We start from the raw sequence: 288,358 nt of genomic DNA on the forward strand, positions 1-288,358 counted from the left end.
ACAGTTGCAATTTATTATTTACTGATGAAGGTGCAACTCTGTCCCAGAGACGAATCACTTGCCCAACACCAGAGGTTAGGTGAGCTTGTCTATAGGTGAAAGGGATTTGGAGGAACAGGAAAATTTGTCCATAACTGAAAAGAGTTTCTTATAATTGCTGTGAGCTTGACTATTGCTGACAGTAGCATTCTCAAAGTTGTAGGTGGGGTCTTTCACATTAGAGGGGAGCTTACCCTGACTAGAAGAGTTTATCTGAATCTGTGGAGAGCTCCCTCACAGCTGGAGAACACTCTTACTGGCTTCATCACAGCCTTTTATGGAGGCTCTAATGCACAGGATCAGAAGAGGCTGCAGAGGGTTAGAGAGTCAGCCATTTCCATCATGGGCATAACCCTCCCTACCATCGAGGGCATCCTGATGAGGCAGTTCCTCAAGAATGTGGATTCCATCACTGAGGACCCACACCACATTGGACAGGCCACTTCTTATTACTACACTTGAGAAGAAGTTACAGGGGCCTAAAGATCCACATTCAAAGATTCAGAAGTAGTTTCTTCCCCTCCTTCGTCAGATTTTTGAATATTTTGTGAATCCGGGAATACCACCTCATCACGCCATTCTTTTTGCACTATTAATTGATTTTTGTAATTCATTGTAATTTTATGTCTTTGCACTGTACTACAGTTGCAAATATAACACGTGTCACTTCATCTAAGTAGTGGATAATAGATCTGAATCTAATCTGAGATACAACACAGAAACAGGCCCCTCTGAAGACTAAGACAGTGATGCTAGCCCTTAAACACCCTTTTGCACTAACCTCAGTTTAGTCTCCCCATGTTCCCACCAACTCCCCCTTATTTCTACACTCATCTGCACACTAGCGACAATTTACAGTGGCTTATCAACCTGCCTTATCTTTGAGAAATGGGAGAGAACTGAAGCACATGGTGATATGTTTTGTAACTCCAAAACATAAAACTAATTGAAAGAAAGACATGGATCCAGGGGTAACCTGTGTACTTTTAGTTTTTTACTTTAGTGAGGTGTGCAGCTGTGGTGTGGCGACGTGATGACGTATGCCATTCACATACTTTTACATATAACCTGTAATGTATTATGTAACAACAAAGAATTCTTAATCAAACAATATATTTACAATATTACACAAATATTATGAAATATGAAATAGGCAGCACACCTCCCTGCTCAGCTATAAATTCCAACTCAATATAGAATGGAACTCAATACAAATAGGTAATGTATTGCTCTCTAGTCATCTGCTATACACACACTCACACACGGAGTATATGACATTACCACGTAACATAACGACTATAGAACTACCATATACCCATGCACAGCATATTACATTTTAAATTGTCCAAGTCAGACCTAAAGATTTAATCACTGTGGAGGATTTCCTACTTTTGTGAGATGCTGTCTTTCCTGATAAGGGGTGTGTCTCTCTGCTTGACAGGTGAGACCTGTGGCTGTGAAAAAATCTCAGTTTCTGGGGCCTCCTCTGTGGTGGTTGTAGGAGTTGACTCTGACACTGCAGGAAGTGGTGTGACAGCTCTGGACACCTTTGTTCTCCAACAATCAACTCTGCTCTCCTCAACTGATTGATGTGTTGTCTCCAGGTGATATCAGATCCAATCTCCACTGTGCAGGAAACTGGTCCATTTCAGTCTTTAATCTTTTTAAGTACCCACTCTGATCATCTTTGTAGTCGATCACTAGGACTGCATGTGTCCTACTTTGTTGCATTTTCTGCAAATTTTACCTTTAAACTTGCATTGGTCTGGTGTATATGAGCCCCTGCCACAATAGTAGTACAATTTGTTCAGTCTGGCAGGTTTCCGTTTATACATTGCAATTTTGTTCAGGCTCAATCTAGTTCCTCACTGCAACTCAGTTCAGAATCAGGTTTAATGTCACTGGCATCTGTTGTGAAATTTGTTAACCTTGTGGCAGCAGTATATGATAATATAGGGAAAAACCTATGAAAATAATTAAATTAAATATGTAGTGCAAAAGCAGAAATAAAAAGTAGTGAGGTAGCATTCATAGGTTCAATGTCTATGCAGAAATTGGATGGCAAAGAGGAAGAAGCTATTCTTGAATTATTGAGTGTGTGCCTTCAGGCTTCTGCACCTCCTTCCTGATGGTAACAAGGAGAAGAGGGCATGTCCTAGGTGGTGGGGGTCCTTAATCATGGACACCACTTTTTTGAGACACTGCTTCTTGAAGATGTCTTGGATACTACTGAAGCTAGTGCCCCTGATGGGGCTGACTAATTTTACAACTCTCTACAACTTACTTCGATCCTGTGCAGTGCCATCACCACCCCTCCCCATTCCAGACGGTGATGCAGCCAGTTAGAAAGCTCTCCATGATACATCTGTAGAAATTTGCTAGTCTTTTAGGTGACATGCCAAATCTCCTCAAACTCCTAATGAAATATAGCCACTGTCTTGCCTTCTTTATAGCTGCATCAATATGTTGGGACCAGTTTAGGTCTTCAGATATATTTACACCCAGGAACTTGAAATTGCTCATTCTCTCCACTTCTGATCCCTCTATGAGGACTGGTGCATGTTCCCTTAACTTACCATTTCTGAATGACCTCTCTGGCTGCTGTTTCCATTGATATAGCAATTTCAACAGCTCTTTTAAATGAGTCATGCTTCAGTTAGGAGCCATTTTTGAATGCTTTCTTGTAAGATTCCATAATCTCTCAATACATCATTAAGCCTTTCATAAGCTCACAATGCATGGGCAATTACTTCATTTCAGACATGTAAGCTCAGATAGACTCCCTTACTTTAGATTCCACTTATGAAACGAAAGCATTCTAGTTTTAAGTGTTCATGCACTGCTTTCATGATATCAGCAAATCACAATATCATTTCAGCTAGTTTGATTGGAATAGTTAAACTTCTAAGCAACTATTATACCCAGTAACACTGGCACTCGTTTTGCATTGGCTTTTTCATTTGCTTCAATATACTGCTCAATTTGCTCAATATATATATATTCCAGTTATTCATTGTGCAATTGAATGCATCTATCTTTCTGATGCAACCAGCAATTTGTATTATTTATTTATTATTATCACAGGTACACTGTTTATGTACCTGTGAATTTCCTCTGTTTTCTGCCTTTATTTAACTCAACTGTCTCTCTCCCTCATTTTCTAAAAAGACAGGTGCTGTGCTTTTATTTAACTTGACTGTCTCTTGTCTTGCGAAGAAAGAATATGCTTCATTTTTTTAAACTCAAATGCCTCGTTGCGCTTCAGCAGGTAGGTAGTCATTTCAAGTTCATTTTAAGTCTTGTTGCTGTTCTGTTTTGTGACTCTAAAGCATAAAACTAATTGAAAGAAAAACAGAATGAGGGTTAACTCTTGTATGCTCAGTTTTTTACTTATAGCGAGTCACATACTTATGACATGGTGATGTGATAACATATCTCGTTCACTTACTTTTACATATAACATGTAATTAATTTCAAACATATGTAAACAGCTAAGAATGTTCAATCAAAGTATTTACAATATTACTCAAAAGTTACTGAAATATTAAATACATAATACCTGAAATAAACCACCGCCTAGTCATGGCAAGAATGTGCAAACTCCACAAAGAGAGCACTTGAGATCAGGATTGAAACTAGGTCTCTAACGCTTGAAGGAAGTTGCTCTATTAAGTATGACACTATGGCACCCAGCAAAACCCTGACATAAACACTTCTCCAATAGCAAAACGAGAAGGCAGTTTATACAAGAACATATCCTCTGCGAATTTGTGAAAAAGGCAATCTCCTGGTGCTATGAAGGGAAGAACACTTTTAAAAAACTAGTTTATTCTCAACCCTGATGAACTCCTCCTCAGTCAGAATGGGTGAAGTCAACATTTAGTAAATTCAAATCCTTTTTTTGGCTTTCGTTGGAGAAGCTTATTCTGCTGATGAAAAGAAACACGGTGTAACTGTGAGGAAGTAGAGGTGTTATAATTCAAAGTAATTTGATTGCAGTAACTGTTCTGTGCTGTTGAAGTCTTGGCCATCTGTGAACATGATACTCAGGTTAATCTTGCAAAGGTGAAAGAATGCAGCTGACTGGTTCTTCCTGATGTTAGCTGTTCTCTGAGGACAAAAAAAATAAACACTTTCTGCAGTAATGCTTCCTGAAGCTTTGTGTTATCTGGTGTTGCCAGACTGCTGGGATTTTCTAGGTATGTCCAAGAATGGAACTTTAAATGTTCATTGGAGAAAAATGACCAGTGTCATAAAGTATTTTCCCTAATTTTTCAATTTTTGAAGGGGAAGAAAAACAGTGCATTAAAGTGTAAAATTATTAAGGACAGAGGTTGGAGAGATGAAATCTTCAGGAATAAAGATTAGATCTCGAACAATTGACTGGAATACTGTAAGCTTAACCTCTCAATGGCACCGAGATTGATGTGCATTTAACTCTGTACCACCTCCATTGCCCCAGCTCTCTCAATGCCTTTGATATACAAAAAATCTATCAGCCTCATCAAGTTAACCCTGGAATAATGCCTGGAATAGGTTTTCTAAAAAGAAAAATATTAGCTTTATTTGTCACATGTACATTGAAATATCGAAACATCAGTGGAATGCATTGTTTGCGTCAACAATCAACACAGTGTGCTGCGCTGGAGGCAGCCGCAAGTGTCTGCATATTTCTGGTACCCATGTAGCATGCCCACAACCTACTAACCCTAACCTGTACGTCTTTGGAAACTGAAGCACTGGAGGAAACCCATGTAGTCACTGGGAGGATGCTCAATTTCCTTACAGACAGTGGCAGGAATTGAAACCTGATCACTGATCACTGATGCTGTAATAACGGTAGACCAACTGCGAGGATAATATGCTGCTACAGTACCATATCATGGAACAGAGTTCCAAAGTTCTTCACACTAAGTTCCAGTGCAGAATTATTTCCTAACTTCACTGTTGGAAGGATTAGCTCAAATATTTATCTGGCTAACTGGTTTGATATTTTACAGTTTATTGATCAATATTTAAAAAATAATATCATTAATAATTTTTATCTTCTGAGTGTTGGTGACAAGTTCAGCATTTATTGCCCATTCCTAGTGCCCTTATGAAGCTGATGGTGAGCCTCATCTTCAGCTGCTGCCCTCCTTGCAGAAAAGGTATTGCTGGCTTCCTGGGCAGAGAGCTTCAGGATTTAGATCCCACTATGATGAAGGAAGAGTCATACATTTTCAATTGAGGATTGTATTTGGAGAGGAATTTGTCAATGGTGGTGTTCCCATGGACCTGATGCCATTGCCAGTCTCAGTGACTGAGGTTTGAGGGGTGTTGTAGAGTATGGGCAGATCAGGGCATGAGCTGGAAACCCATATAAAGCACTTTCCCCTAACTTTATTGACAAACAATGATGGTATGAGATCTGAAGACCACCCCAGGGGTTCAGGAAGATCCTAAGAAGTTTTTTAGTCTGTGCTAGCTGAATCAATTTAAGGTAGGCAGGACTGCATCAATACTATTGGATTAGGGCAACTTGATATTCCAGTTACAGCTGAGTAAGCATTGCAGCAAGGTAGGACAGTCTGAAGGCTGGGTAGTCAGAAGCTGCCAGTATGAATCATGTCGCATCAAATTTTAGAGCACTTAAATAGCAACCTGGGCATTGTACTTTGCCCCACACCCGCTCCAAGTACTCCATGAGTTGATGTAAACAAGTCATAGATCAACAGCCGGTGTGTTGTGGATTGAAATGAGTCATTGAATCATAGAATTGTACAGCACAGAAACAGACCCTTCATCCCAACATGTCCGTGGCAGCCCATTTGCCCATATACACTGATCCCCTGCGTCCTTCCATATCTGTCTAAATGCCACTTAAACATAATATGTATCTGCATATGATTTCAATGTTAAAATAATCATACTTAATTGCTGAATCTTATCTTCCAGGATAATTGAAGTTACCTGTTGAGACAGCTTGAAAGGCAAAGACATGCCTTAAAGATGGCACCACTGTTGAAGAGAGTATTACTGCGGGAGCATGTGTGTGTGTGTATGTGCGTGTTGGCGCATGTATGTGCGCTTGTGGGTGTCTGTGTTTCTGCTGGTGTGTGTGTGTATGTGTGTACATGTGTGTTTGTGTGTGCGTGTTTGTATGTGTGTGTCTGTGTTTCTGTTTGTGTGTATGTGTGTCTGTTTATGTGTGTTTATGTGTGTGTTGGTGTGTGTGTGTGTGTGTGTTTGTATAACTGTGTGTGTGGGTATGCCTGCGTGTCTTCGTCTATGTGTGTGTGTGTGTATGTGTGTGTGTTTGTGTATGTTTGTGTGTGTGTTTATGTGTGTGTCTGTATGTGTGTGTATGTATGTATGTGGGTGGGTGTATGTGTGTGTTTGTGTGTGTGCATTTGTGTATGTGTGTGTGTGTTTGTCTAACTGTGAGTGTTTGTGTCTGTGTTTGTAAAAGTGTGTGTGCATGTATCTGTGTATGCTTGTGTGGTTGTGTATGTGTATGTGTTTGTGTGTGTGTGTTTGTGTGCATGTGTGTCTGTTTTTTTGTGTGTGTGAGTGTGTGTGTGTGTGGTGTGTGTTTGTGTGTGGTGCGTGTGTGTGTGTGTGTGTGTGTGTGTGTGTGTATGTGTGGTCATGGTAAGATTATTGATCATGTTTTTCCTTCTGCATCAGTTGCAATAATATAAAATAATGGTGAGGTGACATGTCATTTTTTTGAACAGTTGAAGTTTAATGCCTCATGAAAAAACAGTTAAGTGTCATCCTTGACTGACAGTGGAGTCACAAATAGGTTTTAGAGCAGGGTAGGTTAGCCGATTGCTCTCTCTTAGGAGCACTAATCCAGCGACCATGTAAGGACTAACAACACACATAAAAGTTGCTGGTGAACGCAGCAGGCCAGGCAGCATCTGTAGGAAGAGGTGCAGTCGACGTTTCAGGCCGAGACCCTTCGTCAGGACTAACTGAAGGAAGAGTGAGTAAGGGATTTGAAAGTTGGAGGGGGAGGGGGAGATCCAAAATGATAGGAGAAGACAGGAGGGGGAGGGATAGAGCCAAGAGCTGGACAGGTGATAGGCAAAAGGGGATACGAGAGGATCATGGGACAGGAGGTCCGGGAAGAAAGACAAGGAGTTGGGGGGGGGGGGACCCAGAGGATGGGCAAGAGGTATATTCAGAGGGACAGAGGGAGAAAAAGGAGAGTGAGAGAAAGAATGTGTGTATAAAAATAAGTAACAGATGGGGTACGAGGGGGAGGTGGGGCATTAGCGGAAGTTAGAGAAGTCGATGTTTATGCCATCAGGTTGGAGGCTACCCAGACGGAATATAAGGTGTTGTTCCTCCAACCTGAGTGTGGCTTCATCTTTACATTAGAGGAGGCCGTGGATAGACATGTCAGAATGGGAATGGGATGTGGAATTAAAATGTGTGGCCACTGGGAGATCAATGGGATGTGGAATTAAAATGTGTGGCCACTGGGAGACCATGTAAGGACTGTATGAGTTACACTCACAACACGCTGGAGGAACTCAGCAGGTCGGGCAGCATCTGTGGAAATGATCAGTCACCGTTTTGGGCCGGAACCCTTCGTCAGGACTGAAGAGGGAAGGGGTAGAGGCCCTATAAAGAAGGTGAGGGGAGGGTGGGAAGGAGAAGGTTGGTAGGTTCCAGGTGAAAAACCAGTAAAGGGAAAGATAAAGGGGTGGAGGAGGGGAAGCAGGGAGGGGATAGGCAGGAAAAGTGAAGAAGGAATACGGGAAAGCACAATGGGTAGTAGAAGGAGGCGGAACCATAAAGGAGGTAGTAGGCAGCTGGGGGAGGGGGCAGAGTGAAATTGGGATAGGGGAAGGGAGGGGGAGGGAATTACCAGAAGTTGGAGAATTCAATGTTCATATCAAGGGGCTGGAGACTACCTAGACGACATAGGAGGTGTTGCTCCTCCAACCTGAGTTTAGCTCATCATGGCAGTAGAGGAGGCCATGTATGGACATATCCAAATGGACTGTATGATCTGTTTTTGTCCTACCATGATTAAGATGAAGAATAGATAGACTAAGGATTTAAGAAAGGGAGAAAGTAAAGATAGCCCAGGAAATTATAGAAGTAGAGAAAGCCCAGGAAATTATAGACAGTAAAGATAGCCCAGGAAATTAGACCAGTGAGTGTTACTTCAGTGGTTGGTAAGTTAATGGAGAAGATCCTGAGAGGCAGGATTTATGAACATTCAGAGAGGCATAATATGATCAGGAATAGTCAGCATGGCTTTGTCAAAGGCAGGTCGTGCCTTATGAGCCTGATTGAATTTTTTGAGGATGTGACTAAACACATTGATGAAGGTAGAGCCGTAGATGTAGTGTATATGGATTTTAGCAAGGCATTTGATAAGGTACCCCATGCGAGCCTTATTGAGAAAGTAAGGAGGCCAAGGACACATTGCTTTGTGGGTCCAGAACTGGCTCGGCCACAGAAAGCAAAGAGTAGTTGTAGACGGGTCATATTCTGCATGGAGGCCAGTGACCAGCGGTGTGCCTCAGGGATCTGTTCTGGGACCCATACTTTCCATGATTATTATAAATGACCTGGATGAGGAAGTGGAGGGATGGGTTAATAAATTTGATGATGACACAAAGGTTGGGGGTGTTGTGGATAGTTGTGGAGGGCTGTCAGAGGTTACAGTGGGATATTGATAGGATGCAAAACTGGACTGAGAAGTAGCAGATGGAGTTCAACCCAGATAAGTGTGAGGTGGTTCATTTTGATAGGTCAAATATGATGGCAGAATATTGCATTAATGGTAAGACTCTTGGCAGTGTGGAGGATCAGAGGGATCTTGGGGTCCGAGTCCATAGGACACTCAAAGCAGCTGCGCAGGTTGACTCTGTGGTTAAGAAGGCATACGGTGCATTGGTCTTCATCAATCATGGGATTGAGTTTAAGAGCTGAGGGGTAATGTTGCAGCTATATAGGACCCTGGTCAGACCCCGCTTGGAGTACTGTGCTCAATTCTGGTCACCTCACTACAGGAAGGACGTGGAAACCATAGAAAGAGTGCAGAGGAGATTTACAAGGATGTTGCCTGGATTGGGGAGCATGCCTTATGAGAATAGGTTGAGTGAACTCGGCCTTTTCTCCTTGGAGCAACAGAGGATGAGAAGTGACCTGATAGAAGTGTACAAGATGATGAGAGGCATTGATCGTGTGGATAGTGAGAGGCTTTTTCCTCAGGGCTGAAATGACCTGCACGAAAGGGCACAGTTTTAAGGTGCTTGGAAGTAGGTACAGAGGAGATGTCAGGGGTAAGTTTTTTACGCAGAGTGGTGAGTATGTGGAATGGGCTGCCAGTGACAGTGGTGGTGGCGGAAACGATAAGGTCTTTTAAGAGACTCCTGGATAGGTACATGGAGCGTAGAAAAATGGAGAGCTATGGGTAAGCCTTGGTAATTTCTAGGGTAAGGACATGTTCGGCACAGCTTTGTGGGCCGAAGGGCCTGTATTGTGCTGTAGGTTTTCTATGTTTCTATGAGAAGTGTTCTGCCCCAGATTTTGTTTGCTGAATAGCTAATCCAAACATCCTGGTTCACAGCTCAGTTAGATAACGTCCAATTCACAAAACTTCTTCAGATAATTACTGGGATGTGCCTTAAATTCATTGTTCCACAGAAGAGGTCTTTTAGTAGTTTAAAAATAAGATAGTTCTAAATTTCCTACCGTTTTCCTCACTGGTGTTTATGAATTGAAATTATTGATTGTGGAGGTGGGTTGGGGAGTTTGGTTCTTACTGGAGCCATAACCAAGGATGTATATTTGTTGGAGGACAGATAATTCCGTCCTGGGAGGCCACCATGGCAGTGTTTCAATGCTATGTTAAATATTCAGTCACCTTCTGCTGCTGTGTAATCGACTTTCCCTCTTTTAGGATCGTATTGTATCTTGGATGAGTCATGAATCCACAATTATATTAGCAGTGCATCTGCAGTCGATTTCAATTGTTTGGTATGTCATTACAGACACCCACCTGAGTTGCTGCTTGGCAGTTCCATTAGCTGAATCTCCCGGGCCATCTTTCTGATATGCTGGAACTAGCAGACAAAAATCGTCTCGATCTATTTTGTATCCACAATTACATCCAGTACTCCAGTGCATTGCTGTAGGAACTTGTTTAATAAAATTTAGTTGCAATTAGGTGCTTTGTTTGAGGTTATATTTGTTGATGTGCAGTTTATTAAGCTCACTGATTGTTATTTGACCAAGATGTTGCTTTTGAAGTCATTCTCAAGCAAGATGGATACATTTAGGCAGAGGTGTTATGTATAAGAAATGATAATAATTTTGTAGAAAATATCAGCTTCCTAACAAACCCAATCCCCAAGTCCACATATTTGAAATATGAAACAGAGGGTAGAACAGTGATTCAGTCAGTAGTGTCACTGTCTCACTCAGAAACATGCAGTAACTCAGGGCTGTGTCCTACGCCCCCTCCTGTACTCTCTGTACACCCATGACTGTGTCGCCACCCACAGCTCCAATCTGCTAATTAAATTTGCTGATGATACTACACTGATTGGCCTAATCTCAAATAATAATGAGGCAGCCTACAGAGAAGAAGTCATCACCCTAGCACAATGGTGTCAAGAAAACAACTTCTCCCTCAATGTCGTAAAAGCAAAGGTGCTGGTTGTGGACTACAGGAGGAATGGAGACAGGCTCACCCCTATTGACATCAATGGATGTGGGGTTGAGAGGGTGAACAGCTTTAAGTTCATCGGCATAAACAGCATCAAGGATCTCACGTGGTCTGTACATACCAGCTGTGTGGTGAAAAAGGCACAACAGCGCCTCCTTCACCTCAGATGGTTGAAGAAGTTTGGTATGGGCCAAATTCTAAGAACTTTCTACTTGGGCACAATTGAGAGCATCCTGGCTGGCTGCATCACTGCCTGATATGGGAACTGTACCTCCCTTAATTAGCAGGACTCTGCGGAGGATGGTGTGGACAGCCCAGCGCATGTGTAGATGTGAACTTCCCATTATTCAAGACCTTTACAGAGACAGGTGTGTAAAAAGGGCCTGAAGGATCATTGGGGATCCGAGTCACCCCAACCATAAACTGTTCCAGCTGCTACCATCCAGGAAACGGTACCACAGCAGAAAAGCCAGGACCAACAGGCTCCGGGACAGCTTCTTCCACCAGGCCATCAGACTGATTAATTCATGCTGATACAATTGTATTCCTATGTTATATTGACTGTCCTGTTGTACATACTATTTATTACAAATCACTATGAATTGCACATTGCACATTTAGATGGAGACATAATGTAAAGATTTTTACTCCTCATGTATATGAAGGATGTAAGTAATAAAGTCCATTCAATTCACTTGTTTCTGTGAAGTTTATATGTTCTTTCGGCGACCAAGTGGATTTCCTCCAGGTTCTCTGGTTTTCTCCCATGTCTCAAAGACTTGATGATTAGTGGGTTCGGTGGCAACAAGTGTCAGAGAATGAGGATGGAGCTGATGGCGATAGAGTGGATTACAAGTTCATGTTCAACCTCATTATCGTAGATACGTATCCACCAGGTATAAATGCCATGGGAATTAGCATTTTGCAGCAGCAGCACAGAACATTGTGAACACAGCAAACACAAATTAATACAAACATGTAATTAACATAAATTATACCTATCTTACATGTGTGCAAATGTGAACAATAAAATTAACATAACCAAGCTTTTGCAAGTTGAGAGGGAGATAAAATAAAAAAAGTCCGAGGTCATGTTGGGGTTTTGCAGGTCAATTCAAGAACCTGATGGCAGTGGGGAAGAAGCTATTGTTAAACCTTGAGGTATGGGCTTTCAGGCTCCTGTAGTTCCTGACTGATGGCAACAATGAAATGATGGATGGGGAATGCATAAGGAAAATGACTAATGGTATTGCTCTAAAATTATGAAGGGATTTAATAGAATCAATATGATAATGCTGTGATTAAACCATCAATTTAAAATGATTAAAAAATGTTTTTACACAGTTTGTATATAGACTGTGTAGAGCAGTATTCCCCAACCTCCGGGCCACGGACCGATATCAGGCCGCGAAGCATGCAGGGGTACAGCGGTAGCCAGAGCGCACCCAGCACATCTTTTAGAAAAAAGCCAAAATAAACAAGCTAATTAATTAGGTGCTGCCCAGAAGTCAGTCTTCATTAGAGGAACTGAGGTGGAGAGGGTCAATAACTTTAAATTCTTCGGCATTAAGGATCGACGTTTCTCTCTCTGAAAAATGTCAGAGGATCTGTCCCGGGACCAGCTGGTAACTGTCATTACAAAGAAAGCACAGCAGCGCCAATACTTTATTAGAAGTTTGTGTAGATTCAACATGTCACCTCGATCCTGACAGCCCTGTCTTTTCAGCTCGTCTGGGCTGGCGTTTAAATTGATCAAACAATGGAACAGCTAAAGGCTCCAGTGCCCTGGAAAGAGGAGTGAACATCGCGTAGAGCAAGTGAAATCGGCAATCGGCTCTGATCTGGGCCGACATTTACGTGTCGGGTGGCACCTAATTAATTAGTTTGTTTATTTTGGCTTTCTTCTTAAAGATGTGCTGGGTGCGCTCCGGCTACTGCTGCAACCCTGCATGCTTCGCGGTAATGTATCGGTCCGCAGCCCAGAGGTTGGGGACCACTGGTGTAGGGGATAAATGGGCAATACTGATTTCTGTTGTAACTAAAAAGAAAATAGCTCGGCAATATTCTTTCACCTTAATCTAAATCCAAGGTATTATATTCAAAGGAGTTGCTTCACTTAATCATGTTGCTTCTTGAACGTCTCAGCCACATTCAGTTTGATGTGAACAACTCATTAATTTCTGGATGTCTGCCGTTGCTTGCAGTGTAGCCAGCTTTACGTCCACTGTGTGTCTGAACTCCGCCAAACTTAAGTTCTTCAGTAATATCTTCCTTCACATTGATGTACATGGGGTTTGATATGGCTCATCGCCAAACACCAAAAACACAAGAAATAAGAGCAGGAGTAGGCCACCAGACCCCTCAACTCTTCCACCTTTCAATATAATCAAGGTTGATCTATTCCAGACCATAAAACCTTCTCCGTGTGATATCACCATGGCCTTCCATTCCCTGATATTATAAAAATTTATTTGCTTCTATCTAATGAGCTAGCCTCCACAAATCTTGAGGGTAGAGAATTTCAGAGAAGTAGGAGAAATAATTTCTTGTTCCTCTCTAATTACCAGCTCTAATCTTGAAACAAGGTCCCCTTGTCTGAGATCTTCTCACGGAAAACATTTCAATATTTATCCTGCAAGTTCCCTTCTGCCCGATGCCGGCCCCCTAGGCCTGAGTCGACATTGTAGTAGTCCTTTCAGTTCTTCTATGTACATATGCTCAGTAAGATCACTTCTCATTCTTCTAAATGCTGAGTAACACAGACACAATCTGTTCAGGCTGTCTTGATGGGACAATCCAATCATCAGAGGAATTTGTCTGATGAATCCCCTTTGGACTGCCTTCAGTACTACTATATCCTTTCCTAGGTGAGGATACCAACACTGCCTGCACTACTCGAGGTGTGGTTTTACCTGGAGCACAATGGAAACAGAAGTTCCTATTTCTGTGCTCCAGATTAAAGACAAAAATGTCAATTGCCGTCTTAACTACTGGGCGAATTTGCCTGCTTTTTTTGTGATTCATGCACAAAAACACTTCAGTCCACCTACACTTCACTTATTTGTTGATTATCCCCATTTAGATAATAATCTGCCCTTTTATTCCTCTAACTGAAATGCATGACCTCACACATCCCTACATGAAACTCTATTTGCTAGGTTTTTGTCCAGTCAGCCAATCTATCTATACGTTTTGCAGAGTCACAACATCCTCCTTACATCTTATACTTTCACCCATTTTTGTGTCAAACAATAACCCAAACAACAAAATCGAAAGGAGAAAAAAATACAAACAAATCATAAATAGTTAATTAAAAATACTGCAGATGAAAGAAATCTGAAATAATAAGGAACATATTTGAAAATCTCAGCAGCACAGGCAGCATATGTGCAGCGTGAACAGAATCAACGGTTCATCAGAAAAGTCATTGACTGGAAACATTAAATCTGTTTTTGTCTCGACAGATGCTGATTTATTTTCTGAGTATTGCCCACTGTTTTTGTTTTGTTTTGAGGGATTTGGACCAAACATAGGCAAATAGCACTAGCTCAGATAGGCATTATGGTCAGTGGGAAGAAGTGGCCCAAAGTTGTGTAACTTAACGACTCCGAGATTTTATTGCACTCATACAACTCAGTTTAATGAACTCAATGAATCCAGAGAAAGAATGAAATAACATGAGGTCACATTGGAATTACACGGTATAATGACCACTTTTATATCTAGAGTATAACACTGATGCAACCAAGCTACGTCTCATTTATTGTTAAATGCACAAGTACTGTGAGGTACAGCTACAATGCAAAACATACTTGCAGCAGCTTCACAGGCATGTATAGTAGGTACAGATAACACAAATAATGATAAATGATACAAACAGTGCAGTAAAAGACTGTGCAAACCAAACATTAGTGCAGTGCAAAGAGACACAGAGGCAAATCCGTGGTAAGAGGTGGTCCATAGTGTTTCCTTACTGAGGTACACTTAGGGTTGTACCAGGTTAGTTCAAGAATCTCATGGTAGCTGTTCCTGAACCTGGTGATGTAGAACTTCAGGTTTCTGTACCTACTGCCCAATGGTATCAATGAGAAGAAGGCATGAACTGGAAGGTGGTGATCTTTGATGATAGATGCCACCTTTGTGAGGCAGCATCTCATGTAGATGCTGTCGATGTGGTGGACTAGGCTATGTCTGCACCTGTCTGCAGCCTTTTGTGTCCCAGTGTGCGGCATAACAGCTCAAGCATTTATCGAACAAAAGGTGATGTTTTTGACCTAGATGAGGAAGTGGAGGGATGGGTTAGTAAATTTGCTGATGACACAAAGGTTGGGGGTGTTGTGGATAATGTGGAGGGCTGTCAGAGGTTACAGAAGGACATCGATAGGATGCAAAACTGGGCTGAGAAGTGGCAGATGCAGTTTAACCCAGATAAGTGTGAGGTGGTTCATTTTGGTAAGTCAAATATGATGACAGAATATAGCATTAATGGTAAGACTCTTGGCAGAGTGGAGGATCAGAGGGATCTTGGGGTCTGAGTCCATAGGACGCTCAAAGCTGCTATGCAGGTTGACTCTGTGGTTAAGAAGACATACAGTGCATTGGCCTTCATCTGTTGCAAGGGGGCGCTGGTAGCAGACCCAAATGCAAGACACAGACACTGAAGTACTAGGAACTGGACTACAATTATCAAGAATTCCAGGGAAGTCGGGAAGAAACATAGCTGGACATGGATACAGGCCCTGGACTAGACAGGGACACAGGGCCTGGGCTAGGACTTGGACTAGGAATGCGGGACCTGGACGAGGAACTTGGAACTAGGAGCCTGGATTAGGACTCCGAACCAGAGACCAGCCAGGGACTCAGAACCTGGGTCTAGGCTAGGACTCGGGACAAGGATCTTGGCTAGGATTGGACTGGATGAGGCTCTCGGCCTAATGCTAGGACTAAGCGAGGCTCTTGGACTTGGCTTGGACTGGACGAGGTTCTTGGACTTGGCTAGGACTGGACGAGGTTCTTGGACTTGGCTTGGACTGGATGAGGCTCTTGGACTTGGCTAGGACTGGATGAGGATCTTGGACTTGGCTAGGACTGGACGGGGCTCTTGGACTTGGCTAGGACTGGACGGGGCTCTTGGACTTGGCTAGGACTGGACGAGGCTCTTGGACTTGACGTGGAACTCCAGCACAGGGTGAAGGACTCCAGCACAGGACGAGGAACTCCTGGACAGGACGAAGCTCATGGACTGGTCTTGGCTTGGGCTGGGCTGAAACACGAAGTCTTGACTGGGACAGGACTAGAACACGAAGGCTGGAACTTGGTCTTGGAACACGGAACACAGAGCTGGAACCCCTCCTTGGGTAGAAGACATAGGGCCGGAGCTCTACACAGAGTCAGGAAACCTCCTTGGGTACAGGACATAGGGCCAGGACTTTTCTTAGACATGGAACACTAAACACGAGAACACAAAGAGATAGTTCCAAACTCAACGATAGAATATTCCTTATCTTGGCGCGACAAGGCCCCAGTCTCACTCCAGCGGGTTAACTCGACGGGGATTCTGGGGAAGTCGCAGACGAGGTTGCAGACAAGGCTACTGACGAAGGTTACTGTCGAGGTAACTGTTGGGGATTCAGAAGGGAATGGTCCAGCCAAAAGAAGCTGAATCCTGAAGCTATTTACGTAGCCAGGCTGAAACGAGAATCGGGCGCCTCAATCAAGGCGCCCAACGGAACTGGAGAAAACAGGAAAACCCGGAATAAGGATTGACGGACTGGACCATGACATCATCAATCGTGGGATTGAGTTTAGGAGCCAAGAGGTAATGTTGTAGCTATATAGGACCTGGTCAGACCCCAGTTGGAGTACTGTGCTCAGTTCTGGTCGCCTCATTATAGGAAGGATGTGGAAACCATAGAAAGGGTACAGAGGAGATTTACAAGGATGTTGCCTGGATTGGGGAACATGCCTTATGAGAACAGGTTGAGTGAACATGGCCTTTTCTTCTTGGAGTGACTGAGGATGAGGGGTGATCTGATAGAGATGTACAAGATAATGAGAGGCATTGATCATGTGGATAGTCAGAGACTTTTCCCAGGGCTGAAATGGCTGGCACAAGAGAGCACAGTTTTAAGGTGCTTGGAAGTAGGTACAGAGATGTCAGTGGTAAGTTTTTTACGCAGAGAGTGGTGAGTGCATGGAATGGGCTGCTGGTGGTGGTGGTGGAGGCGGAGACAATAGGGTCTTTAAAGAGGCTCCTGGATGGGTACACGGAGCTTAAAAATTAGAGGGTTATGGGTAAGCCTAGGTAGTTCTAAGGTAAGGACATGTTCGGCACAGCTTTGTGGGCTGAAGGGCTTCTATTGTGCTATAGGTTTTCTATGCTCTATGTTCCATGTTCTATGTAGCACCTGATGAAGGATCTGGATAAATGATCAAAGACGTAGTCAAGGTGTTCCTTAAAGGAAGTGAAATAGGTAGAACGATTGACTGGTTTAGGATTGGATGTCCAGGAGAGAGACATGGCAAATGGAGACACAACCTCTAATGGTGGAGAAATTAAACTTTAGACAATCAAGAAGCCAATACTGGAAGGAAGCAGATACCTTAAGAAAGAGAAAGATATGGATGGGCAAAATGATGGAGTGAGCGAAAACAAGAAATTGAGATTTAACGAAGCCAGTGATTCTGGTGTTCAAATTAAATAATATCATTAATTATAGGACAGTCATTTTTGGCTTCTTATTGTCGATATTCTATTGGGTTTGTTGTACGATGTGCTGCTTTATTGGGCAATTATCTTGGAAACTTGAAATGTGGATTGAACTATATTTTAACTTGGGCCACTAATTACCTTCGATTGAATTTTGACAGCCTCAGGGGATGGGTGGAATATACTCTTCTCTCGACCATGAATCAGTCTTCTCATTGCCAAAGTTTCAGTAACAAATAGTCAGAAAGACTGAGAGAATCAACCCTTTTAGAAATATAGAAACATAGAAAACCTACAGCACAATACAGGCCATTCAGCCCACAATGCTGTGTCAAACATGTCCCTATCTTAGAAATTACCTGGGGCTACCCATAGCGCTCTAATTTTCTAAGCTCCATGTACCTATCCAGGAGTCTCTTAAAAGACCCTATTGTATCTGCCTCCACCATCGTTGTTGGCAACCTTTTCCACGCAGTCACCACTCTGCATAAAAAACTTACCTCTGACATCTCCTCTGTACCTGCTTCCAAGCACCTTAAAACTGTGCCCTCTCATGTTAGCTATTTCAGCTCTGGGAAAAATCCTTTAACTATCCACACGATCAATGCCTCTCATCATCTTATACACATTAACTTGTTGAGATTGATTGACAATACTCACCAAATCACTCAATGACAGACTAGTAACAACTAAACACAACAAATTAGCAAATAAATTGATTCTGGTTGCCAGAACAGTAATGATGAAAATTGAATTGTAAAGTTACAGACAATTGGAAACGAGCTTGGATGGTAATCGTGTTGTTCGGTTTGGTATCTAATTTGCTGCGATCTTACTGCCTTTTTAAATGGTCCATCCATCAATAAATTTAATGAAAGTGAAAAGCCCTTATGCCAATATTGATTTCATTGTACAATGATTTCTCTTTCCTGTGATAATCTTTTCAGACAGTATGCTAGCATTTAGTTTTGATGTTTGCTTTGGCGAATCATCTAATTTAGTCATTCGATGATTTTATTGTTGTTGACCGGTCTTAGACTATTTGTGGAAGTTTGATGTTGGTCAACACATTTGGAAGAGGTTTGTGAGCCGGTCTTGTAATAATCTTTGAGGCAATACCAAAAGCTTCAGAATGTGGGCATTCACTTTATTGCAGACGAATAACAACTAATGAATGTGCTTACATCAATGTATGATATTGTCATTGTCACATGACTTATTTACATTCAAATACACCACACTGTTTTCTCTGTCTGAAAAGTTATTTCACCCATTATACCCACTTGATTCAGTGTGGCAACTGGCTTTTTCATATGTTTCGTGTTTGGATTTCTGCCGAAGTAGTCTGTGTTTGTACTGCTGTACATGTGATACAATGATTTATCTTGTTTGTTCTGAGTTGTCTCATAGTCAATTCCAGAATAGATTCGTCATCTACCCTGCAGTCTCTTGTGTCTCCATCATTTTGCACCTATAATTTCTCACAATACCCAGCTCCACATTAGCTGTTATCTTTCTCTGTTACTCCTGTTTCCCTCCTTGTCCCTTCCCAATGAGTTGTTTAGATGCAATTTGTGCCATACTTGTGTTTTAGTTTCACTTTCTCTGCTAAAACTCATTTGAAGTTTGCACTGTATCAATAGCTCTGCTACAGTAAATCCTGTTCTGCTGTATATCACTTGAATAAAATTTGACTAACCAATAATTCATGATTACACTTGAACTTTATCAACCGTGGAATTGAGTTCAAGAGCCGTGAGGTAATTTTAAAGCTATATAAGACTTTCATGAGGCCCCACTTGGAGTACTATGTTCAGTTCTGGTCACCTCACTACAGGAAGGATGTGGATACTATAGAGAGAGTGCAGAGGAGATTTACAAGGATGTTGCCTGGACTGGAAAGGATGCCTAATGAGAATAGGTTGAGTGAACCTGGCCTTTTCTCCTTGGAGTGACGGAGGATGAGAGGTGACCTGATAGAGATGTATAAGATGATGAGAAGCATTGATTGCGTGGATAGTCTGAGGCTTTTACCCAGGGCTGAAATAGCTAACATGAGGAAGCATAGTTTTAAGGTGCTTGGAAGTAGGTACAAGGGGGATGTCAGGGTTAAGTTTTTTACACAGAGAGTGGTGGGTGCATGGAATGCACTGCCAGCAACACTGGTAGAGGTGGATACAATAGGGTCTTTTAAGAGACTCTTAGATAGGTTCACAGAGCTTAAGAAAATAGATGGCGAGTAGGGAAATTCTAGGCAGTTCCTAGAGTGGGTTACATGGTCGTCACAACATTGTGCTGTAGATTTCTATGTTCTATGAACTCATCCCTTCAAAGCTTTCAAAAGAGTGCATAGTCACCCTTTGGGTGCACTGAGTTGTATGGGAAATTAATGAATGCAAGTTTGAAATTCTCTAAGTTACTACTCTCAACTACACAACTTGGTAGTTTTTTCCTTGTGTCCGCAACTCACTGAGTAAAGAAATGTTTCCTGATGTTAGTCTGAAATCTCCCCTTAACCAGTCTCCACCTATGGCCCGTGTCCTTATTGAAGGGGGAATTTTGAAGTAGCAGCTGGCATCCACTTTACTTACACCCTTAATGATTTTGAACATTTCTATCATGTCTCCTCTCATTCTAGATCTACATAGGCTAAAAAGATATGATTTTTTCAGTCTTTCTTCATTGCTCATACACTGCAGACCAGGAATAAGTCTAGTTGCCCTTCTCCAGACACTCTCTCGTGGCTTCATGTCCCTCACAAAATATGGAGACCAAAAGTGTACACCGTATTCAAAGCATTACCTCATAAATGCATTATACAGCTTAAGGAGAACGTCTCTAGGCTTGAACTCCACTGATTGAATGATATAGCCCAGGGGTGTCAAACTCATTTTAGGTCATGGGCTGGATTGGGCAAAATGTGATTTCATGCGGGCCGGATCAGTTGTGCATTCACGTGTGCCCCCACAGCTTTCATTGCCTTTGTTTATTCAACCTGCTCTCATGTGTCTCAGTCTCTGCTATAACTACAAAGTGTTTCACTTCACGAATTTCATTTCTTATGAAGAAGATTGCCTAGCAAGCATTATTTTTATGATTGGTATTAACTTACAGTCGTAGGCTACAAAAATGTTGTGATGAGAGACAGAAAAAACGATGCTGTTTTGGCTAAGACTGTTCTGGGAGCCACATCCTTTCCATTAATAAACCATTTGAAATCGAACATTAGCAGACACAAATGTAGACCTAATGAAACAAATTGTAAATGTAAGCTACACAACTGCACCTAATTTTTATTAGCCTGCTTCCAGCAATCAAACTCAGACAACGAACATAGTTAGCCTCTAATTTTTATTGAAGTGATCACATTTACAATAATAGAATAGTCAGAAAATGAATCACAATATTATGACACTCAATATTTCATAACGCATTTTCCTTACATGTCACAGTGTATCGAACAGTGTCACTCATTTTTCACTTGCTGCTTCCAGGCACCTGACATCTCTTGGCTTTAACCAGCCTGTCAACATCAGGAACCAGTTTCTGGGCAGTTGTGATTTTCATAATGTCATTTAGATGTCTGTGTGTCAGCTGCAAGTGCAGTATGGATTTGTTAATGTTCATTATGGAGAACGCCTGCTCACAGAGATATGTTGTCCCGAACATGCAAAGGATCTTTGAGGCAAAGTCTGTCATCTTGGGGTACATCGGTCCCAGGTATTGATAGAATGAGTCCAGACCCACAGTTTCAAATTTATGTTTCAAAGCCGAGTTACACTGAATTTCAATTAGTTCTGTTTGGAGTTCCTCCGACACATCTGATGCTGCATTGACGGCAAACGGCGAGCAAAATAGTGAGAATTCCTTCTCGAGCAGAGTGAAGACTTGGAAACGATTCTGAAACTCACTTTTCAGCCGTGATATTTTGTCCTTGTACCTGTCCATGTTGTCATTATTCCCATGAGAGACACACACAGACTGCAAAGAGGGGAATGAGCTGAGTTGCTCAGGATAGTTGCATCTCCCACAGGCCTAATTTAATTTGAAAGGCACGAGTGCTGTCGTAGTATTCTGTAACAAGTTTGTTGCGGCCTTGCATGTTAACATTAAGCCCATTTAAGTGCTCTGTTATATCCACCAAAGATGCAAGATCATGAAGCCAGTCTGGGTCATCCAACTCTGCGGCTTCCCTTTCTTGTTCATGAATAGTCCAATTTCCACACGTAATTGAAAAAAATGTTTGAGCACAACCCCTCTGCTCAACCAGCCGACTTCAGTGTGGTAGGGTAGGCCGTGTCCAATATTACTTTCGGACAAAAAAGTGTCAAATTGCCGATGGTTGAGTCCCTTGGCTCTAATAAAATTAACCGTTTTGATCACTACATCCATGACATTGTCCATTTTCAGGCTCCTGCTACATAACGCCTCTTGGTGTATAATACAATGAAAATTCCAGAATTCCTGCTCTGGATTCCCTGTCTGAACTTTCTCTCTGAGTTTCCCAACAACGCCTGCCTTTTTCCCGACCATGGACGGTGCGCCGATCTGTTGCCATGCTGACAGCGTGACTCCAGTCAACCTCCAGTCTGTCCAAGGCCTCAACAAGACTGGAGAAAACGTCGTTCGCTGTTGTGGTGTTTGTCATGGGCACTTATCTCCACAAACTCCTCGGTGACGGTCAAAGATGCATCAACATCACAAATAAATATTCCCAATTGAGCTACATCAGTCACATTGGTGCTCTCATCAAAGCCAATAAGTGACTTCACTCTGTCTTTCAGTTGACTGTTCAAATCTCCTGCAAGGTCCCCGATTTTTTCCGCCACAGTATTTCTTGACAAGCTGATATTACCAAAAGCCTCTCTTCTCAGGGCACACCAGCTCAACCACCATCAGCATGTATGCTTTGATGAAATCCCCCTCTGAGTATGGCTTTGACGCAGCAGCTATTTTGTTGGCAATAATATAGCTGGCCTTGACAGCTCCATCATGAGTCTCCCAACTTTTGATGAACACTGATTGCTGTTTTTTCAGAGCTGCTTCAAACTTGTTTACCTTTTGTGTTCTGAATAGTCCTGCGTACTTGTCATATTTTTCTCCGTGTGATGTTTCATAGTGTCGTTTGATATTGTACTCTTTTGCCACAGCCACTCGTTGCGAGCATATCAGACACACAGGTTTGCCGTTGACCTCAAAGAAGAAAAGACGATCTTTCCAATTATCGTTAAATATCCGACCTTCAATGTCAACTTTTCTTTTCTTGGAAAGCATTTTGAACCACAGCAGCAAACAGTCTCAGCCTTGCTACAGGTGTTACTTACCTGAGTACTCTATGTGTTTGTACTGTGTCTGAGGACATAAGTGGGGCCCTAGTGGTCTTCAGTGCAGGGTGGTAGGTGCTTATGCAGAGCGGGTGGTTACCTGCTGCCTACTGTTTTCTAAGTACACACAACAAGTTGCCGGCGCAATAGGTGGCACAGACAGCGGTGGGAGAGACAACGGTGAGGGAGAGAGAGCGGCCGCCATACAGATACATAATAAATGGTCATGAATATACTTTTTTTCCCCTCGAAATCATCCCGCAGGCCGGATTGGACCCCGGTAGTTTGACACCCCTGATATAGCCCAACATTCCATGTGGATTTATCACCGCCTGGTATGAAGGCTCTAATGTGCAGAATCGAAGGTGGCTGCAGGAGTGTAGATTCAGCTGACTCCATTACGGGCACAACCCTGACCACCATCAAGGACAGCTTCAAAAGATGCTGCCTCAAGAAGGCAGTATGATCATTAAAGACCCTCACCATCTGGAACATGTGCTCTTCTTATTACTACCATCAGAGTGGAGGTACGGGAGTCTGAAGACCCACATTCAATCTTTAAGGAAAAGCTTAGTCCGCTCTGCCAGCATATTTCCAAATAATCCATGAAAACTACCTCACTGTTCCTCTTTTGTAAGATTTATTTTTGTAATTTACGGTAATTTTTATGTCTTGCATTGTACTGCTGCCATAAAACAAAAATTTCATGTCATACCTTAGGGATAATAAACCTTATTCCGATTCTGTAGTTGTTGTTGCCTTTCTGCCAAAAAATCAGTCGTTACCAATGGCCTGTATGTGTGGGTATTTTGTCTGCTTTTGTTTTATACTCATGGCTGTACACACTCACATGAAACATGCAATAGGTCTTCAGCAATATACTAACAATGGTGGAATGTTCTGAGTGTAATTCATCCGGTAAGTCTTTATTCAGCAAGATCTTGTTCATTTTTGATTGGGACATTTTCAGTCGAGGCTTCACTGTATGTGACACTTTGTGAGGGTGGAATTTGTATGTATATTTATGGTGAAGTAATATTGACTTGCACCTTCTACATTTAACTGAGTGTACACATGCATAATGGCAACCTTTATGAAGAGCATGCCAACATTTCATGAAGATTTCGGGGTGTTTGGAATGGATTTTGCACTTCATTGTCCACCTGGCTGAAATACTCATTGTAACTGTCATGCAGCCTTGAGTACCACTGCAAGTGAGGTTGCCCATTCACTCAGAGTTGACTTTATCTTGTCTCTGGCTCACGCAGCATTTCTTCCATCTGAATCTTTAGTAAAATATGGTTAGTGTACAACTGGCTTGGAATCAGGTTTGAAACTTGTTGAATCAGAGTCATTGGGTAATATAGCAGGGAAACTGATCCTTTGGCCCAGTTTATCCGTGCTGACCCTGGTGCCCATCTTATTGGCATGAAATCCTTCTGTGTGCATTTTAACCATCAATGCCAGTATGAGCATCTTGCATAACTTCCCACTTGATCCTTAGTTTTATTAGTCAAATCTTATCTTGTGGGAGTTAGATATGATGAGAGTGTTCATTGTAATCTTTGTATTTGGAATCTGACTGGAACTGGCTATGGTACCAGTAAGAGAAAAGAAGGTTTAAAAATGCTATGAAGGAATCTGAAAATTTCAGAATAGTTGATATGAAATTTAACTAAATCTCATGGTTTATTAGCTAAAAAGGAACACATAATGACCTAGGGGAGTCCATTATGGGATAAGATATGCAAATATAACCACGATGGGTATCACTAATTTAGGGATGGTGTTAAAGTGGATCCATTATCATAATTCAGAAAAAAGATGGTAAATCCAGTAATCAGGTTGGGAATTCTGTAGCATTATATCACAAAGTAGCTTAATGTGCTGGAACTCTGGAACATATAAACTAAAGGGAAAATAGGGCAATATTAGTCTTTTGACTTTACTACTGATCTATTCATGTAGACTAATTTGTGTTTTGTCATGCTTACAATCCCAGTAGGGAAAGCCAGATCCATTCTTATCTGATCATGGATTTACTCAGAAAACATGTTTAAAATCTCTTAAATAGCAACAAACCAAGATATTTGAGGAGGTAATGTGGAATGTTTGTACCAATCAAAAATGGTTAATCAAAGTGAAAAGAACAATTAAAAGGCAGAAAATAAAGAAGTATTCTGATGAAAGGTCATGAACCTGAAAGGTTGACTGTTTCCCTTTCCACAGATGTTGCCTGACCTGCTGAGTGTTTCCACCAACTTTTGTGTTTGTTCCAGATTTCCTGCATTTTCTATTCTTTGATTGTCGAAGTAGAAAGTACAGTTGTGGAAAGTACGAGATCATGCAGCTTGATTGTTCTGTTTTATTTTTGGGCAAATGAAGGACAATATATAATGAACAATCTTGCATCTAATGCAAAATCAACATCGTAACAAATAACTTAAGAGTGCCTTGACAGGTTAACAGATGATTAGTCTGTATGGAGTTCTTTGGCAACAGTGGCCATCAAGGTCTGAAAATATAGCTGATTATTGGCCCACACAGTGAACAGAAGATACAGGACGATATTTTGATATATATTGTATGCCATTCTCTCTTCTCCCCTGTCCTGTCAGACACAATACACAGAAGTCTGAAAGCCACCATCAGACTCAAGGTCAGCTTCTAGCCCACTGTTATCAAACTCTTGAACAGACCACTCTTCTGCTAAAGGTGAATTCTGGTCTCCTTGTTGTGACTGTTGAACTTCGTTTGTTTACCTGCATTGTACGTTGCAGCTGCAACACTATATTCTGCATTCTGATTTCTTTCTACTACCTTGATGCACATATGTATAGCAGGATCTACCTGGATAATATACAAACAAATTTTTCACTATACCAGAGACTATATTCACAGTATACATAATAATACAAAAACAATCTAATCTGATCACTATTGAAGTTAGAAGAATCAGTTGAACTCAGTTCAGATAAACCCAGCCTCCGCGGTCAAGTTGATCGAGCACTGCAAGACAGTTAAGAGTGGGAGTGGTATACCAATTGAAAGCTCGAGCAATATTGTGGATTGTTCCAGAAGTCTTCTGGGTTCAAATTGGTTACTGGGTTTCCCGCATTGCAATAGGAACTGCAATTCATTGGCGGTCAAGCACCTTTGACTTGCTGAAATTGTGAAAGGCAATATTGACTATATGCATCACCTATTGAAGCAGATCTAATAGGTGTTGTTGCAATGCTAAACTTTTTCTCTGCCTCAATCAACCACTGAGCTCATCTTTCAACTTTAATTTGACACTTTTCGTTTACTGTGAAGAACTTCTCAATAATAGCAGCTAAAGCCAGTGATATATTTCTACTCTTGTTGCTTTGAATAACCCAAACTGAATGGAGTCACCAAATTATCAATGACTTGCAGAACATAAAGACACCAGCATTTTGCCCACAATTTTTATTTTATAATGTTAGCAAGGACAGAGGAAGTTTTGTTCAAAATTGTACTGTTTGGAATTTCACCATCATGTCCAAACCGTATTTTTTTATGAAACAAAGAGATGTTTCAAATGGTTACGTGATTGATTCCGCTTTGTCACTATAACTGGGAAGTTTGCACACTGAATGTTGGTGCCATGGAGTTGTTAAAACAAAGCACCTTGATCAGTTAATTGTATGCGCGCTCTCGCTCTCTCTCTCTCTCTCTCTCTCTCTCTGCAGATGCTCCAGAGGTTTGTGAACTCACCAGTTCTGTCACCGGTACAGCTCTCCTCACTATCAAGGTCAACTACAAGAGGCATTTCTCAAAGTGACATCCATCATCAAGGACTCTTACTATCCTGGGAGTGTCACCTTCTCTTGCTACCATCAGATAGGAGGTTCAACAACAGCTTTTTCCAAAATGCCGTCAGGTACTTCAACCAAACAGAAAACTGCAAGACCATTCTGGACCATTGCTTTGTCTCTCTCAACTTGCACTGGTGCTATTATGTTTATTTTTGTTCATGTGTAAATTATGTATAATTTATGTTAATTTAAGTTGATGTTAACTTTGGTTGGAATGTACTGTGCTTCTGCTGCTGGGAAAAAATGGTGGCATACACGTATACCCAGTGTATATATGCCTATGACAACAATAAACTTGAACTTTTATAGTTACAGGCTGAAGAGAAGGGATAAAGTAATCTCTGGTGATTCTTGTAATAATGTATTACTGGTCAACATTCATTGCTCTTGTTAGTTATGTTTTCAGACCAACCGGGGGCAACCCCCTTATTAGTCCAATATGAAGGGCAAATTAACTGCAAATCATTCTCAAAATGACAAAATGGGGAAAGTGGCCAGTGCGTGAGTGGGCCAGTGAGGGAGTGAAGCTTTGAGGCTTTGACTCGAAAGGCTTCGACGAGAAGAGGCGGAGGACAAGCTAGTTCGCAGTTAGTTTTTACAATGTCTCCTGAGACGGTGATGTGCCTCTCATGTGAGATGTGGCAGTCTTGGGGGAACGCCCCTCTCCCGCAGAGTCACATCTGTCAGAAGTGCATACGGCTGGGCGATCTGGAAGACCGTGTAAGGAATCTGGAGCAGCAGCTGGATGACCTTCGACTCATAAGGGAGAATGAGGCAGTCATAGATGAGAGCTACAGGGAGGTAGTCACACCTAGGCTGTCGGAAGTAGGTCGTTGGGTGACAGTCAGAGGGGGGAAAGCGAAGGTGAGTAGACAGGTAGTGCAGAGCATCCCTGTAGCCATTCCCCTGAATAATAAGTTTACCGTCCTGGATACTGTTGGCGGGGACGACCCACCAGGTGTGAGCCACGGTGGCAGGGCCTCCAGCACTGAGTCTGACCCTGTGGTGCAGAAGGGTGGGACGGAGAAGAGGACAGCTGTCGTCATTGGAGACTCTATAGGCAGGGGAGCAGACAGGAGATTTTGTGGACGTGAGAAGGACACCCGCATGGTTTGTTGCCTCCCGGGTGCCAGGGTCCGGGATGTCTCTGACCGGGTGCACGACGTCCTGGTACGAGAGGGAAAGAAACCAGAAGTCATGATACATGTTGGGACCAACGACATAGGCAGGAAGAGGGATGAGGTCCTGAAGTGTGAGTTTCGGGAATTAGGCGGAAGGCTGAAGAACAGGACCTCAAGGGTGACGTTCTCAGGATTGCTGCCAGTGCTATGTACAGAGATGGTAAGAATTGGAGGAGATGGCAGTTGAATGCGTGGCTGAGGAGCTGGTGCAGGGAGCAGGGTTTTAGATTTTTAGATCATTGGGATCTCTTTCGGGGAAGGTGGGACCTGTACAGATTGGATGGGTTGCGCCTGAACTTGAGGGGGAGCAATATCCTTGCAGGTAGGTTTGCTAGCATTGTTCGGGAGGGTTTAAACTAATTTGCAAGGGGGATGGGACCCAGAGCGATAGAGCAGTGAAAGAAGTGCATGGAGTAAAGCCAGATCTAACATACAGAGAGGCTTTGAGGAAAGAGAAGCAGAATAAATGGTGTAAAGAGAGTAAGGTAGAAGGGCTGAAATGTGTGTACATCAATGCAAGAAGCATCAGGAATAAAGGTGATGAACTGAGGGCTTGGATACATACATGGAATTATGATATAGTGGCCATTACAGAGACTTGGCTGGCACCAGGGCAGGAATGGATTCTCAATATTCCTGGATTTCAGTGCTTTAAAAGGGATAGAAAGGGCGGAAAAAGGGGAGGAGGGGTGGCATTACTGGTCAGGGATACTATTACAGCTACAGAAAGGGTGGGTAATGTAGCAGGATCCTCTTTTGAGTCAATATGGGTGGAAGTCAGGAACAGGAAGGGAGCAGTTACTCTACTGGGGGTATTCTATAGGCCCCCTGGTAGCAGCAGAGATACAGAGGAGCAGATTGGGAGGCAGATTTTGGAAAGGTGCAAAAATAACAGGGTTGTTATCATGGGTGACTTTAACTTCCCTAATATTGATTGGCACCTGATTAGCTCCAAGGGTTTAGATGGGGCAGAATTTGTTAAGTGTGTCCAGGATGGATTCCTGTCACAGTATGTGAACAGGCCGACCAGGGGGAATGCCATACTAGATCTAGTACTAGGTAATGAACTGGGCCAGGTCACAGATCTCTCAGTGAGTGAGCATCTGGGGGACAGTGACCACTGCTCCCTGGCCTTTATAATTATCATGGAAAAGGATAGAATCAAAGAGGACAGGAAAATTTTTAATTGGGGAAAGGCAAATTATGAGGCTATAAGGCTAGAACTTGCGGGTGTGAATTGGGATGATGTATTTGCAGGGAAATGTACTATGGACATGTGGTCGATATTTAGAGATCTCTTGCGGGATGTAAGGGATAAATTTGTCCCGGTGAGGAAGATAAAGAATGGTAGGGTGAAGGAACCATGGGTGACAAGTGAGGTGGAAAATCTAGTCAGGAGGAAGAAGGCAGCATACATGAGGTTTAGGAAGCAAGCATCAGCTGGGTCTACTGAGGAATATAGGGAATCAAGAAAGGAACTTAAGAAGGGGCTGAGAAGAGCAAGAAGGGGGCATGAGAAGGCCTTGGCGAGTAGGGTAAAGGAAAACCCCAAGGCATTCTTCAATTATGTGAAGAAAAAAAGGATGACAGGAGTGAAGGTAGGACCGATTAGAGATAAAGGTGGGAAGATGTGCCTGGAGGCTGTGGAAGTGAGCGAGGTCCTCAATGAATACTTCTCTTCGGTATTCACCAATGAGAGGGAACTTGATGATGGTGAGGACAATATGAGTGAGGTTGATGTTCTGGAGCATGCTTATATTAAGGGAGAGGAGGTGTTGGGAGTTGTTAAAATACTTTGGGACAGATAAGTCCCTGGGGCCTGACGGAACATTCCCCAGACTGCTCCATGAGGCGAGAGAAGAGATTGCTGAGCCTCTGGCTAGTATCTTTATGTCCTCGTTGTCCATGGGAACGGTACCGGAGGATTGGAGGGAGTTGAATGTTGTTCCCTTGTTCAAAAAAGGTAGTAGGGATAGTCCGGGTAATTATAGACCAGTGAGCCTTACGTCTGTGGTGGGAAAGCTGTTGGAAAAGATTCTTAGAGATAGGATCTATAGGCATTTAGAGAATCATGGTCTGATCAGGGACAGTCAGCATGGCTTTATGAAGGGCAGATCATGTCTAACGAGCCTGATAGAGTTCTTTGAAGAGGTGACCAGGCATATAGATGAGGGTAGTGCAGAGGATGTGATCTATATGGATTTTAGTAAGGCATTTGACAAGGTTCCACACGGTAGGCTTATTCAGAAAGTTAGAAGGCATGGGATCCAGGGAAGTTTGGCCAGGTGGATTCAGAATTGGCTTGCCTGCAGAAGGCAGAGGGTGATGGTGGAGGGAGTACATTCAGATTGGAGGATTGTGACTAGTGGTGTCCCACAAGGATCTGTTCTGGGACCTCTACTTTTCGTGATTTTTATTAACGATCTGGATGTCGGGGTAGAAGGGTGGGTTGGCAAGTTTGCAGACGACACAAAGGTTGGTGGTGTTGTAGATAGTGTAGAGGATTGTCAAATATTGCAGAGAGACATTGATAGGATGCAGAAGTGGGCTGAGAAGTGGCAGGTGGAGTTCAACCCGGAGAAGTGTGAGGTGGTACACTTTGGAAGGACAAACTCCAAGGCAGAGCACAAAGTAAATGGCAGGATACTTGGTAGTGTGGAGGAGCAGAGGGATCTCGGGGTACATGTCCACAGATCCCTAAATGTTGCCTCACAGGTGGATAGGGTAGTTAAGAATGCTTATGGGGTGTTAGCTTTCATGAGTCGAGGGATAGAGTTTAAGAGTCGCGATGTAATGATGCAGCTCTATAAAACTCTGGTTAGGCCACACTTGGAGTATTGTGTCCAGTTCTGGTCACCTCACTTTAGGAAGAATGTGGAAGCATTGGAAAGGGTACAGAGGAGATTTACCAGGATGCTGCCTGGTTTAGAAAGTATGCATTATGGTCAGAGATTAAGGGAGCTAGGGCTTTACTCTTTGGAGAGAAGGAGAATGAGAGGAGACATAATAGAGGTGTACAAGATAATAAGAGGAATAGATAGAGTGGATAGCCAGTGCCTCTTCCCCAGGGCACCGCTGCTCAATACAAGAGGACATGGCTTTAAGGTAAGGGGTGGAAAGTTCAAGGGGGATATTAGAGGAAGTTTTTTACTCAGAGAGTGGTTGGTGCGTGGAATGCACTGCCTGAGTCAGTGGTGGAGGCAGATACACTAGTGAAGTTTAAGAGACTACTAGACAGGTATATGGAGGAATCTAAGATGGGGGCTTATATGGGAGGCAGGGTTTGAGGGTCGGCACAACATTGTGGGCCGAGTGGCCTGTACTGTGCTGTACTATCCTATATCTATATAACCTTTGGAAGCAGGTTACAATAGTTTCCAACAGGTTTACTTTGAGAGCCAGTATGGACTCTATGAGCCAAAGTGCCTCTTTTTATGTCAGAATGAAATACAGAGATCGGCAAGATAATAGAAAGTAAGAGAAGGAATAAATTTTGGGTTATATTCTAAACTTTTGACACTTAATTAATCTAACTACAATCTCTTTTGAGGCAGCTTATGTGTGAGAATCCCATTACATTCATTCCATGACATTGATAAATTATATCAACTGCACTTTAGTGAATACAATAAAATGGGCACATAATCAACTTAGATTCTAGACAGAAGCCACAAGCTGTACAATTATACAGAGTTTGAAATAAACTGGAATTCTTTTTGCAAAACTGCTTGTTATTTTCATACCCAGATTCATTCACCGCATGAAATGGCAAGCTATCTTTCAAGCAACAGCAATAAAAACTGAACAGCTATGGATGTTCATCACTAGTTGTTTTGAGTTGTTGGAGAGAAAATTCCATTTTGCACCAAAATGCAAGACACACACTTTCTTATCACAGAATTCCATAATATTGAAAATAGTAAGACTTTCCACCAAAGCCCATTCTTTGTATAACAAGACTCAAAGAACAGAACTTACTGGATTGTTCTGGCAGGGAGCACCAGATGCAACAAGTAATGCCAGGGAATTTGATTGTGAAAGATTGCATCTGAATTCTGAATACTGTACAATTCGTGTGCCCTGTGACTTTGACTTTGTTTTTGTCTGGAGCACTGAGGGGAAGCCCATGTAGTCACAGGCGGAAGATGCAATGTCCACACAATCAGCATTTGAGTTTGGGATATGTACATGAACTAAGCTGCTCTGCAATGCACCGCAGTGAACTGTGTTATCCATGCTTTTGCTCTACCTGAAATGTTGGAATGGGTTTCCTTGCACCTCATTTATGGTAATGGTTGGATGTGGAAAACATTCCACAGGTTGCGCTTGTTGTGGAGGTTTGGGTTTCCAGCTCGTACCCCTGCAGACCTCTAGCTGTGGATCAAGGGCATCTGAGCACACCAGTCAAAATGGAAACAGACACAAAGCCAATGAGTTTGACGTCAGCATGAAGGAGATTTTATTTGATCAGACATATTAATTTAAATTACTGAACGCCAATGAATGTGAGGAGGTTGGTTGGCAAATGTCAATGACTACAGTACAAAATTCAGCTCATTATGATGGTATCTTAGCTAATTAAACCCACTTTATTTCCAGCCCTGTAGACTTTCCATTTTAAGTGCATTTACACAAGCCCATTTGAAGGTTTCATTGTTTATTCCGGCAAAGTTACAATTCAGTGCTTAAAAAAGATTGCACTCCTTACCCCTCCTGTTCTGCCATTTTTAACTAAATTACATCTCTTGTCTTCAGGTTGGTAGGATTGACTGAAGTCCAGTTCCCCTCCTCATTTCCCAGAGTAGATTTCACAATGGAGTTGCCAGATACTTCAGAGTATGTTTTATCAGTTGCACAGAGGGGAAGGCCAAAGCCATTTGGAGACTAAAGACAACCCACAAAAATGGTTTACAAATGCCCCTTGCCCATTTTGCAGCTTCTCATAACCACCTAAGTTGCCTTCACAGCACAAAAATGATTTAATGCTACATCTTATCTTTGAAGACGTATCCTCACTTGTAAAAGAAGAATTTCCAGATACAAAGCACATAGTCTTTGCTAGGGTTGATTGTGTTCAAGAAATTCTAAATCTAAACAAATTGGAAACACTTATTCGCAGTAAGCGAGACACCTTTGGATTTGTTGAGCAAAATTCACACAACTACAATCATGACTTCTGTATATGAATGAGGAACATCACTCCAAAGCCAACTGCTGCATAAAATGAGATGAAGAGTCACTACCAGGTCATTGATTTGAAATCAGTGCAAGAATATTGGCTGCTAGTGTGTAAAGGACGTAATCACAATTCCCATCCACACCTAATGTGTGTAGTGAAGCAAAGAAAGCACAATCCTTATACCCACAAAATATCCAGTGAGGCAGACACAAATACCATTTTTATGCACACATGTTGATAGCTTCTGTCTCTACAGAAGCCGCCTGATCTGCTGAGCCTTCCCAGCATGTTCTGCTTTTGTTCCCGTTCACAGATGTTACCCCCGAGACAATCACAGATATAATCCCTTTCCCCACTACCATGTAGAGATGTAACCAACTGCCATTTTACAAGATCCATATTCAGAGTAGTGCTGGCAATCAAAGGTGAATTTAGTTTCCAGGGTCACCGTCCTTGAACCTTTAGCAGCATCTCTCATCACCGGCTTCCTTCTGATAGGTATGTAGCTGAGAAAGGAACTTCAGTCCATGAAGTCTGTACACAACACAATGTACTGGGCCACTCATACATCATGCTGATATCGCCGGTGAATGGTGGATTTAATCACAAGGATGACTACAACATTGAAACGGACTCAACAGTGGAGAGAGTTTTGTACATTCCATTTAATTGGTTTCACAGAAACACCAGATATTTATATACACTCATCAAAACACCAGCACAAACTGATTTTCAGTGTCACAGTTGATACCCATGTGCATAGCTCCATGCTGGCTATTGCAAACATTGTACACCAGACAAAGTCCTCAGCAACAGAGCCATCTGACATGAAAAACACAGCAATAAATAGGTTACACAAAGTTACACACACATAAACAAAGACACACACACACACACACACACACACACACACATGCATTCAAACACTCACACGGACGTACAAACACATGCACTCACACACTCACAAAGTTTCTTTGTTTACAGATTGGAAAGCAGTAAACAATGTTATAATATTGAACTTCAAAACTAGTGGGGTATAAACTCATCCTCAGCTGTGTGCTATAAGTGTAGAGGTACTCTGAGTTCCACTTCAAAATCCTCTTCCATTGACTTCAGCAGAACCAAATGCTGGAAGATTGTGTGCAGCTGCTACATGACAGCACGTTTAATGCAAGTGACTGAGGATGGATTTCCAACCCAATACTGACAGAATAAGGAGGCTCCTGTCCCTAGATCCTCATCACAGTGGGAGGGACCTGAACAAAGCCACAACAATCTGGATTACAGCAAATAAAAGACTTTAAAGTACACTGTGAACAAGCTTACACTTGGAAAAAAAGAATTTTACAACGAGTCACATTTGAATTGAAGAACTTCCACATGGTAAAAGAGTGGTGGGGGGATAAAGTTCTTGGTGTGTGTGCCCATTCTGTTGACACTCACGCTTCAGGCTCATACTCTTGATATTCGTCCTATATAGAGAGAGATTGGAAAACGAGAAAAATATCAGGGCTTTTGAAGTAAAAGAATTTTCTTTCCATTCCCCTTCCCTCTTTGGAGGGAAGTATCAGTACAGAGAAAACAACACCCCCATTAATTTGGTTATTTCAGAGCAGCCTAACTCACCCTGCTCTCATTGGTGGCTGTATGTCTCATATCCTTCTGTCCATTTGTTCATATTCTCAACCAACTGACAGAATTTTTCATTAATAGTTCATAAATTAATCACTTAGGAATTTACTGGTGTTGGGGAATGAGCTAAAGGGTTACACAGCATATTAATTACACAGTATCTTAATGATCATTTTGGTTATGACCCAGCCACAGCAAAGTTCCATACAGCTTATAGTTAGAGGCGGAGAGTTGTGTCAGTGCAAGCAGGGTGCTGAAGGAGTGAGTAAATAAGGGAACCTGCTGAGGGGGTTCCCACCTGGCTTGGTGCATTAGCACAATTATTGTTCTGAGAGGGCCATTATGAGACCGTCACCTACTTTCCCTGACAATGCTCCAAATGTGCATTGCAATGTTTGTGATGTCATTCCGTGTCTCTGGTCTGAGGGGTCATGTCATCAGCATGTGAGCGACTCAAGCAGAGCGGATGTCAGGATGAATGGGTGTCAAGCCATCTCACATGTGAAGTGGCAACTCCAGACCAAACAAATCACTGAAGGATGCTCAACAGTGGTGGCAGGTCTGGAATGCTGTCACCTCTTACAAAATAAACGCAAGCAACATATTCCAACCTCACTCCCTCTGCACTAATCCTAACCTCATCATCAAAACTGCCGATAAAGGGGGTGCTGTAGTAGTCTTGCATACTGACCCCTACCTTGCTGAGTCTCAGCGACAACTCTCTTACTTACTCCTGGAACAGGACTCCACTAAGGAAGACCAGGCATTGTATCCCCAACCATACTAGCTCTGGGGATCTCCCATCCACTGCCAACAATCTCATAGTTCCCGCACCTGCACCTCCCATTTCTACCTCCTACCTAAGACCCACAAGCCCGTTGTCCAGGTAGACTCATTGTTTCAGCTCGTTCCTGCCCCACTGAACTCATATCTGTATACCTCGACTCTGTTTTATCCCTCCTTGTTCAGACCCTTCCTACTTACATCCATGACACTTCACATGCTCTGGATCCTCACCTACAATCCTATCAGCCTCTGCATCCAGCACATAATTCTCCGCAACTTCTGCCATCTCCAATGGGATCCCACCACCAAGGACATCTTTCCCTCCCCCCACTTTCTGCTTTCCATAGGGATTGCTCCCTCTGTGACTCCCTTGTCCATTTGTCCCTCCATTTGTTTGAGAACATAAGATTTCTCAAACTTATGGTATTGGCAACCCCCTCCTTCACCAGTCCCCATCCCCTTCCCCTTTTCCTTCTCTCAACATATCCCCTTGCCTGCCCATCACCTCCCTCTGGTGCTCCTCCCCACTTTTCTTTCTTCCAGGGCCTTCTGTCCTCTCCTATTAGGTTCCCCCTTCTCCAGCCCTGTATCTCTTTCACCAATCATCTTTCCAGCTCTTTACTTCACCCCTCCCCCTTCTGGTTTCACTTATCACCTTGTGTTTCTCCCTCTCCTTCACCTCCCCTGCCCCCCACCTTTTAACTCTATTCCTCATCTTTTATATTCCAGTCCTGCTGAAGGGTCTTGGGCCGAAACATCAACTGTACTCTTTCCTATAGATGTTGCCTGGCCTGCCAAATTCCTCCAGCATTTTGTGTTTGTGTTGCTTGGATTTCTAGCATATGTAGATTTTCACTTGTTTATGTGACAACAAAGCTATGCTCTCAAATGAGACCAAAGCCTTTTATGCTCACTTTAACCAACAAAACATGAAGGCATCATCACAAACTCCCAAAGCCCCGACAACTCTGTGATTTCAGTTGCTGAGGCTGACATCCTTTAGGAGGGAGAACCCCTGGGAAACATCTGGCCCAGACGGAGTACCTGGCCATGAATTGAAGTCCTGTGCTGATTAACTGTTTGTAGTGATCACTGATATCTTTAACCTCTCGTTTCAGTAGTGTGAAGTACCCACCCACTTCAAGCAGGCTTCAATTATACCAGTGCCTCTGAAGAAGGTGGTAACCTGCAACAATGACTATTGTCCAGTAGCACTTACATCCACTATGATGAAGTGCTTTGAGGGGTTGGTAATGAAACCTATCAACTCCTTCCTGAGGAGCAACTTGGATCTGTTCCAGTTTCCCTCCCATCACAACAGGTCAACAGTTTCATTGACTCAACCCTGGAACGTCTGGACATTGAATGCTCATACATCAGGATGCTCTTCATTGACTACAGCTCTGTTGTCAATACTAACATCACCTCAAAACTAATGATATTAAAGCTTCAGTACCTTGGCTTTAATACCTCATTGTGTAACTGGATCCTTGATTTCCTCACTTGCCGACCCCAGTCAGTTCGGATTGACAATACAGTATTTCCTCCACAATCAACAACAGCACAGGTGCACCACTAGGTTATGGGCTTAGCCCCCTGCTCTACTCGCTTAATACTTATGACTGTGTGACTAAGCACAGCTCCATTGCCATATTTTTAAGTTCGCTGATGACACTACTGCCATTGGCTGAATCAAGGGTGGTGACAATTCAGCATACAGAAGGGAGAGTGAAAATTTGGCTGAGTTGTGCCACAACAACAACCTCTCACTCAATGGCAGCAAGACCATGAACTGGTTATTGACTACAAGAGGAGAAAACTGGAGGTCCATAAGCCAGTCGTCATCAGGGGATCAGTGGTAGAGAAGGTCAGCAACTTTAAATTCCTTGATAATATCATTTCAGAGGATCTGTCAGGTCGCCCTGCTTTCTCAGAAGTTTGCAAAGGTGCGGCATGTTATCTAAAACCCTGACAATCTTTTATAGATGTGTGGTGGAGAGTATACCAACTAGTTGCATCACGGTCTGATATGGAAACACCAATGCCCTTGAACAGAGAAGCCTACAAAAGTAGTGGATACGGCCTAGTCCATCACAGGGAATGTCCTTCCCACCATTGTGCACATCTACACAGAGCAGTGTTGCAGGAAAGCAGCATTAATTATCAAGGACCTCCACCATCCAGGCCACACTCTCCTTACACTGCTACCATCAGGAAAGTGGTACAGGAGTCTTAGGTCCCACACCACCAGGTTCAGGAACAGTTATTACCCCTCAACTGTCAGGCTATTTAACCAGAGGGGATAACTTCATTCACTCCAACACTGATAATGGACTCACTTTCAAGGACTCTTCATCTCATGTTCCCAATATTTATTGCTTATTTGTTACTATAATTATTATTATTATTCGTATTTTCTGTTTGCTGTTTTTTACACATGGGTTGTTTGTTGCCTTGCTGTGTGCGGTTTTTCAATGATTCTATGGTGTTTTTTGTATCTACTGTGAGAACCCACAAGAAGATGAATCTCAGGGTTGTATGTGGTGACATATACATACTCGGATAATAAATATACTTCGAACTTTGAACTTTTCAAGTGCCATATTTCAAGCCAAAATTTGTGGTAATCCTACCCCATGCCAGAAATAGCCAATTTCTATGAGCAAATTATTGCAGGAAATAGTACTGAACACTTAAGATTTCTTGGCCACTTTTTTTTTGTCACAACAGTTTACTATAACGGAATATCCATTTCAGAGGAGGTCCAATACCATGGGTCTGTATAAAAGTAGCACTTAGTGTAATGGCCAGACTGGGTAAAGGTGTTACATTTCTTTCCTTGAAGGATATCAGGTTTTTATGACAATCCTACCATCACTCTTTCCAGATTTATTTATTTATTTACTTAATTTTAAATTTGCTATCGTAGGATTTGAAATTTCAATTAAAGCTCATTGGATCTTTAGTTGAGGTCCTGCAATTCTGGATCAGTACATAAATATTAAAACTCACTCTACAGTCTCCGTAAGTCATAGTGAGCTTTGCGATGCAGTCCTCTATGCTTATCTGGATGAATACAGCTCCAACTACACTAAGCACCATGCAAGACACTGCAATTCATTAGACTGGCCATGCCCAACATTCACTTCTGTCACCACCAATGAACTGCAGCTACTATGCGTGTGCATGGAAAACACAACAGCTCCCAGATCCATCCAAGTGAGGCACTATCATGCCTTGGAAACATACTTCTTGCAGGCTGATCTGAACACACCCTTGCATGTGTTGATTGCTGAGGAGTCTAGGACCAGAGGGTGCAGCCTCATAATACAGGGATGTCCATTTAGAACTGAGTTGAGAAGGAATTTTTTTTTAGCCAGAAGGTGGTGACTCTGTGGAATTCATTGTCACAGACGGCTGTGGGGGCCAAGTCATTAGGTATATTTAATGCGGAGGTTGATAGGTTCATGATTAGTCAGGGCATCAAAGGAGAAGGCAGGAGAATGGGGTTAAGAAAGATAACAAATCAGCCAGGATGGAATTGTGGAACAGACTGTATGGGTCAAATGACCTAATTTTGGTCCTATGTCTTATAGTTAATAACACAAATTATATATTACCCTGTATGTTTCGACACACATATGATAAATAAACTTGAATCCTGAATCTCTCTCACTTTACCTTCTGTCATTGTAAATCCTGTAACACCCTTTTCAATTACTTGGTATGAACACCTTTAGCTCAACAGTCCAGCAGTTGAACAGAATGAATGACCACCACTTTCTCAAGGGTGATTGTAGATGAATGATAAATGCTGGTTTGGTTAGACCTGCTCAGATCCCATAAGTAGAAAGTACCTCTATCAAGCTCCACATCCCTCAAACTAAACAATCATGGTGGGCAGACTGAGAGGGAGCCATTTGTAGTGGTTGTCCCTTCTGCTTGTCTGGAGGACCAGCCCAATGAGGTTCAACTGATTGATCAACCTGCAGCTGTGAACTCAGTCAGCAGTTCCTGACCTCACCTGGGATTCAGACAGGTTAATTTTGCAGCACTGGATCGTGATCCCCTTGTTGATCTGTACTCAAGTCTCCAACCACCATATCAAAAACAGGTGCTATGTGTCTAAGCTCAGCTGGTTCAACACTCTAAGGACAATCTGTCTCCATGGATTACAGACCATCTGCACATTGTTATACCCCTCTCCATCCTCTGCATGTTAATTACCTCTCCCTAATCTGCCTTCCTTTCTCCTGCTTCCCGAATTATGGGAAGGGGAATTTGTAGAGTGCTTATGAGATGGCTTTTTAGAGCAGCTCCTGGTTAAACCCACTGGAGGATCAGCTATTCTGGACTGGGTGTTGTGCAATGAGTCTGATTTAATTAGAGAGCTTAAGATAAAAGATCATAATATGATCAAATTTCACCCTGAAATTTGAGAAGGAAAATCTGAAGTCAGATGTATCAGTATTACAGTGGAGCAAATGGAATTACAGAGACATGAGAGAGGAGTTGGCCAGAATTGATTGGAAAAGAACACTGACAAGGATGACAGAGGATCAGCAATGTCTGGAATTTCTGGAAGCAATTTAGAAGGCACAGGATATATACATCCCAAAGAGAAAGAAGTATTCTAAAGGAATGATGACAGAACAGTGGCTAACAAGAGAAGTCAAAGCCAATATAAAAGCCAAAGAGAGGCCAAGCAATAGAGCAAAAATTAGTCAGGTTAGAGGATTAGGAAGCTTTTAAAAACCAACCGAAAGCAACTAAAACCAAGGGGAGGAGAAGATGGTGGCGCGACGCAGCGTGCGCAGCCACTCCGAATGATATCGTATTTGTTAAAATAGGGGCCGTGCACAATCCTGATTTGATGAAGACAGACATGAAGAAGCACGGAGGAACATCTGGAGAAACTTCTGAAATGCCTGCTTCGCTGCTGCTGCTACTGTGTGATCGACAATCTCCGGAGGGGAAGGCCCCAAATCCTCGGCTTTGCCTATTGCCTGTTGCCAGGGCCGGGGTCGAAGCGCTCAGCAGAGATGGTGCTCGGTGCTCGGTGTCGGAGAGCTGGTCGGAGGCTCGGAGTTTTTGGATGGACTCGGAGTCGAACTGTGGTCGGGTGCTTCCAGTATGCTGCATCGGCAAGTTTGCAGCGCTGGAAGCTCTGTCCAGGTGAGATGATGGGGCTTTCAAGAGACTTTGAGACTTTTTACCGTGCCCGTGGTCTGTTCTTCTATCAAGTTATGGTATTGATTGCACTGTTGTAACTATATGTTATAATTATGTGGTTTTTGTCAGTTTTTTTAGTCTTGGTTTGTCTTGTGTTTCTGTGATATCATTCTGGAGGAACAAAATGTATCATTTCTTAATGCATGCATCACTAAATGACAATAAAAAAGGACTGCGTGTCCTCCTAATCTAATCTAAAAAAGTCATTAAGAAGGTAGAGATGGAATATGAATGTAAGCTAGCCAATAATATTACAGAGGATACCAAAAGTTTCTTCAGATACATAAAGTGTAAAAGGGAGGTGAAAGTGGATATTGGACCGCTGGAAAATTATGCTGGAGAGGTAATAATGGGAGACAATGGAATATCAGACAAACTGAATAAGTATGTTGCATCAGTCTTCACTGTGGAAAACACTAGTATTATGGTGGAAGTTTGAGGTATCAGGGGTCATAAAGTGTGTGAATATTCCATAACTAGAGAAAAGGTTTTTGGGAAACAGGAAGGGCTGAAGGTAGATCAGTGACCTGGACTAAATGGTGTACACCCCAGAGTTCTGAAGTAGGTGGCTGAAGAGATCTTGGAGGCGTTAGTAATGATCTTTCAAGAATTGCTAGATCCTGGAATGGTTCTGGAAGACTGGAAAATTGCAAATGTCACTTCACTCTTCAAGAAAGGAGAGAGGCTGAAGAAAAGAAATTATAGGCCAGTTAGTCTGACTTCAGTGGTTGGGAAGATGCTGGAGTCGATTATTACGGTATTTGGAAGCACATGATAAAATAGGCTGATGTCAGCATGGTTTTCTCAAGGGAAAAATTGCCTGACAAATCTGTCGGAATTCTTTTAAGAAGTATCATACAGTATAGTCAAAGGAGAATCTGTTGATGTTGTGTACTTGGATTTTCAGAAGGTCTTTGACAAGGTGCCACACATGAGGCTGCTTAACAAGATATGAGCCCATAGTATTATAGGAAAGATTCTAGTATGGATAAATCAGTGGCTGATTAGCAGGAGGCAAAGAGGAGGAATAAAGGGAGCCTTTTCTGACTGGCTGCCGGTGACTAGTGGTGTTCCACAGGGTTCTATGTTGGGACCGATTCTTTTTACGCTATATGTCAATGATTTGGATGACAGAATTGATGGCTTTGTTGTAAAGTTTGAAGAAGATACGAAGATAATTGGAGGGGCAGGTAGGTTTGAGGAAGTAGAGAGCCTACAGAAGGACTTAGACCGATTTGGAGAATAGGCAAAGAAATGGCAGAAGTAATACAGTGTTAGGAACTGTATGGTCATGCATTTTGGTAGAAATGAAAGAGTTGACTGTTTTCTAAATGGAGAAAAACATGCAAAAAAAACTGAGACGCAAACAGACTTGGAAGTCCTTGTGCAGGATTCCCTAAAGGTTAATTTGCAGATTGAATCTGTGGTGAGGAAGGCAAATGCAATGTTAGCATTTATTTCAAGAGGACTAGAATATAAAAGCAAGGATGTAATATTGAAACTTTATAAATCATTGGTGAGGCCTCACTTGGAGTATTGTGAGCAGGTTTGGGTCCTTTATCTTAGAAAGGATGTGCTGAAACTGGAGAGGCTTCGAAGGAGGTTCATGAAAATGATTCCAGGATTGAATGGCTTGTCAGATGAAGAGTGTCTGATGGCTCTGGGTCTGTATTCACTAGAATTCAGAAGAATGAGCGGTGACCTCATTGAAAGTTATTGTTGAAAGATCTTGATAGAGTGGATGTGGAGGGGATGTTTCCTATGGTGGGAGAGTCCAAGACCAGAGGACACAGCCTCAGAATAGTTGGCATCCTTTTAGAGTGGAGATAAGGAGGAATTTCTTGAGCTAGAGAGTGGTGAATCTGTGGAATTCCTTGCCACAGGTAGCTGTGGAGGCCAAGTCTTTATGTATATTTAAGGCAAAGGTTGATAGATTCTTGATTGGTCAGAGCGTGAAGGCAGGAGATCAGGGTTGAGAAGAAAATTGGATCAGCCATGATGAAATGGCGGATCTGACTCAATGGGCCAAATGGCCTAATTCTGATCCTATATCTTATAGTATTATGGTCTTTTATGTAACTGATCAAGACCTCCCTTAATGGCAAGTGTTTTGACCACCATGTGATGGTGGATGCTCACATTCTTACCTCAGCTCTGTGTCCAGATTTTCTTCCTAAATACTTTAACTAACCTGTTAGTGGCCAATGTATGCTTCTTTGTTCAGGACTCCTACATAGATGAGGACAGCTTGTCCACATTCGATCAACCAGCACCCACTCATTATTCAATCCATCTTGTGAGGCTCTCCCTGTCTATGGAGTCAGAGCCATGACTTTAACAGAGGACAGGGTAAAAAGTAACTGTAGCAATTTTAAATAAGTTAAAGTCATTGTACAGGAATTCTCTGCTTTTGCTCGCCTATCTCAAAACTACAATTATACTTTGATGTGATCACACTTGGGGTCTTGTGTGCAGTTCTGATCTCCTTATCTTCTAAATGATGCACTTGCCATAAGAGAGAATTGAACAAAGATTCACAAAGTTGACCTGGAGCCACAGGGTCATAGAGTAATTCAGCATGGAAACTGATCCTTTAGTCCAACTAGCCCATACCCATCAAGATGCCGAGCTAAGCTAGTCCCACTTGCCCATGTTGGCCTATACTCTGTCTAAATATCTCTTAAATATTGTTACTGTAACCTGCCTCAACCACTTCCTCTGGCAGCTTGTTCCACAAATCCACCTCTCTCTATGTGAGGAAGAGGATTTTCAAGTTCCCTTTAAATCTTTCCCCTCTCACCTTAAGCTATGTCCTCTAGTTTTTGATTCCTTTTCCTTGGGAAAAACAGTGCGCATTCTGGGATTTCTGGGATATGAGAAATGACTGATTTGATTAGGCCTTTATTCACTAGAATTCAAAAGAATAAATGGAGATTTTATGGCAACGTACAAAATAATAACAGGGCTCAAAGGCTGAATGTAAGAATGATGTTCTCCCTCATGGGATGTCAAGAACCAGAGGTTCAAATTTACGATGCAGGGTAAGACATCAAAGGCTAATATAAGGATAAATTTTCTTGATTCAGAAAGTGGTAAACTTATGGAAGTATCTACTTTCGGTAGCAATGGAAATTGAGCAGGAGGTAGGTAGATTTCAGGGCACAAAAAGACATTAAACAGTACAAGGAGAGAGAGCAGGAATATGGTAATTAGATAGAGGATCAATCAGTTTTATATTGAATTATGTTAAGCATTGGATGAGTAGTTGCTTTAATTTTCAGTTTCTATTACTGTCCCTCCAAATGTCCTGGAATAATGTAGTCAGGTATCTCAGTTACTCAGCCTTAATAAAAGCAAAAAAGAGGGCATATATTATAACAGAAATTAGTTGGAAGGCAGAGGATTGGGAAGCTTTTAAAACCCAACAGAACACAACTAAAAAAGCCATAAGGAGAGAAAAGACAAAATATGAAGGTAAGCTCACCAATAATATAAAGAGGATACAAAAGTTTTTTTTCAATATATAAAAAATAAAAGAGACACTCTGCCAGGCAGAATCAGAACAGTTTGCACCTACCCCAGGAACGGCACCATAGGCCTCAGCATCAGGGTCCATCTGCAGTGTTTCTGTGCGATCCATAACACCCTCCTGTGGGAAGAAATCTTCATCCTGTCAACAAAGCAAGTGACTGTCAGTACCGTTGGATTCAATCCTGCTTCAATGTTACGCCTGCCTTTTGAAATGCACAATCTCTCCACTCTGAGAGTATAATGTATATCAACAGACAATGTACATTTATCATAAAGAACAAATTCAATTTAGCCCGTGGAAGACTGTTCCAAAAATGACACCAGGCAATTATAGATCATTTTGTTTCACTACCGATGAGTTAGGAAGTTACGGGTTTGAGCCCCATGAAACAGTACAAAAATCTAGGCGTGCACAACAGAGGGAAGGCTGCATCAAATGAAACAATAAACTAAGGCACTGCCGTCCACACAGATGGATTACAAAGATCTCATCATTTCATTTTGAAAAAGCGTGATGGAAGTTCTGTGCTTATCCTTACTGATAGTCATGTCCCATCACAAAATAGACTCCATCATCTTCAGACCCTTTGTTGCCTCCACTTGCCAGCTTCTGTCACTATTTCCACTCTTCCTTCTTCAATCTACCATTATCTCTTCATACTGGCTATCTCCCTCTGTCCTTCAGCCCAGAGGAAGGGTCTTGACCTGAAACATTGACTGTCCATTTCACTTCGCAGATGCTGCCTGAGTTGCTGTGCTTCTTGTGTGCTGCTCCATATTCCAGCATTTGTAGTCTTTTTTTGTCCCTCAAAATAGATTGCCCACTCATTCAGTAGCCTCTTGGTGCTTGACAACAGCAAAGAGGCTGCCTTCTCAACTCAAAATGACGACCATCCCTTTGCTTTCACATATGCTACGTAACTCAATGAGTTCATCCAGAAGTTTGTTTTTTTGCTTCCATTTGAACAAAACTTGCAGTGAGATAAGCACTGCAACCAATAGCACAGTAACGTTAAAATTAAGGAAACAAATATCCTTTCTCTTCTCTTCCTGTTTCAGCTTTTCTGCCTTGCAACCCCTTTCAGTGCTCACACCTTCCTCACACAGGGTCTGATGAAGTGTTAAGACTGTTGGCCATAGGGACATAAAGTACTATGGCACAGAAATATGCTCTTTGGTCTACCATGTCCACGTTGAACATTAGGACTTCATCTGAAATGCACCAATAGATTTCCACCCTGATTGTCCATTGCATAAAAACACATGAAATCCAAACTTCACAACACTTTAAGAAATACTTTGAAAATGTTAATAAACCAATAGATCAATAAATATTTTCATTAAATTTTATACAGCATTTACCCAGAATGTACAAATAATATTATTAAATTACAGTAGATACAGAAAAACACTAACCATCTAGATTATAGGCAAATTTATTAGTTGATTAGTTAAAATTAGTTAGCACTCAAGATCTGCAGCTGGAACTTCAACTTCCTCACAGATAGGACCCAGGCTGTAAAAATAGGGGACAAGCTCTCCTCTATAATCACTCTGAGCACCGGTGCCCCACAAGGCTGTGTACTCAGCCCCCTGCTGTACTCACTGTACACCCATGATTGTGTAGCCAAGTTTCCATCAAACTCAATATATAAGTTTACTGCTGACACAACAATTGTAGGCTGCATCTTGGGTAATGATGAGTTTGAGTACAGAGAGGAAATTAAGAACCTGGCGGCATGGTGCGAAGACAATAACCTATCCCTCAATGTCAGCAAGACAAAGGAATTGGTTATTTACTTCAGAAGGAGTGGTGGACCGCACGACCCCATTTACATTGGTGGTGCGCAAGTGGAACAGGTCAAAAGCTTTAAGTTCCTCAGGGCGAATATCACGAATGACCTGACTTGGTCCAGCCAAGCAGAGTCCACGGCCAAGAAAGTCCACCACCGCCTTTACTTCCTGAGGAAGCTAAGGAAATTTGGCCTGTCCCCTAAAACCCTCACTAATTTTTATAGATGCACCGTAGAAAGCATTCTTCTAGGGTGCATCACAACCTGGTATGGAAGTTGTCCTGTCCAAGACCGAAAGAAGCTGCAGAAGATCATGAACACAGCCCAGCACATCACACAAACCAATCTTCCATCCTTGGATTCACTTTAAACCGCACGCTGTCGGAGCAGTACTGCCAGGATAATCAAGGACACGACCCATCCAGCCAACACACTTTTTGTCCCTCTTCCCTCCGGGAGAAGGCTCAGGAGCTTGAAGACTCGTACAGTCATATTTGGGAACAGCTTCTTTCCAACTGTGATAAGACTGCTGAACGGATCCTGACCCAGATCTGGGCCGTACCCTCCAAATATCCGGACGTGCCTCTCGGTTTTTTTGCACTACCTTACTTTCCCTTTTCTATTTTCTACTTATGATTTATAATTTAAATTTTTAATATTTACTATCCATTTGTACTCCAGGGAGCACGAAGAGCAGAATCAAATATCGCTGTGATGATTATACATTCTAGTATCAATTATTTGGCAACAATAAAGTATAAAGTATAATCCAAATGTAATCTGGTCCCAGGGAATTTGGACTGGAAAATTTTCATGGCTGAAGCAATGAATGCATGAAAACACTAAAGGGCTTTGCAGACAGGATACGTTCCGCATAGGTATCTCTTTCATTTTGCATCAGATCCAGATGACTGAAAACTAAATTGTATTTTTATGGCTTAACATTGCAAGGTCAGTTCCGTCAAGAGAAGCTGAACAATCTGGTTGGTTTGTGGTGCTGTAGACACAGTGGCACCGAGATGCTGCCTCGCTGCTCCATTATCTGTGTTTAATCCTGATCTCGGTTACCGTCAGTGTTGAGTTCACACACTTTCCTTGTGACCAAGTGGGCTTCCTTTGTGTCCTCCAAGGATTAGTGTAGCATTGGTTCAAATGATAGTTAGTGGTACTTGGTGGGCTGAAGGGCCTGCTTTCATGCTGTATAACTTCGTGATTTGATGGCAACCCCCTCACCTTAGTTTGAACTGTAGAGCAGATTTGACAAGGTTAGCATGAATCCATGGGTCAAGGGGGCCTTGCATTATTCCAGAGTCTGGTGGTTTTGCAGCTGATTGTCAATGGTGGAGAGGGTGAATTCTAGAGGCCAAGATTAGCGGTGTGCAGATATCCCAGAGGATGCATGGCTGGAAGAGCTTTCAGGAATAGTGCTATAAAAGATCATGAGAACCATGGTGGGAAATTAAAAATCAAGGCTCTGTTTATCTGGAAAGTAGTGTGACACATTGATGCAGGAATGGTGCTGTATGCTTGATCAAGGTCAACAGCAACAGAGAATGGGATGGCCTTCAGTCTAATGGATAATTTGGCCGATATCTTCCATACCAATCAAGATGCCTACCTGAGTTAGTCCAATTTGCATGCATATCGCCTATATCTCTCGAAATCTTTCTTATTCATGTACCTCTTCAAATATCTCTTAACTGCTGCAATTATCCCCACCTTTACAATTTCCTCTGGCAACTCATTCTACCTACCCACCACCCTCTGTGTGAAAAGGTTTCCTTTCAGATCTCTGTTAAGTCTTTACCCTCTCATCTTAAACCTACCGCTCCAGTTTTGGACTCCACTATCCCGATAAAAAAGACTATGGCCATTCACCTTATCCATACCCTTTATGATTTTATATACCTCCAAAAAATCACTTCTTAGACTCCTATGCTCCAGGAAAAAGCAAAACAGTCCATTGCAACTCATTATTTAACCAATTTGAACTCCTGTTGTTCTTGATAATGAGAAATATTCAAATAAGGCAAAGAATGGATGTGGGGGTAGAAGGGTGGGTTGGCAAGTTTGCAGATGACACAAAGGTTGGTGGTGTTGTAGATAGTGTAGAGGATTGTCAAAGATTGCAGAGAGACATTAATAGGATGCAGAAGTGGGCTGAGAAATGGCAGATGGTGTTCAACCCGGAGAAGTGTGAGATGGTACACTTTGGAAGGACGAACTCCAAGGCAGAGTACAAAGTAAATGGCAGGATACTTGGTAGTGTGGAGGAGCAGAGGGATCTGGGGGTACATGTCCTCAGATCCCTGAAAGTTGCCTCACAGGTGGATAGGGTAGTTAAGAAAGCTTATCGGGTGTTAGCTTTCACAAGTCGAGGAATAGAATTTAAGAGTCGCGATGTAATGATGCAGCTCTATAAAACTCTGGTTAGGCCACACTTGGAGTACTGTGTCCAGTTCTGATCGGCTCACTATAGGAAGGATGTGGAAGTATTGGAAAGGGTACAGAGGAGATTTACCAGGATGCTGTGTGATTTAGAGAGTATGCATTATGATCAGAGATTAAGGGAGCTAGGGCTTTACTCTTTGGAGAGAAGGAGGATGACAGGAGACATGATAGAGGTGTACAAGATAATAAGAGGAATAGATAGAGTGGATAGCCAGCGCCTCTTCCCTAGGGCACCACTGCTCAATACAAGAGGACATGGCTTTAAGGTAAGGGGTGGGAAGTTCAAGGGGGATATTAGAGGAAGGTTTTTTACTCAGAGAGTGATTGGTGCGTGGAATGCCTGAGTCAGTGGTGGAGGCAGATACACTAGTGAAGTTTAAGAGACTACTAGACAGGTATATGGAGGAATTTAAGGTGTGGGCTTATATGGAAGGCAGGGTTTGAGGGTCGGCACAACATTGTGGGCTGAAGGGCCTGTACTGTGCTGTACTATTCTACGTTCTATGTTCTATGTAAATATGATTCTGAAATGCATCAAATATCTCAAACATTTCATATGCAAATACAGTGGATTCTGGTTAATTGGGACATCGGTTAATCAGGGCAGCTACTTATTTGGGACAATTCTTAAAGAACAAAAGCTAATCAAGAAAATACCTGAGATTCACTTTGTTTACTTGGGACACTATGCCACTTAATTGGGACAGGAGACTGTTGCCAAACCGTTTCTAACTAACATCAGTTGCATTCACTTGCATTGCCGTTAGACACTACGCCGTGCTTAGACCAAGCAATTTTTGAATGGCATCAGTTGTGTGTGATGTGTTCAAAAAGCAGTGTTTTTGTCACTAATAGTTCACCAAAAATAAGCAGTAAGATAATTTTGGAATTGTTTTGCTCACTGCAGTTTCAAGTACTCAGCTGCGGAGATACCAAAAGTGCCCATGAGTGATAATGAAACAATTTCACTAACTCATTTGAAGGTATTGGCAATCATCTTGAATGTTACATTGAAAATGAAGATCTGGAGGTTGCAATTGTCAAAAATATTGCATGAAGATAGTCTATTATCTACACTAGTTGTCTGCACTGATTTTGTTCAATCAAAATAGCACATCTGTGTACATTGGATGAATTATTAACTATTAGGAACCAGTACACAGTTTTATAGTACCATAGTTGTATTGGTAGTGTTCTAATTTGTTTTGTATTTCATTTAGATACATAATTTATTACTCAGTTAAATGGCAGTTTGCCTTTTTTAAATACATTTTTTACAGTTTCCATGTATCTTCTATTGATTGGAGCAGCCGCTTAATTGAGTCAAAATGTACTGGTTCTGCTGTGTCTGAATTAACTGGAATCCACTATAATACAATTGTTGACCACTTTGGATACTCCAGGTCAAAGAACCATAATTATTATTTCAGATGCCTTTTGTGTAGTGATGTTAAAGTGGATTGAACTAAACTTAATGCAATATCAAGATAAATTAACCTCAACTGAGCCCTGGGATGACTAAAGTGTTATTTTAGGTCCATCCCTGTCATACATTCTATACTTCTACAACCCCATCTAATCACTGACTCAGTCTCCATAATATAGCTTTAAATGAATGGCTGGTGTCACCATGTTCATACCATAACAAAGAATACTCTGTCCATATTGGTACTCTTCTTGTGTCAGTCTTTGTACTGTTGGGACCCTCATATATGCCTTAGGCCCAATTTTTCTAATGTCCCCCTGTGTGGCTTCTCATTCCTAATTCTCCATCAATATCCACTCATCCAACAAATCTGCTGCACCACTACATGTCAATTTTCTGAAGAAGGTATGGAGTGTTTCATCATGTTCTGGTTATAACAGATCCTCTGGTCTTGCATCTCATTCCCGAATGCAGAATCTTGCTATGTGCAAATTATCTGTTCTACTTATTACGTCCTTCTTTGGCTGTAAATACTTTGACATGCCGAGAGGTAGTGAAATATACTGTACTGTGTGAATACATCTTCCTTTTAACCAAGCAATTAGTTATCCTCATTTCTGCAGAAATTGGCTGTTTATTTTTGACTGATACACTTACTTGGCTGTTTCAGATATAAATCACTCTTACATACATATTATTAACAACCAATTGGCTAAAAATTTGGAAATGTAACACTTACTCTCCAGTAATATAACTAATAACCTGGAAACCAAAATGGACAAAACTATTACTCACTGCTCCATCCCACGCAAAAGAAGAAAACTTAAAAAGTGAGAAACTATCTCAGAATCTGACCTGATTATTTACTAATTAATTTTAGATTTATGATAAGCAAGCTTGCATTTTGATGTCAATTTGGACATTTCCCCAGAGCTTAATAAAATATTCACCATAATAACAATTGCTGTTAAAATAAAAGATCTGGTATAAACACATCTGTGCAAATATTAAGCACAAACAAATCTATGCTAATGGTAGCAGAAATATAAATGGGGAAACATGAAATCAGGAAAGAGATCATGACAGATCATCATAGGGTTGGTGGAAGTGGAAGAATCTAAAATTAGAGTGCACAGATTTAGGATTAAGAGGTGCAAAGGGGATCCTAGGAACAACTTGTTCCTCCAGAGGGTGGTTGAAATCTAGAAGGTACTTCCTGAGTCTATGCTGGAGAGTGAGACTCTCACACTGAAGGGATATCTACATGAGCACTTGAACCACTTGAATTTGTAGGAGACTATAGACCAAATGCTGCTGAATGGGATTGGTAAGTATAGGTACTTATTGGATGACATGGACATGATGGGCTAAAAGTTCTGTTTCCATGCCACATAGTTCTTTTGGTGCTATGGTAATATTGCAGTTAGTGCAATGTTGTTACAGTTCGGGCATCAAAGTTCTCTGTTCAATTCTAGCACAGTCTGTAAGGAGTTTGTAAGTTCTCCCTGTGACGTGTTGGTTTCCTCCAGGTGCTCTTATTTCCTCCCACAGTCCAAAGACGTACTTGTTAGTAGGTTAGTTGGTCATTGTAAATTTCCTATGATTAGACTGTGGTTAAATAGGTGGGTTGTGGGGTGGCGCAGCTCGTCAGGCCGGAGGGCCGATATCTTCAAATAAAGCAAACCTCTCGATCAATGAAGAACCTTTTCAATAGATTGGAAACAAAAAATAAAGTAACCATCATACTTAGCAAAATTGTTTTCTAGGATTTTTATGAAGAGTTAGAGGGAGAAGAGTTTTGTGTCAATAATTGTTTTGCTATGGTTTATTGTTTAACCATTTCTTCTAATATTTGCTCATCTTTGGACTACTGAGAACTTGTATACAGTTATTTTCCTTTATAATTCATCTCAATACAGGACTCAGTTTAATACTATCTGCAATGTTGTTTCATTGTAATAGCGTCAGAGTCATGCAGCTAAGAAAGGGGCCCTTTGGCCCAAATGATTTATGTTGACCCACAGCATTTTCTCTCCCATTTCCAGTTTTACATATTTGGCCCATATCTCTCCAAACCCTTCCCCACCATGTACCTATTCAAAGCCCTCTTAAACATTGCAACTCTACTCATCTCAACCACTTCCTCTGGCAGCTCATGCCAGGTCTTCTCGACCCTCTGTGTAACTAAGTTACATATGCCTCAGGTCTCTTTTAAATCTCTCACATCTTATCTTGTATTTGTGCCCTCTAGTTTTGGACTCCCCAAAACTGGGGAATAGACTATGACCATCCATTGTATCTGTACTCATGATTTCATAAACTCTATGAGGCCACCGCTCATCCTCCTGCACTCCAGGGAATAAATATCCAGCAAGGCCAAAATTCACTATAACTCAGCCCATCTAGTGTGGGCAACCTTTTCTGCACCCCCTCCATCTTAACAATATCTTTCCTATGTATAACAAGATGACCAAAATTGCACGCAATACTCCAAGCCCAGTCTCACCAATAACTTGTATATCTGCAACATAATGTCCCTACCCCTAAACCCGATGCCCTGACTGATGAAGACCAGCATGCTAAATATCTTTTTCAGTGTTCTGTCTAGATGAGCAGCCACCTTCAGCAAAATATGCACTTGGATTCCCAAGTCCTTCTGTTCCACAACACTCATCAGCACTCTGCCATTCACTGCAGAGGCCCTACCCTGGTATGAATGCGCACAATCATCACCTCACACTTCTCTAAGTTGAAATGTATTTGCCATTCCTCAGCCCATCTTCATAATTGAGCAAGATCTCTATGTAAATCAGTCATCGAAATTCCCTAGTTTATTATCATTAGCAAACTTGCTTGTCATGTCGTGTGCATTCACATCCAAACCATTTACATAAATAATGAAAACAGAGGTCCCAGACAGATCTCTGATGCACATTACTAGTTACAGGCATCCAAGCAGAGAATTAACCTACAATCCACACCCTCTGCTTTCTATCTTCGAACCAATCCTGAAACTATCTTGCTGGTTCCCCCTGAATCTCGTACAAACTGATCTTTCAGATCAGTCTGCCATGCTGGACCTTTTCAAAAGCTTTACTGAAGTCCATATAGACAACAAGGCATCATCTAATGTCCTACCTACATCTAACTCCTTAGTTACCTCTTCAGAAAACTCCAGTAGATCCATCAGACCATGCCAAGTCTGACAAAATATTTCTAATGGCATAGGTGTGCATAAGAAAATCATAATAAAATATCTGTCATCCACTAGCTGTAGTTAAACTGATATTGCTAGGAACTGGCAGCACCCTCTCAGAAAGCTCCCAAGGTTAAGCCAATATAAAATCCAACACTGATGATACACTTTTACCTCGAAAGGATAGTGAGCCAGCAAGTATAGAGAGCGCAAGCCAGGAAAGTTCTAATTGAAAGATGGTATATCATTAAGAAGCTGAATGTCTTATTTTTCTTACTGTGTTTCTGGCCGCCTGTATAATTGTGGAATGCAAGCCAAATGACATATCAGTGGCCAAGTTGTCCATTAAATGTCAGGAATCTGGTTAAGAATGGTAAATGACAGGATGCAGTGAGAAAGTCCAAGAGCATTTGGCAAGATGCCAGCCAATTCTAACTTGTTAATAACAGCCTCTCAGTTGGCATGGTGCCTAGTGTTGGCAGCAAGCTGCATAGTACAATGGATAGAGTAGAAATTATCTGCTGGTGAGACTTCATCCCTACTGCATAATTTATGATTATATCTCCTTTGCCCTAATAAAGGACACAATCGTCCTCACCTATGTGGTCTTTCTTGCATTAATTACACTGTGGTTGGCCGCAGCATGGATGTCATTACAATCAAACTTGATCTTGACATTAAGTAAAGCCCAAAGTGAAATTTGTTTTTCTTTACTTTTAATGCTTTCCCATAGTCAGGGTCAACAGCTGTTACAGAAAACTCTTGCATCCTCGGTGATTTTATGGGCACATTATCCTGCCCAATAAGGTAAATGATATTCCCAAGAATCAAATTAGACAACCCTTACTCAGTACAATGACAGTGAATCATAATGTCATAGAGTTGTATCACACAGAAACAGGCCCTTCAGCCCAACTCAACCTGAATGACTCAGATGCCAAACTACATTAATCTCACGTTCATGCAATTGGCCCATTCCTTCTGTTTCGTTTCCATCCTGTACCTATTCAAGTGCTTTTTAAACACTGTGATTGTACATGCCTCTTTCACCTCCTTTGGTAGCTGGTTCCATATACCTATCAGCCTGTATGGAAAAAGCTTGCCCCTCAGAAAAAGGGTTTTGACCAGCGACCAATCTGGACATCGGAGGTTTTGAGAGGAGGGCATTTCATTAAGGTCCACTGAGTGAGGACAGAAGGCAGCAGCAGGTCATTACTGCAAAAAGGAGCTTTGAGCAGCAACCAAGCTGGACCTCAGAAGTTTTGAGAGGAGGGGGATTTCACTCAGGTCCGCTGCCTGAGTAGAAATGGCAGCAGTGGGTCACTACAGCAAAAAAAAAGTGCTTTGACCAGTAACCAATTGGTGTTTGGGATTGATTAGCAACCGCAAATTAAAGGAAGGAAGGGGCAAGCGCAGCAGCCATCATCGCAGCGGAGGTTGTCAGAGTGGACAGAGTCAGAGGTTGAGGTTTTAGCTCTTCAAGGCTTCAGTAAAGAGAGACTTCAGTCGGAGAAAGCAAAGGAAAGAAAAGCTCATGGTTTAGCTTCTGTTTCTTTCCCTTCTTTATATCTGCTCAGCTGGGCAGTAGAGATGCCAGGCAGGATAGTGGACCGCTCCTCTTGTGGGATGTGGGAAGGCAGGGAGATCTCCAGTGTCCCTGATGATTACAACTATGAGAACTGCATCCAGCTACAGCTTCTAACGATTTGTGTTAAGGAGTTGGAGCTGGAACTGAATGAACTCCAGGTCATTTGGGAGGCTGAGGGGATAATAGATAGGACATATAGAGAGGTAGTTACACCCAAGGTGCAGGACATTGGAGACTGGGTGACAGTCAGGAAGGAGAACGGGTTTAAGGAGCCATGGCAGAGTTCCCCTGTGGCCATCTCCCTCAACAACGTGTATATCACTTTGGATACTGTTGGGGGGGCTTGACCGAACAGAGGAAAGTCACAGTGGTTGGGTCTCTGGTACTCAGTCTGGCTCTGTGACTCAGAAGGGAATGTGGGGGGAGGGGTGGGAGAAGAGGCACCCTGTGGTGAAAGGGGATTTATTAGTTACGGGAATAGACAAGGAGTTCTATGGGCGAGAACAAGATTCCTGGATGGTATGTTGCCTCCAAGGTGCTAGGGCATGGGATATCGCGGATCACGTCCTCAGCATTCTTAAGTGGGAGGGTGAACAGCCAGAAGTCATGGTCCATGTAGGTACCAATGACAGGGGTAGGATGAGTGGCGAGGTTCTGCATAGGGAGTTCAGGGAGCTAAGTGCTAAGTTAAAGGGCAGGACATCCAGGGTTGTGATCTCAGGATTGCTACCCGTGCCACAAACTAGTGAGGCCAGAATTAGGAAGATTATACAGTTTAATGTGTGGCTAAGGAGATGGTTAGAAGGGAGGGCATAAGATTTTTGGATCATTGGGCTCTCTTCCAGGGAAGGTGGGACCTGTACAGAAGGGAAGTTTGCATCTGAACTGGAGGGGGAACTAATATCCTAGCAGGAAGGTTTGTTAATACTGCACGGTGGGTTTTAAACTAGAGTTGCAGGGGGATGGGAACCAGAGTGCCAGAACAGTTAGTGGAGAAATTATGGAGGCAGACGTTCGTAAGACCACAGACAAAGATAAGAATCAAAAGGTTGAGCATGCTGCGACTAGTGTTCTGAGCTGCGTATATCTCAAAGCAAGAAGTATCATAAACACTGAATACAGGACTGAAGGCGTTATATTTGAATGTGTACGGTATATGTAATAAGGTAGATGAACTTGTAGCACAGTTGCAGATTGGCATGTATGATGCTGTAGGCATCAATAAGTCATAGCTGAAAGAAGATTATAGCTGGGAGCTTAATGTCCAAGGATATACATTTTATCGAAAGGATAAGGAGGCAGAGGGGGTGGCTTTGCTCTGTTGGTAAAAAATTAAATTACATTATTTGGAAGTGGTGTCATAGGGTCAGAAGGTGTTGTATCATTGTGGATAGAGCTAAGGAACTGCAAGGGTAACAGGACCCTGATGGGAGTTGTATACAGACCCCCAAAATAGCAGTAAGGATGCGGTCTACAATTTACAATGGGAGATAGAAAATGCATGCCAAAAGGGCAATGTTACAATAATCATTGTGGATTTCAATATGCAGGTAGATTGTGATAATCAGGGTGGTGCTGGATTCCAGGAGAGGGAATTTCTAGAGAGCCTACGGGATGGCTTTTTAGAGCAGTTTGTGGTTGAGCCCACCAGGGGTTCTCTGGATTAGGTGTTGTGCAATGAACCAGAATTGATGAGAGAGTTTAAGGTAAAAGATCCCTTAAGGGAAAGTGAACATCATATGATCAAATTTACCCTGAAATTTGAGAAGGAGAAGCAAAAGTCAGATGTATCAGTATTATAGTGCAGAAAATGGAGTTACAGAGGCATGAGAGAGGAGTTGGCCAGAATTGATTGAAAAAGAACACTGGCAGGGATGATGGCAGAGCAGCAATGGCTGGAATTTCTGGAAGCAAGTGGAAGGCCCGGGATATATACATCCCAAAGAGAAAGAAGTATCCTAAATGCAAGATGATATAACCGTGGTTGACAAGAGAAATCAAAGCCAACATAAAAGCCAAAGAGATGGCATATAATAGAGCAAAAATTAGTGGGAAGTTACAGGATTGGGAAACTTTTAAAAACCAACAGGGGGCAATTAAAAAAGTCATAAAGAAAGTAAAGATGGAATGCAAAAGTAAACTGGCCAATAATATTGAAGAAGATACCAAAAGTTTCTTCAAATACATAAAGTGTAAAAGAGAGGCGAGAGTGGATAATAGATCACTGGAAAATGATGCTAAAAAGATAGTAATGGGGAAATGAAAATGGCGGGAGAATTGAATAAGCATTTTGCATCAGTCTTAACTATAGAAGACACCAGCAGTATGGTGGAAGTTGCAGGTGTTAGGGGTCATGAAGTGTATGTAGTTACTATTACTGGACAGAAGATTCTTGGAAAACTGGAAGGTCTAAATGTAAATAAGTCATCTGAATCAGATGGTGTATGCCCCAGGATTCTAAAAGAGGTTGCTTAAAGAGTTTGTGGAGGCATTAATAATAATCTTTCAAGAATCACTAGATTCTGGAATGGTTCTAGAATACTGGAAAATTGCAGATTTCACTCCACTCTTCAAGGGGGAGAGAGTCAGAAGAAAGGAAACTATACCTCAGTGGTTCTGAAAATGTTGGAGTCTATTGTTAAGGATGTGGTCTCAGGATACTTGGAGGTACGTGATAAAATAGGCTGTAATCAGCATGGTTTTCTTAAGGGAAAAATCTTACCTAACAAATCTGTTGGAATTCTTTGAAGAAATAACAAGCAGGATAGACAAAGGAGAATTGGTTGATGTTGTGTACTTGGATTTTCAGAAGGCCTTTGGCAAGGTGCTTCACATGAGCCTGCTGAACAAGCTATGAGCCCATAGCATTTCAGGAAAGATTCTAGAATGGATAACACAGCGGCTGATTGGCCAGAGGCAAAGAATGGGAATAAAGGGAGCCTTTTCTGGCTGGCTGCTAGTAACTAGTGGTGTTCCACAGGATTCTGTGTTGGGACTGATTCTTTTTATGTTATATGTCAATGATTGCGATGATGGCTTTGTTGCAAAGTTTGTAGATGATATGAAGACAGGTGGAGGGGCAGGTAGTTTTGAGGATGTAGAGAGGCTACAGAAGGACAAATTTGGAGAATGGGCAAACAAATGGCGGATGGAATACAATTTTGGGAAGTGTATGGTTGTGCGCTTTGGTAGAAGAAATGAAAGGATAGACTATTTTCTAAATGGAGAGAAAATACAAAAAAAAAACTGAGAGGTAAAGGGACTTGGGAGTCCTTGTGCAGGATTTCTGAAAGGTTAATTTGCAGTTTGAGTCTGTGGTGAGGAAAAGTACAATGTTAGTTCAAGAGGACTAGAATATAAAAGCAAGTGTAACAATCTGTAAGTTTCCCATCTAATGGAGTGGTTTCTCTGTAGCAGCGATGTTTGGTTTATGACTAGAGATAATGGGGCTTTGGAATATGTGCCATCCAATGAGAGGCGTGTTGTTTCTTTCTTGTGGGTTGAGAGAAAGTATTCTTGGGCTTCTGTTCGGCGGAAGATGCTAGAATGGAGAGGTCGTAGACTGCAGGACAGAGTGGACGTGCAATGGGATCAAGAGTCAACTATGTCCAGGGAAAATCGATGGAAAGTGAATGGACGGGAAAGTCGTGAGCTCCAATGTGCGTATTAGACTGCTTCATTAAAATGGGCCCTTTTCTGTTTTTTTACTAACCCTGTAGTCAAATTAAGAACTATAAAGCGAACTTGTTTAGTTGCACATGCTGTACTGTTTGTTATTTCGTGGTACTGGTATGTAACAGGGGAACACATCACGCAGCATCCACACAAACGAGATTTCATAAATTTGGCAGAGAGTGTCTTTCCCTAGACTAACATCGAACCTGGGGTTTACAACATTAGGGGCTGGACAGAGATGACGAATGGGAGAACGTTCTTGCCCCGGGGATGAAGGCCATGTGTCAGTTTGCCATCACGGGGAAGGCAGGCGGAAAGCAGGAGCAGGATCGAGTGGTAGATCAATTGGGAGTTTCTGATGATGCCATTCCACAACCTTACTGTAACCTGACTGCTCTGAAGACAAATCAGTTGCCGGAATTGAGTTCTGGGGAAGTCGCAGTGGCTCAGTGAGATGTCCCGGGTATTGGTACCATTCGGCCAGTGGTCGAAAAGGGAGACATGGCTCAGGCGGAGGAGACAAAACACTGTGCTGAGAGAATGGCCCTGGATGGAGTTGTGGAACCAGATCCTATACTGGGTCACGTCGTCTCCGGACCGACCTCAGCGTTCCCAGGTGGTTCTGCCGGAGAAGTACTGGAGGATTGTGTTGAAGTCACTTCATAATGATTCTGGACATTTTGGGGGCTGAAAAGACTTATGGATTTTTCAGAGACCAGTTTGATTGGCCCCGAATGAAGCTGGAGGTCGAAGAACACTGCAAGTTATGCATTCGCTGCGTAAGTGGGCAGCTTCCATGTCCCACTTGCAAAATGTGGGGACCCTGGACCTGGTGTCTATGGACTTCCTGTCAATAGAACCCAATGACAGCAACACGGCAAATGCCTTAGTCATCATGGATCACTACGCCAGATATACGCAGGCTTTTCCAACCAAGAACCAGAGGGTATCCATGGTGGCCAAAGTGGTTTGGGAGATATTTAATTTATTATGGCCTTCCCAGGCGGATACATAGTGATCAGGGACAGGATTTTGAGAGCAGACTCATCTATGAGTAACTGGGCATGCTTGGAGTTGAGAAGTCGAGGACCGCGCCCTATCACCCGCAGGGCCATCCCCAGCCTGAGAGTTTTAATCGAACCTTGCTAGACATGCTCAGGACCTTGCAGTTCAGCAAGAAGAGCAGGTGGAGTCAACATATTGGACATCTGGTCGACAGTTACAACTGCACTTGAAATGAAGCTACTGGGTACTCACTATACTACCTGATGTTTGGGCACGAGGCAAGGTTGCCCATTGACATTAATTTTGGGACTGACAAGGGCGACTTATCACTGAAGACTTAACTGAAGTATGTGTCTGATATGAGAAGGGAGCTGAAAAGGACATATGAATTAGTTGGGGTCGCGGCTGCCAAGCAGAATCAAGGAAATAAGAGGAGGCATGATCAAAAGGTGAGGTTCTCCCAACTCCTGCCAGGAGACCGAGTCCTCATAAGGAATTTGGGGCTACCTGGGAAGCATAAATTAGCTGACCGCTGGGGCAGCTACGCCCTATATGGTGGAGAGTCAGATGCCAAACCTACCAGTTTTCCAGGTGAAGCCAGAGGATAGGAATGGGCCTGTCAAGATTCTCGATCAGAGCCACCTTCTGCCTCTGGGACAAGAGGTGCAAGTTGACCCAGAGCCTGACCTGGAGCCTACACCTATAGAGAGGATTCTGCGGCGACATGGGGTGACTGCAGGACCAACAGCAGGAGTTGTTAGCCCGGCCTCTGCCACTGAGAGGGATACTGATTCAGAACATGAGGACATGGAGGGGTGGTATATGCTGCCTTTTTTTTAAACTCCCCGCTGATTGAGGAAGAGACTCCCAACCCTTCTCACGCTGATTCAGGTGAAATTGGGGGCGGGGGGGAATGGTGGCTATTGGTGGCCAGTCTGGTTTGCAGCGGGACCCTGCAAGGGATGAAGCGGGGCTTAGCCAAGGAACAGAGTGTGGCCACTACTGCTTTGGGGAGCTATGTCACTGCCTTTTACACCTGGGTTGGACTTTGTGCTTTGCAGGAAGGGTTGGAGAATTATCTCAATGTCATGAGGACATGACTAAATTTGGTGGAGGGAGAGTGTAACGCTCTGTAAGGTTTCACTGCTAATATATTGGTTTCTCTGTAAGTTTTCACTCCTGATGTAATGGTTTCTCTGTAGCAGTAGTGTGTGGGTTATGACTAGAGATAACGGGGCTTTGGAATGTGTGCCATCCAATGAGAGGTGCGTTCTATCTTGTGGGTCTAACAGAAGGTATTCATGGGCTTTTGTTCGGTGGAAGATGGAGAGAGAAGGTGCCAGAATGGAGAGGTTGTAGACTGCAGGACTGAGTGGACGTGGAATGGGGTTGGGAGTCGACTACGCCCGGGAGAAATCGATGGAGAATGAACGGATGGGAAAGTTGTGTGTTCCAATGTGCGCATTAGACTGTTTCATTAAAATGGGCCCTTTTCTTTTTGTTTTCTTTACTAACCCTCCAGTCAAATTAAGAACTATAAAGCTAACTCGTTTAATTGCACATGGCATACTGTTTGTTATTTCATGGTACTGATTTGTAACAGGGGAAAACATCACGCAGCATCCACACAAACGAGATTTCATAAGTTTGGTGGGCCGGAGAGTGTCTTTCCCTAAACTAACGCAGGCCACCGAACCTGGGGGTTACACAAGGATGTGATGTTGAGACTTTATAATGTGCTGGTGATACCTTACTTGGAATATTGTGAGCAGTTTTGGGCCCTTTATCTTAGAAAGGATGTGCTGAAACTGGAGAGGGTTCAAAGGAGGTTCACGAAAATGATTCCAGGATTGAATGGCTTGTCATATGTACAGCGTTCGATGGCTCTGGGCCTGTATTGACTGGAATTTAAAAGAATGAGGTGTGACCTCATTGAAACCTATCGAATGGTGAAATGCCTTGATAGAGTGGATGTGGAGAGGATGTTTCCCATGGTGGGAGAGTCTAAGATCAGAGGACACAGCCTCGGAATGTTGGGGGGGGAACATCCTTTTAGAATGGAGATGAGGAGGAAATTTCTTTAGCCAGAGGGTGATGAATCTGTGGAATTCTTTGCCACAGGTAGCTGTGGATGCCGAGTCTCTATGTATGTTTAAGGCAGAGGTTGTAGGTTCTTGATTTGTCAAGGTATGAAGGAATACGGGGAGATGGCAGGAGATTGGGCTGACAGGAAAATAGGCTGGAGCAGATTCAGTGGGCCAAATGGCCTAATTCTGCTCTTAAATTTTATGGCCTTAGGTCTTTAAACATCCTTTAAACATTTCCGCACTCACTTTAAAGCTATGTCCTCTAGTTTTAGACAACCTCGTCTTTGGAATAAAGATAGTATTTATTTGACCCTGTTTATGTTCCCTATAATTTTATAAGCCTCAATAAAGTCGCCCTGCAATCTGCTGTACCCCAGTGGGAACAATCCAGCCAATCCAATCTCTCTTTGTAACTGAAGTGCACCATTACAGGGACCATCCGTGTGAATCTCTTGAGCACTCTTGTGAACATTAACGCATCTTTCTACAGTGCGGTGATCAGAATGTAAACAATACCCAGCCATGGTCTAACCATTGTATTGTTCAGCAGGAAAATAATGCCCCAAGTCCCCAGAGAAGGAAACAAACAAAATACTTTCTTCACTACTCTACTCACCTTTGGGGAACTTGCAACTTTTACCACTAGGTCCCTTTATACATTAATGCTTTTATCCTTGCTGTTTATTACATATGGTTGGCCAATATTTGAAGATCCAAAATGCGCTACTTCTGATTTGTGCGGATTAAAATCCATCTGCCATCACTCTGCCTAACTTTCCAGGTGATCTATGTTCATCTGTATCCTTAGGCAACTACCCTACATCTGTACAATCTCAACAATCTCTGTGTCATCAGCAGACTTTGATTCTTAGCCAAGTCATTGATGTATATGATGAACAATAAAGTTTACAGGAGAGCTATGCTGGAATCTGGAGCAACAAACAGTTCTGACGCAGGGTTTCAACTAAAATGCCAGAAATTCCTTCCCTGGGCTAAAATGGTTAAAAGTGCAACATTTATAGTCCCGTTACATTTACCTCTCTCACAGTTAGTTTTGCTGAAGTAAAGGAAGCCAAATGGGTAAAATAAATTCAACTAGTAGTTGATATTCGTGGAGGATCTTGGTACAAGACCAACAGAGACAAATTTCTGGTCCTATATTCTCAGGGGTGATACTCATCCAATTATTTTCATGAATTATTGGTTCAGTGTTTTCGATTTTTATGAAGAGACATGGCCTGAGGTAAATTACAATGCAATTAAGTGACCTAATCTCTTCCTCACATTCTCTACTACTGTGAAAAAGAGGAGAGTCAGAATACAAAGACTCTTAAAATCCTGGTGTAGAGGATACTGCTGAGAAGTTAAAAAAGGAATCTAATGGTTCCCTTAATGAGCAGAAATTGTAAGTGGTCTCCCAGAGATGATATTAATGGCCTGTAAATGAAAAATAATCTCAACAGTCCTGAAATTTCTGATACCAGCACGCTAACGGATTAACATTTCCGAAGGTGAATGCATTGAAGTCAGTATTTCTCCATTCCTTACTGCACTTGAACTTTACTATATTTTCAATTCAGTAGTTAAACATCATACAGTTTTCATGATGAGCACAGAGAGGAAATTAAGTACCTGGTGGCATGGTGCGAAGACAATAACCTATTCCTCAATGTCAGCAAGACGAAGGGATTGGTTATTGACTTCAGAAGGACTAGTGGACCGCACGACCCTATTTACATCAGTGGTGTGCAAGTGGAACAGGTCAAAAGCTTTAAGTTCCTCGGGGCGAGTATCACGAATGACCTGACTTGGTCCAACCAAGCAGAGTCCACTGCCAAGAAGGCCCACCAGCTCCTTTACTTCCTGGGGAAGCTAAGGAAGTTTGGCCAGTCTCCTAAAACCCTCTCTAATTTTTATAGATGCACCATAGAAAGCATTCTTCTGGGGTGCATCACAACCTGGTATGGAAGTTGTCCTGTCCAAGACCGGAAGAAGCTGCAGAAGATCGTAAACACAGCCCAGCACATCACACAAACTAATCTTCCATCCTTGGACAACAGGGATTCTGCAGATGCTGGAAATTCAAGCAACACACATCAAAGTTGCTGGTGAACGCAGCAGGCCAGGCAGCATCTCAGGCAGCCCTCTAGGAAGAGGTGCAGTCGACGTTTCAGGACGAGACCCTTCGTCAGGACTAACTGAAGGAAGAGTGAGTAGGGGATTTGAAAGTTGGAGGGGGAGGGGGAGATCCAAAATGATAGGAGAAGACAGGAGGGGGAGGGATGGAACCAAGAGCTGGACAGGTGATAGGCAAAAGGGATACGAGAGGATCATGGGACAGGAGGTCCGGGAAGAAAGACGGGGGGGGGGGGGGGGATCCAGAGGATGGGCAAGGGGTATATTCAGAGGGACAGAGGGAGAAAAAAGAGAGTGAGAGAAAGAAATTAGAGGGAGATCAGTGGGGAGGGATGGCCGGGACGAATGGACAAGGGAGTCGCGTAGGGAGCAATCCCTGCGGAATGCAGAGGGGGGGAGGGAAAGATGTGCTTAGTGGTGGGATCGCCCCCTACGCGACTCCCTTGTCCATTCGTCCCACCCATCCCTCCCCACTGATCTCCCTCCTGGCACTTATCCGTGTAAGCGGAATAAGTGCTACACATGCCCTTACACTTCCTCCCTTACCACTATTCAGAGCCCCAAACAGTCCTTCCAGGTGAGGCAACACTTCACCTGTGAGTCGGCTGGGGTGATATACTGCGTCCAGTGCTCCCGATGTGGCCTTGTATATATTGGCGAGACCCGACGCAGACTGGGAGACCGCTTTGCTGAGCACCTACACTCTGTCCGCCAGAGAAAGCAGGATCTCCCAGTGGCCACACATTTTAATTCCACATCCCATTCCCATTCTGACATGTCTATCCACGGCCTCCTCTACTGTAAAGATGAAGCCACACTCAGGTTGGAGGAACAACTCCTTACATTCCGTCTGGGTAGCCTTCAACCTGATGGCATATCGAATACTGGGTGAACAAGTAGTCTTGGGGTACTGCAAGTCTGTGTTTTTGCTGTTGCTTTGTTGCATGCTTGAGTGTTCCGTGGTGGGGCTGATGCTTTTTTTTTGCTGGCGTTGGGAGGGGGGATTGTTGCTTGTTGCCGCTTACGTGCGGGAGGGAGGGGAGTTGGGGGGGGACTTTGGGGTTCTAACATTTAACTGTCATTCATCCTTGGGGGTACTCCTCTGTTTTCGTGGATGGTTGCAAAGAAAAAGCATTTCAGGATGTATATTTTATACATTTTTCTGACATTAAATGTACCTTTGAAACCTTTGAATATCAGGAAATTATTTTAATACTTGCCATATAAATGACAAACTAACATCCTTATCAATAGTCTCTTCAGTCTTATCTTCTGTAGTCACAGCGACACAGAAACAGTGTATTGCGTAGCCTTGACTGCATTTAAGTTACAATCATTGTGATCAACTTACCCCAATAGGAAAGAAAAAATAGACTTATTCTGTTGACGTTTTAATTCAAAGATTGTTTAACTTTCCAGTGCAGTACAGAGAAATGCACAGACATTTTCTGTGCCACAGTTCCCAAGGAGATATTGGATTATGTAGAGGGTGAGAGAGTTTAAAATAAGCAAGTAGGGCATTTGGCACATTTTGCATGCCACACTCCCTGAGGAGACATTGGAATGTGCCGCAGGAAAGTGAGTTTAAAAGAAGTGAGCAGGGCAGCTGGCACATTTTGCATGCCACGGTCCTTGGGGAGACATGGATTGTACATAATTAGGCACTTGACAAGGTCCAATAAAAAGAGGTTAGGTTTAAGTGGAGCGGCCATTGTATGAGTCGGTGAGTGTTAGAGTGGGGAGTGAGCCTTTGGCTCATCGAAGCTTCAGCAAGGAGAGGCATAGGCCGTATGAAATTTTTTTTCATTATTTATTCTTACTTTCTTTCTCAATGTACATTTAGAGCAGTGAGGATGCCAGGCAGGATAGCAGAATGCTCCTCTTGCGGGGATGTAGAAAGGCAGGGAAACCTCCAGTGTCCCAGACGACTACACCTGCAAGAAGTGCATCTAGCTGCAGCTTTTAACAGACTATATAAAGGAGTGTGAGCTGGAACTGGATGAATTCCAAATCAATCAGAAGGCTGAGGGGTTGATAGACAGGACATACAGGGAGGTGGATAGTCCCGAGTGGCAGGACGCAGGTAATTGTGTGACCAGGAGGGGGAAAGGGGATAGGCAGCCAGTACAGAGTACCCCGTGGCCATTTTCCTCAGTAACAGGTATACTTCGTTGGCTACTATTTGGCGGGGGGGGAGAATGAGCTAGCAGGGGAAAGACACAGTGGTCAGGTCTCCGGCACTGAATCTGGCTCTGTGCCTCATCGGGGAAGGGTTGAGAAGAGGTGTGCTGTATTGATAGGAGATTCGTTGGTTAGGGGAACAGAAAGGAGGTTCTGTGGATAAGAACGATATTCCTGGATGACATGTTGCCTCCCAGGTGCCGGGTTCAGGGACATCCCAGAAGAAGTCCACAGCATTCTGAAGTGGAAGGGTGAGTACTGTATTCAAGCTTGCTGATGACACCACTGTTGTGGGCCATATCAAAGGTGGTGATGAATCAGCACAGAGGAGGGAGACTGAAAATTTGGCTGAGTGGTGTAATAACAACAACCTCTCACTCTATGTCAGCAAGCCCAAGGAACTGATTGTAGACTTCAGGAGAGGAAAACCAGAGGTCCATGAGTCAGTCCTCACTGGAGGATCGAGGTGGAGAGGGTCAGTAACTGTAAATTCTAGGGTGTCACTATCTCAGAGGACTTGTCCTGGATCCATCATATAAATATAATTGCAAAGAAAGCACGAGAGCACCTCTACTTCCTTAGAAGGCCGTGGAGATTCTGCATGACATCAAAAACCTTGACAAACTTCTATAGATGTGGAGTGGAAAGTGTATTGACTGGCTGCATTAGAGCCTGGTATGGGAACTCCAATGCCTTTGAACGGAAAATTCTACAAAAGGTAGTGGATTCGGCCCAGTGTATAATAGGTAAAGCTCTTCAAACCATTGAGCACATCTACATGAAATGCTGTTGTAGGAAAGTAGCATCTATCATCAAAGATTCTGAACACCCAGGCCATGCTCTTTCCTCACTGTTGCCATCAGGTAGAGGGTACAAATACCTCAGGACTTGCACCACCAGATTCAAGAACAGTTACTATCTCTCAATCATCAGGCTCTTGAACAAAAGTGGATAATTATACTTATCTATTGAGATGTTCCCACAACCGATGATCTCACTTTAAGGACTCTTTATCTTGTTATTTCAAACTCTCTTTATTTATTGCTATTTTTGTATTTCAACAGTTTGTTGTCTACTATGCTCTTTCTCTTTCATTGATCTTGCTTACAATTATTATCCTATGGATTTGCTGACTATACGAAAAAGAATCCCAGGGTCGTATGTGGTGACATATGTGTACCCTGATAATAAATTTTACTTTAAACTGTGAACATCCAGAGGTTGTGGTCCATGTTGGTACCAAAAACATGGGTTGAAAGGGTGACACAGTCTTCTATAGTGAGTTCAGGGCGTTAGGTGCTTAGTCAAAGGACAGGACCACCAGGGTTGTAATCTTTGAATTGCTACCTGTACCACATCGTATTGAGGCCAGAAAAAGGAAGATCACAAACATGAGGAATTCTGCAGATGCTGGAAATTCAAGCAACACACATTAAAGGAAGATCATATAGTTTAATACATAGCTAAGCAGATGGTGCAGGAAGGGGGGCTTCAGATTTTGGATCAATGGACTCTCTTCCAGGTTGAACCTATACAAAAGGGACAGTTTGCGCCTGAATGGGAGGGGGACTGATATCCCAGCAGAAAGATTTGCTAGTGCTGCACAGGGTATGGCAGAGGGCATGCGGGGGGAGGGGGACGTGCTTAAACAAGAGTTGCAGGGGGATGGGAACCTGCACGGCAGAATAGATAGTGGAATGGTTGTGGAATAAGATGTTGTTAAGATTACGTACGATGTCAGGAATCAAATAGTTGAGCCATTGTGAGACTAATATTCTGAGCTGCATATATTTCAATGCAAGGAGTATCATAGGAAAACCAGATGAGCTCAGAGCATGGATCAACACCTGGAATTATGATATTGTAGCCATTAGTGAAACTTATTTGCAGGTGGTGGATCAATGTTATAGGGTTCCATTATTTTACGCATGATCGAGCATGAGGGATTAAAGGGGGCGGGGTGGCATTACCAGCCAAGGAAAATGTCATGGCAGTGCTCAGAGAGGACAGAATGGAAGGTTCATCTACTGAGGTTTTACGTGTAGAACTGAGGAATAAGAAATGTATGACCACGTTAATGTGATTATATCGTAGACCACCCAACAGTCCGTGGGATTTAGAGGAGCAATTTGCAGAAAGATTGCAGACTGCTGCAAGAAATATAAGAAAAACCATAGAAAACCATAGAAAAACTACAGCACAGAAACAGGCCTTTTGGCCCTTCTTGGCTGTGCCGAACCATTTTCTGCCTAGTCCCACTGACCTGCACACGGACCATATCCCTCCATACACCTCCCATCCATGTATCTGTCCAATTTATTCTTAAATGTTAAAAAAGAACCCCCATCTACCACCTCGTCTGGCAGCTCATTCCATACTCCCACCACTCTCTGCGTGAAGAAGCCCCCCCTAATGTTCCCTTTAAACTTTTCCCCCCTCACCCTTAACCCATGTCCTCTGGTTTTTTTTCTCCCCTTGCCTCAGTGGAAAAAGCCTGCTTGCATTCACTCTATCTATACCCATCATAATTTTATATACTTCTATCAAATCTCCCCTCATTCTTCTACGCTCCAGGGAATAAAGTCCTAATCTATTCAACCTTTCTCTGTAACTGAGTTTCTCAAGTCCCGGCAACATCCTTGTAAACCTTCTCTGCACTCTTTCAACCTTATTTATATCCTTCCTGTAATTAGGTGACCAAAACTGAACACAATACTCCAGATTCAGCCTCATCAATGCCTTATACAACCTCATCATAACATTCCAGCTCTTATACTCAATACTTTGATTAATAAAGGCCAATGTACCAAAAGCTCTCTTTACGACCCTATCTACCTGTGATGCCACTTTTAGGGAACTTTGTATCTGTATTCCCAGATCCCTCTGTTCTCCTGCACTCCTCAGTGCCTTACCATTAACCCTGTATGTTCTACCTTGGTTTGTCCTTCCAACGTGCAATACCTCACACTCGTCAGTATTAAACTCCATCTGCCATTTTTCAGCCCATTTTTCCAGCTGGTCCAAGTCCCTCTGCAGGCTCTGAAAACCTTCCTCACTGTCTACTACACCTCCAATCTTTGTATCATCAGCAAATTTGCTGATCCAATTTACCACATTATCATCCAGATCATTGATATAGATGACAAATAACAATGGACCCAGCACTGATCCCTATGGCACACCACTAGTCACAGGCCTTCACTCGGAGAAGCAATTCTCTACTACCACTCTTTGGCTTCTTCCATTGAGCCAATGTCTAATCCAATTTACCACCTCTCCATGTATACCTAGCGACTGAATTTTCCTAACTAGCCTCCCATGCGGGACCTTGTCAAAGGCCTTACTGAAGTCCATGTAGACAATATCCACTGCCTTCCCTTCATCCACTTTCCTGGTAACCCCCTCGAAAAACTCCAATAGATTGGTCAAACATGACCTACCACGCACAAAGCCATGTTGACTCTCCCTAGTAAGTCCTTGTCTATCCAAATGCTTGTAGATTCTGTCTCTTAGTACTCCCTCCAATAACTTACCTACTACCGACGTTAAACTTACTGGCCTATAATTTCCCGGATCACTTTTCGATCCTTTTTAAAACAACGGAACAACATGAGCCACTCTCCAATCCTCCGGCACCTCACCTGTAGACGGCGACATTTTAAATATTTCTGCCCCTGCAATCTCAACACTAGTCTCCTTCAAGGTCCGAGGGAACACCCTGTCAGGTCGTGGGGATTTATCCACTTTAATTTTCCTCAAGACAGAAAGCACCTCCTCCTTTTCAATCTGTACAGTTTCCATGATCTCACTACTTGTTTCCCTTAATTCCATAGACTTCATGCCAGTTTCTTTAGTAAATACAGACGCAAAAAACCTATTTAAGATCTCCCCCATTTCCTTTGGTTCCGCACATAGCCGACCACTCTGATCTTCAAGAGGACCAATTTTATCCCTTACAATCCTTTTGCTCTTAATATACCTGTGATATTAGGTAATTTTAACTTTCCACCTGTTGACTGGGAACATCCATACCTTAAAAGGGCTGGATGGAAAAGAGTCGGGAAAGTTTCCTTAATCAGTAGATAGAAGTCCCAACTAGAGAGGTACAATACTAGATCTCCTAATAGGAAATGAGTCAGCGCAGGGAACAGCAGTTTGTGTACCAGATCACTTAGCATCTAAAGTTCATAATGCCATTAGTTTCAAGGTAATTAACAAAAAGGATAGGTCTGGTCTTCAGGTTGAGATTCTAAATTGGAGAAAGGCCAATTTTGATGGTATCAGAAAGGATGTGGCAAATGCGGATGGGACAGGCGGTTTTCAGGCATACTTGGTAAGTAGGAGGCCTTCAAAAGTAAAATTTTGACAGTAAAGAGTTTTTATGTTCCTGTCAGAATAAAAGGCGAGGATAACAGGTTGTGGAAACCTTGGTTTTTGAGAGATATTGAGAAAAAGTAGGAAGTGCATAGCGGGTATAAGTGGATCAGAACAGATGAGGTACTTAAGGAGTATAAGAATGCAAGAGAATACTTAAGAAGGAAATCAGGAGGACTAAAGGGAGACATGAGGCTGCTTTAGAATACAAAGTGAAGAAGGATCTTAAGGGCTTCTACAGATATATTATGAGCAAAAGGATAGCAAGGAACAAAATTGGTCCTCTGGAGATCAGATTGACAATCTATGATGAGTGGAGCCAAAGGAGATGGGGAGATCTTCTATGGATTTTTTGAATCTGTATTTACCCAGGGAAAGGGCACAAAGTCTATAGAAGTGAGGCAAAGCAGCTGCACGGTCATGGACTCTACAGATTACTGAGAAGGGTGTTTGCTGTCTTGAAGCAAATTGAGGTGGATAAATCACCAGGGCCCAACAAGGTGCTCCCTCAGACCCTGTGAGAGACTAGTGCAGAAACCGCAGCGGCCCTAGCAGAGATATTTAAAACATCCTTATATCCATGGGTGAGTTGCCGGAGGAATGGAGGATAGCTAACGTTGTTCCATAGTTTAAGAAAGGCTCTAAAAATAAGACAGGAAATTATAGGCCAGTGATTAAATTAAAGTCTGTCACGAGCCTCGTGGCCCATCAGGCCGGTGCTAATGCCGGTTTCCGTGGCGTGAAGCGACTGAGAGTACAAGACTCCCCACCTCCCCGGATAGGATGCCAGTCTATTGCGAGGTTAACCCCCAGCATTTTTGCCGGTACCCATTCTCAGCTGGGTAGACTGGAGAATTGTGTGGTTAAGTGCCTTGCTTAAGGACACACACGCTGCTTTGGCCGAGGCTCGAACCCACAACCTTCAGATCGCTAGTCCAATGCCCTAACAACTTGGCCACGCACCGCACATAGGCCAGTGGGCCTGACATCAATAGTGGGAGCATATCCTAAGGGACCGGACATATAAGTATTTGGATACACAGGTACTGATTAGGGATAATAATCAACATAGCTTTGTGTATGGTAGCTTGTGTCTAACCAGTCTTACAGTGTTTTTTGAGAAGTTACCATGGAAGTTGATGAAGGAAAGGCAGTGGATGTTGTCTACATCGACTTTAGCAAGGCTTTTGACAAGGTTCCGCATGGGAGGTGGTCAAGAAGCTTCACGGTCACCTGGCATTCAAGATGAGGTAGTAAACCAGTTGAGACACTGGCTTCATGGGAGAAGCCATAGAGTGGTCGTAGAGGTTTGCCTCTCTGACTAGAGGCCTGTGACAAGTGGTGTGCCATAGGGATCAGTGCGAGGTCCATTGTTGTTTGTCATCTATATCAATCATCTGGATGATAATGCGGTTAACCGGATGAGCAAATTTATGGATGATAACAAGTTTGGAGGTGTAGTGAACAGCAAAGAAGGCCATCAGGGCATGCAGTGGGATCTGGGCTAGTTGTAAAAATGGATTGAAAAATGGCAGATGAAACTTAAATGCAGACAAATGCAAGGTGTTGCACTTCCGTAGGACCAGCTAGGCTAGGTCTTACTCATTGAACAGTAGGACACTGAGGGATGTGGTAGGACAAAGAGATCTGGGAATACAGGTCCATAATTCATTGAAAGTGGCATCACAGGTTGAGAGGGTCATAAAGAAGGTTTTTGGCATATTGGTCATCATAAATCAAAGTACTGAGTACAGAAGATGGGATGTTATGTTGACATTATATAAGACATTGGTGAGGTGTAATTTGGAGTATTGTGTGCAGTTTTGGTCCCTACATGCAGGGAATATGTAAATAAGGTTGAAGGAGTACAGAGAAAATTTACAAGGATGTGCAGGGTCTAGAAGACCTGAGTTATAAGGAAAGGTTGAAAAGCTTTGGACTTTATTCCTTTGAATATAGAAGACTGAGAGGAGATTTGATAGATTTGTACACAATTATGAGAGATATAGATAGGGTAAATGCAAACCTCTGTAGTTGGGTGGGACTACAACCAGAGATCATGGGTTAAAGGTGAAAAGGGAGAAGTTAAAGGGGAAAATAAGGGGAATCTCTTTCATTCAGAGGACCATGAGAATGTGGAAAGAGCTTCCAGCACAAGTGGTGGACGCAAGGTCAATTTCAATGTTTGAGCAGTCTGGCGAGGGACATTGTCAGAATATGGAGGACTATGGTCCCGGTGCAGGTCAATGGGAGTAGACAGTTTAAATTATTCAGCATGGATTTGATAAGCTAAAGGTCCTGTTTTTGTGCTCTACTTTTCTCTGACTCTGTAAAAAATTGAGGAGAGATTTGATAGAAGTAGACAATATTATGAGGGATATAGATAGGGCAGATATAAGCAGGCTTTTTCCACTGAGATTGGGTGAGACTGCAACTAGAAGTCATGGGTTAAAGGTGAAAAGGAGAATGTTTAAGGGAAACTTGAGGGGGAACAAACTTCTTCACTCAGAGGACGGTGAGAGTATGGAACGGTCTGCCAGCACAAGAGATGCAGGTTCAATATCAACATTTAAGAGGAATTTGGATATAGGTACATGTTTGGAGGGGGAAAGGAGACCTATGGTCCGGGTGCAGTTCAATAGGACAAGGCAGATTAATGGCTCAGCATGGGCCAGTTGTGTTAAAGGGCCAGTTTCTGTGCTGTAGAGTTCTGTGACTCTATGACTCTAAGCAAAGATGCTATCTGCAATATTAAGACAAAGGATCTTGTAGTGTTATTCAAATTCCGATAAACTGCAGAGGCCATCAGTTGATAGGTTAATAGGGTATGATTGTGAATGAGAGCACAAACAACAGAGTGTAAAACATTGTGAAATGGAATGTTGAAAGATGTGGCCAGGAGGAAAGGCAGTTCTAACAGAAATAGAAAAGATGACCCAATCAACACAGATGGTCAATTTAGAATAGAAACAATCTGTTCTGAGACTGTCAAAGAAAGCAATTTATCTGAAGTTGAAGAATTCAGTCTTTAGTCTTGCAAGCTGCAACATGCCCAGATGGAAGACGAGGTGTCTTTTATTATTGCTCATTCTAACAGTGCAGAAGGGCACAGACAGAGAGGACAGAGTGTGAGGTAGACAGTGATTTAAAATGGCACACTACCGGAAACTCTGTGGACTAAATGCAGGTACTTCACAAGGCAGTCACCCAATTTGCTATTTGTTTCCCCTATATAAAGACTAAATTGTGACTATAGAATTTAACTTACTACATTGGAAGATGCGCAAATAAATTGCTGCTTCACTTGGAAAAAAATATTTAGGTCCCTGGATTGTGGAAAGGGAAGGCATGTCAGAACAGCTGTCGCATCTCCTGTGGTTGCATCAGTAAGTGCCCCGAAATGAGGAGTGGTTAGTGGGAGCAGAAAATGGACCAGGGACTCAAAAAAGCAATAGCTCTTTTGAAATGTTGAAAGAGGAAGAGAAAGGAAGATGTGCCTGGTGGTAGAATCTTTTTGAAGCTGGAAGAGATTGTAAAAGACATTGCTTTGAATGCAGCTGCTGATATGGTGGAAGATGGTGATTAGGCAAACTCTATCGTTTCTCTGTCCAGGACAGGGAGTTAAAGCAGAGGTTCTAGAAGTAGATGAGATGTGGACAGGAGTTCTGTCAATTATACGAGAAGGAAGGAGGAGACATTAGCTTTATTTGTCACAGATACATTGAAACGCATCAATTGAGTCATCACTTTTGTAATATGCTTGCAGCAACCACAAATGTTTCCATTCTTCTGGTGCCACATAGTGTGCCTACAACTCAGTAACCCTAACTGTACGCCTTTGGAATGTGGGAGGAAACTGAAGCATCCTGAGGAACTCACACAGTCATAGGCGATCACACAAACACCTCACAGACAGTGGCAGGAAAACTTCTTGGAAGAACCTATGAGAAAAGTCTGATTGGTGAAGGAACTAGTAGAATGGAACAGAGCCCCTACAGAAGACAGAGTTTGAGGAGGTAAAGTTAAAATAGTTGTGGAATTCAGTAGGCATGTAATGAATGCTCATCAATAACCTGTGCCCTAAAATGAAGATAGAGAGAACGGGAAAAAGACAATAACAGTTAGGGATGGATACATCATAGTGAAAACAGGGTGGAAATTAGCAGCAAAAATAAAGACTTCATTGATTTCTGTTCTCTACGTTTGAGAAAGAAGTTGCAGACTGGATGAACACTTTGTAGAAGTATTTAGTCCACAGATGTGACCCTGTTCTTTCACTTGATTGCCACTTTAACTCCCCATTCCTCTCCCACTTTGACATATCTGTGTCTGCGGTCTAGTGAACAGTTAAAATGAGGGTCCAATGTAAGGTTAAGCAAATACACTCACATTCCATTTGGGAACATGGCAGTCTTCAAGACCTTATTGGAACTGTAAGTCATCCATAAGTGATCTCAGCTTTTTTTCTTTTTGGCATAGTTGAGAATGTCCAAGAAGTCTACATTTCACAGCTTTTTATACTGTTTGTGTTTTCAATCTTTAATTCCCCATCATTAACACATAAGCCTGAAAAACTTATCACCATGACAACCTTGGCCTCGCCCTATCACAGATTTTTTCCTATAACTTAAAACGAAGTTCTGCCATCTTCAACGGGATCCTACCACCAAACACACCTTTACCTTCCCTGTCCACCCACTCTCTGCTTTTTGCACTGATCACTCCCTCTGTGATTCCCTTGTCTATTCATTCCTCCCCACTAATCTCCCTCCTGGCACTTACTCCTGCAAGCTGAAGAAGTGCTGCCCTCCTCCCTCACTTCCATTCAGAGCGCCAAACAGTCCTTCCAGCTGAGGTAACACTTCACCTATGATCTGTTGGGGTTGTTAACTATATCCTGACACAGCTTCCTCTACATTCGTGAGACCTGATGTAGTTTGGGGTAAAACACACAAAATGCTGGAGGAACTCAGCAGGTGAGACAGCATCTATGGAAATGAATAAACAGCCAATGTTTTGGGCCAAGACCTTTCATCTTGATTAGGAAAAGAAGATGAGAGGTTGGGGTACAGCTTTGTTGAGTACCTTTGCTCCATCCACAAAAGGCAGGATTTCCTGGTGGCCAGCCATTTTAAATCCAATCTCCATTTCCTAATCCGACATGTCGGACCATGGCCTCCTTTACTCCCACTATGAAGTCACTCTCAGGTTGGAGGAGGAACACCCATAAATCTATTTGGTTAGCCTCCAATCTGATGGCATGAACACCAATTTCAATTTATCCCCTTCCTCCTTCCCTCTTCTTCCATTTCCCACACTAGCTCTCTTCTCATCTCTCCTGTTCTCCTCACCTTCCCATGAATCCCCTCCTCCTTTCCTTTCTCCTGTGATTCACTGTCTTCTCCAGCTTCCTTCTTCTCCAGCCCTTTACTTTCAGTACCTATCACATCTCAGCTTATTACTTCATCCACTATCCCCCACACACTTGGTTTCACCTCTCACCTCTCACCTTCCAGCTTGTATTCCTTCTCCTTCCCTACCTTCTTATTCTTACTTTCCAGTCCTGCTGAAGGGTCTCAGCCTGAGACGTCAACTTTATTCATTTCAATAGATACTGCCAGACCTGCTGAGTTCCTTCAGAATTTTGTGTGTGTTTCTCTCTCTCCATCCACATTCTACTGAAGGATCCTCAACGTAAAACATAACCTTTGTTTCTCCATCCACAAATACTGAAAGTCTGAAAATGTTGATTTGCTAAGAATATTTTTTATTTTATATTTTCAAAATCTGAAGATTTTATCTGATTCAAAGCTGTGGGCTTTGAAACAGATTGATTCATCCTGAGGGGAGGAATGTGCAACACAAGAACAAACCATCTTTTAAAAATCAAGTATTACCAATGAGACATACAGTATACATGTATATTACTCCAATTATTGATTGTGCTGTTCTGTACTAAAGCTACTGATGTAATTGAACTTCAAATAAGTCAAATCTACTAATGTACGTCCCTTGGGGAGTTGCAATGCACAAAGCCTGGGGCACTTAGGAGCAGAGGAAGCACAGATTAAGAACCAATAGGGGAAGTTTTTAATTAAGTGTGTATTCAATTCAAGTATTTAACTTGACAATTAAATGCAAGAAATGAGACACTGCAGACAAGCATCCTCATTAAACTTCCAAGAATCAGAAATAATAAATTTTACAGCCCACTTACTCAAATGCTATCATTGCTCAGAATTGTAAAGTAATTTAAATACAATGACATTGTTTAAATATTAACAGCTTGATTTTTAGTCTAGACACTTGCAGAAATAAATGAATCACTAATAGACTATAACACATAGGAGTAGAATTAGCCATTCAGCACATCGAGCCTGCTCAACCATTTGATAAAGGCTGATTTATTTTCCCTCTCAATTCCTTTTTCCTGCCTTCTTCCCGCAACCTTTGATGCCCTCACTTATCAAGAACCTATCAACCTCTGCTTTAATTATATCCAATAATTTGGCTTCTACAGCCATTTGTGGCAATGAGTTCCATCTAGGTAAAGAAATTTCTCCTCATCTCTACTCTAAAGGGATGTCCTTGTATTCTGAATACGTGCCCCCTGGTCCTAGACTCTACACTGTTGGAAATATCCTCTCTTCCTCCATTCTATCTCGGCCTTTCAATATTCAGTATATTTCAATGAGATTCCACTCTCTCCATCCTTCTAAACTCCGGTGAGTACGTCTAGAGCCATCAAATAGTCCTCATATATTGAGCTTTTATTCCTGAGATTGTAAACCTCCTCAGAACCCTCTCCAGTGCCAATACATCCTTTCTAAGATATGGGTCCCAAAACTGCTCACAATATTCCAAATATGAAGAAGGCACACCAGCGGCTATATTTCATTAGGAGTTTGAGGAGATTTGTTATGTCACTAAAGGCTCGCACAAATTTCTACAGGTGTACAGCAGAGCAGTCTAACTAGTAGAGCAGTCTAACCCTCCATGATGGAGGGGCCACTGCACAGGATTAGGAAGATCTACAGAGGGTTGTAAACTCAGCCAACTCCATTAATGGGTACTAACTCCCCCACCATTGAGGACATCTTCAAAAGGTGATGCTTCAAAAAGTCAGCACCTATCATTAAGAATCCCCACCAGCAAGACATGCTCCCTTCTCACTACTGCCATCAGGGAGGAGGTACAGGAGCCTCAAGACACATACTCAGTGCTTTAGGAACAGTTTCCTCCCCTTTGCCATCATCAGATTTCTGAATGGACAAAGAACCCATGAACACTACCTCACTATTATCTCTCTTTTATCATGACTTTTAAAAAATATATATACTTTTTATGGTAATTGTATTTTATGCATGTAGCCCCCCTGGCAAGCCTCAGGGTCGCTCAGCTTGCTGTCGTCTAGGGAAACAGCCCTCGGCCCCGCCAAACTGGGTAATTAGTTTGTGTGGATGCTGTGTGATGTACCCCACCCCACCAAATAACAGACAATACACCAGATACGATTAAATGAATTACAGTTTATAGATATTACTGGAACTATAAAATTAATAGGGATAAAATATAAAAGGAAAATAAAAGGCGCCACACTTATCAAAGTTCAATCTCTTTGCGCACAAACAGTTGGAGCTCGGGACCTTCCTTCTTCACCCTGCGATTCCCTCGGACCACCTCGACCTGCTGCCTGGGCCCAAAAACGGTGGTCGACCAGATGCTCCACACGAGTCCATCTCCGTCTCCTCTCACCCTGGACCTCGGACTCCTGCTCAGGTTCCAACTCCGTTAGCCGACTCACAGCACCTTGTCCATCCTCTCTCTCTCTCTCGCGCCTTCTGCCCCAAAACCCGCGCATCATAATAACTTACAGACACACTAGAAAAAATAACATCTATCCCCAATTGGTTGGTTCACTCTCTTATCAATAACATAATCCAAACATACTGCTAGTGGGAGGATTTTCTCAGCAGTAAACATAACAAAGAAGCCATTTTAATTAGCTTAACAGTAACATAAAAGAAGAAACCCCTTACATGCATTATATTGTACTGGTGCTGCAAAACAACAAATTTCACAATATACGGGAAGTTTCTGATCGCGTCCAAGATATCCTGAAGTGGGAGGGAGAGGAGCCAGAGGTCGTGGTACATACAGGTACCAATGACATAGGTAGGAAAAGGGGAGAGGTCCTGAAAGGAGAATATAGGGAGTTAAGAAGGGAGTTGAGAAAAAGGACCGCAAAGGTAGTAATCTCAGGATTACTGCCTGTGCTATGTGACAGTGAGAGTAGGAATGCAATGAGGTGGAGGATAAATGCATGCCTGAGGAATTGGAGCAGGGGGCAGGGATTCAAGTTTTTGGATCATTGGGACCTCTTTTGGCACAGGTGTGACCTGTACAAAAAGGACGGGTTACACTTGAATCCTACGGGGACCGATATCCTGGCAGGGAGATTTGCGAGGGCTACTGAGGTGACTTTAAACTAGAATGGTTGGGGGGTGGGAATCAAATTAAAGAGGCTAGGAGAGAGGAGGTTAGTTCACAGAGAAAGCTTATAGACAGTGTGTGAAGGAGGATACGCAGGGGTCAGTGATCACGAGCACTCAGACCAAAAATGTAGGGGACAAGGAAGAAAAAGATAACAAAGTTGTTTGTTCCATTAAGGGTAAACAGAGAGTAAGAGGTGGAGAGTTTCTTAAATGCATCTATTTTAATGCTAGGAGCATTGTAAGAAAGGTGGATGAGCTTAGAGCATGGATTGATACCTGGAAATATGATGTTGCAGCTATTTGTAAAACGTGGTTGCAGGAGGGGTGTGATTGGCAACTAAATATTCCAGGGTTTCGTTGCTTCAGGTGTGATAGAATAGGAGGGGCAAGAGGGGGAGGTGTTGCATTACTTGTTCAGAGAAAATATAACAGCGGTGCTCTGGCAGGATAGATTAGTGGACTCGTCTAGGGAGGCTATTTGGATGGAATTGAGGAATAGGAAAGGTGTAGTGACACTTATAGGGGTGTATTATAGACCACCAAATGGGGACCGAGAACTGGAGGGGCAAATTTGTAAGGAGATAGAATATATTTGTAGTAAGCACAAGGTTGTGATTGTGGGAGATCTTAATTTTCCACACATAGACTGGGAAGCCGATTCTGTAAAAGGGCTGGATGGTTTGGAGTTTGTTAAATGTGTGCAAGATAGTTTTTTGCAGCAGTACATAGAGGTACCAACTAGAGAAGGGGCAGTGTTGGATCTCCTGTTAGGGAGTGAGATAGGGCAGGTGACAGAGGTATGTGTTGGGGAGCCCTTCAGGTCCAGTGATCACAATACCATTAGTTTCAATATAATTATGGAGAAGGATAGGACTGGACCCAGGGTTGAGATTTTTGATTGGAGAAAGGCTAACTTTGAGGAGATGCGAAAGGATTTAGAAGGAGTGGATTGGGACAGTTTGTTTTATGGGAAGGATGTAATAGAGAAATGGAGGTCATTTAAAGGTGAAATTTTGAGGGCACAGGATCTTTATTTTTCTGTTAGGTTGAAAGGAAAGGTTAAAAGTTTGAGAGAGCCATGGTTTTCAAGGGATATAGGAAACTTGGTTCGGAAAAAGAGAGGCATCTACAACAAATATAGGCAGCTTGGAGCTAATGAGGTGTTCGAGGATTATAAAGAATGTAAAAAGAATCTTAAGGAAGAAATTAGAAAAGCTAAAAGAAGATATGAGGCTGGTTTAGCAAGTAAGGTGAAAATAAATCCAAAGGGTTTCTACAGTTATATTAATAGCAAAAGGATAGTGAGGGATAAAATTGGTCCCTTAGAGAATCAGAGTGGACGGCTATGTGCGGAGCCAAAAGAGATGGGGGAGATTTTGAAAAATTTCTTTTTTTCGGTATTCACTAAGGAGAAGGATATTGAATTGTGTTAGGTAAAGGAAACAAGAAGGGTAGTTATGGAAAGTATGACAATTAAAGAAGAGGAAGTACTGGCGCTTTTAAGGAATATAAAAATGGATAAGTCTCCGGGTCTGGACAAGATATACCCCAGGACCTTGAGGGAAGTTAGTGTGGAAATAGCAGGGGATCTGACAGAAATATTTCAAATGTCATTAGAAACGGGGATGGTGCCGGAGGATTGGCGTATTGGTCATGCGTTTCCATTGTTTAAAAAGGGTTCTAAGAGTAAACCTAGCAATTATCGGCCTGTGAGTTTGACGTCAGTGGTGGGTAACTTGATGGAAAGTATTCTTAGAGATGGTATATATAATTATCTGGATAGACAGGGTCTGATTAGGAACAGTCAACATGGATTTGTGCGTGGAAGGTCATGTTTGGCAGATCTTATTGAATTTTTTGATGAGGTTACTAGGAAAGTTGACGGGGGTAAAGTGGTGGATGTTGTCTATATGGACTTCAGTAAGGCCTTTGTTAAGGTTCCACACGGAAGGTTAGTTAGGAAGGTTCAATCATGAGGCATTAATATCGAAGTAGTAAAAGGGATTCAGCAGTGGCTGGATGGAAGATGCCAGAGAGTAGTGGTGGATAACTGTGTGTCAGATTGGAGGACAGTGTGTAGCGGTGTGCCTCAGGGATCTGTAACTGGGTCCAATGTTGCTTGTCATATATATTAATGATCTGGATGATGGGGTGGTAAATTGGATTAGTAAGTATGCAGATGATACTAAGATAGGTGGCATTGTGGATAACTAAGTAGGTTTTCAAAGCTTGCAGAGAGATTTAGGCCAGTTAGAAGAGTAGGCTGAAAGATGGCAGATGGAGTTTAATGCTGAAAAATGTGAGGTGCTACATTTTGGTAGGACTAATCAAAATGGGACATACATGGTAAATGGTAGGGCATTGAAGAATGCTTTAGAACAGAGGGATATAGGAATAATGGTGCATAGTTCCCTGAAGGTGGAACCTCATGTGGATAGGGTGGTGAAGAAAGCTTTTGGTATGCTGGCCTTTATTAATCGGAGCATTGAGTATAGGAGTTGGGATGTAATGTTGAAATTGTACAAGGCATTGGTAAGGCCAAATATGGAGTATTGTGTAAAGTTCTGGTCACCGAATTATAGGAAAGGTGTCGATAAAATTAAGAGGGTACAGAGGAGATTTACTAAAATGTTGCCTAGGTTTCATCTCGTAAGTTACAGAGAAAGGTTGAACAAGTTGGGTCTTTATTCTTTGGAGCATAGAAGGTTGAGGGGGGACTTGATAGAAGTGTTTAAAATTATGAGGGGGATTGATAGAGTTGACGTGGATCGGCTTTTTCCATTGAGAATGGGGAGATTCAAGCAAGAGGATATGAGTTGAGAGTTAAAGGGCAAAAGTTTAGGGGTAACATGAGGGGTAACTTCTTTACTCAGAGAGTGGTAGCTGTGTGGAACGAGCTTCCAGCAGAAGTGGTTGAGGCAGGTTCGATGTTGTCATTTAAATTTAAATTGGATAGATCTATGGACAGGAAAGGAATGGAGGGTTATGGGCCGAATGCAGGTCGGTGGGACTAGGTGAGAGTAAGAGTTCGGCACGGACTAGAAGGGCCGAGATGGCCTGTTTCTGTACTGTAATTGTTATATGGTTATAATAAACCGGATTCTGATTCTGGTTCGGGTTCTGATTCCAATGTGGTCTGACCAATGCCTTACAAAGCATCAGCACTACATCCTTGTTTAAACACTCTAGTCCTCTCAAAATGAATGTCAAAATTGCATTTGCCTTCCTTACTACTGACTCAACCTGCAAGTTAACCTTTAAGGTGTCCTGCACTAAGTCTCCCAAGTTCCCTTGCACCTCCAATTTCTAAATTTGCTCCCTATTTAGAAAATAGTCTACGCCTTGATAGCTCTGACCCAGATCAATAACTATTGCATAACGTGAGGGTGCTATGGTGCCACGAACCAAGATGGCAGCTTAACGTGGAGGCTCCGTACAACCTTCACTAAACAACTTTAAAACCCTAAGTTAACAAAACCAACTGAACTCGGACTATGTCAAAAATGACTACAATCAAGGACTGTGATATTTTCACCCCAAGGCGTGACTCCCAAAAACCGAAAATCAACACTCCATCGACAGAGCAAGACGAGAAAGCTACTAGTAACATGGCGGAGCTAACAATGGTGCTAACTGAACTAAAGTTACTTCACTCTGAGTTTGGAGGATTTGCATCCAAACTGGACAGTATAGATGACCGCCTGGGTAAGATGGCCAGCTCTGTCGTTGCCTTGGAAAACAATATGTTGGAGGTGCAACGAAATGTTGTTTCTAATACCACATGGATGGAAGAGGCTGAAAACCGAATCATGACAGCAGAGGAGCACCTGGAAAAGAACAAGACTGAACTAACCAACGCCATGAAATGAATCGCCTACTTGGAATACAAGACTGAAGACCTGGAGAATCGGAGTGGGAGGAAAAACTTGCGGTTGTTCGGCTGCCGGGGGTGGGGGGGGGCACTGAGGGAAACCGACCACCTCTGGAGTTCATACAAAACATGCAGCCGTGCTGGCTGGAGCTGGACACCGACAGATCCTTCATTCTAGAAAGAGTTCACCGAACCCTAGCACCGCCGAAACCAAACCAGAACAGAGCGGATCTCATTCGGTTCCTGAGGTTTCGGGATCGGGAGTTTTTTTTCCCACTTCACTAAACAGCGTATGAGGGAAACAAGCTTTTCTTCGCTCAAGACTTCTCAGCTGAGACCATGCGACAGGGAAATGAGTTAAACACGATCAGAAGAGTGTTTGTCGAAAAAGGAACATTCCGTGGATTTCAACATAATCCATGCAAGATGAGGGTCCTTCACAATGTGAAAATACACCTGTTTTCATCACCAAAGGAGGCGGAAGATTTCCATCGAGGACACACATGAGGGGTCTGATTAAGGCAGTGGTGAGATTTGTTTACTTACATACCCATGAGAATCAGCTGATACTGACTGTTGACGGCTGTATAAGCCCATACTGTGTCCCAGAAGACATATTTTTTTCCTTCCTTTATTTTTTTTACTAGAACTGCCACTTTAGCCTCTTTTATTCTATTCTTGAAAAGATACTGTATTTAAGAGGTTGCTTATGCTGTCAGAATAGCTTTATTATTTTGCCTATTTTTATTATTTATAACATTTTTGTTTGTTGAAACCTTAATTCTATTGAGATGGAACTCCATGGACCTGTATGAACATTTATAATAGGCAATACTGGCATACAGTTCAGTGGCTACTTTGATTTTATTTTTATGCTAAGTGGGTTGAGTATATAATGTTCAAGATATAATAAGGTGCATGGTTGATGGACACCACTAGTTGCCTATGGAGTTAGGTTCGCATAGTTTAGCTGCTCCTCCATTGAGTGGATCAGCACAAGCCCTATAGTTTTTTGTTTTGAGTAAGGGAGGGGAAATACAAGAGTTCAAATGTCTATATTTGTATATGTATATGTGCTTTTTGTTTTTCTTTATGTATGCCGTGCACCCAACACAGCAGTAATATTTCTTACTCCTTTTCCTGGTATAATTGACATGTACTATATATGGAACAGACGAGCATTCAGAATATCTTTAATATAAAAGTCACAAGCTGGAATGTTAGGGGACTAAAGAAGTTAACCAAATTGAAACAGATTATAAATAGGATCAAACAGCTTAAGTCCAAAATAATTTTTCTTCAAGAAACCCATCTGACAGTCTCAGATATTAAATTGGTACGGAATAGATGACCTGGCCAAGTAATATATGCAACATACAACAACTATGCTAGAGGTTAATTTGTAGTGGTAGAACGATACCATTTCAAATTATGAAAACAATCCAAGACTCAGCCGGAAGGTACGTTATTATGCAAGGTAGTATCCTTTCTTTCACATTAAACCTAGTCAGTATATATGGCCCAAATGAGGATAATCCTAAATTTTTTGAAGATTTTTTTCCTTACTATGTCCACTTTATGTGGCTTTTATATCATTGGACAAGACTTTAATTGTACTTTAAACCCAGCAGTGGATTGCTCTACAGGCTGTGATACCTATAAGGCACAAACTAGGTAATTACTAAATCAATACATTGTGGATATAACGCAAACATGAGAAAATCTGCAGATGCTGGAAATTCAAGCAACACACACAAAATGCTGGTGGAACGCAGCAGGACAGGCAGCATCAATAGGAAGAAGTACAGTTGACGTTTCGGGCCAAAACCCTTCGTCAGGATTAACTGAAAGAAGAGATAGTAAGAGATTTGCAAGTAGGAGGGGGAGGGAGCGATCCAAAATGATAGGAGAAGACAGGAAGGGGAGGGATGAAGCTAAGAGCTGGAAAGTTGATTGGCAAAAGGGATACAGAACTGGAGAAGGGGGAGGATCTTTCTCCCTAGGCCTCCCATCCCATGATCCTCCTCCTTCTTCAGTTCTGTATCCCTTTTGCCAATCAACTCTCCAGCTCTTAGCTTCATCCCTTCCCCTCCTGTCTTCTCCTATCATTGTGTATATAAATTTGGTTGAAGTATGGAGAGAACAAAACCCTGGCAAAATAGAATACACTTGTCATTCAAGTACATGTAAATCTCATCCACGTATTGATTACTTTCTTCTCTCAAGAGAGCTCTTATCAAAGATTAAAAGTTGTTGGTATGATAGCACAGTAATAAGTGACCATGCTGCTATTTCATTAGTATTCATCTAGAGAAATTTACTCACAGTCCCCCTAACTGGTGATTTCAGGTGAGATAGCTACAAAACCCAGATTTTGTTAAATTTGTGGGAACTAAAATAGATAGTTATATTGAGTTAAATACATATCAAACTAGTGCCAGCACGAGATGGGAGGCGTACAAGGCATATATTAGAGAAGAAGTCATTAGTTATACAAGCTCCAAGGCCAAACAACAAAAAATAGAGATGGAAACTTTGGAAAAACAAAATAAATCTTTAGAGATAGAACTAAGTTAAAGGGATGATCCAACAAAACAAAGATATTTGCTACTTTTGAGAGTCAAATATAATAAATTATCTGCTGAAAAAGCTGCAGAAGTTTAATGCGGCTGAAGCAAACTTATTATGATCAAGGAGAAAAAGCTGGGAAACTTTTGGCATGGAGAATTAAAAAAAATACAGTCTGATAGAGCAATTAACAGTATAATAACCTCTTCAGGAAGCCTAACAGTAGACCCATTGGAAATTAATAACAGTTTTAGAGAATTTTATGAACATTTATATAGATCAGAATGCCCCCAAGCCTCAGAAGAACGGAACACATTTCTTGATCAGTTTCAATTCCAGGCACTGACAGAAGACGCAAAAAAAGGAGTTAGACAGAGGTATAACAATTGAAGAGATATCACAGGTTTTCCAAAATATTAACAGTGGTAAAGCGCCAGGGCCTGACAGCCTACCAATTGAATTCTACAAAACATTTCAAGAAAAATTACTAGTCCCACTCTTCAATATGTATGACGAATCTTATTGGAATGGAACTCTTCCACCCTCTTTAAGGCCGGCAATGATAACGCTGATCTTGAAACCAGGCAAACCACCTACAGAATGTTCCTCATTTAGACCGATAAGTCTAATTGGATCGGACACAAAAATACTTTGTAAAGCCTTAGCAAGAAGATTAGATCCTTATATCCCACATCTAGTTCATAATGATCAGAATGGTTTTGTGCAAAAACGCCAAGGATTCCATAATATTAGAAGAGCTCTTAAAATAATTTATGAAAAATGTGACGCTAAAGACACAGCAGTATTATCACTGGATGCTCAGCAGGCCTTTGATAGAATAGAATAGCCATGTTTATTTAATATATTGCCTTGATTTGGATTTGGAAAGAGCTTCCTTAAATGGATTCAGATTTTATATACAAATCCAATAGCCAGTGTCTTAACAAATAGTATAGTTTCTAAACCAGTCATTTTGGAGTGATCTACTTGCCAGGGGTGGCCTTTGTCACCGATGTTGTTTATACTGGCCATAGAACCCCTGGCTATGGCAATAAGATCGCAGGCAGGCCTGTCAGGCATCCAGCTAGGAGAACAGGAACATAGAATATCCTTATATGCTGGCGACGTGATTCTTTTTTTAACGAATTTATCCATCAGTATTCCAAACTTAATGCAACAGATTGACTTGTTTGGGCAGTTCTCCGGTTATAACATTAACAACTCAAGACCATCAATACTATTCTTGAACAAAGAAGGAGGATTGAAACCAGTCATAAAAACCCCATTTATAAATGCAAAGGAAGGATTTACCTACTCTGGTGTCAAAATTACCCCTGAAATTAAAACAATCGTTCCAACAAACTATGATCCACTAGTGGGCAAAGTGAAGGAGACGTTGGATCAATGGATAACAATGCCCATATCAATGATTGGCCGTATAAATATGATCAAAATGAATATATTACCAAAATTTTTATACCTTTTTCAATCACTTCCTCTCCCACTACCAAAATTATTTTTTGATAAACTTTTAATAGTATTTTTAGTAAATTCATTTGGAATAATAAAAAAACTAGACTGAGACTTAGGCTGCTATACCTGCCCTATGAAAGGGGAGGGCTACGGCTCCCGAACCTGAAATGGTATTATTGGTCTGCCCAGTTACGTTCTGCAATGTTTTATTTCTCAATGGAGGCCCTTCCAGCCTGGGTGAATATTTAACAGGCATCAGTACCAAACCTCCCATTAAACCTCTATCTATACTCTGCAGACCCAAGAAATCTGAAAAGAACAACCGAGAATCCCTTCCTCAAAAATACTGTTGACATCAGGTATAAAGCACATCAGCATATTAAAGATACTCCTCCCATTTCTCGCTTCTCCCCAATATGGGGCAATATGTACTTCAAGGCAGGAAGAGCAGATGGTGGTTTCAGAATCTGGGCAGACAAAGGCGTGCAGAAAATAGAGGACCTTTATATTAATGGTAATCTTATTACATTTGAGCAATTGTGTCAGACATACCATATTCCTAAAAAAACACTTTTTTAAGTATTTGCAACTGAAAAATATAAGCTATAAAGTATAAAAATATAGAAATATATCATACTATCAAAATATAAGCATTTAATATCTGAACCACCACTATCACATCTTGAACATCTCATACTTCTAAACCTAAAGGGGAGGAGTCAGATTTCTTTATTCTATACAGCTTTGATGTCATATGATAAGGAGTCCACCATTGACAGGCTAGAGACATGGAGACAGGATGTTCAAGAGGATATACAAGAAACTGAGTGGGAAATGGCATGCTTAAAAGCCCAAAAAACAATCAATTAACACGAGAATGAAGCTATTACAATACAAATGGTTAATAAGAACTTATATTGCCCCGGTCAAACTGAACCGTTGGTCCCCTGACATCCCGGACACTTGTGTCAAATGTTTAGAAGAAAAGGATACTCTGTTTCACTGTGTATTGGACTGTCCAAAATTTAAAAAATACTGGAAAACAGTTGTTCAGACTATATCTGAGATTGTTGGAGTAAAGGTGCCTCACCAAGCAAAAATGTGTGTACTAGGTATATGTCCAAAGAACTTCATGGTTAGTTCAAAACAGCCAATTTTAATTGATTTTGGACTCCTGCAGGCCAGGAGGATGATAGCTTTATCTTGGAGAAAAATGGATACATGTATGGGTGAAGGAGATGGCACCTTGTATTGTATTGGGAAGACTGATTTACATAACCAGAGGAAGGGCAGGTGAATTTGAAAATGTGTGGAGAACGTTATTGGAGATTCTTGGACATCAAGGTGCACAGTCATTTTGAAATAGCTGTGTGTTGTTGAGTACTTCAATCATTTTTTTCTGATGTGTTTTTGTTTTATTTCTTTGTTAAATATGTGAAGTATGTGAAATGTTATATTTCTTTTCCTTTGATGATAGTGAAAAACATGAGGACATGTTTCACTATTTAGTTTAATTATTATTATTGTTTATTTGTATATGTGAAATATATGTAAAATTCAATAAAAATATATTAAAAAATAAAAAAAAACTATTGCATAACATGAAAAGTAGTGGACCCAACACCAACCCCTGTGGAACACGGCAAGTCACTAACCAAAAAATGAAAGGAATAATAATAACAGGGTTGTTCTGGTGGGAGATTTTAATTTCCCAAATATTGATTGGCATCTCCCTAGAGTGAGGGGTTTAGATGGGGTAGAGTTTGTTAGGAGTGTTCAGGAAGGTTTCCTGACACAATATGTAGATAAGCCGACAAGAGGAGAGGCTGTACTTGATGTGGTATTGGAAAATGAACCTGGTCAGGTGTCTGGTCTCTCAGTGGGAGAGCATTTTGGAGATAGTGAACACAATTCTATCTCATTTACCATAGAATTGGAGAGTGATAGGAACAGACAAGTTAGCAAAATGTTTAATTGGAGTAAGGGGAAATATGTGGCAATCAGGCAGGAGCTTGGAAGCATAAATTGGAAACAGGTGTTCTCAGGGAAATGTACAGAAGAAATGTGGCAAATGTTCAGGGGATATTCGCGTGGGGTTCTGAGTAGGTATGTTCCAATGAGACATGAAAAGGATGGCAGGGTACAAGATCCGTGGTGTACAAAGGCTGTTGTAAATCTAGTCAAAAAGAAAAGAAGAGCTTATGAAAGGTTCGAAAAACTAGACAATGATAGGAGTCTAAAAGATTATAAGGCTAGTAAGAAGGAGCTTAAGAATGAAATTAGGAGAGCCAGAAGGGGCCATGAGAAGGCCTTGGCGGACAAGATGAAGGAAAACCCTAAGGCATTCTACAAGTACGTGAAGAGCAAGAGGATAAGGCGGGAGAGAATAGGACCAATCAAGTGTGACAGTGGAAAAGTGTGTATGGAACCGGAGGAAATAGCAGAAGTACTTAATGAATACTTTGCTTCAGTATTCACTACGGAAAAAGAATCTTGGCGATTGTAGGGATGACTTGCAGTGGACTGAAAAGCTTGAGCATGTAGAAATTAAGGAAGAGGATGTGCTGGAGCTTTTGGAAAGCATCAAGTTGGATAAGTCAACGGTAGTGGATGGGATGTACCCCAGGCTACTGTGGGAAATGAGGGAGGAGATTGCTGAGCCTCTGGCAATAATCTTTGCATTATCAATGAGGATGGGAGAGGTTTCAGAGGATTGGAGGGTTGCAGATGTTGTTCCCTTATTCAAGAAAGGGAGTAGGGATAGCCCAAGAAATTATAGGCCAGTGAGACTTACTTCAGTGGTTGGTAGGTTGATGGAGAAGATCCTGAGAGGCAGGATTTATGAACATTTGGAGAAGCATAATATGATTAGGAATAGTCAGCATGGCTTTGTCAAAGGCAGGTTGTGCCTTATGAGCCTGATTGAATTTTTTGACTAAACACATTGATGAAGGTAGAGCTGTAGATATAGTGTATATGGATTTTAGCAGGGCATTTGATAAGGTACCCCATGCAAGCTTTACTGAGAAAGTAAGGAGGCATGGGATCCAAGGGGACATGGCTTTGTGGATCCAGAATTGGCTTGCCCACAGGAAGCAAAGAGTGGTTGTAGATGGGTCATATTCCGCATGGAGGCCAGTGACCAGTGGTGTGCCTCAGGGATCTGTTCTGGGACGCATACTCTTTGTGAATTTTATAAATGACCTGGATGAGGAAGTGGAGGGATGGGTTAATAAATTTGCTGATGACACAAAGGCTAGGGGTGTTGTGGATAGTGTGGAGGGCTGTCAGAGGTTACAACGGGACATTGATAGGATGCAAAACTGGGCTGAGAAGTGGCAGATGGAGTTCAACCCAGGTAAGTGTGAAGTGGTTCATTTTGGTAGGTTAAATATGATGGCAGAATACAGTATTAATATTAAGACTCTTGGCAGTGTGGAGGATCAGAGGGATCCTGGGGTCCGAGTCCATAGGACACTCAAATCTGCTACAACAGGTTGACTCTGTGGTTAAGAAGGCATACGGTGCATTGGCCTTCATCAATCGTGGGATTGAGTTTAGGAGCCGAGAGGTAATGTTGCAGCTATATAGGACCCTGCTCAGACCCCACTTGGAGTACTATGCTCAATTCTGGTCGCCTCACAACAGGAAGGATGTGGAAACCATAGAAATGGTGCAGAGGAGATCTACAAGATGTTGCCTGGATTGGAGAGCATGCCTTATGAGAATAGGTTGAGTGAACACAGCCTTTTCTCCTTGGAGCGAATGAGGATGAGAAGTGACCTGATAGAGGTGTACAAGATAATGAGAGTCATTGATCGTGTGGATAGTCAGAGGTTTTTCTCCAGGACTGAAATAACTTGCATGAGAGGGCATGGTTTTAAGGTGCTTGGAAGTAGGTACAGAGGAGATGTCAGGGGTAAGTATTTTACGCAGAGAGTGGTGAGTGCATGGAATGGGCTGCCGGCAGCGGTGGAGGTGGAAATGATAGGGTCTTTTAAGAGCCTCCTGGATGGCTGCATGGAGCTTAGAAAAATAGAAGGCTATGGGCTAAAGCCTACGTAGTTTTAAGGTAGAGACATGTTCAGGACAGCTTTGTGGACCGAGGGGCTTGTATTGTGCTGTAGGTTTTCCATGTTTCTATGTTTCTAATTCTCATTCTTTGCCTTCTATCAGTCAGTCAATCTTCTGTCCATGCTAGAATCTTTCCTGTGGTAACATTAGCTTTTATCTTGCTTAGCAGCCAGCTGGGCAGCACCTTGTTAAAGGTCTTCTGAAAATCCAAGTAACTGACATCCTCTGACTCTCCTTTGGCTATCTTGTTATTTCCTCAAAGAATTCCTGACAGATTTGTTATGCAAGATTTCCCCTGAAGGAAACCACACTGATTTTGGCCTATTTTATCATTTGTCTCCAAGTACTCCAAAACCTTATCCTTAATAATGGACTGCAACATCTTCCTGACACTAAGGTCAGGCTAAATGACCTGTAAGTTTCATGCCTTTTGCCTCCTTCCCTTCCTAAATAGTGGAGTTGCATTTGTGATTTTCTAGCCCTCTGGAACCATTCCTGAATCTAGTGATTCTTGAAAGATCTCTATTAACGCCTCCACAGACTCTTTAAGTGCCTCTTTTAGAACCTATCTGTTCCACCTTCAGACTTTTCAGCTTTCCAAGTACCTTTTCCTTTGTAACAGTGACTACACTTAATTCTGCCCCCAACTCTCTTGAATTTCTCGCACGTTGCTGGTATCTTCCACGGTGAAGACTGATGCAAAATAATTATTTGGTTTATCTGCTCTTTCTTTGCTTTAAACAGTACCTCTACAGCATCAATTTCCAAAGGCCCAAAGTCTATTATTGCCTCTTTTACTCTAAATATCTGAAAAAATGTTTGGCATCCTCTTTTATATTATTGGCTACCTTACATTAATATTTCATCTTTTCTCCCCTTATTGCTTTTTTAGTTGTCTGTTAACTTTTAAAAGCTTTCCAATCCTCTAGCCTCCCACTAATTTAAACTATATTGTATGCCCTTTCTTTTGCTCTTATGCTGTCTTTGAGTTCCCTTGTCAGCCACTTCCTTTAGAACGTTTCATCTTCTTTGGGATGAATCAGCTCTGCGCCTTCTGAATTGCCTCTGGAACTCCAACCATTGTTGTTCTGCCGTCATGCATGCTAGTGTTGCCTTCCAATCAAATTTGGCCATCTCCCTTCTCATAGCTCTGTAGTTCCCTTTACTCCGCATTAACACTGATACATCAGAATTTAGCTTCTCTTGCTCAAAATGCAGGGTGGTTTCTATCATATTATGATCACTGTCTCCTATGGGTTCATTTACCTGAACCTCCCGAACCAAATCTAGTTCGTTACACAACAACAAGTTTGGAATTGCCTTGCCCCCAAGTTTGTCAAACTACAGGCTGCTCTAAAAAGCCATCTCGTAGGCATTCTACAAATTCCTTCTTTTGGGATCCAGCAGCAACCTAATTTTCTCTATCTATTTATTTATTGAAATCTCCAATGAGCATAGTACCATTGCTTTTTTACACACCCTTCCTATCTCCAATTGTAACTTGTCCCCTGTATCATGGCTACTATTTGCAATCTTCAGCGTCTTTTTACCCTTGCATTTTTTAACTCTAACCACAAGGATTCTCCATCTTCTGAACCTATGTCACTTCTTTCTAAGGGTTTGATTCCATTTTTTACCAAAAAAGCCACTCCAATCCCTCTCCTGTCCTTCTGATATAATATTTATCCTTGAATGTTCAGCTCCCTGCTGTGGTCTTCAGCCATGATTCTGTGATGCCCACACTTCATACCTGTCCATTACTAAATGTACACCAAGATCTTCTACCTTATTTTCTATACTGTGTGCATTGAAAGGTAACACCTTTTGCCCTATATTCACCACCGTTATTTTCAATGTTGTCCCCATGTTTCCTGAAGTTAAATTCTTATCCCTTTCAAAACCCTTTTCTTATTCCTTATTCAGAAGACTTCAGTAACCTCTCTTTCATTCTCTTTCCCTTTTACTTTATTGACACCTTTTCAAGCTAATACAGTAAACTCATCTGCAGAATTCATTGACCTTAAGGAGTTGAGGAGATTTGTGTCCGTGATGTTGCTAAAATATCAGATAAATATGAAGAAGGCAGCTGCAGTGATGGAAGGTTCAGTAAATGGATGATAAGGACTGAAATGATTTGCAGAAGGACAAATGATGAGATTCAGAGAAACATCTTTGAGTGGAAAGTTCTGGAATACTGTTCCTAAAAGGGTGTTGAAAACAGATTCATTTAGACATATATCTGAAAAAGACAGAAATGCATGAAAGAGCAGGAGAGCTGGGCCAACTGGGTAACTCATTCAAAGCTCCAACACAGCCCAAATGGGCTGAATGGTCTTGCAGTTCGCTTAAGGTTTCTAACATTGAAGCAATCCAATATTGCTCACACCTTCATTCAGGTGTTATCTACACTTCCTATTTGAATGAACCCTACCTTTCACGGTCAATATGAAATATGGTTTTAACACTGCAATTGTACCTTTGAAGATCTTCGGCAAACTATACTTATCTCCCCAGATGAAAGAGATCACCAGATAAAAGGGGTGAGCATGTATCACTTGATGTAGCCACTTGCATGGGTATGCTGGTAAGAATGAGCTTGAAATTTGTGTGTGCAAAAACAAGTGGAGATTTCTCATTTCTCATTTAGTCAAAGGTACAACAGCCTCTAAGGTTGTGAGACTGTGATCATGTGAAGTGAAAGAATTCAGTTAATCAAGAACTCTTGCTGCCAGACCTTTGCTTCTTGTTGCGTAAGTATGATAATGTTGTTTTGAAGTTGGAATAGATTGAAGAAAGAGCAACTGAAGGAACAATTTCACTTTCTTTTATCCTTTTCTTTTAGATACGTGCATGGGCAGAGTTCAGTCAGGGTAGGGTTCCCCTGTGACTATTCGCTCAGCAACAAGTGTACTCCTTTGGCTACTGCTGGGGCGTGGTGACCTACCAGAGCACAGCAGCAGTAGTCAGGCCAATGGAAGTTGTGAGGCTCAGCAGGGAAGGGTAAAGTCAGGCAGAGTGATTGTGACAGGAGATTTGATAGTCGGGGGGTGGGGGGGGAGACAGCAGATGGCCACAAAAGAGAAGCCAGCATGATGTGTTTCCCTCCAGCTGCTAGGATCCAGGATGTTTCAGAACAGCTGCAGAAGATGCTCAAGAGGTCGGGTGAGTAAGCCAGAGGTCATGGTGCATATTGGCACCAATGTCATAGGTAGAAAAGGGGAAAAGGTCTTGCTCAGTGACTTAGCGAGTTAGGGAAGAAGCTGAAGAGCAGGACCTCCAAGGTATTAATTGCTGGATTACTCCCAGTACCATGTGCTAGTCATTGCATAGGATGATAGTACAAATGAACGAGTGGCTGAGGAAGTGGTGCAGGGGGCAGGTTTTCAGATTTCTGGAACACTGGGATTTCTTCTGGAGAAGCTATGACCTGTACAAAAAAGGATGGGTTACACCTGAACCCAAGGAAGACCAATATCCTTGTGGGCGAGTTTGCTAGAGTTGTTGGAAGGATTTAAGCTAATTTGGCAGGGAGATGGGAACCGGATGATAGGACTGAGGATGGAGTAATTGATATGTAAGTTGATGCAGTGTGTAGAAATAATAGACAGCCAGTGGATGTTGTTTACTTGGATTTACAGAAGACCTTTGACAAGGTACTGCACATGAGGCTACTTAACAATATTAGAGCTCATGGTATTACAGGAGAGATACTAGTATGGATAGAAGATTTGTTGACTAGCAGGAGACAAAGAGTCAGAATAAAGGGCGCCTATTCTGTTTGGCTGCTGGTGACTAATGATGTTTCGTAGGGGTCAGTATTGGGATTGCTTCTTTTCATGTTCTATGTCAACAACGTGGATGACGGAATCGAAGGATTTTGTGGCCACGTTTGCAGATGATATACTGTACAGATAGGTGGTGGGGCTGGTAGTGTTGAGGAAGCAGGGAGTCTGCAGAAGAATTCAGACAGATTACAAGAATGGGCAAAGAAGTGACAGCCGGAATATAGTGTAGGGAAGTAGATGGTCATCCACTTTGGTAGAAGGAATAAAGTCGTATACGATTTTCTAAATGGGGAGAGAATTTTCAAAAATCTGAGTTGCAAAGGGACTTGGGAATCGTAGTGTAAGATTCACATAAGATTAACTTGCAGGTTGAGTCAGTCAGTGGCGAGGAAGGGAAATGCAATGTTAACATTCATTTCGAGAGGTCTAGAATATAAAAAAAAGAATGTGATGCTGAATATTTATAAGGCTGTGGAAGTCAAGTTATTGATTATATTTAAATCAGATGTTGATAGGTTCTTGGTTCGGGCATCAAGGTTACGAGGAGAAGGCAAGACAATGGATTGAGAGGAATAATAAATCAGCCAAGCTGGAATGATTGAGCAGACTCCATGGGCTGAATGGCCTACTTCAGCTCCCAAGTCTTATGCTCTTATGTTCTTACTATACCTGAGACGATGAACGGTCAATTCAGGAGCTAGTGCACTTCAGCTGAACCCTCAATGCCAGGGCCCTGAATTTAAGGTCTGAAAACAGGTCTCTAGTGTGATTGGTGTAAAGATCCTGTGCTCAATTCCTGTGCCACAAGGTCTGTTTCTACTTTTGGACCATAAGAGCTCATCAATGGGCTAACAAGATATGGACATTTATTTGGCAGCTCCTGGCAGCCTGACAGTGAACAAAGTTAGAGGCAATCAAGGGTAAAAATTAAATGCAGGTCTTGTCACTCATATCGAACTCTGAGAATTAACAATAAACCAAACTCCTACTGTTTCACAAACAATATTAATAAATGATACAAAATATTAAATATTCAGCAGACCAATACAATTACAAAGCAACATGCAAATAGCTAGTGATTTTCCTTTGCATAATGGGTATATTGTCATTGAAAAGATAGACAGGGTCTCCTTCTGGTGCCCACCAGACACAGCTGGCTGAATATTGCTGTTGAGGAATACAATGCATAGACAACTTTAAGAACCTCCATTTTCTGGGTGGGAAAGAGATCTCTGCCTTTACTAACTTGGCACTTCAGTCTATTAGCAACTTCACATGCATTTCTTTGCATTCTGTCAACTCTCACCCACTGAAGAATTAACATAACTACTCAAAATATCTAATCCCATCTCACTTCCCTAGCAAAATAGCTCTTTCAGCACTTCAAATCAGAATACTGCAGATTCTAGAAAGCTGAAGTAAAATTGGAGAATGCTGGGAACACAGAGCAGGTTGGGCAGCATATGTAGAGAGAGAAAACAGCATTTCATATCAGTACCATTTCATCAAAACTTTTTTCAGAAGATTTCAAAGATTTCAGATTTTTTTACATGATCCTGCATTATATTGGATCTAGCATTGCTGCAAGAAATAATTCATTATGCCTGGTGCAATCTTTTGTGCTACACGGTCAAAGCACTCTGAGGCAAGCAGTTCTACGCATGATTTGTTTAATACAGTAATATCATTCTGACTAAAATATGAACTGCTCCAAAAATCTGCCAAAGCCTGCTCAGCAGAGACAGAAAATCTTCATTAACCCGTCTCCCCTAAATTAATTATTCAATGGAATTTCAGGAAAAAAATACACCCCAAGGCAGCATAGGTTTCTCATTGCCTTCTCTATTAAAATGTTCAAGGCTCTATTATCATTCAGAAATCTCATCGCTGAATCTCCTGTTACATTTAATTATCTGCTTCACCTTAAAATTTTGAAATTGACTTTGGGAAGCAAAATACATACACGTGTGATAAAACTGAAGCCTGAAACCTGATGGAGTCAGATGCAATTGCTGCTTTTAAGAGGTAATTAGATAAAAACTAGAATGGGCAAAACACAGAAGGGTATAATCCTAATGCGGGCAAGAAGGTTAATGTAGATGGAGAAATAGAGTGGCATAGACACGGTGGACCTAATTTCTGTGCTGTATAACTCCTCAAGTATTTATCTGAAAACCTACTTTGATGAATTTACTCTCACTGCAGACTTGTTAGAATTCCTGGCTTTTTGTGGTATTTGATTCTCAGTTTGAGCTACACCTATGATGCATAGCCGTGTGAAATACTCCTTCAACTGGACCTCTACAGCTGCAGTGTGCACTGCACACTACTCCAATTCGCTGGGGCTATTATGCTAGCACTTCCTAAACATGCAAACCCAGCTACCAAGGTGAACAATGCCAGAAGCTGCAAGCTAAGATCACCTCCACCAACACGATCCCCTCCAAGTACATTCCCCCCGGCTTTGAAATATATTATTGTTCTTGCATCAGCATTGGTCAAAACTTTGGAACTCCAGAGAGATGCAATAATAATTTCTGTATGACTGAAACAGTGGAGGAGTGACAGTTATTCATTCATTATTTAACTGAATTGTCCCAAATTTAATCACTCTACCACTCGTGATTACTCCTTCAATGGCAAAGCATCAGCTCTTCAAAGCCCATCCCAACGCTCTCCATCTCTCCATCTATCTTTCCTCTTCAAAAGCACTGCTCCAAACTACTCCTATGACCCAAAGACACATTACAGTAGATGACAGACATGACATTAGTGAGCATATACTGCAACTTAGAACAGTACAACACAGAATCAGGACCTTCAGCCCACAATGTTTGTGCTGAGCATGATGCCAAATTAAACTAATCTACTTTGCCTGTGCATCATCCATATCACTTCATTCCTTGCTTATTCATATGCCTAACTAAAACCCTATTGAATGCCACTATTGAATCTGCTTCCACTGCCACACTGGCAGCACATTCTGTGAACCTACCACTCTCTGTGTAAAAAACTTGTCTTACACACCCCCCCTTTAATATTCCTCCTCTTTGCATAAAGCTATGTTCCCTAGTATCAGACATTTCCATGCCAGGGAAAAAGAAAGACTCTAGCTGTTTACCTTCTCTATGGCTCTCATAACTTCAAGCTTCTGACGCTTCGGAGAAAACAATCCAAGTCTGTCCAATATCTCCTCATAGTTATTAACCTCTTATCTAGGCAACATATTGGTAAACCTCTTCTGCATCTTCTTTGAAGCCTCTGCATCATTTCTTTAATGGGGCAAGTAGAACTGCATACTTTACTTCAAATGTGGCTTCACCAAAATTTTTGAATAACTGCATCAATTCTGATAGTCTATGCCCCTGGCAATGAAGACAAGCATGTCAGACACCTTTTATTGCCACTCTATCTAACTGCATTGCTACTTTCAGGGAGATATTTCATGTAATGGAAGCAGCTTTTATAGTAGAGTGCCTCCTACTGGTTGGCCACAGTATAGAATGTGTGCAATTTGCACCATTAGTGGAGTTTTGTGGAGCAGACTCAATGGGCTGAATTCTGATCCTGTATCTTATGTGCAGGATTCATTATCTCAGGATTGGTGACCACCAGACACCGGAAAAGAACAGGCATCTTGTATGATATGGACAAACTCCTGCCTATGCAATCTCCCTCGATATAATCTTATACTTTACTGTTTACCTGAAATAAACCCTTTCAGTAGCTTTTACACTTTATTCTGCATTGTAATTGTTTTACCTTATTCTAGCTCACTGTGTAATGATTTGATTTGTATATCAGTATTCAAGACTAGCTTTTCACTGCACTGTGATACATATAACAATGTACCAATATTAAATATTTAATATACTTGTATCAAATAACAAATATTAAAAAGACAGCTGGTGGATATCAATCCCCACACACAAGGTCATACTTCACTCCCTGGTGATTATTAAGTAATCCTTCCACCCTTCTGGGAGTTTGGGTCAACATTCTTCCTAAACCAAAACTGCAAGGGTGCAGAATTTTGAGTCATTATCTTGAAGCTATTTGTGGGAGCTTGCCGTGTCCAATCTGCTGACTAGATTTTCAGCATCACCACTGTGATTCTGCTGCAAAAAGACTTCTGAGTGTAAAGTGCAAGGAGATATTCTAAAGTTATATAAGTTTATCTGTAAATACAAGTATATATATTACTGAATTAATTTTAAAAAATGATTTTATGACAGTATATTTTTCTCCATCACTCTACACAATTCTTTGTGCTTCCTCTTTACCTACAGTGCAATCACCACTAGAAAATATTTATCACCACTCCTATGTATCTGAGGCAACATTGTATGCCCCACAATATTTAATTGTTGAAAACCTGTATTTTCCTCATGGCTCTGTAGGACACCTATTATGGGTGAAATAAATCTCTGAAAAGTCATGGACATGGCATGTGTCAGAGACACAAATACAAAGCAAGAAAGTATAGGCTAGAAGCAAAGCAGTGGTTAGTCTGATTGGGATGTGATAAAACAGCAGAGGTGTCATTATCTCTTCTGAGAAGGACTTGCTGGTGATTGTTAATCACCCTGAGATTAATAACATATCCTTGCGGTGGAGGTACACTGGGTGGGAGGAGAGGAGGGACCTTAATAAGCAGCTCCAGAAGTCAAACAGAAGTCAAGAGATCAAAGCCTGAGACATGCATATCTCTGTAATTAGGCAAAGGGGGTTGATACCGAGCTAGTAACTGACTTATGTGAAGTAAGAAACAAAAACAGAGAAGGCTGCAAATACTCAGAGGGTCAGGATGCATCTGTGGAGAAAGAGAATTCATGTCTGAACCTTTGACAGGATTGGGAATAAAATAGAGATAATCTTGGCAGAGATGTTGCCTGGCTGTTGAGTATTTTTAGCATTACCTTATTTCCTCATAACATTGATCATTTGACCGATACAGACTGGGCTGGCTCACAGAGTCTTCCCATTCCTCGCTACTTTTCCCCAGAATCCATTCTCCCCACGCTCTTATTAATTGCACCAGATTCTGCCAACCACCCATTCATTTGGGTTGATTTACAGGGGCCAATTAACCTTCTAACTCATATGTCTTTAGGATGTGGGAGGAAGCTGGAGTATTTAGGCAAACCTGCACGGTCACAGAGAGAACATCCAAACACCACACAAACAGTACTGGTGATAGGATTGAACCTGGGTCAGTGGAGCTGTTAGCCCATAGGCCTACTGGTTGCACTGTTGTGCTCCCAATTCTATTTTTATTTGAAATTCCCAACATCTGCAGCACTTTTGTTTTATATAAAATGAAGGTGTGTGCAAAAGACCAATCTAGTGCAGGTGGTGTGTGTGTGACTTTCAGTTTTACTCCTGCATATAGGCAAGCTATGTAACAATTGTATTGAAGAATTTTCACATCTAGGGAAGGTAAAGAAGATAAAGGCTTTGTGGTAACATCTTGAACACTGCCAAAGCTGTCATCTCACTGCTGATATCAAGCGTACCTTCGGTTTCATCTTCAAGCACAGTTCAGAAAGATGGCCAACCTACACTTAGCACATAAAGTGTAAGTCAGTCTCTGCATGGACACAATGCTCACTCTGAGCACTGAGCAGCTGAAGAACTCACACTTTCCACCAAACTCAATGCTAAACAGGCTAAGTAGACATGGATTAGAGCCCAATCCTGCGTAAGAGAGCTAGCTGGCTGATTTCAAATGTGACATCATTTGTAACGTTGTTCTGTTACAAACAACAATTCCTTGGGAGTAACAGAAAGAATGACCATAAAACTTTATTAATAGCTGGTGTTTAATGAATTAGCTAAGTTCTGTGTGAAACTAAGCTGCCTGATTGGACTTAAATTTGGACAGGTCTTTAACAGTTCTGAAATAAACTCAGTGACCTCAAAACTTTATCAATAGCTCATGCTTCATGAATTAGTTATATTATATTAGTTTATATTGTATTATTTATATTATATTATATTATATTAGTTCCAACTGTGATAAGACTGCTGAACGGATCCTGACCCGGATCTGGGCTGTACCCTCCAAATATCCAGACCTGCCTCTCGGTTTTTTTGCACTACCTTACTTTCCATTTTTCTATTTTCTATCTATGATTTATAATTTAAATTTTTAATATTTACTATCGATTTGTAATCCAGGGAGCAGGAAGTGCAGAATCAAATATCGCTGTGATGATTGTACATTCTAGTATCAATTGTTTGGCGACAATAAAGTCTAAAGTATTGCCTGTGAAGCTAAGCTCCCTGATTAGTGGTAAATTTAGTAGAGCTTTGTGAGTTGTTCTGACATAAACTCATTCAAACACTGTTCCTGCACAATTAGTGTTCCCTCATTCCCGGCTTCGGCGAGAACAGGCGGAGACCCGAAGTAAGTTTCTGTTTTCACTAATTTTTCTCTTTCTTTGTCTATTAGTACATAGCTAGTGAGTTGAGAATAAATGCAGGGTTAGTGGTATTTTCTTCATGTAAGATGTGGGAACTCTGGGAGACCTTCAGTATCCCTAATAGCTCCATCTACACAAAGTGCAAGAAGTTGTGCTAAGGAACTGGAGCTGCAGATGGATGACCTTTGACTCATATCGAAGAATGAAGAGTTGACAGATAGGAGCTACAGGGAGGTAGTCACCCCTAAGTTGCAGGAGGCAGGCAGTTGGGTGGCTGTCAGGAGACAGAAAGGGAATAAGCAGCTTGTGCAGAGTATCCCTATGGATGTTACCCTGATTACCACTTTGGATATTGTTGAGGGGAATGACCTATCTGGATTATGCTGCAGTGATCAGGTCTCCGGCACTGAGAATGGCTCTTTGGGTCAAAATGGAAGAGGCGAGAAGAGGAGTGCAGCAGTGATTGGAGATTCCATAGTTAGTAGAGCAGACAGGAGATTCTGTAGACATGAAAGAGATGTGGGGTGATGTGTTGCCACAGGTGCCAGGGTCAGGGAAGTCTCAGATTGGGTTCACAGCATTATAGAGGGGGTGGGTGAACAGCCAGAAGTTGTGGTACATATTGCTACCAATGACATAAGGAGGAAACGGGAGGAGGTCCTGCAGAGAGAATACAGGGAGTTAGGTAGGATGCTCAAAAGCAGGACTTCAAGGATAGTAATCTCTAGATTGATGCCTGTGCCATGTGTCAGTGATGGAAGGATAGGATAATTTGGCAGATTAATGTGTGGCTGAGGAATTGGTGCAGGGGGCAGGGTTTCACATTCCTAGATTATTGGGATCTCTTCTGGGGAAGGTATGACCTGTTCAAAAATGACAGGTTACAGCTGAACTTCAGGGGAATCAATATCATTACAGGCAGGTTTGCTGGAGCTGTTTGAAAATGCTTAACCTAATTTGGCAGGGAGATGGGAACCAGAGTGATAGGGCTGATGATGGGGCAGTTGGTATACAATTAGAAGCATTGTGCAGTGAGACCATGAGGAAGGACAAGGAATGAGTTGAAGTGTAACAGGGGGGCAGAATCAAAATGGTTGATGAATACAGGTCCTGATGAAGGGTTTCAGCCTGAAAGGTCGACTGTACTCTTTTCCTTAGCTCCTGCTGACCTGCTGAGTTCCTCCAGCATTGTGTGTCTGTTGCTTGGGTTTCCAGCATCTGCAGATTTTCTCTAGTTTGTGACAGGACTGAAGCTCAGCAACAAGTGTCAGATACCTCCTCTTACTTACTCCTCGAACAAGGTCCCTCTAAGGAGCACCAGGCCATTGTCTCCCACACCATCACCAACCTTATGAGCTTTGGGAATCTCCCATCCACTGCCACCAATCGCATAGTTCTCACATCCCGCACCTCCCATTTTCTATCTCCTACCCAAGATCCATAACCTGCCTGTCCAGGTAGACACAATGTTTCAGTTTGTTCCTGCCCCACTGAACTCATGTCTGCATACTTCGAGTCAGTTTTATCCTCCTTGGATCAATCCCTTCCTGCCTACATCCATGCCACTTCATACGCTCTTGAGCTTTTCAATGATTTCAAGTTCCCTGGCCACCATCATCTTACTTTCACCATAGATGTCCTGTCCCCATACACCTCAATCCCGCACCAGGAAGGCCTCAAGACTCCATTTCTTTCTGGACACCAGACCCAACCAGATCCCTTCCACCACCACTCTCCTCTGTCTGGCAGAACTTGTCCTCACTCTCAATAATTTCTCCTTTGGCTCCTCCCACTTCCTTCAAACAAAAGGTGTAGCCATGGGCACTCGCATGGCTCCCAGCTATGCCTGTCTTTTTGTCAGCTACGTGGAACAGTCTATGTTCCAAGCTTTCACTGGTGTTACTCTCCTCCTCTTTTCCTACGTTACATCGATGACTGCATTGGTGCTGCTACCTGCACCCATGCCGAGGCCATTGACTTCATCAACTTTGCCTCCAACTTCCACCCAGTCCTCAAATTTACCTGGTCTATTTTTGACACCTCCCTCCTGTTCCTCAATCTCTCTGTCTTTATCTCTGAAGATGGCTTATCTACTGATGTCTATTATAAACCCACGGACTCTCACAGCTACCCTGACTATACATCTTTCCATTCTGTTACTTCCGTCACCGCTGCATCTGCTCTCAAGATGAGCCTTTTCATTCCAGAACGAAGGAGATCTCCTCCTTCTTCAAAGAAAAGGGCTTCCCTTCCTCCACCATCAACACTGCCCTGAACCGCATCTCTTCTATTTTGCGCATGTCTGCCCTCACCCTATCCTCCTGCCACCCACCAGGGATAGGGCTCCTCTTGTCTTCACCTACCACCCTATCATTCTTCGTGTCCAGCATATTATTCTCCATAACTTCTGCCACCTCCAGTGGGATCCCACCACCAAGCACATCTTTCTCTCACCTCCACTTTCTGCTTTCTACAGGGATCGCTCCCTATGTGACTTCCTTGTCCATTTGTCCTTCCTCATGATCTCCCTCCTGGCACTTATCCTTGCAAGCGGAACAAGTGCTACACCTGCCCCTACATCTCCTTCCTCACTGCCATTCAGGGTTCCAAACAGTCCTTCTAGGTGAGACGACACTTCACCTGTGAGGCTGTTGGCGTCATCTACTGTATTCAGGGCTCCCAGTGGGGCCTCCTGTATATTGGTGAGACCCGATGTAGATTGGGAGACCACTTCGTCAGGCATCTATGCTCTGTCGACCAGAAAAAGCAGGATCTCCAAGTGGCCACGTATTTTAATTCTACTTCCCATTCCCATTCTAACATGTCAATCTACTGTCGCAATGAGGCCACATTCCAGTTGGAGGAACAACACTTTATATTCCGCCATGGTAGCTTCCAACCTGATGGCATGAATATCGCTTTCTTCAACTTCCGGTACTGCTCCCTGTTCACCATTCCCCATCCCCATTTCCCTCTCCCACCTTATCTCCTTGCTTGCCCATCACCACCCTCTGGTGCTCCTCCCCCTTTTACTTTCTTCCATGTCCTTCTGTCCTCTCCTATTAGATTCCCCCTTCTCCAGCCCTGTATCTCTCTCACCAATCAACTTCCCAGCTCTTCACTTCACCTCTCCCCCCTCCAGGTTTCACCTTGTGTTTCTCCCTCCCCTCCCCACACCTTCTATCTCTGACTCCTCACCTTTTTTTTTTCTCCAGTTTTGCGGAAGGATGCCGGACCGAAACATCAACTATACTCTTTTCCATAGATGCTGCCTGGCCTGCTGAGTTCCTCCAGCATTTTGTGTGTGATCCAAGGATGCACATTGTATCAAAAGGACAAACAGGTAGGCAGAGGGGTTGGGATGGCTTAGAAAGGGGTGACATAGGATCAGAACATAAAGAATACAGTGCTTGTGGGTAGAGCTAAGAAACCAAAAGGATAATAAGACCCTGATAGGAATTATATACTGGCCTCTGAACAGCAGTCAGGATATGGGGAACAAATTACAAAGGGAGATAGAAAGGTATGTAACAAGTGCAATGTTATGATAGCTATGGGGATTTCAGTATGCAGGTAGACTGGGAAAATTAGGTTGATGCTGGACCCAAGAGAGGGAATCTGTAGAATGTCTATGAGATCGTTTTCAAAGCAGCTTGTAGTTGAGCCCACTAGGGAAAAGACAATTCCGGATTTTGTGTTGTGTAATGAACCAGATTTGGTTTGGCAGCCCTTAAAGGGACCCTTAGGAGACAGTGATCATAATATCATAGAAATCACCCTGCAGTTCGAGAAGGAGAAGCTACAGTCAGATGTATCAGTATTACAGTGGAATAAAGGGATTACTAAGGCATGAGAGAGGAGCTGGTGAAAGTTGATTGGAAGGGGACACTATCAAGGATGACAGCAGAACAGAAATGGCTGGAGTTTCTGGGAGCAATTCAGAAGGATAGATATAGTACATCCCAACGAAGAAGAAGTCTTCTAAAAAGAGAAGATGCCACCATGACTGACAAGGGAAGTCAAAAACAGCATAAAAAGAAAAGAGATGGCTTGTAATATAGCAAAAGTTTTGGAAAGTTGGAGAATTTGGAAGCTTTTAAAAATCGACAGAAGGCAAGTCAAAAAGAGGTAAAGAGAGAAAAGATGAAATATAAAGGCAATCTAGCCAACATTATAAAAGACAATACAATTTTTTTTCAGATGTACAATATAAAGAGAAAAAGAGAGGCAAGTGTACATATCGGACCACTGGAAAATGATGCTAGGGAGGTAGTAATCAGGAAAAAGAAACGGCGAATGAACTTAATGGGTTTTTTTTGTATGTGTCAGGGTCAGAGGTAAGTGTAGTTGCTATTTCTAAGGAGAAGGTGCTTGGGAATCTGAAAGGTTTGAAGGCTGATAAGTGACCTGGACCCTCTGGACTATACCAAGCATTGTGACCAAGGCAATAGTAGTGATCTTTCAAGAATCACTAGATTCTGGAATGGTTCCAGAGGACTGGAAAATTGCAAATGTCATTCTACTCATTACAACAGGAGAGAAGCAGAAGAAATCATTGGCCAGTTAGCCTGACTTCAGTGGTTGGGAAGAACTTGGAATCCATTATTAAGTATGAGGTTTCAGAGTACTTGAAGGTGCATGATAAAGTAGGCCAAATCAGCATGGTTTCCTTATCTGTTGGAATTCTTTGAGGAAATAACAGGCAGATAGTCAAAGGAGAGTCAATGAATATTGAGTACTTGGAATACAGAACATCTTTGACAAGGTGCTGCACATGAGACTGCCTAACAAGATTAGAGCTCGTGGAATTACATTAAAGATACTAGCACGAATAGAAGATTGGCTAATTGGCAGGAGACAAAGAGTGGGAATAAAGAGTCTATTCTATTTGGCTGCCAGTGATTAGCATGTTCTGCGGGGGTTGATATTGGGACTGCTTCTTCTCACATATCAACAACTTGGAAGGCAGTATTGATGGTTTTCTGGCCAAGTTTGCAGATGATATAAATACAGGTGGAGGAGCAGGTTGTGCCAAAGAAGCAGGGAGTCATAGAGTTATAGAAAAGTACAGCACAGAAACAGGCACTTTGGCCTATCTAGTGCATGCTGAGCCATTTAAGCTGCCTACTCCCATCAACCTTCTCTGGGACCAGAGCCCTCCATACCCCTACCATTCAAACTTCTCTTAAACTTTGAATTGAGCTTGCATGCACCACTTGCAATGGCAGATCTTTCCACACTCTCATGACCCTCTGAGTGAAGAAGTTTCCCCTCATGTTCCCCTTAAACCTTTCACCTTTTACCCTTAACATGTGACCTCTAGTTGTTTTGCTGCCTAACCTCAGTGGAAAAAGCCTACTTGCATTTATTCTATCTATACCCCTCATAATTTTGTATATCTCTATCAAATCGCCTCTCAATCCTCTACATTCCAATGTATGAAGTCCTAACCTATTCAATCTTTCTATATAACCCAGGTCCTCCAGACCTGGCAACATTCTTGTGCCAAAAGCTTTCTTTATGACCCTATCAACTGGTGATGCCATTTTCAATGAATTGTAGACCTGCATTCAAAGATCCCTTTGTTCTACCACACTCCTCAGTGCCCTACCATTCACTACGTAAGACCTACCCTGATTGCTCCTACTGAAGTGCAACACATCGCACTTGCCTGCATTAAATTCCATCTGCCATTTTTCGGCCTATTTTTCCAGCTGGTCCAGATCCCACTGCAAGCTGTGCTAGCCTTCCTTGCTCTCCACTACACCCCAAATCTTGGTGTCATCTGCATATTTGCTGATCCAATTAACCACATATCATTCAGATCATTGACGTGGGTGATAAAAGGACATGTTTGCAGAAGGACGTAGATAGATTAGGAGAATGGGCAAAAAGTGGCAGATGGAATATATTGTAAAGTAGTGTATAGTCATCCACGAATAAAGGTGTAGAATATTTTCTAAACAGGGGAAAATTCAGAACTTAGAGGTGCAAAGGGACTTGGGAGTCCTAGTGGACTCAGTAAAGATTATTTTGCAGGTTGAAACGGTAAGGAAGGCACATACATTATTAGCATTCGTTTCAAGAGGGATAGAATATTAAAGCAAGAATGTAATGCTGAGGCTTTATAAGGCACTGGTGAGACCACACTTGGGAGTATTGTGAGCATTTTAGGCCCCTTACCTATGAAAAATGTGCTGGCATTGGGGAGGGTCTAGAGGAGGTTCACAAGAATGAAAGAGCTAATATGTGAGGAGCGATTGATGGCTCTAGCCCTTTATTCACTGGAGTTTAGAAGAATGAGGGAGGATCTTATTCAAACTTACCAAATATTGAAATATTAAGATAGAGTGGATTTGGAGAGGATGTTTCCTATGGTGGGGAATTGTAGGACCAGAGGGCACAGACTCAAGATAGAAGGATGTCCATTTAGAGTGGAGATGAGGGAGGAATTTCTTCAAGCAGAGGGTGGGGAATCTGTGGAATTTATTACCACCAACAACTGTCGAGGCCAAGTCATTGGATATATTTACAGTGGACATTGATAGTTTCTTGATTAGTCAGGGCATCAAAAGTTGTGGGAAAAAGCAGAAGAATGAGGTTGAGAGAGATAATGAAGCACCCATAATGGAATAACGGAACAGTCTCCATGGGCAAAATGGCCTAATTCTGATTCTATATCTTATCTTATTAGTAGAAATAACTAGTACACTTTACTGGTCGTTATAGGTCTTCCATACTGGGAATAGAACAATCACATATTGACAATGGCATGATATCTCGTGGCATATATTTTACACCAAATAAGATTGTTGATAGTTATGTTCTCTGTTGATTTGAAAACATAGTGCAGTCACACATGAGTGCATCTACTGTTTCTGCAAGATGCCTCCATTTATTACCTTCTATCCTTATTGCCCTCTTCAACAAGGCTGTCAAGTGGTACCAATTAGGGTACAAGCCAGCAGTTGGATATGTGTGGCAGGCTCTTATCCACTGGAACGTGATTGCTCTAACTTTCTTCTCTTTGAAACGTTCAAAAACACAGGATTATAACCAGAAGAAATACAAATACTCTTACCAGTCAGCTCAAAGATGCAGATGATTAATTTTCAGAAAGGTTTCAACTTTCATGTATAAAACCAGAGGGCACAGCTTAAAGGTGAGAAGGGAATAATGTAGAGTAAGATCTGTGGAGTAAGATTTTCACACGGTAGCTGGTGATTACATGGAACAAGGTACCAAAAGAAGGGATGGGGCAGATACAATTACGATTCTTGGAAAGGTACATGGATAGGGAAGGTTTAGAGAGACATGGCCTAATACAGGCAAATGGGACTAGCTCAGGTAGTATGAATTAGAGTTGGGTCGGGCGGTCTGTTTCCATGCTGTATATCCAATTATCCACAGTGGTTGCATTTGAGAGGACATTTAACAGAAGTTTATAAAACCACGCAAGGCATCGATAGACAGCTGGTAACTTTTCCCTAGATTTGAAACGTCTGATATTAAGGGGTACGGCACTAAGGGTGAGAGGGGGAAGTTTTTTTTACACAATGAGTGGCGGGGGTCTGGAATGCACTGCTAGTGGTGGTGGTAGAGATAGATGACATTGGAGCATGTAAGAGTTTTGTAGATGAATATATAGAAAAGGGAAGAATATAGTCAATGTGCAGATAAGAGGGATTAGATTAATTAAGAGTTCACCACGACATCATGGGCTGAAAGGTTTGTCTACTGTAAGTTCAATGTTCTAGGTAGTGGAGACGTATTACAATCCAATCCACAGGAATTATTCCAGAGTCTGCAGGTAGATTGTGTTGTCACGAAAAATATAGACCATGGCTTATGAAACTCAAAAAAGAATTCGTAAAGATCTCTTCATAGCCAAAAAGAAGATTAAATAGTTGTTTATGGGAGCTTTTAGTTGTAAATTGATGTTTTTTCAACAATAGACAATAGTTGCAGGAGTAGGCCATTCGGCCCTTCGAACATATTTCTGCGGTTCAGGCACACTTTGCTGAGCATACTGAAGGATGAACGTTAATTAAGCTTTGAAGCTGATCCACTGGATAGATGTACTGGAGAGAAAGGTTATGTGTTTCTGTGCTACTGTACACCAAGTATGGTGAACCTTGTGGAAATCTTTCTCACCAATATCTCAAGGTGCTCCATTGATTAATTATTATGGTGACCTCCACTTACTGATGCTCTAGCCTAAAGCTAGGGAGCGGATTTATGTCATTGTATAATGCTAATGCTGTGCTGGTCTTTATTGCACATCAATGATTTACATGCTCAATACGAATCAGAGAAACAGCTCATTACTTAATGGTATACATCCTTTCCAACAATTATCAAACAGCTTTTTGGAATGTAAAGAAGAACAGGAAATAGCATTTTTATAATAGAGTAATAACCAAAGTCATTAATGTTCAAACCACCCTGTAAAGCAGCTGAAATTATTTATCTTTTGGAACAAGACAAAACTTATTCTTATAAATAGAAATTGAGCTGAGCATTACAAACAATAAATGCTTACTTTTAACATATAAAATTACATCAATATGTTTGACTGGATCACAATTAAACACAGTGCCCCCTCATGTATGACATTCAATTAAGTTGCTGAAATCTGAGTGGAAGGGGGAGCAAAACATACACATGTACAACAGAGACTGAAGTAAAAACAAAAAATGCTGGAAGTATTCAGCATACTAGTCACTAAATGAGGAAAGAGAAAAACAGAGTTAATGTTTCAGGCCAAAGCAGTTCTGATGACGTCACTGACCTGAAATGTTCAGTGAAAATTTTTACAACTCATTTTCTCAGTATTATTTTTATTTTCAGTTTGTCCTCTTTTGCACATTGGGTGTTTGTCAATCCTTGTCTATCAATATATAGTTTTGAGTAAAATTCTATTGTATTTCTTTTTTATTGTAAATGCCTTCAAGAAAACAAGTCTCAAGGTAGTATATAGTGACATATATGATATTTGATAGTAAATTTACTTGAAGTTTGGAAACTAAAAAAATGCAGGGAATACCTATCAGGCCAGGATCCATGCCTAAAAAGTTCAAAGATGCGCTAACAATTTCTATTATGTTCTGATTTTATTCTCGATTCCAGCATTGCAGCATTTTGCTTTTGTTCAGTAGAGATTGAACCCTACAACCTGGCTATTCTTTCATTTACAGTGGATTAAGCCCTCAGTATTTCCAAAACTGAAATTACTTCTTTTAGGTGAGTGAGGAAGTGAGAATAGGTCGGACTGTTTCATTAAAATGGGCCCTTTTCTTTTTGTTTTACTTCACTAACTCTTTAGTTAAATTAAGAATTATAAAGCCAAATCGTTTAATTGTATGCAGTGTGCTGTTTGTTATTTCGTGGTACTGATTTGTGACAGGGAAACAAATCATGCAGCATCCACACAGACAGAAGGGTTTGCACCTCAGTCTCACACATTTGGTGGGGCCAGAGATTGCTTTCCCTAGACTTACACAGCCAACAGAGCCCGAGGGTTACATTTGATTCAGCTCTCAACACTTAACTATGCTCAGTAATTTTTGCTAAATATTTGCAGCAAAACACTGTGAGTCTATTTTCATATTTGAAATATGACATTCCAAGGAGACTTCAGATTACTCTCTTATACTTTGTGTCATTTTACAGTTTTGAACTTGTCATTGTATTTATTGCTACCGTATATATTGTTTACTCCGTGAGCTTCACATGAACAAAAGATTTCATTGCACCCTGGTGTGTTTGACAATAAACTAATCTGAATTCTTAAACTTGGTATTAATGGCAGAAGGAGAAATGAAGATTTTGGCATGCCATAGAAAAGCAGCACTTGTTATTGTGTGGTGAGAAAACTGTCTGAAGTATGAAACAAAGCTCTTCTTACTGCTTTTGGAAGATGATGTACAACATTTGCTATTGCCTTCTAGAATTAACCCTACAATGGCTATCATTATTAATAATAATTGCACATTATACTTAAGGATAGGCTTGCAATAATATGAACCAGAAAATTCACATATTTCAGAGCTGCTCCGGGGACCAGCTCACTAGGTCTTAACCAATTCTGCAGGATTTTTTCTCGCTTTTCACACATTTTCTTCACACCAGCTATGTGATGATCCATGTGTTTTAAGCAAGGACTGCCAGCTGATCTTCACTTAATGAACTTCAAGATCTCTTGGGCACTTTATCTTAACTGGGTTGTTAATCAAACACAACCAACAGTAGCAGTAACTTGTCTTGTGCAGCTGACCAACTGTAGGAGCTTATCTGTGACAGGAAATCACAAAGGTAAAATCACAGGATGCTTCTGAGTCGTATCAATGGAAGATATAATCCAAACAAGGGGTTAAAATTATTGGCTGGACCTAATTTGATTTATTGCATCCAAGTTCTGGAATGGAATGGCATTTAGGAAAGATGGCAAGATAAAAGGAAATTTATCAAAAACATTCAAAGAAATAAAGGACTTTAATAATTCTGAACAACTAGACTGGATAGAATTATTTTCCTTGAACATGAAAATGAAGAGGGGATTAATAAAGCTGTCCACACTGGGAAAGACAATTTTAAAGTGAATTGGAAGGAGAATCAACAAAGAGATGGAATTTAAAAATTTTTAAATGCAGTGAGTTATAATAATATGGAAACAACCCCCTGAAAATCAGGAAGCAAATTTAACAGTAGTTTGTTATAGACTATCAGATTAAGGACAGGCAGCAGAGTCCTGAATTACATTCATGAGTCTTTCAAAGGGGCAACTTTGCAGAAAGGCTTGAAGGCTCCAAGAGGGCTGCACTGTTCCTGTTTGCTGGTGTTTCCTTTGTAAACAGGATGGGCATGTTCATCACACTGCATGTGATATAAACTGGAGCCTTTGCTCAGGGGATAGCAGTCCCAGGAAGGCAGTAATACTCTGACAAAATGTTGGAGAAAAGGCCAAATTATCAACACATTTAAGTCGCAATGGCAAGAGACTCAATTGCTATCAGCAGAGAAAGGCTTGATAAGGTCATGTCTGCCCATTGTATTCTGCTACAATGAACAATCTACTTGAGGAAGTCAATGGGTCAAGAAGCATCTGTGGAAAGAAAGGAATTGTCGACATTTCAGGTCAAAACCCTCCATTACACTCTGCCTTCTTTTGTGCCAGTTATCTTGCCTTCTCGTTGATACATGTGTAATTTTTCAAATCATAGAGTGTGCTTTTAAGCGATGAAGCCCTTCCAATAGCCCTTTCCAGATGCTAGTGTGTAATCTTGGTTTGATTACCTTTCTCAGAGGTGGAGTAATATAATTTTTAACTTACTGAACTGGTAGCTATAAGTCTGAATTGCTGAACTACAAATAAAAAATGAAAATTGCAGATGTTGAAAATCTTAACTAACAAAGAAAATGCTGGAAATATTCAGCAGGTCAGTTTGCACCTGTTGGGATAGAAACAAAGTTAATGCTTCAATTCAGACACTTAGTGGAAAAGAAATAAAAACACTTTTTCAACTGCAGGAAGAGTGGGGGAGGAGGGACAGACAAAAGAATGTAAGTTTGTGAAATGCAGAGCAGGAAGATAGGCCTATCCTGCTGTGCAACACCTCCTCCACACCCAGAGAGGGAAAAAAACAGAAATAATTGCACAAACAATTTGAACAAATATCACAGATGGGTAACTAATACAGGCAGAGATAAAAGATTAATTCTGGACTCAATATTGAATTGTAGAATTCAATATTAAGTCCATAAGGCAGGAACATGCTCAGATGGAGGATTAAAGTGCTATTTCTCAACATGCATTTGGCCACACTGTAACAATGCAAGAAGCCACAGACTAATGGATAAGAGTGGGGGAGGGATGGAGAATTGAAGTTGCAGGCATCACAAAGTTTAGGGTTTGGTTCCCTTTATGGTAATGTATAAATTAAAGTTAAAGATTTAAATAATTTGGAATTAAAAAAAAATAGGTCATCATGAAACTGCCAGATTGTTGTAAAAACCCAGTCTAGTTTGTTAATAGTCTTGGGAAAGAAATCTGTTGTCTGTACCCACTCTGACATGCATGGAACCCTAGGCACACTATCTAATAAGCAACTACCTTAGTTCAGGGGTAACTAACATAAATAATAAGTGCTAACCTCATCAAGTTCCATCTCATGAATGAATTTAATATTTTTCTTAAATTGTAAGAGACCACTGGTTGCTCTATCTACTGCATTTTTGTTAAAGCCAGTTTTAGATTATATGTATGGCATAAACTATGAGACAGAGCAAATGGACTTAATGGCTTGTTTCAGGGTTGTAAATTGAATGCCATTCTATGTAATAAGCAACATTAAAAACACAATAGGGGATGAGAAGAGAGAAGAAATGATCAACAATAAAAAGAGGGAATGCTCCCACTCAATTCTGGCACCGCGTCTCTATCAATATAAAACTCCCACTGATTTCAGTATTGACTCATAGAATAGAATGGCAACAAAAGACACCAAGGGGCCACTCAGCTCATCAATCACCTCCCAGTGTTTTGCACAAAAATCCAATTTCTTATTGATTTCAGCAGTTCATCTTCATAACTAAATAAATCACTTTACATGGATCATTGCTATGAGCAAAATGGCAACCTAGGTTGTAAATTCAAAGTACATGAGGGAATGCAAACTGGAGCAGTAATCTAATCCTTAGAGTCAGTAACACTACTGATCTGGCTCCAAGGGATAAAAAGTACCCCTCAGCCTAGGTTTATATCTGCCAGCGCAGAGACTAAATTTCTTCAATCAGGACGAAGTGGAACCCGTCAGCCACAAGGTATCATCCAAATTCGCTACTGAGCGTCCATCTGTGTCCAGTCTGCTCAGCATTCTGTTCCTGAAAGAAGCTTTCCAATTATAACCAGACAGAATCACTGCAATTAAAAGTTGGAATTCTTCAGCTTAGGAGGAGGCCATTGGACACATTGTTCATTGAAGACAGTATCCAGTTGGCCCCTGTGTCCCGTTCTTTCCCACTGTGGCTCTGTTGATTTCTGCATTCACACAGACAAATCAATGCAGCTATAAAGATGGCAAAACAGTGGCTATATTCGATTCGGAGTTTGAGGAGACTTGGTTTTTCACCAATAACATTTGAAAACTTTTACAGATGTACCGTGGAGAGCATCATATTGACAGGCTGCATCACCATCTGGTACGGGGCTGGGGGGAGGGGGTGGGGCGAAAGGATCGAAAGAAGCTACAGAAAGTTGTAAAATTAGTCAGCTCCATCTTGGGTGCTAGCCTACGCAGTATCCAAGACATCTACAAGGAACGGTGGCTCAGAAAGGACCCCCATCATCCAGTACATGACCTCTTCTCAATAGTACCATCAGGATGGAGGTACAGAAGCCCGAAGGTACATTCTCAACAGTTCAGGAACAGCTTCTTCTCCTCTGCCATCTGATTCCCAAATGGACATTGAACTCATAAACACTACCTCACTTTTGATTATTTATATCTTTGCACTACTATTCTTAACTTAACCATTTAATATAGATATATATCTTACTGTAATTGATTTACTGATTTTACCCTATATAATCATATACTGCATTGCACTGCTGCCACAAGGTGAACAAATTTCACGACATATGCCGTGATATTAAACCTGATTCTGATTCTATGATTAGTGGTTCCAGCTAGTGGCATTTCTACACACCCTCTCCCACCCACCCCATTCATTCTGTACCCCCTCTCCCACACTCCCCATTCATTCTGTACCCCCTCTCCCACACTCCCCATTCATTCTACACCCCTCCCCCACCCACCCCATTCATTCTACAACCCCTCCCCCACCCTCCCCATTCATTCTGCACCCCCTCTCTCACCCACCCCATTCATTCGGCACCTCATCTCTCACCCACCCCATTCATTCGGCACCCCTCCCCCACCCACCCCATTCATTCTGCACCCCCTCCCCCACCCACCCACCCCATTCATTCTACACCCTCTCTCCCACCCACTCTATTCATTCTGCACCCCCTCTCCCACCCACCCCATTCATTCTGCACCCCCTCTCCCACCCACTCTATTCATTCTGCATCCTCTCCCCCACCCACCCTGTTGTAATGTGAGCATTATTAAAAGCAAGTTAATACTAATTCAGATAATGGGGGGGGTTTACTTCCATTCTTTTTACTTCCAGTGTGCTTTTGTATATAGTGTTCCTGCCATGCTGTATGGGTTGTGAAAGCCTCTGTATATACATACCAGGTTTGACGTTCGAGATAAAGTTGTTTCTTTGGCATGAAGTTGTCAAGTGTGTCTTTTTTAAGGTAGAAGTTACCACATATTTTTTGCGACGAGGTGAACTGGTTTTGTGGACGTGTTGGCACGATTTGAATGGGAGCAGCAGTGCCGATGAGGGGCCTCAGGTTCAGATGGCTATGTTTGGGACTATCTTTGAATTTGTGTAGTTAACGGAGGACTGGCCGGAGTATGAGGAAAGGTTGGGACACTTTTTCCTGTGCTGATGGAATTACTGAGGAGGCTAAGAAGCGCTCTATTCTCCTGAGTGTGTGTGGGGCAAAGACTTACAAGCTAATAAGGAATGTACCCACACCGTGGAAACCGGGGGACATTTCATATGACAAACTGATCAAGCTCATGGTGAACCACTACAATCCAAAACCTTCTGTGATAGTCCAACGGTGTAAGTTTCACAGCCATTTCAGGAAGCCAGGTCAGTCTGTGTCCAATTTTGTGGCCGAGCTTCGGCAGCTGTCGGAGCATTGTGATTTAGGAGTGTGTTGGAAGACATGCTCCGTGGTAGATTGGTATGCGGCATTAATAATAACGGCATACAATGCCGCCTGTTAGGGAAAACCCCACCATTGACTTTCAAGAAAACCTTAGAGATTGCCCAAGGCATGGAGATGGCCGCTAATAATGCCAAGGATATCCAGAAAGGACATGGGGGGTGGCAGTCGGCGGCAGTGCACCAAGTCAGGAGGGAGACTGGTAAACAGGCAAAGCGGGTGGAATGTTTCTGCTGTGGAGGGACATGCTATGCAAATGATTGCAAATTCAAAGACACTATCTGCCATGCTTGTAGCAAAAAGGGACATTTTGCTAAAAAGTGCAGAAGTTCAAAGGGTAAGATTAAGCCTGGGCAGGGGAAAGCTCAACAGGCTCAGGCAGCCACACACCATCTAGAAGATGCAGATGAAGAGGCAGAGTGTGCCTACAACATGTTTGCAGTGGAAACAGATGAGGAACCACCTGAACCATATTATGCCACAGTCACTGTCAGGGGAAAGGAGATTAAGTTTGAGATTGATTCAGGGGCTACTGCATCGGTCATTAGTGAGGAGACCTACAGGAGGACATGGGGGTCCAACCTGCCTCCCATTAGACCGTCAAAGCTCAAACTCAGGACCTATACGGGGCAGCCCATACCTCATTTAGGGGTGTTATATGTGGACATTTCAGCCAGGGGTCAGAAGGCTGAAGCCAGGCTAGTGAAAGCTCAGGGCAGGGGGCCCAGTCTTTTGGGTCGCGATTGGCTTCGCAAAATCTGGCTAAACTGGCATGAAATTAAGTATGCACACACGACGGAGGACATTCTGCAGTGATACAGTGATGTTTTCAGGGATGAGCTGGGAACACTGAAGGGTGTGACAGTGAAACTCCATGTCGACCCTGAGGCTACACCACGTTTCTTTAAGCCCAGGTCAGTGCCCTATGCCATGAAAGGCAAAGGCGAGGAGGAGCTGGAACGTCTACAGAGGCTGGGCATTATTGAGCCCATCCAGTTTTCAAGGTGGGCGGCTCCCATTGTTACAGTTTTGAAGGCAGACAAAACGGTGAGGATATGTGGGGATTATAAACTAAAGGTGAATCAGGTCTCTAGGCTGGAGGAGTACCCATTGCCACGGGTGGATGACCTGTTTGCGACCCTGTCGGGGGGGTAAGCTGTTCACAAAGCTGGACATGAGCCTCACCTACCAATAGCTGCTGCTCGACGAAGATTCAAAGGAGTACGTCACAATTAATATGCACAAGGGATTATTCAAGGACAATCAGCTGGTGTTTGGAGTGGCATCCAGCCCTGCCATTTTCCAAAGGACAATGGACACTTTGCTGCAGGGGATTCCGCACGTAGCAGTGTACCTTGATGATATTTTGATCACGGGGGCTACGGAGGTGGAGCATCTGACTAATTTAGAACGGGTGTTGAAGAGGCTCTCAGACGCAGGGCTGTGGTTGAAATGCGGAAAATGTGTGTTCCTGGCATCGAGTGTGACTTACCTGGGACACAAGATCACAGCTGAGGGGCTTTGCCCTGTGGAGGACAAAGTGAGAGCTATTAAGGAGACCCCAAGCCCCAAGACCGTCATGGAACTCAGATCATTTTTGGGCATGGTGAATTATTATGGCAAGTTTCTTCCTGACCTCTCAAGGGTTTTGACCCCACTGTATAAGCTGCTTCACAGTGACACTAAGTGGCAGTGGAGTGAAGAGCAGGAGAAAGCTTTCAAGGAAGTGAAAGAACTCCTCCAGTCAGCGAAGCTGCTCGTTCACTATGACCCAGACAAGGAGATCACACTTGTATGCGATGCCTCACCCTATGGAGTTGGGGCAGTTCTCTCACATGTAATGGAGGACCGTTCAGAGAAGACTATTGGTTTTGCTTCACGTAACCTGACAGCCGCTGAGAAGGGATATTCACAGCTAGACAAAGAAGGTCTGGCCATTGTTTTTGCAGTCAAACACTTTCATCAGTACCTTTATGGATGCGTATTTACAATTTATAAGGACCATAAACCACTGATGAGCCTGGTCAGTGAGACGAGATGCATCCCACCGCTAGCCTCAGCCAGGATACAGTATTGGGCTCTTACAGTGTCAGCCTACGAGTACACTATAGTGTGCAGAGCGGGTGGGGATAATGCAAACGCTGATGCACTGAGCCGACTACCTTTACCTGAGACACCTGTTGCTATATATGTGCTTCTAGAGACTGTATTTTCATTGGAGAGGCTGTCAGAGACACCTGTAAAGGCGACCCAGATCAAGCAGTGGACAGAGAGGGACCCAGTCCTGTCCCAAGTCAAGACTTTTCTTTTACAAGGTTGGCCCAGAGTCGTGGAAGGGGACAGAACTCAGTCTGCAGGACGGCTGCGTTTTCTGGGGGGGGGCGAGGGTCATCGTGCCTCCCCCTGGCTGTTCACAAATTGTGGAGGAAATTCATGAGGCTCACCCAGAAGTGTCGCGAATGAATGGCTTGCAAGATCCTATGTTTGGTGGCCAAGAATGGATCAGGATCTGGAGAACAAGCTAAATTCATGCACACAATGTCAGACTAATCAGAATATGTCACCACCAGCTCCTTTGCACCTATAGGAGTGGCCAGACCACCCCGGTCTGGGCTATATTTGGACTTTGCTGGCCCTTTTATGGGGCAGATGTTTCTTGTAATGGTAGATGCGCATTCTAAATGGATCGAAGCTCACATCATGAGCAATATCACAGCCCCCTCAACCATAGACAAACTCAGGCAAGTGTTTGCAGTCTACGGGTCACCTGACATTCTGGTCACTGATAATGGCCCGATGTTCACCAGTAAACTGTTCAGTGAGTTCATGCAGCAGAATGGCATTCATCACATTCAGATGGCCCCTTTCCACCCAGCCCCCAGTGGTTTGGCTGAGTGGGCTGTTCAGACAGTAAAGGAAGGCCTGAAGCGGATGACAGGGGACTCTTTTTGCATTTGGCTTTCACGTTTCCTGCTTAAATACAGCCTCACGCCAAGAACTACGACTGCCTGCACTCCAGCAGAGATGCTGATGGGGCGTAAGTCCAAGTCAAGATTGGACCTGCTGCGTCCGGACATGAAGGCAAAAGTGAGACAGACTACTGCGGAAGCACGTCCACCAGTGACTTTGCCAGAGGGAGAGACGATGGCAGAGGGGTCAGAGTCCCCTGAAGAGGATGGACATTCTCACACAGACACACAGACCCCTCTCATGCCCTCAACACCAGACCCACCCAAAACACCATCACCAGCGGTGCCTGCTGGGTCACTGGGGGTAGTGCGCAGATCACAGCGCACTCGTAAACCTGCTGACAGTCTGAATCTTTGACGGGACAGTTTTTTCTGTTGTTGTTAGAGTGAATGTTGAATCTGTCATGTTTTTCAGATGTTTTGCATTGGTAAACTGTTGCTGATATACTAGCATAAGTTTTCAGGAGTACACAAGTTAATAACACCGCTGTTTTTATTTACTAGTTTTTTTACATTTGGGGAATGTTGGATTTTAAAGGGGGAGAAGTGTTGTAATGTGAGCATTTTTTAAAGTTACAATACTAATTAGGATAATGGGGGGTTTTCCTTCCGTTCTTTTTACTTCCGGTGTGCTTTTTTATATAGTGTTCTTGCCATGCCATACGGGTTGTGAAAGCCTCTGTATATACATAACGGGTTTGACATTCGAGATAAAGTTGTTTCTTTGGCATGAAGTTGTCAAGTGTGCCTTTTTCAAGGTAGAAGTTACCACACATCCTATTCATTCTGCATCCCCTCTCTCACCCCCACACAATCTGTACCCTCTTTCCCAACCCACCCATTTTGGTGACCTCCCAGTCCCACCCATACAGCCCTTCTCTCCCACTGCGTCCATTCTCACAACACACGCAGCTTATGGCAAGGTCTACGCATCATCGCAGACGTCAAAGCTCAGCACAGTGGTGCTGCCTACATCACTGCCTCTCTCCCAGATGAGCTAGATCTTTTTTATTCTCGGTTTGATGTCACCAACATTGAGCTCCTGAGCAGAGCTGCCAAAGCAACCTGCACCTTGGTCATCTCTGAGGTTGAAGTACGCAGGTGTTTCCAACAAGTGGACAGTTGCAAGGCTGCGAGACCAGATGGCGTCTCAGGGCAGGTACTCAGGATCTGCGCAGCACAACTGGCAGGTGTGTTTACAGACATTTTTAATCTCTCCTTCTCCCTGTGTAGAGTGCCCTCCTACTTCAAAACATCCACCATTGTCCCTGTACCTAAAAAGAGCAAGGTAACATGCCTGAACAATTGGTTGTGCCTATTCTAAAAGGATGGAAGATAGAGTCATATGGACAGGGGAGAGCGTGGAGTCCCCTCTTTAATTAAAAAAGGTGAGCCTGTTTGCACTGGAAATGAGGTCTTGGTACACAATATGCAAAACACACACAGAATGCTGGAGGAACTCTGCAAGTCAGGCAGCAGTTATAGAGGGGAATAAACAGTCAACATTTCGGGGTAAGGCTCTTCATTAGGACTACACAATGTACTGTTGAATAAGGGTGTAGTGTGAGAGCACAGAGCACCTCAGTGTGTTGGATAACTTTCAGGACCTTTAGCCAATGAATTAGAAAGCCAGGACTCAAGGCAATAGCTTTCAGAGCTGAATCTCTAAAATGTTTCTTTATTGAACAAATTGCTTGGCTTCTGCTCAAAGCATGTAGAGGCTTCATGCAAGGTCAAAGGAGTATGCCCAGCTGAATTATTCTTACATAATCAGTATGGAGTCAATGGGCCACATGTCCTTCTCTGTCCTAAAATGTTCTAAATATTCTGCTTTGCCTTGATGATTCTGTGATACAAATGGTTAAGTAAAGAGATGAAGCAATTTCAGGATGAAAATAACTGAAAGAAAAGAAGACAATGGAGCTGAGGTGAAGCATATGTAATCCAGGTAAAATTGATCTGGTCCAAAAGAGGCATGAGCAAAGAGTCATCAGTTACCTGAACCAAGAGGAGCTGTGCAGGGTTCATTAGAAGGAAAAAACTGTGCAATAGTGGAAAATTGTATACACAAAGGAATGAAACCTTGTGAACAGATGGAGAACTGTGGTAGCTGCAATCAGACTGACAAGGTGAGACATACAGAACATACAGTGCATCAAGACAGCAAGCTTTCTGGTTCAATGGCTCAGTGTACACACTGGAGCAGGAGTCTTGCAAATATTGACTGGTGGAAAGGAATGTTTTGGATTATCTATATCATCCTCACATAATTGCAAACAAAAATAAAACAACAAACGTTCTTTTCTCTTTGTCCATGCTAACCAACCTCCAATGTTGCATCTCCCTGTTTGCAAACTGCTTCTCTGTTTGCTATTTCCTGGAATATTTTTTTCTGCTGCAACATTTCACAACATATGCCAGTGATATTGAACCTGATCTGGTTCTGATTTTGCTGAACTTCCTCTTTCCAAAAGCTTCAGCCCATCCAAACCCTGCTTCCTGTATCCCAATTCTCACCAGGCACTGTTCAACTTATCCTTGTGTTAACATTCTTATCTGCCTATTCAAGTCTCTCCACAGCCTCACTCCTTTCTGTATCTATAGCCTACTGAAGCTTTGAAGTCCTGTTAGATCTCTGTGACCCTCTGTAGCACTCATTTCTGGTCTCTTATCCATTATCAATCTTCAGCACCACTGGTGCTGTGTTTCCAGTTGCCCCGTTCTGGGATTGCCTTTCCAAACCCTTCCACCTCTCCACCTCCCTCCCTTTATTAAGGCAGTCCTTTAATTTCCTCCCCCCTGTTTTTGTCCAAGCTTTTTCCTCACCTGTCCAAATCATCTTTTGATGCACTTGCTGTCATTTTCCTCTTTGATAAATTTTATCAGATCCCTTCAGCTTATTAAATGTACTTTACAAATTCTAGGATGTGATTCCTAGTTTTCTTCTGAAAATGCTGGCAGATATCTTTGATTTCCAGGAAATTGGAGTCATCTCAGTCAAGAGGGTGGGTCATGTGTGGAACTAGGGCTCACAAAGGCAGGAAAAACTCATCAGTGAAATGGAATGATTCTGAACTAATTGCTCTACAATGCAGAACAATGCTTGAACAATAATAATGGAATCAGACAACTCAGTCACAGCTAATAGCTCTTATTTAAAAAGTGAAAAACTTGTGCCAGATGAATTTCGTTACCCTTACTCCCAGTTGATCTCTAGGCTTTACAATTAGGACTTTAATGGGACAAGTTTATCTCAGTCCTAACACAAAAGCCAGCTCCCATAGAGGTGGAGATGAGACTGACAAGATAAGATCGCTATACCATGAAGTAGAGCAGCAGTGACGTGTTCTACTGGGAATGCTGTGAGCAGAAGTGTAAGCAGCAAAGAGAACAAACAACTGCACAGGAATGACTAAAAGAATGATCATTCTGCCTTGCAATGTCACCTTGGCTCAGTGGGTAGCACTCTTTTGCTTCTGAGTCAGAGTGCTGTGAATGCACGTCCTACTCCAGCAGTTAATCACATAACCTTCGTTGATGGTTTGATGCATCAAAGCTGTCATCTTCCTCATATATTAAATCAATGCTCTGCCTGCCTATTTAAATGCCTATCTGTTTAGCTAAAATTAGACTGTAACTACACAAATAATCAGCTTGTGAAACATTCAGGGGTATCTTTTCACTAAGAGCTCACAGTTTGCAGGTTTAATAACACCTGGGAGTGGAGACCTGCAAGTGGCCAGTTTAAGACATCTGCCTTACAATTCTAAACAATGACAAAAAGCTACTTAATTATATAAACTTCTGGTTAACCATGAGGTTATAGTAAAAAGACCACAATGACTTTTAGCTATTTTAATTGTTCATGGTTTGCTTGGACGCAGGTGTTACAATTTGGCCTCATTTTACAGGTTTGCTCAGATCCAAACCCCATGTTGGCTTTTTGGAGCTTGAGGTGAAAATCTGCAAGAACAATGGTATAATTGCTACTGACTGAACAATATATCCCTTTGCAAGTGCCCTTCACCTGTTGTGATGCATCTATATATCTGAACATAAGGGTCCCGAACACTTCAGTCCCAATAACCATAACTCTGTGTTACAAATAGGGCAGAATCATGTTGCTAATCATTCTACCAGATCCTAATCATGTCAATACTTCTTTCAACCTAACTTCATCAACTCTGTAACCTGGAATCTCAAACTACACCAGTACTCTGTCTGGGCATTAACAGGAGGATTAATTTCTCCAATCTATATTCCATTCCTCTGCACATGAAACCAAACCTCTGAATTACTTTTCTCGAGGATGTTGTATATTTTCTTGCAATCTTAGAGCACTTTCTTAGTACTTCCCTCAGATCTGTATCCCGTTGGCTGCTTTGGATCGAAATTCAACACAATCAGCCAACTTTCTATCAAAAATTCAATGAACCCATTGTGCCTTTTATCCACCTCAGGATATATTTTGCTACATAAGGCCATTAGTATCATAAATTCTTATTTTTGCATGGGATGTGGTCAAGACCAAAGTTGAGTGGCCATCTTTAACTGTCTCTTGCGTAGGTCTGTATGGTGAGGGTAATCCTGCAGTGGTGAGTGCTGGGCTAAAGGCTGAAGGAACAGCAATATAATTCCATGTCCGGATGGAAAAGGAGGGAGGGGAACCTGGAGGTGGTGGTATTTTTATACACCTTGCCCTTGCCTTTTCAGGAGGAAGAGGCTGTACATGTGGGAGATAATGACAGTGGACCCTTACAAAGTACTGCAGCATAATTTGTAGATGATGCACAACACAACTACAGTAGCTGAGGGAAATTACTTTTTAGTTAATGATTTAGCTGCAGACTGACTTGTGTTTGTGTCATTTTTGGCAGTGTCAAGCTTCTTAAATGTAATTGGAACATCCAAGCAGGTGGTGCATAACCTGCTTTGCAATGTTTGATGTTGGAATGACTATAGTCAGTCAGAAGGCGGGTTTTGGGAGAGCAGATGTATATGGAATTTGGAGGATGGGATGCTGGTCAGCACATCGTCAATTTTTAATGGGTTCTGATGAACCCTTGCATTCCCTCTAAGTCTCTAAGTCCTAAAGTAGATTAGAGCTCTTTGGCCTCAGTTTTCCAGAGAATGTTGCAAAGAAAAAGTTGGCATGACCCTGACGATTCTTACCAATTTTTACAGATGCATCATAGAATGCATCCAATTTAGGTACATCACAGCTTGGTATGGCAATTGCTCTGCCGAAGACCACAAGAAATTGCAGAGAATTGTGAACACTGCCTAGTCCATCATGCAAATCAACCTCTCTCTCCATTGACTCCTTCAACACTGCCTGCTGCATTGGGAAAGTAGTCATTAGAATCAAGGACCCCTGCCACCCTAGTGATTCTCCAGAACCACCAGACTCAAGGACAGGTTCTCACCCACTGTTACTAGATATGGTATAAACCTCTCATATACTAAATAATGGACTCTTGATCTCCCAACTTACCCGGGCAAAGCCTTTGCAGTTTATTTGTCTATCTGCACTGTACTATTACTGTAACTGTAATACTAGATTCTGTATTGCTTTCTTTTTATTACCTTTATGTACTTATGTATGTCATGATCTATCTAGATGGCAGGTAAAACAAAAACTTTTCACTATACCTTGGTACATGTGATAATAATAAACCAATGAACAAAAACCAATATAACCCATGATCAATGCAACAGGTGAACACTAAGATGACTAGAGGAATGGCACATGGGATCTTGGCGCACATGGACAGCCATGTTTTTGTGGCATGATGCTCTATTACATCAGCATTATCTGGAAAACCTGTGTTTACCAAGTGCCTGCAAACATTGATTCTCCAAATGTTTGGACCTTACCATACTTTACCCAGTCAACTTCTGTCAGTGACAGGTGAAATGAAGAAAGTGCTGAGATGTACAGTACTGCAAATATAAAATAAAATTCCCTAACAAAATTGTTTCAACTACTTGCATTTCTTCACTAAACTTAAAAAAAAGTCAGAGTGTTTGATGTATGAGTTGCATCAAAACTGTTGAAGATTAAGTTCATAGAAAAGATAAGAAAAATCCACATAACCTCACAGATTTATGATGGAGAAAACATTCGCTTTGAAGATATAACTCTGGGGAATCAATAGGCAAATTATAAACATTTTAACAGCTATTCAAGCAGATGATCTATGATTACTATGTTTCTAATGTGTTTTTGCTTTTCCCACTGTGTCATTTCCTTTCAGGAGCATGTCTCATTATTCTCAAGGTAATCTGCAGTTACAGGTAGAGGCAAATGCAAGGAATGGTGTCCTTCAAGCTTCCTACAGGAAAATCAAATCTAAAAACATGACAAGTACCTCCACCTATCAATCTTTCTTTCTTTCAATGGCCGAGTTCTTCTCTTTTGATGAATGTAACTCCTGTTCCATACCTTGAAGATGGAAGAGCTTAACTCTGTACTTTGTCCAATACTGATCCCATAATCAATATCACGAAAGCAGGAGATCTTATTCATATCATATCACTGTTCATGAGAGCTCACTGCATGCAAATTAACAGCTACATTTTCTATTTTAATTCAGAAAATATTGTATTGTGTATAATGTGTGTTAAAATAACTCAAGGTTATGAAACCTTCTATATGAGTCACTGTGCCTTCCAATGGATTGCCTACAATATCTGCACACAAGAACTCGAATGCACATGTCTGTTTTCTGTACTCCTTTATCTATGACTGGAAAAGCAACCATTGCAAATCAACCATTATCCCAGATGGTGTGTATAATATAATAGGCTAGAGATAGAGCAAAGATTTTTTTAGTTATATAATCACCATTCATGACCTCAAGATGTCACCAAGTATCTTACTATGTATGACACAGCTAGTTAAGTACTTTGTATGAAATGTAATCTCTATTATTATGTGTAAGCTAATTGCATACAACAAGGTCCAATGAAACAGGAACAAGACATTCAGAGTCATACAGTTTTATTGCATGCAAATGTGGGCACATTCATGCCAACCTTTTTGCCCAGCTACACTTAACCCATATGCCTGCACCAGGACTATATCATTCTACTCTTTGGATAGATAAGTGCCTGTCTTGGGCATAGAGGACTGTATATGCGTGCGGGTGGAAGGGAGGTACAGGGTTTGTTTTGCTGCTGTTGTTCTGTTGCTTGTAGAGTTCTGTTTTGCTGCGTTTAGCTGAGCATTGCGGGCGTGCTATGTTGGCGCCAGAATGTACAGCAACATTTGCCGGCTGCCCCCAACACACCCTCAGGTGTGATGGTGCTAATGCAAGTGACATATTTTTCTGTATGTTTTGATGTGCACAAGATAAATAAACTCGCATCTTGTATCTTGAATCTTGATGCTTGCTGAGCGATAAATATTGGCTAATACAATGCCAGCGCAGCAAGACTTAATTAAGTTTTTTTTATCTGTTTAATTCTCAGAACAATAAGAAGGAAATTAGCCAGGACACCATGGAGAATTACCGAGAGAAATAACAAATCCTGTGCCAATTTCCTACCAGGCTCTGCAATCTGCATACACCCGGGAATACATATGCTTCTGCTCATTGATTTCACAAAATTCTATTTAAACTGAGCACCAAGTAAAACTCTGCAGGATAATGAGAGTATTCACCTTGCTCCCATTTCGAAGCCCACGAAAGAAGAAATTCTTCAAGTTTGCAAGATTTTTGTTTTGTAAGTATTGACAGCATATTTAAAAGCATTTATAAACAATTTCTTTCCTATTTCTAATACAGTGTACTTCAATCTTCAATGTGCAGTGCTGGAAAGATGGTGGAATTCTGTCTATATTTTTATGTGCTTTTTCAAGTGCCTCTACTACAGTACTTACAGTTGAGAGCGTATGCCAAGAGCAACAACAAGCTCCAGACCATATGTGCAGACGTGAGTAAATCTACCAGTGAAAGACTCTCACAGCAGGTATTTAGATGCAGAGATTTTTTTTTACCATCTGTGGCAAGGGCAAACTTATAAAACAAGACAGCATCATCAATGGTTGCTAAGTCATCCCTGCCCTAAGATATTAGAGCAGTGGCTTGTTTTGCCATTAGTATTTCAATGCAAGCTGATTTAGTAAATAGATGACTGAAGCAATGCTCACCATGAACTGCTCTCTCATGTCTCCACTCGAAGGAATCTTCATAAGACCAGAAGATACATGTAGGAGCAGAATTAGGCCATTCAACCCACTGAGTCTGCTCCGCCATTCCATCACGGCTGATTTATTATCCCTCTCAATCCCATTCTCCTGTCTTCTCCCCAGAATCTTTGATGCCCTGTCTAATAAGGAATCTATCAACCTCCACTTTCAACATACCCAATGACTTGACCTCCACAGCCGTCTGTGGCAATTAATTCCCCAGACCCACCACCCTCTGGCTAGACTGGGGTGGCACAATAGCGTAGTGGTTAGCACAATGCTTTACGGTACAGGTGACCTGGGTTCAATTCCCCTCACTGCCTGTAAGGAATTTGTACGTTCCTCCCTGTGACCATGCGAGTTTTCTCTGGGTGCTCCAGTTTCCTCCCCACAGTCCAAAGGCATACTTGTTGGTAGGTTAATTGGTCATTGTAAATTGTCCCATGGTTAGTCTAGGATTAAATTGTGGGGTTTCAGGGCACCATGGCTCAAAGAGCCAGGAGGGCCTACTCTGCGTTGTATCTCAATAAAATAAGATAAAGTATTTCCTCCTCATTTCCATTCTAAATGGACATCCCTCTATTCCGAGACTGTGCCCTTTGGTCATAGACTTCCTCACTATCGGAAACATCTTCTCTATATTCACTCTGCCTAGGCTATTCAATGTTCGATTGGTATCAATGAGATCCTCCCACATTCTTCTAAACGTCAGAGAGTACCAGCCCACAGCCATCAAATGCTCCTCATACATTAACCCTTTCATTCCGAGAATCCTCCTCAGAACCCTCTACAATGCCAACACAACTTTTTTTAGATAGTTGTCTAAAATGGCACACAATACTCCAAGTGCAGTCTGAGCAATGCCTTAGCCTTACTTCCTTGATTTTATATTCTAGTCCTGTTGAACTGAAGAGTAACATTGCATTTGCCTTCCATATCAGCAGCTCAAACTGTAAGTTAACCTTCAGGGAATCCTGCACAAGGTTTCACAAGCCCCTTTGCACATCTGATTGTTCAATTTTCTCCCCGTTTAGAAAATAGGCTACACCTTTATTCCTTCCACAGGTCCACAATCCCTTTTCCAAAATCCAAAAAGCTCTGAGTCAACAGCTGACGTCACTCAGGTGTGACGTGGCAGCACTAGCAGAGGCTGCCAGACGTCAGTTGTGGCTCAGCGCTCGTACTGATTATACGCGCATTTGCTGTTCGATGATATTTTGTGTTCACTGTTGACTTTGTGTTTAATTTCACTGTGAAAATGTCAAAAAGAGCCGTAGATACCCCTATAGGTAACAATGAGAAAAAGAGAAGGAAGCATCTATCATTATCAATAACGCAGAAAGTGGAGTTATTGCAGAAGCTTGACTGTGGTGTGTCTGTGCGGCGCCTTACTGAAGAAAATAGTGTCGGAACTACCACTGTATGTGATTAAAATAAACAGAAAGACAAGTTACTGAAGTTTTATAGTGACAATGACGTTCTACATTTATTCCAATAAGTCATTTACCACATGTTTGATTTGGTTTGTTTGAAGCTGTATATTTTTATATTTTATTGAATGTTTTTTTCTTGTCATTATTCCCTAATCAATGCAGTAGCAGTATTACAACTACTTACAATTACATTTACATTGTGTTAGGTATTATAAGTAATCTAGAGATGATTTAAAGGGAGGATGTACATAGGTCGGGAGCTCCGCTGAGTCCTAAAGTCCACTGCACTGAGACAGGTTAAATAAGGGACTTGAGCACACATGTTTTTTGGTATCCGCTGGGGGGTCCCGGAACCAATAAGGAGGGATTCTGAAATCTGAAACATTCTGAATTCCGAAATGCACCTGCCCCAAGGATTTCGGATAAGGGATTGTGGACATGTACCAAAGTACATGACCATACACTTCCCTATACTACATTCCATCTGCCATTCTTTGTCTATTCTCCCAATCTAGCTAATCCTTCTGCAGACACCATGCTTCCTCAACACTACCTGCCCCTCCACCTATCTTCGTATCATCCACAAACATGGCCACAAGGTGATCAATTCCATCATCCAAATCACTGACATAGACAGTATCATGAAAAGAAGTGGTCCCAACACTGACCCCTGCAGAAAACCACTAGTCACTGACAGCCAACCACAAAAGCCCCCTTTATTCCCACTCTTTGCCTCCTGCTAATCAGCCAATCTTCCATCCATGACAGTATCTTTCCTGTCATATCATGGGTTCTTTTTAAACAGCTTCAAGTGAGGCACCTTGTCAAAGGTCTTCTGAAAATCCAAGTAAACAACATTCACTAACACTCTTTTGTTTATCCTGCTTGTTATTTTCTCAAAGAATTCTAATGGATTTTGCAAGCAAGGAAACAATACTGACTTTGGCCTATTTTAGGACTAGACTGAACTCCTGCCTCAGCAAGGACCAGGACCCATTGCAATTTGCTTATTGCCACAATAGGTCAATGGCAGACGCAATCTCAGTGGCTCTCCACATGGCTTCAGACCACCTGGACAACACAAACACCTACGTCAGGACACAAAAAACTCTGCAGATGCTGGGGTCAAAGCAACACGCACAACAAGCTGGAGGAACTCAGCAGGTTGGGCAGCACCCATGGAAATGAACAGTAAATGTTTCGGGCCAGAACCCTTCATCAAGACTGAAGAGGGAGGGGGTGGGGGCCCTATAAAGAAGGTGGGAGGGAAGGTGGGAAGGAGAAGGCTGGGAGGTGCCATGTGAAAAACCAGTAAGGGGAATGATCAAGGGGTGGGGGAGGGGAAGCAGGGAGGGGATAGGCAGGAAAGATGAAGAAGGAATAGAGGAAAGCACAGTGGGTAGTAGAAGGAGGTGGAACCATGAGGGAGGTGATAGGCAGCTGGAGGAGGGGGCAGAGTGAAACCTACATCAGGATGCTGTTCATCGACTATAGCTCAGCACTTAATCCCACCATTCCCACGATCCTGATTGAGAAGTTGCAGAACCTGGCCTTTGTACCTCCCTCTGCAATTGGATCCTTGACTTCTTAAATGGAAGACCACAAACTGTGCGGATTGGTGATAACATATCCTCCTCGCTGACGATCAACATTGGCGCACCTCAGGTGTATATGCTTAGCCCTGTGCTCTACTCTCTGTTTACACATGACTGTGTGGCTCGGCATAGCTCAAATACCATCTATAAATTTATTGACGATACAACCATTGTTGGTAGAATTTCAGGTGGTGACCAGAGGGTGTATAGGAGTGAGATATGCCAACTAGTGGAGTGTTGTCGCAGCAGCAACCTGGCACTCAACGTCAGTAAGACGAAGGAGCTGGTTGTGGACTTCAGGAAGGGTAAGATGAAGGAATACATACCAATCCTCGTAGAGGGATCAGAAGTGTAGAGAGTGAGCAGTTTCAAGTTCCTGGCTGTCAAGATCTCTGAGGATCTAACCTGGTCCCAACATATGAATGTAGTTATAAAGGTGGCAGGACAGTGGCTATAATTTATTAGGAGTTTGAAGAGATTTGGCATGTCAACAAATACACTGAAAAACTCCTATAGTTGTACCGTGGAGAGCATTCTGACAGGCTACATCACTGGTATGGAAGGGCTACTGCACAGGACTGAAAGAAGCTGCAGAAGGTTGTAAAACTAGTCAGCTCCACTTGGATACTGGCCTACGAAGTACCCAAGACATCTTCAGGGAGCAGTGTCTCAGAAAGGCAGATTCCATTATGAAGGACCTCTAGCACACAGGGAATGCCCTTTTCTCACTGTTACCATCAGGTAGGAGGTACAGAAGCCTGAAGGCACACACTCAGCAATTCAGAAACAGCTTCCCCTCTGCCATCCAATTCCTAAATGGACATTGAATCTTTGGACACTACCTCACTTCTTTTTAATATAGAGTATTTCTGTTTTTTTTTAGATTTTTACATAGATTTTTAAAAAATCTGTTCAACATGCATATACTGTAGTTGATTTACTTATTTATTATTATTTTTGGAAATTTTATTTATTTATTTATTTTTCTCCACTAGATTATGTATTGCATTGAACTGCTGCTGCTAAGTTAACAAATTTCACATCACATGCCGGTGATAATAAACATGATTTAGATTCTGATGTGCCTCCATCCGAAACCTCATCTTTAATCATGTACTCCAACATCTTCCCAACTCCTGAAAGCCACACTAGCTGTTCTATAATTTTGTTTCTCTGCCTCCTTCTCTTCTGAAAGAGTGAAGTGACATTTGCTATTATCCAATCCTCCAGAACTATTCCAGAATCTAGTGATTTTTGAAAGATCATTACTAAAGTCTTCACTTCAGCAACCTCTTTCAGAACCCTGGTATGTAATCCATCTGGTCCGGGTGACTTATCTACTATCTGACTTTTCAGCTTCTTAAGCACCCTCTCTTTAGTAATAGCAACTACACTCACACACTTCTGACGCCTGACACTCACACATTTCTGGCATACTTCTAGTGTCTTCCACAGTGAAGACCGATGCAAAATACTTATTAAGTTTGTCTGCCATTTCTTTGTCCCCCATTACTACCACTCCAACATCATTTTCCTGCTGTCTGATATCCACTCTTGCCTCTCTTTTACTCTATATATCTGAAAGAATTTGGTATCCTCTTTCATATGTATTTTCATATATAAAACCTTTCTCTACTTATGATTTTTTAAATTGCCTTCAGCTGTTTTTTTAAAAGCTTCCATTCTAATATCCCTCTAATTTTTGCTATATTGTATGCTTTCTCTTGCTTTTATACTGTCTTTGATTTCCCTTGTCAGCCACGGTTGCGCCATCTGCCCTTTAGAATATTTCTTTATCTTAGTGATATACTGTATCTATCCTATACCTTCTGAAATGTTTCCAGAAACTCCAGCTATTGCTGTTCTGCCATCGTCCCTGCTAGTGCCCACTTCCAATCAACTCTGGCTTGTAATTCCATTCACTTCACTGTAATACTAATATATCTGATGTTAGCTTCTCCCACTCACTGCAGGATGAATTTGCTGATATGTCAGGGAAGGGAAGGAAAGAGTACAGATAGTAGAGAGCACCCCTGTGGCCATCCCCCCTCAGTAATTGTTATCTTGTTTTGGATACTGTTGAGGGGAGTGACCTGACAGAGGACAGCCACGGCGATCGGGTCGCTGGCAGAAGGGAGAGAAGAAGATGAGGAATGTGGTAGTCATAGGGAATTCTAGAGTGAGGGGAACAGACAGGAAGTTCTGTCAGCCTGATAGAAATACTTGCATGGTGTGTTGCCTCCCAGGTGCCTGGGTACGGGAAGAGGGTGAACAGCCTTGGTACACGTTGGTACCAATGACATAGGTAGAAAAAGAAAGGAGGTCCTGAAGAGAGAGTTCAGGGAGTTGGGTAGGAAGCTGAAAAACAGGACCTCCAGGGAAGTAATCTAAGGATTGCTGCCTGTGCCATGTCCTAATGAGCGCAAGAATAGCATGATCAGGCATATTAATGCGTGGCTGAGAGACTGGTGTAGGGGGTAGGGCTTTGGGTTAGAAACAGAAACATAGAAAACCTACAGCACAATACAGGTCCTTTGGCCCAAAAGCTGTGCAGAACATCTTACCTTAGAACTACCTAGGCTTACCCATAGCTCTCTATTTTTCTAAGCTCCATGTATCCATCCAGGAGACTCTTAAAAGACCCTATTGTTTCCACCTCCACCACTGCTACAGGCAGCCCATTCCACACACTCACCACTCTGCGTAAAAAACTTACTCCTGACATCTCCCCTATACCTACTTCCAAGCACCTTAAAACTAGCCACTTCAGCCCTGGGAAAAAACCTCTGACTATCCACATGATCAATGCCTCACATTATCTTGTACACCTCCATCAGGTCACCTCTCATCCTCCGTCACTCCAAGGAGAAAAGGCTGAGTTCACTCAACCTATTCTCCTAAGGCATGCTCCCCAATCCAGGCAACATCCTTGTAAATCTCCTCTGCACCCTTTCTATAGTTTCCACATCCTCTCTGTAGTGAGGTGACCAGAATTGAGCACAGTACTCCAAGTGTGGTCTGACCAGGGTCCTATATAGCTGACAACAGGAATTCTGCAGATGCTGGAAATTCAAGCAACACACATCAAAGTTGCTGGTGAACACAGCAGGCCAGGCAGCATCTGTAGGAAGAGGTGCAGTCGATGTTTCAGGCCGAGACCCTTCGTCAGGACTAACTGAAGGAAGAGTGAGTAAGGGATTTGAAAGTTGGAGGGGGAGGGGGAGATCCAAAATGATAGGAGAAGACAGGAGGGGGAGGGATAGAGCCAAGAGCTGGACAGGTGATAGGCAAAAGGGGATACGAGAGGATCATGGGACAGGAGGTCCGGGAAGAAAGACAAGGGGGGGGGGACCCAGAGGATGGGCAAGAGGTATATTCAGAGGGACAGAGGGAGAAAAAGGAGAGTGAGAGAAAGAATGTGTGCATAAAAATGAGTAACAGATGGGGTACGAGGGGGAGGTGGGGCCTTAGCGGAAGTTAGAGAAGTTGATGTTCATGCCATCAGGTTGGAGGCTACCCAGACGGAATATAAGGTGTTGTTCCTCCAACCTGAGTGTGGCTTCATCTTTACAGTAGAGGAGGCCGTGGATGGACATGTCAGAATGGGAATGGGATGTGGAATTAAAATGTGTGGCCACTGGGAGATCCTGCTTTCTCTGGCGGACAGAGCATAGATGTTCAGCAAAGCGGTCTCCCAGTCTGCGTCGGGTCTCGCCAATATATAAAAGGCCACATCGGGAGCACCGCACGCAGTATATCACCCCAGTCAACTCATAGGTGAAGTGTTGCCTCACCTGGAAGGACTGTTTGGGGCCCTGAATGGTGGTAAGGGAGGAAGTGTAAGGGCATGTGTAGCACCTGTTCTGCTTACACGGATAAGTGCCAGGAGGGAGATCAGTGGGGAGGGATGGGAGGGACGAATGGACAAGGGAGCTGTGTAGGGAGCGATCCCTGCGGAATGCAGAGAGAGGGGGGGAGGGAAAGATGTGCTTAGTGGTGGGATCCCGTTGGAGGTGGTGGAAGTTACGGAGAATAATATGTTGGACCCGGAGGCTGGTGGGGTGGTAGGTGAGGACCAGGGGAACCCTATTCCTAGTGGGGTGGCGAGAGGATGGAGTGAGAGCAGATGTACGTGAAATGGGGGAGATGCGTTTAAGAGCAGAGTTGATAGTGGAGGAAGGGAAGCCCCTTTCCTTAAAAAAGGAAGACATCTCCCTCGTCCTGGAATGAAAAGCATCATCCTGAGAGCAGATGCGGCGGAGACGGAGGAATTGCGAGAAGGGGATGGCGTTTTTGCAAGAGACAGGGTGAGAAGAGGAATAGTCCAGATAGCTGTGAGAGTCAGTAGGCTTATAGTAGACATCAGTGGATAAGCTGTCTCCAGAGACAGAGACAGAAAGATCTAGAAAGGGGAGAGAGGTGTCGGAAATGGACCAGGTAAACTTGAGGGCAGGATGAAAGTTGGAGGCAAAGTTAATAAAGTCAACGAGTTCTGCATGCGTGCAGGAAGCAGCGCCAATGCAGTCATCGATGTAGCGAAGGAAAAGTAGGGGACAGATACCAGAATAGGCACGGAACATAGATTGTTCCACAAACCCAACAAAAAGGCAGGCATAGCTAGGACCCATACGGGTGCCCATAGCTACACCTTTAGTTTGGAGGAAGTGGGAGGAGCCAAAGGAGAAATTATTAAGAGTAAAGACTAATTCCGCTAGACGGAGCAGAGTGGTGGTAGAGGGGAACTGATTAGGTCTGGAATCCAAAAAGGAGCGTAGAGCTTTAAGACCTTCCTGATGGGGGATGGAAGTATATAAGGACTGGACGTCCATGGTGAAAATAAAGCGGTGGGGGCCAGGGAACTTAAATATATATCTATATATATCTATATCCTATATAGCTGCAACGTTACCTCTCGGCTCTTAAACTCAATCCCACGATTGATGATGGCCAATGCACCATATGCCTTCTTAACCACAGAGTCAACCTGTGTAGCAGCTTTGCGTGTCCGATGGACTCGGACCCCAAGATCCCTCTGATCCTCCACACTGCCAAGAGTCTTACCATTAATACTATATTCTGCCATCATATTTGACCTACCAAAATAAACTACTTTACACTTATCTGGGTTGAACTCCACCTGCCACTTCTCAGCCCAGTTTTGCATCCTATCAATGTCCCGCTGTAACCTCTGACAGCCCTCCACACTATCCAAAACACCCCCAACCTTTGCGTCATCAGCAAATTTACTAAACCATCCCTCCACTTCCTCATCCAGGTCATTTATAAAAATCACAAAGGTAGGGGTCCCAGAACAGATCCCTGAGGTACACCACTGGTCACTGACCTCCATGCAGAATATAACCCGTCTACAACCACTCTTTGCTTTCTGTGGGCAAGCCATTCTGGATCCACAAAGCAATGTCCCCTTGGATCCCATGCCCCCTTGCTTTCTCAATAAGTGTGATGGTCCGGTCCATTGACTCCTCATTTCAGTTAATTTCCTTTTCCCTGTGTTCTACCAGGCTGCTTGATTAGAGAACCTGATCTTCATCCGAACCGGCAGCATAAAAACTCCGGCTTACATCTACTCGGGGCTGGACCATCACACCGCAGCCCGTGAGGCAATGCACATTCTGGGGCCGCTGAGAATGAACTCCTCAGCCAGTGAGGCAATGCATGTTCCGGGCTGCCAAGAATGGTGGATTCTAAGTGGCTTTGGTGCCTGGGGTTGCTTCGGGAATTCTGTCTCTTCGCGTTCCGCTAAGTGATTGCCAGCCGTTTGCCACTTCATGTGCTACCTCGTGTCAAGATACGAATTGTCTGTCGTTGTTGGGTTTAGTCATCTCGTGTCCAGCTGAGGATTGCAGGCCGTTTGCCACTTCATGTGCTACCTCGTGTCAAGATACGAATTGTCTGTCGTTGTTGGGTTTAGTCATCTCGTGTCCAGCTGAGGATTGCAGGCCATTTGCCGCTGCTCCGAGCCAAGATATGAATTGTCTGTATTTGTTTGGTTTTGTCGTCCCATATCCAAGTCTGAGTCCAAGTCAAGTCCAAGTCCAGGCTCCGAGTCCAAGTCGAGTCCGAGTCCAAGTCAGGTCCAAGTCCAGGCTCCACGTCCGTGTCCAGGTCCAAGTGCAGGTAATGTGTCCATGTCCAAGTCCAGGTTCCGTATCCAAGTCCAAGTCCAGGTTCCGGGGCCAAGTCCAAGTCCAGGTTCCTCCGGTTTGTTATCCAATGTTTATGTCTATGTAAGCATCTAATCCTCACTCTCCGGCCTTTCTGGCAACTATTATTAACATACACTTCTGTTAATGTTACCTGCATATCTGTTTCCTGTACTTGGGTCCGCTCCCAAATGCTGCATTGTAACAATAAGCCTTGCAAAGGGTACCTTATCAAATGCCTTGCTAAAATCCACATACATGACATCTACGGCTCTACCTTCATCAATGTGTTTAGTCACATCCTCAAAAAATTCAGTCAGGCTCGTAAGGCACAACCTGCCTTTGACAAAGCCATGATGACTATTCTTAATCATATTATGCCTCTCCAAATGCTGATAATTCCTGCCTCTCAGGATCTTCTCCATCAACTTACCAAGCACTGAAGAAAGACTCACTGGTCTATAATTTCCTTGGCTATCCCTACTCCCTTTCTTGAATAAGGGAACAACATCTGCAACCCTCCAATCCTCTGGAACCTCTCCTGTCCTCATTGATGATGCAAAGATCATCACCAGAGGCTTAGCAATCTCCTTCCTTGCTTCCCACAGTAGCCTGGGGTACATCCCATCCAGTCCCGGTGATTTATCTAACTTGATGCTTTCCAAAAGCTCCAGCACATCCTCTTCCTTAATATCTACATGCTCAAGCTTTTCAGTCTGCTGCAAGTCATCCCTACAATCGCCAAGATCCTTTTCCGCAGTGAATACTGAAGCAAAGTATTCATTAAGTACCTCTGCCATCTCCTCCGGTTCCATACACACTTTTCCACAGTAACACTTGATAGGTCCTATTCTCTGAAGTCTTATCCTCTTGCTCTTCACGTATTTGTAGAATGCCTTGGGGTTTTCCTTAATCCTGTCTGCCAAGGGCTTCTCATGGGCCCTTCTGGCTTTCCTAATTTCATTCTTAAGCTCCTACCTCCTAGCTTTATAATCCTCTAGATCTCTACCATTACCTAGTTTTTTGAACCTTTCGTAAGTTCTTCTTTTCTTCTAGACTAGATTTACAACAGCCTTTGTACACCACGGTTTCTGTACCACCATCCTTACCCTGTCTCATTGGATGTATGCAGAACCCCACGCAAATATCCCCTGAACATTTGCCACATTTCTTCTCTACGTTTCCCTGAGAACATCTGTTTCCAATTTATGCTTTCAAGTTCCTGCCTGATACCCTCATATTTCCCCTTACTACAATTAAGTATTTCCTTAACTTGTATGTTCCTATCCCTCGCCAATGCTGTGGTAAAGGAGATAGAATTGTGATTGCTATCTCAAAAATACTCTCCCACTGGAAGACCTGATACCTGACCAGGTTCATTTCCCAATACCAGATCAAGTACAGCTTTTCCTCTTGTAGGCTTATCTACATACTTAACAAACTCCACCCTATCTAAACCCCTTGCTCTAAGGTTCTTGGACCACTGGGGCCTCTTCTCTGGGAGGTATGACCTGTACAAAAAGAATGGGTTACACCTGAACCCAAAGGGGTCCAATATCCTATCAGGCAGGTTTAATAGAGCTGTCAGGGAGGGTTTAAACTAATTTGGCAGGGGGATGGGAACTGGAGTGATAGGGCTGAGAAAGGGGAAAACAGAAATAAATCAAAGATAATGTTCATCAGAGATCATAGAAAGGACAGGCAGGAGATGAAGCATAATCACAGCCAGTGGGATGATTTACAGGGAAACAGAGGTGCGGTTCAGTTAAAACAGAAAGCAACAAATACTGAACTGAAAGTGTTATACTGAAAGTGAATGCACACATCATAAGAAATAAAATGGACGATCTTGAAATTCAGCTACAGATTGGCAAGTATGATATTGTGGCCATCTCTGAAACTTGGCTAAAGGATGGCTGCTATTGGGAGCTGAATGTCCAAGACATACCATGTCTCGGAAAGATAGGTTGGTAGGCAGAGGAGGCACTATGGCACTGTGTATAAGAAATCATATTAATCTTCAGAAAGAGATGACATAGGATTGGAAGGTGTAGAGTCTCTACTGGTTAAGTTCAGAAATTGCAAGAGTAAGAGGACCCGAATGGCAGTTATATACAGGCCTCCAAACAGCAGCCGGGATGTGGATTACAAATTACAGCAGTATATAGAAAAGGTGTGTCAGAAAGGCAATGTCATGATAATCGTTGGGGATTTTAACATGAAAGTGGATTGGGAGAACCAGGTCAGTACTAGACCTCAAGAGAGAGCATTTGTAGAATGTCTAAAGGATGGCTTTTTATAACAGCTTGTTGTTGAGCCCACTAGGGGATCAGTTGTGCTAGATTGGGTGTTGTGCAATGATCTGGAGGTGGTAAGGAAGCTTAAGGTTAAGGAAAGCTAAGGGAACAGTGATCACAATATGATAGCATTCACTTTGAAATTTGAGAAGGAGAAACTAAATTCCAATGTGTTGGTATTTCAGCGGAATAAAGGAAATTACAATGGCAGGAGGAAGGAACTGGCCAAAGTTGACTGGAAAGGTACACTAGCAGGAAGGACAGCAGAGCAGCAATGGCTGGAGTTTCTGCAAAAAAATGAGGGAAGTGCAAGACAGATATATTCCAAATAAGAAATTTTCGAATGGAAAAAGGACACTACCGTGGCTGACAAGTGAAGACAGAGTCCAAGTAAAAGCAAAAGAGAGGGCATACAAGGAAGCCAAAGCTAGTGGGAAGATAGAGGATTGGGAAGTTTAAAAAATTGCAGAAGGAAACTAAGAAGGCCATTCGGAAGGAAGAGATGAATTATGAGAGGAAGCTGGTGACTAATATCAAAGAAGATACAAAAAGATTTGTATGTATATAAAGGGTAAAAGAGAGTTGAGGGTAGATGTAGGACCAATAGAAAATGACACTGGAGATATTGTCATGAGAGATGCAGAGATAGCAAAGGAACTGCATGCATATTTTGTGTCAGTCTTCACAGTGTACCGGACATTCAAGAGTGTCAGGGAAGTGAGGTTTGTGCAGCGAAAATTACGACTGAGAAGGTGCTCGGGAAGCTTAATGGTCTGAGGGTGGATAAGTCTCCTGGACCTGATGGAATGCACATTCAGGTTCTGAAGGAAGTAGCTGGAAAGATTGCAGAGGCATTAACAATGATCTTTCAAGAATCGATAGGTTCTGGCATTGTACCCAAAGAGTGGAAAATGGCAAATGTTACTCCGCTATTTAAGAAGGGTGGGAGGCAGCAGAAAGAAAACTATAAACTTGTTAGCCTGACATCAGTGGTTGAGAAATTAAGACCATAAGACAAAGGAGCAGAAGTAGGCCATTCGGCCCATCGAGTCTGCTCCGCCATTTTATCATGAGCTGATCCATTCTCCTATTTAGTCTCACTCCCCCGCCTTCTCACCATAACCTTTGATGCCCTGGCTACTCAGATACCTATCAATCTCTGCCTTAAATGCAACCAATGACTTGGCCTCCACTGCTGCCCGTGGCAACAAATTCCATAGATTCACCACCCTCTGACTAAAAAAATTTCTTCGCATTTCTGTTCTGAATGGGCACCCTTCAATCCTTAAGTCATGCCCTCTCGTACTAGACTCCCCCGTCATGGGAAACAACTTTGCCACATCCACTCTGTCCATGCCTTTTAACATCCGAAATGTTTCTATGAGGTCTCCCCTCATTCTTCTAAACTCCAAGGAATACAGTCCAAGAGCAGACAAATGTTCCTCATATGTTAACCCTCTCATTCCCGGAATCATCCCAGTGAATTTTCTCTGTACCCTCTCCAACATCAGCACATCCTTTCTTAAATAAGGAGACCAAAACTGCCCACAGTACTCCAAGTGAGGTCTCGCCAGCGCCTTATAGAGCCTCAACATCACATCCCTGCTCCTATACTCTATTCCTCTAGAAATGAATGCCAACATTGCATTCGCCTTCTTCACCACTGACTCAACCTGGAGGTTAACTTTAAGGGTATCCTGTACGAGGACTCCCAAGTCCCGTTGCACCTCAGAACTTTGAATTCTTTCCCCATTTAAATAATAGTCTGCCTGTTTATTTTTTCTGCCAAAGTGCATAACCATACACTTTCCAACATTGTACTTCATTTGCCACTTCTCTGCTCATTCTTCCAATCTATCCAAGTCTCTCTGCAGACCCTCTGTTTCCTCAGCACTACTGGCCCCTCCACCTATCTTCGTATCGTCGGCAAACATAGCCACAAAGCCAACTATTCCATAATTCAAATCGTTGATGTACAATGTAAAAAGAAGCAGCCCCAACACTGATCCCTGTGGAACACCACTGGTAACCGGCAGCCAACCAGAATAGGATCCCTTTATTCCCACTCTCTGTTTCCTGCCAATCAGCCGACTCTCTATCCACGTATGTAACTTTCCTGTAATTCCATGGGCTCTTATCTTGTTAAGTAGCCTCATGTGTGGCACCTTGTCAAAGGCCTTCTGAAAATCCAAATATACAACATCCACTACAACTCCCTTGTCTAGCCTACTGGTAAATTCCTCAAAAAATTGTGATAGGTTTGTCAGGCAGGATTTTCCATTAAGGAATCCATGCTGAGTTCTGCCTATCTTGTCATATGCCTCCAGGTACCCTGTAACCTCATCCTTGACAATCGACTCCAACAACTTCCCAACCACCGATGTCAAGCTAACAGATCTATAATTTCCTATTTGCTTCCTTGCTCCCTTCTTAAATAGCGGAGTGACATTTGCAATCTTCCAGTCCTCCGGAACCATGCCAGAATCTATCGACTTTTGAAAGATCATCGCTAATGCCTCCGCAATCTCCACAGCTACTTCCTTCAGAACACGAGGGTGCATTCCATCTGGTCCAGAAGATTTATCTAACTTTAGCCTATTCAGCTTCCTGAGTACTTTCTTTGTCGTAATTGTGACTGCGCACACTTCTCTTCCCTACCACCCTTGAGTGTCCGGTATACTGCTGATGTCTTCCTCAGTGAAGACTGATGCAAAATACTCGTTCAGTTCCTCTGCCATCTCCTTATCTCCCATTACAATTTCTCCAGCATCATTTACTATCGGTCCTATATCTACTCTCATCTGTCCTTTACTCTTTATATACTTGAAAAAAGCTTTTAGTATCCTCTTTGATATTATTTGCTAGCTTCCTTTCATAGTTAATCTTTTCTCTCTTAATGACCTTCTTGGTTTCCTTTTGTAAGGTTTTAAAAACTTCCCAATCGTCTGTCTTCCCACTAATTTTTGCTTCCTTGTATGCACTCTCCTCTGCTTTAACTTTGGCTTTGACTTCTCTTGTCAACCACAGTTGCATCCTTTTTCCACTCGAAAATTTCTTCTTTTTTGGAATATACCTGTCTTGCACATTCCTCATTTCTCGCATAAACTCCAGCCACTGCTGCCCTGCTGTCTTTCCCGCCAGTGTCCCTTTCCAGTCTACTTTGACCAGTTCCTCTCTCATGCCACTGTAATTTCCTTTACTCCACTGAAATACCGACACATCAGATTTCGGCTTCTCTTTTTCTAATTTCGCAGTGAACTCAATCATGTTATGATCACTGTCTCCTAAGGGTTCCTTCACCTCAATCTCTCTAATCACCTCCAGTTCATTACACAATACCCAATCCGGTACAGCCGATCCCCTAGTGGGCTCAACAACAAGCTGTTCTAAAAAGCCATCTCGCAGACATTCTACAAATTCTCTCTCTTGAGATCCAGTGCTGACCTGATTTTCCCGATCTACTCGCATATTAAAATCCCCCACAATTATCATAACACTGCCCTTCTGACAAGCCTTTTCTATTTCCAGTTGGAATTTGTAGTCCACATCCCTGCAGCTGTTTGGAGGCCTATAAATAACTGCCATCAGGGTCCTTTTACCCCTGCTATTTCTTAGCTCAACCCATAAAGATTCTGCACCTTCCGATCCTATATCACCTCTTTCTAATGATTTAATATCATTTCTTACCAATAAAGCCACACCTCCTCCCTTCTGCTTACCTTCCTATCCTTCCGATACACCGTGTATCCTTGGACGTTCAGCTCCCAGAGACATGCATCCTTTAGCCAGGTTTCAGTGATGGCCACAATATCATACCTGCAAATCTGTAGCTGTACAACAAGATCATCCACCTTATTCCTTATGCTGCGTGCATTTAAGTATAACACCTTAAGACCAGTATTTGATACTTTTTGCTTTGATTTCACTGCAACTTTATTGCACTGCAACTCATCCCAATGGCTACAAATCTGCCCTATCACCTGCCTGTCTTTCCTGACATCTTTACTGCTCACTATCTTAAATTTATTTCTGTTTTCCCCTTCCTCCGCTCTATCATTCCAGTTCCCATCCCCCTGCCAAATTAGTTTAAACCCTCCCTAACAGTTCTATAAAACTTTCCCGCCAGGACATTGGTCCCCTTCGGGTTCAGGTGTAATCCATCCTTTTTGAACAGGTCATACTTCCCCCAGAACAGATCCCAATTATCCAAGAATCTGAAGCCCTGCCCCCTACACCAGTCTCTCAGCCACGCATTCATCTGCCTGATCCGACTATTCTTGCCCTCGCTAGCACATGGCACAGGTAGCAATCCCGAGATTACTACGCTGGAGGTCCTGCTTCTCAGCTTCCTTCCTAACTCCTGGAAATCTCTCTTCAGGACCTCCTCCTTTGTCCTATCTATGTCATTGGTACCAACATGTACCAAGACAACTGGCTGCTCACCCTCCCCCTTTAGAATATTCAAGACCCGATCCGAGACATCCCGTAGCCTGGCACCTGGGAGGCAACACACCATGTGGGTATCTCTGTCAGGCTCACAGAATCTCCTGTCTGTTCCCCTGACTATGGAATCCCCTACGACTACTGCATTTCTCTTCACCCTCCTTCTCTCCTGCACAACAGCAAATTGTTGGAATCAATTGTCAGGGATGAGATAATGTAGCACCTGGAGGCACATGACAAGATAGGCCAAAACCAGCATGGTTTCCTGAAAGGAAAATCCTGCTTGACCAACCTACTGTAATTTTTTGAGGAAATTACAAGCAGGGTAGACAAAGGAGGTGCTGTAGGTGGTGTACTTGGATTTTTAGAAGGCCTTTGACAAGGTGCCACACATGAGGCTGCTTATCAAGAGCCCATGGAATTACAGGGAAGTTACTATCATTGTTGGAGCATTGGATGATTGGCAGAGAACAGAGAGTGGGAATAAAGGGATCCTGTTCTGGCTGGCTGCTGATTACCAATAGAGTTCTACAGGGGTCGGTGTTGGGACCACTGCTTTTTACAATATATATCAATGTTTTGGACTATGGGATTAATGGATTTGTGGCTAAATTTGCTCATGATACAAAGATAGGTGGAGGAGTAGGTAATGTTGAGGAAACAGAGACTGTAGAGAGACTTAGATAGTTTAGGGAAATGGGCAAAGAAGTGGCAAATGAAATACAATGTTGGAAAGTGTATGGTCATACACTTTGGTGGAAGAAATAAACGGGCAGACTATTATTTAGATGGGGAGAGAATTCAAAATGCAGAGATGCAAAGGGACTTGGGAGTCCTTGTGCAGGGTACATTAAAGGTTAACCTCCAGGTTGAGTCAGTGGTGAAGAATGCGAATGCAATGCTGGCATTCGTTTCTAGAGGTATAGAATATAAGAGCAGGGATGTGATGTTGATGCTCTATAAGACACTCATGAGACCACAGTTGGAATATTGTGTGCAGTTTTGGGCTCCTTATTTTAGAAAGGATATACTGATATTGGAGAGGGTTCAGAGAAGATTCACAAGAATGCTTCCAGGAATGAAAGGGTTACTGTATGAGGAAAGTCTGGCAGCTATTGGGCTGTATTCCCTGGAGTTCAGGAGAATGTGGGGGGGGGAGGGGGATCTCATAGAAACATTCTGAATGTTAAAAGGCCTGAACAGATTAGATATGCAAAGTTATTTCCTATGGTAGGGGAGGGCATGACTTCAGGATTGAAGGACATCCATTTAGAACAGAGATGCGGAGAAATTACTTTAGTCAGTGGGTGGCAAATCTGTGGAATTTGTTGCCACAAGCAGCTGTGGAGGCCAAGTCATTGGGTGTATTTAGTGCGGAGAGAGATAGGTTCTTGATTAGCCAGGGCATCAAAGGGTATGGAGTGAAAGCAGATGAGTGTGGATGACCGGAAGAATTGGATCAGCCCATGATTGAATGGCGGAGCAGACCCGATGGGCCAAATGGCCCACTTCTGCTCCTATATCTTACGGTCTTATATTATGATCACTGTCTCTTAAGGGTTGCTTTACTTTAAGCTCCCTAATCAAATCTGTTTCGTTACACAACACCCAATCCAGAACATAGCTCAGTCACTGTGGCTTCCCCCTGCAGGACCCCCTCAATATTATCCAAAGCAATATACTTATTATTGAGAGGAACAGGGGAGTGCCCAGTACTCTGCACTGACTGCTTATTCACTTTCCCTCTCCTGACAGTCACCCAGCTCCCTGTCTCCTGCAACTTATTTCCCTTTAGGTCCAATCTATCACCTTCTCATAGTCCTCTATGAGCCACGCATCATCTAGCTGCAGCTCCAGTTCCTTAACGTGGTCTCTAACCAGCTGGAACTTGATGCATTTCATGCAGATGTAGTAATCAAAGGGACTGGGGATCTCTCGGAGTTCCCACATCTCACACGAAGAAGAAAACAAACCCTGGTCCCATTCTCACTGCACTAGCTATATACTAACAGACAAAAAAAGAGAAACAAAACCTCACTAGAAACTTACTTACAGCCTCAGCCTTTTTTTGCCCAAATCTGTCCTAGGCCAAGCCTGTTGAGCCACACCAACAATGGCCACTCTGCCCTGACCTTGCTTTTTTTAATTGGCCTTTGCCAAGTGCCTAACAGATCATTATGAATTCAGCCAGTCAAAAATTCCCAAAGGCCCCAAGCTCTTTTTAAACCTCATCCCACCCTCAGCCAAACAAATGTCAATGATTGTAACCTTTCAGAAAGAATGATATGGTCACCCAAATGAATGACATGGAGTGTTTCCTGAAGCAGACAGGGTGCCACTAATGGCTGGTACCCTGAGCTCATTAATGTCGTACCTGTCATTGATGGGGTGAGTTGGAAAAAGTATTTCAATTGCCAGTCGCATCTGGAAGCTGCATCCTACTGAACTATAATGTAGGTGTAATGAGCTAGTAGTTTGCATCACAGTTTTCAAAGTTCACAGTAAATTTTATTATTAAAGTACATATATGTCACCATATACAAACTTGAGATTCATTTTCTTGTGGGCATACTCAGCAAATCTATAGAACATTAACTATTACAGGATCAATGAAAGATCAACCAGAATGCAGATGACAACAAACTGCAATTGCAAATATAAAGAAATAGCAATAAATAATGAGAACATGAGACAATGAGATATAGAGTCCTTAAAGTGAGATTATTGGTTGTAGGAATATTTCAATGATGGGGCAAGTGAGTGTAGTTACTCACTTTTTTTTAAGAGCCTGATGGTTGAGGGGTAGTAATTGTTCTAGAACCTGGGGAGGTTCTTGTACCTTCTACCTGATGGCAGCAGCAAGAGCAGAGCATGACTGGGTGGGTGGGGACCTCTGATGATGGATGGTGCTTTCCTATGTCAGTGTTTCATGTCGATGTGCTCAGTGGTTGGGGGGAGGGGGTGGGTGGCGTTATGTGTGATGTACTGTTTGAGTAGTAAATATAAATGATCTGTATGGCCAGTCATGTTATTGTTGTGCAAACTACCCAAATCAGGGCAATAGCAGACAGATTTAACTTGCCTCACTCCCAATGAAATGCCAGCTCCTTGTACAGCATACCAAGTCCTGTGGGATAAAAGTGGGACCGACTATCTTCTGCCTGGATCTGGTGCAATGCCAACTGCGATGAAGACTGGCAGAACAATGCTGTATATAATCCATTGCACTTCTCTCCATACCAACACACAATGGAGATTTGTTGCTGTTTCATTTCACCATCTCCTTAAAGTAATTCATTCAAAACTTTCCACTAAGTCTACCTTCACTATCATCTGCAATCTTTCTCTTGATCAGGCTGAGTAAACATACAATAACTATGGTCAAAGTTTCCTTATTTTGGAATAGTTGGTACTCTTTTTTTCCTTTAAGTGTCCCCCAACCAGCAATGTTACATACCCTATCTATGCTTCAAGCTCATTCCCTGAGGGTGTGCATGGATATTTTAATCTGATCACACTTGGAGAGAAGCCATCATCATGTACTGATGTTTTTTTCTCTAAATTTGTTTAGTTATTGTTGGATGTTCCTTAAGAATTTATTGCACATCATCATACTCAACTGCATCCCCAAACCTTGTCACTTCCTGTACAGGGGGAATAAGTAATAGCCTTGACAAACAGAACGGTGCTGGAATCTCAGCCTATACTTTAAACACCTGCCTCCTCCCACCACGCTCCACCAGCTTGCATGGTCAGGAATCATTAAAGAATTCTGAGTACTGGAAATTTCAAATCTGGCTAATGTCGGTTCAATGTGCATGGCTTTGGTGAACCCATTGGCAGAGCTGTTGAAGTTACTTCACATCTAAATACATCTCCATGATAGTCATCAGCATTGGTGAACTGATAGTCCTCTTGTCAGGGTCTGGGCTCATAGATAAGGGTTGATTTCTGAAGGAGTGCTGCAGTATTCGGTACCCTGCCTCACAGACTTACTGTGGTATTGATTGGAGGGGGAAATTTGAGTCATATTTATCTCTCATTGACATTACATATGCAAAGACAATGTGGCAGGCATATTGATTGTTGCTTCTTGATGTCACTACTTATTCGTCAGGAATGACATCTCATGATTTAAACCTTAGTTTGAAATCTGTGCTCTAATTTTTTTAAATATATACTGCCATCTCCTTGCGAATTCCGTTCATCCATTCACCCCATTCAAACATTGTATACTTTGACACTTGTCTAACTCATACTCTGGTGAGTCTTGATGGGGAGACACTAAGGGTCTTTTCCTACTGTGGAAGTTTTAGAGCAGGTGGGATTGTCTTAGCATAGGGGATCAATTAATTAAGATGGATATTCAGAGGGATATTTTGACTCATCTTGCAAATTGGCCAACCAAGAGAACAGGGATAATGAGCCATTAAGTATTCAAGGTGGAAAGTGGAGTTGAGCTAAAAAACGGATCTGCCACTTAATAGTAGAGAAGGCTTGAAGGGCCATTAAGCTTAAAACCGTTCCTGTTTCTCAGCAACATTACTTTACAGAGCAACACAGCAGCTGATTCTGTTGAAAAGATATTTTAAAAACTTTACAATATATACATAATACCACAAGACATAGAAGCAGTATTAGGCAATTCTGCCCATCAGGTAAGCTCCAGTATTCAGTCATGGTTGATTTATTTTAACTCTCAAACCCATTCTCCTGCCTTCTTTCTATAACCTTTGACGCCTTTGCTAATCAAGAACATAGCAACCTCTGCTTTAAATATACCCATTGACTTGGCTTCCACAGCATCGATGGCAACAAATTACATTGATTCAACAACTCTAGCTAAAGAAATTGCTTCTCAAACAAGAGAAAATCTACAGATGCTGGAAATCCAAGCAACACACACAAAATGCTCGAGAAACTCAGCAGGCCAGGCAGCACCTATGGAAAAAAGTACAGTCGACTCTTTGGGCCAAGACCCTCGGTCCTGCAGAAGGGTTTCGGCCCAAAATGTTGACTGTATTTTATTCCATAGATGCTGCCTGTCCTGCTGAGTTCCTCCAGCATTTTGTTTGTGTTGCTTGAAATTCCTTCTCATCTCTATTCTAAAGGAACATCCTACTATTCTTTGGCTGTGTCCTCTGATACAAGACTCTTCCACTATTGGGAACACCCCCTCCACATCCACTCTATCTAGGCCTTTCAATGTTCAGTATGTTTCAATGAGATTTTCCCCCTTTCTTCTAAACTCCAGATATTACAGCATCAGATCCATCAAACATTCCTCCTATGTTAACCCTTTCATTCCCAGATACTTCTCATGCACCTGCTCTGGACCCTTTCCAAAGTCAGCACATCCTTTCTTGGATGTGGGGGCCAAAACTGCTCACCATGCTCCAAAATATGGTCTGACCAATGTCTTATAAAGCATTGCATTTGCCTTCTTTACCAATGACTCAACTGCAAGTTAACTTTGGGGATTCCTGCACTATGACTCACAAGTCCCATTCCACCTCCAAACGTTGAAATTCGCTCTCTGTTTAGAAAATAGACTATGGCTATATTGCTTCTACTAAGGTGCATGATGATATGCTTCCCTACACTGTATTCTATCTGCCACTTTTTTGCCTATTCTCCAAATCTGTTTAAGTCCTTCTGTAGCCTCTCTGCTTCCTCAACACTACCTGCTCCTTCACTCATCTTTGTACAGTACTCAAGTCATTCAGTCAGTCAGTGGGTGCTGTCCTGAATCTGGGGTTGGCGGTTATGCACCTCCATCTTCTTCGATCTTGTGACAGCACCGAGTACATCCTCTCCCCCAGTTTGTTGTCGCTGGCCACCTTTGCACCGCCTGGTGCTGCCCCTGCCGAACTCGAGCTCGAGGCCGTGTCAGCCTCCAGCCATGGCCGCTTCTTCGAGCTCAGCCCTTCCTTAGGCGGAGGCCTTGGGCAGGTCCAAGCACATGGTACAGCACCCAAGTTCATCATGTCTCTTCTAACTAGGTGTATAGCATACGATTCGTAGATACGTGGTGAGGCTTTAATCTCTTCCACGGGAGATGGCTGTTGGCTCACAAGGTGCTCATCTGCCCTTTGTCAGGTCTTGTTGTTTTCAGTCCTGCTGGGTGTCCTCACACCCTCTTCACTAGACTAGGTCCGGTGGGGGGGGGGGGGGGGTCGGCCGTGTCGCTGACCACTCAACCACGGCACCCAGCTGAGCGCCAGGCGCCCGCCCCCTGCCGAATCTCTCCAAGTGTCTGGCGCCCGACTGAAAATCATTGTCGAGCGGCTGGCGACCAAACTGGATTAGTACACGAGCTTGGCTACAAAACCCCCAATTTCATAATCCAGATCATTAATACATAATGTGAAAAATAATACAGCGAACACCAACCTCTGTGGAACACCACCAGTTACTGGCAGCCATCCAGAAAAGACCCCCCCCCCCCCTTCTTTATTCCCACTCTTTGACTTCTGCCCATCAGCCACACTAGAATGTTTCCTGTAATACCATGGGTTCTTATCTTTTTTTAGCAGCAGCATGTGTGGCACCTTGTCAGAGGCCTCTGAAAATCCAAGTAAACAATATCACTGACTCTCCTTTGTCTATCCTCCCTGTTACTTTCTCAAAGAAGTCCAACAGATTTGTCAGGTAAGATTACCCCTTCAGCCTATTTTATCACATACTCCAAATAGCCCAAAAACCCATCTTTAATAATGGACCCCAACATCTTCCCAACCACTGAATTCAGACTAACTCATCTATAATTTCCTGCCTTTTATCTCCACCCATTCTTAAAGAGTGGAGTGATATTCAAAATTTTCCAGTCCTCAAAACCATTCTAGAATCTAGTGATTCTTGAAAGATCATTACTAATCCCACTACACTTTCTTTAGCTACCACTTTCAGATCTCTGGGGTGTAGTCCATCTGGTCTGTGACCTGTCTACCTTTAGTCTGTCAATTTCCCAAGCCCCTTTTCCTTAGTAATAGTGACTACACTGACTTCTGTCCGCTGACTCTCTTTAATTTCTGGCACACAGATGGTGTCTTCCACAGTGAGGACTGGTGCAAAAACTAATTTGTTCTGCCCACCATTTCTTACTATCTCTCTGGTGTCATTTTCCAATGGTCTATTGTCCACTCTTGCCTCTCTTTTACTCTGTATATATCTGAACAATCTTTTGGTATTATCCTTCATATTATAAGCTTGTTTCCCTTCATATTTCATTTTTTTTTCTTTTATTCTCATATCTCACCTCGTTCCCCCCCCCTTAGAAAATAAGAGAGCACTTTACTCAACTGGCCCCTGAACAGAACAAACCATGTCCAGCAGTCAGTATGGCCTCAGAGGCCTGGGATTCAACCTTGACCTCCAGTGTTGTCTGTGGAGCTTGCACATGCTCCCTGTGATGGGTGGGCTTTCTCTTGGTGCTCGGATATCCTACCATATCCTGATGGCATGGCGGCTTCATAGGTTAATTGTTTATGTAAAAAGCCCTCTGTAATATATGGGAGGCAGAAAAATTGGGTGGGGTAGTTAATGTGTATACTGTATGAGCAAAAGCAGCTAAATGGGGGGGGGTGCGGATGGAATTGATGGCATTGCCATGAAAGCTGACATAGACTCAGTGGGCCAAAATGCCTGTCTTGGAGTAATAGGAAAATAAAAATATGAAATGTCATCTCACGGTTATGGTTCTGCTTTCAAAGGCAATCGAACTGGAGAAACTAGAAACTAATTTTCACGTGACTCACTCCAACCTGAATCTAAATCAGGCAATGATCACAAATTAGCCTTAAGTAATAATGCAAGTGTGCTTCAAGTTCTGAATTCTGTGTGAGTCTCCCAAATTAGGTCACATCAGATTTTTAATTTATCGTAGTGTTTACATTTGAATATTTTACCATGAAAACATGCCCTTTTTCTTTTGTTTTATAACTCCCTCTGACTCTAAAATATCCCTACTCTAAAGCTTACATCAGCTTATTCACTAAAACCCACTGCTGGTGAGACTTTCCCTAATGACAAGTGTTCAGATCTCCTCAGACTGAAAGGCCTAGTTATACAAAATTAATTGAAAGCCCAACACTGCATGCCAGTTAATGTCAGACCAGGGAGAGAAACATTTCCACATTGTTGAAGATGTGTGCAAGTTCAAGATACCCATCCTGTTAATGCATTTTCAGCATTTCTAAATTCCATGTTGAAGGCATTTTTTTAATATATTGTATCCATTCCTTGACAGTCTATGGACTTTTGAGTCTCCACAGATCCAGAAGATTAAATTGAGATGGTAATGACGTCAAACACTCGCAATCTGATGCTAGGAAAGGATAAATCATTTAACAGTACCCACATTGCAATCAACAGAGCAGAAAGGAATGACTGCCTTGCACAGAACAATATCAAAGCCTGGGGGAAAAGCAAAATGAATTTTGAAAAGCTAACCTGCTTCACTAGTTGCTCCTTCTTCACCAGTCCAGTGGCTGCTGCAATGTTTCCAGCTCCTTCCACTGTCTTCTGAGCAACTGTGGACATTCCAGTCACCATGGCTCCTCCAACCAGAGATGCTTGTTCCTTGGTCTTCTCAGCCACTAACCAAAAATACAAACCACAGGGAACATTCTAACTGACTGCACACACTCATCCTACGGAAAGCTTTTCCAACAGAACACAGAACATAGAACAACACAGCACAGACACACCCCACATACAGTATACACCGACCATGATGACAAACTAATCACATCTGCCTGCACATAATTCATATCCCTCCATTTCCTGTCTGGTCATGTCTGTCTAAATGCCTCCGAAATGTTGCTATTGTACTTAGTTCTACCCATACCGCTGACAGTGTGTTCATAGTACCTATAACTCTACATGATTTGCCTTGTGCAGCTCCTTTAAAATTTCCCCTTCTCACCTTAAAACTACAGTAAGCCCTCTACTATTTGATAATTCCACTCTGGCAAAAAGACTGACTATCTCTCCTATTTATGCCTATCATCATTTTATATACTTCTACCATATTGCCCCTCAGCATTCATGCTCCACAGAAAATAATCCAGGATCGTCCAACTTCTTATAGCTCTACACTCTAAACCACGCATCGTTCTGGTGAACTTTTTCTGCACCCTCTCCAGAGCCCCCATAGTTTTCATTTAGTGTGGCAAACAGACCTGACCAAAGTTTACACAGTTGTAATGTGACTTCCCAATTGTTTCTCAAGACTTTGACCGATATATATCTTCGTTATCAACCTATGTATTGTAATCTCTACAAAAAAAATGGTTCAGCATATTAGACACAAAGTGGACTTGATTTTAGTAAGGGTAGCAACAGCATGAGAAATTGTGCAGAGGAGCTTTATAAGAATGTTATCAGGGTGACATATAGTGGTGCACCTAGTAGAGCTGCTGCTACATAGCTCCAGAACCTGGGTTTGCTCCTGACCATGAGTACCGTTCGTGAGTCCAGGGCTTTCTTCCAGGTGTTCCAGTTTCCCAACAACGGTAGGTTAATTGAGCACTGTAAACCACCCCTAGTGTGTAAGTGAGTGAGAGAATCTGGTGAAACTCTTGGTGATGTGAGGAGAACAGAAAAATGGGAATAGTGTTGGATTAATGTCATTGTGTGTAAGTGAATGGGAAAATCTAGAGGTATTGCTGGCAATGTGAAGAGAATAGAAAAATAGGAACAGTGTTGGATTAATGTCAGTGTGTGTTTGATGGCCAATATGGTCTCATTGGATACAAGGTGCTGCTTCCATTTCACTCCGGTTAACAGAGCCACTGTGGTATTAGGCAATGGGTTCTAGAAGAAGTTTCAACTGCTTTTTCCAAAACGCTGGCCACTTTGCAATATTTGACCTGCCTTTCAGATACCATCTCAGACTTTATCCTTTTACCAATCCTGAATATCTCTCCTTGTTCTGGTGTGTTGTTTCAGTCTGAAAGGTCCTCAGTGTGAATTATGCTTGTGCTCGTTAGGATATTATGAATATTCAGGCCCCTTTAGGCAAGATGAGTGAAGTCTGCAATGCAGTTTATTGAGTCCAATCTCTGCCATGCATATCTTATCCACACAAGCATGTTGGTCTCAACATTGCTGTTGTACCTTGTGACAAAAGGTAGATTGAGTGACCATAAAACTGGGTGACTTTGGCTAAACACCTCATACTCATCTGAAATAAAAATATAACCAAAAATATTGTATTGTTGAAAGATCTGTATGATTATTCCTAAATGATAATTAGAAACTTTCCTTCCTGCCACTGATATTAACAGTGTTGTCTACAGGAGCAGAAGTGATAACAGGTTCCAACAGCTTATTTCCTGGGCACTGAATACATGAGGTATTTTTAATTAAATGGGGAAAAACTTACCACTGTACAGTGTAATATTGTGTTTGTTGAATATGGGAAGGAATGGTAGGAATATAGAGATTAAATTACTTTCACAATCAGGTGGCACAGTTGAATGACTTGTAATAGTAACAACCCAGCCAGGTTCAATCCTGACCTTAGAGGCTCCAGTTTTCTCCCACGTCCTAAAGATATATGGGTTGGTAGTTTAATCGGACACTGTAAATTGGCCCCAGTGTGTGTAGTTAAGTGGCAGAATCTGGGTATAGTTGCTGAGAAGTTACGGAGAATAAAAAATCCATTAGTATGGGATTTGTGTAAATCAGTAGTTGATAGCTGAAGTGGGTTGGTGGGTTGATGTACTTGTTTCTGTGCTATCACTCTCCACTATGGCAATGGATGAAATAAATACCTTACTTTTGAGAGGCCTTGGGCTGTAAGCCTGCAATTTTACAAGACATTGGTGAGGCTGTACTTGGAGTATTCTACACAGTTTAGTCATGCTGTTCTAGGAAAGTCATAATTAAACTGGAAGGAGTACAGAGGAGATTTGCAAGGATGCTAGCAGGACTTGAGGGCCTGGGTTTAGGGAGAGGTTGGGCAGGATAGGTCTTTATTCCCTGGAGCAAATGAGATTGAATGGTGGCAATATAGAGGTGTATAAAGTTATGAGAGGAATAAACAAGAAGTATTTTTTCCCCAGGAAAAGGGAAATAAAAATGAGAGACATGGGTTTAAGGGAGGGAGTGAAGATTTAAAAGGGAGCTAAGGGGCAAATTCTTCACACAGAGGAAGGAGCATATTTTGAATAAGCTACTGGACAAAGTGGTTGTGTCAAGTACAATAACAGCATTTAAAAAACATTTAGATAAGTAGATGAATAGGGTGATTTAGAGGGATGCGGGCCAAACTCAAGAAGTGGGATGGCATGGTTGGTATGGACAAGTTTGGCCAAAGGGCTTGTTTCCATGGTGTACGACTCTATTTCCCATTGAGCTATTCATCGATCATAATTGTGTTTCTATGTTTACAGACCATGGTCTAAGTTCATTAAAACTGTGGAAGACTACCGAGCTAAACCTCAGTATGTATCCAGTGAAGAAAGAAGGTCTGCAATTTGCATTAAATTTGTCAGTTTATGTTTAGGTGGAATGTTTGGTATTATAAAAACACATACATACAGCCCATGGTTTATCTTTTATTATTTACTTGTTCGTGAGACACAGACATCACTGGCACTGCTGACATTCATTCTTCATTTTGAATTACTCTGCAATTAGAAGTCATTGATGATTCTAGAGACACACATAGGCCAGGCAGGAAAAGGACATTAATTTTACTCTCCTCAAGGTTTTCACATATTACACAGATTCATGGGCATCATTATTGAAATATTTATTTTATTAACTGAGTTCATATTTCCACTACTGCATTAGGATTTCACCTCCTATCCCTGGATCCATAGTCCTGGCATGTTGATGCTAGTTTCAGTGTCCTTGCCTTCATGCCACCTTATCTCCACCATCTTGTATTAATTTTGAAGCTACTGACATCCATTATATGTTTAAGATATGAAGCATCAACCAAGTGAAAATGTATCTTTTACACTATTTCTATGATCTAACCCTTAGAAGGGGTTTTGTTTTAAATATGCTTTAAGTACATCTGTGCAATATTTCTGAAACAATTATAATCAATTCTATATCCAGCTCCTCTGTGAGAGAAATCCAAAAGAGGATTGCTTAATTTTATTGCACTCAAGAAAATTGTTTGCCATATAACTCCATCATTTACCAATTCTTAATAGGAATTCATAATTTTCAAGCTCATTGAAAAATAACAAGCTGTCATATACATGTTCCACAACATTCTGATATACTTGAATCTTACATTAGATATCCTTTCAAAGGTATTTTATGAGAGGCTTAAAACTAGTTTGAAAGACAGGTAATAAAAGTGGTGAATGAAATTACCTCTGTTTTCTGACTTTTAAATAAAAGGTCATCAGATCAAGACAATCTGGGAAAGATTTTGCTTTTATTCACACAGTGACTGGTTGCTCTTTATGCTTGCAAATACTCTCAGTGGCCACTTTAATAGGTACCTCCTGTACCTAGCAAATTTGCCACAGAGTGTATGTTCATGGTCTTCTCTGCTTTAGCCCATTCAAGGTTCAACATGTTGTGAGATCAGAAATATTCCGCAAATGACTATTGTAACATGTGGTTATCTGAGTTACTGTCACCTTCCTATCAGCTTGAACCACTCTGGCCACTCTCCTCTGATTCTCCCATTAACAAGGAATTTTCACCCACAGAACTGCTGCTCACTAGATGATTTTTTGTTTCTCTCGCCTTCTCTGTAAACTCCAGAGACTGTTGTGTGTGAAAAGCCCAGGAGATCAGCTGTTTCTGATATACTCAAACCACCCTGTCTGACACCCACAATCATTCCATGGTCAAAGTCACTTAGATCACATTTCTTCCCAATTCCGATGTTTGGTCTGAACAACAACTGAACCTTTTGACCGCGTCTGCTTGTTTTTGTGTTTTGAGTTGCTGCCATATGATTGGCTGATTTGATATCTGCATCAATGAGCAGGTGTACAACCATACCTAATAAAGTGGAGACTGAATCATTTGCCACATATAACACCATACAATATAGGAAAAGAATCAGGCTATTTAGCCATTGAGTCTGCTCTGCTAGTCAATCATAGCTGATATTTTTCCACCCCATACTCTTGCTTTCTTCCTGTAACCTTTAACCCCCTTACCAATCAAAAATCTATCAATCTCTGCCTTAAGCACACCCAATGACTTGGCCTCCACAGCCCTCCCTGGAAACAAATTCCATAGCTTCCCCATCCACTAGCTGAAGAAATTCCTCCACATCTCAGTTTTAAAGGGATGTCCCTTTATTCTGAAGGTGTGCCCTCTTACTATTGGAAATCTCCTCTGTATGTCAACTCTATCCAGGCCATTCAGGATCCAGTTGGCTTCAATGAAATCCCCTCTCATCTTTCTGAACTTCATCAAGTGCAAGTCCAGAGACATTAAAAGCTCCTCATATGTTACTCTGGTGGCCTGACGGTGGGACACATCGCTCCTACACCTGGATTATTATTGTGAATCTCCTCTGGATCTTCTCCAGTGCCAGCAAATCTTTCCTTAGATATGGTGTCCAAAATTGCTCACAATATTCCAAATGTGGTTTAACACTTCGGTAGCACAAATACAGAAGGCTGGCTCCAACCTCCACAGTTTACACCTCCAGAATATTTCAACTGCTATTTTATTCCAAATGGGGAAGGGAAATAACAGCAACTTCTTTGATTGCTACAAGTACCATACATTCCACAAACACTTCATTTTGGCTTTTTAAAGTTCTTGCAGATTCTTCCTTTCACTGTCCAGAACGGCACCCAGCACTTAAAACTAATTTTTTTAAAAATTTCAAAATATACTTTATTCAAAATTAAAATTATATACAATAAACCATTCAATAACTTTCCATCCTTTACATACGTTTCCATTATGGTCTGTACATGTCCATACTTATGGCCACCCACGTGACCCTCCAGTTGTTCACCTTATCACATCATTGTTGAGGGGTATACTCCCCGCCACCCGACCCCTCCCACTCCCACGGGTGGAGAAACCTATACTGTGGTCCTTCCCCACCGGGCCCTTGCGGTGGCTGCACCGAGTTTCAGTGCGTCCCTCAGCACGTACTCCTGCAGCCGAGAGTGTGCCAGTCGGCAGCATTCTCCCACGGACATCTCCATGTGCTGGTAGATCATCAAGTTTCGGGCCAACTAAAGAGCGTCTTTCACCGAGTTGATGATCTGCCAGCAGTACCGGATGTTGGTCCCCATGTGCGTCCCTGGGGACAGCCTGTAGATCAGAGAGTCCTCTGTTATGCAGCTGCTGGGGATGAAACGTGACACTAGCCCGTCCATCCTCCTCCACACCCTCTCCGCGAACTGACAGTGTGCAAAGAGGTGGGCCACAGACTCCTCCTCACTGCAGTCCTCCCGTGAGCAGCGGGGTGTGGAGACGACGTCCCGGGCGTACAGGAGGGATTTGAATGTGAGGGCCCCTCTCACCGCCAGCCAGGCAAGGTCCTGGTGCCTGTTGGTGAGGTCTGGTGATGAGGCAATTTGCCAGATGAACTGGATGGTCTGCTCAGGGAACCACCCCACTGTGTCCATCACGTCCTTCTCCTGCAGTGCCTGCAGAAAATTACGTGCCGACCACTGCCTGATGGCCCTGTGGTCAAAGGCGTTGTCCTGGAAGAACATTTCTATGAAGGACAGATATCGCGGCAATGACCAGCTGACTGGGGCGTTGCGCAGGAGTGGGGCCAGACCCATCCTTCATAGCCAGGGCAACAGGTAGAACCTGGGCACATAGTGGTACTTGGTGCCCACATACCTGGGTTCTACACACAACCTGATGCAGCCACACATGAAGCTGGCCATCGAGGTGAGGGCAACATTGGGGACGTTCTTGCCCCCATTATCCAGGGACTTGTGCATGACGATCCGTCTCACCCGCTCCATCTTGGATCCCCAGACGGATCTGAAAGCAGCTCGGGTGATTCCCGAACTGTAGGAGCTGGGGACGGGCCACACCTGCGCCAAGTACAGCAGCCCTGAGAGCACCTCACACCTAATGACCAGGTTCTTGCCCATTATCGATAGGGAGCGCCCTCCCCATAGTCCCAGTTTCTGTTTCACCTTGGCAGTCTGCTCCTGCCAGTTCTTGTTGCATGCCTCGGCCCCTCCGAACCAAATCCCCAACACCAACACATGATCAGACCCGATGGTGAAGGGGACACTGGATCGGTCGGGCTAGTTGCCGAAGAGCATGGCTTCGCTCTTTGTGCAGTTGACCTTGGCCCCCGACGCTAGCTCGAACTGTTCGCAAATGCCAATCAACCTGAAAACTGACCTCGGATCAGAGCAGAAGATGGTGACGTCGTCCATGTACAGGGAGGTTTTCACTTGGGTTCCTCCACTGCCTGGCAGCGTCACCCCTCTTATGCCCTCATCCCTCCTGATGGCTTCGGCAAAGGGTTCTATGCAGCAGACAAACAAGACAGGGGAGGGGGAGAGCCCTGCCTGACTCCAGACCAGATGGGGAAGCTGTCTGTTTCCCACCTGTTGACCTGGACTGCACTACGGATGTCTGTGTAGAGCAGTCTGATCCAATTCCGGATTCCCTCCCCAAATCCCATTTTGGAGAACACGTCCGCCATGTACGTGTGCGGTATCCTGTCGAAGGCTTTCTCCTGGTCCAAGCTGACCAGGCAGGCGTTCACCCCCCTGTCCTGCACGTAGGCGATGATGTCCCTCAGCAGCGCGAGGCTGTCTGAGATCTTCCTGCCTGGTACAGCACAGGTTTGGTCCGGGTGGATCACCTGTCCCAGAGCAGACTTGACCCTGTTGGTGATAGCCTTGGACAGGATCTTGTAATCCACATTCAGGAGAGAGATGGGCCTCCAATTTCTAATGTCCTCCCTTTCCCACTTCTGCTTGTAAATGAGGGTGATGATGCCCTTCCTCATGGACTCTGACATGCTGCCGGCCAGAAGCCTGGCATTGTACACTTCCATCAGGTCTGGGCCCATCCAGTTCCACGGAGCCAAGTACAACTCAGCCGGTTAAATCAATTGTTTGCTGAGTTTCTGTTGAACTGTTCACAGGAAGGCACGTGGGAAAAATTGCCTAACATCCACCACATCTCCCTTCTAAATCACAGTAGGAGAGGCTAAATTAACAGGCAGAACAGGCAAGTGTTAGCAGAAGAGAAAATTTGCCTCAGGTCAGTGTCTCATTAGCTCTTAATTTTCAGATGCAGCTCTCAAGACATTCTTCTCACAATTCTGCACAGCAGTTGGTCACATGACTGATGATAAAGCAGGAGTGGGGGAGAGAGAGGAAAGATTTCTCTCAGACATCACCTACCAAAGGCCAGCTTTGAATGACGTCAGAACCCTCTAATGAGGGAGAAGTTGGGCAAGTCAAACTAGACAACAACTGTTGATACATTGAGCATCTGAAAATGAGTAGCAGTAGAAAATACCACAACAGTTGGATTAAAGGTGGGAACCTATTAGGAATAGGAACAGTGCCCTCAAGATTGTTTTGAAGAATGCTCATTGTTACGCACAGGCACATCTCAAAATTTAAGCTTGACCCAATGCTCTATTATTTATACACTCATCACTGTGTGGCTAAGCATTGCTCAAATGTCCTCTATAAGTTTGCTGATGATACAACTGTTGTAGGCAGAATTTCAGAGGGTGATAAGGAGGCATACAGGAGCAAGATAGATCCACTGATTGGGAGGTGCTGTAACAACAACCTCACACTCAACAACAGCAAGAACAAGAAACTGATTGCCAACTTCAGGAAGGGACTCACCAGTTCTCATTGAGAGGTCAATGGTGGAAAGGGTGAGCATCTTTAAGTTCCTGGGTATCAATATCTCGGAGGACCTATCTTGGACCCAACACATTGATGAAATCATAAAGAAGGCGTACCAGCAGCTCTACTTCATTAGTTTGAAGAGATTTGTTATGTGACCAAAGACCCTTGTAATTTTCTAGAAATGCATAGTGCAGAGCATTTGGTTTCATCATAGCCTGATACAGCCTAAATAACATGCAGGATTGCAAGTGGTTGCAGAGGGCTGTAGGTTCAGCCTGCACCATCATGGGCACACTCGTCTCCACCATGGAGAACATGCCTTAAGAAGGTAGCACCCATCATTGAGGACCCCCACCATCCAGGACATGCTACCATGACTACCAGTGGGAAGGAGATACAGGAACCTGAAGATACATACACAATATTTTAGAAACACCCTTATCATATCTGCCATCAGATTTTTGAACAGTCCACAAATCCACAAATGCTACCTCGTTATTCCTTTTCACAGTATTTACTTATTTTTCTTTCAAAGGTACATTTAATGTCAGAGGAATGTATACAATATACATCCTGAAATACTTTTTCTTCGCAACCATCCATGAAAACAGAGGAGTGCCCCCAAAGAATGAAGGCAGTTAAGTGTTAGAACCGCACAGCCCCCCTTCAACTCCCCCTCCCACCCATAAGCAGCAGTAAGGCAACAATTCCCCCTCCCCCACCAGCAAAAAAAGGTATTGCCACCTACCACTGAGTAACAGCAAGGACACAGACTTGCAGTATCCCAAAGTTCACCCATTATTCGACATACCGCAGGCCCTCTCTCTCCCTAATAAGGGAGAAACAGATGTCTCCGTTTCACAGTGAGAGAGGAGACATAACAAACAACTTGCTGGTTTATGATGTTAAAAGTCGGCTGCGTCGCTTTTTCCGAGCTCTATGCCCCAAAGATCTCGGGCCTCTGGGCACACAGCTAGTGATCTTTAGTCTTCCATGACACTAAAAGTTTGCAACTTATAGTAATTTGTATGTCTTGCATTTCACAGCTACCGCAAAACAACAAACTTCATGACATATGTCAGTATATTAAACCTGACTCTGATTCTGCTCCACTGCCCAAAACCATGACAAGAAACTTTTTTTCAAGTTCCAAATATGATAGTATTGCAGTCACTAGTATAGTTAACAGAATGTGTTTCCTTAGTTGCAGTTTGGACACAATGATACTCCAGAGAAATTAGCCTGATTGGCAATACTAAATGCACAATACCATCAACTGTTGGTGGTTTTCCTTGTCTGTACATTCTTTTTCACCGGCATCAATGAAACTGGTCATGGTACTTATTACTGGTAAAAGAGAAATTTTCAGTGCTGCATCAAAACTGTCTATTGACTGAGCATCAATACAATTATGAAGCTTTTGTACCACATTAGAAAATTGGAAACACGCTTACTAAAATCAGGAAACGGAAGACAGCATGCTCACCCCATGAATCACACTATATTCACTGTGATACAGATTTGTGTAGCCCATAAGACAGTAAGGTGCAGGAGCAGACTTCAGCTACTCAGCCCATCAAGTCTGCTCTGCCACTCAATCAATCATGGCTGATTTTTTTCAAACCATTTCTGTCGCCTTCTGCCTGTAACCCTTAACCAATCAAGAACCTATCTGTCTCTGTACAAAATACACTCAGTGACTTCTGTGATAATGAATTCTAGCAATTCACTACCCTTTCTCCACATCTCAGGCAATCATACACATTCTCCACCTTAAAGATAGCCAACTATTTTCACTGCTCATGCAAGCTACACGTATATACAGACCTGAATAGTCTCAATTACAACAACCCCAGCAACAATTGCTTCATCTCTAAACACCAGAAACCCAAACAATTTTATCAGAAAGGTCATAAGGTCAAGTATTGACGACATACCCTCTTTCAGACTTGCTACCTTTCACTTTCACAGTTCACAGTACACTCTCTTTCTTGCAAATCACCATCCTATTCATTCTTGTCAGCATGTGAAGTCAAGCTCTAAACAAATTATTCTGTTGTTTAATTCACACTTACTTTGTATCTATTTCAAGACATTGGTTTTGGGAATTAGTGTTTGAAACACAAATGGCAAAGGAATTGATGCATCATCGAGGCATAATCAATACTGATTTCACACTGGTACCCTGGAGAGCTCCACATAGCAAAGTAACTGCCTTCACACTGTTGTCTTAAAATCCAACTTTAATATACTAATCCAAATAATTTGGTCTTCTGATCTCATTGCTTTTGGTGGCAACCCAGTTTATAGGAGGAACTGGCCAGTCAGCCAAGCTTCCGAGCCTTCTCACAGGATCACACATCCAGTGAAAAAACAAAATGAGGCATATGGTTCTGCTAACAGTCACAGAGGCCAGTGAGATTTGGAACCTTTCTTTTATAGCTGTAGTGAAGTAGAAAGCCCTACAATGCTTGTTCAAACAATCTGGTTTGCTCTTTGTTTCTGAAAATTCTAAACTTGAAGAAAAGCTGAAAACAGTTCTAAAAATCACTGCTCCACATGTGTGTGAACTGGATTACAAAGGCAGTTTGCATTGACTGGGCTGTATTTCTTCAGTGCAATTGATTAATTAGATATGTTTTAAATAACTAAAATATTTGAAAGGAAATTAGTCATTAGCCACAAACAATCTGCTGAAGAAACTCTGTGACTCAAGCAGCATCCATTGGGGGAATGGAATTGTCGACATTTCAGCTTGAGATCCAGACTCAAAATGTTGACAATTCCTTTCCTCCTACAGATGCTGCTCAACCCACTGAGTTTTTCCAGCAGATTGGAGGCACGCGAGAGCTTGCAGGTGCTGGAATCTGGAGCAACACACAAATCGCTGAAGGAAATGAGTCCCGATGAAGGATCTTGAACTGAAATGTCAACTGTCCCTTTCCCTCCATGTATGCTGCCTGACCTACTGAATTCCTCCAACTGATTGTTTGTTGCTCTGGATTCCAGCATCTGCAATCTCTTGGGTCTCTAGATAGCAACCGCTTATCTGACAGAAGGGGACACAATGAAGAAACTGCTCCGGGTGTTCCCAGAAAGTGATGCATGTAAACTAGATCCCTCTTCCCCCGAATAATCTAATGACTGGGCATCACTTGAAGATTTTAGATTTTCATTAAAAAGATTGATGAATCTTTGCTTGGGATGTGTTAAGGATAACTGGGTAATGACACAGAACAGGTAATGGTGGAATAAACTAGAAGGGATGAATAGCCTTAACCTGCTCCTCCAGCCCTAACACCAAGAAACAGGCAAGGATACACGGGCACAAAAGACACAGCACAGACATGAGAAGTCTATTAGGCAGTGATACCTGAAGACACTCCGTGAAATACACCTTCTTTAGTCTTCGAACCTGAAAATAGATACATTTAAAAATAACAATTAAGGGAAACCCTGTTAAGAAATTCAATGTTTTGGAAAAAAAGTCACAAATTAGAAAAGTAATTACTCCCGACCCTCACACCGCTCATACGCCCTTCACCCTCTTTTATCAGATTCCCAAAGCGTGGGAAGCAAGCAGAAGCAGTGGAGGAGAGCAAAAGACTCATTAAACCCAGGCGTCGCCCCGATAGGTGTTTCAGCGGCTGTCCAGGTCGCTGGGTCTTCGGGGCGCTTGCGGATGGTCGGTTTGAGTCAATAAAGAGGCAGTGCCCAGTGAACGTCCGCACCGTGCTAGTCAGCAAAGAGTTAAACACGCCATTACTACACTAATCTAGGACCCTCTCCGCAGTACACTTCCTTTAACGCCTGAGAGCTGATAACTGGGGAACCTGTTAAAGCTACCATTCCGCAGGTTCCGTTTAATGTAAAGGGACAAAAGCAATTTTATTTTATATATTAATCTAATATTTTATCGTAAATGCTTAAACAAGACAATTAGATTTTTAAAAACCTTTACGTGAGGTAAAATGAACGCTGCATGCTGTTAATTTCTGTAACTCACTTTGATTAGAAAACAGGAGTCCCTGACCTTGTCCAGGTCTCTTATTTCATCCTGTGTAGTCCCTCCAAACAGAAGGTGCGAAATAATCTTCCCATAAAATTGCCTAAGTTTGCATTTATAAAGCGCGAACTCTCAGCTAAATTGATTTGAGCATCGTTGTCCTCTTCCCGGCCAGACACTTGATGCTCCTTCCCGATTGCTCTCACCACCAGCTCGTTCTCCACACTATCCTCCCTTATTAATATTATTTAGTCAGGTCCTCTGGTTCCACACACGGAGTCCCCCCGCCCCCTCCCCACGGGTGAATAAATGGCAAACTCTTCCTCAGGTAATTCAGCTTCTATTCAACTGGGAACACCACAATTCGGTTTGACGATTTCATTTTGTTTTCGTTTTAATTTTCAACCTACCTACATAAAGTACCCCATCCTTCGTTTTTCCTGCCGCCTCTGCCACTCCTTGCTTTGTTTTCTCTGCGGCCGCTACCACCCCGTCTTTGGCTTTAGACAACCCTTTCATGAACATATCCATGGTCACCGAGCGCGAACGGGAGAGCGAGGAGTCGTCTTCACGCTGCTCTTCACGAACAGATCATTTACCCCTACAGCCTATCTGTGCAAGTTGATTTCCTTTTTTTTCCCGTTTGTTTATTAATTATCCGGTATTTCAGCACATCACTGCTATATCATTGATTTGAGAGGCAAGGGCGTACAGAGCCGAGAGCCGCTGAACGCTGAAGAATGTTTTGCCTGAACAGATTGCAATGACTCGAGCTCAGAGGCGTCCCCATCTCGAGATGCAGGCGTGCATCCTGATTTGTTCATGTAAGGCACTTTCATCTGTCTGATCCAAACCCTTTTTGGGACAATCAGCGCCTCCCTCTCTTCCACTGAACCCTCTCAACATTGATAAAAATGCTTTCTCCACACTTGAAGCATTTCAGGAGATGCTGGAGGCTGTGGTTTCTCATTACCTGGACATAAGAGATTTCAAGTCGGCAAGTCATTCACCATTCTTCACCATTCCATGACTATCCTTCATCTTCAGCACCACTATCTTACATTCACTTTGACTAATCTGGTTAATACCCAGATAATAAGCAATATTTGCGTTGAAGATATTCAATGACTGAGTCTCCACAACCTCCTTAGTTTGAAAATTCTAAAGACTCTCTGTCTTCTGGTTTCTTCAATCCTAGCACTTATAATCTGTCTTAACTCCTTGAACTGAAGAGGCAGCTAAGAATCAGCTACAAAGGTCTGATTCCCACCACCTCCCTCACCCCCCCATGAAACATAGAAATCTACAGCTCATTACAGGCCTTTCAGCCCACAATGTTGTGCACATTCATGTTGTAACCTACTCTCGAAACGGCCTAGAATTTCCCTACCGCATAGCCCTCTATTTTTCTAAGCTCCATGTGCCTATCTCAGTATCTCTTAAAAGAAAGATAGAGGGCTATGGGTAACCTTAGGTAATTTCTAAGGCAAAGACATATTTGGCACAGCTTTGTGGACTGAAGGACCTGTATTGGGCTGTAGGTTTTCTATGTTTCTATGCTTGTCTACTAATTTAACCATTATGCAACAATATGGCCAACTCAGTGAAATCCAATTGATAAGTAATTTGGTGGTGGTTGGTGGGCACTGATGCTTCCCGTTGGGACAAGTGGGGGGAGGGGCAGGAGGAGGGGGAGGAGTGGTGCTTCGCTGCTGCTTGTGTGTGGGAGGGGCGAGGGAGGCTTTGGGGTTCCAATGTCTTTCTGTCATTTGTTCTTTGGGGTTTTCTTCTGTTTTGTGGATGCCTGCAAAGAGTAATAATTTCAGGTTGTATGTGTATAAGTTCTCTGATGCTAAATGGAACCACTGAACCATTGATTTAAATGCAACTTATGCAAAGCTCTGGTAGTAAAACCAAGGCAGAAATACTTCAGTCTTGGTTAAATTAAGTTGGCACCAACATCATGGGCTGCAGAGCCTGTTCTTCTGCTGTACTATTTATGTTCTACCTTCTTATCTTTGTCCTGACTTTTGTCCTTATCTTGAGCCTGTGACCCCTGGTTCTATAACCCCCAGCTGTAGAACATAGAACATAGCACAAAGACAGGCCTTTTGGCGCATGATGCCTGTATTGACCACAACGCCAACCTACACGAATCTCATCTGCATCAAACATAGATTAGAAACTTTATCCCTGAATCTATCCTGTAAAGATCCATTAGAAGCTTCAATGAGATCAGCTATCCTTCTAAACTAAAGAGCATGTGGAACCAGTCGCTTAACCCCTCCTCATTCAACCCCTCTGATGTCCCTAGAATCAATCAGGTGAACCTCCGTTGCACTCTTTTGTTTTATGTATATCTTTAGGTAGGAAAATCAGACTTCCACACAATATTCAGTTGCAAACTTATCTGGGGTCCTTATTCTTTCTCTCATTGAAAAATGCTCAGAAGTTTTAGCTGTTGGCAATAGAAAATAGAAATGGATACAAATGGATATTTCTAGAAGATGTGCATTAATTGCAATTCTCTTGTGTAGGTTATAACAAAAATAAACACTTTTCAATTGCCATGCTTTATGTCTGCAGCACATTCAAGTTGATTTTAGGAGATTATTTGTTCAAGTACACTGTGTGTGGTGTCACAACAGGAAATCTTGCAAATCAGGCAAGTTTTGTCATCTGGAGAGAGCGTAAACATAAAATAGAGCAGAAAAGAGATAGAGATCAAATTGAATTTCTCTCTCTGATACATGCAAAGGAAGTGAAAGCACTTCTAAATTCAATTCCAGACTTCACATGTATCCCTTATAATCCTGTGAGATTTCATAGGATTTTATATTTGTTGAGAGTGTTCACTACTCTTTAATATAGTATGTCCTTTGTATGTTGTAGGGAAGCTGAAATGTTAATGTGTGAGGGAAATCTGAGATAACAATAAAGTATTCCATCAAGAAATCTTAGAAATGATTGTGGTGGAAGCTCACTTATTCTAGTGATTTATTTTATATTCATCATCAATTTGAGGTTACACTGCTGAAAAATAGAGCACTCCTCTACATTGGAGGTCCTTACTCAATATAGAGTAATTGAGGTTAGATATGGTGGTGTGTGCTGTGCAGTGCAGTTGCCCCAGTGTTGTCATTTGATGTCCTTTCCAAACAGACAATCTGCACTGCTCCTGAAGTTTATATGTTGGCATCTTTAGCTGTGGAAAGGATATTGTTTTATTCAAGATATTAATGGTGATTCCATGACAAATCACAAGAAACTTTAAGAACTAGCACAGAAGCTCTTATTAGCTGTTAAGATTAGATTTAAGCCCAAAGCCCAGAGATAATTCACTGGATTCTTCAAAAGCTGAATGACACATGATGATAATCCACAATTCCATTTAATCTCTCCAATGCTTAAAATATGATAGAAGATGTGTCTCTGAGCAATAAGAAAGAAACACAGGCATTTTATAAAATACAAAAACAGGAGCAGATCATTCAGACCATCAGACCTATTTCTCATTCAATTAGAGAGGTATATTTTCTTTGAAGTCCTATACAGAGAATCTTACAAGGAATTGGGCCTTATTTGACTTAATATTAGGAAATGAAGAGGAGTAAATAGTGTAAGTACCTTTGGAGGTACTCTTTGGAAAAGGAATCATAATGGGTTAAGTTTCAAAGTTGTGCAAAACTGTAAGGTTGGTCCTAAACTTAGGGTGTTAAATTGGGGAAGGGCTGATTTCAAATGTATGAGATAGGACCAGGCAAAAGTTGATTGCATCTAAAGAAGCTAGAACACATATAGAATATAGAGCAATACAGCACACAGTGGGTCCTTAGGCCCACAACACTATGCCAAACTACTCCACAATCAGCCTAACCCTTTCTTCCCACATAGCCCATGGCCTTCAATTTTTCTTACATCCATGTGCTTATCTAAGAATCCTTTAAATGTTTTTATTTTATTAGCCTCCATCACTACCAGCAGCAGTTCATACCATGCTCCTACCACACTTTGTTTAAAAAAACCTATGTCGACTAAAACACGCCTCCTAAATTTTCCTCCAATCATCTTGATATCCTCTGGTATTGGCCATGAGTGGGAGGTGTTTAAAGATGAGATAATAAGAGTTCAGAGTCAACAGGTTACTGTATAGATAAGAAGCAGTGATAGAAAGATTAAGGAAGCTTGGTTTCAAAGGAAATTGTGGAATTGAGTCAAAAATAGAGGGAAACATATGTCAGATATAGGCATTGGTATCAAATGAGTCCTTTGAACTTAAGAAAGAGGTGCAGAGAGTGAAGAAGAAACATTAAATGACTTTGCCTACAGTATTACAGAGAATTACAGAACTTTTTACAAGTATTTTAGAAATAAAATGGTAATTGGGGAAAGAATAGATCTTCTCAGGAACTAAAAGGATATCCATATGTGAACCAATGGGATCTGACTCATGGGTCCCAAGTGACTACATTTTATTAGTATTCACTAAAGAGAAGAATATGGGAGATGGAGAATTTAGGGAAAAGGTATACTGATATTCAGGAACATGTTTGCATCAGGAAAGAGAGTGTTGAAGATATTTGTGCACCTTAAGGTGGATAAATCCATAGGTCCTGACAGGATCTATCCCAGGATCCTGAAGGAAACAAGGGAAGAGACTGCCTGGAGCTACAATTGAGGTATTTGTACTTTGGTTAGTCTTAGGTAACATTTCAGAAGTCTGGAGAATAGAAAATGTTGTTCCCTTATTCAAAAAGTGAAGTAGGAATAAGCCAGGAAATTTCATGTCATTGAGCCTTACATCAGTAGTAGAAAAGTTGCTGGAAAAGAATTCTGTTCATCTGGAAAGGTAGGGATTAATTAGGGTGAGGATTAGGATGTATATTCATGTATATTGAAGAGAGTTTGAAGTCTAAAGTTGAACAACTGACTTTTTAGTATCTTCTCTATTAGCATGTGGAATGAAATCTCAGATAGATATAAGGTTTAAAGATACGTTTAGAAAATTAAAATGCTTGGCATAGCTTCAAGGAACCAGGCAATCCTGGAGACATTCTTGGTCACTTTGTAGGAAGTAATGGCACGCAAACCTTGCCAGAGCTGATGTGCAACTGAGCTCGGCTCCAACCTCAATTGGAATTGTTTTTTCGCCCTTAAAGTAGCCTCCGAAGGTCATATCTGGGCTTCTTGTATAGTGCTGGATCATTGGTCTTGAATGCCACAGATCTAGCCCTCAGCAGTCTATGAATCTCTTGGTTCATCCATGGCTCTTGGTTTGTGTGTGCCCAGTATGTTCTTGAAGGTCTTGATGAAGCCAGTGACAACTGTGGTGTATTCATTCAGACTTGAAGATGAATTCCTGAATATTGTCCAGTCCACTGACTCAAAGCAGTCCCATAAGCACTCCTCCACCTCACTTGATCATACTTTCTTGGTGCTCACCACTGGTGCTACGGTCCTTAGTCTCTGTCTATATACTGGGAGTAGGAGTACAGCCAGGTGATCAGACTTTCCAAAGTGTGGGCATGGAATGGCACAGTAGACATTCTTGATGGTGCATTAACAGTGGTCAAGTATGTTGGCTCCTCTAGTTCCACAGATCATAATTTGGTGGTCGTTGTTCAGAGACTTCTTCAAGCAGACCTGGTTGAAATCTCCTATAATGATAGAGAAGGCATCAGGGTGCATAGTGTCGTGCCTGCTGATTACTTTGCTCAACTCTTCCAGTGCCTGCCAGACGATGGCCTGAGAGGAAAGTACACCGCTACCAGGGTGATGGCGGAAAACTCCCTCAGCAGATAAAATGGATGACATTTAACCGCTAGATGTTCCAGGTCGGGTGAGCTGGACTGAGACAGAACTGCCATGTTTGTGCACCATGATGAGTTAATCGTAAAGCATACTCCAACTTCTCTGCCTTTAAAAGACTGAGCTACCCCGTCCTTGCAGTGAATGGTGAAGTCATCCAGCTGCAGCGCTTCATCCGAAATGGCTAGTGAGAGCTATTTTTCCGTAAAACAGAGTACACAGCAGTCCCTGAGATCTTCAGTTTTATTTTCCAGAGACTGTACATTCACCTGTAGGATAGTCAGGAGAAGAAATCTAAAGACTGTGCATTTCAATCATACCTGTAGACCAGCACAGTGTCCCTGCTTCTGATTTCTTAAAGGAGAACAGCACTCCCGACCAGAGTCTCCCACTCAAGGTTTGTCCATACTGAGTATCGATAGATTTTTAAAACAGTGCTGCTTACATGGTTGTGGTTGTGGATCTCAGCTGCTATAGTCCTAACAGGAACATCTGATGATTCCCATTGGAACTACATGCAGAGTCACCACTTAACGCACCATTTTCAAAAGACCTACATCAGGGCAGAAAGTGGGAGGAGAGGTTGCCAGCAGTGCAATGTTATTGCCTAGATTATGTGCTTCAGTACCTGGAGTGGAACCAACTGACTTTCTGATTGCTATAACATCGCATGACCCAGAGTTTTTCAGTCTCATGGCTTTCGGGGCAGCCCTGAATAAAATAGGACAGCAAGTAGAGTTTCTAGAAAACTATATATATATATATATACGTATATAGAGAGAGAGAGAGAGAGAGAGAGAGAGAGGGAGAAACTAATGACCTTCAGAACTGGAGAAAGAGTGGAGTTTTAACAGCTTTCAAAGCAGAGTGAGAGGGAGGTGTAAAACAACAGATAGCACATATTGGTGGTAGAAATATCTAGCCATTTACTTTGATAGTTTCATTTCCAATATTGATTCTGTTGCTACAGGTGACATTACAACAATAATCTTGCTGTCTTCCCAGAACCAAGATTCTCATACACATTCAGCTTGGAAACCAAAAGTAAAGTGAACTTTTGGTATTGGAAATAAAGACCTTCCACACACCATGGAGTATATCTGTCAACTGTAGACTTTCAAGTGCAAGTGGAAATGACAAGCTATCACTTCAGTGTCTGGAAAGGTTGAGAAGAGTATGAGATGGCACCAGATATCATGAAGTTGTCAAAATGACAGCACTGGTACACCAAACGATAAAGGGAAGTCAAAATGATGGACAGCAAACATCTTGTTAGTCCATTGAAATGCAAATGAAGAAGTTCTATTATGTGATATGTCTTCAGCAATGCAATTCAGAGGTAGATCATTTGTCTGTGTAGTGAAGGTGATTCTGCAATGCCGTTACAATGGGAATTCCAGAATTTTGACCCAGTGAGAGTGAAAGAACAGTGATAAGTCCGTTAGGCTTTTTCAAATAAAGTCTGGATGGTGGAGTGCCCATGCACTTACCTTTTCTATTTCTTCAGGTGGTGGAGGTCTTGGGGTTTGAAACTGCTAGACACACATGACATAGTGTGAGGATGGTGCACATTGGAATTTATAAATAGTAAAGACAGTGAATAGTGTACTGATCAAGTACGTGGCTTGATCTGGCAGTGTGTTAAGCTCCTTGACAACTGGAAGATCGCCTGTCCCAGTGATTTTGAACAGTGAAAAGCTACTGAAGCACCAATTCATAGAGTCAGAAATCTAAGTCACAAAAGAAGATAATTCAGCTCATTATATATATGAGTCAGAAATAGAGCTACTCAAGTTACTCCCAATTCCAGTTTTCACTCTGAAACGTTGTAGATTATGGCACATGAAGGTACTTTGTGAATGGGGTGAGGATTTATAACACAGAACAGCAGAGCACGGGAACAGGCCATTCTGCCCACATTGTCTGTGCTGAACATGATGCCTATTTAAATTCATATCTGCTTGCAGAGATCTGTCCCTCTCCATTTCCCTCCTGTCTATATTTATCTCTAAATGCCTCTAAAATGTTGCTATTGAATCTTCCACTTCTATCACTTCCCCTGTCAGTGTGTATCAGGCACCAACCACTCTCTGTGTAGAAAAATCCCTCATAAATCTCCTTTACACCGTTCCAATCTCATCTTAAAGCTGTGTCTTCTTGCTTTTGCATTTTCTGGGAACAGGACTCTGACTAGCAACCCTGTCCACGCTTTGCATCATTTTATAATGTTCTGCCACGTTGCCCCTCAGCCGCCAATGCTCTGCCAGGATGACCTTTTCAGCTCGTTAATTGCAGATTTCCATTGCTGTTTGACTCTTCTCCGTGGATTGTCACCTTGTCACGGTGGAGAATCTTGTGTGGTCCTGAGATCCCGAGAGCAATGCCGTCTGGAGCTATGCTCCTGGTAGGGTCACCCATGGCGGTAAGGTCGAGGGTGAGGTCCCTGACAAAGAACAATCCAACCAAGACCTCAATGGTGGAACAGACGGATGAAGTTACTTCGAACTCAATGGCTGTGAAGGCGGATGAAGGCTGCAACAAATCCATCAGCTCCAATCGTCGTGGTTTCCATGCCATTGGAATCATTTGGTTGATTTGTGAAGTATCGTGTGCTTCTTGGAGTGCAACATCAAGTGCACGTTAAACTAATACACGCACAGGCATCTTTGCTCTGTACGGAGCGAAGACCATCATCCTCGACCTCGAGGGATCGCCACGATGACAATGGCTCTTTGACTCAAAACAATTTTCTTTGACTCCTCTGTGATCTTGCTGAAAAATAAACTACAATCTGTGTTACAACAATTAAGATTTGCATTGTTTATTGCATGTACGTCAAAATATCAAAACATAGAGTGAAATGCGTGATTTGTGTCAATGATCAACAGTCTGAGGATGTGCTGGGGCAGTCCACGTGTCATCATGCTTCCTGCGGCAACATCGCATACCCATATCTTACTAACCCTTACCAATATTAACCTCACCATCAAAGGAAACAACCTCCATCTATGCTTAAGCCCTTCAGTCTCCAGTCCTGCTGAAAGGTTTTGCCCCGAAATGTCCACTGTACTCTTTTCCATAGGTGCCGCTTGGCCTGCGGAGTTCCTCCAGCATTTTGTGTGTGTTGCTCGGATTTCCAGCATCTGCAGATTTTCTCTTGTCTCCATCTATGCTTCTCTTTTTATGCATGTCAATTGAATCTCCTCTCAGCTTCCTTGGTTTCAAAGAAAGTTTCATGAAACTGCTAAGGATGAGGTGCCAATAGCTTGCACTGTTATAGTTTGCAAACTTGGTGGCTAATTTGCATAAAAAATACTGGAAACAACAACGTGACTATAATCATGTAATCACAAATCAGTTGAGGTATAATTATTGGCCACGGAGCTGGGGTGTGTTCCCCTCCCCCCTTTCCTAAAATTAGAGCTAAAGGTCTTTAATGTCTACTAGAAAGCTTTTGCTTTGGGTCTGATATAAAAGGTGACACTTCCGACAGAGCAGCATATTGCACCACAACTCCAGCCTTGCTTAGGTGCCTAGGTCTCTGGAGTAGAACAAAATGGGCTTCTGGCTTGTCACTGCTGAAACATAGCTGAGATCCAGATTATTCCAGTTCATCTGCTGTGAGGCAGAATTGATCACTGATAGTGTGTATTTAGAGCAGGCTCCTAGAATTTTCCAGTCGTAAGTTCATTTCTAATACAGATTTGTTAAGGGAAAAACAATTCTAACTAATTTGATCATTTGTTTTGATAAGTTATGTAGTCCAGTCTATCCTGAAACCGGCCTCCCATCCATTGGCTCTTTCTACCCTTTCTGCTGCCTTGAGAAATTAAAGACCCTCATATACCAGTCATTCTCTCTTCACTCTCTTTTCATTGGGTAGAAATACAAAAAGCTTAGGGACATTTACCACCAGGCTCAAGGACAGCTAACAACAGGAATTCTGCAGATGCTGGAAATTCATGCAACACACATCAAAGTTGCTGATGAACGCAGCAGGCCAGGTAGCATCTCTAGGAAGAGGTGCAGTCGACGTTTCAGGCCGAGACCCTTCGTCAGAACTAACTGAAGGAAGAGTTAGTAAGAGATTTGAAAGTGGGAGGGGGAGGGGGAGATCCAAAATGATAGGAGAAGACAGGAGGGGGAGGGACGGAGCCAAGAGCTGGACAGGTGATTGGCAAAGGGGATACGAGAGGATCATGGGACAGGAGGCCCAGTGAGAAAGACAAGTGGGGGGGAGGAACCCAGAGGATGGGCAAGGGGTATATTCAGAGGGACAGATGGAGAAAAAGGAGAGTGAGAGCAAGAATGTGTATAAAAATAAGTAACGGATGGGGTACGAGGGGGAGGTGGGGCGTTAGCGGAAGTTAGAGAAGTCAATGTTCATGCCATCAGGACAGCTTCTATCCTGCTGCTTTAAGACTCTTTCATGGACCTCGTGTATGTTAAAGATGAACTCTTGACTTCACAATGTACCTTATCGCAGCCCTTGTACTTTATTTGTCAACCTGCACTGCACTTTCTGTGTAACTGAATTCATTTTTTTCCCTTTTGTACTACCTCGATGTATAATGTATGCAACGATCTTTTTGGCTTGCATACATTCAAAAGGTTTTCATTCTTCTGCAGTACATGTGGCAATAATAGACCCATTACCAATTAATGGATATCATTTCTGTGGGTCATGTAGCATGGATTTTCAGAAGGTTTTAAGTAATGTGTGTAAGACTGGCTGATCAACAAAGTTGAAGGCACAGTTTCAAAGAAACATTGATAGTAAGAATGATATTTATGAGTAGTCATTTCATTATAATAACATATAATAGAGAGTAATGTTGGTTGTGTTTTCAGACTAGTTACAGTCCTCTCGTGTTTGTGTTGGAGACATGGTGTCTTTTGATCTATACTAGTGATCAAGCTATAATTTCTTAAGTTTACAGATGGCACAAAACTTGATGGTATTGTGAGTCTAAGAGAGAGTGCGATATTGCAAAAAGATATAAACAGATTTGTGAAATTAGCAGATGCTTGGCAGATGAAGCTGAGCGCCGAGAAATGTGAGGTGATTCTCTGGGTGGGATGACTGAGAAGAGGCAATATAGAAGAATGGATTCTTTTCCATAAAAGGTACAGTGGTAGAGGGTGTGTAGGGTAATGTAATGGGAGCAAAATGACACATATTGTTTAGAATATAAACTGTTCTACATAATTCACAAGATTCACAAACACTGTCATTGAGTTGTTGTGTTCACTTTAAGAGATGGCGTCTGACGTAGAGATATCAGTGCAAGGTAACTGCTTTTGGTTTTTTGGTAATGGCAGCGGCTTTTGTCAGGCACATAAAATGACCCTCGCATGTATTATTCACAAAATCCTACAGGAGTATGTCTGTATAAGTAATTGACAGTTGCAGGGCAAGATGAGAAAGTGGTTAATAATGTGACACAATTTCTATCAACAGAGAAATAGAACATAAAAATCAGGGAGGTCATGCAGAACCATGATAAAACAATCAGCTGGCCTTAATGGGAGCACTGTACTCATTTCTGATCTCCTCATTATTGGATGTGATATGATGTGTGTTACTTCAGATAAATCACAGCAGTGTAGCTTAATTCATCCAGTAACTTGTGCTGGTTTGTGATACAACTGGAAACTGACCTGGAGGAAGTCCAAGAGCCTTAGATTTCCCAAACGATTTGCACATGGTGTTCATACCTTCTTAAGAACTATTGGGGACACTGAACCAAAGTGATGGGAGTAAGAGAGTAGGTCAGTTAATGAAAAAACTTTTTACCATTACTAAGGTGACTCGCAACACTGGTAAACCCAACAATGGATGTACGTCAACAAAGAAAAGTATGCCTGGCTGGACAGATTGAGATTTGGATGAACATAGAACATCAAACGTAGGACATAGAACATAGAACATAGAATAGTACAGCACAGTACAAGCCCTCCGGCCCACATTGTTGTGTCGACCCTTAAACCCTGCCTCCCATATAACCCCCCACCTTAAATTCCTCCATATACCTGTCTAGAAGTCTCTTAAATTTCACTCGTGTATCTGCCTCCACCATTGACTCAGGCAGTGTATTCCACGCACCAACCACTCTCTGAGTAAAAAACCTTGCTCTAATATCCCCCTTGAACTTCCCACCCCTTACCTTAAAGTCACGTCCTCTTGTACTGAGCAGTGGTGCCCTGGGGAAGAGGCGCTGGCTGTCCATTCTATCTATTCCTCTTATTATCTTGTACACCTCTATCATGTCTCCTCTCATCCTTCTTCTCTCCAAAGAATAAAGCCTTAGCTCCCTTTATCTCTGATCATAATGCATAATTTCTAAACCAGGCAGCATCCTGGTAAATCTCCTCTGTACCCTTTCCAATGCTTCCACATCCTTCCTATAGTGAGGCGACCAGAACTGGACACAGTACTCCAAGTGGCCTAACCAGAGTTTTATAGAGCTGCATCATTACCTCGCGGCTCTTAAACTCTATCCCTTGACTTATGAAGGCTAACACCCCATAAGATTTCTTAACTACCCTATCTACCTGTGAGGCAACTTTCAGGGATCTGTGGACATGTACCCCCAGATTCCTCTGCTCCTCCACACTACCAAGTACCCTGCCACTTACTTTGTACTCTGCCTTGGAGTTTGTCCTTCCAAAGTGTACCACCTCACACTTCTCTGGGTTGAACTCCATCTGCCACTTCTCAGCCCACTTCTGCATCCTATCAATGTCTCTCTGCAATCTTTGACAATCCTCTACACTATCCACAACAGCACCAACCTTTGTGTCGTCTGCAAACTTGCCAACCCACCCTTCTACCCCCACATCCAGGTCGTTAATAAAAATCACGAAAAGTAGAGGTCCCAGAACCGATCCTTGTGGGACACCACTAGTCACAACCCTCCAATCTGAATGTACTCCCCCCACCATGACCCTCTGCTTTCTGCAGGCAAGCCAATTCTGAATCCACCTGGCCAAGCCTCCTTGGATCCCATGCCCTCTGACTTTCTGAATAAGCCTACCATGTGGAAGCTTGTCAAATGCCTTACTAAAATCCATATAGATCACATCCACTGCACTACCCTCATCTATATGCCTGGTCACCTCCTCAAAGAACTCTGTCAGGCTTGTTAGACACAATCTGCCCTTCACAAAGCCATGCTAACCGTCCCTGATCAGACCATGATTCTCTAAATGCCCATAGATCCTATCTCTAAGAATCTTTTCCAACAGCTTTCCCACCATAGACGTAAGGCTCACTGGTCTATAACTACCCGGACTATCCCTACTACCTTTTCTGAATCACATGCAATGACATCAAAGCATCAATTCAGAAAATGTACCTTTGACAGTCTTCTGCTTGTGTGTGGTGTCAATCAGGCAGGGCAGTATTTAGCTGAAACTTCCAACTCTTCCAACTACCTGGAGAAAGGGAGAGAACAGAATCCATGTACCGATTAAAGACATGAGACTGTGACTCACCTATCTAGGAGGCTCATATTTGATGGATTTCAGAAGAAAAGGCCAGGACAATTTGCATATTGTCAGTAAGCCTTTAAAGTTGCTGTTAAATTGTTGTAAATGCATGACAGTTGTTGTGCGATTACTGTTCTGCAGATACATGTCCCAACTGAATGGATAACAATGAACAAGGAATTAGGTTTTCAGTTTACATTGATATTCATGGGAGCAATGGACGTTATCTAGTCACAAATGAGGGATGTATTGCTAGGTGTTCAAAGTCATAGTCGAGTTCATTTTCATATGCATACACTGGTGCAATAGCAAAATACTTGCTGCAGCATCACAGGCACAGAGCATTAGTTAAGTGGCATTCACAAAGAAAACATAGATTATGCAGAATGTCTACAAGAAAAAACTCCAAGTCATGGAAGTGTTCATAGTGTTGCTAAGCTGGGACATTGATTAAGTTTGTACAAGTTGGTTCAAACAAACAGAAGGGAAACATTTTCTCGGAACTTGAGGGACAGATTTTACACAGAAGTTGGTACATATATGGTATGAACTGCGAAAGGATGTGGTTAAGGCATAAAAAAAATAACAATTTTTAAATGGACAGGTACATGGATGGAAAAGGTTTAGAAGGTTATGGGTCAAATCAGAGCAAATAGGACTAGCCTGGCTGGGTATCTCGGTTGGAATAGACGGTCAGTAGGAGAGAAGGAGAGGAGATGGCGGTGTGACGCAGCTCACAGTGGTCACTCCGGTGGTGATGTCTGTTATTTGTCAAGTAGGGTGCCATGCACAATCCTGATTTGATGGAGACGGACATGAGAGCACGGAGGAACATCTGGTGAAACTTCTGAAGTGCCTGCTTCGCTGCTGCTGCTACTGTGTGGTCCGAAATCTCTGGAGGGGAAGGCCCCGAGTCCTCGGCTTTGCTTGTTGCTCGGCGGCCGGGGCGGGGTCGAAGCGCTCGGCAGAGGATGGTGCTCGGAGAGGCTATGTCAAAGGGTTGGTCGGAGGCTCGAAGTTTTCGGACGGACTCAGAGTCCGCTGCGGTCGGGTGCTTCCAATAGTGCTGCATCGGCAAGTTTCTGGTGCTTGGAGGTTCATGGCAGGGAGAGTTTCTCCCTTCTGCTGTCTGCGTGAGATGATGAGGCTATTGGGACTTTGAGATCTTTTTTTACCGTGCCCCTAGTCTGCTCTTTATCAAATTACAGTATTGCTTTGCGCTGTTGTAACTATATGTTATAATTATGTGGTTTTGTCAGTTTTAGTCTTGGTTTGTCCTGTGTTTCTTGTGATATCATTCTGGAGGAACATCGTATCATTTTTTAATGCATGCATTTCTAAATGACAATAAACGAGGACTGAGTGTCCTCATCATCTAATCTAATCTAATCATTTGTGCTGAAGAGCCTGCTTCCTTGCTGTATAACTCTATGACTTGATGACAAGCCCCATCAGAATCCAAAGCAGCAATCACAAAGTACAATGGGAACAGAACATGAGACATAGAACCGTACACTACAAGAACAGCCCCTTCATCCCACCACAGCTGTGCTGAACACAAAACCAAATTAAACTTGTTCATGCAAGTGATCCATGTCCCTCCATTCCCTGCATATTCACGTATCCACTCTTAAGTGTCACTATCTTATCTGCTTCCCTAATAACCTATTTCAGGCACCCACCACTGGTTGAAAATCTTGCTCCACACTTTCCCCCTCTTACCTTAACATCAGACTGCTCTAGAAGTCATTACTGATCCAGATAAATACTGACAGGTACTTTCATCACGGGTAGGGTATGTCCAAAGCATGTTTCAAACTTCTGAATAGAATCACCTGTTAACCACTAAATATCAGAAAGGCTCTCTAACACATAGGTTATTACAAGGAGATGAGGCAATCATTTCATATGTTCTGATTTTATCCTGATTTCAGGGAAATTGACAAACATGACTGTAGGATGAGTTTCATGTCATGCCTATGCAACAGTAATGCATTCAAAGCAGTTCCATGAATTTGTACAAAGATCATCCATACCAGGAACTTGCCAGTTTATTCACCACATATCACAAAGTACTTGACAAAGAGACATGAGGCAAGAAACAATCTGATGTGCACTCGTAAATTCCAGAGGCAGAAGTGTGAATATTGACAAGAAAGAAACAAGAACAGGTACAGTAATAGGAGGAGGAGCAAATGTAGGAACAGGAGTGGAAACAGTAAAAGGACCGGGAACAGGAACAGGAACAGGAACAGGAGTGGAAACAGTAACAGGACCGGGAACTGGAACAGGAACAGGAACAGGAGTGGAAACAGTAACAGGACCGGGAACTGGAACAGGTACAGGAACAGGAGTGGAAACAGTAACAGGACCGGGAACAGGAACAGGATCAGGAGTGGAAACAGTAACAGAACTGGAAATAACAATAGGAACAGGAAAGGGAACAGGAACAGGAACAGTAATGGGAACGGGAACAGGAATGTAAAGAGGAATAGGAACGGGAATGGGAATAGGAACAGGGAACAGAATTAGACACAGGAAAAGGAACAAGAACAGGAACAGGAGCAGAAAAGGGAACAGGTAAAGGAAAAGGAGCAGGGAAAAGAACAGAAAAAGGAACAGGAGCGGGAACAGGAAGAGGAGCAGGTACAGGAACAGGAAAAGGAACAAGAACAGGAACAGGAGCAGGCCAAGGAACAGGAGCAGAAAAGGGAACAGGTAAAGGAAGAGGAGTAGGGAAAGGAACAGAAAAAGGAATGGGAGCAGGAACAGGAACAGGAGCAGGTACAGGAACAGGAACAGGAGCAGGAGCAAGTACAGGAACAGGAGCAAGTACAGGAACAGGAGCAGGAACAGGAACAGGAGCAGGAACAGGAACAGGAGCAGGTACAGGGAACAGGAGCAGGAACAGGAAACAGGAACAGGAGCAGGTACAGGTGCAGGAGCAAGGATGGGAACAGGATCAGGAATAAGAACACATGCAGGAGTAGGAGAGCTGGCTGATTGTACCTTTTCCTATTCCAGTCTGCGAATTGGTGAGTTAACGTGGGATCACACAAACCAGTCGTTTTGCATCTCCTTGCACTCAGAATATTATGTTCACTGTTTCCAGGCATCTTGTTTGCCTTCTTCTTTTGTACAGACATGGATAAACTCATTGATCATCTAGAACAAAACAGCCAAAATAGTTGAAAATAAAAATATACACAGAAGCTGCATGTCTGAATTAGAAATGGAAAATGTTGGCAAAGCTCAGCAGATCAAGCTGTGGTTTGTGACCCTGTCTGTCTTCTACTAGCTGTACAATATTTAATCAAATCAATAATTTCTTTGTTCCCAATAATGTACTAATGCTCAATCAAACTAAAATTGTATCCCTTTTGCATCCAATTAAAACAAATCTGTGTTACACAAGAACTTGTTAATGAACGAGTGAGCTGCTACCCTCCGAGGATGAACTGGTTTCTCTGTATTAATTGATGTATTTGATGTTCAGTGTAGCAATGATTGCAATTTGTTGCATGGTGAGGTTTGTTTCTGTAACACCTTGATCAGCTCCACAAAGGTACAACAATAGCAAAAAAAAACAAACGGGTATCCTAACCGGGATAATAATTCTCTTTTAAAACAGACAAGCTTTTTATGTATAGCAGCTGACATTCTCAGTAGCTGTAGAGGCTAGGTAGACTGAAGTGTATTGCATATTTACTCCCTGTTGCTTAATAAATTTCACTGATATATATTTTATGTATGATCTTGTGATGAATTGATATTACCAATTTCAAGTTGATTGCTTATCCACTTGGAAACCTAATACTGCAGGGTCAGTTGTGATATTAGTCAGGTGCAGTATCAAGGTGGCCTCAAGGTACACCAATAATGAAATAGATTAGGAATTCAAAGCATATTCCTTTGGTTTATTTAGCTTCTATGCTAATTAACTTTGAAAGTATCAAAAGAGAAACCATATCACTGAGGATAGATTCTGATTAGAGTCTCTGCAAAAAAAAATCAGCTGTGTCACATTGAGCAAGTGCAGAAGGTGTCAAAATGACGAATCAGTTCCTGGTATTATCACAAGACTTCCTAATGATAGCACAATTTGAATATAGTTTCCACAATCATCTATCCCATCTTTTTACTTCAATTATCACCAACCAAGACAGCTTTATTACTTTCACACCGGAGTTAATTTTGATATAATTTTAGTTAAATGTTGCAAGCACTTGAAAATAGAAATTGCCTGATTCCATATGGGAGGAGGTGAGAAATAAATGTTTTTTTTTCCTGCATGAATTTTGATTTTATAATTCTGGGGTAGGAAACTACTATTCTTATAAACAGTAGACATTTGGCCAATCAGCTCAAATATAGTTTGATCGCAACATGTTTGATTATTTGTTAAAGTGTGAATGTAAATTTCTGATACCAGAATTCATCATAAATATTAAAGATTTGCATTTTTGACCATGTCAGGATACCCTTCTGTGACATTGGAGTAGGTGAGGTAGTTCAGTAGCTGTCATACTGGGCCAGCTATCTTTGGAACATTCTGGTGCTTTAGAAGCCATGGATAGGAGGAAACCTTCATTCTGACTGGTTATATTGGTAAGGCTAATGAGAGAGCAAGGCCACCAGCCCTTTTTGAGCCATTATCTCCTAGCTACCGGCAGACACAGTAATTGATCTCCGGTCACATGGAAAGGTTATAGTGAAGAGGAATATAAATAAGATTGCACGCTAAACATAGGCTGAATGTTTTTTTCTGTCTGCTCTCATGTGCCTGGCCAAAGGATCTTCTGTTTAAAATGGGAGAAAATGGTTCTCTTCAAGGAGAGATCAGGTGATAATGGGCCAGGCCTGTTTTAGATTAATCAGAAAAGGCTTCTGAAAAAATTAGAAGTGACTTGCATTTCATTAGTATTGCTTTTGTCATCCTTACTATCGCTGCCTCATGGGGTGTCCCTCTCTTTCAATGAATATCGGTGATATCATGGTTCTGCATTTATCGATTGGACTATTGCGTTTACGGACTATGGACTTTTTCAGACTTACGGTTTCAATATCACTCCTTCCTTTTCCTTTTTGTTGCGTGAGGGGAGGGTGTTTAGCGGTTGATGTACTGTTGTGTTCTGTTAGTTTTTTTTGGGCAAGGCAGGGTTTGTTTTTTTGTGTGGGGTGGTGTCAATGTCTCTGTTCCATTTTGTGCGGGGGGAGGGAGGTCTTTGGGGTTGATGATCAGGATGCTTTTCTTTTTTGTGCGAGGTTGGGGGTGGGTTTGATGTTTCTCTCTGAACAACTTTCATTTTCTTTCTTTGTTTTGTGACTATCTGGAGAAGACAAATTTCAGAGCTGTAAATGGATACGTGATTCGATAATAAATGAACGTTTGAACTTTTGAATCTTGCCTCTATTAACCTATTTATTGCAGATGACATCTTATTTCACTCCAATTTATCACATTACCTTAGGATGCCTGATAGTATGAGTGGTGGGTTTGAACTATTTGTCTTCAAACAATGTTTTGGTGGACATCAAATGTTTAGATTGGCAAATGAGCCTGTCCAAAAGCTATAAGCGATTCTCTGGCCAGAGATAAATATAAAATCTTTTGGCTGTGGATTTGCAAGCAACACAGACCAGAGTAAATCACCTCTGGTCAAAGACAACAACACAACTTTAACCCAAAACCTGCTGCACTGTTCCAATGGCACACTTATAGAATTTCAAAGCAGGCCAGTGAGCCCAGAGCACTTAGATTCAGGGCAAAATTTACAATGGCTTGGCATGATGCCTGACAAGGAGAAATACTTTAAAAAAATAATAATAATAAATAAGTAAACTATAATCTCAAATAGCATTGCATTTTTAAATCTAAAGGATAGAGGAAAATAAATTGCAACTCAAAGTCCTGGCTGGACTACACTTGGAGAGCCAGGAGCAATGTAAAACAGCAGACTATCAGATGGATACACTGGAGGGAGCACAGTCCAAGTAATCCAAGCAATTAAGCCACAGGGAGATATTATATAAACTACAGTTGCTTTCTCTGGCAATAAGTTGAGGTGTAATTTGACTAAAGTTTTTAAATATTAACTACAACTGACAGCATAAGTAGAAAAGGACCCTTAATGTCAAGAATACTGTAAACAATGAAAATCTTAAATAAAAGCACAATGTTGTAAACATGGTAGTCAAACAGCATCTGTGGAAAGTGACAGGTAACATTTCCAGTTCTAGACCTTCCATTAGAACTTTATTTAGCTGCTGTTTGAAAATTAAAATGAGCACTGGAAGAATCAGTGAATGGATCATCAGGTAATGCATATTCACACACAACATCAGAATAAAACAGTCTGTTCTGGATCTTCCCACGCCCTTAAACTAGAGGCAGATTAAGGAAGAAAATGTCAGGGGAGAGAGCACTTTCCCTCAATTTTATATTGAGTATAGTGTAAAAGGTCATGTGGGTCAAATGGAAAATTCCACATCTCAAAACATGAGAGAACAAGAGATGATAGTTGACTCATGTCAATTTTTTCTAAGAGCTCCTCATATGTCTAGAAGCTCCATACAATCTAAACAATATAATTTTGGATTCATATGAAAAGAAACTGATTGCTATGGCATCAAATGGTCAGAAATTGTCTTCACTCTTTTCAAATTTCAACACAAATAAAAAGCAGATAGTTTCTCTAATGAACCGACCTCCCCAAAGTTTCACACTTGGTTTGCTCAGCTGTCTATCTGAGGCACCTCACTGCCCCTGAATCTGTTGGAGTCTTCATCTTTTCCCATTCACTATGCATCCAATTTGGAACATAGAACATTGCAGCTCAGGAACAGGCCTTTCAGCTACAATGTTGTGCCAAACTAATTGAAGCAATTAAATGCTTAATCCTTTCTGCCTACATCATCTCCCTATCCCTCCATTCTCCTGCATATTCATAGCAACTTGCAAAGATAAACTCCACCACCAATGGTTTATATTTAACAATGACACCTTTGATCTTTGGGAGAAACTTGATAGCCATCATGAGGTAGATAGTCAACATCATTTTTACAGGGCAAGACAATCTAAAGTAAGAGGGTTCAGATCCACATTGAGAGGGGAAAGATTTAAAGGAGAGCTGAGGTGCAAGCTTTTCACACAGAGGGTGGTAGGTAAATGCAGTAAGCTGCCAGAGGAAATCATAAGGGAAGGATTAAGAGACAGTCTGATTCTGATTCTGACGTATGTAGCGAAACATGGATAAGAAGGGTTCAGATGAATATGGACAAAGAGTAGGCAAATAGGACTAGTTTCAATAGATCGCTTTGTCAGCATGGAGAAATTTGGCTGATAGATCCGTTTCCATGCTGAATAGCTGAATGCATCAATAAGTCCATTTCCTAGATTAGGAACATTTCATTCTTCAAGGTGACAGTGTTATAAATATTGCAGAGAGTACAGTAGATAAAAGTGAAAGTAAAGGACATATATAAAGGCATGTACAATAACAATTGTAAAGAGACATTTGGACCAGTATATGGATTGGAAAGATTTAGTGAGACTTGTGTCAATCCATGGAAATGCGACTAGCTTCTTGTTGGCATCGGCTAGTTTCCATGCTAATTCAATGACTAGGACATATTCTATTTCTGGTTGCTCCATTAGTGAAGGATGTGGAGGTTTTGGAGAAGGGGCAGAAGAGGTTTCCCAGGATGCTGTTGAATCAGAGAGTTTGGACAAACGTGTTGTTTTCTCCAGAGCAGTAGACGTTGAGGGGAGACATGACAAAAGTTTATAGTTTTATGAGAGACATAGATAGAGTAAACTGGCATATCTTTTTCCCAGGATTGAAAGGGCATGAAGATAAGGTGAGAGGGGATAAGTTCAAAGGAGATGTGTGGGAGTAGCTTTTTACACAGTGTAGTGGATATTTGGAATGCATTGCCAGGAGCTGTAGTAGAGACAAATATGCTGAAGGCATTTAAGATACTCTTAGCTAGGTAAGTTAATATGCAAAGAATGGAGAGATATAGATATTGTGTAGTCAGAAAGGATTAGTTGAGTTAGGCATTTGTTTACGAGTGTAATTATTTCATCATAACATCGTAGGCCAAAAGGCCTGTTCCTGTGCTGTACTTTTCCATGTTCTGAATCTTCCTTACTTGTAAGATCACCAAAAGTTTTATTTAAAGGAAATGGAAGAAAGATTAGAGGGCAGTGAAGAAAAAGTGTGAAGAACTCCTTCACCAAGAACACAAGGGAGAGTTAGAATTCACTAGCTCATGTTAATGTCTTCTTCTTGGAATATTTGTTAGGATTGAAAATGACCTGCTGTTCCTGCTCTTGCATTATGAGTTCTGAGATGAGCGATTAGGCCAATGTGGTGATCACAGATAAAACATTAAGAGGCTGATGAAGTAGAAGGGAGAGTAGTTAGACAAACAATGATTGACTGCTCCCCTTATTGTCTACACAGGACTTCTGCGGATTTCTGATATATGAACTCAAAGTGCTCAATGCCATTCCAAATACTTCTTCTCCATGCTGTGTAGCTAGTGGGTCTGAAAAGTGGAGGAATAAGACAGGGAACCTAGAATATAAATCAGTACGACACAGGAACAGCCCTTCCCCCTTCAGCCCACGATGTATGTGCTGACCATGATGCCAAATTAAATTAAAGCTATCTGCCTGCCCATGATCCATACCTTGCTATTCCTTGCATGTTCATTTGTGATTAGACTGGGTATTGCATTTGATCATTGTGAAAATAGGATTAGATTGTGTAACTATTTAATGGCCAGTATGGGAATATGAATCTCTTTGATTTGATGTTTAAATATCTTTACCTTTGAACTCTGATGCAACAACACAGATGGAATGCCTTGCTCTTTACAAAATCAATGGAAAATCTATTTCCACCGGCTTCACGGAAACCGCATTTACTTATTCTCTTCATGAGCTTCCTGGGAAGGGCCTCTCTGTTTCCTTCTGTCACATCCAGAATTCAGATGCTATTTCCTTTCTGAGGTGACATAAAGCTGTTAAAGGAATGATTTCATTGTGTTGGTTCAGGCAAGTGTTCTCTGCACGGGACCGGCTGTTACCCTGGGAAGGACAGTGATTTCCAACTCAGTAGGAATGCAAGGCCTCGTTGTTTTTGGATTAATTTTCAGCCTTTCAAAAGTTTGCTGTGCGGTCCCTGAAGCAAACAACAGTGCCAGCAAGACAGCTGAGAATGGAAGCAATGTCTTTGCGATGGAGAAAGGAAAAAAGACTGGGCTCAGAGAGATGATGGTTGGGAATTCATCTTCTAATGATCGTCCTGTTGCTAATAGATCTCTTCAACAGGCAAATTATGCTGTGGGAGGAATGAGTAAACTCAGCCATAAACAGAAGCTTCTTTCATACAGCAGGGTTGGAAGCAGCAAGCCAAACTTTGAAACAGCCAGGGGAAAGTAAGTACAACCACATTTTAACATCACAGTAATCATTTCTTTACTTCATTGAACTGGAGACTCTCATGGAGAGATACAGCTCAGAAATAGGTCCTTTAGCTCGTTGGGTCAGTGCTAACCATTAACTACCCATTTACACCAATTCTGCATTATAATGTCACAGTTTGTATCTCCGTATGCTCATCTGTCTGCATTTCTGAGGAATTTCCGTATCCATTTATTCTCTATGCAGATGCCCATGTTCAGGTATCAATAATCTTGGATACTAAAGAAATCAATGCATATAGGAATCAGACAAAATTATTGACAATGATGAGCCATAATCTCATTGTATGCCATACCAAGCTTTTTCGTGATTCCTATACATTTGTTCATGCAGTGTAGATGATGTTGGCAATGATATCATTTGATGTCTATTCCTGGTTATTCTGAACTGAAGGCTTTAGGAGTCAATTGTACTTATGACTGAGAAATGAAAAGGGGTTTCCTTTCCTGCAAATCATTAATAAATGACAGATTTTCTATAAACATTAGCTTTCTTTTTAATAAATTCCTGACTTATTAATTTACGGCAGTTTAAATTTCCCAGCTGCCATGACGAGAATCGAACTATTGTCTCTTTAATAATGGTCAGACCTTTGGCTACTAATCAATAAAGAAGCGGTTTCTATTTATTTTGCTATTATGGCACAAACTGTGAATGATGTTTTATCTGTCTGATTATTCATGTTGTGCACACTTACAAGAAACATATTTTGTGTTTCATCCGATGTGCTTTTCAAGTTCAATAATGTGAGAACCTATATTACCTAGATGACTCAGTGTGTGTACTATGGCTTGAAGCCAGACCAATTTTGACTCCTTGAACAAAATGCACTGAAACATCAGTACTTTTGTCAGCGATGATGGAGCAGTGAACACAAACTGGTAGTTTTCCATTTGGTACATTATTGCAAAGTGACACACCTTTCCGTCTTGAGAACCTGTGACTGGTTCAACAATAAGACCGGAAGCTAAGACCATGTAGAAGTAGAATTAGATCATTCAGCTCATTGAGTCTGCTCTGCCATTCAATCGCTGTTAGTTTTATTTTTTTGAGTTTATTCTCCAGCATTCTCCCTGTAACTCTTTCTCCCCTTACCAATCAAGAATTTATCATTCTATGCCTGAAATACATCCAATGCCTTGTCCCCCAGAGACCCCTGTGGCAACAAATTACGCAGGTTCACTACTACTATCTGGCTGAAGAAATTCCTCCTAATCTCTGTTCTAAAGGGACGTCCCTTTATTATGTACATTAAATTTATTTCATAATGACAGAAAGGAACCATTCTACCCTTTGGGTCTACACCTTCTTCTGGGGAAAACCCTTTCCCCCCTATTCTTGTTGCTCAACATTCCACTTGAAATCAGGTAACCGGTAGATGGGTAACTAGGTAAATTGGTACTATTGTCACATATACAAGCTGAAGTAAAAAAATTGTTTAGCATGTCATCCATACAGATTATTTGATTACAACAATGTATTTGTGTAGTACAAATGAAAAGCAAAAGCAGAATGCAGAGAAAAATGTTACATATACAGAGAAAATGCAGTGCTAGTAGATAATAAGGTGCAAAATCAGAATGAAGTAGATTGTGATGCGAAGAGTTCATCATTAAGACCATAAGATATAGAAGCAGCATTAGGACATTGGGCTGTTGGGTTTGCTCCAGTATTTCATCATGGCTGATCCAGTTTCCCTCTCAGCCCCAAGGTCCTGCCTTTGCCCTGTATCCTATCATGCCCTGACTAATCGACTGCAGCCTTCAATATACCCAATGACCTGGCCTCCACTGATGCCTGTGGCATTGTATGTGGCCGATCAGCGGCGTCAACAGATCTCTACAATCAAATTGTTAGAGATGCAGAATCAGAAAGGATAGCAGATACGGTACCCAAGGTGTTGTATCTAAATGCGAGTAGTTTAAGAAATAAGGTGGATGATCTTGTTGCAATACTACAGATTGCCAGGTATGATGTTGTGGCCATCACTGAATCGTGGCTGAAGGATGGTTGTAGTTGGGAGCTGAATGTCCAAGGTTCCACGTTTTATCGGAGGGATAGGGAGGTAGGCAGAGAGGGTGGTGTTGCGCTACTGGTAAAGAATGGCATCAAATCAGTAGAAAGATGTGACATAGGATCGGAAGTTGTTGAATCCCTGTGGGTTGAGTTAAGAAAGATGGCAGTTATATACAGGCCTCCCAACAGTGGCTGGGAGGTGGACCACAAGTTACAACAGGAAATAGAAAAAGTGAGTCAAAGGGCAATGGTAGTCATGAGAGATTTTAACATGCAGGTCTATTGGGAAAATACAGGTTGGTAATGGATCTCAAGAGAGTGAGTTTGTTGAATGCCTAAGAGATGGCTTTTTAGAGCAGTGTGTTGTTGAGCCTGCTAGGGGCTCAGCTATACTGGTTTGGGTGTTATGTAATGAACCGGAGGCGATTAGGGAGCTTAAAGTACAGTAAAAGAACTCTTAGGATAGGGAGAAAGTGAAGTCTGATGTAGCAGTTTTTCAGTGGAGTAAGGGAAATTACAGTGGTATGAGAGGGGAATTGGCCAAAGTAAATTGGAAGGAGCTTCTGGCAGGGGTGTCAGCAGAGCAGCAATGGCATGTGTTTCTGGGAAAAATGAGGAAGGTACAGGACATGTGTATTCCAAAAATGAAGAAATACTCAAATAGTTAAATAGTACAACTGTGGATGACAAAGGAAGGCAAAGCTATTGTAAAAGCAAAAGAAAGGGCATACAAAAAAGCAAAATTTAGTGGGAAGATAGAGGATTGGGAAGTTTTTAAAAATCATTAGAAGGGAAAAGATGAAATATGAATGCAAGCTAGCAAATAATATCAAAGTGGATAGTATAAGTTTTTCATGTTAAAAATAAAAGAGAAATGAGAGTGGATATAGTTCCTCTAGAAAATGGGGCAGGAGAAATAATAACGGGGGACAAGGAGATGGCTGATGAACTAAATGAGTGTTTTGCATCAGTCTTCACTGTGGAAGACTCTAGCAGTACACCTTATGTTGTAGTATGTGAAGGAAGAGAAGTGGGTACAGTTACTGTTACAAGAGAGAAGGTGCTCAAAAAGCTGAAGGACCTAAAGGTACACAAGTCACCAGGACCAGATGAACTACACCCTAGGGTTCTGAAAGAGGTAGCGTTAGAGATTGTGGTGGCATTAGAAATGATCTTTCAAAAATCATTGGACTCTTGCATGGTGCCAGAGGACTGGAAAATTGCAAATGTTACTCCACTCTTTAAGAAAGGAGGAAGGCAGCAGAAAGGAAATTATAGACCAGTTAGCCTGACCTCAGTGGTTGGGAAGATGTTAAAGTCAATTGTTAAGGATAAGGTAGGTGATGGAGTACTTGGTGACACAGGACAAGATTGTACAAAGTCAGCATAGTTTCTTTCAGGGAAAATCCCACCTGACAAACTTCTTGGAATTCTTTGAGGAAATTACAAGTAGGATAGATAAAGGGGATGCAGTAGATATTGTATATTTGAATTTTCAGAAGCTATTTGACAAGGAGCCACACATGAGGCTGCTTACCAAGTTAACAGCCCATGGTATTACAGGTATTACTAACATGGTTAGAGCATTGGCTGATTGGTAGGAGGCAGCAAGTGGGGAAAAAAAGGATCCTTTTCTGTTTGGCTGCCAGTGACTAGTGGTGTTCCGCAGAGGTTGGTGTTGAGTTATAAATGATTTAGGCGATGGAATAGATAGCTTTGTTGCCAAGTTTACAGATGATACAAAGACTGGTGGAGGGGCAGGTAGTGTTGAGGAAACAGGTAGGCTGCAGAAGGACTTAGACAGATTAGGAGAATGGGCAAGAAAGTGGTAAGTAAACTACAATGTTGGAAAATGCATGGTCATTTTTTAAATGTGGAGAATATCCAAAAATCTGAGATGCAGAGGGACTTGGGAGTCCTTATGCAGAACACCCTGAAAGTTAACTTGCAGGTTGAGTCAGTGGTGAGGAAGGCAAATGTCATGTTAGTAATCATTTCAAGAGATCTAGAATACAAGAACAGGGATGTGATGCTGAGGCTTTATAAGGCACTGGTGAGGCCTCACCTTGAGTATTGTGTACAATTTTGTGCCCTTCATCTTAGAAAATATGTGCTGGCATTGGAGAGGATCCAGAGGAGGTTCACAAGGATGATTCCAGGAATGAAAGGGTTATCATATGAAGAACATTTGATGGCTCTGGGTCTATACTCACTGGAATTCAGAAAGATGAGGGGGGGATCTCATTAAAACCTTTCGAATGTTGAAAGGCCTAGACAGAGTAGATGTGGAAAGGATGTTTCTCATGGTGGGAGAGTCTAGGACAAGAGAGTACAGCCTCAGAATAGAGATGGAGAAAAATTTCTTAGCCAGGGTGGTGAATTTGTGGAATTTGTTGCCACATGCAGCTGTGGAGGCCAGGTCATTGAGTGTATTTAAGGCAGAGATTGATAGGTTCTTGACTAGACAACAAGGTTAAGGGGACAAGGCCGGGAACTGGGGCTGAGGAGGAGATAAGAAAAAAGATCAGCCATGATTGAATGGTGGAGCAGACTCAATGGGCCAAATAGCCTAATTCTGCTCCTATGTCTTATGGTCTTTTGGAATTCCACAGATTCCCCTTTTCTGGCTAAAGAAATTCCTCCTCATCTCCATTCTAAAAGGACAACCTTCTATTTTGAAGCTGCGTCCTTTGCTCTTAGACTCCCTCACCATAGGGAACGTCCTCTCCACATCCACTCTATTGAGGTCTTTCAGTATTCACTAGATTTCAATGAGGTTACCCCTCATTCTTTTGAATTCCAGTGAATAGAGGCCCAGAAAACTATTATATGCCCTCTCTTTGGCTATTATGTTGGCTTTGACTTCTCCTGTCAGCCATGGTTGTGTCATCCTACCTTGAGTATACTTGTCCACTTTGGGATGTATATATCCTGTGCCTTCTGAATTTCTTGCAGAAATTTCAGCCATTGCTACTCTGTTGTCATCCCTGCCAGCATTCTTTTCCAAACAATTTTGGCCTGCTCCTCTCATGCCTCTGTAATTCCCTTTATTCCCCAGCTATAATCTTTTTTTAGCCATGATTCCATGATGCCCACAACATCATATACGCTAATCTGTAATTGTGCAAGTTCATCTACATTATTCAGTATACGGCACACATTTAAGTATAACACCTTCAGTCCTGTATTCACCCTTTTCGATTTTGTCTGACTTCTACATTGCAACCCATCCCGTTGACTGCAATTTTGCCAGATCATTAGCCTCTCCTTCCTAGCAGTCTCACTACACACACACTGCCTCTGTTTATAAACCAACTACCTCATCCTCAGCCCTATCACTCTGGTTGCCACCCCCCTGCCAAATTAGTTTAAACCCTCCTGACCAGCTCTAGAAAACCTGCCCGCAAGGATATTGGTCCCCCTTGGGTTCAGGCTTTACCTGTTCCTTTTGTACAGGTCATACCTTCCACAGAAGAGAACCCAATGATCCATAAATCCGAACCCCTGCCCCCTGCACCAGTTCCTGCCAAATCACATGTGGCACAGGCAGCATCCAGAGATATATATACCAAGTCTTCTAGCTGCTGACCTTCCCCCTTGAGAATACTGTGAGACATCCCTGAACTTCGTACCTGGGAGGCAACATACCATCCGGGTGTCTCTATCATGCCCACGGAATCTCATCTCTATTCCTCTGACTATGGAATCTCCTATCACCACTGCAGTCCTCTTCACCTTTCTTCTCTTCTGAGCCACAGCACCAGGCTCAGTGCCAGAGACCTGGCAGGTTGTCACCCTCAACTGTATCCAAGGCTGCCCATTTCCCTTCCTTCTCCTGACAGTCACCCTGTTACATGCCTCCTGCAACCCAGGGGTGAATACCTCCCTGCAGCTTCTAGCTATCACCAAAAAGTCATCGAGCTGTAGTTCCAGTTCCTTAACACATTCTCTAAGGAGCTGCAGCTTGGTGTATTTGGTGCCGACGTGGTAATCACAGAGGCTGGAGGTCTCCCAGATTTCCAACATCTCACGCAAAGAACACAAAAGAGCCCTGGAGTCATTCCCACTGCATTAACTATGCCCTAGCAAACGAGGAATAAAAAAATGAAGAAAAAAAACGAGAAACTTACCACATAAGAGGTCCGTTCAAGATTCTTATGACAGTGAGATAGAAGCTGTTCTTGACCCTGATGGTACGTGTTTTCAACATTTTAAAATTTCTGCTTGATGGAAGGGAGGAAAACAGAGAATGACTGGGGTGGGATGGATATTTGATTGTGTTGGCTGTTTTACCAAGGCAGGAGAAGTGTAGACAGAGTCTGTGGAGGGGAGGCTGGCTTTCATGATGGACTGCAGCGTGTCCACACCTCATTGGTACTCTCATCTCACAATTCTGGCTTTGGAATTCCTTGAGATATAGCTTCTTGCAAAAAAAATTACGATTGCCATGTCCTGTTGTGTGAAGAATTCGGTGCTGACAATGGTCCTAATCCATCTGGTTCAAATGTAGAGGACATAGTCAATGTTTCAGGTTTAAGTATTGCATCAGGACATTTTTGGTCCAGAATCTGCAGTTTCTTTGTTTTTTTCATAATCTGGATAGCTCGACACTTTGATGGTATCTGACTGGCAGACGTTCTGGACCATTGAATATTATTAAGATATTATATGCACAACACATTTTTAATTCACCTTTTTTTTAGATGTTATACAGTAGCATAATTGCATTCCCAGTGTACCTGGTAAGTTTAAAGGAAGAGTGGGAAGTGGTGCCACAGGGTGCTGACATGAAGTGTGGGAACTGAGGCGCTAGTGAGTGGAGAGGGAATGTTGCAGGCATCATCTAGTGGAACTGATGGTGAAATATTGGTGTTTCTGAATAGTCAGAAACTATAATGTACTATTCTAATTGTACTTTATTGGTGTTTTACTGGCGATTGAACTGGGGTTGTGCTGCACAATGCTGCCATCTGCTGGTCCATAGTTATATGAAAGCAACAGAAACAAAAAAAGTTGGACTCCACCAAAGTGCTTTGAAACACTTCAGTTGTTCCTCACTCAGCCCCTGCAGCTGGAAAGTTAATGCTTTGGTCAAACCACTTTATTTACCTCTTCTCCTCCAGGTGCTTACCTTTATGTGCCTGTCCTAAATCCTCTCAATAACAGGCTATTTAACAGTGGGAGACATCTTAACTGTTTAGATTTGGATTTAGATTCAGATCAGTTTATACCTAGTCATAGTCATAGTCATAGTCATACTTTATTGATCCTGGGGGAAATTGGTTTTCGTTACAGTTGCACCATAAATAATGAATAGTAATAGAAATAGTAATAGTAATATTACTATTAGTAAATAGTAAATAGTAATAGTCATGGAAATAATAAATAGTAATAGAAAAATAGTTAAATAGTAATATGTAAATTATGCCAGTAAATTATGAAATAAGTCCAGGACCAGCCTATTGGCTCAGGGTGTCTGACCCTCAGGGAGGAGTTGTAAAGTTTGATGGCCACAGGCAGGAATGACTTCCTATGATGCTCAGTGTTGCATCTCAGAGGAATGAGTCTCTGGCTGAATGTACTCCTGTGCCCACCCAGTACATTATGTAGTGGATGGGAGACATTGACCAAGATGGCATGCAACTTGGACAGCATCCTCTTTTCAGACACCACCGTGAGAGAGTCCAGTTCCATCCCTACAACATCACTGGCCTTACGAATGAGATTGTTGATTCTATTGGTGTCTGCTACCCTCAGCCTGCTGCCCCAGCACACAACAGCAAACATGATAGCACTGGCCACCACAGACTCGTAGAACATCCTCAGCATCGTCCGGCAGATGTTAAAGGACTTCAGTCTCCTCAGGAAATAGAGACGGCTCTGACTCTTCTTGTAGACAGCCTCAGTGTTCTTAGACCTGTCCAGTTTATTGTCAAGTATATACACCGGGGGTACTGAAATTCCTTATTTGTGTGAGCTCACAGAGTAAACACTTTTTATGGTAATAATAAATCCAACAATAAATGCAGTGATGAGTCTAAAAACAACAGAATGTAGAGTAATCTGAGGTAGTGAATAAAAAAATGCTGAAGTGACAATAATGGAGTAAGAGGTGTAGAGTTAAGAGTCTGAGAATTTGGCAACAGCACTGGGAAGGGGATGTTTCTAGCTGTTGTTCCCTTTCCCAGAAATAGACATCACACATTTGTAAACTCTAGCAAAGGTGTGATCTGAAGGGAGAGTGCTAGAAGATTATCCATCATGTTCCACTGTCCCCCAGGTCTACATGTGCTGAGATGCTGGAAGTCTGAAATAAATACAGTAAACTTTGGAAACACTCAGCACATCAGGCCACCTCTGTGGAAGGAGGAAATGAGTTAATTCCTCAGCCCATCTTATCTATGTCTGTCACAATTTTAAACATTTCTGTAAGGTCACCCCTTATTCTCCTACGTTCCAAGGAATAAAGTCCTAGCCTGGTGGACCTCACCCCGATAACTCGGGCTCTCTCGTCCTGGCACCATCCTTGCATATCTTTTCTGCACTCTTTTGAGTTTAACCACATCTTTCCTATGATAGGAGGACCAAAACTGTACACAGAGCTCCAAGAGTGGCCTCCACAATGTTATGCAGCTGTAGCATAACATTACAACCCTGACTGGTGACTCAATGTTTTAGGACCAGCTTCTTCCCCTCTGCCATCAGACTCCTGAGCATCCATGAACCCAGTGACACTACCTCACTATTCCTCTTTTGCATCATTTATATATTTATTTTTGTTGTAACTTTTGTAATGTCTTATGCCTGCAATGTAATGCTGCCACAAAACAATTTTCATGACTTATGTTGGTGACAATAAACCTGTTTTTGATTTTGAACTTTATTTTACCGCCTTGTCTACCTTTACCAGCAACTTCAATGAGCTATGCACTTGTACTCCGAAGTTCCTCTGTTCCATTACACTGTATAGTGGACATAGTATAATTCATAGCATAGGTCCTATATTGTTTCACTTTCCAAAATGCTTCACCTCACACTCGTTTGTATTGAAATCTTTTTGCCACTCCTCAGCCCACTTTCCTAACTGATCAAGATTCCCTTTGTGATCTACAATGATTTGCTACACAATCAACAGCACCTCCTAATTTCATATCACCTGCAAACTTTCTGATCAAGCCTTGTGCATTAATGACAAACAATGAATCACTGGCCTCCATTCTGAGAAACAACCTTCAACCATCAACCTCTGCCTTCTACCATGAGCAGAACTTGAATCCACTTAACCCGCTCTCCCTGGATTCCATATGATCAAACCTTACGGACCAACCTACCATGTGAGTCCTTGTCAAAGGCCTTGCTAAAGTCCAAATCTTCTGCCCTACCCTTATCTGCCTTTATGGTTCATCAAGCATGACAGTCCCTACACAAAGCCATGCTAACTCTTCCTAATCGGACTCTGTCTAGCCAAATGCTGCTAGATTCTGTCCCTTAGAATTCCCTTCAGTAACTTCTCCATTACTGATGTTAGGATAACTGGACTTACGGTTCCCTAGCTTGTTGATACTAACTTTTTTAAACAATGGAACAACATTGTCACTTTCCCGTCTTCTGGAATTTCACAAGCAGCTGATGATGAAACAAATATCTCCACAAGGACCTCTGTAATTTCTTCTCCAGCTTTCCATAAAGTCTAAGGCTGCACTCTGTCAGGCCCTGAAGAACTGATACTTGGACTTGCATACAAATGTAAGGTTGTCAGCAAGAGAACTGAGGATGGAGAATCTCTTGAATGACTGTAATGTATCTCCTCCACAACCACTCCCGGCAAGACGTTCCAGGCACCCACCACCCTCTGTATAAAGAACTTAGATCTGACATACTCCACTCCATACTTTCCTCCAATCATCTTAAAAGTATGTCCCATGAAGCTATCCAATATCTAAATATCCCTGGTTGGGTCTGTACTCTGGAACTCCCTACGCAACAGTGTTGTGGCGATAGCAGTTAAAGATGATGGCTCACTACTACTTGTTGTTAAAAAGGCGTATTGTCTGTTGGCTTTCATTATTTATTTATTTAGAGACATAGCACCAAATTGACCTTTCGAGGCACGCCACCCAACAGCCCACCAATTAACCCTACCCTAATCACGAGACAAATTACGATGACCAATTAACCTACTAACTGGTAGGTCTTTGGATTGTGTGAGGAAGTTGGAGAACACAGAGGAAACACACGTGCACATGGGAAAGAACGTACAAACTTGCTTACAGAGGACGCAGGAATTGAACTATAAACTCTGACACCCCGAGGTGTACTAACATTGTGCTAACCACTATGCTACCATTCAGCCTCTGGTCAGGGGATTGAGTTGAAGAGCCACAAGGTAATGTTGCAGGTCTATGAGGCCCTCCTTTGGTCAGAGTGGACCATGGACATTGTGTCTTAGCTCTCTACGTGATACATAAGCCAGGGCAGTACAACATGGAGAGGCAGACATTGCCCATGCAGCTGGCTCCCCCTCTTCACACAGCTGATGAATCCAAAGGAACAGCTGAGACCAGTACAGATTGGCAGGAGTTGCTGGTCAGTGTTGAACTCAATGTAGGACTGCCTTAGGGACTCCAGCTCCATATCTTTCCTCAGAATTTACTCCCAAAGCCTTCCCCATAAGTGGGTTTAACTACACGACCATGAAGGATTAAGATCAGGGTTTTCCTTCTCTTACATGAGCTTCCAACAATGGCTGATGAGCCCCCTCAGCCTGAAGTGACTGGTTTTAAGGCATCAGTATCCCACCTTCGCCCTTTCTCCTGTCAGTAAAAACAGTTCTGCTGGGCTTAGTAGCTAAGCCACATGTGAAGGTCAGGAGCCAGACTTGGTTGTCAGAGGCTATTTGAAACACACGCCATTGGGAGCATTTAATAAGTAGTGGGAACTTATCCCCACTACCTCCCCCAGCAAAAACAACCTTAAGGAACTAAGTCTATAATATACAGTTCTATAATAAGCTCATTAGATCACACTTAGAGCATTGTGGTCAGTTCTGGTTGCCTCATGATAGGAAGGATGTGGAAGTTTTAGAAAGGGTGTTGAAGGATGTGGCCTGGATTAGACAGCACATCTTATGAGGAAAAGTTGAGTAAGCTCGGACTTTTCTCTTTGGAGCTAAGGAGGATGAGAGGCAATTTGATTGAAGGGTATAAGATTATGACAGGCATAGATATAGTGGCAATGGCCAATACCAGAGAACACAATATTAAGGTGAGTGGATGAATGATTAGGGGAGACATCAGAGGTAGGTTCTTCACACAGAGAGTACTGGCTGGTGGGTGCCTGGAAAGTACTTCTGGGAACGATGGTGGAAGCTGAAACAATCGAGACACAAGAAAATCTTAGATATGTTCATGGCTGAAGAAAAATGCAAGGTTACAGCTGTGAAAGAGGGGAGGGTGATATTGATCATGGGGTTAGAACAACATTATGGGCTGAAGGGCACATACAGTGCTGTACTATTGTATATTCTGTGTTCTAAATTCAATGTTCCAGTGTTATTGGGGAGGGTGTATGAATGTTGGCCTTGCCAGCGATGGGATGGAGAATTTGGAATTAAATTCAAAACATAACCTTAAATGAATTTTGCAGAACTCATTATTTTCCAGAAGAAAATCCACCAAATTTCCCATTTAAACTTAACGAGTTTACTCCAGTTGTTACATCTGGGATATAGTCAAGTTGGAATGGATGATCCAGTCAGAAGTGAAGAGACGATGAAGAAACTGGCTCACAAAGACCAAATCAGTCTGAATGAGAAGAGTCACCCAGTAACAGTGATGTCATCTAACTGCCTGAGCAGCCAATCACATCAGAGATATTTCAAGGACAACAAATCTGTAAAATTATAAAGAATGATTTTATTACAACAAAAAACTTACAAGAAGCAAAATAAAGACTGGACACAGACATTGGGCTAAAATAGAAACTGAAGTATAATAAACCAACTTTTTAAAACTTTTTTTTAGGACTTTCAGAACTATGGAATTTGCTGATGATATTATGACAAAATGAAATATTACATATGGAAAAAATTCAGCGCTAGATTAGATTGGTGGCAATTGTGACTTAGTTAAACATTCAGAAACAACTGAGTCAATCATGTTTTTAACATTCTCAATGGTTTATAAGCAAGAAAGGTGGGAAAATGTTGAAGTTCATGTCAACTTGCAGATTTTTTTATCATCTGTGATTGGGGAGAGTCAACAGAACACTCTGTGAAGATCAGAGTACAGTATCACTGAGACTAATTTCTGCATTTATAGGGATATGAGTTATCATTGCCTAGTGTAAAGAAATAGAATTAGTGACAGAGCATCATTCTAACACATATCCTAGACATGTTTGGTGTTTGGAACTCAAGCTGGTCCCCTCCATGAGTCCTGATGAAAGGTCTTGGCCCACAACTTTGATTGTTTATTCCCCTCCATAGATACTGCCTGACTTGCTGGATTCCTCCCGCATTTTATGTGTCTTGCTCAAGATTTCCAGCCTCAGCCGAAATTCTTGAAATTATTATTTGTCCCTCTGCAATTAGTCTGTTCCTTCTCATCATCCCTTAAGGGTTGACACAGTGGCATACATCTCCATATCTTCTGACAACCTTGCCTTCATGGGTAATTGTAGTTGTGAAGCTGACAGGATGGTCTCCATTTACTGCATATCATCCAGGTTGAAAGTAATCTCTCTGGTCTTGTTTTACAGAAACTGGTGCGCTTATGTTCATACAAGACTCTCGCCTACGGTGACAATAGAAAACGTGCAGAGCCATGTATTGATAACATCAAAGTCATGTATTTTGAAAATGAGGAGCTGCCTACCCAGGTATGCAGCATTATTTGTTAATATCATTTGTCCAAAAACATAGCCTCATTTATCAAGATTGCAAGAAGATCTGATGCTTATCATCATGAGTAGTTAAGTCAGAGATAGGTAGAGAGAAATTCTTCCCATTGGTGAAAAGGTCAAGAACCTGGAGATATGGAATGTGGGTGACTGGAAAAAAAACAAGAAGTGATGACAATTAATTTCATATAGTGAGTGCTTAGGATCTAGAACGATTGCTTAGGGTTGGTTAGGGAGTGATGTCATGAGGGAGCATGATGTATTGGGGGTAGGGTATTGACGGATAGAAAATTGGTTGGTAGACAGGAAACAAAGAGTAGGGATTAACGAGTCCCTTTCAGAATGGCAGGTGGTGACTAGTGGGGCAAGGCTTGGTGCTGGGACCACAGCTATTTACAATATACATTAATGATTTAGATGAAGGGATTAAAAGTAACATTAGCAACTTTGCAGATGACACAAAGCTGGGTGGCAGTGTGAAATGTGAGGAGGATGTTATGAGAATGCAGGCTTGGACAGGTTGGGTGAGTGCGCAGATGCATGGCAGATGCCGTTTAATGTGGATAAATGTGAGGCTATCCACATTGGTGGCAAGAACGGGAAGGCAGACTACTATCTGAATGGTGTCAAGTTAGGAAAAGGGGAAGTACAACGAGATCTAGGTGTCCTTGTTCATCAGTCACTGAAGGTAAGCATGCAGGTACAGCAGGCAGTGAAGAAAGTTAATGGCATGTTGGCCTGCATAACAAGGGGAGTTGAATATAGGAGCAAAGAGGTCCTTCTGCAGTTGTACAGGGCCCTGGTGAGACCACACCTGGAGTATTGTGTACAGTTTTGGTCTCCAAATTTGAGGAAGGACATTCTGGCTATTGAGGGAGTGCAGCGTAGGTTCACGAGGTTAATTCCCGGGATGGTGGGACTGTCATATGTTGAAAGATTGGAGCAACTGGGCTTGGATACACTGGAATTTAGAAGGATGAGAGGGGATCTGATTGAAACATATAAGATTATTAAGGGATTGGACACGCTAGAGGCAGGAAACATGTTCACGATGTTGGGGGAGCCCGGAACCAGAGACCACAGTTTAAGAATAAGGGGTAGACCATTTAGAACGGAGTTGAGGAAAAACTTTTTCACACAGAGAGTTGTGGTTCTGTGGAATGCTCTGCCTCAGAAGGCAGTGGAGGCCAATTCTCTGGATTCTTTCGAGAAAGAGTTAGATAGAGCTCTTAAAAAAAGCAGAGTCAAGGGATATGGGGAGAAGGTAGGAAAAGAGTACTGATTGTGGATGATCAGCCATAATCACAGTGAATGGCGGTGCTGGCTCGAAGGGTTGAATGGCCTACTCCTGCACCTATTGTCTATTGTCTATGTGTAATCAAGACATGGCTTACTCCCGACATACCAGATATGGTGATCAGATTTGCGGGCTTCTTGATTCACAGGATGAACCGACCTGCTGATTTGGAAAAAGCAGAAGGTGGAGGTGTGAGTTTCATGACAAACTCTCAGTACTTCATTGTGACGGATTTATCGAACACATGTTCCCCTGATCTTGAACACCTCAAAGTCCAATGCTATCCATTCTATTTACCTAGGGGGATTTCCTCCATAATCCTGATTGCTGTTTACATACCACCAGCAGCCAACTATAATCAAGTGCTTGAAACACCGCAAGATGTCATCCCTAAACAAGAAACAGTCCATCCCAAAGCATTTCAAATCACAGTTGGGTGTTCAAACAAGCTTGTGTGAAGAAAACCCTGTCCAATTACCATCAGCATAAAACCTGTAGCACCAGTGGTCCTAACACACTAGACCACTGTTTTACTAAGTTAGGGAATGCTTATCATTCCATGCCCAGACCACATCTCAGTAAATCTGATCACTTGGCTGTCCTTCTCCAACCTGCATACAAGCAGAGCTCAAGAGCAAAGCTCTAGCGATCGGAACCATAAAGAGGTGATCATGGGAGGCAGAGAAGCGGCTATACGGTTGTCTTGAGTTAGTGGACTAGGCTGCGATCGAGGACTCATCTGTGGATCTGAATGAATACATGATTGTTGTCACGGACTTATAAAAATTGTTATAGATGAGAGTCTCCCCACAAAATCATTTAGCATCTTCTTCAACCAGAAGCCCTGGATGAACCATGAGATCCACAATCTGCTGAGGGCCAGGTCAGAGACATACAAGTCTGGTGACCAAGAAAGTTACGAAAGATCCAGGTACAATCTCTAGAATGCCATCTCACAGGTGAGGTGGCAATTCCAGTCCAAACTTGAATGAATGAAGGATGTTGACAGTTGTGGCAGGGATTGAATGCTATCACCTCTTATAAATTAAAATAAAGCAACATAGATGACAACAGGGCTTCACTTCCAGATGAGTTCAATACCTGCTGCGAGACATAGAGTCAGAGAAAAGTATAACGAAGAAATAGGCCTTTCGGCCCATCAGGTCCATGCTGAACCATTTAAACTGCCTACTCCCATCGACCTGCACCTGGAACATATCCCTCCATACCCATACCCCTATCATTCATGTACCTATCCAAACTTCTCCTAAACATTGATATCGAGCTTGCATGCACCACCTGTGCTGGCAGCTCATTCCACACTTTACAACCTTCAGAATGACAAAGTTTTCCCTCATGTTTCTCTTAAACCTTTTACCTTTTACCCTTAATCCATGCCCTCTAATTGTGGTTCCACCCAACCTCAGTGGAAAAAAACCTGCTTGCATTTACCCTATCTGTATCCCTCCTAACTTTGTATACCTCTATCAAATCACCAGTCAATCTTTTACGTCCCAAGGAACAACGTCCTTTGTTCTAGCACACTCCTCAGTGCCCTGCCATTCACTGTGTAAGACCTATCCTGGTTGGTTTACCAAAGTGCAACACCTCACACCTGTCTGTATTAAATTCCATCTTTAATTTTTCAGGCCATTTTCCAGCTGGTCCAGATCCCACTGCAAGCCCTGATAGTCTTTCTTGCTGTCCACCACACCCCCAATCTTGGTGTCATCCTTAAATTTGCTGATCCAGTTTATCACATTATCATCCCAATCATTGGTATAAATGGAAAACAACAAATAGACCTAGCACTGATCCCTGCAGCACTCTACTAGTCACAGGTCAGCAGTCAAAAAGACAACCATCTATTATCATTCTCTGGCTTCTCCCACAAAACTAATTTACGACCTTATCTTGAATGCCGAGTGGCAACTTTTCATACAGGATCTTGTCAAATGCCTTGCTAAAGTCCATGTAGGCAACATCCAATACCATAGTCTTCTGTCCTGTCCTATCAGATTTCCCCTTCTCCCGTCCTTCATCTCTTTCACCAATTAACTTCCCAGATCTTTACTTCACCTCCTCCCTCTCTACTGGTCTCTCCTGTCATCTACCACCTTGTACTTCTCCCTCCTCTCTCCCCATCTTCTTACTCTGACTTCTCCCCTTTCTTTCCAGTCTTGATGAAGTGACTTGGCCCAAAACATCAAGTGTTTACTATTTCCCACAGATGCTCCCTGGCCTACGGATTTCCTCCAGCATTTTGTGTGTGTTGCTTTAGTTTTCCAGAAACTGAGGATTTTCTCATGTTTGTCCTCATTAACTTTCCTGGTAACTTCCTCAAAAAACTATAAGATTGATTAGATACAACCTACCACACAGAAAGCGATGCTAACCAAGTACTAGATCCTTCTTACTATCGTTAATCTGTTGATGCCTAAAAATACTTATATATCCGGTTCCTCAGAACGCCTTCCAATAACTTTCCCACTACTGATGTCAGGCTCACTGGCCTATAATTTCCTGGTTTATATTTCGTGCCTTTCTTAAACAGTGGAACAACATTAGCTATCCTCCAATCCTCTGGTACCTCTCCTGGTGCTAAAAATGATTTAAGTGTCTCTGCTAGGGCCCCAGCAATTTCTGCACTTGCCTGCCACAGGGTCCAAAGAAACATCTTATCAGGCTCTGGGGTTTACCTACACTATTTGCCTGAAGACGGTAAACATTGCCTCCTTTGTAATCTGTATAGGGTCCATGACCTTGATACTGTTTTGCCTCTCTTCTGTAGATGATGTTTATCTCTTGAGTAAGTACAGATACAAAAGATCTCCCCCTTCTCTTTTGGCTCTTTTCGATCTTTTTTCTCAATAAATAAATGAACAAGTATAATGTTTTTATGTTATTTATTTAATTGGGTTCTCTTTATCTAGTTTTAGAATTTATATGAAGATCTGATCACATTTTAGGCCATTTTTATGGAGAAATACAGAAAATTCTACTAGGTTCACAAACATTCTAGCACCACTGTAGATGACCATTCTGATCTTCCAGACGGCTTCAGCACAGCAGTACCATAAGGCCGTGTGCTTAGCCCACTACTCTACTCACTTTACACTTATAACTTCGTGGCTAAGCACTGCTGCAATGCCGTATTCAGCTTTGCTAATGACACCACTGTTGTAACCCGAATCTAAGGTGGTGATGAATCAGCGTATAAGAGACAGGTTGAAAGTCTGGCTGAAAATATTGAGAACACCCGTAGAGAAAATGAACCTCAGGGTTGTAAATGGTGCCATATATGAACTTTGATCATAAATTACCTTGAACTTTGAGCTAGCCACTCAGTGATTTACAGTCATAGAGTCATTAAGCCATACAACACTGAAACAGGCCCTTCAGCACAACTTGTCCAATGACAACACATCCTTTCTGAGAAAAGGGGCCCAAAACTGTTGACAATCCTCCAAGTGCGGCTTGACTAGTGTCTTCTAAAGCCTCAGCATTATCTCCTTGCTTTTGTATTCTATTCCCCTTGAAATAAATGCCAACATTGCATTTGCCTTCACAGAATCATCCTGTGAATTAACCTTCTGGGAGTCTTGCACGAGGACTCCTAAGTCCCTCTGCACCTCTGATATTTGAACGTTCTCCACATTTAGGTAATAGTCCGCACTATTGTTCCTCTTACCAAAATGCATTCTTGTACATTTCCCAACGCTGCATTCCATTTGCCACCTTTTTGTCCATTCTTCCAATTTGTCTAAGTTCTGCTGCAATCACATTGCTTCTGCTGCACTACCTAACTGTCCACCTATTTTCACATCATCCTCAAACTTTGCCACAAAGCCATCAATTCCATTATCCTAATCATTGATAAACAGTGTGAAAAGTAGTGGTCTCAATACTGACCCCTGAGGAACACCACTAGTCAGTGGCTTTCAGATGGTATTGGTTCATGCTGACCTAGCCATCCAACTAAGCTAAACCTATTTGCTTGCATTTGATCTCTAGCCCTCTGAACCTTTTCTACCCATGTACCCTTATTGTAATTGTACCTGCCTCTGCCACTTACTCTGACAATTCATTCCACGTGCACACTAACACCTCTCCAGTCATTTTTTTCCCTCTCACTTTAAACCTCTAGCTTCTAGTTTAAATTCCCCTCTTCCCTGGGAAGAAGATCAATGACCATTCATCGAATCTAATCACCTCTAGATTTTATATATCTCCACAAGATCAACGCTCAATCTCTTCTACTCCAGGGAAAAATATCACAACCTTTTGAGTGTCTCCTTACAATTCAAGCCCTCCAGTCTCAGTAATATCCTTGTGAATCTTTCCTGCAGTTCTTCTGGTTTTAATGACCATCCTTTGTTGATAATAACAGCAGGCTTGTTTAGGATTGAGACTCTTGCCACTGTAAGGTCAGATATTCATAACGTCAGGAGCTGAGAAGCTGATAATTATGTAACTTTCAATTCCATTCACAACTCCTCTGCAGAAGAAGCTGCATAGACCAATAGCCAGCAAGAACCAGATACAATCTGACAAACACTGATAAGTATTGTGTAAAATTCACACGATTTAATTACCACACAATGATAATCTCTAAGAAGAGAGAATCTAGCCACCTATCCATGACATTATCATCACAACCTCCCATAATTAATGACCTGATTTGGGCGGGGGGGGGGGGGTGGTCACCAATGATTGCAATCTCAATTGGAACATACTCATAAGTACTGCTGCTACTAGAGTGCACCAGAGTCTGGGTATTTTACAACGAGAGACTCATCTCCTAACATTCCACATCTCTTCCAGCATCCACATACCACAATTCAAGAGTAAGATGGAATATTCTCCATTTGCCTGGACATGTGTAGCTCAACCAACTCTCAAGATACTCAGCACCAATCAGGACAAAACAACCCTCTCAAATGGTACATCATAAACTGTCCTAAGAACTATTCTCTCCATTTTCAACAGAATAGGCATGTTAGCAGAAAGCCAGCATGGGTTCAGAAAGGGGAAATAATGTTTTACTAATATACTGGATTTCTATGAAGGGGCAACTAAAATTTATGATAACAATAGTGCAGTTGGTATCATTTACTTGGACTTTCAGAAGGCTTTTGACAAAGTATCCCACACAAGGTTAATAATCAAATTGCAGGAGGTAGGAATTCAGTGTAAGATATGCAAATGGGTGCAGAATTGGCTCAAAAACAGAAAACAATGAGTTATGGTGAGATGCAACACACATCGAAGTTGCTGGTGAACGCAGCAGGCCAGGCAGCATTTCTAGGAAGAGGTACAGTCGACGTTTCAGGCTGAGACCTTTCATCAGGACTTTGGTGAGATGATCATTTTCACACCAAGAAGATGTTAAAAGTGGTGTTCTGCAGGGATCAGTCTTGGGGCCACTGCTGTTTCTCATTTACATTAATAAGCACATAACAAATAAACTAGTAAAGTTTGCAGATGGCTCAAAATTAGAGGGACGGCCTGATGACATTCAGGCAGCAGAATCAATACAGTTAGATCTAAACAAAATCCAGATGTGGGCAGATAAATGGCAGATGAAATTTAATGTAGGTAACTAATATTAAATTATATTACATTAGGGAGGAGAAATATTAGATATAAATATACGATGGGGTGGGGGGGAAGCCCTTGAGTTAGAAAGTTCACTGTATGAGAAGGGTTTGGAGTTCCTGGTAGACTCATCACTATTATCTAGACAATAATAGAAGTGATTAGGAAGGCTCATAGAATGTTGGGCTATATAATATGCTCAGTGGAGCTTAAGTCTAGAGACATTCTCCTTAAGCTGTATGATGCGCTTGTCAGGCCACACCTTGAACACTGTGTACAATTTTGGTCTCCATATTTTGTGAGGGATGTGAAGGCACTGGAGAGAGTTCAGAGAAGGGTGACGAGACTCATCCCAGGTCTGCAAGGTATGAGCTATGAAGAAGGAATGAAAGAATTAAATGTTTTCAGCCTAAGTAGATGTAGAATGAGAGGAGACATGTTAAAAGTACCCAAATTCATCAAAATAAGGTGGATGCCAGCTACTACTTCAAAACTAATCCATCATCAAGGACACAGGGCCACAGGTGGGGACTGGTTAAAGGGAGATTTCAGACTAACATCAGGAAGCATTTCTTTACACAGCAAGTTGTGGATGCATGGAAGAAACCACCTAGTTGTGTAGTTGAGAGTAGTACCTTAGAGACTTTCAAATCTAAACTCGATAGTTAGTTCAATACACTATGTGAATAGGAATTTGTTGGACCAAATGCCCTGTACTTGTCAAAAACTTTCTTATGTTCTAATGTTCATTGTTAAGCCTACAAACAATGATGAGGTCATTGCATAATGGGAAATGGGTGGTGGTGAAGGGAATGGAGGTTAGTTGAAAGACACACAACAGTAACCGGGGTTGTGAGCAGAGAGCTTCATTATCATGGCTGATGTGTGGGCTGCGAGGAAAGTAACTTGGTAAATGAATTTACTTTTGTCACGTGCCCACAGATACAGATCATTTAATCACACCAATACAGCAGGACAGTATGAGGGAAAAGCAACAGGAGGCAGGAGTAGATGAAGGAAGGGTTAAAAGGACTCTGCTGGTGACCAAGACCACTGAAGCAATGATGCTATAACAAATAGGGAGAATAGCCTTGTGTATATTAATGTGAAAAGCTAAACTATCTCAAGAGAAGTGAGAGGAGTGCAGCTGATTCCCACAACCATCACACCTACCCTTCATGCCTCAAATCTCCACTCTACACAAAGGAGAACCTCAGATTTCATTGACATCAGTGCTTTTAAAAGTGTTTAGCTCTCCCTTCATGTATTACGTAAAATAATTATTCAGGTATAATTTTTACATGCTCTGGAATTCTTTACAACATAATCATGAGGTAGCCAGTTCTGATGATCATAATTGACTTTGAACGGTCTCCTTCGCTGTTTGATTCTTTTTAGCCACACTTTGTACGAAGGTGAAGGCAGATGTCATGCACACTAGAATACCAGAAAGTGCCTTACATTGCCCTTTGACCATCTCATAGTACTTCAGCCCATGTTTCATTTCCTTTCACAGCAATAAAGTTGTATAATCTTTTGCCTCTTTATGATCACTGCAATGCAAAGCACAAAGTTTAGCAGGCAAGCTACAGTCAACAACTAACAAAAAAAGCTACAGACATTAGAAATCTGAAATAAAAGTAGAAATGTTGGAAACACTCAGCAGTTTGGGCAGCATCTGTGGAAAGTGTAAAAATGGGTTCTACTTCAGGTTGAAGACAGGAGATGGACTGTTATCTCAGACATTTTTTTGAACTGGGTGGGGTATTGTGCCTTTCCAAAAACACACACAAAAAAGCTGAGGGAACTTTGCAAGGCAGGCAGCATCTATGGAGGAAGATAAACAGTCAATATTTTGGGCTGAGACCATTCACCAGGACTGGAAAGGAAGGGGATAGAAGCCAGAATAAGAAAGTCTGTAGGGGGCCAGGGGGAGGGAAGGACTAGATGACAAGCTGATAGGTGATAGGTGAGCCCCAGTGAATGGGAAGGAAGATGGGTGGAGGTAGGGGGAATAATGTTAGAATCTGGGAGGTGTTTTAGTGGCTTAATATCTATAAGGGGTGGAAATTTGCCAATTTTCCAAACCTAACTCCACATCAACAGTGATGAGATTAACACCATTACATTATGAAAGGACTTGGGCAGGCTGTGAGTTCAAGAGCAGTAAAGATTTGCCGTAAACACGAGGAATTCTGCAGATGCTGGAAATTCAAGCAACACACATCAAAGTTGCTGGTGAACGCAGCAGGCCAGGCAGCATCCCTAGGAAGAGGTGCAGTCAACATTTCAGGCCGAGACCCTTCGTCAGGACTAGACGAAGGGTCCTGACGAAGGGATTCGGCCCGAAATGTCGACTAAGATTTGCCGTATCAGTGCCAGGTCACATCCCATGAGTTCATAGACAAAGCACAGGTTAAAATAAACAATTAAAGTTTAGTTGGACATGGAACACCCAGCTGGGGGTGGTGGTAGAGAAAGATATATTAGTGGCATTTAAGAAACTCTTAGGTAGATAGGTGCATAGATGATAGAAACCTGGAGGGATATGTAGGCTGGAAGGGTTAGATTGATCTTGGAATAGGTTAAAAGGCGGCACAACATAATAGACCAAATGACCTGTACTGTGCTGCAATGTTCATTCTGCTATACTAGAAATTATCCTTAAGCAATTTTATTCTGAATTTTAGTCTTTGCATATTTTAATTAATTGAAAGTATTTTAAGTGGCTTTGACTATAAATATTTCTGAGTTTTTGTGTTAAGAGGTTTCATTTGTTAACAATATGATGGTGAAGGAGTATTTAGAGTTTTTGGTTCAGTTCCTGCTTTGTACAGGTTGTTCACAACCTTCGGCTGAAGTGGGCGGGGCTAACCCGTTCCACACTCCACCGGCTTTGCTTCTTGTCGTCACTAGATGGCGTGCAGTCCCAACCCGTGACGGCGCTTCCTCTGTGTGTCTGCTGTCCACGAGCAAATGTAGCAGGGCTATTGGAAATTAAGTAGCATGTGGGCTTTGAAATCAATGTACAGCAGGCATCTGCACTCCGGTGAAATAGTGCTCTGTTTCTAATGCTCAGTGGGACACTCTTGAAGTGAAACTTTGACACCACATCCTGAAGCAAGAAATCAGGGTGAACAAGTATTCAAAGTGCTCTGGCTGATGTCTGGCTATCAGGATGCCCTGAGCGGTTTTGATACTTGAACTCTTTGGGTTGTGGGGTGGTGGTGTGAAGTGGGGGAGAACTATGATTTAGATGGCTCCCATATTACGTGGGCTGGTTGGTGGGGCCAGGGTACTTAGATGTTCAAGTTCAAAGCAACTTTATCATTGAAGTAGGTATGTCACCATATACAACCCTGAAATTCATTTTCTTGTGGCATACACATTAAATCCAAGAAGAAGAAGAATAAAATCAAGGAAAGATCACACCCAACAGGTTGGACAAATATCCAGTGTGCAAAAGACAACAAACAATGCAAATACAAAAGGAAAAAAAAAGAAATAATATAAATAAATAAACAATGAATATCAAGAACATGAGATGAAGAGTCCTTGAAAGTGAGTCCATAGGTTGGTTGAACATTTCAGTCATGGGTTTAGTGAAACTGACTGAAGTTATCCCCTCTGGTTCAGGAGCCTGATTGTTGAGGGATAATAACTGATCAATTGTGTGGATCATGAGCTCCTGTATCTTCTTTCTGATGGCAGCAGTGAGAAGAGAGCATGGCCTGGGTAGTGGGGCTCCTTGATGATGGATGCTGCTTTCCTGCGACTTGCTCTATATAGATGTGCTCAATGGTGGGTAGGGCTTTACTGCGATGGACTGGGCCATATCCACTACTTTTGTGGGATTTTCCATTCAAGGGCATTGGTGTTTCCATACCAGGCCATGGTGCAACCAGTCAATATACTCCCCTTCACACATCTATAGAAGTTTGTCAGAGTTTTAGATTTTCATTCAAAATCTTCACAAACTTCTAAGGAAGTAAAGGCACTGCCATGCTTTCTTTGTAATTGTGTTTATATGCTGTGCCCAAGGCATATCCTTTGAAATGATAACACAGAGGAATTTAAAGTTGCTGATCCTCTCCACCTCTGATCTCCTGATGAGGACTGGTTCATGGATCTCTGGTTTCCTCCTCCTGAAGTTAATAATCAGCACCATGGTCTTTCTGCCATTGAGTAAGAGGTTGTTGCTGTGGCACGACTCAGGCAGATTTTCAATATACCTCCTATATGCTGCTTCAGCTTATAACAAACTTAAGTATGGCAGTGAAAGCTGTGCTTTGCCTCACAGTCATAAGTATAAAGCAAGTAGATCAGGGGGCTAAGCACAAAGCCTTGTGGTGCACTGTACTGATAGAGACTGTGGAGGAGATGTTGTTGCTACTGAACTGACCAGATTCTTCAAGTGAGGAAACTGAGGATCCAATTGCAGAAGGAGGTATTGAGGCCAAGGCCTCGAAGCATATTGATTAGTTTGAGGGGATGAATGTCAAGCTGTAATCAATAAAGAGGATCCTGATGTATGCATTTTCACTGTCCAGACGTTGCCAGGTTGAGTGAAGAACTATCGAAATGGCATCTGCTGTGGACCTGTTGTGCTGGTAGGCAAATTGGAGTGGATTCAAGTTGTTCCTCAGGCAAGAGTTGTTATTATAGTTCTTCAGCAACTTCTCAAAGCACTTAATCACAGTGGATGTAAGTGCAATTGGATGACAGTCATTGAGGTAGGTTGGGGAAGTCTGACTAATTTTATAGCGACATGCTCATCTACAACTGTATTTATAAAGTCTGTGCCAACTGTGGTGTATCATTCAGATTTTCTGATGAGTCCTTGAGCACAGCCCAGTCCACCAACCTGAAGCAATCACGTAGCTGTTCCTCTGCCTCCTGTGACCTCCTCTGTGTTGTTCATAACTCAGGAGCCTTGCCCTTTAGCCTCTACCTATATGTAGGTAGGAGTATTCAGATTTCCCTAAATGTAGTCTAGGCACTGAATGGTGGACATACCTTATTGTTGCATAGCAGTGATCAAGTGTGCTAGGTCTCCTGATGCTGCAGATTATATGCTGATGATAACTGGGCAGAGAGCTCTTCAAATGAGTCTGACTGAAGCCCCAGACTATGATTTGAAATGTGTCACATTGGGCAGCATTCAGTATCTCAAGTGCCTAATTAACGGCGGATGGAATCCTCTCAGAAGCAATTCTCCGAGATGGAAGGAATCCTGCAAGAGGCAGCCCTGTGGCTGGCCAGTTGTTGTGGAGGCAGAGGCGGGTAGAAGGTAATGATTACATGTCTCTGGGATGATTAGGGAATGTTTTATCAACAGGAATACCTTTGATATTCCAAACAACATGAGAGAAGGCCACTTGTCCTATTACTTCTATGCTGATTCTCATCACAATCTCATTCCTCATATTTCCCTGTAACCTATTCTACCTCACATGCCCATCAATTCCCAACTACCCACCTCTGATTCTGCCCCATCCACCTACACCAGGCAGCCAATTAACCCACCACCCAGCGTGTTTTTGGGATGTAGGAGAAACAGAAGCACTCTGTAGTCATGGGAAGAATACGCACATTCTCAGCAGCAGACTAAGTATGAATCCAGATCACTGGATCTGTGAGGCAGTTGCATCACCTGCAGGACTGTGCTCCACAGCCATGTCAGATTATCTTGGACCAGTTAGGACCTTTTCCTCTTCTCTGATTCTCACTAATATGCAAAATCAGCCTGGACTGCATAATAATATCATACTTGACCATTATAAATAGGCCCTGGTGTGAAGGTGAGTGGTAGAGTTGCAGGGGAATATGAGCACAATAAAATAGGACAAATGTGAATCGATGCTTGAAGTTTGGCATAGACTTGGATCAAAGGCCCTTGTTTCCATGCCAGATCTGTCTGTGACATCTACGTGCTCTTGAACGCAATTACAAATTCAATATACAAGTTCAGGTTTATTGTCATGGGCATACAGACCTAGGCTATAAATATCAAAAAAGATTGCTCTTTGTAGAGGCAGCACAATGCAAATACAAATTAGATGGCAAATATAAATTATGTCAACTTAGATTGCCATAAGATAGACAGAATGTACACAACAAAATAAATAGAAATAAACACATTTTGATAAGCTGTGCATTTTAAGCATGCTTTTGACTCACTTCAATGGCAGGTGGTTGCTATCCTGGTTCAGGATAATTTAAAGCCACTATGGATGAGCATGTTCAATGTGAAGTTATACAAGTGGGTTAATGAATACTTTAGCACTCAATAATATGATAATGATTAAGTGGAACTCACTTTTAAGTAAAGGGAAACTTTACCATTCAATGTTCAAGTTTGAAGTAAACTAATTATCAAAGTACATATACGTCACCATATACTACCCTGAGGTTCTGAGATACACTGGCAGAAAGGTAATTGGATAAAAAATGAAAGCGGGATGAAAGGGGAAAGTCTGGAAGCACATATAATGGACTTATTCAAAATGCTATGTATGTGGAGAAGATGCATTTGCAGGATAGTGAGGAAGGAATGGTGGAGATGATAAGTTATGGGTGGATACCACCATGGAGCTAACACCATCAGAATGGGCTGAATGGCCATCTTATGAGCCATATGACCCAATGATATTTCCTTAGGTGTTTTCCAAGCTCTGCTACAGCTTTGGGGAGATTGAACTAAACCTCTGCAGAGAGTTATAATTGAGGCTTCAGTTCATCTGTCAAGGCACCTGACCATGAGAGTCCCATGGGAAATTCCTCAGCCATATCCTGCTCTGCTCCATGAATCTACCTGGTGAAAGATGACCCACTCCATGTCTTTAATCCTGAAGGCGACGCAAGCAAGTAGCAAGTGTTCAACCTAAGATCAGCTCAGCTCTGACCAGTCCCCTGCACCTCCTCTCCCACTGTGCTGTTCGGGGTTTAATCAAAAGCGGTTGGCTTTTGAACTAATAGATCATGTGTTGAAGTAAACTGCACTTTTACAAGTAAACCATTCTAAAGTACTGAGACAGTGCTGCCCTGCAGAGGAGATGTCTCAACAGTAGAGACATTAACCTTTCAACCACGACATCACTGGGATGTGCTTACCCTCTTAAAAGCTAGTGTGGTACTATTTTTGAACTAGAGCTAATGGTGGAGTGTTGTTTATAAAATCAGCTAAACATAGAGCTATGCAGCACAGAGGTGACCCTTCTAAGCACCAAATCTGCATTAACCATCAAACAACTATTAATGATAATCCCATTTTATTCTCCTCACATGTCCATCAACTGCTTCCAGATTCTGTTACTCACCTGCACACCAGGGGCAGCTTACAATAGTCGTTCAAAGTACTATCTCACACAACTGGGATAAGGGAAGAGACTGTTATATCTAGACAGGGGTTCCCAACCTTTTCTATGGCATGGACCAATACCATTAAGCAAGGGGCTCATAGACTTCAGGTTGGGAACCCCTGACAAGGGTAAACCGTCGTGTTCACAGAGAGAGAAATTATGAGCTCCTCACTGAGAGTACCAGAGGACAGGTTACCTGGGTCACTGAAGCTGAGAGCTGGGTTCTTCCTGCCACTGTAATCAATGATTCTCCTGCAGCTTGCTTGCCCTGAAACAGATGACCTCATGATTCATCTCATACTCATGTGCACATATACACCTTACAGCATCTTAAAAATGCTTTGGGCTATCCCATGTTCCTGCAAAACCCTATATAAAAGGCTCTTCCTTTCCATGTAGTCTCTCCCTGAATGCTTTTTCTTTCAGTGTCACTGACCTGTTGAAGGGTCTCATGTTAACAACCTGACAGTAATAACAGCCCCATGGATAAGGAAAACGAGCGTTCCTATTGCCTGTGTGACTGTGCCTCAGCAGGATGTTGCTTAAGTGGGGGGAAGAGAGAAGAAATCATCTGGAAAATCTAGGCATCAGCTTCTTCTTGTCAACACTATTCAAGATACAATACATCGTCAATGATACTGACATTTTTTTTCTGGTCAAAATTACACGTTCTGCTTTCTCTGCTCACAATGCAATCGACTCCATTCACCTTGAAACAAGAAGTGTCAAATCCACCCTCTGAAGCAGAAATGAGCAGAAAGAAAACAAAAAAATAAAAATTGATTTATGATGAAATCAAACCTTCTTCCTGCAGGAAATGAATAAAGACATAATAGTCAAACATCAAGTGGACAAAGGCATATTTAGCCCCAACTTCACATCTGTCAGCTGGTGTGCAATCTGCCTCTGCTAATCTTTACACTGAATAGAACCTCATAAAATATTTATTATCCCAAATCTTCTCCTAAGTATATATTATGGCATGTTTGTAGCTCTCCTGATAATGTAAGTAAGATAATTCCCTTTAATAATATAAAATGATGAATCGACATACAGTATTCATACATCCACACGATATTAAAATGATTATGTGTCGTCTGACTGATAGACCATTTAAACCTTTCTTGTGGATAGCTTTAGTATGCTCACAATGTGGCAGCATCTCTGCCTGACAATAGATACATGAATGGAATATTAACTTTCCTCCCTTAATACTCTTGTAAAAATTATGGAATTACGAATCACTTTTGATATCGGCATTGAGTAAAAATCTTTGATCACAGAAACTACATGTTGTTAAAAGGTGAAAGAATGAGATGCCATTGAGACATGCTTCAGCCTGGGTGTAGCATGCTTGGGTTGTAATCAGTGCCCATTCATAACTGCCCTCGGGAAGATAGTAGTGAGCTCTTCTTGAACCATTGTGCACTTTCTGTTAAAAAGGGTAGGGAGTTACTGGAGGGAGATCCAGCAATGATAAAGGAACAAAGGTATCCTTCTGATGTGGAATGGTAGGAGATCTGTGGGCAATGCGGTTCCCCTTGTCCTTTACCTTTGCAGGATACATGTCGGGGAGGTGACCTTGAGGAAGCCGTGTCAAGTTGCAGCATTGCTTCGGCATTGGAGGCCAGTTTTTATTTGAAGGTGTCGAAGCTCTTGGTTTTGTGCACTCGCCCTTGCAAAAGTGGAGTGTGCTGATACACCAATGTCTTGTAGGCAGAAAAATGGTCAGCATCTCCTCTCTCACCAATTTTCTGATTCAATCTTCCCCTCAGTAAGTCAATGTATATATAAATCAATGTATATAGATATACATACGTGGTTCTATGTATAAACTGTTATATTGAACAGTATACATGGAACAATACAGCACAGGAATAGGACTTTCGATCCACAAAGTCTGTGCAGAACCCAAACTAAACAGAATACCTTCGGCCTGCACATCCTCCATTCCATGCATACTCATGTCCCTATCTGAAAGCCTCCTAAACACCACCATCATATCTGATTCCATCACTATCCAGCCACCTACTATTTTGAGTAAAAAAATTGCTCCGCATAACTCAGTTAAAATTTCCCCTCTCACTTAAATACATATAGTTTAGTATTTACCATTTTTATAAACCAATTTCAGTTATCTCCTCAGTCTTCAATGCTCTAGAGAAAACAATCCAAACTTCTTCAACCTTTCCTCTAATCCAGGTATCCCCAGTAAACCACTTCTGAACTCTGTCCAATACTTCCACGTTCTTCTTGTAATGGGGCAACCAGAATTGCATACAATACTTCATATGCAGCAAAACCAAAGTTTTATTTAGATATATCTAAATAGCCTGTTGCGACATTGACTACACAAATGAAGAAAATCCCAGGATTGATCCCCTATTTGTACAGCTGGATTCTGCTGGATTGGCAAGCAAGTCTGTACCACTTATCCTGTCAGATCAGAGCTAGGGAAGGTGAAGAATTATCCATTGTTTAGTTCCTTGTAATAATCTGCTGGACTGTGGAAAGAGGGCAGACTTCAGTGGAGTAGAAAATGGGACCATAGCGAATAAGGCCATCTTCTTTACAGTTCAGCCCAGACCTAAAATTTCAAACATCATGGGACAGGGACATGTTTGCAGAGGATTGCCAGGTGTGACCAGGTCATCGGTATACGTCTGTGAATTAGTAGGCCAGGGTCACCGGTTTACTGGGCCTTGATCAAGGTCACCTGTTACCAAGACTTGGCCAATGGGTCAGGCGAATTCTGCGGAGGGAAATGGACAATCAACATTTTCAGGTCAAGGTTCTTCTTCTGGACAGGGGTCTTAATATGAAACAATAACTGTTCACTTCTCTGCACAGATGCTTCTTGATCAACTGAGTTCTTCCAGCATCGTTTGTTTTTGTTCTGTATTCCTGCATCTCCAGTCTGTTGTGTTACTTGTTACCAGGCTGGGATCACCTGTTACTAGATCTTAAGGCTCTTTTAAAGCACACTGGCAAATTTTTGAGATTTGCTCAATGCCCACTTGTTGTGTATTAAACATTTAAGTAATATAGAAAATATATTGCTTGATTAAGCATACTTTGTCATTTACATAATTCATTGCAGGTTATATGTAAATGCACATGAATGGCATACATCATTATGCCACCATGTCACATGTACACACCTCGCTAAAGGTGAAACAAAACTGAGACATGTTCTCCTGGGCTCCCACATTTTCCTTTCAACTATGTTTTGGAGTTACAAAGAGAAGTTTGGATAAGTACATGGGTGCTTGGGGTCTGGAGGCTATGGCCTGGCTGCAGGTCAATGGGATGGCATGGACTTGATGGGCTGAAGATCCTATTTCTGTGCTGTACTTTTCTATGACTCCATGACTCTAAAAGATAACACCGGTAACAAAGAGGCCTTAAGATTTGGAAAGAGGAAGAGAAATTGAGTGTGATGGACCTATTGCTAGGGATTGGAGGTTGCAGTAAAAAGTGTGGGGTTGAAAGTTGTCCTGCTCAATGAGATAATAAATCACCCTACTTTGGGAAAGGCCTTGTTTTGTCCCTATTGCTTCTAATGAAAAATATCTTAAATTCAATCTGATGCCTATTGGAGTTGGAGGGTCAATTCCTCCCCAATACTTAGACATTTAGGGCAATGAAATATAACTGAGCTGTTTGGATGGCCACATTGGGCGGGTTTTGGGTTCAATAGTGGAAGACACCTTCAGAAAATGCCCCTCTCATCAGCTGAACTGTAGCATCCCATATTCCAACCTGAACTCCATTCAGATGAGAGGTTGTCTATTTATGAGGGATAAAGTTCAGAGAGGAACAGATATGCAAGTCCTAGAATTGGAGAGCATAGTGTCAATATGTGACCGGCCATCTGGGAATGAGATGAGGAGAAATTCCTTTACCTAACGAGGTACAAAATTTTGAAATTCTATATCTAAGGATGCTCTTTTGTTGACACCACATGCTAAGATACATTATGCCCAGAGTACAGATTTTAACCATACAAATCCATATGCTCTCAAGACTTAAGTTATGATTTCTGCACAGAATATGGTGCACAAGTGAGTGATGTGGTATAATAAACATAAATAAAGATTCCTGTGTATTCTTCTAATAATATAGAGAGTGGAAGATGGAAAGAGTGCAAAGAAGATTTATGAAGATTTGTCAGGACTTGAGGTCCGAGTTATAATAAGAAATTGGGTAGGCTAGGACATTATTCTTCAGTATGTAGGAGAATGAGGGGTTACTTTATAGAGGTGTGTAAAATCACAAGGTGTATAGATGGGTGAATACACACTGCCATTTCTGGATGTATTGGGAATCAAAATCCAGAGGGCATGGATTTAAATTAAGAAGCAGAAATTTTATAGGGACCTGAGGAGCAATTTCTTCATGCGGAGGATGGTGTGTGTATCAAGTGAGCTGCCAGAGGAAGTGGTTGATGCAGGTACCATAACACATTTTAAAAGACATTTAAGTAATTTCAGTACATGATGGGGTGTGAGGACGAGGATGTGGTCCAAACGTGGGCAAATGGAACTAGGTTATATGGGTGTCTTGGTTGGCTTGGATGAGTTGGCCCAAAAGGTCTGTAACTCTAAGTGAACCTAAAGCATATGAATCAGGGGTTATATGGCTGACTCCAGATTTTACCTCATGTCATAAGATTTTTTACTTACTGTCTCTGGTATCAGGGGGTATTGAGCGATTTCCAAAACTCATCATTCTCCTGTTCCCTGCTTTCATTGGTATTTTTTATAACACGTTTTTACTTTGCTTCAGGCAGACGGCTTCCACACCTGCTCCATGTACTGTGTCATCCAGCAGGCTGCATTAAGCTCCCATTAGTCTGACTGTACTTTCACAATTTGCTGGCTTTTGCACTGTTAATGGTGCATTAATCTGATATTAATTCACAAGCCAACTGTTGGTAATCAAGATTAAAAGAACTTCAACTACCACAACAAAGAGGATGTGCTGTAATCCAGTTAACACAGAGAACAAATACTGCTTGTTATTGCAAGATTCAACTTCCATAGCTCATAGTAACAGGAAAGGAGGTAAACTGTTATAAAAAATCACTATTAACAGTTACATTATTGAGAATGGAGGCGTTATCTTTGATAACTTGAGCTGAACACAAGCAAGAGTTTCAGCACTATCTGTACACAGTTCCCAATAACTGGTTCCTTTAAAATCAAATGAATCAAGCATGCAGAAGGTTTCACTGAATGGATGATATTCTCATTTGCTTAATTGGTGATCAAAGACAAACATTTCCCCATGTACTTTTGTATTTATTCTGTGATAAAACTAATATGTATTCCCATCCCTAGTTATCCTTAGAAAGTGATGATGTGCAATAGATGCCACAATGAATGTAGAACATAGTGCATAGAACATAGAACTGTATAGCATAGGAACAGTCCATAATGTTGTGCTGAACCAAATAAACTGGTGATTAAATGCCTAAATAAACATTACTTCCACCTACTCAACATCTATATCTCTCCATTCTCTGCACATTCATGAATCTCTTGAACACCTCCACTGTATTTGGCTCCACCACTACTCTTGGCTGTGCATTTCAAGCACCCACCACTATATGAGAAAAAATCTCCCCCCACCTCATACCTTAAATCTACTATAAGATAGTTCATTACTGACGAAAAAAATTAACTGGCTCTCTACTCCATCTATGATTCACATAACTTTATAAACTTATATCAGTTCTCTCCTCAGCATCCATCACCATGACTTTGTGCAGTGGCAGTAACATAGCTGATGAAGTTTACCCGAGGCACGATTATTGCTTAAGTGGAGGATCAGAGGGATCTTGGGGTCCGAGTCCATAGGATGCTCAAAGCAGCTGCGCAGGTTGACTCTGTGGTTAAGAAGGCATACAGTGTATTGGCCTTCATCAATCGTGGAATTGAATTTAGGAGCCGAGAGGTAATGTTGCAGCTATATAGGACCCCGGTCAGACCCCACTTGGAGTACTGTGCTCAGTTCTGGTCGCCTCACTACAGGAAGGATGTGGAAACCATAGAAAGGGTGCAGAGGAGATTTACAGGGATGTTGCCTGTATTGTGGAGCATGCCTTATGAAAACAGCTTGGGTGAACTCGGCCTTTTCTCCTTGGAACGACGGAGGATGAGAGGTGACCTGATAGAGGTGTATAAGATGATGAGAGGCATTGATCATGTGGATCGTCAGAGGCTTTTTCCCAGTGCTGAAATGGTTGTCACAAGAGGACACAGGTTTAAGGGGCTGGGGAGTAGGTACAGAGGAGATGTCAGGGTTAAGTTTTTTTACGCAGAGAGTGGTGAGTGCATGGAATAGGCTGCCGGCAATGTTGGTGGAGGCTGATACAATAGGGTCTTTTAAGACGGGAGTCCCCAATCTTTTTTGCGCTGTGGACCGGTTTAATATTGACAATATTCTTAATATTCTTGTGGACCGGCCGACCCGGGGGCGGGGGGGGGGCTATGGTTGCCAACGGACAAGAGTAGCAGTCAAAGAAAGACTACAATGACCATGAAGCCTTGCGCGGGCACCAGAGCGCATGTGTGACTTGCGCATGCGTGTACCTGTCGGTATTATTCTCTGCAAAGCGTTTTTGGCGATTCTGTTCGGGGGGAGGGGGTGTTCATCACGACCGGAATATTGGTAATAAGGGGCTAATACACTCAATTTCATTTCTAAAAGGGTTTATCTAACGAATTTAATATTAAATACACAGCACATATTTTCCTCGCATGAATATAGCGATGTCAATTATCAGGGGAGCTTGAAGTAAGTGTTGAATGAACTTCAAGTGGAAGTGGTAGAGGCAGGTTCTATATTATCATTTAAAAGAAAAATTGGATAGGTATATGGACAGGAAAGGAATGGAGGGTTATGGGCTGAGTGCAGGTCGTGGGACTAAGTGAGAGTAGCGTTCGGCACGGACTAGAAGGGCAGAGATCGCCTATTTCCGTGCTGTAATTGTTATATGGTTATATAAGTCAATTGCATCATAACATTTTAAGTAACGTTTGGATATTAAACACACAGCACATATTTTCCCCGTATGAACATATAAAATCATTGCAACACACCAGTATCGCTGAATCAGTGGGGGCCCTGGGCTTGTTTCCCCGCAACAAGATGGTCCTATTGAGGGGTGATGGGAGACAGCGATACTCGAAGGAGGTTCCTTATGTCCAGTCTATTTAGTTTTTGTTGCATTCATTGCAGAGATATGTTGGAAATGGAAGCAACGTTTTCAGTTCTTTCGTGGCTATCTCAGGATATTTAGCCTTGACTTTGATCCAGAATGCCAGCAGAGATGTTATGTCAAACATAATTTTCAGCCCGCCATCATTTGCAAGCTCGAGGAGTTGATCTTCTTCCCGCGCTGACATGGATGACGCGCTGTTAATGACCTCGTGTGCGTTCAAGCTCAACAGTGGGCGTGACAGGGAATAAGGAAAGGTGCAGCTGACTCATATCGTCAAATCATATCGTTTTCTCGCGTCCCGGTAGCAAATGCTCTGCGGCCCGGTGGTTGGGGACCACTGTTTTAAGAGACTTTTGGATAGGTGCATGGAGCTTAGCAATATAGAGAGCTATGGGTAAGCCTTGTAATTTCTATGGTAGGGATATGTTCGGCACAACTTTGTGGGCCAAAAGGCCTGTATTGTGCTATAGGTTTTCTATGTTTCTACCCCAAAGAAAACAACCAAATTTGTCCAACCTCTCTTTACAGCATTAACCCTCTAATCCAGATACTATCCCAGTAAACCTCTTCTGCACTCTCAGCGAAGCCTCCAATTCCTTTATATAAATGTGTGACCAGAAATGATGAAACCAGTAGAAATAAAGGTGCAGGGCTGTCAACCCAAGTTGACACAGAGTTTGAAAACTGTAATATACTAGCTGCTTGTCCTTTTGAAGGTGCTGATGGAGAAGCTATGGCAGGAAGACTGAACCACCAAAGCAGGGAGAATGGATATTCAATATTGTAATTGGTCTACTGAAAAAAAAACTGGTTGAGTTCTTCTTCTGTTTCCTTTTCTTTTCCTAAAGTTTAATGGCAGCTGGCAGACCAACATAAAGTGCACATCACTGCCTACTGAGTTGGAGTGTGGAGCAAAGAGAAGGAAGTATGCCCATTAAACTCCCCCCCTACCCCACCCCACCCCACCCCACCCCCAGAAAACTCAACTAATATCAAAAGGTTGCATGTTTTTCAGAAAGTCCAATACACTCTTATATACATTACGATGGCAGTGATATCCTGACAAATTTTCCATGTTGAACTGTGTCTGTCCCAAAGATCTTCATTTAGCATGTTTCCTTTACACCTCACAGGAGCCGCATTCAAACAATATATGCTGCTCTGTTTCTTGACAAGTGCACCCCTGACAAATGTCTGTATAATAAGGAATTATTCAACCTGGTACATCTTACATGTAAATGTGTAAGTAGAAATTCTTTCCTCCTTTTACACCCATCTCCCAGTTGAGTTCCCACCATCCTCTGAATTACATATAAATACTGTCCTTTCTTTTGCTTATCCTAACTTTGTTGCCACAGTGATTGAATAGTTTTTTAATTATGGATTTCACCTCCCCCTTTTGCAAAGGCACCAGTACATTTGTATCCCTAATTTTAAGTAATAGCTTGGGTAGTATGCCCGCCACCTTGAGCTGCATTCTTCTGGTTAGTGTTGAGATGCTTGAATGTTGTTGTAGCTGAATCCAATCAAATAAGCAGAGGGGGTTCAATCACATTCATGACATGCCAGCAAATGATACAAAGGATTTGAGGAGTTTGGACGAATGATCAGTGTGGAAGATTCAAACAAATGCCACATTTCAGCAGCTTTTCAGACATCAATGTTCAAATATAATAATTTAACCTTCATGCATTGGACCCACTATTGCTAACTGAAAACATAATCAGCTTGTTAAAGAAAGCATGAACACAGAACTAGTGCATCCAAACTAAACATTTTGGACATTTCTGTTCATAGGTATCAAATCCGGAATCAACCCGTGTACAGGATGAAGCACAAAATTGTGACATCATTGAACTGGAAGTGCTGTCCGGGATATATTGGAGCTGACTGCCAACCAAAAGGTCAGTGCTGAGCTATTGAGTGCCTGGTGTTGGCAAAACCTGATGCACCTGAGTCACATTCAGGGCAGTTTTTGGGGTGTTTTAATCAGATTTCATGATTGTGCCACAGGATATATAGTGACAAGAATCTTAGTTTAAGTGATTCTATAAAGTACTTCCTCTCTGCACCGCCAGGGAAGGAAGGCAAAAACCTGTCCAGAAGGGAACCATATATTTAGTCAAAGCAATGAATATTCCTGCACACTATAAGAGCATAAATGTGTGACCAGATTTAACAGCAAGTGAACTGACACAATAGATTATGAAGCACTTGACAGGCAAATTGCCTGTGAGTCAGTAACAGAGTGATGTCTCACACTGAAAAGCCATTGACAGCTCCACCCCCACATTTAAACTGTGGTGGCCAGGAGTGGATTTCAGGTTTAAAGAGCCCCCTCGTTCCTCCTTTAAAGGTCACTGCACAACACTCAAAGCTGCTGGTTTCAGTCCACCTGCAATACACAGACTGAGAAGAAGGGAAGAGAAAGTTACTAACCTCTGCTTGCTCTGTGTTCCTCCCTGCTGTTTGTATAATTACTGCCATCCGCCTTTTCACTGTCACTTTGTATGCCTTCTCTAATTACTATGCTAAACCAGTATTACAGATAATAGCAAGCATTTACCACCCATCAAGAGCTGACTTCAGTCCCTTCTCATTAGATTGTAAATGACACCAATGCAATTTTGTGTCAAGATAAACTATCGTACAAACATCTTGATGTGTTATTATGCTGCGTGTGGTTTTTGTTATTTTTATTCCCATCCACAATTGATTGCTTTCCCCGGTTTGAGCATTTTTGTTTTGACCCCTTTATTTGCAGATGTTACCTTTGACTGGGCTAACTCCACCAGTGGATGAACTGGTAAGGCAGCCAACACAATCTAAGACTCTGCATACCGTGGACATTCTCTCTTCTCCTCCCTCCCATCAGGCAGAAGATACAAAAGTCTGTAAGCATTCACCACCATGCTTAAGGGCATTTAGTCATCCCACTGTTACAAGACTAATGGTTTTCATGTACAATAGGATGGACTCTTGACCCAACAATCAAACTTGTCATGGCCTTGAACTTAATTGTCTCGCCGTACTGCACTTCCTCTGTAACTGTTACACTATATTCTTCTTTCTGTTATTGTTTCCCTTGTACCACTGCAATGCACTGATGTTATAAAATGGATGGCAATAGAAGTTTTTCACTGTGCCTGGGTATATGTGACTATAATAAACCAATTTACCTCTGCACAGATCCCTATAGGATAAAGGGGAAGTTAATCTGTGTGGTCAACTCTTCAGAAGCAGAATAGTTTCTTGCAAATTTGGATGGAGGTAGGAATCAGATGATGGATTGAAATCATCTCTATCTATCCACAACCTTGCAGATTGGCGTATGGTAAAAAAAAACCGCAAACATTGCTGTGATAAGCAAATCCTTTTAAGAAGAAATTGGAATGAAATTATGGAATCATATAGTATTTAATTTACTTTAGATATCTAAATCCTGAACACTAGGCACAGTTCTTCTCTCCTGCTTGCTTTCCTCTGATATAGCTGACCATAGCAGGGCAGCCACATGGGAAGACAAACCCTACTGTCTAAAGCCATAGAGTAATACAGAATGGAAATGGGGCCTTCATTCCAACACATCCATGCTGACCGTGGTGCCACCGAGTTAGTTCCATCTGCCCACATTTTGGGTCATATCCCTCTACACCCTCTTCCCCCTCCCCCATCTATATACTTATTCAATGTTTTTAAAAATTATGTTACTGCATCTGTCTGAATAACAACTTCCCCTGGAAGCTCATTCCATTTATGCACCAGCTTCTGTGTGAAGAAGTTGCCCTTCAGGTCCTTTTTAGATATTTCACATCTCTGTTATTGTTTTACTTTGAACTATCTCAATGCACTATTGTAATGAATCTATACGAATGGAGTGCAAAACAATTTTTCACTGCACCCTGGTATGTTTGACAATAATAAAACAATTTACCAAATTACCAATTTACTGCCTTAAACCTATGCCCTACAGTTTTAGTTCTCCCCTGAGAAAAAAAGGTTATGTGCATTCATCCTCTCTATAACCATCATGATTTTATACACATCTTTTAGGTCGGCATTTAATCTCCTACATTCCAAAGAATAAAGTCATAGCGTCACAGCCAAGTGAATCTACCCATGACCACTGTCTCTCTTACTTGTGATAAATATAGGGTCTAGCCCCATGCAGTCCAAAGGTGGCATTGGCTTAGCCTGATTCTGAATTCTGTTGCATTACCTTTAATTACTGGAACAGGATCCACAATCCAGGACGATGGAGTTCAAATACAGCAAAGCCACTTCCAAGTTCAAACTTAAATAATAAATTGGAATTTAAAAAGGGTTGTTTTGTAAATGATTTTGGTGTAGTGACCAGAATTTGAAATCTACTCTGACCACCACTGCTCGAGTATCTGACTGAAACAGACCTAATTAATTTCAGTGTGAAATATCAAAAGCAGCAGAATTTCTGGCAGCTGGAGTTTTCCACAGCCTAAATCAGGCAACCTTCCAGTGAGGAAGGAGGTCACTAAATATTCATGTGGCTCACCGATCTATGTGTTGGGCTCCAGCGAGCACCAGCTGCTCTTTACTGTTCTGTATTTTCTGGTTAAGTGACAGCTTCAAGGATCAGGAGTTCTTCCACTTGCTGCATCGACCTTGGTCTGGGAGACCCAGAGCTGCTGCCTCACTGCCTTGGGCTACAGATGTACCTTAGAGTTATCATATATCAGGTTTATGGTCCTACTCCAATCATTTTAAGACCCAATGTGCACAGCTGATTTGCACCCTCTTTTAATGCATTTACTTTTGTTATTCCTTCTAGACAGTGGTTTACTGTGGGACCTTGGAGATAAGGTATAGTTACTGGAAATGTTAAGTAGACAAGTTGTGTTGGAACATAGTCATAGTCATACTTCATTGATCCCGAGGGAAATTGGTTTTCATTACAGTTGCACCAACCAAGAATAGAGTATAAATAAATTAATATAAAACCATAAATAATTAAATAGTAATATGTAAATACCAGGAAATAAGTCCAGGACCAGCCTATTGGCTCAGGGTGTCTGACCATCCAAGGGAGGAGTTGTAAAGTTTGATGGCCACAGGTAGGAATGACTTCCTATGATGCTCAGTGTTGCATCTTGGTGGAATGAGTCTCTGGCTGAATGTACTCCTGTGCCCAACCAGTACATTATGTAGTGGATGGGAGACATTGTCCAAGATGGCATGCAACTTGGACAGCATCCTCTTTTCAGACACCACTGTCAGGGAGTCCAGTTCCACCCCCACAACATCACTGGCCTTACGAATGAGTTTGCTGATTCTGTTGGTGTCTGCTACCCTCAGCCTGCTGCCCCAGCTCACAACAGCAAACATGATAGCACTGGCCACCACAGACTCGTAGAACATCCTCAGCATCGTCTGGCAGACGTTAAAGGACCTCGGTCTCCTCAGGAAATAGAGACAGCTCTGACCCTTCTTGTAGACAGCCTCAGTGTTCTTTGACCAGTCCAGTTTATAGTCAATTCATATCCCCAGGTATTTGTAATCCTCCACCATGTCCACATTGACCCCCCAGATGGAAACAGGGGTCACCAGTGCCTTAGCCCTCCTCAGGTCCACCACTTGCTCCTTAGTATTTTTCACATTAAGCTGCAGATAATTCTGCTCACACCATGTGACAAAGTTTCCTACCGTAGCCCTGTACTCAGCCTCATCTCCCTTGCTGATGCATCCAACTATGGCAGAGTCATCCGAAAACTCCTGAAGATGGCAACTGGCACAACAATGAGATTCGCCAGCAGTGGTCACGACATGAGGCACTTCCTTGTGCCAGTAGCAGGCTGCTTCAGTGGCCCTCTATCCCTTTGAGGCCAGTTATGATGTCTCTGGGATGACTGGGTCTCCACTGCTGAGCCTGCCTCAGGAAAACTCTCAGGAGCACCTGATAGTGGAGTGGGGTGGTTGTCTACAGTAAGAGCTGTCATTTGTAATCTAAGTGCTTCAATGTCTCTGATGTTCATAGATCTTTAAAAGCTATTAAAATTGAGCCAAATCAGTTAAAATACCAAATAATTAATTGAAAAGTAGCTAATTAAGACAAACCACACTAAAAATAATTAAAAGCATTAAACGAAAGCGGAATAATGAAACAGAGTAATATATCTTCCTCTTTGTCTTCTGATCTGTGTTCTGGAATACCCACTGAAACATAGTACAGTTTTGGAGAAATCCAGGGAGAAGGAGCCCAGCCACTGGATTCTTAGGGGAAGCTATTGGCTTGAATGAAATGGAAAAACTCCACCCCCAAACCTGGCAGTAATTCCAAGGCTCACATCGCCTGCAAGGAGGTCATTTTAGTTTTCTCACTAGAACCCCAAATTGATCTCTGGGCATTGCCAGAGGACATGGCCGTCAGCTTCATAAAGCAATTGAAAGCCTTCAATAGAAAACATATAACAGTACCGCAGACAGTCAGCAGGCAAGGTGGCATCTGTGGAAAAAGTAGCAGATTTAATATTTTGGATGAAAGATCATTCATCAGGAAACAGGTTAGATGGAGGGTCTGAGAAGTTACCACTATTTCTCTGTCTACAGATACTGCCTGATATGCTAAGTGCTTCCCAAACTTTCAGTTTTCATTTCAGACTTTCAGCATCTGCATTTTTTAAATTTTCATTTACATATCTATGTGAAGCTAGAACTATGCCTTGAATCCCTGCAGCATATGTGAATGCTTGCCTCATAATACACATGCACGTACATACACAGGGCACCTGATAACTGCAAAGACTACTTTAAAACTTCTGTATTAATTGTAGATTATTTGAAGAGACAAGCAGAGGAAAACCAAGCTGAGAGTCAGAGAACTGGAGCTGATCTCCCCAAGAATCCTCAATCCCGTTATGATCCAGGTTAGCTGCACTCAGTACTATTTAATTCTAAAGAAAGTTTATTACAGAGTGGCGGGGAGTAGCTGCTGTACTTATTCATTTCTAGGAACTGTGCATACTTATTCCTTCAGTGACAAGGGACTGGCTGCCTTATTTATTCACTTCCAGGATCTGAGTGTGCTTTCTCCCTTTTCAATAAGGGTGTTTTAGCCAGATTTATACAGCTTCTGATAAGGTAGATTGAAAAATGCTATTTCTTCTTATGGGAAAGTTAAGATCAGGACAGTCTCACATTAAAATTTGAGTCAGGTACTTTCCTCCAATGATGGTGACAATCTGAATTTCTTGCTCCAAAGTGGAAGGGTTGTGGGGTTCAATTTAAGGTTTCAAAACAGATGCTTTTGACGGTAGGTAGGTGATGACATATAGAAGCAAGGTAGGTAAAGCGAACTGACTTACAGACCAACCCTGATGAAGAGTCTCCAACTGAAACATCAACTGCCCATTTTCCACCATAGATGCTGCCATACCCATTGAATCCCTGTAGCTCCTTTGTATTCTGATTCAGATCGGTCTTGAGTTATTGAATGGCAGACCAAGTTTGAAGGACTGACTGGTCTATTATTCTTTTGTAGGGAGTCAGGAATAGAATTCAGTACAGGCTAATCCTTTCTCATCCAAGAATGTGATTGAAAGATCACTATCGAATCCCCTGAGATACATGAGTTTGGCTCAGTATAGTAGTGTGGGAAAGAGGCATCACTAATAATCCAAACTGTGCAATAAAGCTCAGGTATCTTGTAAGGCAGGGGAATTGGTTTAACATGGTGTCAAAACTAGTTCATAAAAAACTGATTAAAACAAATAAAACCTATGCAGGTGACACACTCACATCTGGTTTGGAAAGTGGTTTTCTGCAACCCATAAATGAAATTAGTACCTTAAAGACAAGATGTAAAACAAATTGTAAACATCCAATCACAGGGTTGAGGAATGTCAACACAAAACAAACTGGAAAAAAGTCATTTACAGTGACAGAGCAAAACACACATTGGGGAAATATATAACTATGTCTTGAAGGTCAGACCTTCAGTATGATTCAAGCAATGCAACATGCCAAAAACTGTGCCCTGTCTTTGGACACAAGAACTGAGAATTCTTGTAAAAACTGGAGAAATCCTCCTCACATCAGGAACCACAGTAAAGTTCCCAGCAGAATAATTACAGAATAGTATATCGGAACATAAGATCAGGGGCAGGAATGGGCCAGTGGGCCACTCAAACCTGTCCCATGTTCATGGCTGATCTGTCACAGGCCTCCTCTCCCCATTGTGTTGGTTCCCTGTGGCATTAAATTCCTTCCTCATTCAAAAATGTATCTACTTCAACTTTAAAATCTCTTAATGAGCCAGCCTCCCACAATCTTCCACAGTCAAGAATTATAGAGTCAACACCGTCTGCAGGAGAGTGTCCAAATGAACCTAAGCTTTGAATGAATTGTCCCCAGATCTTATCACAATGTTCCCTAGTTTGACATCTATCCACTCATGCCCCCTTAGGATCTGGAGGCACAGATACTGGAATCTGGAGCAGCAAACAAAGGACTGGAGGAGGTCAGTGGGTCAGGCATTGTCTGAGGAAGGAAATGGTCCTTTATCTGGACTGAAGGAGACTGCCAGTACAAATAGGTTGAGTGAAGAGGTGGAAGAAGAGCTGGGAGGTGATAAGTCTGGCGGGATGACAGGTAGATGGAAGAGTGGAAATAATGCCAGAGGCTGGGGAGGAGGTAGACGGAGGCACCAGAGGGTTGCAGATAGGTGCAGAATCTGATAGGAAAGGAAGTTGGAGCACAGGGTCAAATAAGGGTGCTGAGGTGTGCAGATAAGAGCAATAGAGAGAAGGAACCCAGTGGGCGGATTATAGGGGTGATAGGCAGATGGGGTGGGTGGGGGAGTTGAGAGATGGAAAATGAAGCAGGGTGATGTGGAGGCAGGGATGGGTGCAGGATAAACTGGGTCAATCAGACAGAGAGAGACAAGGGGCAGAGGGGAGCACTTTACCAAAACTGGAGCAATCAGTGACCATGATAGTGGATTGTAGACTACCCAGAAAGGATTACTACCCTTCAGGATGTTATATTTCTTAATAAGGTTAACCCTTGTACTTCTTTTATCCAAAGAATATATATCTAGGGATACAGAAAGAGATGTATTTGATTTTGTAAGTCTGTGTTTGGTGGAATTGAGTATCTGTTTTTTCCTTTTCCCATTCGATCTTTTAATATTTCGACACAGGATTCTTCTGCTTAGGTCATTTATTGTTTCCCATCCCTGGCTGCCTTTGAGCCAAGAGGCTTGCCAAGGCATTTTGGAGTCCTGGCTCCTATTATCTCACATTTTCATCTTGTCGGATTGGAGTCACATATAGGTCAGAAATGCTTATTTCCTTCCTAAAGGATGTTGGTGAACAAGATGTGTCTTTTTTTATGATAATCTATTTGTTTCATGGAAACAATTCCGGATTTAGTTAATTAAGCTAAACTGAAATTTCCAATCTGCTTTACATGATTTGCATTTCCAGATCACTGGACATGAATACACAAGGAAATAAGAACCATGAGCAGGATTAGGCTGCTCATTGCCTTGTGCCTAGTCTGCCATTCAATTACATCAAAATCATCTATAATCTTAGCATGATTTCCTGTACTAACCCATTATCACTTGATTTTATTAATTTGAAAAATCCTGTGACCAAATAACAAACTATCCTGATTTGAAATATGTCACCCTTTCTTCACCTTTGCTGACAACATTGACAAGACATAATTCAAGGACTGCAGCACTTCAAGAAGGCAGCTCATCATCACCATTAAAGACAACTAGAAATGGACAGCCTGTGAAGTCCAGATCTTTTGAATGAAGATATTTTAAACTATTCTCCTCATAGACTACACCACAACCAAGCTTAGTATCTTCCCCCAAACTTGGATATATTGCACTTAATCCCCTCATCCAATTCATTGATTTAGTTGGAACCCCTGAATACTCAACTATTCATAGCTTCTTAACTCATAAATCATCATTTTACTCATTTTCTATCAATTATCCAATCTGCAGCTCACACCTATATATCACCGCACAATCCCAAGGTCCCTAATTTAGTTTGAAACACCTGATTAAAGCCCTCCCAAAAGTCAAAATCCATTTGATCACCCTTATCAATTCTAGTTAGAATCTCAAAATATCCCAATATGCCTCTGTATTCATAACAGAAGCAATATACTGCTCTTAAGGCAATCAAAGAAAATGTTGGATGGATTTAAAATTATAGCCTGGTGTAATCCTGGCCTGTTCTCCTAATTAGGTTACTTGAGTTTATGATCACTGCTATTCATCCTCAATTACAGTCATGATTCACCACCACAGCCTCAGTTCTCTGCTCTTTCATTGGAAAGAACTGGTATGATAACTGGGCTAGGACTTACAACTTTGAAACTTTTGGCTATTATGTTTCTTGTATGGCAAATCATTGTTCACAATTTCTCAGCTAGTTGAATTCCTCTTTAACCAATCAGGTCAGAATGTGGTAAAATAAACAGTACAGTGACCACAAAGCTGTAAGTTATAGAATGAGAAAGAATAGAAAGACAAAAAAAAAGTTAACATTGTGAAAGGGGAAAAAAGAAGCAGAGGCAACATTGCAGAATCTGATGTGCAAACACAAAACATTAAGTGCACCACAGTAGCTTTGCTACAATTTCTGTAATGCTGAGCAGATTATCTCAGGCAGCACGTTATGGATATAATTAGTAGGGTGGTGTGGAGGCAGGGATACTAACTGTACTTAACTATGTCCCTAGCCTAATATGGCTTTGTTTTTCTTTTGTTCGAAGTATGTTCTTTCTCGTAAAAATTGTGTTTACGTTCTTCTTGGGAAAGTTGCTTATATAATGCTCTACGCCTGTGATGATTTTTACTGCACCAATGCATACATGTACTTATCGATATGGAAGTAAGCTGAATTTCGACTTCTGACTTTTACATATAAAAAATACCAATACTTCAATTTTAGTGTAGGAAATATTATGGGACATATTCCAAACTGCCCAGAACTGCTGTGACCCCTTAAAGGCGATGTAAGAAAACCTAGATGCGTGAACGACTAAAACAACTTAAAACTTCACCAATTTCATCTTTGAAGCCAAACCAAAATGTAAGGAACCAAAAGCTAGAGGGAATAGGTTTAAGGTGAGAGGAGAAAAATTTAAAGGGCACCTGAGGGGCAACTTCTTGCAGAGGGTGGTGTGTATATGGAATTAGCTGACAGAGAAAGTAGTCGAGGCAGGCACAATATGGCATTTAAAGGACATTTTGATCAATATATAGATAAGGAAGGTTTAGTAGGATTGGGTCAAACATGGGCAAATGGCTTGGGTGAACAATTATTTGGCATGGATGTGTTGGGCTAAAGGATCTGTTTCCATGTTGTGTGATTCTATGACTCTCCCAAACAAAAAAGTAAATAAATTGAGACTTTTCTCTTTATATTACTTTTAGAATCCACACTTCTGCAGTTCCTGTACACTTTTGAGATAATTTTCTTCACTTACCTATTGCAGCCCATTCCTAGTTTAAAATAATAGTCAGGAGAATGTTGGTAATATATCTTGATAAGTGGCATAGTTAAAAAAAATCAATATACAGATTTAAATCATATGATAAAGTAGAGCCTTACAATTCATTAGACCAGGGTCCTGGGAGAATGTCACTGAATTAGACAGTTGACCAGCTGCTTCCATGTCTTGTGTCCTTAGTAATGTAATTGTGATTGGCAGCAAAGTTCTCATTCATAGTATGTCAGAAATTATTCCTCCTTTCAGTATCTTGACATTTAACTCAAATGCATTTGCTGCTTTAGGAATAATACGTGTGTGTTTTACTTGCATAGTGATTTCAAAATGCAAATGTCATGCTGCAGGTGCGGCAGCATCTCATATAATACTGGGAAAGGAGCACTAACATTTCAGCAAGGTGTATATTAGTAACCCCAGGAGTCACTCACAGAGGGTAGTCATCCTCTGACTCTTTGTTAAAATACAACTAAACTTTATGTGTTTGGATTGAATCATAACTTTAATGGTTTGTTTTGATGTTTCAAAGCATTAGCAACAAAATTCAATGACAAGCTGTATAATCAGGAAATTAAACTGGGTCTTCTGCAAAAGAAGGTTGTAAACATTTCTGCCAATGTGAATGATGTGAGGAGTCTGCTGTATTCCCTGGAGGGCAAGATAAATGAAGATAACGAGAAAGATCTTCAGTCAACTTCAAAAGGTATGGCAAATATTTGCAATAGGCTTGTACATTCTAAATTAGGCAATGACTCACTTTTCTTATCACTGATTCTGAAAGTAAATGAATAAAAAGCAGATTTCTTTCCGACCTTTGTAAAGAAATCTAATATCCCATGACTCAGTGCAGTTGGTTTGAGCAGTCTGGCTTGAAGATGTGGGTGTATGGATTGCAAATACTTTTGAGTTACCCAATTCAGTTTATATAGGCTATTTGGCCTATATTATTAATGAGTTGCATGAAAGCAATGTCATACTCTAACACCCATTCTCAAGTGTCCAAGCTGTATTGTCCTTGGAAATGTGACTTACTTCTTCATGGTGTCTCACAGCTCCAGTGACATGGGTTCAATCCTGACCTCCAGGGCTATCCGTGCGCAGGTTGCAAATTCTACCTGTGACTGCGTGGGTTTCCTCCAGGCGTTCTGGTTTCCTCCAACTTTGTAAAGCTGTGATCTTGGTCAGACTGGTTGGCCACTGTAATCAGTCCTAGTGTGGCGGAATGGAGGGGTGTGTGGGTGGTGGTGTTGTTTGGTATGTGAGAGAGAATAGGTTACAAATGGTGGAATGGGATTTTTGGGGATGTTCTGAGAGATGACATAGATTCAGTTGGCTGAATAGTCTTGTTCTATGTTATAGGTAGGAAATATGCTTCAGAGAAAGCATCAATGAATTTGATTATGGAACAATTGCACTGATGTCGTGTTGCCTTTCTAAACAACTGTGATTGACCAGTGGGTCTCTGTCTAATTAGATTAGATTAGATTAATTCCATGGAATACTTCATTGCACACTGTCAGAATGAAATGCACTTATAGTTTGAAGGGTGAGGGCGTTTTGATTTGGGGAAAAGTACCTACAGAATTTTGTTCCAGCCCTCCCATGTGTTTGCGTGTTGGTTGTCTTATTGATCTCCTTCAATCGAGGTGGTGTCCTATGGGCTGTAAAAGCAAGAGAAATGATGTTATGGAGATCCATGAACATCATCTCTCCAATCCGGGACTAAAAGTGAATCCACTCCTGATCAAACCAAGGAGGAAGTAAAGCCAAAAGTGGGGTGAGCAAATCCATGGCCGGAATGCTTTCCCAGCTGTTTTGTAGCATATCTATCAAGAAAAGGACAATGAAGTTGAAGGAATTTGTTCCCAACTAGCTTTAGGTAATTGCTTGAAGGGTGCACTTCCAACAATACTCCAGAAGCTTAACACTACCCAGGACAAAGCAGCTAATGCAATTGGTAGCTCATTCATCTTCCTAAACGTTCATTCCATACACCAATCACACACAATATATTATCTACAAGTGCACTGCAAATCCTCACTTTGGCCACTTCCAAGACTACATGTTCTACTATCAAGAAAGACAAGGGCTCCTGGTATATGTGATCACCACAAACTGCTGAGTCGCCTCCAAGTTATATACAATCTTCATTTAGAGATCTATTGCAAGTCCAATGTCATTGCTGGGTCTAGGTTCTGAAGCTCTCTGCCCATCAGCATTGTGGAAGTATCTTCAACATGAGGGGTTCAGTGGTTCAAATAGGTGGTTCAGCACTACAATCTCAAAGGCAACGAGGGATGCTGGCCTTGCTAACAATGATCATCATCAGGTGCCATGCCCAGTTTGAGCTTTGACTGCCATGGCCCACACACTCCTGTTTCAGGTCAAGTGTATCAATTCATTGGTATTCATTTCCAGTTCTCTGGCTGCTGTCCCCATCAACATCTGCCTTTGCCTTCCTCTTGCTTTCTTCCCTTCAATCTTTCCCATAATTACCGTGCATTCTAACTCCTCTTTCCTAATCACATGTCCAATGAAGTTATGTTGCCTTTTCATGATCTCATACATTATTTCTCTTTTTGAGTTTGCTCTGTTCATGACATCCTCATTAGATATTCATTTCATCCATGATATTCTTTGCATCCTCCTCAAAAACCACATCTCTGCTGCTTCAATTCGTTTCCTCATGTTACTAGATATTGTCCAACATTCTGAGCCATATAACATAACTGGATAAACGTAACATTTCAGTGCTCTGAGGCAGGTTGTCATGCCTAGTTTAGTGCTGGTCAGTATACTCTTCATTCTTGTAAAGGTGTCTTTTGCCATCCTTATTCTTCTTTTGATGTCTAAGTCGCACCTGCCATCTGATGTCACCCAGCTTCCTAAGTAGCAAAAGTTCTGTACATGTTTTATGTCTTCCCTGTTTATTCTCAGCCTGCAGATAGGATTCTCCTTCTTTTTGGATATCACCATACATCCTGTCTTTTTGCAATTGATAGATAGACCCATTTTTGCACTTTCTTCAACAACTATATCAATTAAGTTTTGTAGTTCTTCCTCCGTACTTGCAATTAACACAGTGTCATCTGCATATCTAAAATTATTGATGTTTTCACTGCCAACTTTGATACCCATGATGTCTCTTATTTTTGATAATATTGTTTCACTGTACACATTAAACAGATCAGGGGAGAAAACACATCTTTGTCTAACGCCTCTCTGATTTTCGTAAACTGACTCACTTCTCCATCTATTCTTACAGCGGCAGTTTGTTCCCAGTATAGACCTCTGATTAAGCGGAGGTCTTTCGAATCTAGATCTAGAGTTTCCTGTAATATTTTGAATAACTTATTGTGTTTCACTTTATCAAATGCTTTTGTGTAGTCGATAAAACAAACAACCAAATCTTTTTGCACTTGAATAGCTCGCTCTGATAGTATCCTTAACATCAATATTGCATTTATTGGACCGTTATCTTTCACAAAAACACATTGTTCTTTACCTATTTCAGCTTGTATCTTACTTTTAGCTCTTGTCATCAAAATTCTTAGAAGTATCTTGGTGATATGACTCATTAAACTTATGGTCCTATGTAATTCATATTCTATTGCTCCAGTTTTCTTAGGAAGAGTGATAAATACTGATTTTTTCATCTCTTCTGGTATTATTGCAGTCTCATAAATGTCATTGATTAAACCAGTAAGTTTTTCAATTCCATAATCTTGAAGGGCAATAATTTGTTCAATTACTAATTCATCAGGACCTGCTACCTTTCCTTTCTTCATCTTATTTCAACACTTGTGGGCTGCCCAGTACAATCTTCAGAATGTATTGGCTGTTATGCAAACAACACATTTTACTCTATGTTTCAATATTTTAATATGCATGTGACAAATGAAACTAATCTTTATACCTTTCATCTATAAAAGCACTGCTGTAATGAATTGTGTGCAAGACAAGTTTTTCATTGATATTAAAATCAAATTAATGAGAAAGGGTGGGGGATGGTGGAAATTAGGGATATTTTTTCTCCTCTTACAATAACTATTCAAGAGGCAGTGCAAATTCTCCTTCGTGTTCTCCTCATTGGCAACTGCTCTGCTCAAGAGTGCAAGAAACTGAAAAGAGTTATGTATATCAAGGAAACCAGCCTCACCCTCCATGGAGTCTGTCTACACTTCTCACTGCCTCAGTAAAGCAGCAGTATGAATGAAGAACCCACCTATTCCAAACATTCCCTCTTCTCCCCCCTCCCATCTGGCAGAAAATACAAAAGCCTGAAAGCTTATAACACTAGCTTTTTCCTGCTTTTATAAGACAACTGAAAGGAAGATGGAAGTTTTCAACTCCTTCTCAACTACAGCACAGTTGATATGATCAGGAGCATATGCATTGCTTCTCCTCCCTCCTTTTATGAAAAATAATTGTAAGAGGAGAAAAACATCCCTAATTGCCACTTTCCTCCACCCTTTCTCATTGATTTGATTTTAATACCCTAGAATTGCTGGCAAGGTCGTTGTCATGACCTTACAATCGATCTTGCACTGTAGCGTCCACCTACATTGCACCTTCTCTGTGACTTTATTCTGCATTCTGTTTGTAGCTTATACTACCTCAATAGCAGCGTGTCAGCACAGCAGTTAGCGCAATGCCTTACACTGCCAGTGATTACCGATCAGGGTTCAATTCCTGCCACTGGTGTAAGAGGTTGTATGTTCCCCATATGATCACATGGGCTTCGTTCGGCTACTCCAGTTTCCTCCCACATTCCCAAGAAGTCCACAGTTCAAAGTAAACTTATTATCAAAGTTTCTATATGTTGCTGTATACAATCCTGAGATTCAATTTCTTGTGAGGATTCACTGTAAATACAAGAAACACAATAGAATCAATGAAAGACCTTTCCCAACAGTGTGGATATTCAACTAATGTGCGAAAGACAACAAATTGTGCAATTACAAAATGAAAAAAATAAATGATGATAATAATAGTAATAAATAAGTGATAAATATTGAGAATATGAGACAAAGAGTCATTGAAGGTGAGTCCATAGATTGTGGGAACTGTTCTGTGATGGGGTGAGTGAAGATGAGTGAAGTTATCCCCTCTGGTTCTAGAGCCTGTTGGTTAAAGTATGGTTAGAGTTAGGGTTAGTGAGTTGTGGGCATACTATGTTGGTGCCAGAAGCATGGCAACACTTACCGGTTGCCCAGTACAATCGTCAGAATGTATTGGTCGTTGATGTAGACAACATATTTTACTGTATGTTTCAATATTTTAATGTGCATGTGACAAATAAAACTAATCTTTATTCCTTTCATCTATAAATGCACTGCTGTAATGAATTGTGTGCAAGACAAGTTTTGCATTGTACTGCAAAACGTGACGATAATAAATTAATTAGCCAATCTTAATTTTTTAAAAGCTGCGTATGACCATTTGTTATGGATACATCAGTTCATTCCTATCACTCTGAGGATGCACACTTGCTGTTAGATTTAAAGCCACGCTCACGCCCTTCATTCATGTAAAGCTAAGAACCTTCCCAGAAGAGCTGGTGAGGTTGTCTTCTTCTTTCAAGAAGAATGCCCTTTTTGGTGACATGCTTACACTGACAGCAGACAAATAGGTCATAAATTTTACACTGAGCTGCAGTATTGATGTACACTGCTGCTGTGAAATCATTCTCTTTTCTTAAGGCATTGTGCCCTTAGATCAGCCAGCTCACACTGCGAATGCACACTGCTCGTCACCACAGATTCGCAGGTTCCTATGCAATCAATGGAAATTGACACAGGTCCACAGCAACTAGAGGTCAAAGGTCATTTGTTAAATTATGTATTGGGCTCAGTCTGGTCCCAGTGCAATTGAGTCCACAGCATACAAACTAAATTGCCTCGTTTCACAGTCTGGCATTCTTGTGACCTAGGGCTCGAAGAGAGCAATGCTTTGAAAGGCTTTGAAACTAAGAATTGTTAAGATTTTCATTGATAAGGAATTTCCAGAATGAGACTTGTAGTATCCTGTCTGATTTAAGTGATGTGCTGTGGAGACTTTGCCCCAATTTTCTTTGCAAAACTGACATATTCTTACTCCGCTCTTGATCTCTATTGGAATTATAAACATCAAACTTATTCAGTCTCTTTGACAGAGTTTCTTCATGTAAACTGATGTGAAAAACATTTGAGTGGAAGAGCTTAAGTGTCTGTGACAATGTAGGCAGGTTAAGATGAAAGCGTACAGAGATTTGAGCTTGGAATTACAGGCTACAGAGGGCAGAGGGGAGGTTGGAGGCATAAGATTGAGTGAGGGAAGTTACATTTGAAGGCAATGCACTGGGGAAGAGAGAGAAGCTTTACGGTGACACAAGAGATGGCAGACACTGGAATGCAAAGGTAGCTAATAGCTATTTTGTTTAATTCATGGCATAGAGTCATAGAATTTTTAATAAACATGGCAAAATGTGAGTGTGAATGGCCTGTTCCAAGCTAAAATCTCCGTTCACTTTCATTTTAACCTGTTTACATTGTCACAGACGTTTAAACTCTTCTCATCAAACGTTTCATCAAATTCTATGATTGTGCCATGAATTAAACAAAACAATGCACAACTGCCCATGATGCCCATTTAAACTAGTCTCATTTGCCCATGTTAGACCCACATCCTTTAAAACCTTAGCTGTCAAGTGTCTATTGTACCTGCCTCAACCACTTCCTCAACGATTTAAGGAAATGTAGCATGTTCATTATTTTTCTTTTTCTTCAGTATTGTATTATGTTAAATATATTACAAATTTAACATAAATATATAATATTTAACATATTTATGTTAAATTTGTAATATGTTCACAATATGTAATCAGTTGGTTGACTTTAGATTTCCTCACCCTGGCACATATTTATCCCTGCCTTTGAGGAAACACAAGAGGCATGTGAGGGTGTGTGACTGAAAGATTAATAGCTGTATCAGATCGGTATGAACCACATAACAAGGTTATAAAGAAAATCGCGTATTATATTTTGTATATAATCTTTTATCATCTCACAATACCCAGAGAATTTCATTCAGTGTATTTTAAGTTTAGTCACCATATGCTTTGTGAAATAGAATTTTTTTCTGGTGGTACAAGGGGCTGGAATTGTAGCAATAGAAACAACTGTTGCAGGAACAGCAGCTCAGGCAACTTCTATGGAGGCAAAGGTATAGTTGACGTTTTGGGTCTAGATTTTGCATCTGAGAATGTAAAGGGGAGGCAGCCAGAATAAAGAAGTGAAGAGGAGGGGTGAGGCAAGCAAAAGTCAGAACCAGGTTAGGAAGGGATGGTGGGCAGGTGGAGCTATTTGGGGTCAAGAAATTGGGTTGAGTCATTTTCCGATCTTGGCAATACATTTATAAATGTTTCGTCTCCATACAAGGAGAAATCATCAATGCACTGTTCCCTTGTGGCATGTCCTCTGAATGCTAGGCTCTTATATACTTATCAATCAATTGGTTGGTCATCATCACGGAAACTCAATTTTGACAAAGGGAGGGAGGTCTCATCACTGATTGGTTACATGGCAAACTCTGTGCATTGTCTGGAATTTTGCCTGTATTGGCTTATATTGGGATCAGGATGGTTTGAGAGAGTGACAGCAGCTAGGAGTTGGTAAGTGGAGGCAACAAAGCAGGGTAATTAGTGCAATCTTACAAGTAAGGAAAAAGTTAAGTGGGACCAGGTAAAGGAGGGATGATGGGCAGATGGAACCATTTGGGAGAAAGGATAGGAGACCCAGTGGGCTGTCTTTGGTCTAGGATACTCAGAAGAGTGACCAGTGAAATCCAAAACCTCAAGACAGTAATATCCTCTCTATCTGCAAACAAGAACAATGTTCATTCCAGTCTATTGGAATCTGAAGAGGGCATGACTTTAAAGTGGGCAATGACAATAGTGGCATTTAAGAATATACAGGGAATTGTGGATTATGGGTCATGTATAGGCAGAAGAGATTTGATTTAATTTGGCATCATGGTTGGCATAGACACTGTTGGCAAAAGGTTTGTTCCTATGCTGTACTATTCTAAGTTCTATGTGTTTTGACAGGGAATACAATACATTAGGCTGCATGATAATTACAGAGGAACACAACAGAAGGGTATCTCTGCCAAATTTTCACAAAATAGGATTTCTCCTCAGAAACTCTGTGTTGTGTCAATAGGAGAATATAAAGAAATAGAGTCTTGGAGTGAAACAGCTTTTTATCCCAACTCATCTATGCTGTCCAAGATGCCTATCTACAAAAATCACATTTGCCTGCATTTAGTCCATATCCTTCTGGACCTTTCCTGTCATATTCCTGTCTAAATGTCTTTTAAATATCGTAATTATACCTGCCTCTCCCACTTCCTCTGGCAGCTCGTTCCACAAACCTATTACCTTCTGAGTGAAAAAGTTGCCTGTCAGAGCTTCTTTAAACTTCTCCTCTTTCACCTTCACCCTATGCCCCCTTGTTATAGACTCTTCTTCTCTTTAGAAAAAATTACAATATAACTAATTTATTTGTTTTCTAGCCAATAGACACATGATTGACATGCAAGCAATTTAATAAAGGAGGATTACTTATTTAATTTGCCTACATTATTTTGTTTCAGGGACCAAATCAAGAGGGATTCAGGAGCTGGTGAAAGAGCTGGTAACGCAACAAATTCGATCATTTCAGGGGAATATGCAGGAGATGGTCGCTCAGATGTACGAAACCATCTCCGGTATAAATAATGAACTTCAAAGCACTAAAGACATGGTCAGGCAGTTAAATGAGAGCATTCTGTCACTGTCTGGGAACGTCCACTCCATAAAAGTGGAGCAAAATCTGACATCCCCCGCAGAACGCCATGAAATTCAGGAGCAAATAAAAGTGCTCAGAGCTGATGTGTCACGAGCTTGCAACAACACATCACAGGAGCTAATTGAAAAGCACGAATCTCTTCTAAGGCAATTGGAAGAGGAATATGACAGCACTGATACCCTCTCAGAAAAAATAAACCAAACCTTTTCACTAGCAATGGAAACCCAGGAGCTGCATCAATCCAGCCAGATACTCCAAAATGTCCCTGAGCAAGAAGGCACCCAGAGAGATGAAATGCTACAAAGATATTTGTTCAACATCATGAAGAATGTGAAAAAGAATAGCCGCTTTATATTTCAATTGAACAGTGACGTGAATGCCCATGAACTGCAGCTCTTAAACTTAACATCAGCAAGTAGCAAGAAGGAAATGGAAATCAGAACTTGCCAAGGAATGGTTGAAGAGTGCCAAAGTACCTTGGGCTCCAGGTTGCACCAAGTGGAGAATGAAATGCACAACTTAAACAAAACATTCTTTGATACCTTTACCGGATTAGAGGACCTTTTTGTGTCAATGGATGAGAAGATTAGCAATCTATCATATGACGTTGAAATCCTCCAACAATTGATTGAAAACCAAGCGCCTCCCCTTGAGACCATCAGACCTGACTCTAGGCATGTACAAAGACAGGATCTCACTGAACGTTTGAACAAACTCAGTTCTGAAGTGGCGAGCCTCAGTATGTTTGTCAAAAGCAGAGTGGGAGCACAGTTGATCAAAAACCAGAGCCAAACTGGCAAAGAATCATTAAGGGGAGTTCTGGCTGAATGCCGCCTTGAAATTGAGGCTGGTTTAAATGATACAGTGACTGTCATTAATGATGCCATGGATTCAATGAGAGATGATTACTATATCTTGAAAAATAATGTCACTGACCTGTGGAGATATATTTTAGAGCTGGTTGATGAGAGCACCGTAAAGCAAAATAATGAGTTAAACCAGTTTCCACAATTTGATCAGTTGAATGAGTCCTTTAATATTCTTGTAGCTGATGTTGCAAGACACCAGAATGCATTGGAAATGATAGGTGTCCTTCAGGGTATAGAAGAGCCGGAGAGAATTATGCCTCCAGTCTTAACAAATATATCTCAGTTGTTAAATAAAACAGCAATCAGCATTGAAGATTTCCAACAAAGGATTCACCGTCTCGAGGAAGCCATTCTTTCCTCCTCTCTGGACACTAAAGATTATCGATCTCGTACTCTGGCCCCTGAATCTCAGCTGAGCTCTGTGCTGGAGAAGTCCAAATTGTTACCAAAGACCAAGCCCAAAATAATGCAAGAAGCTAAGATCCAGCCTGCGCCTCCAAAGTATCAAGAGTTGAGTCGCATAGTGCTGGGGCTGCAGGCCAAGTGGACTAATCTGAACAAGACGGTCTACCGTATGAAGGAGGAATCAGACCAAACCCGGGGGCTGTGCCAGAACATATCGCTGCTGCTCACACAAGCAAACAACAGCATCCCTCAGGTTACCATGCCAGCAGCAAAGCCAAACATCTCAGCCCTTCAGCAGGAGCTCAGAGAGTTTGTACACATCACCAGTTGGACCACCGCTGAGCTCTTCTTCACCAATATCACTGTGTTCCTGGACAGGGCCATTTATGATCTTGTCAGGAACATTACAAGGATTCAGAAACAAGTTAAACAATTGTACAAGAGGACAAAAGGTGTCAGAAAAAACAACTTCACAGCCAATTTTGGAAGAAGCCAAAGATATACCGACAAGGTCTCTGATCCAGGTAATTCCACCATTTACAAAGTTGGACACCATTGTGTCTGTTATAACCCCACCTATAGTCCATAGTCCTGTAAGTTCTTCTACTGCATGTGAATCTACTGTTTAAATGTGATAAGGACTTCTGCCTTTATTGCATTTTCCAGCCTCTACAATACTCTGGGTGAAAAAAATGTTTTTTCTCCTTTCTCCCAATTGCTGTAAATCAATGCCACAGTCAGCGCTTTGGCAGAGAGAAATAATTTCTTCCTGCTTACTCTATCTGTCCCTTAAAATGTTACAGCCCCATTTAAGAGCTATAGAGCCATACAGCATAGAAACAGGTGCCTTGACCAACCACATCCATACTGACTATGTAAATCCCATTTGCCAGCACTTGATCTGGAGCCTTCAATGCCTTACTGATATTGCTTGGCTATATACTCCTTCAATATTGTGGGAGTCCCTGTTGCCACCAGCCCCTCACGTAGCGTGCTCCTGATTCCTACCACCCCTTCGGATGTAAAAAAATCTCCCTTAGGTCCTTCTGAACCTCCTACAGTGAAGTTTTTCACAGTGATATCATACATAATCCAATTATCAATTACCTGATTATCAGTATTCCAGTTTTAGAGATCTCTGCTTTGGGATATGTTTCTTACTATCTTACCCAGCTTTACATCTCATAATTTTGTATGCTTTAACTAGGCTCCCCTCTCTCCCCATGCCTTTTGCTCCAAAGGAAGCAAACCCAGCTTACCCTGTCTCTCCTTTGAACTCAACAATTCCATCCCTGGTGACATTTTGGTGAATATTCTCTGCATCCTTGCCTAAGAATAAGGTAGCCAATTAAAGCTCAACTCACTTCCTCTTTTTTAATGAAAAGAACTCCGGTCTATCCAACTGTTCCTTTGTAATTTCTGATTTAGTTTATAGTGCATGATGGACCAATGAAAATAAAGGTGTAAGAGACCAGAATTAGAAGAACACAGACGTCTCAGAGCATTGCAGTGCTGGAGACTATTGAGGTAGACATAAATGGTACCATAGAGAAATGTCGACAAGAAAGGTGAATAGAAGAGATTTTGTAGTGTTAGTAGTCCCTTGCTAGAGTTCACCAAAGTTAATTGAAGGTTACTTTTTCACTATGATAAAATGAACAAATAACTTTAGATTGTGAGGCCTAATATAATTTATAGGAAGGAAGAGAATAATAATAAAACAAGTACTATATTGGGTCAACTTGTACAGTGGATGTAAGTCACAAATTATTTCTCTTGAAAGAAAGAACTTGCATTTTGCCTTTCATTCCCAAATCCTCTACAACCACTAAATCACTATCACTGCTACAACGTACAGAAATACGGCAGCCGAAATTTATGCAGAGAGGCTCACAAAGAACAGTAATATAAACAGCTATTTCATCTGCTTCATTGACTTTGGTTATGGGTAAATATTAGGTCAGAACATCCTGGTCTTCATTGAATAAGGCCATGCAATCTTTAGCATTCACCTGAAACACTCAGTTTAATTTTCAATCAGAAGCCACCACCATTGCCAATGAGTCGTAGAAGCCAGCAGTCCAAAAGAAAACTTTCAGTGCTTTATGGTTGACATCAGCTAAAGTTGAATTATTTGGTACAATCCCATCCCCAATCATCTGGTTCTGTGCTTTGTAAGTTAACGTGTATCAAGTGCTTATCGAGGTACTTGTTAAATCAAAAGGCATTTTCCTCTATCATCCTTACAGACTGTGAATTCCAGACCCTTGATTGTTTATTCATCCTGTTCGGCTATTGGCCTTGATAGTAATCTCCCCTAGGTTTAGACTTCTCTCCTAAAATCAGAATTAGAATCAGAATCATGCTTATGGTCACTGACTTAAATGACATGAAATTTGTTGTTTTGCAGCAGCAGTAGAATCCAGATATTGAATTACTATGAATTACAAAAATAAGTAAGTAGTGCAAAAAAAGGAATGATGAGGTTGTGTTTGTGGGTTCATGGACCATTCAGAAATCTGATGTTGGAAGAGAAGAAGCTGTTTCTGAATTGTCTTCCTATTCACATAATCTAGGCTTCTGACAACCTTGACAGAGTTAGTTAACAGTTTCATCTGCTCCAGAAAAGTAAGCTCAGTGTTCAAAAAGTAGAATTCTTCAGCCCAGGCAACATCCTCATATAAATCCTTACGTCGTCTCTGGGTATCAGTGGTGTTGTTTAGATACCAGTCTAGAAATCCAGAGGATTGGATGAAGAACCCAGAGGCCCAAATTCAAATCCCACCTCAAAATCTGTGTAATTTTGATTTTGTTAATAATGTAGTTTATGGACTATAATTTGAGATAATAATGATAAAAAATATACTTCAGTGCTACCACACTAGTTTTGCTAGGTTCTAAATAAACTGAATGATGAACACAAGCTATGATTGAACTATAGTGTTACCGTGGTGTAATGAATTGTGTGGATCTTGTGTTCCCGAGGTACACAAGGATCCATCGAGCAGTGTTGAGACTGACATTGCGCAATTGAGCAATTACTTGCCACCTTCCCTTTCTGTGTGCAAAACAGTTTGCCCAATAGAAGCTTCTGTCTGAAAAAGAGGTCTCTCTTATCCGTTGATAGTGGGGGGAAATTCAATCTTCACAATATTCTTGACTTCACACAGAGCCATCCATTTGTAGTGCGAACAACATTAGTAGTAAACCGCTTGCTATTTCTTTTAGAATAATATACAGCTGAAAATTGTATTTGCTGCCAACAAACTGATGGTGTTTGAAGTTCTCTCTGTGACAAAATGCTTTAATAGAATGAATAGAAAGACACTTGCCAGGGTATTAGAAAGTCCTGCTTTGTGATCATGATGACTTTAGGAAAAAGAGTCTCATTCAACATCTTACATTGGAAGTAGATGGGCTGCAGTTTCAGCATCTGACATTGAACAGAGCAGTGTGTATCTGTGAATGTTCAGTGTGAAAGTTCAGCTCTTTCTGGTTGATGAGGATATGAATATCAATAAATTATTAGTGTTTTATCCAATGAAGGACAGCTAACTTTCCAACATTGCAACATTGCCGAATTACATTTATAAATCATCTTTAACACAACACGGTGAAGAACATAATCAACTAAATTTTGACAATATGACAAAGAAAGAGACATTGCACTAGACTTGTTCAATCAATAGAGTTTGGCACCTCTAATGAAAGGTCATTGGCCTGAAATGCTCTCTCTCTGTCCCCCCCCCTCTCTCTCTCTCTCTCTCTCTCTCTCCTCTCTCTCTCTCTCTCTTTCTTTCTCTCCCTTTGCTCTCTCTTTGTCTCTCTCAGACTCTCTCTCTCTCTCTCTCTCTATCCCTTTGTCTCTCTCCCCCTCTTTCTTTCTCTCTCTCTCTTTCCCTTTGTCTCTCTCCCCCTCTCTCTCTTTGTCTCTCAGACTCTCTCTCTCTCTCTCTATCTCTTTGTCTCTCTCCCCCTCTCTCTCTCTCTCTCTCTCTCTCTCTCTCTCTCTCTTTGTCTCTCTCAGACTCTCTCTCTCTCTCTCTCTAGGTACTGCCTGATCTGTTGACCTATATCAATTTCTGTTTTAATGCAGATTTCCAATATTCCAAAGTATTTTTCTTTCAAATTAGGCTCTAAGCATCATCTGGAAGGAACAGAAAGTGGTAAAGAAATTTGATGACAAAAGTCAAGAATTTGGATCATAGATAGCTGAAGACGAATTGAAATCATGGAAAATGTAGTTTAGTTTCATTTTAGTTATTGGATGGTATGCATGTGTGTATTGATGTCATTTTCCACACTATTTTGCCATTCGTGATATCTGTCAATCGAAATACTAAGAACAGTTTGCTCACATTCTCATTATCAAGCAGAAAATCAATGGACCTTTAAGCAGGGGCTCCATAAAAAGTCGGTTAGCTGCTTCATTAGCATCCAGACAGGCGACAAAGATGTGAATCTATCTCCATGCTTTTTTATTTGATCTCTCTCCCTGACAGCTCTGTTGCAAAAGATTTTTCTTTGAGGAATTTGGAGGAGAAAGGGAATTGGAAGAGTGGTATGCTGGGGTGGCTGTTACCTGATCTCAGCTCTCCCTGCGGTACAGATTGCCTGTCATACACATGCCTTCAAATCTCTGCCACTGTCTTATTTGAAGCTAGAATTACAATGTTGTCGTGTGAAGTTTGTAAGGGACTGACCTTGCTTTGAAGCCAGATGTTAGCACACCGATCCTTCGCATGAGAGTTACCAGAGGACCCCTGGATTGTGCAGCTGACCTGTGCTGTGTGATATTAAAGGCTTGTCAGCTTTTATTAGAAGTGTGATAGCAGATTCTGTCATCTGCAGCTCCATGTGAAAGGGAGCAGTGATATAAACTGTCTCATTACAATGCATTTAGTATTGATCATATCTGCACTTGTACTGAACTATCGAGCAGAATCACAAAGGCTTCATTTTTCCATAAGGATCCATAATTTCTGATCATCGATTGTGTCTGCCAATCTATGGGGAGGAGGGTTGAGACACTATTGCAAGTGATTACTTTCATACCATTAGCAGTCATATATTAAAGTTAATGTTAATGCATGGTTGCAAGTACCTTACATCAACATCTTCTGTACTGTTTATTCTTGAAACTACACTTCCACATTGTTAAGGAAAAAAGCTGGTGAGCTGTTATTGTTGCAACCTTACAGCTCCAGGGATTTGGACTCAATCCTAACCTCAGGTCCCGTCATTGTGAGGTTCGTAGGTTTTTCCTGTGACTGCGTGTGACTGCTCCAGATCCCAAAGGTATAACGTGGAGTTAATTGGCTACTGTAAATTAACCTTTAGTATGGATTAATAGCAAATGAATCACTGCAGAGTGGAGGGGCATGTGAGAGAGAATTTGTAGAAATTCTGGGAAGTAAAGAGAGGGGGAAGGGGGGAAAGGGGAGTAGTGGGATTATTCCCCTGGGAGTAGGGACAGATCAGCTGTGTTGCCTTGTCTCCGTTGGTGTCATTATCAGGGGAGATAAATTGTTGTCATCTTTGCTTTGAGCATGGCAGTGTTTTCAGAAGAAGGATGATTTTTTTATTGTCAGAGGAGGGAGCAATGAGTTTGTAAATGGCAGTGTGAGTATCAGCTTGAGTGAGAGCACACACTTTCGGGAGGAGAGCAAACCCCACCTGTCCGCATTAACCAAGAGTTCGAAATTAGGTGTGAAGATGAAAGTGCTAAGTGCACAACAGGTCAGTCAGTATTTGGGCAGAGAGAATAGGTGTGAAGATGAAAGTGCTAAGTGCACAACAGGTCAGTCAGTATTTGGGCAGAAAGAAACAGAGTCAAGGCTTCAGATCAATAATCAAAGGAAATGAAATCTAAATGAACCTGATTAGCTGATCCAGTTGTCACACTTCCGACATTACCACAGCAACTAGATATCTCTGACTGCTTCTTCTTTTTATTTTGTTGATTTTTATTTTGTAAAAATGCAAGTTATTTTACATTATTGGGATATAACTTTCAGACGTCGTAAAGCTAATGGCAGCCTCGGAGAACAAGGATCATCCTGACAGCAAAGACTGACAAGAATGGAGGAGGATGAATATTTTTAAAATGTCTCTGTATTGTTAAATCTTAACATTCTAATGGCCTTTGCTGTCTATATTTGTAGTGGAGTCTATAAGCTGCAACAGTGCCCCATGCCAGAATGGAGGGACGTGTATTAATCAAAGAAAAGGCTTCGTGTGTGCCTGTCGCCCTCCATTTGGTGGTCCCAGCTGTGACATTAAACTACTGGATGAAAATGCCTTGAAGACAGGTGGGTTTGTTTGATTTTCCATTTATTTCATCCTCTCAGCAATGTTCACAGATCCTGCAGAATGGAGTGGGGGACTGTTTTCACTTGAGGAATTTTCCAATTGATTGAGCTAAAATTGAGTTTCTTTTCATTTTAACACTTGGGCTGTTTTATCAATGGAATAATCCGGCACCTATTAGTAAGATCTCAAGTGTGTGGCTTTAAACGGGACAGCAGGCAGCTACCCCATAACAAAGACACCCCAGCACAGTCAAATCCTCTAGCATATCAAACCTATTAATTAAACTGGATGAGATTTGATTTGGTTGGTAAAGTGGATACAAAATTTTAGCAAGCCTTTGTGGCATGCTACTTACTCAGCATTTCATTTATACCCTAAAGCAAATTAATCAAAAACCTGACTATGTTCCAAATGCTCAATTGGTAACACTGATGTTGTTGGTTATGTTCTTTTTTCTCATTTTATGACATTTATATTCATATTCAGATTATCTTTCACCATCTTTTTCATTTTAAGATCAAAAATATTTTCAATTGCATTGCCACCGTATGTGGCCGTATATGAAAACACAACCTGAAATATTTTGCAATGAACAATGTTTATAGATGAAAATAATAAAGTTGTAACTAATGTACCTGATCAGAGATGTGTTCTCCATTCACTAAGAACATGGTCAATGATTTACCTCAGTCCAATTTCCTGCATTCATACTTTGATTTCCCTAAGGGGAGACCTTCTCTCTACAACAGAGAAGGTGCTCAAAAAGTTGAAAGACCTAAGGGTACATAAGTCACCCAGAACAGATGAACTGCACCATAGGGTTCTGAAAGAGATAACGATAGAGATAGTGGAGGCATTAGCAATGATCTTTCAAAAATCATTGGACTCTGGTATGGTGCCAGAGGATGGGAAAATTGCAAAAGTCACTCCACTCATTAAGAAAGGAGGAAGACAGCAGAAAGGAAATTATAGACCAGTTAGCCTGACCTCATTGGTTGGGAAGATCTTGGTGTCAATTGTAAAGGATGTCATGTGTACTTTGTGACACCGGCAAGATAGGACAAAGTCAACATCGTTTTCTTAAGGGAAAAATTTGCCTGACGAACCTGTTGGAATTCTTTGAGGAGATTACAATTAGGATAGATAAAGGGGATGAAGTGGATGTTATATATTTGGACACATAAAGCCTTTGACAAGGTGCCACACATGAGGCTACTTACCAAGTTAACAGCCCATGGTATTATAGGAAGGTTACTGGCATGGTTAGAGCATTAGCTGATTGGTAACAGGCAGTGAATGGGAATAAAAGATTCTTCTTCTGGTTGGCTGTCAGTGAGCAGTGGTGTTCTGTGGGGGCCAGTGTTAGAACCGCTTCTTTTCATGCTCTATATCAATGATTTAGATTGAATAAATGGCTTTGTTGCCCAGTTTGCGGATGATACGAAGATTGGTGGAGGGGCAGGTAGTGTTCAGGAAACAGGTAGGCTGCAGAAGGATTTAGACAGATTAGGAGAATGGGCAAAAAAGTGGCAAATGAAATAAGATGCTGGAAAATGTATGGTAATTTTCTAAATGAGGAGAAAGTCCAAAAATCTGAGATGCAAAGGGACTTGGGAGTCCTTCTGCAGAGCAACCAAAAGGTTAACTTGCAGGTTGAGTCAGTGGTGAAGAAAGCAAATGCCATGTCAGCATTCATTTCCGGAGGTCTTGAATACAAGAGAAGGGTGATGTTAAGGCTTTATTAGGCACTTGTGAGGACTCACCTTGAGTATTGTGAACAATTTTGGGCTCCTAATCTATGAAAAGATGTGCTGGCATTGAAGAGGGTTCAGAGGAGGTTCACAAGAATGATTCCGGGAAATGAAAGGGTTATCATACGAGGAATGTTTGATGGCTCTGTGCCTGTACTCGCTGGAATGCAGAAGGATTAGGGGGGATCTCATTGAAACCTTTCAAATGTTAGAAGGCCTAAACAGAGTAGATGTGGAGAGGATGTTTCCCATGGTGGAGGAATCTAGGACAAGAGGGCAGAGCCTCAGGATAGGGGGCATCCATTTAAAACAGAGATGCAGAGAGATTTCTTTATCCAGAGGGTGGAATTTGTGGAATTTGTTACCACAGGCAGTTGCAGAGGTCAGGACATTGGTGTACTTAAGGCAGAGATTGAAATGTTCTTGATTGGACATGGCATCAAAGGTTACAGGGAAAAGGCTGAGGAATAAGGTTGAGGAGGGAAAAAAAGAATCAACTATGATTGAATGGCAGAGCAGACCTGATGGGCCAAATGACCTAATTCTGCTCCTATGTCTTATGGGAGAAGTGACAAAAGTAGAACATAGAACATATAGGATATAGAATAGTGCAGCACAGTACAGGCCCTTTGGCCCACAATGTTGTGCCGACCCTTAAACCCTACCTCCCATATAACCCCCCACCTTAAATTCCTCCATGTACTTGTCTAGCAGTCCCTTAAATTTCACTAGTGTATCTGCCTCTACCACTGACTCAGGCAGTGCATTCCATACACCAACCACTCTCTGAGTAAAAAACCTTCCTCTAATATCCCCCTTGAACTTCCCACCCCTTACCTTAAAGCCATGTCCTCTTGTACCGAGCAGTGGTGCCCTGGGGAAGAGGCACTGGCTGTCCACTCTATCTATTCCTCTTAATATTTTGTACACTTCGATCATGTCTCCTCTCATCCTCCTTCTCTCCAAAGAGTAAAACCCTAGCTCCCTTAATCTCTGATCATAATGCATAGTCTCTAAACCAGGCAGCATCCTGGTAAATCTCCTCTGTACCCTTTCCAATGCTTCCACATCCTTCCTATAGTGAGGTGACCAGAACTGGACACAGTACTCCAAGTGTGGCCTAACCAGAGTTTGATAGAGCTGCATCATTACCCCGCAACTCTTAAACTCTATCCCTCAACTTATGAAAGCTGACACACCATAAGCTTTCTTAACTACCCTATCTACCTGTGAGGCAACTTTCAGGGATCTGTGGACATGTACCCCCAGATCCCTCTGCTCCTCCAAATGTGGGAAGAATTTAAAAATTGGAGGTTAGTGTAGATTGATGATTGTTGGTGCAGACTCAGAAGGCAAAAGGTTTGTTTCCATGTTGTTTTCTTATGATTCTATGATTCTGTTCTAAAAGGCTAGCCTTTACCTTAAGACTGAGTCCTGGTTTAAGACACCACTGTCAGTGGAAACAATGTCCCTGTAAAGTTCCATTACTCTCTTAACTCCATTAAGGCATAGAGATTGCCTCTAGTTTTTTTAGACTCATAGACTCAATCTTAATCTTCCTAAAACACAATGTCTGCCACAGTGACATCCTTCAAACTGCATACTAATTCAAACCAGCTTCCTCTCCATCCACTCTTCTTACACTTCCCACTGCCTTGGGAAAGAAAGCAGCCAAAGTAATTAAAGACCCCTTCCACCCCAGTCATTCTCTCCTTTCCTGTCAGGCAAAAGATACAAAAGCTTGAAAGTGTGCTACCAGGTTCAAGGAAAGCTTCTATCTTGCTGTTATCAGACTCTTGAATAGATTTCTCATACACTGATGATGACCTCTTGATTACTCACTGTATCTTATCATGGCCTGTGTACTTTTCTGCACCACTCTTTCTCTGTAGCTGATACCGTATATTCTGCATTCTGCTTTTTTTCTTTTCATTACCTCCATATATTGCAACCTGATGGCATGAACATCAAGTTCTCCTCCCAGTATTTCTTTTATTTCTTTTCCCCTCCCCATTCCCACTTCTTCTATTCACCACTCTGTCCTCACCTGCCTATCACCTCCCTCTGGAGACTCTCCTTCTTCCCTTTCTCCCATAGTCCATTCTTCTCTACTATCAAATTCTTTCTTCTCCAGCCCTTGACCTTCCCACCCACAGGCTTCACCTGACATCTTCTAGCTTATCTTCCTTCCCCACCTTTTTATTCTGGTGTCTTCCCTTTTCCTTTCCAGTCTTGATGAAGGGTCTCGGCCTGAATGTTAACTCTTTATTTTCACAGATGTTGCTTGACCTCCTGTGTTTTGCTGGCATTTTGTGTGTATAACTGAGGCATGATGCATTTAAAAATTAGTTAGTCAATCTTCCTTTAAATTCTTTGGCAGATTTCTCAAAAGGATCTTACAGATATGCTCCGATGGTGACATTCTTCGTAGCACACACCTATGCAATGAATACCTTTGGTCCAATCAGATTTAATCATCTCTACGTCAATTATGGTGCTTCTTATGCACCTGCAAGTGGGAAGTTTTTAGTTCCTTTCCTCGGTGTGTATGTCTTTAAATACACCATCGAGTCCTTCAGCTCACACTTGTCTGGTTACCTGGTGGTCGATGGAGTCGATAAACTGGCCTTTCAGTATGATGGTATGGACAATGGAGTTTCCGGCAGCAGGACTGTCACTGGTGACGCAGTACTGGAACTTAATTATGGGCAACGTGTTTGGTTGAGATTGACATCGGGCTCGATTCCAGAAAAATTTCCACCTGTGACGACATTTGGTGGCTATCTATTGTATCGCACATAAGACAAAATAATGACATACATATATATTTGTGGTCAGCAATGAAATAAGCTCCAGGGTTATATTATGCATCTGTTACTGCAGAATTACTCAGCTGATATATTTAATATACCCGTCTTGTCGGAATGGAAATGAAATTTATTGCGAACTTTAGATGCTCATGTTTAGCTTTGTGTTCTGAATTTAAATTGATAGAACTAAACTATTGTTGAGGTATTACAACAGTGACTCCAAACTTTAGAAACACATGATAATACTTGTATTTCCTGTTGTGTATGATTGCACACTTCAGTTGACAGATTGGAAATAATACTTACTTAAACCAGCATAACGGAGAATTTTATTCAACACGGTAGAACTTATGTGAACCTAGGTTGAATTTGCCTCCATAAATTCAATTTGATTGAAGTCATTATCTGCTTTAAGTACTCTTAAATGTATCTAATTTTAAGTGTGACTATATTAATTATATTTAAATTGCAATTATAGGCTTTATCTGTTCATGTTTAAATATCATGAAGGAAAATGCATGAATTATCAAACAAAAACACTTCAACATAATACTTTATCCAGAGGGTGGAATAAATGTAATAAACATATAAATACTTGAGATCAACAAGTGAGAGATCTTCATCTGTCCTGCTACCTGTATGTTTGGGATCATTGGTAAGAGCCAGTAGTTGGTTGTTTTCATTGCTTCAGTAATTCTTTTGTCCATTAGACAAACCAAAGATAAGAGGGAGCAAGATAATTCTTTATTATGAAGAGAACCAAAGAATAAAGCATTTGTACTGGGAGTTGTGGAATTGAAAAGGATCTGCTGTGATAGAGCATGCATAAGGGGCAAATTGGCCTATACCTGTTTCTCTTTGTTACGTTCTTATGAATTCAGGACTGAAGTCTCAGGGGCCTTGAAATTTTGATAAATTAATTGAATTAATGTCAAAGCTAGAGCCAACCCAAATATGCACTATGAGTAAACTATTGTTAGTGGTTATAAAACATACTCATGGCCAACTTCAGAACCAGTCTTCTGCAAAATATTTGCAATATTTCAGCATGTAATCATTCCATGGAAAGCATTCATAGTTGTATGATTTCAAATAATTTGATAGATTTATGTTCTAGATACAATTGCATGGATGTAGTAGGCTATCCAGAAACCATGGATGAACAGAGAAGTTCGCCTCCTGCTCAAAGCCAGAGATTCAGCCTTTAGGTCTGGAGACCAGGAGGCTTACAGCTCAGTCAGGGCCAACCTGAGGGAGGGAATCTCTCAGGCTAAACACATATATAAACAGAGAATCGAGGAGCATGTCAACTCCTCGGACCCCCCGGCGCATGTGACATGGCATACAGGTCATTACAGACTTCAAACCACCTAGTACTGTGCCCCCTTCCAGCTCTGCTTCCCTCCCTGATGAGCTTAATTACTTCCACGCTCGCTTTGACCAAGAGAACAGGGAGGTCACCCTCAAGGTGGATCTCCCACCTGGTGAACTGCCTCTTTCACTTTCCACCTCCGATGTCTGCGCCACCCTGAGCAGGGTGAATGTATGGAAGGCAGCTGGTCCGGATGGAATACCTGGCCGTGTGCTCAGAGTCTGTGCAGGGCAGTTGGCCAGGGTCTTCATGGACATTTTTAATCTGTCCCTGGCCCAGGCAGTTGTCCCCACAAGCTTCAAGATGGCCACCATCATGCCAGTGCTGAAGGATTCTACTGCCACGGGCCTGAGTGACTTCCATCCAGTTGCACTCACCCCCATCATTGCAAAGTGCCTTGAGAGGCTGGTTCTATCACATCTGAAATCCTGTCTGCCCACTACCCTGGACCCCCATCAATTTGCCTATCGCACCAACAGGTCAACAGAGGACGCCATCTCCACGGCACTTCACTCTGCCCTGACCCACCTGGACAGCCCCAACTCTTACGTCAGAATGCTGTTCGTTGACTTTAGTTCGGCATTCAATACTGTGATCCCCTCCAAGCTGATCGCCAAACTTCACCAGCTTGGTTCTAGCTCCATAATTAAGTTCGCAGACAACACCACGGTGGTTGGCCTGATCAGAGGGGACGATAAGATGGCCTACAGGGACGAGGTCCAGCATCTGGCCACGTGGCGTGCCAACAACAACCTGGCCCTTAACACCCAGAAGACCAAGGAGATCATTGTGGACTTCAGGCCTGCTAGGAGCCACACTCACGACCCCACCTACATCAATGGAGCTGCAGTGGAGCGTGTATCAAGTTTCAAATTCCTTGGTGTCCACATTTCCAAGGATCTCACCTGGTCCTTGAACTCCTCCATCCTGATCAAAAAGGTGCAACAGCGCCTTTATTTCCTGCGGAGCATCAAGAAAGCTCACCTCTGTCCTTTTAATTACTTCCACGCTCGACTTTTACCGCTGTACCATTGAGAGTATACTCACCAACTGCATCTCAGTGTGGTATGGCAATTGTCCCATATCAGACTGCAAAGCACTCCAGCGTGTGGTGAAAACTGCCCAGCGGATTATCGGCACCCAATTGCCCACCATTGAGAATATCTACCATAAACGCTGCCTGGGCAGGGCGAAAAACATTATCAAGGATGCATCTCACCCTAACTATGGACTTTTTACTCTCCTCCCATCTGGTAGACGCTACAGGAGCCTCCGCTCCCGCACCAACAGGATCAGGAAGAGCTTCTTCCCTGAGGCTGTGACCCTGCTGAACCTCTCATCACAGCGCTAAGCAGTATTGCACCCATATGGTACTGTCATTTCATTGGCTTTGTATCTGTACTCGGCCCAATGACAATAAAGTTGAATCTAATCTAATCTAATCAAGGAATGGTTTGAAATTACCCATGTAAGTATATACATAAGATATAGTACCACAGAAGTAATGAGGTTTTAGGTGATATACTGAAAGAAAAGGTATGAATTTGGTTGTGGAAGGATCAACTGAGTCAGGTAATTCATGTAAGTTATATCCATAATGTATTTTCTGATTTGATAGATGACGCACCAAAACATCACCCACTGATCAGGTGATAGGAAGCAATATAATCAGAGTTCAAACTAGTTAAGAGAAGTGTACTGTAGAACTGCTGGAAACATTTCGTATAGGGTGCTGGCAACAAATGGGGTGTAAGCCCCACTTTATAGCCTGTCCAACTTATTTCTTAATTATTTTCAGGAGGAATTTATATCAGTTTGGGCTTAAATTGGATAGGCCATCAAAAGAAGACATTCAATTTCAGGAATTGGTTTGGAGTTGAGGAGTGGCAGAGGTAAAGGTTACATTACTGAAGTTATTGGGTGGAGTAAAATAGGCTTTAATGTGCCTTGGTAGTGTTGCTCCAATTTGTGAACATGAATCTCAGCTGGCAAGTGCTTCATCACCAAGACCAGTCCATTCTGTGAATGAGAAAACAGTAACCATAAAGGATTGATGAATGGTAACATGATATATGCTAGTACTACTGAAATCTGATGAATATCCTAAAGCTATAAGTTCAATTATTACCACTACTGGTAGGCAGTTTAAATTTAATTATTTAAATAATCTGGAAAAAGAAAATCTAGTTTTGGTACTGGCCACCATGAAGCTACTAGACTATCTTAAAAATGTATCTGGTTTATCTGTGATGCTTTGGAAAGCATGTCCACCATGTCTAACCAATATGTGACTCCAGTCCCAAAGTAACCTATTGAGACTAAAACAGTTTATCTGGCCATTCAGTTCAGGCACAATTAGAGACGGGCAATAAGTGGTGACCTTCCAAGAGGAAAATCCAGAACATATTCCTTTAGTGGGACAAAACCCTTTATCAATTGTTTAGAAAATTAGCAATTATTAAAGAAATGACGCATAGAAAAATCATTAAAAAGTTGTAATCCTGAACAACGCCAGTTGGTCCATCATTTCCATACTGGCCAAAGAAAGCTATCCTGTCATATCTCATCTTACTCTATGGCATTGCAGGTCACACCTCTTCAAGTACACATCCAACTACTTTCTATGCATCCTGATACATTTCAAATCTTTAGCACATTTATATGAAAGGAGATCCAGATTACCACCTTGGGTGGGAAAAAAATTCCTTAATCATGATAATTACACCAAATTTTTGTCTTTCTGATGTTTCCACACTACCTCATCCACCCCCTGCCCCCATACTCCATGTCTTCTCCTCATCAAGGAGTGAAATGTCAATCACATACCCAGGGAATTACCATGCAAGACTTCAAATGTGACATAGCTGGGTTTCCTCCCCCACCAAAAGAAAGCAAACCTGCTCTTTACAGTCCTGATAGAAACATAGAAACATAGAAAATAGGTGCAGGAGTAGGCCATTTGACCCTTCGAGCATGCACCACCATTCCGTATGATCATGGCTGATCATCCGACTCAGAACCCTGTACCTGCCTTCTCTCCATACCCCGATCCCTTTAGCCACAAGGGCCATATCTAACTCCCTCTTAACTATAGCCAATGAACTGGCCTCAACTGTTTCCTGTGGCAGAGAATTCCACAGATTCATCACTCTCTGTGTAAAGTAGTTTTTCCTCATCTCCGTCCTAAAAGGCTTCCCCTTTATCCTTAAACTGTGACCCCTCGTTCTGGACTTCCCCGACATTGGGAACAATCTTCCTGCATCTAGCCTGTCCAATCCCTTTAGAATTTTATATGTTTCAATAAGATCCCCCCTCAATCTTCTAAATTCCAGCGAGTATAAGCCTAGTCGATCCAGTCTTTCATCATATAAAAGTCCTGCCATCCCAGGAATCAATCTGGTGAACCTTCTTTGTACTCCCTCTATGGCAAGAATGTCTTTTCTCAGATTAGGGGACCAAAACTGCACACAATACTCCAGGTGTGGTCTTACCAAGGCCTTGTACAACTGCAGTAGCGCCTCCCTGCTCCTGTACTCGAATCCTCTTGCTATGAATGCCAGCATACCATTCGCCTTTTTCACCACCTGCTGTACCTGCATGCCCACTTTCAAAGACTGGTGTACAATGACACCCAGGTCTCGTTGCACTTCTCCTTTTCCTAATCGGCCACCATTCAGATAATAATCTGTTTTCCTGTTCTTGCCACCAAAGATGAAGGGTCTCGGCCTGAAACGTCAACTGTTTACTTTTTTCCATGGATGTTGCCTGGCCTGCTGAGTTCCTCCAGCATTTTGTGCGTTTTGCTTGCATTTCCAGTATCTGCGGATTTTCTCTTGTTTGTGATTGAAGCTGCTCTTTCTGATAGTCCTCCCTCTTTTTGTTGACTGACAGACATAATCTTTCATGATTCCTCACAGCCTCCTTATTTCGTTCAAATTCTAACAACAGGCTCTGGTTCACTGATTTACCCTTGGGTCAACAATCCAGGAAATCTGGTATGTGTAAGATATGTATTAGCAACATTATTTGAAGCAAATCACATTCAGTGGAATTATGTTGGAAATTATATGTGCTAGGGATATGTGTGTCCTTTACACACTCACTCAACAAAATACGACCATAAGCTAAGACATAGTAGCAGAATTTGCCTGTTCAGCCCATTGAATCTACTTTGCCATTCCATCATGCCTGATTTATTATCTCTCTCAACTCCATTCTCCTGCCATCACCCATGACCTTGGAAGGCCTGACTAATCAAGAACCTATCAAAAATACCCAATGACTTTGCCTGTACTGCTGAATGTGGTAATGAGTTGCACAGATTTGCCACCCCCCCGACTAAAGAAGTTTTTTCTCATCTCTGTCCTAAATGGACGTCCCTCATTTCTGAGGCTATGTTGTCTGGTCCTAGGCTCCTCCACTATAGTCGCTTTTCTTATGATCACAAGACCTTTTTGGATATTATTAATGTGGAATTTTGCAAGTCCAATTCCCTGATTTATTGGAGGATGGCAGAGGTGGATGGCAGGTGAGCTGCATGGACTCGGTTGTAATGAGCACTTGGCCTCAAGCCGCGGTGTCAGGAAAGAGTGTTGGAGCCAGGGTGCTCTACTAGGGGTGGTGTGGCGCAGTGTCCAAGCTGAAGTCTGTGCTGCCTCCAGTGTTCTCTCAGCAGAAGACAAGCTGTATTGTGCTTGACTGCTGACTGCTGCAACATTCATGAAATCAGGGAATTGGACTGTATTTTTTGTGTGACTGTTTTACTGTTATCTTACATGTGCTATGTGTGACTGTGGGTACTATGTTTTGCACCTTGGTCCCACAGTAACACTATTTTGTTTGGTTGTATTCATGAGTATTCATATATGGCTGAATGACAATTAAATATGAACTTGAACTCGAACTATAGGAGACATCCTTTCCACATTCACTCTATCTAGGCCTTTCAATAGTTGAAAGGTTTCAGTGAGGTCCCTTTCATTCTTCTGAACTCCAGTGAGTACAGGCACAGAACCATCAAAACCTCCTCATATGTTAACCATTTCATTCCTGGAATCATTCTCATGAACCTTTTCTTAGATAAGGGCCTAAAACTGTTCACAATACTCCCATGTGTGGTCTGACCAATGCTTTATAAAGCCTCAGCAATATATCCTTGATTTTGTATTCTAGTTCTCTCGAAATGATTTGTAACATTGCATTTGCTTTCCTTACCACTGCCTCAACCTGCAAGTTAACTTTTCAGGAATCCTGCACAAGTACTCCTAAATCTGTCTGCACCTCTGATTTTTGAATTTTCTCCTCATTTAAAAAATAGTCTATACCATTATTCCTTCTGCCAAAGTGCATGATCATGCACTTGTCTACTCTATACTCCATCTGCCACTTTGCCCATTCCCCCAGTCTAAATCCTTCTGCAGATACCTTGGTTTTTGTAGTTTCAAAGTTGACACTTTTGCAACCATCTCATTGAAAATTGAATGCTCCTCCCTGAAGTGCATCAAAAGAGTAATCTCATTTCCTTCAGCTCTTTCAATTCATCTTTACCTGCTTGCTGTTATCATTCAAATCTCAAGAACCAAGGTCTACTTCAAAATGCATGAGTACTCTACCTTTCACTGAAGATTTTGTGGAGCTAAAGTGCTGTCAAATTGCTAGTGAAATCACCCCACTATTAAAATCAAGCAGCTCCTGTAAGCATTTTTTTGTCTGAATTTGAAAGAAAATAAGTTATTCCAACTTTTCACAACATTTTAACTTCCTAAGTTTCACCATTTCTTTACAAGACTGTTCCTCATGTAAATATAGCCTTGAGAGGATTTAACTTAGAGGACCAAACTTATGAATTATTGCACATTTTTGCAACAAGAATGCCCCAAAGTGTTTGATAGCCACTGAAGTATTGTTTTTAAAACAAGATCACTATTTTATTGAATGCCACAGTCATCTTAAGCACAGGAAGATGCAACAAACAATCTAATTTAGCCAATTCTTGAAGAATGAATTTTAACTGGTACAGCAAGCAAGAACTCGTATTTCTTCTTTGATATGCAGCTGTGAGACCTTTTACGTCAACCTTTGGGGACCCATATAGCTTAATGTCTCATTTTAAAGGCAGGACAAAAGACTTTAAAATTCATTATGTTTCTTTGTTCAGTGATTATGACATACATAGATAACTATAATATCCCAATTTAGCCTTTTTAAGTTCGTCTGGTTCTTTATAAGAATGTAACTTTGAGAATGTTTAGTCTGTAAGAGAGAAACTATGCAGCATTATTCAATTTCTGTTTGTAATTATTTTCATTTACATTAATTTTAGCTGCACAGCAGGAGACAGATGAATTTGTGGGCCTATAAAGCCGTGGGATTCTGAATATTTTATTTAATGTTATTAGTTATAAATTTTACATGCTAAGTTCAGCCACACAATTGTTGCTTTTATGAAATTGCCCACGATATTATGTCACTTTGATACAAGCTCTGAGATTTCAATAATGTTGCAAAGTGTGTGAGCTATTACGGTTAATGATCTGTAATGTTACAAAGAGTGCCATAATTTTTTTTATATTTACATGGTATTTTATAATAGGATTGCATTCAGGTAATTATAACAAAATGATTAAAAATTAGGCTGCTTGCATCATTTCATGCTGCTATGCACGTTGGTAAGTGTTGATTTAAGGGGTGGGAAGCATCTGATTTCCAGCAGTGACAATGAGGTCAAGAGTTTCAATAAGGAAAGATAAGGTTACATAGACTCGACTATTGTTTCTGGCTAACAGCCAATTACTGTATAGGTGTAGGTTACTCCTGCTTTACCTCAGATTGAGGTGACATGTGATGCAGAGTTGGCAGGCTTTTCACATCGGCGGTAACTTCTGTTCCCTATATGGCTTCCCTGCATTTTGGATGAGAGAACGTTGTCATAACAGCTTTCATAAAGCACTTGATAAGGTTCAGTGCAAGGGGCTATTCAGAAAATCGGGAGTGTGTGGATTTGGAGGGGAAAGACCTTGAGTCTTGAGCTAATAATTGGCTGGGATTTAGTGATTTTGGTAAGTTGAAGTCAGGTTTTTTGTCACATGCACAAGTACATATCCCCACAAGTGCAATGAATAAAATACCTGCAGCAGCATCGCAGGCACGTAGCGTCATATAAGCAGCATTTGCAAGTAAAACAAAAATTAAACAGAAATTATACACCATTTTTGCAAGAAAGAACTGAATCAGAACAAAAACAAAATACTGGTTTTAGAAACACACACAAAATGCTGGAGGAACTCGGCAGGCCAGGCAATATCTATGGAAAAGCATACAGGCGACGTTTCAGACCAAGACTCTTCAGCAGGACTGGGGAAAGAAGAATGAGCAGTCAGAGTTAGAAGGTGGGGGGAGGCGAGAGAGAAACACAAGGTGTTAGGTGAAAGTGGAAGGAGGAGGGATGACGTAAAGAGCTGGGAGGTTGATTGGTGAAAGAGATACAGGGCTGGAGAAGGGGGAGTTGGATCAGAGGGAACGGAAGGCCATGGAAGAAAGAAAAGGGAGGAGGAGCACCAGAGGGAGGCGATGGGCAGGCAAGGAGATAAGGTGAGAGAGGGAAAAGGGGATGGGGAATGGTGGGGCAGGAGGAGGCATTACTAGAAGTTCAAGAAATCAATGTTCGTGCCTTCAGATATATCCTACATATCGGTGAGACCCAACGTAGACTGGGAGACTGCTTCGTTGAGCACCTACGCTCTGTCCACCAGAAGAAGCAGGATCTCCCAGTGGCCACCCATTTAAATTCCACTTTCCATTCCCATTCTGCTACATCTATCTATGGCCTTCTCTACTGTTGCAATGAGATGACGCTCAGGTTGGAGGAACAACACCTTATATTCCGTCTGGGTAGCCTCTAACCTGATGGCATGCACATTGATTTCTTGAACTTCAAAGTCCTACTGCAGCTGTATAAAGGCTGATTTATACTTCTGCGTCAACTCGACACAGTGGGTATGGCGTCACCGCGAACCCTACGCAGAGCCGACGTGGATCCCTACTCCGTAGCCTGACACGCACCTCTCCCAAAATGTAACTACGCGTCGCAGCGACGCAGAATGCAACAGCTGTGATTGGTCTGCTTGGTAGCATCGCATTTCCTCCTACGCTGCAATAGCTTGCCATTGAGCGACTGAAGGGCAGGGAAGGAACTCTGGCTGCAATACTTTCCATAAAGCTTTACAGACCTCCGAAACTATGGAGGACACATTTCGCTTTTATGAAAAAAGACGCTTGCTTCTTGTTTACCCCGAGAAAGACTACCATGACCATGAAGCCTTGCACGGGCAGGTGTGTGCGCACATGTGACGTGCAACAATTGCAGAGCAACGCAGACACACACCAACACACAAGTATAAATGCTCACAACGCGCGTAGGTCACTGCATCGAGTTAACGCAGAAGTATAAATCAGCCTTAAATTCAATTCTATTCAAGTTTAATTGTCGTTCAACTATATATGAATACAGCCCAATGAGATAGTGTTACTCCAGGGTCAAGGTGCTAAAACACATTACTGACAGTCATACACAAGAACACATCCATGGAATAAAAAGGGTCCTGACAACCCCAGCCCCGCAACACCGTGGGTTGATGCCCAGTCCTCGAACATGCAAGTCAACAAACCCATATAGATTATCAGTAAAATACAACAACACAGAATATGCATTTATATAGTTCAGACCCCCAGAGCCCACCAATATCATCTGAGGACCTGCCCCCACTAGGTGACTCCAGGGCTTTGAGTCCAAGTCCTTGCAAATACAAGCACCTATAGAATACTACTAAAAATACAATGACGTAAAATATGCATGTATATAGTCCAGACCTCCCAGCCCCCCAACCCACTGAGATTATCTCTCGATCAGCCCCGACACCTGCTGTAACTCCTGACATCCGTTGGGTGTTAGAATGGTTTAGTGGCCCAGTCCTCGCATATGCATGCACATATAGAATATTAATAAAAACATAACCAGACAAATATATATGTATATAGTCCAGACCCTGGGACAGCACAATAACTTGGATGCCTCTCCCCAGGTGACTGAAAAGCCAGCGACCCCACAGTTCAAGGCCCGAGTCCATTGAGTGCTCCCAAAAAAAATCTGCAGTCACCCACAACAGAGCTTGTCTTCTGCCGAGTGAAAGTCACGGAGGGTAGCATCATCTCCATTCTGGATGCTGCGCCACACCGCCCCTGGTAAACCACAACAGCTTCGTCTCCTCACTCCGGCAGCTGCAAGTTGGTGACACCATGGCTTCAGGCCCAGTCCTTGCTACGACCGAAGCCAGGAAGTTACTCCAACATCCACCCCTGCTGTCATCCAATAAATCACCGAATCGAACTTGAAGCATACCAGATTAACGATGACCAAAGGGGTCTTGTGATCGCAAGAAAAGCGACCATGATGGTCACTCGCTATTTGATTGTAAGCCTCCATTGACTCAGGCAGCGGCACATTGTACAGCTCCTTCATTTTCTCCACCAGCAAGCAACATTCTGATGGTGTAAACCTGCAGTACTTAAAGTTCTTAATGTACAGCAGGACCTTGCGATCATTAGAAATACATTTAAGCAGAATGGTAGCACCTTTTGTTGGCCCTGTAGAAGTCAATGCAAGCAGTCACACTACCATCTTGGCAGAAGCCTGTAAAACTCTGGATATGACAGATTTGGAGCATTTTATGCAGTCCTGCTCACTGCTTTACAGAGAGGATATGGAAGCTTCGGAGAGGATGCAAAAGAAGTTCACCAGGATGCTGCCTGGACTGTATAATTTGGACACGTCTGGATTGTTTTTCCCAGGGCACTGCAGGCTGACAGAGGTATATAAAATTATGAGAGGCAGAGATATGGTAGATGGTCAGACTCTTTCTCCCAGATGAAAAATACTATCGGGCCTTGAATTAAGGTGAGAGGGGGTCAGTTTAAAAGAGATCGATGAGGCAAGTTTTTCACACAGAGAGTGGTAAGTATCTGGAAGGTGGTAGAAGAAATGATAGCAATGTTTAAGAGACATTTAGACAGGCAGATGAACAAACAGAGTATGGAGAAATATAGAGTATATGCAGGAAGATAGCGAGTTTAGATTGGTATCATGGTTGGCAGAGACATGGAGAGGGTTGTTGCAGGGCCTACTCCCGTGCTGTACTGTTCTCTGCTCTTTCAAAAGAGAAAGCAATGACTAATCTTTCTCCAGCCCCAACAATATGAAACGTTTACCCTTCAACACAAGCTTTATGTTTCAAGTGTTCATTATTTAAAGTTTCCTGAGAGCATTGTTAGCATTACTACTAGGAATTATATTCTGTCATCACTTCAGATGCAGTAATTCCGTGTTTGGTTATTACAACTAGGGGCAGAGCTTCCTCGCCGACAGGAATGTATACACAAGGTTCCAAACAATATTTTATGCCTTTAGTGGAAACAATTAACAAAGGGTCACTGGCAAATCGCTGGAGGCACTGAGACCTGAAGAAGAGTCTCGGCCGAAATGTTGACTATTTATTCTTTTCCATAAGTGCTGCCTGACCTGCTGAGTTCCTCCTGCATTTTGTGTGTATTTTTTGGATTTCCAGCATCTGCAGACTTTCTTGTGTTTGAGATTTAACAAAGGCATTTTGTGTTTTTCTCATCGGAGCACTTGGCATTTTAGTACAGTATTAATATTTGCCAGTGGGATGTGAGCAGGTCTCGTAATGACAGCATTTATTCTCACCTCTAACATGATTTCCCCATCCAGTTACACCTTTCTTTAAGACCAGAAGGCATAGTAGTTGAATTAGGCCACCTGGCCAATCAGGTGTGCTCCACCATTCAATTGTGGCTGATTTATTTTCCCTCTCAACCCCTTTTCAATGCCCCTCTACCCATCTTTGTATTGATCCCAAATTTGGCGACAAAGCCATCAGTTCTGTCATCCACACCGTTGACATATAATGCAACAAAGACCCCTGTACAGCACCATTAGCCATTAGCAGCCAGCCAGAAAAGACCCTTTTTATTCCCACTCTTTGCCTTTATCAGTATCTTTCCTGTAATATCAAAGGTCAAAGGTTCAAAGGTCCAAATTAATGTCAAGAGAAGTGTATACAATATACATCCTGAAATGCTTTTTCTTTGCAAACATCCACGAAAAACAGAAAAGTGCTTCAAAGAATGAATGACAGTTAAATGTAAGAACCCTAATTTCCCCCCTCCCTCCCTCCCTCCCGTGCGTAAGTGGCAGTGAGCAACAATGCCCCCTCCCCCATCAGCAAAAAAAAAGCATCAGCACTGCCACTCAAGCGTGAGCAAAGACACAGACTTGTAGTTACCCCTAAGACTTCGTGTTTCACCTAGCATTCAACATCCCACAGGTTCTCTCTCTCCCTAATAAGGGAGAAGGAGGTGTCTCCACTTTCCCAGTGAGTGGGGAGACATAACAAACAACTCACTGGTTTACGATGTTAAAAGTCTATTACTTCGCTTCTTTTCTATCTCTGTTGCCGAAGATCACAAAGATCCCGGGTTTTCGGGCCCACAGCAGCAGATTTTCTGACTCCCCCGATGACACACGGGTCTCCTGCTGTGACATCAACATTCAAAATCCCTGCCTCCAGAGCCACGAGATCTTAGGCTTCCAAATCCAAGCTGGACTCTCAGGCCAAACCCTTGGCGTGCCGAATAACGGCCAGTCCTGAAACCCCAAGAACAGGTCCCATTCCCACAAAGTACCGAAGTCTGCGTGTATCTCCAGGTCAGAGTCTTACAAAGAACCCTGAAAGGGAAAAATAAGGCAAACACGAGGAATTCTGCAGATGCTGTAAATTCAAGCAACACACTTCAAAGTTGCTGGTGAATGCAGCAGGCCAGGCAGCATCTCTAGGAAGAGGTACAGTCGACATTTCGAGCCGAGACCCCTCATCAGGACTAATGGAAGGAAGAGCTAGTAAGAGATTTGAAAGTGGGAGGGGGAGGGGGAGATCCAAAATGATAGGAGAAGACAGGAGGTGGAGGGATGGAGCCAAGAGCTGGACAGGTGATTGGCAAAAGGGATATGAGAGGATCATGGGACAGGAGGCCCAGGGAGAAGGAAAAGGGGGAGGGGGGAAAACCCAGAGGATGGGCAAGGGGTATAGTCAGAGGGACAGAGGGAGAAAAAGGAGAGAGAGAGAAAGAATGTGTGTATATAAATAAATAAAGGACTGGGTACGAGGGGGAGGTGGGGCATTAGCGGAAGTTAGAGAAGTCAATGTTCATGCCATCAGGTTGGAGTCTACCCAGATGGAATATAAGGTGTTGTTCCCCCAACCTGAGTGTGGCTTCATCTTTAAAGTAGAGGAGGCCGTGGATAGACATATCAGAATGGGAATGGGATGTGGAATTAAAATGTGTGGCCACTGGGAGATCCTGCTTTCTCTGGCGGACAGAGCGTAGGTGTTCAGCAAAACTATCTCCCAGTCTGCGTCGGGTCCTATCAATATTTAGAAGGCCACATCGGGAGCACCAGACGCGGTATATCACCCCAGCCGACTCACAGGTGAAGTGTCGCCTCACCTGGAAGGACTGTCTGGGGCCCTGAGTGGTGGTAAGAGAGGAAGTGTAAGGGCATGTGTAGCACTTGTTCTGCTTACAAGGATAAGTGCCAGGAGGGAGATCGGTGGGGAGGGATGGGGGGGGGGGAACGAACAGACAAGGGAGTCGCGTAGGGAGCAATTCCTGTGGAAAGCAGAGAGAGGGGAGGAGGGAAAGATGTGCTTAGTGGCGGGATCCCGTTGGAGGTGGCGGAAGTTACGGGAATAATATATTGGACCCGGAGGCTGGTGGAGTGGTAGCTGAGGACCAGGGGAACCCTATTCCTAGTGGGGTGGTGGGAGGATGGAGTGAGAGCAGATGTGCGTGAAATGGGGGAGATGCGTTTGAGAGCAGAGTTGGTGGTGGAGGAAGGGAAGCCCCTTTCTTTAAAAAAGGAGGACATCTCCCTCGTCCTGGAATGAAAAGCCTCATCCTGAGAGCAGATGTGGCGGAGACTGAGGAATTGCGAGAAGGGGATGGCATTTTTGCAAGAGATGGGGTGAGAGGAGGAATAGTCCAGATAGCTGTGAGAGTCAGTAGGCTTATAGTAGACATCAGTAGATAACCTGTCTCCAGAGATAGAGACAGAAAGATCTAAAAAGGGGAGGGAGGTGTCGGAAATGGACCAGGTAAACTTTCACCCTGCCCTCAAGTTTACCTGGTCCATTTCCGACACCCCCCTCCCCTTTCTAGATCTTTCTGTCTCTATCTCTGGAGACAGCTATCTACAGATGTCTACTATAAGCCTACTGACTCTCACAGCTATCTGGACTATTCCTCTTCTCAACCTGTCTCTTGCAAAAATGCCATCCCCTTCTCGCAATTCCTCCGTCTCCACCACATCTGCTCTCAGGATGAGGCTTTTCAATCCAGGACGAGGGAGATGTCCTCCTTTTTTAAAGAAAGGGGCTTCCCTTCCTCCACTATCAACTCTGCTCTCAAACGCATCTCCCCCATTTCACGCACGTCTGCTCTCACTCCATCCTCCCGCCACCCCACTAGGAATAGGGTTCCCCTGGTCCTCAGCTACCACCCCACCAGCCTCCGGGTCCAACATATTATTCTCTGTAACTTCCGCCACCTCCAACAGGATCCCACCACTAAGCTCATCTTTCCCTCCCCCACCTCTGCTTTCTGCAGGGATCGCTCCCTACGCAACTCCCTTGTCCGTTTGTCTCCCCCCCATCTCTCCCCACTGATCTCCCTCCTGGCACTGATCCTTGTAAGTGGAACAAGTGCTACAGATGCCCTTACACTTCCTCCCTTACCACCAATCAGGGCCCCAGACAGTCCTTCCAGGTGAGGTGACACTTCACCTGTGAGTCAGCTGGGGTGATATACTGCATCCGGTGCTCCTGATGTGGCCTTCTATATATTGGCGAAACCCAACTAAGATTGGGAGACTGCTTTGCTGAACACCTACGCTCTGTCCACCAGAGAAAGCAGGATCCCCCAGTGGCCACACATTTTAATTCCACATCCCATTCCCATTCTGATATGTCTATCCACGGCCTCCTCTACTTTAAAGATGAAGCCACACTCAGGTTGGAGGAACAACACTTTATATTCTGTCTGGGTAGCCTCCAACCTGATGGCATGAACATTGACTTCTCTAACTTCCGCTAATGACCCACCTCCCCCTCATACTCCATCCGTTATTTATTTATATACACACATTCTTTCTCTCTCCCGCTCCTTTTTCTCCCTCTGTCCCTCCGACTATACCCCTTGACCATCCTCCGGGTTTCCCGTGCCCCCCCCCCAGCTTTACCTTCTCCCTTGGCCTCCTGTCTCATGATCCTCTCATATCCCTTTTGCCAATCACCTGTCCAGCTCTTGGCTCCATCCCTCCCCCTCCTGTCTTCTCCCATCATTTTGGATCTCCCCCTCCCCCTCCCACTTTCAAATCTCTCACTAACTCTTCCTTCAGTTAGTCCTGACGAAGGATCTCGGCCTGAAATATCGATTGTACCTCTTCCTAGAGATGCTGCCTGGCCTGTGCGTTCACCAGCAACTTTGATGTGTGTTGAAGGGAAAAATAACAATATTAAAGATGGAAATAGAGCTGTTTCCAAAGACGCAAGCAAAGGAGTCTCTATTTAGTGTTATCTTAACTTAGCTCCGCCTCACGTGTGGCAGCTTGTCAAAGACCTTCTGAAAATCCAAGTAAACAAAATCCACTGACTCTACTTCATCTATCCTGCCTGTCATTTCCTCAAAGAATTTCCACAGATTTGTCAGGCAATATGTACCCTAAAGGAAACCATGCCGACATTAGCCTATTTTAACATGTCCCTCCAAGTACCCCAAAACCCTATCCTCAGTAATAGTCCATTAACATCTTACCAACCACTGCCCTAAAATTTCCTCTCTTTTGCCTCCCTCCCTTATTAAAGAGTGAAGTGACAGCTACAATTTTCCAGTCCTCCAGAATCATTCCAGAATCTAGTGAACATTGAAATATTAATATTAATGCCTCCGCAATCTCTTCAGCTACCTTTTTGATATCCCTAGGGTGTAGTTCATCTGGTCCAGGCAACTTCTCCACTTTCAGACTGTTCAGCTTCCCAAACACCTTCTCCTCATTAATAGCGACTACACTCACTTCTGCCTCTGGAATTTCAGGCACACTGCTGTTGTCTTCCACAGTGAGGATTGATAGAAAATATTTATTCAGTTTCCCTTTCTTCCCCTCTCTGCATTTCACAAGCACTGCTGACTTCTGACTCCCTGGTCTGTTCTTCCATCCCACCTACCACTTCCCAACCCATAAAACCTTTCAAGCAACCAGTGGGGATGCAATACATGTTCCCTTCCCATCACCAGGGACCCAAGCATTCTTTTGAGGTGTAGCAGTGATATCATTGCACCTCCTCCAACTCTGTGTACAGTACTGCATTTGGTGTTCACAAAAGTTCCCTCAACACTGGACAAACCAAACATAGTTTGGATGATCACTTTGCACTCCGTCCACCAGGGTAATCCTGGGTTTCTTACTGTGTGTCACTTTAATTCTCATCTCACTCCTATTCCAAACCCAAAGTCAACTTACATAAAGTAATTAAAAAGCATTAAAACCAATCAAAATTAATCGGAATAATTGTGACCCACTGAGCTTTTCATGCTTCACACAAGTGAATAAGGCCATGTTACGTGTACCAGTCATGGTAGGTGTTACACCGAGGTCAAGGAATGAAATATATCCGGCTCCTTGATTCAGTAGTAACATAATACTCCTGGGGTTTGGATTGGAGCAGGAGGTCAGATGTGATCCCCCATAATCTCCAGCCTGTCACATTCTGCCAAGTTTTAGTTCACAGATGCGTCAGTGCAAAACTTGCTAACTGGCATGCTACATCTAACTACTATCCTGAGGAACTATAAACAGGCCTGTATGGTCTGGTGCAGTAAGACATTCCCAACTTTCCTTGTGGAGCTGGATTGGCTGCCCTACTCCATTTCTGCCAAGTAGAACCCAGAAACATCATGTTACAATCAGGTTCTCAACACACCTAAAACATTTTCCCTTTTACAATCTCCTATGTCTGCACTTAATTCCAACTATTCGACTACTTTAAGAATTCCTCAACGATCATTGCATTCCCAAAACTCTAAAAGAGTGCAAACTATTTTTAATCACTGATGCCATAGTGTGGTCTGAAGAAGGGCATAGATGGGATCTTCATCAATATGTATATGGTATCGCTCAAAAATGCTGCTAATAAAATAAATTACCTGGTCATCCATCAAAATCTTCAACCCATCAAACATTGGCCCACAATGCCCTGTTTCTACATCCATGAGAAATTACAGAGTTATTTTTTGTTCAACCTGTTTGGTTAAAATGAAAGTGGCTATTGATTGAAATTCGTGAGCACAGACATAAACCATTAAAGAAAGTAGACTCCATCGGTCATCTCTGGTTTAGCTGTAATATCACTAGTATGGTATTTATCAAGATAAAACGGGACCAATTGATGAAATGTACAGTGCCTGATAAGTTCGCAAAGATCAAGAATAAAATACATTTTGGATACCACTGGGTGTCAATTATTTGCCTCGGGCATTTTATCATCAGTGTATAGTGCACTGGGTTGCGAAACCTATTATTTATTTGCGTTGGTAATCTATTAAGCCACATAAATTCCAGTGTTAAAACACAAAAACATAGCTGAGTTTGCAAATTGGTTTATGCTCTATTGAATGGGTTTTCATATTGCACACTAGCTTTATATCAAACTATTGGAAATGAAGTTGGCACTGATACAAAATAAGTTGTATTGTATTTTTATATAATGTTCAATTCTTTCATCGATGTTTCAGTACTAACATTTTATTCCAGATTCAATCACTAATTATAAAATTAATTCCTTTGCATGTACACCAGAAGTGCTTGGACGAATCAGGTAATTTCAGCACAAACCTCAAAGTCGAGGGTTATTTCAGAAGTGGCTTGAGGCTTGAGGGCCTTCAACAATCAGAGATGACCATGGATATTGTGTCCTAGCTGTCTAGATCCACAAGCCTGGGCAGTGTGATATGGAGAGCAAGCTGTTGCCCATGTAGGAAGTTTGCCCTCTCCATGCATCTGATGAACCCAAAGGAATGGGAGAGACCATGACAGTTTGTTACCAACAGTGCTGCAGAAGCTGCCTGTCAGCATTGAACTCAATGTAGAACTGCCTTAGGGACTCCAGCTCCGGATTTCTCCGATTTACTCCTGAAGCCTTCCCCATGAGTGGGTACAGCTGCAAAGCAGCGGAGGTTTGAGATCAGAGTTTTGTTTCTCCCAGATGAGCTGCCAAACATGGCTGCTGAGCCCTATCTGCCCAAAGAGGTGTCAGTAACCTGCCTTTGCCCTTTCTCCTGTTAGTAGAAACAGTTCCGCCGGGCTTAGTAGCTAAGCCACATGTGAAGGCCAGGAGCTGGACTTGGTTGTCAGAGGCTATTTGAGGTGCATGCCATTGGGAGCATTTAATAGGTAGTGGGAACTTGTCCACATTACCACCCCGGATATAATAACCTTAAGGAGTAGCAGAAGCAATATGCCAGGAGGAAGCTGAATGCTTAAATGCAACTTTCTTCTGGCTATGTTCCCATTAATGAAAATTAATCACCAAATCTTTCCCAGTCTGTTAGATTTTCATATAGGTTTGTAAAGCACCGAACAATTTATTCCGCTTTTTTAACTCCATATTTCATCGTCCTTGCTCTGATTGGTTTCGAATGCAAAATGAAATAATTCTGTTGAAGGAGCTGTGACAAAGGCATTTGTGAACCAATAGTTCAACACGATGGAGGCTAAGTTCAATATCCTTGAAACTAACACTAATGCAGCAGATTAATCTCATGTTGTCTTCCCTGTATAAAAGGCAAGACTTCAGATACTACCAACTATGCTATTGATGGGATGGAACGCTGAAAGAAAATTGGTGAAATAAGGAAACATTATTAATTGGAGCCTCAAATTAATTATGTCGGTCCTGCAACAAAACACAACAGTTATTTCTCATCAGAGATGCTGCCTGACCTGCTGAGTTCCTCCAGCACTTTGTGTGTGTTGCTCCAGATTTCTAGCATCTGCAGAATCTTTGTGTGCAGCCATTTCTCAATTTATTAAAAAGAGATTTCCCTGGAAAATATTGCCAAATATTATGTGTGGTATTGTGAGTAGCGTGTCTGGTTTTCGTCTCCCTGCCTAAGAAAGGATGTACTTGCAAGACTTGTTTCAGGGCTGACAGGTGGGCCACATGAGGGGAAAATGGATGACTTCTAGCTCAACTGGAATCTGACAGACATCCAAATGGGAAGCGTAGCAAAGGGAAAATATTCCTTCTGTGAAGTTAGCAACACTGACTTCCCATCTGACTCAGGACCAATACCCTTACCACACACCCATGCAACCGTCCCTACCAGTATCCAAGCTTGGCAGTCTCCATGAAGATGTATCTTTTCGTTAACGGACAGAAGAAAAATGTAGAGCTATGTGGGAGGGAAGTACTAGATTGAGCTTGGAGTAGATTAAAAGGTCATCACACTGTGGGCTGAAGGGTCTGTACTGTGCCTTACTGTTGAATATTCTCTGTTCTATCTGATTGGTCCAGGAGCTCCTGTGTCATAGCTCCCAGGTCACCAAATGGGGCCAACGTGCTAAAGCTACTTCGAACATTTTATTGTAACCTTGGCCATCATAGTGATCAATCCCAAGTATTGAGGGTAAATATTTCATGGGATGTGTATAAACCAGCAATCAGGGAGGTGCATTCACTCTCCTCATCAAAACTTATTCATTATCCCACATCACTAAAAATAGATTGTAAAGTATGAAAGCACACATGCTGATGGAAGGTGACAAAAATATTAACTGTGTTTCATTCTGAGGCTGCTGCCTCATCATTTGAGTACCTCTAGCATTTACAATCTTAATTATTAAAAACAGATTATTGTATTGTCATTTGTGGGATGTATCCTACATGTAAATTGGTTGCTGTCGTTCCCACAATTAAACAGTAACTATACATCAAAAACCATTGATTGACTTAAAGACATTTGGATTATCCAGAGCTGTGCGTAGTGCTATGTTAGATCTCTGTTCCTTTTCTTTTGGGAGTCAGGAATGATAAGAAGTCTTAATTTCAAGATTTCAGTTTATTTCAGAGTACAAACATACAAATATGAAGCAAACTAAATAAAGAGCTGAGAAATGATGCTAAGAGGACAAAGGAATAAAGATGCCAAGAAAAGCCAAGAAACTAAGATGGCACATCTGAAAAATCCATCAGTCTTATAGATAGGATAAGAGAAATTCCTTAGAAAGGAAAGAATTAGTTAATAGGCTACATAATTAAAACAATTATATCACGTGCTTAATTGCTAGTACCTAGCCAATGAAAAATGAGAAAGGTGCTAAACTGATAGTTTAGCTGCTATTACGTTTTCTGCCAGTGAGTGTGAAAAATACATCAGTTTGTCAAAAAGAACAAATCTAACAAGAATTATTATTTAAAAAACAGTGGTTTCTAACAGCTATCTGGAATTATTTTCTTTCTTTTTCTTCCTCTCTTTCTCTATCTCGCTCTTCCTCTCACTCTCTTCCCTTCTTCTCCTTTCCTATTTTTTTCTATAGCTACCAATTTAGTATCAGTCTTCTACCATGGTATTCCTATAGCTCGTTGCATGATGAAAAGGTGAGCACATAGTCATAGTCATAGTCATACTTTATTGATCCCGAGGGAAATTGCTTTTCGTTACAGTTGCACCATAAATAATTAAATAGTAATAAAACAATAAATAATTAAATAGTAATATGTAAATTATACCGGGAAATAAGTCCAGGACCAGCCTATTGGCTCAGGCTGTCTGACCCTCCAAGGGAGGAGTTGTAAAGTTTGATGGCCACAGGCAAGAATGACTTCCTATGATGCTCAGTGTTGCATCTCACATAGCTAGTCCTCATGTTTTATTTTGAGAAGTGAATGTGTAGAGGGTGAATGAACCAGAGTTACTACAGCTTTACCAATAGATTTATGATATGGTGTCAGGTACTGTAGTTGATTACAGAAATTGCAGTAGAATGTGGAATGTTTCTTGAAATGCTAGATGTTTTAGTCCATTATGGCTTTTTCTCACACCTGAAGTATTTCACAAGATAGCTGAGGGTCATTATATTTCCATTAAACTCTTACAAGCATTTCATTCAATTATGTGTCACTGGCAACTGCTTTTTGAAGAGATCAGATGACTTATTCATTTTAAATTGATGAAACGAACCTGAAATTGACAAGTGGATTGATTGTGAGGGGTTACTGCGGACTTAAAGGGGCATTGTCATCTTCTTGGCATGATTTTCCAGGAGGGCTTAATTGCTGAATACAATTAGGAAAAACCTATGAAGACTGGGGTACCATTTTCTTACTAGTAAGTGGCACATCAGTAAATAGTTCTGTTTTTTTTTCATGTTGTAATCTTTCGAATCCCACATTTTAATAAATATATTAAAGGTTTTATGAATCTGAAATTAATTAGTAATTGGCAATTGCTTTATTATTATCACATGTATCAAGATACAGTGAAAAACTTTGTTTTGCATGCCATCCAAACATAAATATATCTAGGAGATACAAAATGGGTGGCAATAAAAGAATGTAGAATATAGTGTGACCATTACAGAGAGAGTGCAGTGCAGAGAGACAATCAGACGCAATGGCCATGGCAAGGTCAGGAATTCATTCTTATCATCCAAGAGTTGTATAACTGGGTATAAGCTCGAGTCTCATGCTCCGAACCACTTTCAAAAACCTTATTAAAATTTTTGAACTACTTTTGGCAACAGATTTTTAAAGATGGTATGTCATATTGATGCAATAACACCACATCTCTTGGCACCGAACAGAAACAAATTTAAGTCATATGCAAAGGATATTGGGGATCCTGAATCCATTGGTTTTTTATTCTTTTGGGATGTGGCATCACTGGCAAGAAGCCATCAATTACTTCCCCTCCTTGGTTTCCCTTGGGAAGATAGCGGAGAACCACCTTGAACCCTTGCAAGAAGAGATCATGAACCTTAGAAAAGTGACCGTGAAACTTTAATCATGGTGTCAGGAGAAAAACCTAGCCCTTAACATCAGCAAGATAAAATAACTGGTTGTTGACTTAAAGGAACATAACGGTGTCCTCATTCAATGGAGCTGCTGAAGAGATAGTCAACAGCTTCAAGTTCCTTGGCATTCATATCATTAGCAACCTCATCTGGTCCCTTTGCACTGATGTAATGATCAAGAAAATTTTATTACTTTCTTAGCCATTTGTGAATATTCCGTCTTTCCGCAAGGATTCTCTGGAACTTCAACCAATACATTGTAGAAAATATTCTGGAAAGTTACATTTCAGCCTGGCATGGCAACTGTTCTGCTGTAGGCCAACAGGACCTCCAGAGAATGATAAACACAGCCCAGTCCATCATAGGCTCTTCACTTGCTTTCAATAGCCTGAGGTCAAGAGTAGTCAGGATAGGCACATGAGGATCGATTACCCTAGGGGAGAGGAGGCCAGTAACCTGGGAAGATATGGAGGCTATATCCCTGAGTTTAGTCAAAGGTGAAATAGATTTTTTATCAGCAAGAATTACTGGTAGAAAAGTAAACATTAGCACTGTTGAATCATCCATCAATGACTGAAGAAGCTCAAGGGCAAAATGGACTATTTATGTTCCCATTTGTTATGGTTTTATGATCTTTAAAACACTGTTGGAGAGTTTCTTCACTGTGGCATGACTGTTCTTTGCCTTTATCAGCTGTATGTGCAGGAGAATTGTGCTTCAGTACTTACTGAAATGGGACCAGAAAGTACAGCTGGTCAATGAACCATCCATGGTTTTGAACAAGCGAGGGAGATTAGTGTAAATTAGTGATGGGGTTTGAGTGTAGAAGTAGTCTCAGTAGGCTGAAGGGCTGTATGAGCATGAAGTGACGAACCTGTTGGACCTCAAGCATTGCCTTGAAGAACAACCATTGTGTTCACCATCTGCTAATCAGATTTGATTGATCAGCATTTACGGAAGAAAAGGAATTACTGATAATTTGGATTTCAATTCAAAACGTTGACAATTCCTTTGCTCCTAAAGGTGTCACTTCACCCTTTGAGTTCCTCTAGCAAATTGTTTACTGCTTTAGTGTCCAACATCAACAGTCTCTTGTGTACCACCATGTTAATATCACTTCCTCTTATATACTTCGGGATTTCAGTTCATACATGCTATGCTTCTATCTTTTGACAGTGTGATGGACAGTGTGCTTTGATAGACACCATTTTGATAGCGTTACAGCACCTCTCCTTATCCTGCTGGCTGGATTCTCTTTCCAGAGACTCTAGCAACCTTCAATCATATCCTCAGGCGATGGGCAGCAGCAGGTAGCACCTCTGCTTCACTGCTTCAGCAATGTGGGTTCAATCACGGGCACACCCTAGCCACTATTGAGGACATCTTCAAAATGTAATGCATCAAGAAAGCGACATCCAACACGAACTCAGCGTTTTCACCTTGGAGAGACGGAGGATGAGAAGTGACCTTATAGAGGTGTATAAGATGATGAGAGGCATTGATCGTGTGGAGCTTAAGAAAGAAATTAGGAGAGCCAGAAGGGGCCATGAGAAGGCCTCGGCAGACAGGATTAAGGAAAACCCCAAGGCATTCTACAAGTATGTGAAGAGCAAGAGGATAAGGTGGGAGAGAATAGGACCAATCAAGTGTGACAGTGGAAAAGTGTGTATGGAACTGGAGGAGATAGCAGGGATACTTAATGAATACTTTGATTCAGTATTCATTATGGAAAAGGATCTTGGCGATTGTAGGGATGACTTACAGCAGACTGAAATGCTTGAACATGTAGGTATTAAGAAAGAGGATGTACTGGAGCTTCTGGAAAGCATCAAGTTGGATAAGTCACTGGGACTGGATGAGCTGTACCCCAGGCTACTGTGGGAAGCGAGGGAGGAGATTGCTGAGCCTCTGGCGCTGATCTTTGCATTATCAATGGGGACAGGAGAGGTTCCGGAGGATTGGAGGGTTACGGATGTTGTTCCCTTATTCAAGAAAGGAAGTAGAGGTAGCTCAGGAAATTATAGACTACTGAGTTTTACTTCAGTGGTTGGTATGTTGATGGAGAAGATCCTGAGAGGCAGGATTTATGGACATTTGGAGAGGCATACTGTAATATGATTAGGAATAGTCAGCATAGCTTTGTAAAAGGCAGGTCGTGCCTTACGAGCTTCATTGAATTTTTTGAGGATGTGACTAAACACATTGATGAAAGTAGGCCAGTAGATGTAGTGTATATGGATTTTAGCAAGGCATTTGAAAAGGTACCCCATGCAAGGCTTATTGAGAAAGTAAGGAGGCATGGGATCCAAGGGGACATTGATTTGTGGATCCAGAACTGGCTTGCCCACAGAAGGCAAAGAGAGGTTGTAGACAAGTGATATTCTGCATGGAGGTCAGTGACCAGTGCCTCAGGGATCTGTTCAGGGACCCCCTACTCATCGTGATTTTTATAAATAACCTGGATGATGAAGTGGAGGGATGGGTTAGTAAATTTGCTGTTGACACAAAGGTTGGTGGTGTTATGGTTAGTGTGGAGGGCTGTCAGAGGTTACAGCGGGACATTGATAGGATGCAAAACTGGCTTGAGAAGTGGCAGATGGATTTCAACCCAGATAAACGTGAAGTGGTTCATTTTGGTAGGATAAATATGATGGCAGAATATAGTATTAATGGTAAGACTCTTGGCAGTGTGGAGGATCAGAGGCTGATACGCAGGTTGACTCTGTGGTGAAGAAGGCATGTGGTGCATTGGCCTTCATCAATCGTGGGATTGAGTTTAGGAGCCGAGAGGTAATGTTGCAGCTATGTAGGACCCTGGTCAGACCCCACTTGGAGTACTGTGCTCAGTTCTGGTCCCTTCACTACAGGAAGGATGTGGAAACCATAGAAAGGGTGCAGAAGAGATTTACAAGGATGTTGCCTGGATTGGGGAGCATACCTGATGAGATTAGGTTGAGTGAACTTTGCCCTTTCTCCTTGGAGCGACAGAGGATGAGAGGTGACCTGATAGAAATGTATAAGATGATGAGAGGCATTGATTGTGTGGATAGTCAGAGGCTTTTTCCCCAGGGCTGAAATGGCTAGCAAGAGAGGGCACAGTTTTAAGGTGTTTGGAAGTAGGTACAGAGGAGATGTCAGGATTAAGTTTTTACTCAGAGAGTGGTGAGTGCGTGGAATGGGCTGCCAGTGACAGTGGTGGAGGTGGATATGATAGGGTCTTTAAGAGACTCCTGGATAGGTACATGGAGCTTAGAAAAGTAGAGGGCTATGGGTAACCCTGGTAATTTCTAAGGTAAGGACATGTTTGGCACACCTTTATGGGCTGAATGGCCTGTATTGTGCTGTAGGGTTTCTATGCTTCTATGTTTCTATTAGAATCAGAATCAGAATCAGGTTTGATATCACTGGCATATATAATAAAATTTGTTGTTTTGCGGCAACAGTACACTGCAGTATATAGTAATAAAAAAAAATATTAATTGTCAGCACCTTGGACATGTCCTCTTCTCATTATTACCATTGTGGGGGAGGGGGAGGGAACTCACATTCAATGTTTTAGGAACTGCTTTTTTGCCAGTGTCTCCAGTTTTCTGAATGGCCAGTGAACCCATGAACATCATCTTGCTATTCTTTTTTTTGCATTTATGAATTTATTTATTTATTGAACCATGTAATAATTTTAATGTCTTGCACCATATTGCTTCCACAACAAATTTCACAGATCTGTCAGTAACATTAAACCTGATTCTTATTCTGACCTCTAATGCTGCTTGTGGAGTTCGCAAGCTCCCCCTGTGAACCTCAACATTTCGACTTCATTCTCCTGTCTTTTCTTACACCCCAAAGATGTGTTGGTAGGTAGATTGGCTACTGCGAATTGTCCCATTTATAGCTGAATGTTCAAATATCAGAAGGTTCATAATAGACATGAGAGGCCAAGGCAAAGTGAAATAACTGTGAGAAAGCAATGGGTGGAATTGTTTTGAGAGTTAGCATAGATCCAATGGGCCTAATGTCCTCCTTGTGTATTATAAGGATATATGAGAAATAAGATATGAAGGACTTAGTGAACAAACTGTCTGGACCCACCAGGATGATGAGAAGACCCAGGGTCCAACTGGCAAGTAGCCCCAGGCATTGCAACACAAGGCTAGGTTGATGCCATCTCCCTTGAGGGCCTTTGACTGCTCACCTACTATAAAGTGATTTTTTTTAACAACTTAAACATCTAATTGTCAGAAACATTTAAATGTCATACAACTTTATTTGAATAATTAAAAAAAACATATTAAAATATCACCATATAATTAAAAACATTCAAATAAAGTAAGTCAAGCACTAACCTGCAATTTCTTAGTTCCACACGTTCAGTGATCTCATTTTAATAAGAATAGTGTTCTGATGGCAGCCCTCCTCAGCACAGAGCTCAGAGCATTTGGACTCTCTTGTCAGCACACTGATGCTCTGTTCCTGGGTTCAATGTTGAGGTCAGTTTCACAGGTGTTTGGGACGGAGGAAGATCATTAATGAACAGAAGTCCAGGACTTACTGAGGACAGGACAGTTAAAATCAGCTGGCTACCTGTCATTGTGATTCAGTGCATTATTTCCATTCCATCTAGATTCCTTTAGTCTGGTACTTAGAACCTAGAACAGTAAGCCTTTTGGCCCACTGAACTAATCAATCTAGTAATTAAATGCCTAACTAAATAATCCCTTCAGTCTCTGCAAAGTCAATTTCCTATTTTATGCACATTCATTCGCCTATCTAAGAACCTCTTAAACATCCTTATCATATCTGCTGCACCACCCCCAGGAACACATTCCAGGCACTCACCACAAACTGTGTAAAAAAATGGTGCTGCACACATCTCCTTTGTGATACTTGTAAATTTGTTCACTGACTCAGGGTGATTTTGTAACTTTCAATTGGATAGTGCACATTGTTGTTGAGTGACAAGGGGCTGTGACAGAATCTAATGCAGACTTCATCTTGAACTTATTGCTCCTCTTTTTCAGATAAAAAATTCAGCTCTGTGAAAGCTCACAATGTTCTGATATCAAATAATGAAGACCATTTGCCCAGTTTAAAAACAAATAAACTGGAAAATTCCTTGTTTGTTGAACTAAATACAGAACTTTGATCCAATTTTCAGAACTTTTGGATTTTTTGCCCATGGGATGCTGACATTATTAGCTTCACCAGCATGTATGGACTAACCTTAATTGTCTACAACTGAGAAGGTTGTAAAAAGTGAACTGTATTAGAAGATTTGGGGTGTCATTTGTAAGCCAAATTATGGGATTATGGAGTCACAGAGCCAGGCAGCATGAGAAAAGGTCTTTTGGCGAATTGAGAACAGAAATTACAACAGTGAGCAGCCACATTTCCCAGCAAATGAAGGAGATTGTTTCAAATAAGTGACGGTACGTTATGGTAGGAGTGGACTCGGTGTACACAGGTCTGTTTAAGCATGAAGTGATGAAGTTGCTGACGGTGGATGGCCCTCAGGCATTGCCTTGAAGAACACCCACCGAGTTAACCAACAATCTGAGGGAAGAACTCAGTGGGTCAAGCAGAATCCATGGGAGGAAAGGAATAGTTAACATTTGGGTAAGGTTTTCAACGCAAAATATTGAATATTCTTTTCATCTCACTGATTTCAGATACATTTCAGATCCAGATTTCCACTTCTTACCCCTTACCCTAAATCTGTGCCGTTTTGTTTTATGAGGGTAAGTTTCCTATTATCAGACTTCACAGTGTTTTGTGCAGATAATGTTAAAGGTTCACTCACTCTCAAAGAGAAACTCCTTCTTATTTTATTTCGTTAATCCCTTATTTCTTGCAATCCTGAGTTCTTGCACTCCCTATGAGAAGAAATATCTCCACACCAGCTAACATGACAACTTCCTGCAATCTCTTATTGACTTCATTGAGGACAATTCTCATTCTTCTAAACTCCAAAGCTGCAGCCAGTAAAATTGCTGCTTCACATTTCTGAGAACCTAGGTTCAATCCTAACCTGAGGTGCTCATTCTCCCCATGACGACGTGGTTTTCCTCTCGATGCTCCAGTTGCTACCAATATCCCAAAGATGTGCAGGTTGGAGGGTTAATTGGCTGATCCAAATTACCTCCAGTGTGCAGCTGAGGGGTAGAATCAAGTCGGACTTGATGAGAATGTTGAGAGAATAAAAAATGGGATTAATGCGGGATTAATGTAAATGGGTGGTTGATGGTGGACCGAAGGGAATGTTTCCGTGCTGAATTCTCTGTGGCTCTATCTACCAAATCCATGAGCCTCAACATTTTATGAACCTCTTTGCAGAATCTGTTTTCTGAAGGTCCTTATTGAATCAAAAGGATTTATTAACTTTTTGTCATTATTACTCAGAACGAGCTTTGAAATAAAAATATCCATATTTATTTAATTACTTGACTTTAACTCCCATAATAGCCATGGATCAATAGCTCAAGGTCCATCTGCTGGTCTGGTAAAGTGACTACCGTGCCTCGACAGGCCCATTTGCCACTTCAGGATGATTTACTAGGGTGACAAGAAAAATCTTCTCAATTATGTATGTTGAAATCCCCAAAAACGACAAAATGAGAACCAACAGAAAATGTTACAAACATTCAGTAGGTACCATCTGTGGAAAGAGAAACAAAGATAATGTTTCAGGGCAAAGACCTTCATCATATTCTTACAAATGGGTTGTTAATCTCAAATATTAACTCTGTTCTCTCTTTGTAGATGCTGCCTGATCTGTTGAGGGTTTCCAGCATTTCTGTCTTGATTTCAGTCTACTGCATCAGAGTTTCTTTTTGGGATTTTCACATCTAAGGTTCTTTAAGTTTTCGAGCCAATATCTGTAATGACAGAAGGAACATATACTCAGTGGCCACTTTATTGGGTACTTCTTGTATCTTGTAGCTATTAAAGTGCCACTGAGAGAGTGTATACTCCTGGTTTTCTGCTGTAGCTCATCCAACTTTAAGGTTCGGCATGCTGCACTTTCAGAAATATTCCTCTGCACACCATTGTTGTAACGTGTTGTTACTTAAGTTATTGCTGCTTTCCTGTCAGCTTGAACTAGCCTGGCCATTGTCCTCTGACCTTTCTCATTAACACGGCATCTTCACCCACAGAACTTCACTCACCGGATGTGTTGTTTTATTTTTTACGCCATTCTCTGTAATCTCCAGAGACTGTGGTGCATGAAAATACCTGGAGATCAGCAGTTTCTGAAATAATCAAACCATAGCGCCTGGCGCCAATTATCATTCCACAGTCAAAGTCACTTAGCTCATATTTTTTACTCATTCTGATGCTTGGTCTGAACAACAACGGAACCCCTTGACCGTGTCTGCCACATGATTGGTTGGTTAGATATTTGCATTAACAAGCAGGTGTAGAGGTGCATCCAATAAAGTTGCCACAGAGTGTATCCTTAATTTCTCACCATCTAATAGAGAACAGCAAATAGATAATAGCGCCAGAGCATTATGCTACATAAGGGTTAAGGTCAAGTCATTTGCCTCAATGACAACAGCTCTGATCAATTTACTGATTTAATTATCTGAAATATTTACAAATTTTACTACTGCCCAGTTTCATTTTACATCCAACCCATTTCCTTCAGACTTCCTGGACAATGGCTGGACACTGTTGAAAGGTTGGCTGTGATATAAAGGAAATGTGAGCAGCTTATAAACAACTTCCCCTTTCCAAACTTATTATGCAGAACTGTCTGATTTTAGCTGACCTTCCCCCTTCACCCTAGACGACGGCCATGAGGTCAGTGACAGTGACAAATTGACCCTGTATTGCCCACCGCTTCAATGCCTAAATATACGAGGCTGCAGAGGCAGACTTGTGTCAAGTTTAATACAGTTACATTAAGTGATATATATAAGGTTGTTCATAAAGATGTGTGATTGCATTTGCTGCTATGCATCATTTACTTAAGTTGAGCACAAATTTAAAGGTTAGAGGTCTGAATTTTTTTATCCTTTTGTTATAATGTGCCCTTATAATTGATAATTGGTTTATTATCGTCAAATGTACCCAGATAGAGCTTTGCTTGCATGCCATTCAGACAGATCATTTCATAAATGAGGACATTGAGGCAGTATAAAAGCAGTAAAAGACCAGAATGCAGAATACGACGTTACATTTAGAGAGAAAATGCAGTAATGTGGACAATTTAAGGTGCAGGGCCATGACAAGATTTCATCTTTATTGTAAAATAGGTCCTTCCCATAGTCTTACAGCCTTGAGACAGAAGCTGTCCCTAAGCCGGGTAGCACATATTTTCAAGCTTTTGTACCTTCTCCCTGACGGAAAAGGGGATAAGTGAGAATGACCAGGATGGGAGCAGTTTTTCATTTGTCAGCTCTTTTCCTGAGGCAGAGGGAAGTGCAGAGTCAATAAATAAGAGACTGGTTTTCATGATAGAGTGGGCTGCATTCACAACTTTCTTGCAGTTTTAAGCAGAATTACAGTACATCCCTCAGTCACGGCTCATACTTAAGCGCTTTCTTATATAATTTCTGAACCACATCTGAATAATTATGTGTGTGTGTACATAATGTGTTCTGTATGTATTGTTCCATATCAATGGAAGTTACCCATCTATCACAAACATAAGCCTAGGCACAGACACCCTGGAGAGCAGGTTGACAGTATACCATTTACAAGGCTCAGGAGACTGAAATCAATTGTATTTATCTGCTGTTTCTTCAAATAAAGACACATGCCTTTTCCTTGATCTTGGCACTGACTCTGTAATAGTACACAATTGTCCCCTCCCCTGCAGCCACTTCTCGCTGGATAAATCACCAAGGTGGCTGTGTCCTTCACCTCTTGAAATATTCCCAGCTTTCATTGGATCACAGTCCTGACTCATCCTTCATTGATGACACTAAAACATTTTTAGAACCCACCTCTCCACCTGTCCTTCACCATTTTCTCAAACTTTTCTGGAAATTAGATTTTGTCTGATTATAGCTGTATTGCCCAGAACCTGGATTTTACCCTTTATTGGTGAGCTGAACATGTGCTGTCTTTGACACTGACACCCAATTGGTTCGCCTGCAAAAAATTGTGAAATTCTACAAAAACATATTAAAACCACCATTATGCTGGTTCGCACGCAGAATCATACACTGAAGCAGAACACGAAGGCTGCATGCAGAGATCGTAGCTGCTGCATTGTTGTTGCGCTGCTCCTTGGGTTACAGAGTTGAACCTTCAAGTTCTCATAAACAGTATAGTAACATATAAGGCGACCACACAAGTGAGGGATAACAAAGGGGCAGGGTGACAGGGCACTCTCCTGTGTGTATGGCACATGACGGACTTTTGTTAGGTAAGGGTACTAGGGGTAAATGTACATGTCGATAGCATCAAGGTGATGGTCTGGCCTGACAAAGTCCCACTCCTCTGTGAAGTGCGGGCTGATCAACAAACTGGTGATCATGGTGTGCTGCTGAGATATGTGAACAGTGATCAAAGAATCAAAGCACATTTCTGATCAAAGAATATATAAACTTTACACCTTGAAACTTGCAGTGAGGGGACAAGTATTGATGCAATTTCTATTATCCTGAGATTAAAATTGAAGTTTGCAGATTTCATGTGCGAGACTCCTTGAAAACACGCACAACCAGTCCAGCTTCTATTCTCCAGTTCTCAGACTACTAAATGACGATTTTTATCATAAAGATGGACCATCACAATCTACCTTATTATGGCCCTTGCAGCTTATTGTTTACCTGCACTGTATTTTCTCTGCAACTGTAAGAATATATTCTGCATCCTGCTTTTGCTTTCCTCTTGTGTTACTGCGAAGTGTTCATGTTTTGAAATGATCTGTGTTGATGGCATGCAAAACAGATTGCCACTGCTTCTCAGTACATGTGATAAGAATAAACCAGTTACCAATTAATTGCCCCTCATAATTCCAATTCCATTGTCACACCATTTAAATGATAATTCATTTCCAATCTCAAGCAAAGCAAGCCAAGTTTTTATATGGGTTATTGACAAAAGTTGCAGCAAAAATTCCAATTATGCTAGGAAACATGTAGCGAACAACATGCAGTGTCATTAGTTTGAGCAACTGATTACAGGACAGTATCAGCCGCACTAAAGTGAGAGACTGGTCTGAACTGGGCATGGACGGTGTCTTCCCACTGCAGAGTACACACTGCCAGAAATTCAGCTTAGATATGAACAGGACAATCCGGTTGTGATCAGTCATTATTAGGGCCACCATGAAATATAATGTACAGCATAATGTATTAATATTAATATGTCATTTTATTTGTTCATATATAATTATTTTATATACTAATCTTAAGATATAATATATATATATTGTATAGATCAGAGTCACTAGATGATCAGAATTAGGGTAGCCGAGTAAATTCACTGTAAAGACATTTGTCCTTAGTCACTAGCATGAAATAAAGCTGGCTTTCATAGGCTCTTCAACTGACCTGAATTTCATTGGCAGTGTACAATGCACAGCCAATTCTATACGCTATACTTTTATTCTAAATGTCTAAATGCCTTTAAGGAAGAGGCATTGTAAAATAAACAGGATCTGTGAATCGTCAACACAGACACAGTCCAGTTGGGTTTAAGTGTTTGTGAAAGAGTACAATTCTCAGTGCAACATCATTAGCCTTGTCTTACCGATTCCTGCAATAAAGCAGTCTTTATTTTAGTCTCTAAGCTCATTACAGCCTTTGCTTGCACTGGACAACCCACACGTGTCAAAGACCTGCTCACAGCCCATGGCAGCCTGCAGCCAATTCTTTTCTTGGCCTGCACATTGTGTAACAAATGGAGTAGCAGTTTACTGAGTCATATTCCCAGAGCACAGGCTCCCATTTAATAGCCTTCTGCTTTACCCTGGGCTATAGCTTACATCCTGTGAGCAAAATCTGCCTGCACAGAATTCTGGCTAATTAAACTCAGGCCACCACTTAAATATCCTTTGATGTCCCAGAAGAGTTTGCATGATGGTAAAGCCTTAATATACTTTGAAGCAATATCCAATTAGGTGTCAAATGGGAATGGCAATGACTGCTGAGGAATTACTATCTAATCCTTGACAATTTTGCACGGATCCAATGAAATTGTTTAGGATTACACACTAATTCCTAAGCAGTTATCATGACATTACCTATATTACCATAAGTGATATCAAATCATAGTCACCAGCTGTCCAAACTCTGTACGTTGTGGTCTGTGCCAAGAACCCTTCAGAAACACAAGAGCTAATCCAAGGTACTTAGACATAAGGCACACCACTCATTGCAAATCACCTTCAAATATGTACTTTTGCTGGTGCCTGTCATCTATTTCTATCCTATCGTAACAGAGCTCATGGGCAGAGGGTTGGAGACAGAAAGAGTTCTGCCTTTAAGTTTCTAAATACAGTATTTTTTATAACCTATCCGTGCTGTCAAAGACATCAGATTGTTGTCTGCAATTATTTTTGACACAAAACAGACTGAGGAGAATAGTTATGTTAGAGATTGGTGAAGTGCCAAGGCGAATGTGAAAGTACAGAGAGAAATGAAAAACGAAGAAGCCACATGGCACAGTTTGATGAGAGGATGAGGTGGACATGGCAACATTATCAGGTGAGACTTTATGTGAGAGTTTGCTGTGCACAATTTAGAATGGACAATAAAGATGAACTCTTAATTTCTCAATCAACTTTGTCACAGTCCTTGCACTAAATTTGTCTACCTGCACAGTACTTTCTCTGTATTGTAACACAATATTCTCTGTTCATTTTTTTGTACTACCTCAATGTATTCAAGTTTGGAGTGGCATGCAAACAAGAGCTTTCTACTAAATCTTAAGACCCATTGTCTCAGCTTGCTCCTGCCCCACCGAACTCATTTCTGCATACCTCAACACTGTTTTATCCCTCCTTGTTCAATCCCTTCCGACCTATGTTCGTGACACTTCTCAGGCTCTGAATTTTTTCAATAATTTCGATAAGTTCCCTGGCTCCCACCGCTTTATTTTCACCATGGATGTCCAGTCCTTATATACTTCCATCCCCCACCAGGAAGGTCTCAAAGCTCTCTGATTCTTTTTGGATTCCAGACCTAGCCAGTTCCCCTCTACCATCACTCTGCTCCATCTAGCGGAATTAGTCCTTACTCTTAATAATTTCTCCGTTGGCTCCTCCCACTTCCTCCAAACTAAAGGTGTAACCATGGGCACCCGTACGGGTCCCAGCTGTGCCTGCTTTTTTGTTGGCTTTGTGGAACAATCTATGTTCCAATCCTATGCTGGTATCTGTCCCCCACTTTTCCTTCTCTACATTGATGACTGCATTGGGGCTGCTTCCTTCACGAATGCTGAGCTCATTGACTTCATTAACTTTGCCTCCAACTTTCACCCTCAAGTTTACCTGGTCCATTTCCGACACCTCCCTCCCCTTTCTTGGTCTTTCTGTCTCTATCTCTGGAGACAGCTTATCCACTGATGCCTACGGACTCTCACAGCTACCTGGACTACTCCCCTTCTCACCCTGTCTCATGAAAAAATGCCATCCCCTTCTCGCAATTCCTCCGTCTCCGCCGCATCTGCTCTCAGGATGAGGCTTTTCATTCCAGGATGAAAGAGTTGTCTTCCTT

At 42.0% G+C, this 288,358-nt stretch overlaps 2 protein-coding genes across 3 annotated transcripts; one reads left to right on the plus strand and one right to left on the minus strand.

Moving 5' to 3' along the window:
- Nucleotides 1–33,793: 33,793 nt before the first annotated feature.
- LOC140196066 (alpha-synuclein-like) lies at nucleotides 33,794–164,116 on the minus strand. The gene is made up of 5 exons (XM_072254773.1): nucleotides 163,853–164,116; nucleotides 162,810–162,851; nucleotides 151,086–151,231; nucleotides 44,177–44,269; nucleotides 33,794–34,421 (listed from the first exon to the last, which is right to left on the minus strand). Exons 1-5 carry the CDS (start codon nucleotides 163,971–163,973, stop codon nucleotides 34,389–34,391), a joined length of 435 nt encoding a protein of 144 aa, XP_072110874.1. The 5' UTR covers nucleotides 163,974–164,116; the 3' UTR covers nucleotides 33,794–34,388.
- A 21,654-nt stretch (nucleotides 164,117–185,770) lies between these two features.
- LOC140196734 (multimerin-1-like) lies at nucleotides 185,771–254,464 on the plus strand. Of its 2 annotated transcripts, XM_072256431.1 has the most exons (8): nucleotides 185,771–186,188; nucleotides 199,009–199,128; nucleotides 222,431–222,537; nucleotides 227,440–227,532; nucleotides 232,671–232,844; nucleotides 240,776–242,767; nucleotides 248,408–248,554; nucleotides 252,687–254,464. In XM_072256431.1, the coding sequence occupies exons 1-8, from the start codon at nucleotides 185,872–185,874 to the stop codon at nucleotides 253,106–253,108; spliced, it is 3,372 nt and encodes a 1,123-aa protein (XP_072112532.1). In that variant the 5' UTR covers nucleotides 185,771–185,871; the 3' UTR covers nucleotides 253,109–254,464. The 2 variants fall into 2 exon arrangements, with proteins under 2 accessions (XP_072112532.1, XP_072112533.1); XM_072256432.1 differs by lacking the exon at nucleotides 232,671–232,844.
- Nucleotides 254,465–288,358: the final 33,894 nt, after the last annotated feature.

The sequence above is a fragment of the Mobula birostris genome, chromosome 4 (assembly GCF_030028105.1).
Source record: "Mobula birostris isolate sMobBir1 chromosome 4, sMobBir1.hap1, whole genome shotgun sequence".
NCBI classification, from domain to species: Eukaryota; Metazoa; Chordata; class Chondrichthyes; order Myliobatiformes; family Myliobatidae; genus Mobula; species Mobula birostris.

Coding starts and splice junctions, on each gene's coding strand:
- LOC140196066 (XM_072254773.1), bottom strand. CDS start 163,973: ATGGATATGTTCATGAAAGGGTTGTCTAAAGCCAAAGACGGGGTGGTA. Junction 162,852..163,852: donor GGATGGGGTACTTTATGTAG/GTAGGTTGAAAA, acceptor ATCTATTTTCAG/GTTCGAAGACTAAAGAAGGT. Junction 44,270..151,085: donor AGGAGCAACTAGTGAAGCAG/GTTAGCTTTTCA, acceptor CTTTGTTGACAG/GATGAAGATTTCTTCCCACA.
- LOC140196734 (XM_072256431.1), top strand. CDS start 185,872: ATGCAAGGCCTCGTTGTTTTTGGATTAATTTTCAGCCTTTCAAAAGTT. Junction 199,129..222,430: donor ATGAGGAGCTGCCTACCCAG/GTATGCAGCATT, acceptor TTCTGTTCATAG/GTATCAAATCCGGAATCAAC. Junction 242,768..248,407: donor CGACAAGGTCTCTGATCCAG/GTAATTCCACCA, acceptor CTATATTTGTAG/TGGAGTCTATAAGCTGCAAC.